Source organism: Rutilus rutilus, assembly GCF_951802725.1.
Source record: "Rutilus rutilus genome assembly, chromosome: 6".
NCBI lineage: Eukaryota > Metazoa > Chordata > Actinopteri > Cypriniformes > Leuciscidae > Rutilus > Rutilus rutilus.
The window spans coordinates 28,495,569-28,741,719 of NC_140214.1; the positions used below are offsets into that span (position 1 = coordinate 28,495,569).

The following is a 246,151-nucleotide window of genomic DNA, read 5'->3' on the forward strand; positions in this document are numbered from 1 at the left end:
ATGATTTGATCTTTGTGACGTGTGTGTTATCCTGCTAGAAGTGGCCATCAGAAGATGGAAACACTGTGGTCATAAAGAGATGGAGATGGTAACAATACTCAGGAAGGCTGTGGTGTTTAAACGATTCTCAATTGGTACTGAGGGACCCAAAGTGTGCCAAGAAAATATCCTCCACACCATTAGTAAAGTCAAGTCATCTTCATTTATATAGAGCCTTTAACAAGATCGTTTCAAAGCAGCTTTACAGTGATAATAGGAAATTAAAGTAAAAGAGATTGTTTGGCTTTGCAGCAGCTCTAGAATAAAGTTATTGTCCAGTTAAAGTTAGTTTTAATTGATTCACATCCGTTGCAAAGATCATTAGTTATTAACTTAGGGGCCGCTTACAACGACATCCTTAACGCGCTCCGGCCCGCTCATTTGCACAAAACAGTGCCTGGTGGCTCGAGAACGCAAGCCTTGAAATAGGTTCCAGGGTGCAAGCATTGAACATTTTTTAAAAAGTTATCATCTCTGCGTAAACTTCGAAAACGCGAATCTGTGAAAACGTGTTTAGTCTGTAGGTATGCACGTTTGAAAATATGTGTGCCCAGGCATGCAGTCTTTCTTTACAAATTGACCTCAACAAATGACTTAAAAATTTAAATTCATAATATAGAATTTTTTGTCGCTTCCACGTATCCATGTGAACTGGAATCATTTTGACAATGTTTTATCTGTACAGAGGTAAAGGGAAGGGAAGGAGGCCTTCACAGGGGAGAGACTAGTTGACACTTCAGGACTGCGTTGTCGTCGTGTCCAGGCGCAGGTCCTTCATCAGATCTGGATCCGGCGGACTGCAGTAAACCTTCGGATAACTAATAATAGCGTTGACAATATTCTTCTTATGATGTGAGTACATCAGAATTTTTTGGACCAACACCATTAAACCAACACCAGCAACCTGAACTGTTGATACAAGGCATGGATCCGTGCTTTCATGTTGTTTTCACCAAAAAGTATGATTTCCATCAAGAGGTGCATCATTTTTTGGTCAAGATCTTGTATTGACAATGCAAGAGTTCCAACACTTTGTAAAGTCTTCCTATGTGGTTGTTTAAGAAATGATAAACTACACACTCCATCAGTTAGGTTTAGAAGATATAAACATATAAAATGCTAGAAATATCATAATCACTGCAATAATGATCCAATCATACTTTTAAGCATTTGACTATTTAAATTATTCAAACAGGGATTTCTTCCCCCCTTCTCCACATATATGGTTACATCTCTGTTGGGTACAAAAATCCTAACAATTTAAACATATTATCAAACTACATCATTTTATTATTGTTTGTTTCTTTATTACTTGCCTATATATTTTTCTAGGATCCAATTTTCTGGGTTTGCTGTTTTCCGGCATTAATATCGGAACTTTTGGAATGCGAAATCCGGAAAGAATTTGAGGTAACACACCCTCTTCCGGCCAACTCATCTGAACTCTGCTGTTAGTTCAAATGTGTCATTTTATGCCAACCAGTCAAATAAATTGCTTCACTTTAAAATAGACTGAAGTTCAAGCCTGAAGACAACCGCAAAAATGGTGTTGCAGACGATGATTGTTCGTGTCGCCGACAGTCTGCCACTTGCTGCATCTATGCAAGAAGACGAGCAGGTATGAATGAACTCATGTCAGCACAACAAACGTCAAAATCCGCACGAAGTTAAAATACAAAACGTTTTAGTATGATGTTAATGAGGGGATACATTCAGAAGTTTGTTACTTACCGAGTCTTTGTTGTTATTGCTGTTTTCTTTTGCCATTGAGATTGTATAGCCGACTACTTTTACATAAGGCATTTAAGTTACTAACGTAATGATCCCTACAGTCTGGCCGAGACTTACAGAAGTATCAGAGTCAAGCCAAGCAGCTTTGCCGAAAACTCAACGAACAGAGTCCTGCACGCTGCACTTTAGAGGCCGGTGCCATGAGCTTCCAGTAAGTGCCAACACACACACACACACACTCACCAGATGCTTGCTGAATTAACACTCGAACTGAGCTAATAAACATGATACAGAACTGTAGTTCTAATTCAAGGAAATAGAATTAAAATGGAATGAAATAAAAGAAAATTGCAGTCATATTTCAGTTAGAATTGAATAAAATAAATACTGTATGCTGTTTTACACTGGCTATTTCCAGAAATCATATTAGTATTTAATAAATGTAAATTTTGTGAACCATACACCTAATTTCAGAATTAAATTCTCTAAAATACTCTAAAGTATTTATTTGTCCAAACATCAATATATAGCTAATAAATAGATTCAGATTTTATTGTCAATTTTAACTTATCTGGAAAGAATGCTGTGTAAATGGACAAAAATCATTAGTCAGTTTTGAGAAGTTTCACAAGAAATATGCAGATATGGTTGACATTTGAAGTATTTGATTTTTTTGGGTAACACTAACAGAACAATTAGGTCTCATTAGTTAATGCTTTAACACGAACTAACTATTGAGTAAATATATTTCTACAGCATTTATTTACCTTTGAAAATGTTACTTGATAAAAAAAAAAATCATATTCACGCTAGGTCACAGTTCATTAACTAATGTTAACAGATATAACTTTTGATCTTAAAAATGTCTTAATAAATGTTGAGAAATATAACTAATAGTATTGATATTGGTCATAATTTATTTCATGTTAAAGGGATAATTTCCCCAAAAATGAAACTTCTGTCATTAATTACTCACCCTCATGTTGTTCCAAACCCGTAACACTTTCGTTCATCTTCGGAACACAAATGAAGATTTTTTTATTTTTTTTAAATGAAATCTGAGAGCTTTCTGTCCCTCCATTGACAAATATGCAAGTGACACATCGACGCATCAGAAAGTTCATAAAAAGATTGTAAAACTAATCCATACAATCTTTGGGTGAACTAATTACCCTTTAACAAATGAAACGTCATTTTAAAGTGTTACGATTTTTTGCTGCAAAATCTGTGTAACTAAGAATATGTGTAACTAAGATAAAATTCAGCATCCCGTGGAGCCAATTTAATTCAGATTGACTCATAAACCTGAAAGGCCAATTTTCAAATTCAGAATTTTGCCTAAGTCTGATAGACAAGCATAGAGTTTGTTTTTGATTCTGGATGACTTCACGCTTCATAAACCCCTCTTGTTTTCCAGCTATGTCATTGAGAAGGGAGTCTGTTACTTGGCCTTATGTGAAGCAGCCTTCCCCAAGAAACTAGTGTTTGGCTATCTGGAGGAGCTGGAGAGGGAATTCAGTGAGCAGTATGGGGCAAAGGTCCTGTCAGTGTCACGGCCGTACTTTTTTATCGAATTCGGTGAGAAACATCTCATTTATATCAGTGCAATTAGAATGTACGCTTTAACTCGCTCAAGGTTTATATACACTACTGTTCAACAGTTAAAGTCCCCCTGTGGTGAAAATCAAGTTTTTAATGTCATTTATATGTCTATGTGGTGTTTTTAATATGCTTTAAGACAAACCGTGTGCAAATTCATAAGTCAGCACCATTGCTGAGTATTTTCTCCTTAAAACTGCAGTGAACCAAAGACAGTCTCAAAAATGAGGTTTTAAATCGCTGGTGTTTCTGATGTCACAAACTACCTTGTAACCAATCAGGTCAACGAGTGGATCTCTGAGCTGGTGTGAGTGGAGGCGGGGCTAATTTGCATATTCATAGAACCCATATAGTAAATGAGGCAAGGGTGTAGACTTCCATTCAAGCTATTTTAAGGCATGAAGAATATTTTCAAAATCAAGGAAAAAAATGTAATGTAATTTTGGTGATCAAAGATTAGTTTTAAGGGATACAATTGACTACAGGGGGACTTTAAGAAATGTAATTATTTTATTCAGCAAGGATCAAATGTGACAGTAAAGAGAGTAATGTTACAAAATATTTCTATTTCAAATAAATGCTGTTCTTTTGAACTTTCTATTCATCAAAAAGTCTTGAAAAAAACCATATCACGGTTTCCACTAAAATATTAAGCAGCACAACTGTTTTCAACATTGATAATAAGAAATGTTTCTTGAGCGTCCAGTCAGAATGATTTCTGAAGGATCATGTGACGCTGAGGACTGGAGTAATGATGCTGAGAATCAGCTTTACCGTCATAGGATTAAATTACATTTTTAAAATGTATTAAAATAGAAAACAGCTATTTTAATAGCTCACAATATTACAGTTTTACTGTATTTTTGATCACATAAATGCAGCCTTGGAGAGCATAAGAGACTTCTTTCGTTTAAAAATCTTACTGATCCCAAACTTTTGAACAGTAGCGTATAAACTATTCTTGAGTAAGACCATTAACCGCTGGTTACTTCAGCGCGCCGTCTTTGTAGTATGCACTTTTTACTGAATAAATGTCCCCTACATGGCAAATGAGTTGGTTGACCTTATGGACCAAATGATTCCCATTCGTCTCCAGACACGTACATTCAGAAAACCAAAAAGTTGTACGTCGACGGCAGAGCACGAAGAAATCTGGGCAGCGTCAATTCAGAGTTACACGACGTCCAGAGGATCATGGTCGCTAATATAGAGGAAGTGCTTCAGCGTGGAGAAGCCTTATCTGGTGAGAGAACACGTTTCGTATCCTGCTTCAGTCTCAAAATACTATTTGTATTTGTAAAACCATTATATATTCTTCTCCGTTTCTTTACATGCTATTAAAGTGTGTTTTCTGCTCCATCTTTCTGTAGCCTTGGATTCCAAAGCGAGTAACTTGTCCAGCCTGTCCAAGAAGTACCGCAGTGATGCCAAATATCTCAACACACGCTCCACCTATGCTAAAGTGGCCGTCGGCGCTGTCATTTTGATCACACTCATCGTGTATGTGCGCTTCTGGTGGCTGTGAATATGCATGACAAATTCAGGCAGAAATTCTCAGGGTCTCACTCACAAAAATGGTTCAGACATCAAAGAGTCTGTTCCGGCCTTAAGGTTGTGTCTGTTTGAGACACTGAATGTTGCTTTTGTCAAGGTCATAATGATGCTGTTTGTCTTTTTACAGTTGTACCTTGCTTTATTTATAATCAGTGGAAGGTGTTAATGATGTACTTGTTACCTTGTATGTCTTCAGTATGTTCATAACAGAGCTATGCAAAGTATATGTGGTGTTTATCTGGTACCTGGTGGTGAAACAATTAAGCATCTTTATGTTGGGAACATATTTTACAGTAAGTGCCCACTGTGTCAAAAATATTTTTAATTAGGGATTCATTTGTAAAATGTGAAGGTGGTTTTCTAAGAACGCCCGAGTAAATGTAGGCAAAATAATTGTAATGGTTTATTGTTTACAAATAATAGTCACACTTAAATGCATTCATTCACTTAACATGTTTCAAAGATGATAAATGTCACTGATGTCTGACAGGGTATAAATATATACATTTGTTTTTAATGATTCACAAAATAACAGCCGCTCGAAGCAATACCAAGTTCTGTTTGAGATGCAGATTTATAGCCGGAGGTTTAGATCACGAGGTCGAAGTCATCCCGCTGAAAGAACAAACACAAAATTGTGACGTTAAATTAGCAATCAGTTTTAAAACGATTGTTTTAGATTAACCATTTCTGATGAGAAAATCTGATTCTCCTGATGCTTATATGATGCACTACATTTAAACAATTACATTTTAGAGAACATGTCTGGTGTCAAACTTTCAGTCCATACAGGGAGGGATTTATCAGTTAAATATGAAAATATTTTTCCTGAATTCATTTGATTAAGGAGAAGCTTTGTGTACAGTAATGTTCAAAAGTTTAGGTTTAGTAGGATTTAAAAAAGGAAGTGAATGCTAATGTTCAACGAGGACACATTAAATTGATCAAATGTACATATGCAATGTAAAAAAAAAAAAAATTCTACTTCAAATAAATTCTGTTCTTTTGAACTTTCTATGCATTAAAGAATCCTGTAGAAAAGTATCAAATGTAAGTTACATTTTAAAAATATTTTACAAAAGAAAAGTTATTTTAAATTGTAACAATATTTCAGAATATTACTTTTTACTGTTTTTAGGCAAATAAAATGCTGCCTTGGTGAGAGACTTGATGATGAGCCCAAACTTTTGTACAGTAATGTATAAACTCTACAGGATGAGGCTCCTAATATTCTTCCACATACCTCCTCATTGTAGTCCATGACATGTTGCTTGATCTTGGATGAGTCCACCCATGTGATGAAGTCTTCCATACTCCTGTAACAATAGTTCACAATAAAATAACTTCAGTTGTAAATAAAATAAATTTCAGTTGCTGCAGACTCATAAATGTCAATATGTTAAAATTAAACGTGTGATTTTTATTTCTTAATGTGCATCAGAAAAAAAAAAAGTTATATTGAGGGTTTTCATTACTAACCTTGTTACAAGAAACGCAGGATCAGTTACAATCTCAGGCCCAACACGAATATCTGTTGCTCAGTCAAGAAGAATTTTACGGTGACAATTAAGCAAATTCATTTTCTTCACGATATTACAGCTTAAAATGAGAAGAACATCCATTATATTCAGGGATCAAGTAAATGTAATTATACAAAAGTGAAAGAAATGAGTGTGAACAAATCATTTGTATGGAAACTTGATTACAAGTTTACTTGATTACAATTACAAGTTTATATCTCCCAATCTCGTATAAACTGGTAGTGAGTTTATCCTGACTTTTCCCTTCAGAATTAAAGGGATACTCCACTTTTTTTGGAAATAGGCTCATTTTACAACTCCCCCAGAGTTAAACAGTTGAGTTTTACCGTTTTCGAATCCATTCAGCCGATCTCCGGGTCTTGGGGGTCCCACTTTTAGCATAGCTTAGCATAATGAATTGAACCGGACAGGACCATTAGCATCTCTCTCAAAAAAATGAACAAAGAGTTTCGATATTTTTCCTATTTAAAACTTGACTCTTCTGTAGTTACATCGTGTACTAAGACCGACGGAAAATGAAAAGTTGTGATGATATTACGCAGCGCATGCCGCCTGATAATAGGCTACTGAGCTGGGGACTATTATCAGGTGCTGCGTCATATCATTACGCCTGCTTCACCCATGGTACTGCAGCAAAGTTTCTTGATTATAACGCAGGAATGAAGGTATAGTTCCTAGCCATATCAGCCTAGAATATCGCACCCTTTCATTTACCGTCAGTCTTAGTACACGATGTAACTACAGAAGAGTCAAGTTTTAAATAGGAAAAATATCTAAACTCTTTGTTCATTATTTTGAGAGAGATGCTAATGGTCTTGTCCGGTTCAATTCATTATGCTAAGCTATGCTAAAAGTAGGACCCCCAGACCCGGAGATCGGCTGAATGGATTCCAAAATGATAAAACTCAACTGTTTAACTCTGGGGGAGTTGTAAAATGAGCCTATTTCCAAAAAAAGTGGAGTATCCCTTTAAGCGTTTACATCTCGCAATTGTTTTTTTCATTCTGCCATGGAATAAGTTAATTACGACTTTTTTCTCACAATTGCGAGAATGGTTTATAAACTCGCAATTCTGATTGATTGAATTTTTTACTCCGAGTCAGAAACAAACTTCTATGCACTAAAACACTACAACACTTGAAAGTCCCCCTGTGATGAAAAATCAAGCTTTTAATGTCCTTTATATGTCTATGTGGTGTTTTTAATATGCTTTAAGACAAACCAATTGCAAATTCACAAGTCAGCACCATTGCTGAGTATTTTCTCTTTAAAACTGCAGTGAACCAAAGACAGTCTCAAAAACACAGTTTGAAATCGGAGCCGTTCTCTACGTCACAATAGTACCTTGTAACCAATCAGGTCAACGTGCGGGCGGACTTTGGCATATCATTAACTATGACCGCTCTGAAGCAGGGGAGTCTCAAGAGAAGCCAGGTTATCCCGGTATATTTTTCTGTTGATATGAAAAATAGTGTCCATTTAGCAATATAGCGGGTGAATTATGTAAATGATGTATATGAACTATATGCGTTTCTCCACTGACGTTCTGAGTTATTCAGAGCGTTTCTGATGATTTTTAGAAGGCAGATGTCTGACTCTGAGATGGCGAACGGGAACATGGTGTGTAACATTAGCAACACATTATTAGCTGTGTGATAAAGTAGTCGAGCAAAAGGCTAATCATATTAATTACCGTAATGTGTCCGACATTGTAAAGAGCGATACATAAAACAGATTAGCATTCTGACACATCGATTTGTAGACGAGCCTGTATACTTCACTCTCCCGCTTCTTCTTCTGAATCAGTTTCAGGTTCAAACTTATTTGGCTGAATTAAACCAGTATTTCCACTTGCCATTGTACAGCGTTTACTAGAGTAAAGTTGAGCGAATGGATCAGGTATTCTGAGCTGGTGTGAGTGAGTGGAGGCGGGGCTAATTTGCATATTCATTGATCCACATATACTAAAGCTATTTTAAGGCATGAGGAAAGTTTTTTTTTCACAGGAAAAAACATAAATGTGTCATTTTGATGATCAAAGATGAGTTTTAAGGGATAAATTGATTGACTACAAGTGGACTTTAAGAATATTAAGTACACATAATATACACAGTTCAGTGTTACTTCTAACTGAAGGATACGGCCCTGCTCGATGAAGGTCGTGGCCGTCTTTAGGCTTGGAGCCATACGCAGTTTCAGCATGATTGTGGGAAGCCGTCTCCTAAAGAAAACGACAGCAAACAGGGAAAAATTACAAATTTGAACTGGCAGAAAACTATAAAACTATTTTATAAACTCGAATTTGACCTGTTTACTTTTGTGTTCTTGTTTTTTCCCCCTCATTGGTTTAGATATGCTGTACACACTGTTGCACTTGTTCTATACTTCTGTAATTTCTATGTTCAAATGTTGCAGTGCATCTTACCTGCAGAATGCAGATGCAGACACTTCATTTGCAAGGGAGAGATTCTGTTTGGTGGGAATCAAACCGATACTGTAACTGCAAAAGAGAAACACACACACACACACACGATCTTCAGATATGAAGACTGCAGCTAAATTACAACGAGGCACCCACTAAACATCCAGAATTTCCCAAACTTACAGTTTTTCGAGGAAAGTGCTTGTACTTTGAGCTCTGAAGCCATCTTTTTCGTCCAAGTCCCGTATTTTCTGTGCCAGTTCTCTGATATTTCGACTAAGTTTGTTGTATCTACAGAGAAATCATAAACGTATTAGATTCATAAGTCATGTTTTGACTGAAGACAGACACTATCATCGGTCTCCTCTAAAATACGAATGAACATGTGTTTTAAATACATATTTACTATATGTACTGTTAAGTTCTTACTCACTTGGTGTAATCTTCCCTCTTCTCAATATGATATCTCCTCAATATTTTAACCTCGTGTAAATTGTTGTCAACCTCCCAGTTAATAAAATCAACTTTCTTCAAAAGTTTCTGCTCGTGAAATTTCAATTTACGAACCATTTTGAGAATAAAACCGGCCTATATTTATCACTACGCGTATTATTTTTCTCTGGTTATCATTCACACGCGTGCTTTTCATTCGCGGTTGTTTTCTGTAAAGAATGTACGGTAGTTGGGCTCCACACTGGCGCCTAGTGGTCAGGAGGAGAAACTCAACAACATAAAAAAAAACATTTTCACAATGATAGTTCACCCAAAAATGAAAATTCTGTCATCATTTACTCACCCTCAAGTTGTTCCAAACCTGTATGAGTTTCTTTGTTCTGCTGAACACAAAGGAAGATATTTGGAAGAATGTTTGTAATCAAACAGATCTCGGTCCCCATTGACTTCCATAGTAGGAAAAAATATATACTATGGTAGTCAATGGGGACCGAGATCTGTTTGATTACAAACATTCTTCCAAATATCTTCCTTTGTGTTCAGCAGAACAAAGAAATTCATACCTGAGGGTGAGTAAACGATGATAGAATTTTCATTTTTGGGTGAACTATCCCTTTAAAGTGTAGTGAATAATACTATGCATAAAATAATAAATTCGTTTCATTTTATATCGTTGGTTGTTAGTATATTTCTCTTTTTATACATCAAATCATGTGTATTTTTTTCCAAACTCCACACAATCACATTATGAAAACAGGTAAACACAAGGTAAAAAGCATCTAAATATACAGATTCCCACATACAATCAAATAAATTTTAACCTAAAATCCTAATGCAGAATAACAAAAAAGTTTAATTTCTTTTGACTTTTGTATTTATTAAATTAAGCAACAAACAATAACGGACATTATAAAAAAGGTCATAAAAGCTGTAGGCCTAAGTCATTTTTAGTCACGCAAGTTAATTTCTATATAGCACATTTTATACACAATTTTAATTCAAAGTGCTTTAAATAAAAATACATACAAATAATCAAATAACAATTTTTTTTAAATCCTACCAAAACAAGTTGCATGTAGGCTATATAATTTATATAATATAACATTTTTATTTCTGCTTACAGATGTCTCATCCGAAGTAAAATTACTCAACAATATTAGCCTACAACAATATATATATATATATATATATATATATATATATATATATATATATATATATATATATATATATATATATATATATATATATATATATATATATATATAATTATTATTTTTTTATTATTTTTTTACAGATACCTGTCTTTTTGGAATGATCGTGCTGTTTTGTTTAAACAAATTAGTGCCAATTACAGAAACTATGATCTTTCTTTCAAATTATGATGAATTTTTATTATAGCCTGTTGCTTTGTCTTCTGGTTCTGGGTAAAATTCATCTTCACAAAGCCACAAAACCTCATTTCCGAATGTATTCTGCTGATGTGAAATCCCTTTGTCCCTCATTTAAAAATAGCCTGTATCAAAACCTCTCAACATCAATTTCATTATGAAAAATATCATTTTTGCTCCAGAAAAAAAAAATTGCATACAAGGAAACTTATCGTTAGATGTCACTGTAAGCAAATTCCCATCTTCATTTGAAAAGTTTCAGGGAAACTGACACGAGTCACGAGTCACGACAGAAACATGAGTGTCAAACATAGTTTCACTTGGGCTGAAAGTGTGGTTGAGGAAGTAATCGTTTTAATTTCAAATGAATCAGATGCATCATTCGGGGCTTCACTGCACACCTGTGCCGTTCGTTCACTCAGCACAACACATCTGAGCTGCACTTATGTGAGACCAACAGGTATAGTAGCTAAACACATCTTTACACCTTTTTGCTTTAATGAGGTGTTCCCTGTCAACCGTTTTGGCGGGGTGCCGTCACGCTACCTCGTGAGAAATTTCATTTGATTGTTTGTTTGTTTATTTTTTCAAAATGGTATTTTGTGGTATCATCCACACATGAAGGTTGGTTCATAACTGCTGTGTAATGAATTGACTGACTATTGCAATAGTGAGGTCCCTTTAAGAGGCTAAAAGCCTGGGGAGGGCGTTTCTGTTCTGGGGGAATAACGTTAACGTTATGTTTTTTTTTTGCCAGAGTGTTTCTGGGTTTTGGCCGAGCTAGATGTACGGACTATGTTGCCTTGTTCAGTAAAGGTTCACCAGATTACGACCGTCTCCTCATGTTATTCAAATATATTACAACTGCAATGAAGTAATAACCATTACTTGTTTATATTTTATATTATTTAAGCACCTGGCTGGAACCTTATCAGTTTGACAGAATTCTCTTCTTCAAAGTGCCATGGGAAGTCAATCTAACTTCACTTCACTTGACATTTTTTGCTCTAAAAGTGATCGGGCAGACCAAAGAAGTCGTTGCTGCATCCGAAAACTTAGTCTGGCCGCACACTTGATGATTTTAAGTCCGATTTGCAACCGTGTAACTGGGACATTCTACCAGAAACGTACATTTCCACTTTAAAAAATCTTGGGGAAAAAAATATATTTTTCTTAAATCTGAACGTTGAGACATATGGAGGACATGTTAAACTATGAGAAACACATATCATCCCATCTCAGCATGTTTTTATGATTAAATAAAATACATTTTTATACGCATTTCACCCCTAAAATGTCAGGCCCTGTCACAGACAAATTTGTATATGTTAGAATGGTTTCCGAATGAATTTCTTTGATACAGATAGCATTTTCTTATTGATCACATGTCCCTGATTGTATCTAACATGGTTTTATAATTCCTTTAAGAAATATAAGTAACTTTTCGGTCAACTGCAGTACACAAAATCACAGAATACCCGCAGGCACTCATATAGTTGTAAAATAACTACCTTTACATAGGAGATTTTTATAAAAACATAGTAGTGGATATATACCCCCACCTTCATCTACACAGTTAAAGAGATTAATTAATTAATATTTCCTCAAATAGTACACTTTTATCATAATTTCCTGTGTGACAGGACTGACCATGGCGTGACAGGACTGACGGTACTGTGACAGGACTGACTTTATGGATTTTGATGATGCAGAAAAAGTTATGTTTTGTGTTCTTTATTTAAGTTTTGATTGGCATTTCTTTTTTAAATTATTATTATAATTTTAATGTTAAAGTAATATTAGACTATGGTAAAATTCAGCCAAGGACATACATAATATTGCCAAAAGTATTGGGACAGCCCTCCAAATAATTGAATTTAGGTGTTTAAATCACTTCCATGGCCACAGCTGTATAAAAATCAAGCACCTTGGCCTTCATTTTACTATTGCATGCGTTAAATACATAACATATGCAATAAATGTAATAAAAAAGAACAATAACATTCATTTGTAAGGCCGTGTCACACAGGAATGTGACAGGGCCTGATGTGACAGGGCCTGACGGTTGGCCATTGTAAACTGCCATTACTCAGCATGCTAGCATAAAAACTGTTAACATGCAAGCAGGGAATTTCAATAACCTTTTTAGACATGTTTTGGATTTAAAACATTTTCATTATTTTCTGGAATGTTTAACCGTGACAGGGCCTGACCCTTTAGCTCGTCTTCCTAAAAAAAAACATACAAAAACAAGCTTAAAATCATACAATTCAATGAAACAATTCAGCCTTAATCAATGTAAGCTTCACCTGGGTCAAATGATGTCACTTCCTCTGAGTGATACCCTTAAACAGGGTTCACCAATCTCGGTCCTGGAGGGCCGCTGTCCCTGCAGAGTTTAGCTCCAACCAGCTCCAACACACCTGTTTGAAAGTTTCTAGTATGCTTAGTGAGACCTTGATTAGCTGGTTCAGGTGTGTTTAATTGGGGTTGGAGCTAAACTCTGCAGGACACCGGCCCTCCAGGACCGAGATTGGTGAACCCTGCCCTTAAAGGTGTATTTCACACATTTTATGTAGAGTTTTATGTAAACGTGACAGGACTGACCAAAACATGGGGACAGTTGTAAAATAGAATTTATTTGTAGAATTTATATATAATTTTATGTTTTTGATCAGTTGATGTGAATGATAACAGCTTAAACTTGTTATTGATGAGTTTTTTTTTTCTAAATAACAGTTTGTAGCATAACAAAACTATGAAAGCTGTAGCTCCAATTTGGCTGGGGACAAGGACATTGACAGGATTTGTAATTTTCAAAAGTGTTTTTAATAAAGAAAAAAATATCTGAGAACCTAATGAATGTCATATTCCTTTACAGAACAACTCACAGAAATCAACTATGAGCCAGTTTTAGAAATTTTTGGATGAAATACTTTTTTATTCACTGTAACAATTCAAGGACAGATAATGTACGTTTCTGGTAGAATGTCCCAACTGACTTTTTGTCCAAAAAATCCTCAATTGTGTGGTGTCATTACGATTGATTGCTCTCGATCGCGTCGGAGCCGGTGCGATCCCAAATCGTAAATATCAATGGCCAACTTCAGAAAAGGAAAATAGAGCGTCTTAGGGACACTCAAAATATGTGTAGCCTAGGCTACACAAACAGATGTTCCTGCCGCATTTTACTCGCATAACGTTACAGCTAGTTTGCCGAACAAATTAGGCTAAACCGACAAACTAAACGCTCTCGTGGTGCCGTTGCTAAGCAGAGCCGCGTTCTCCATGATGATGAAGCTGTTTCAGCAAAGGATAAATGGATTTCAAGCCCTTGCATTAGCTCTACTGCTAGATATATTTATGAAGATGAGCAATAAAAAAAACCTCTCTGTACAGCTATGATCAGCTGTTCGTCTTAGCTGAGCTTTCAATGTTGTTACGGAAAGACCAAACCTGATCGGTTGGTTCGATGTCACATGACCTGCTTGAGGCATTCTGAAAAGTTGAGATTTTTTCATCTCGCTGCAGCCTGTAAAAAAAGTAAACCAAGGGGGTAATCTTTCAGAAAAAACTGAAGCTTCCCCGGGCCGCCATTGATTAGCAGACCATCACCTGCTGTTAGCATTCCATTGACTCCCATTCATTTTGGCGTCACTTTGACAGCGAATAACTTTACATCTGAGGCGCTTAAAGACTCCATTTGTCCATTATTTATTTCCAAAGAAACACGAAAATGTATAAAAGGCTCCATTACCTTGTATCTTACGTTATGAAAACAGTAAACATAGAAGCAGTTTTTGTAAAAATAGGCTATTGCATCATAACCACGCCACTCTCTGTCGCACAGTAGAGAGATTACCGTATGGACAGGAGGAGAAGCTCGGGGGCAATCGGGGGGACGTGGAGGCAAAATGACAAAATAATTAATCAGAATACTTAGCAAAAGTTTCTCCTCCTCTACTCACACTCTCCGTCTCTGCAAGTTTCGGAAGGGAATGATTCAAATTTCTCTTGGCACAGCTACTAGAAGACAGACGGGTAGCATGTCTACATTTAAAGGGCCCCTATTATGGATTTTTGAAAATGACCTTTCATGCAGTGTGTATTATAGCTCTAAGTGAATGAAAACATCCTGCAAAAAGTTTTAAATCTGAAAGTGCACCGTATATAAAGTTATTGTCTTTCAAAAGTAAGAGTCGACTCTGAGTCAATTAAGTGAATTGTTTTTCAAACGAGTCATAAGTCGTTTGGTTGTGATGTCAAGACGAAACTGGCATATTACCCTCCCACTTATTGTGCGCGCAGACACCAGGGAAAACCTGAACCTCAAACTTGCAGCTATGAATACTGGATAGCATCATGTCGAGAAGAAGCTGTGCTCTACAATGTGAAGGTAAAGCCAGTTTTTTTTCACTGCCCAAGGACGAGCATGTGAAGAATCAGTGGTTAAAATTTCATCTTTACCATGATTTCACAGCAGTATAATCCTAAACTTTTGCTGTGTTCCCTTTATTTCACTGACGACTGCTTCTCAAATCCCAGAGTTCAATGCAAGATTCGCAAACCACTTGCTCTTGAAAGGTGGTGTTCAAAATACTTAGTTTTGAGTTTTATATTGTGTAGGTCACCTGCTAACTGGCTAACTCACGTAATCACTGTCTTACTTAAATACTTCTGCTAATCAGTTTGTGGGCCACTATTACCTATGACTGTGTCTATTAATGCAGATTGTCTGTCATTCTCACTACTTTGAGGAAAGATTAAGCATGGAGCAAGATTTGTTTTACCAACGTTTATGTTACATCAGTCATTCACATCAGTCATTCACGCTAGAGCTTGGCTAATGTATACATTGCACACATGCACTGTTATTGATACAGTTTCCACGTGTTCACCGCAATATATTACAAAAATACTCTGTAAATAAATGAGTACAAGTAAAATAATCGGTTCGCTGATGGACATGCACTTGTTAATGCTGATGGTGAGGAATTACAGTTGCAACATCTCATAATGTACCTCAAACTGAGTAGTGTATCACTGAGAAACGTCTAGCTCGAGTTTTCCTTGCGATGGAGGTTCGGGTTGAATTAACTAGAATAACTTTCATCGTAGGACTCGCGCTCGCATTGATATGGTAAAATCAACGTCATTGTTCGTTACTGTCTTTAGTTTACAGTGTAGGAAGCCTCAGGACAGCTGACGTTGTTATGGCGATGGCCGTTTTTGTTTTCGACGCGCGCTGTACGCGGTAAACCAATCACAACAGACTGAGCTGTCTGGCCAATCAGAGCAGAGTAGCTCACGGAAAGGTGGGATTTAGAGAGATTGATTCATCTGACGAGTCGTTTGAGAATCATTGAAAATGTGGTGATGTGCAAATGTAGGCTATATTATGAGGAAATTATACAGTTTTTTGACCTTTTATGCATGTAAACCTGTTGTAGGAGACTCCAAAACAACATTAGGAAACTTTAAAATAACAAACTTGAGCACGCAAAAGACGCAGCATGTGAAGGGAGGTCACGTACGGGACAAATCATTTAGGCCCAATATATGGGACGTCCCGGCTAATACGGGACAGTTGGCAACCCTAAATATCAAACATGTTTGATGTTTACGTCTCTTGATCGGGCTGCCTCTGACATGATACCCGCGATAGCCAATGAGAGCGAGCAAGCTTCACAAACCGGATGTTGTGTGCTTATAGACCATTTCAAGTAGGGTTGTAGGAATAGAAATAGGGTTGGTAGTAAATCCAAAGTTTCCTCATTTAGGAGCCAGCCCAGATGGAATAGTTCATTGCAAGTGCTACACTTGAAATAAAATGCCACCTTAAAGTATGCAAATATGTCCATAACTGATGCTATCAAGAGCAAAGATTTCTGTCTGGGGAAAAACTTTGAGCTTAAACAGAACCATGCATACTATGCACAAGTTCAGGGGCAAATGGCAGTGTGTGAACTCAAATCATCTTACTTGGTCATTTGGACAACAGAGCGTTCAGAATGTAGAGTTCTCTGAAGAGTACTGGGCTCAGATCAGAACAAAACTGGACCTCTTCTACAGACAGCACATTCTCACAGAAATTTGCACACACAAACTGAGGAAACAATCTGATTGCAGAGACTTCCTGTTTGTGTAAAAGTAGGCCTAAAACATGTCACACAGTGCTCTGTCTGTCACAAAGTGTTTCATCTGAAGTGTGTAGGCTTAAAAAGGCACCCTTGTGAGCAATGGTTTTGTTCAGTGTATTCACCATAATCCAAATAAATGTGAAATCATACACATCCTTCTAAGTAATTTGTTAAAATTTATAATTTTGTTGTGAAATACGAACAGTCAATTGCAGGACAACAAATTTTCTCATTAACAAACAATTGTTTGATAACTGTAGATAGGTAGGAAAAAATATTTTTTTAACCAAATTAATGACTTCCAAATTAGATCATGCAGAACAAACCAATAGAATTGTATCTACAGTTGCCACTGTGTTTTTTGATGAGTAGCTGGACTCCTTTCTCAGCAAAATACTCAGGGAAACTGAACCCTCTGTCAGCCTTGACAATGTCTCCCTCTTCCAAAAGATCAATTAAACCAGATAATTTTGTGATTGTTTTGTCACTGGCTCTTCCACCCCAAGACTTGGAAAGGAATGTGATTGATCCTGTTGGACTGATGCTAACCAGGAATTTGATGGTGTTGTGGCACTGTTGTGGAGTATGTCATTGTTCTTGCACTGAGTGATGTTGGTCGGTCAATAAAAATCTTGCTGCAGTCTATGATACACCTCTCACTGAATTGAATGGGGGGCTTTTGAACAGGGCAGGGAGATTATTTTTTATATCTTCCCTAGAAGGCCAATGAATTAGAGAGCTGAAACGCTATGTCATTACGGCCAACCAGTCATGAAATATTGCAGAGATTGTTGCACAACTGCAATGAAACCGGAAGGCAAGATCTTTATGAGTGAGGCCAAGTCTCAGTTTCATTAAAACTAAGTATAGGTGTTGGAGGACTCAGTGTTCTCGGACTCCAAGCAGTATTAAGTAAACATTATTGGGATAGGTTATAGCTTTCACACATCACTGGTTGATACTGTTATGTTGAGTATGTTACTGTTAACATACTGTTAATGTTTAATGCATTAGTGCATGTCGGAATTAACATTTAACAAGCTTAATAAGTGATGAAAAATGTTGTTTATCGTTAGCTTTTGTGAAATAGGCTAATGCAGTTAGCTAATGTTACACAATAAAACATTATTGTAAAGTGTTATACACTGCATCTGTCAGCTGAATAGATAGCTAGACAACTAATGTAGGCCTATGGCTACTTTCCTAATTACAGCCCACAGAACATTTAGAAATTAAACGAAAATAGAAATCTGTCTTATTCACTGCAAACGTATCAAAACGCTAATGTAGCTATCATGCTATCTACATATGAAAACAATGACGGAAAGCCACACTGCTAGCTCAAATAATTATTCATCATACTTAACTAGTGAATGTATAGAAACACAAATAATTTAGTGACAAAAATGTTGTTTACTTATAAAATGAATTTCTAATCGCGATTACGATTATGGATGCCACGATTACGTAATCGTTCAAAGCCACGATTATAAAAAAAAAAAAAAAAAACACTCTGCGTGCATTTAGAGCATGTTATGTTATGAGAGGCGAATCACAATACTTCAGAAAACCCAGCACAATATGAACTACCAGGCAGTGACGTACGCTGAAATAAAAAGTCTTTCACCTCAGAAAAACGGACTTTCCTGTTTTGTCAACCGTTATAGGCTACTGTGTTCGTAGCGCGCACTCTTCAATTGAACGCTCAAATGCGGCGGCGCGCGCTGTGTATAAAGTGCAAAGGAAACTACGAGCATGGAACGTTGTTACATTGTAAATTAGTAAGTCACGAAATAAAATACCAATAAATCACGTTACTGGTATGTCGTGTGTTAGCTGAGAAGGATTTGCATGCAGGGATGATTTTCATTCTATTCACCAGGAGCAGTATTCATGTTTCATTAACAGTTCTTGTTAGTATTGTGTATTCTCCATGGTAACTGTCGTTTCAATATTAACCCCAAAATGCCACTTTAATTTCACTTTGTGTTATTTTTTATATTTTTAAATGACTGTGGTGGCTCTACCAACATTGTATTAACAAAAGCTAGTTTGGGACTGCTATTTAGCATAGGCCTAATGTTTATTTCTTAGTAGTCTTTACTAGTCATACTCTTACAATTTATGTGTATGTTAAGTAAAGGGTGTGTTCACAATTTTTAAGTAAACATGTATAATAATATGGCTATATATATTCAATGTAAATTGTGATAATCGCAATTACAATTTCAAGGGAATAATCGGCAATTATGATTTTTGTCATAATCGTGCAGTGTGCCAGCTTTCTCTCTTCACTGCAGCAATCCAGGCGTCACGTTGTTTTTTTGGTTTTCGGAAATCTAAACACTTTGATTTCCGAGAGCAAGTTAGTTCCGGGCCTGAGAGAACATCCCACCACCGAACAACATGCTCTTAATTTTCATTTTGACATGTTTTATTCGCATGAATAAGAAAATTATCGCACAATTGCCGTAAATAAAGCGCCTCCCGCTGTTGTTTCGAATGTGCGCGCTAACTAACCGGAAACGTCTGAGGGCCAAACACGTCACTTCCTTACATCTACAAATAGCCATTGAAATGGTCTATAGCTGAAACTTGGCAGCCACAAACATGCCACAAAAAGTGGAGAATTGAGAAAGAAGATCATTGATATTATTTTTTCTCCTTTTCTCCACTCAAGTGAACTAAGCACTTCCCCTCAGGGGAATCCCCACAACCATTTTAAACTATGTTCAACTCTTGTCAAGTGGGCAAAGGAAGTTTATTTGGACAGACCATCATCAACACCTCGATTTTGATTGAAGGAGCGAGTCTACTCAACATGTACACTTCAGGCAGACCCATAGACCACAATGCAACATGATTGTGACGTCACAGCAGGTCGCGCTCAATTTTCCCCTACCCCACACAGCTCTAGTGTATGATATTTGAGGTATTTTGACATTTAACCACATAATACTTGTAGCTATTTAGGAAACTCAAAAGTGAAGACCAGGAGACTTGGATGTATCTGAGCAGAATTCTTTATTGAGAACGTGGTCGCTGCAGTCATCAAGTCCAACTAAGGAAACTCTATACCCATTGTAGTTTTATACACATTTTATGGAGGCAGTCATTAAACATAAAGGCAAAGCCCTCAGGTCACAAACTTAAAGTATGCAAAAGATGTAATTAAAAAGTTATTAGCCCAGACTTTGAAGCTTCATGAGCCCTGTATGACTGGAAGAACTGGAAGAGAGGGCAACTTTGCCTTTCTTTGAACTGATTATGTAACTGGCATGATACATTTACCTGACATGATAAATTGTTACATTTGGATTTATTCTGACTTACCCTGAAATTATTAACTTTAGTAGATTGCGTTGTATCCATGGTTACCGCAAAGCTGGGGCCAGGGTGAAGTACATACTAGATCTCAGGTTAGATGGAGCATGGGGCACATCTGGTGAGATTCTAGATTCCTGACTAACTGCTTGACTTTAACTAAGTTGTTATGCAGTCGCATTACTATAGGGGGCTAGATAAAAATACTATTGAGGTAATAGCAAGCGTTGGAGGGTCATTTTCTTAATGTACTAGCCATAACCTCTGGTTATTGTTTGGGTTTTAACTAAGTTGTTATATAGGCGACTGCCACATGGGTACTTTTTAACAATAGCAAGTGGCTGCTTTGTTGAACTGCTTTAGCCATAACCTCTGGTTATCGATCAGACTGGCGAGTTTGTGATCGTGGGCCCGCATAAAATTTACGGCTGGTGCGAGGACCCTGTGCGACTTTGGCACCCGAGTGAACGAGGATAATAAGAGTAAAACGTTAAATAGGATAATCAAATGTGCTGCTAAACTATTGTATAAATGACCAATAACCAATTGGCATTCCAACCTAAATTCGTGGTCGTGATAAAATGGAGTCAGATAAAAGTTTAATTGGAATTAAATTACTTTGCCAGCATGCTGAAAAGACAGTAACAAACAGTAAACCTTCACTCGCTTATTGGAAACTATCGTTGGACCGATTGGGCAGGCCCAATCCAATCAGAATAATTGTAACATGCAGATACCTCACAGAGATGAAGAGAAGTCCACACCTCAGGTAATTATGATCATAAACAGTTTCAAAGACCAGGGCAGGGGCACCAAAAGCCAAGTACTATGCTTGTTTAACTACCAATACAAAGATCAGGAGCTAGCAGAAACCTCCTAGAACATTCGCTTAACATAATCCTTCATCTGATGTTATCATCTTTACCTTAAATGGCTAATACACATTTATATCCCTTTAGTTTTCATGTGATGTCAGGACGTAGAATCAGCAGATCTTAAACAGATTGTTAAATGTGTAATTACCTTTACATTAACATTAAAACGTTACTGGTGTGCATCTTGAGACAAAACAGTGGCACTGACATATTTTTAGACATGTCAGTGCAAGTTGCATTCAGTTAAAACAGCTTGTCTGTGAATCTCCTGGTACTGCGTATCTATAGCATGAGTTCATGCTTTCATTTTGCGTGCTCTTTATATGCAGAAATGACCTTTTATGTGCATCCGATATGCACTTTAAGCGTTCATATGATGCTATTTCAAATAAATGAAATATAACTTTATATTCATAAAAAAATTGTACATAACTGTTTTCAACATTGATATGAAATGTTTCTTGAGCAGCAAATCATCATATTAGAATGATTTCTGAAGGATCATGTGACGAAGACTGGAGTAATGATGCTGAAAATTTAGGTTTGCATCACAGGAATAAATTACATTTAAAAATATATTAAAATAGAATTTTAAATTGTCATAATAATCACAATGTTACTGTTTTTTTTTTTTTTTTTTTTAAATCAAATAAATGCAGCCTTGGTGAGCATAAGATACTTCTTTTAAAAACATTTAAAATCTTACCAATCCCAAACTTTTGAATGGCAGTGTTTGTCTTTCACCAGAAATTAAATGATCAACATTAAAAGTCATTTTAGAAAACAGTCATTATTAAAAACAAATAAACCAGACTAACCCACATTTAATTTTGTGACAACATGCCCCAGTAGTCGCATTCAAAATATGATCTTTGGAATTTGATTTTGGATAATAACCAACCAAAAAAAAAAAAGTCCTTGTGACAACTTATCAGGACTTTCTAATGACACTATCATCATATCTACTTTGTCTGAGCATGTTTGGCAAATTTGCATTGAGATCATTATCATTAAGATCATGCATTAAAGGGTTAGTTCACACAAAAATGAAAATTCTGTCAGTAATTTCTCACCCTCATGTTGTCCAACCCCGTAAGACTTTCGTTCATCTTCAGAACACAAATTAAGATATATTTTTAATTTTTTAATTAAAGGGTTAGTTCACCCAAAAATGAAAATTCTGTCAGTAATTACTCACCCTCATGTTGTTCCAACCCCGTAAGACCTTCGTTCATCTTCGGAACACAAATTAAGATATTTTTTATTAAATCTGAGAGTTGTCTAACTCCTCCATAGGCTTCTAAGGAACCGAAACTTGCTGGCCCAGAAAATGTATTAAAGACATCGTTAATATAGTCCAAGTGACTACAGTGGCTCAATCTTAAGTTTATAAAGCGAGGAGAATACTTTTTGTGCGCAAAAACAAACAAAAATAACGACTTTATTCCACTTTTCATTTCCTTCTCTCTGGGCCTCGGGTCTTTTTGCGTAGTGTTTAAGCGTAGCGCGTCTGTGTTGCACGTCACCACGTAGGCTCACTGTTGGCCGACGCTGGTCATGTGTGATACGTGGAAACGAGCAACACAGACGAACTACGCTTGTGTTCCGAAGATGAACGAAAGTCTTACGGGGTTGGAACAACATGAGGGTGAGTAATTACTGACAGAATTTGTGGGTGAACTAACCCTTTAAGAATGTTGATGTAAACAACAGGAAAATCAGGTAAAATACTTTATTTATGATTTACAGTTAACCAATGTTAACCATAGTTAACATTAGCCATAGTTTTGCTGATGTGGCGAAATAAACTCAGCACTTGTACATTCAATCAACACCTGGTTAAACAGAAAGGAGGTTGTTACGTGATCTTTCAGACTGAGGTAAAACTTCCCACTATCAAAAGCAGGTACTCAGACTGGACTTTTTTTAGGTTCCAATGGTGCCGTTGCTGGAGCCGTGTCGTCCTGCACACAGAGCCGAATTGTGTGTTTGACCCCCCCCCCCCCCCCCCCCCCCCCCCCCCCCCCTGCACAGCCTCATCTCTGAATAAGGCAGCCTGTGTGCTCTGCTCTCTCTCTCTCTCTCTCTCTCTCTCTCTCTCTCTCTCTCTCTCTCTCTCTCTGTGGGTGTGTGTGTGTGTGTGTGTGTGTGTGTGTGTGTGTGTGTGTGTGTGTGTGTGTGTGTGTGTGTGTGCACTGGTCAGCCTACCTCACCTCAGCTTTCTCAATCACACCCAAACCTTCTGTTTGCCTAGTCTTATTTGCATCAATGTGAAGCAATCAATTTAAAACTTTCACTTCTTTTTTTCCAATGACCTTGTTCATTTGTCACAATAATAGTGCTTGTAAAAGCTGGCCTTGTGTAAATAGTCTGTTCTTTTGTGGAAATATAGGATTGCAACACCATAAGACATCCTCCTTCCATCCGGCTGTGTGTCAAGTGGGAGTGGCTCACGTTGGCTTCTTTGCTGTCTGTGAAAGGATACTGTCTCTTCTGAAATATAGCTGCTTGAAATGACAGGACAATTCTCACCATCTCAGCAATGACACCGCTATGATGATTTTTATTGGGGTGAGTGAGGATTATTGATCTGTGAAACTGTTGGTGTATTGTAAAGACATGTGGACTATCAAAGCATGATGTATGAGTACTTATTTAATTCTGTATTGCATGAATATGCATGAGCGTTTTTCTCAAGGTGAAAGCTAGATTTCAGTTTAATATGTCACACTGACATGGATCAGAGGATAAATGAAACAGTTACATGATTTTTGTGTGGTGTCCCTTGAGGTGTTAATAATCAAACATGGCCATTATCTTTTAGTAATGTCTAATGCTTTAATGGTTTGGAGGCATGTGAACACTTAGAAATGCATTAGTGATGCATTATGGTGAGTTGTGATGTCAAATCTTTACTCTGTATTAATGCATTTGTCTGAAATAATATAAAAAATGCGCTTTATATATTTGTATACATCATGTGCTTTTTTAAAATAATATTTTTAAATTATAACCAAACATATTGGCATTGTTATTTGGCAGTTACCTAATTGCCTCTATATTTTGATAAAGATTTACAATTGTCATATATTCTGTACACTACTGTTCAAAAGCTTAGGGTGAGCAAGATTTAATTCGTAAGAAATGAATACTTTTATTCAACGAGGATGCATTAAATGGATCAAAAGTAACAGACAGTAACAGAGTTCTAGTTCAAATAAATTCAGTTCTTTTGAACTTTCTATTTATCAGAGCATCCTAAAAAAATTGCATCACAGAAGCAGCACAACTGTTTTCAACATTAATAATAAACAGATATGTTTCTTGAGCAGCAAACCATCATATTAGAATGATTTCTGAAGGATCATGTGACACTGAAGGTTGGGTAATGATGCTGGAAATTCAGCTTTGCATCACATGAACAGTTATTTTAAATAATTATATTTATATTTATATTTAATGTAATAATACTTCACAATATTACTGGTTTTGAAACATCTCTTGTTATTATCAATGTAGAAAACAGTTGTGTTCAAATGTTTTTCAGGATTCTTTAATGAATAGAAATTTCAAAAGAACAGCATTTATCTGAAATAGAACGCTTTTGTAACATTATACACTACCGTTCAAAAGTTTGGGGTCAGTAAGAATTATTTATTTTTTTTAAGAAATTAAATAAATTAATACATTTATTCAGCAAGGATGCATTAAATTGATCAAAAGTTACAGTAAAGACATTTATAATGTTACAAAAGATTATATTTCAAATCAGCTTTGATGACTCTCTCTCTCTCTCTCTCTGTTAGACTAAACAGTGACACTCATCCCTGTCTCCCATGTCTGTATCAATGGATGCTTCCAGTATGTCCATGTCGCCCACCTCATCACGACTAAAGTATGTATCTCTGGGGGTGCTGGTACTGCAGACCACCTCCTTGGTGCTGACAATGCGTTATTCCCGAACGCTGCAATCTGAAGGTCCGCGCTACCTGGCGTCGTCTGCCGTAGTGTGTGCTGAAGTTCTTAAGATTGTTGCATGCTTGCTGCTCGTCTTCAGAGATCAAAGTGAGTTCTCTGATCTGTCTATAGTGATGTTTCATTTCAGTGAGCTCAAAACCTGAATTTTAATGTGCGAAAAGTAACCAATGTAATTATTTCCTGAATCATGCTGTCTGTTTCTCATTAGTCAGAAACGAACTGTCATTAGATCTCTAGATAGCAGTTTTCTTTTGAATCCGATTCAAACGGAATCCTCATTCTTGACAGTAGCTCAGAGCAGTGGAGGAGAGTTTTGTATTTGACTATGTTTGACTCTTAGGTTTCAGTGTTCGTGCACTGAATCGGGTGTTGAAGGAGGAAATAATCAACAAGCCTCTGCTGACGCTGAAGTTGGCCATTCCCTCGGGCATCTACACCCTGCAGAACAACCTGCTCTATGTGGCTTTGTCTAATCTAGATGCAGCGACCTACCAGGTGAGAAAGCATCTATCCAGAAGAAGGCCCTTTTTTTGAAAGCTTCCAGATCATAAGTTTAGTTTAGGTTTTTAGATTCATTTTTATGGTCACTTTACTTTAGGGTTCAATTCTCACTGTTAACTATTAACTATGACTTTTGCCTCAATGAACTCCTAATTACTGCTTATTAATAGTTAGCAAGGTAGTTGTTAAGTTTAGGTATTGGGTAAGAATATTAAGGATGTAGAATATGGTCATGAAGAATTAGGCATTAATATGTGATTTATAGGTACTAATAAACAGCCAATATCCTAGTTATATGCATGTAAATAAGCAACTAGTCAATAGTGAGAATTGGACCCTAAACTAAAGTGTTACCGTTTTTATTTTAGTTTTATTAAAAGTACACTGTGTAAAAAAAAAAAAAAAAAAAATGCTTCTTGCATTTTGTGGAAGAACATTGTTTTGGTTGTGCTTTGGCTCTGCATGACGAATGTGATGAATGAATGAAAGTGATGAATGAAAGTGATGAATATCACTCTTCACAAAAGTGGAGGGTCAATAAAATACCTTACTCTTACCAAAAAGCCAAGCCAATGTTGATTCTTGTTTTATTACGAGCTCTGTCGCGTTCTCTTTTTGCCAGCAGACTCTCATCTGTTCGGCGTTTGTTTAAAACGGATGATTCCCAGAAGTTGGAGATTTAGCTGCTCCATGTCAACCTTTCTCACTTGTTGTGACAACTAACCTATGACACTTCTACACTAAACACACGTCAAAGTAGCCGGAGAAACGTTTCTCTATTTACAGATATGACGAGACATGAACAGGCGAGTGACGAATGTACACAATTTCCCACGAAAACCATCCCGACAGGGCTAATATACAAACACATACAGGCTTACCATAGTGAACCAGGGTAAAACAAAAACACATTTTGGAAGAAGGATTGATGATGTTTTGACTCATTATTTAAATTTTGTTAATTGTTAGCAATTATTATTTATTTATAGCTAAAAATGTTAGTGCTTCAACTTCAACTTTTTTTATTTTATTGCCAAGGCAACGTTTCTCGTTTTCATTTAGTTTTTCAACTAATATCTATATTTTAGCTTTATTTCAATTAACATAATTTTTTTAATAGTTTTAGTTCTTGAGACTTTTTAAAAAATATGTGTGCCATTTTGAATACATTTCATTACCCATAAACATGTTGTCATACAAACTACATGTTATTTCCAGTAAATGTATCTGATATTACTAATTAACATTTGAAATGTTAGATATATTGCATTGTATTTTCTAGAATCCTCTAATTTACATCTTCAAAATGGAGTCAAACAATCAATAATCAAATGGAGGAGATTTTTGTTTATGTATGTATATGTTCAACATTCTTGAATGTTTTTGAAAGAAGTCTAACCCATGAGCAAAAATACAGTAAAAAGAGTAATATTTCTTTGATCAAACAGTAATATCACTTTGATAAAATTTAATGCATCATTGCTGAATAAAAGTATTAATTTCTTAAAAAAAAGACTTACTGACCCCAAACTTTTGTGATATGTCTTTATATCTCATTTACATTCCTATTGGTTTTCCAGGTTACATATCAGCTGAAAATTCTCACTACAGCCCTGTTCTCCGTGTCCATGTTGGGCAAAAGACTCGGCATTTACCAGTGGCTCTCACTAGTCATTCTGATGGCTGGCATTGCACTTGTCCAGGTAAGGGTATAGGGTATAACACTTTACTTTAGGGTCAATTTCTTATTATTAACTAGTTGCTTATTAGCAGGCATATTTCTAGGATATTGGCTGCTTATTAATACTTATAAACTTAACAAATACCTTACTAACTATTAATAAGCAGTAATTAGCAGTTTATTGAGGCAAAAGCCGTAGTTAATAGTTAGTTAAAAGTGAGAATAGGACCCTAATCTAAAGTGTGACCAGATATAGTTGTCTTGTGATTTGTTTCTCAGGTCACCTTTCTTCAAAACTTGCAGCAATGGAACAGCCAGTCTATATATATATATATATATGTATGTGTGTGTTTATATACATATACATATATATATGTATATACATTTTATATGTATTTTGAATTTAATTGTATTTTTCATTTTCATTAATTAATTTATTTTATATATTTTTTTACTGTTTTTCTCTGAACTGGCACCCCCTTTACCTGACGTTCCCTTTATCCCCCTATATACAGTATATAAAAGACTCTTTCTTTGTTTCTGTTTGACCTGAACCAGCAGTGGCCGACTGAAGTCACATCATTCGCCCAGCAGAAGGATCTGACGGCCAGCTCTCAGCTGATGGGACTGCTGGCGGTGCTTGTGGCCTGCTTCTCCAGTGGATTTGCTGGCGTGTATTTTGAAAAGATCCTCAAAGAGAGCAAGCAGAGTGTCTGGGTCCGTAATATTCAGCTAGGTCAGCGGAAATATATGTACATAGATAGAAACCACCCAACAATCCATTTAATTCCTTAAAAGAAGCAAAAACAAGTTTTTGTAGCCATTGTTTACGAGTTTCTGTTTCAGGTTTCAGGAAGTGTGTGTGTTTGTGAGCCACCATCCATATTTCTTTCATCACACTTGTTCCCTCCCATCTCAGGTGTATTTGGACTGATTTTTGGACTTCTGGGAGTGTTTGCGTACGATGGAGAAAGAGTGCTTGAGAATGGACTCTTTCAAGGGTACAATAATGTGACGTGGACTGTGGTGGCTCTTCAGGTACATTTTCTCTTCCTCTTCAGAATACAAACGAAAACGTCCTCACATATGCAGACCTATATGTCACATTGTTATCTGTGTTTTGTATTTGCTCCACATACTTCTGTAGGCTTTGGGTGGTTTGGTCATTGCAGCTGTGATTAAGTTTGCAGATAACATCCTGAAGGGCTTTGCCACATCCATCTCAATCATTCTCTCCACCCTCATCTCTTATTTCTTATTGGAGGATTTTGACCCTACTAGGTAATACAGTTGTTTCAAAACTCATTGATTGTATTTGGGTCTTTCTAAGGAAACTGCCATGTGTGTCGCGTGATTTACTACCGGTTAATTCAGAAGCTATTGAATATTCCTGTGAATAACCAAACTGTGTGTACAAGACTTTATTTAACCTTAGTGTGAACGTGTTTAAAGATCATCCCACCCTAAACTCACACCAATGGGTGTGTCAGTGTTGTTGTGTTGAACTGGTTGAGATCCTCCAACAAACAGAGCAATGTTTTGATGGTTAAATTCGCATTTATTTATTTAGTTATTTATTTATATATATATTTGTGTGTGTGTGTGTGTGTAGATCCACACATAAGTGTTTATTTTGAACTGTTTTACTACAGTTTTGTTTGTTAAATGCATGTCCTGACTAGAGTGACATATTTGTCAATTTACATTTGTGCTATTTTACATGTTCAAATTATGCCAGAACACATTAACATTTCCTTTGAACAAGCCATCAAACAGTCCTTTTATACCAGGGGTGTCAAAGACACATGAATCCGCAGGAAAACAAATCAAACATTTGTGCGCATTCATTATATTGGTAAGATATATTCATAATGCCCTTTTTTTTTACCCTCAACAGACCAGATAAACTCCACTTTCCAGAAAATTGTGTTGCCCGTTGTAGCAGCGATAGAATCTTTCTATAATTACACACACAATATGCTCTTCTAGCCAGAAACAGGATCTGTGGGTGATGCAACTGTTACAGAGAAACACTACACTACACCAGTTTCCCACTTTAAATGTACGAGTTAAAGGTGCTATATGTAGTTTTTCTACTAAAATGAATCCTTTTTTTATTGCCTGTGTGTGAAGGGGTTGTAATCTCACATTAAAATAATCCACTTTGCAGGTTTTGCTATTACCTCGGAGAGCAAGTATTCTTATTTTTATGTGAAGGTGCCGGGTCGGATTTACCGGCGAAATCCAGTGACGTGACCTGCATGCACGCTCCCGAGCCTCTAGCCTCCTCTACTGACTTTGCACTCAACACTGCAACTTATGACATGGACATGGACATAACACTAAGAAACGACCTGCTCCCAGCACAACACAGACTCCAACACAAACTCCACATATTGATAAAAAAAACAAAAAAAAGTGTTTTTGCTGAAGCTCTCAAGGCCAGACTTGAATCGGATCAACTTCGGACGAAAACACGGATCAACATCGGCAGTGCATTTGAATCATGGAGAAACCTTATCGACAAACCTAGAATGTACATTTCCTGAAGAAAATGTGAGGTGGTGCTTGCAGTGGCAAAATTCGGCACGGTTGCTAGGGTTCCATACTTATGGTACGAGCATGGAGCATTAGTTCAACGTCAAGCTGATAAAAGTAGCCTATTATTGTAACGTTGCAGTGGGAGTTTACCTGAGTTTCCAGCATGTTGTGTGATGCTTTCTCTGGTGTGTTGAGTCTCAGTCTGGCAGGTACCCAGAGTGCGCGCACGAGCACACGCTTGTAAACTTATTGGTTGCAATCTGAAACATCACCGCTAGAGGCCGCTGAAAACTACATATAGCCCCTTTAATCACAGTAATACTGACAAGATGGAGAAGTTCAAGGGAGAAGTATTACCCAGGGGGCCAATGTTTCGTAAAAATTTGAAGCTTCCCCAGGGGGCCGCCATTGATTAGCAGACCCCCACCTGCTGTTAGCATTCCATTGACACCCATTCATTTTGGCGTCACTTTGACAGCGAATAACTTTACATCTGAGGCGTTTAAAGACTCCATTTGTCCATTATTTATTTCTAAAGAAACACAACAATGTATATAAAAGGCTCCATTACCTTGTATCTTACGTTATGGCCCCGTAGAAGCAGTTTTTGTAAAAATAGGCTAATGATTGCGTCATAACCACGCGACTCTCTGTCGCACAGTATTACCGTATGGACAGGAGGAGAAGCTCGCGGGCAATCGGGGGGACGTGGAGGCAAAATGACAAAATAATTAATCAGAATACTTAGCAAAAGTTGCTCCTGCTCCTAGCTCATGGTCACCTCCTACTCACACTCTTCGTCTCTGCAAGTTTCGGAAGGGAATGATTCAGATTTCTCTTGGCACAGCTACTAGAAGACAGACGGGTTGCTCACGTCACATCTACGTCGTCAAGCTCAGTTTGAGTCTGCGCAATACGCTCAGCCATCAGGAAGTGAGAGCTTCTAATTTGCTTCACTTTTCTCCGTTGAAGTCTATGGGGTCGCTGTGTCCAGTTTATATACTGTCTATGGTATTACCAAAGTAAATTTCGCAATTTACACAGTTAAATTTGTACAGCAGTTTCTACACCTTTTTTTTTTTTTAAGTTAAACTTGATTTTAATTTGCAACACTGCGTTTTTAGAACGGTCAAACTCATCTGTCTAGTGTTTACATGGAAAAGCAGCGCAGTGGTCAGTGGCATGCAAAAACGTGTTCGAACGGCCCCTAAAAAAAACGACATTCTAAAAAGTTCGACTTTTAAAAAGCGTGTATCCGAACCTTGCATTTTTTTTCAATCCACCACTTTGCATCTTGAGTTTTTAAATGGAATGCATTTTTGCACTCTTCAGCTTTTCCATTGCTAAGCTTGTATGTAGATATGTGCTAGATATGTGCTAGAATGATGTGTTTGACCGTTGCATTTACTTCTTGCGTGTCGTGCATAACATGATATTCTATAAATGTGCTGCTCAAGTTAAAAGCAGTTCAGTTGTTAAGTTGCACAGAACATGCTTTTGTATTTAAAAAGACGCGGGGCAGTGGAATAATAAAAAAAAAAGTTCAGAGATGGGTTTTTTTAAAAGATGAACTTTTTAACTTGAGCACTGTATTTTTTTTTTTTACTTGAGCATAATGGTCAAACATATCTGTTCTAATATAATACAGTTCATGTAGTTTGCAAACAATTTATTGATTTAAGCAGAAGCAATGATCTCATTAAAGCAGTTATTACAAGCAGTTATTACAATATATAGAAAATTTGGCGGTGGAGCATGTTGATTCAGAGTTGGCGCCATCTGAAGTCCTGGCAGGAGTTGGCGCTCTTTCTTCAGGTGTTGGGCCATCTAAATCTTCGTATGAGACTGGATCCAAGCTGGAGCTAGCGTAATCTCTAGTTACCTCAGGATGGGCATCCCGAGGTAGAAAAGAGAAAAGCAAATGGAAAGTAATTAGCGTATCTGCTTTTCATAACATTCAAGCAAAAGAGAATCACGTGCATTTCATCTGATTTAACTGGAGTACAAGATGTGTCTTTTAATCTAGATTTAAAGTCTGAGCCCCAAACATTATTAGGAAGGCTGTTCCAGAATTTAAAAGCCAAATGTGAAAAGCCTCCTTTAGTGGACTTGGATATTCTAGGTACTACCAAAAGTCCAGAGCGTGATGGATAGTAGGATAGGAGATCAGTTAAATACACAGGAGCTGAACCCTTTAGGGCCTTATAGGTCAGTAGCAATACTTTATAATCGATACGGAACTACCAAAATTGGGGATATATGATCATATTTTCTTGACCTGGTAAGAACTCTAGCAGCTGCACTTTGGAATAAAAGTAGCTTGTTTATTGAGGATGCAGGACAACCACCTAGTAATGCATTACAAGAATCCAGTCTAGAGGACATGAATGCATGAATTAGCTTTTCAGAAACAGATAACATGTTCTGTTGCTTAGCGATGCTTCTGAGGTGAAAGAAGGCTGTGTTTGTAACATATGAAATATGACTTTTTCAAATGACTTTTAACTTGAGCGCATCTGCCTAGTGCAGGTTTATATAGAAAAACAATGGAATGGTCTTGAGTCTAGATAATTACATTCATATTTCTTCAGTTCTAATATGTGATTTGTTAGGCAATTCATTCAGTTATCGATTCGAGTTTTAGGTATGAATTACAAACGTACTGTTACAGGGTTGAAATAATCTGAAGATTGTGGTGATAACTTTGGCCTGAGATGTGAAAATATGATTTCTTCAAAGTTCAGCAGTAACCTTTTCAAATGAAATAAAAAAATGTTAAGTCTTGAAATGTTCTGGCATAAATGGCACTGTTTCTCGGGAATGACCCACTGTGTCGAACTAAAATAAAGCTTCTTTCTTTTGCAGTGTGTTCTTCCTGGGTGCGATGCTGGTTATCGTTGCTACGTTTCTCTACGGGTATGAGAGAACACCTGCGGCCAGTAAAGTATAGAAGACTGGACAGGAAGTGATAAATGACATCCGGAGCGTCTGCTAAGATGCTCTGCTTCAGGTGAAGTTCAGGACAAGAGGACCAGTGATATTTTAAGCTATTATGCTATCTGCTATTACAAGGTAGCAAAAAAAAAGAAAAAAAAAGAAGTGAACCTAAGATTACAACCATCCAGAACTTGAATTGTCCTCTCTGTCCCATGTCATTTCATCATAACAACACACAACCACAAATGTAGAGCTATGAGACATTGTTACACTCAGCTGAGGATGTTTAAGGTCTTCATTTGAAATGTGTTTACATATAATGATCTCTGTGACAGAGCTTCACAAATTCCACACGTTACAGTTTGCATATTTATTTTGTGTGCCATACACTGGTATATTGAAGACGGGATTGTTTTACTTGAATGTATCATTTGAGAAATAGCATTTTCTTAAAGCCAATAAAAAGGTGTTTCTTAAAATGTCTTCTGGTAATAAAACATGTTCAGTCTCAATCATTTAATCACCGCATTTTGATTGGTGGAATAATCCAGCATTGTGGGAAATGCTGAGCTGGTGCTTAAGAGATCAGACTCTTGTGAGATGCTCAGTGCACTTTTATTAGTCCTTGAATGAACAATGTGAACTGTCAGACCTTGTTGCTCTTAGCTGGGGGTTTCAATGGAAATATATATGTTGCATCACAGTTTTTTTTTTGTGCAAAAAAAACGACTTGCATGCAAGAAGAGAGGTGAAAAATCACCTAGTGGGTCTTTCTTGCCCATAATGCAATGCTATGAAACTTTTCCACAGTAAACTCAGTCTCGTCCATTGCATAGACTCGTTTTGCAGTGGGAAAGCATGTGGATATCAAACCACTTTTTTATTCCTCATTTCGGCACATCCTGTTTTATGAAACGCTGGAATCTTGAAGTAAAACCACTTATTTGCTGCTGGTGTTCATGCATTTTCAGATACCAGGTTCATACGGTTTAATGTCTCTTTATTTAGATGATCATCTTGAGGAGGAATATGGCTTTGACAGAGATACAGAAGATGTAACTGAGAAATGATAGAGGGAGATGAGGTGAGGTATTTATCATATTACAGAGAAGGAACCCCATATGATCTGTTCGACCTTCATCTAGATCAGTGCTCCAAGCTTTAGACGTACTGCATGCATCTCCACTTCCAACGAAAGACTATCGTTTCCTTTGAAAGTGATTTAGGCGAAGAATAAATGCTCTGTTAGATTCAAGAGTTAGTCATTATTTTCTGTTATATGTCCACCTCTTCATATCAAATTCAGTGCATAATAAAACAATGACATTCATTAAATTAAAAGCATGCAAATAATGAATAAATCTATCGAGTAACTTATATGTAGTAAATTTAGCAAACAGTCTCTCATGAAAGCGACAGCCACACACTTTATACTGTCTTTATGTTGGTTGGTTGGTCCCTCTACTGAGCAATTTGCTCAAGAGAAAGATGATTAAACTCACGGTTCAAAAAATAATTTTTCATATTTCCTCACTCTGTAAACATCCGACTATATCAACTGCTAGCTTTATATAAATCTTTACTTAAATATTAATTTGCACTGCGTGTCAAGACCGCAATGTATTTATTTTGGTTATTGTATCATTACTGGTATTTAAACAGCCCTGTGTATAATTTTTGTGATGCATGCTACTTAATTAGCAAAAGCATGATTTTGGAAATCTAAAAACTAAAGCAAGGAGGGATTTCTTTTTCATAAAAATTCAATGATTGCGCCATCCTAATCAAAAGCAACCTATTTCACCCTTTTGTTTGTTATATTGGCTATATGCCGCATTTAAAAGGGATTTAAATTGTCGTTATTTACTCAACCTCATGTTGTTACAAACTTCTATGACTTTCGTTTTCTTTCTTTTCTGTAGGACACAAAATAAATTATTTCGAAGAATGTATGTGGTTTCTTTTTGTACATAAAATGAAAGCCAGGGGGGTCCAGTGTTGTTTTAAACCCTGTTGACTTTCGTCGTACGGACGAGATATCTTTATTTTGTGCTCTACAGAATTGGAATGACATACGGGTCAGTGAATAACGAGGGAATTTTTTTTTTATCCTTTGACATTTGTAATGGAAACTCCATTTCATCTGTGTCATAATTTCCCAAGGAGTGTCAGTGGGAGAGGACGGAGTGAGACAGCTTGAGAATAGAGAGAGGGAGACAGGGGACGTGGAATGGCACAGATGGAGTGTGTATGACATGTGACTAATCTGGTGAATGCCTATGGTGCAGCACCCACTGCGTAAACTCAAACGGACTCATAAACAAACTCCTATCGATGTGTCTGACTGTATCTGAGTGTATCCTTGACATTACTAGATACACTCCACCTCAACTGGTGGATGTCTTCATGCACTCTGCGGTCTATTTTGTCTTACAGCATGTAAAAGATACTTGCTAGCCTTTGAAATGAAGTCACAAGTCAACTGATAGAAGTTTCAAAGAGTTTTGCTGGTTGTCCTACAAAGAAAAAGTGTTTCCTGCAATGACCTCCCTTGGTTCTTGTGATGCCACTTTGTGTGGTATGGGACCAAACATTCAATCTCTTTCATGCATTATATTCCATCCGTCCTGAAAGTCCTGAAAAGCCCTGTTGCAAAAACCCCTTAACTTAAGACGCTTAGTAATAATTGTAAAGATATTATAACTAAGGGTTTTCCTAAAGGGATAGTTCACTGAAAAATGAAAATTCTGTCATCATTTTCTCACCTTCATGTCGTTACAAACCTGTTTGACTTTCCTCTGTGGAACACAAAGATATTTTCAAGAATGCGTTCAGCTGTTTTTGCCCAAATTTCGATTTCGAGTCATTAAATTTGGTCACATGACGTGCAAGAACCAATGAGGTTTGACGTTTGTTGACGTTTGAGGCCTCGCCATATTTGAGGTAGTCTATGTGTATCCCCTCAGGTTCTAATCACACCGCTCCACGTGGGTTTCGAACTGGCATTTCCGGCATGGGAGGCGGGAATGCTAACAAGGATGCTAAAGACTACAGCCTCTAGCATCAGTCGCTAGTGCACCTCTTGAGGCCAGGGGAGTGAGGTGAGACTAGCTGGCCTCCATTACATACTGTATGTATGCATGACGTGATTCGCTTTTAGAGTGAATAAAGGCTTATATTTTAATTTAAAGTGATCATGTTGCCCCAGAAGACTTGAAATATATCAGTTTAGTTGTACTGATTAATTTTATGGTATTAGGTCTTACTTTGAGAGGTCCTACATTTTGGACCCCATTGACTTTCATTGCATGGACAAAAACAGCTGAAACGTTTTTCAAAACATCTTCTTTTGTGTTCCGCAGAAGAAAGAAAAAATTTGTAACGACATGAGGGTTGGTACATTTTGGGGTGAACTATTCCTTAAACTTAAGGGAATTGTTCCAACTGGCTGCTCATTTAGTACTAGTTACTTCCAGTCTTTTGAAAACCGACCAAGTACTTTGAAGTTGAAAGGTAGTCAAACTTTTCCTTTCTCGACATTCTAGTTCAGCGGAATTGAGAAACCCTACAAAGCTGGCAATCCACAGAGCAGCTTGCGGTTTCCCAAAATCCAGTGTCCAAACAGTGCATGCAGTCTTCAGTGTTGTTTAGGCTCTGTTAAGACAACTCTATTTGGGTGGTATAACCACCAGAGGTTGTCCCCTCCTAGGCCTCCACATCAGCACCTGGGCATCGTTGGCATTGGGCCTGCCCAGCGCGTTGGGCGGGATAGGCTCATTGTTACTGAGAATGTGCGGCTGTTCCTGGTGCGGTCGTCCCATCAGTTTGGCACGAGAACCAAGCGGCATGGTAGGATCCACCTCAATGTCTACCCGCATACGCCAGCGTACTGTCTGAAGAACAATACGCTCTTTGGTGTCTGCGTTTAGCGCCACCAGCCAGGTGATGAAGCTCTGGTCTCGGGTGATGTGTGTGAGCATGGGCGTGTTGCTGTTGCTGATTGGCACCGCCCAAGTCACACTGGGGTAGAAGTTGTCATTCATGCTCACCGTTAGCCGGGACGGCTTGGACGTGGGGCCTGAGAGGGTCACTGTTTCGGTAGTGTTACCATACCAGGGATAACTGACGCCGTCAGAATCGCTTATGGCCTTTACCCGTCCTTCCCGAAGCTCGGGTAATTCCCAGCTGGACCTGTGGAAGGAAAAGTAGATGAGCGGTCAGAAAGGACAAAAGAGCGGTAGTTCCTTAATACATCAAACGGGCAAAGAGGGTAAGAATATAGAGATGGTGAAGGTGGGTGAGAGGACCTGCTCAGTACAAAGTGCCTCATACAAATATGGAAAAACAGTGATTAAAAGACAGGCCGTGAATGAAATATTCATGAATGTGTTTTTTTTTCTCTCAGTTAGACACCCCACTTATTTTAATTATCTCTTCTCAGCTTCTATCCTACTCTGATGGTCTCCTTTTGTTTTAGGGTTAGATTTAGGGCTGGGCTTGGGGCTTAAAAACCATAATTTCTCTGAGGTTTTATGGGTTGTTAATGGTCATGGGCAGATACAGTGTTAGGACAATGTTAGGACCAACAAACTCTCCATGGACACATCTTACTTGGCAAAATCATGTCCAATACGGCAATATTCTGAGTTGAAGAATTGGAAGTGGAAGTCGTGAGTGGAATGACAGGAAGAGCAACGACCTCAATTGCAATTCAGAGAAATCCAATTTAGGTAATACATTACGAGTTATGAATTCTCAGTAAGACCTAAATCTACATACTTCAAAGCTTTAAAAACTTGTTCAAAACTTCGAAACAAGGCTTTCTCGAGCCAAACATTTTAAGTTTATCGTTCAGTGTAAAAATACAGTGGCAATTTCTTTGAATTGTAGTTCATTTGACTTCTTTGCATTCAAATTCGACTTGTAGATGCATCCTGTTTGCTGGCTACTTCAATTCAAATTCAGGAATTGAATTGGAGTTTTGAAAGCATTCTCAGTTCAATTCTAAATGGTACACAACACTACAATAAATATTACAAACTAAGAAAAGATTCTATAAAGTTATTTAGAGATGTCAAATTGCACAACATCATACTCACTTATTTGTCGACCACTGATGACCACAAACTCAACAGAACGACCAATAAAACATACTGACACTTGAGCAGCTTGTCGTTGTTTGTTTGGATTATTGATTACTCACATGCCAATATCACCATATGTATTGAAGAACTCCATTTGGGTGCACGCCTGAATCCAGCCCACAGTCCATGTTTCGTTTCTAGGAACCGGGGGCATCACGATCCCAGCCGATGCTCTGAAGTATGGGGTCTTGTATCGCAGGACAATGGGCGAATTCTCCTCAATGATGGTCGGGCATTGGTCAATGGAGGCTGAGACCTCATAGACCACTATATTCTCCCGTCGGATGCGGGGCTTGCAGGCGATGCTTTGAATGCAACCCATGGTCCTGCTTATTAGGGGTGTCAATGTGGCCAATGACGAAAAAAAGAGGATATGTTTTAGCAATATATTCATTGGCACTTTTTGCAACCCTTGAAACGCTGACAGATCCTCGTCTTCATTTCCAACTCAATATATCCTCGATAAATCCTCTGGGTGAAAGCAATAAAAAGCATGTCTGCTATGAAAAAGACATGTTTTGTTTCATTCCAGAGTCCCCGTGTGTTGTTCTAGCACATCTTTGAGACAGATGGAGATGTGTAACGGGAACACAGCGGTGTTGTGGAACTACGGGTGTGTGGATGATCCGTGTCGGCTGTTTCTGAGGCGCTGGAGTGCCGCACTGCCCTTGATGCTCGTCCCCAGCAGATGTGATCCGGCCTCCACCGAATCGGACACCCGGTGTGCGCCTGTTTCTCGTCCTCCTTCCAATTCACGCGTCCGGCTGTATCTCTGAGCCCTTTGATCCTGGTTTTCCTGCTAGGCGCGGGCATGTCAGTGCTGAAGAGGGAGCCGGTGCTGCATAGAGAGTGTATGTTTGTTATTTTTCCTCCAGGTGAATCGACCTCCCCAACATTTCGTTGATGCGGATCCTTTTGAAAAGGGAGAAGCGACACACAGACGGATCCAACCAAGGAGGGATTCAGTGCATCTGATTTAGGCTACAATGCAAACTTGGGTCACCTTTACAAATGCAGTGCCTGTCATGGGCATCACTGGACTAATTTTGTTTTTTTCCTTTGTGTGTTTCCATCCCTTACATCCATAGCGAAGACACCCTGTGCAAATCTTTGGAGAACACAAAGATAGTGATAATAATAATAATGATAAAAAACACAGCGAATGCAATCGCCCTGCAACATTATATAGCGCAGGGATTTTTAAATATATTCCTCCAATGGAAAACAGCAGAGCATCTTATAACGCAGACATGTGCTTATATGGTCGCTGTTCAGTTGCAGTGAGGTGCTGATCAGTGTTGCCAGATTGCGCAAGAAAAACACGCAAAGACCCGCTCTGGTGGTTTACATAAAACCTAGAATTAGCATGGCTAAATTGCAAATTATTGTTTTGTAATAATAATAATAAGAAGAACAAATAAACAAATACAATCTAAATAAACTAACAATTGGCTATCTCTCTTGTGGGATGCTAAATATGCACATTAAAGTCCCCATGAAATCTAAATTGAAGTTTTTTGGCTTTTAGCATGAATATGCTAGCCTTTCTGTTATCTATAAGCTATGTGCTCCAAAACAATGATAAAATTTGCATTTAGAAGATACAAGCATTCAAAACTTACAGTCTCTCACTTCCACCAATATGGATCAATGATTTTGGTGACATCACTCTGCACTTCAGCTTCTCATCAGATTTTATGTCCAATCAAATGCTCTCTAGAATCTAAATAGTCCCGCCCCCTACACTATAAATAGACACTGAAGCTGCTTGTTCACACATGTTGGCACATAGTGCACTATATAGGGGATAGGGAACGATTCAGGTGTAAATATGCTTTCCATTGGGGTGAATTGAAGTCTGGTTTCACATTAGTGTCACAAATCGCTGCAGGCCGCACACAGTGTGGGTCAGCGCAGACCAGAAAACGAATCGGAACCATTTGAATTCTACAGAGAATGCTATTTTAAAGCGATATGGAGGAGATTAGGAAGAGAAACGGTTAGAGATTAAGACGAAACTTCATCTTTGCTGAGCTTTGAGAAACACTATTGGCAATTTTTAAAAAGGGGAGGAGCTGTTTGATATGCCCCGCCCTGTCTTCCTGTTTCAGTGGAAATTACATCAACACATTGAATAATGCTGTGCGTTTCATCAAGGCACGCCAGTGGGCCTTTAACAACAATACTAACGTTTTTTTTTTTTTTTTTTTTTTTGTTATATAGCCAAAGATGTAAATAGTAAAATAAAAAGTTGCCAGAGTAGGCTATATAATAATAATAATAATAATAATAATAATAATAATAATAATAATAATAATAATAATAAATGTTGCTTTACACGTGAGTGCCAATAGGCTTACATTTTTATTTATTTATTAGGATTTAATAACATTACGTTCGGTAGACAACCTTTTTCTTAGAAAAGGCGAAAACAGTAAATGACCAAGTGTAGGCTAGTTGGTCACTATTAATTGTGCTATAATGAGGATAAGCCATCAGCAAACCTAAAGTAGCCTACGGGAATATATTCTGGAAAAAAGACCAAACCCACGGAATTGGTATTATATTTATATAAGCAACTTTAAAAGAATAAAAACAAACACGGTGCCGCTCAGGCTATAACAAGCAGACATGGCAACCCTGGTGCTGATGCTGGTGCGCGAACCCCGGGCGAAGGAGGGGTGCGCGTTCTGGAGAGCTTTCAGAGCTATGGGCGTCGTTTAAGTGACGTATGTGACTCGTCTGCTCTCTGATTGGTCGGACACGTGTACGGCGGAAGTGGAATCTGCCCGGCGCACTTCCTTGACACGCATTAACCGGTCCTTCAAGCAGCTCTGTACCCGACTCCCAGGGGTCGATGGTCATTCATTGAGTGCAACTGTCGCTTATCAGGACGGTTTATGATTGTGGGCTTGCTGCACAGGCTATCGGGGAAGCTTCCACACGTTGTGCACAGGATAAGTGTAATGATGAAGCCGCAGGTTGTGTTTGTTTTGGGCGGGCCTGGCGCGGGGAAAGGGACACAATGCGCGAGAATCGTGGAGGTAAGAGAGATGCAGCGCATTACGGCATTTATCATAATTAGCTGAGAAGAATTATTCAAGAGCTGTATATAAGGCAACGAGGCTTTATGGGGCTTGTGGTGTGTTGATGTGTTCAGGTTTGCTGCACCTTACATGAATTGTTCATTTCCGCGTGTCCTCTAAGACATTTCATAAGGAAAATGCTAATTTTCAATGATATTTTGGTCCCATTTACAGTACTAGGCTACTTCAGTCTGACATGATAGCATAATTACTTTGATGGAACCATAATTCTCTCTCTCTCTCTGTATTAATCTATGTGAGATGTAATTCCCTGTAGTGTTTCCAGATAGGCCTACATATGTTTATATATCCTGGTTAGGCTGGTTATGACCAGGACCTCTGTTCAAACAGGTCCCACACCCTGCTGTATGTGCAGTGCTGTCATGATATGCGTAGAAGGGCACATACGTGGCTCACATCCATAAAACGTAAATCTGCCATGGCTGTAAATGATTTATTGTATTGTGACACACACACACATGTCACATATGTCACATATGTCACTTATATATATATATATATATATATACTTGACCTTCATTAAAGCTCAAAGTGTGTCAAACCACTCATAGCAGTTGCTTCCAGTGTTTCTGCCTATTATATAAAAAATATGTAAATGTAAAATATATTGACACAAGTGAAGCAAGATAAAAAAAAAAAGTTTTATTATAGCCTGCTCTGGTAACCTTTTTTTTATTTGACTACTTTGATAATTTAACCAGTTACACTTTGAATTTTTTTTTTTTTATATATATGTCTAGGGTAGTTGACGTATAATAAGTCCATGAATGGTTATGTTGAATATATATAATAAGGAAAGTGTATATTATATTTACAGTAACTGGAATTTCTTAATCACCTTTTTTTGGGGGTGGGGGAATAATTGTTTAACCATCTGGTGCTCTTCATGTGGCAGTCAAAAATGACCCTTTTTTTTTTTCAATGGAATGAATGTACCATATTTTAGTTTGATAAAGTTTTTTTATTTAATATTTTGTATTTTTACGGGATTTTATGTTACTAAATTATATTTACGCTGTAGTCATAATCCATTTATTTACTTTTTGAGCATAGACCTGAAAATTTAATTTCCAACTTAAACTCGTAAATCTTGAATGCTTTTAGAGCATTTGATCTCTTTTCAAAGACGACACTTGGCAGATTATTGCTGAAGTGAAAAAAGTTTAAGAAATTTAATTTAAAAAAAAGTTACAGAATTTTATGTGCATTATGAGAAATGCACAAAAATGTTATTTTCAATTTTTATATGAAATGCATATTTTCAAAAACATGTTTTACTCTAAAACTTAAAAAAAAAAAAAAAATCTAACCCATAAATCTTGACAAATTGTGTTCCAAATTTGAGATTTAGATCTCAAAAAATGGGCTTTTAGTTCGATTGGGCTGCAGTACCAAAAGTTATCACTAGATGAAATTCCTGTCCTTATCATTTCAAATGTGGTAATTTTCAACTGCCAACAGTGCAAATGTGACTATTTCTGTCAGGACCATTTAACCTTTTCGAATCATGACCATGATTTATTTATTTTTTTGTTCACATAGCAAGTGCCGAAACCTTTACCAAGTTTCGTTCCATTCCGATTTTCAGTCAGAAATGACTGAAGAGCACCAGAGGGTTAAGATGGAGATAAAACGTCATGCCACAGCATTTAATGTCACCTACTCATTTTCTATAACCACATTAAGGCTGCAGTTCTTGCAAAGCAGATATTGAAAAATCCGACCTCTGTTCTCATTTTTAAAGATATTGAGTGTCTGCATCGAGTGCTATTAAAAATCCCTTCTGTGAGCCATATGGCATCTAAACCAGGTTCTTAAATGAGTCTTTTGTATGCTTATGATGTCTACACATACAGCAGCCAAACGTTTGGACACACTGTGTCTCATGATTGAAGTTGTGGAATATCAGGACTGCTTTTGCTTACCAAGCCCACGTTTTCTCTCTCCATTCATATAGATGACAAGCTGTCATTATCCATGATAAAAAGCTTCTAATCTTCTGGGTTGCATTAACTATAATGTGCTGCATTGAAGGTGGTTCCTAACGTGTGATGTTTTTGTGTAACCCGCTGCGCTCAGAACTACAGCTACACTCACCTGTCTGCCGGAGACCTCCTGAGAGAGGAGCGCAGCCGCACGGGCTCAGAGGTCGGTCAGCTCATTGACAGCTACATCAAAGAGGGCAAGATCGTTCCTGTTGAAATCACCATCAACTTGCTGAAAAAGGTGGTTACTGGTTACACTTGTCTGTCCAGTTTTACAAGCCTATCCAGTCCAGTCAAGGGCGATAGAAGGGAGCTGGAACATTAGCAGTTGACATTGAGAAATATTACTGAGAGTGAACTTGATCACAAATGTGTGCAGTTGAACTTATCAGTGGAGGAGAGTTCAAAGAGCGGTTCATTATAGGCGTAAATGCACAGGCTTGTCTCATAATAGACATAAATCATAACTCCGATGATACCATTACAAAACGGCCAAGCCTCTTTATAGCAACGTTCTAATTCTGACTCGCCTTTTGTGAGTTGAGTTGCAGATTAGACAATCATCTTACCTACAAATTCATATTTTCAGATTTGTGTCTTTTTTCAGTTTTTGGTTACACTTTATTTTAAGGTGTCCAAGTTACAGTGTAATTACACATTTAAGTATTGAGTAATATTCATTTACTACATGTACTTGCTAGGATTAGAGTTAGCTATAGGGTTTGGGGTTACACTTTATTTTACAGGTTGTGTAGTGGTACTGGTAATATAAGGCAAAGGTTTAGGGGCAGGTTCAGGACTATTACCCAGTTATTGTAATTGGTATAATAAGTACTTGGTATGTACATGCGGAACAGGACTGTAAAATAAAGTGCTAGCGGGTTTGGTTTAGGGTTAGGTGCATGTGATTATGTGTAATTTACTGTTATTACTACAGTAAGTACATGTAACAAGGACACAAATAAAGTGTTTCCCTTTTTTTTTGGTAAATATCTGTATTTGGCAGGCAATGGAACAGACTATGAAAGTTGATGAGAAGAGGTTTCGCTTTCTTATTGACGGTTTTCCACGGAACCAAGACAACCTACAGGGGTGGACCACTGTCATGGACGGGAAGGCAGATGTCAAGTTTGTTCTTTTCTTTGACTGCGGTAATGAGGTGAGGAGTAACACGTGTTTCCAGGGTGTTTTTGATTTATTTATTGTTCTACCAATACAGATGATTAAAGCGGCTAATCTAATTAGGTAATTTTGAATGAACTTAAACATGGTTATAGAAAAGTCTTCTATAGATTGTTTTATGAACATCTAAACAAAAACATGGAATGTCATTTCAGCTGGTTGTGTATTTCAGGTGTGCATCGATAGATGTTTAGAGCGGGGGAAGAGCAGCGGACGCACTGATGATAACAGAGAAAGTCTAGAGAAGAGGTACTTCCTCTCTATAAAACAATAATAAATATCAAATATATTGACAAATTAGCATTGTGTTTGTAAAATGTGACTCTCACCATAGTTATTTTGGCATTAAATGGGAATGGAAGGACTAATGTTTCCCTGTTTACAGCAACTTTGGGTTACGCTTTTCATTTGCTTTAACTTGTCTTTTCCTAAGAATTCTTGTTTAATTGTCAGGATCCAGACGTACCTCCAGTCCACACGGCCCATTATAGAGCAGTACGAGAAGCAAGGGAAGGTGCGCACGATTGATGCCTCCCGGTCGGTGGATGAGGTATGACTGATCTTTTTTTTTCTTTTCTTTGAGCCTGAATTTTTAGGGGGAGTTTTGCGTTAAAGGTAAATCAAATACAAGTTATTTTATCATTCTTTATTAAAGTGCCCCCTATTATGATTTTTTTCATGCAGTGTGTGATATAGCTCTTTGTGAATGTGAATGCTCTGCAAAGTTATAAAGTCGGAAGTGCACTGTAAGCTCGTGCTAAATCAGCCCAAAGTCCGGCGTCCGACCAGCGCGGAAGGTCTTAACGTGTTACTGTCCTTTTCTCGAGGCAAAGTATTTGTTGATTAAATGCAATATATTAAGCATATATTTACTCGTTATTTCATCTGACTCCATAAATGAAAGGTTTTAATAATATCTGTGCCTCACTTAAAGTGGGCAAATGTTTGACTATTCCTTTTAACCATTAAATTAACAATGTCAAAATCAGTTAGAATAATCACATGTAACAATTTAATATTTCAGAGATCAATTCCACAATCATTTCAAATATCTAGAACATAGTTATACATTGGTTACACCAAATAGTCTTACCCAGCTTGTATCAGAGAGAGAGAGAGAGAGAGAGAGAGAGAGGGACCACCTATTCAATCCACGTCCAGCCAAAAAGAACCCAGAGAGGGGGAGCACACCTTCCTTTATCCTGTTTGACCAGGTGACATGGGGGATTGGGGGAGACCACCCTCAAATGGTTTCTAACCAGTTTTCTCTAAACTTCTATAAACCTTATTTCCTTTTATTTTATCTATCTGGATATGAGATATCTGTACCACTCACTTTGAGACATTTCAAATGACACCAAAAACATAACAGTCAATGATAAACATTCACATTAAACCATGTTCTTGTGTGAGTTCTCCGTTGTTTCTGAGAGGAAGTGAGGTTGTATGGGGGAGGTCGAATGTTAATTAGCCAGCAGGGCCCTTTTGTCTCAGACCAGGCCTCAACCAGTATTTTCAGTCTTACAGCACAATAAATAAAGTTATTGTCTCTCAAAAGAAAGAATCAATTCCAGAATCAGTTTTTAATTCGAATCTCACTGCGTGACACTACATTAATAGATAAGACATTGCCCACCTATGTTGTACATTGTCTGCCCGGCCGCGAACAACCTGTAAGTATGAATAATTATTGATGTATATATTATCTGCCGGGTGTCGTTCTTACTACTATGAGTAAAGATAAAGGATGGAGCAAGATTTGTTTTGCAAACTTTAATGTTACATCAGTCATTCACGTTAGTGCTGGGCGAATGTATTGTAATTGATATAGTTTATATAGTATAACCGTTACTGATACAGTTAATAGTTTTCGCATGTGCACTGCAATAAATTATAAATATCATACATACACATGTTGATGGACATGCTCTTGTTAATGCTGATGGTGAAGAATTGCAGTTGAAACATCTCATAATGTACGTCAAACTGAGTAGCGTATCACTGAGAAACGTCCTGCTCAAGTCATCTTTGTGATGGAGGTTCGGGTTGAATAACTATTTCTTCCAATGCTTCATCATCGGACTCGCGCTCAGTTTAATATTGTAAAATCTACGCCATCTTTACTGTGTACAATCGCTGAGGAATCATCCGGACGGAGCTGAAGTTTATGGTAAATACTAATGAGTGTTGTTTTACGACGTGCGCTGTAAGCGGGAGACCAATCACAGACTGTGTCATCTGGCCAATCAGAGCACAGCGGACTCGTAGAAAGGAGGGATTTAGAGAATCATTGATTTGAGAATGATTGAAAAATGTGATGTGCAATGTATATTATGAGTAAGGTCATTGTGATTGGTCTACCGCCTACAGCGCTTTCGGAAACAAAACGCCTATTACCATCTCTGAATATCAGCTCCAGACGCTTCCTCATCACTTGTGATTCGAACAGTAACGATGGAATCAGTTTTTCCGTATCAATTCCAACGCGAGTCCTTTTGATGTTTCGAAAACAGCGTCTTCTCAATGTGTAGACAACACAAACCAAAGCCCGTCTACAGAAAGCCTGTTCACTCCAACGCCCTATTAAGTCCTATTGGTTGTAGTTCCAATCAGAGTTCCACTGGGGGCGCTCGCCATGAGTGCAAAATGAATGGGAGTCAATGAGGCTAGACGGCTAAATTTGTCTCCCTCACCCGATTGCCGTTGAGAAATCTCAGATTTGATTGTAGGTTTTGCAAGTTCAACATGGGTTATAGATCGAAAGTTGAATGAACGAGAACTTATTTCTTTTCGATTTCTTACAGGTTGAGTTGTTGTTGCCCATAACACGCTAGCATTCTGCTAATGACGTCATTGACATTTTGAAAGACTTTTTAAAGCAAATAAGTGACTCTAAAAAATCTAACACCAAGCAATGTGTAATTTCTTTGCATCCCCTTTCGAAAACAACATTCAAAATACTAGACAAAAAATTATATCCTAAGAAAAGTGGATTTTGAGCGGTATAGCTCCACAGACCTCCATTCATTCTGCACTCGTCATGTGAGCGCCCTCATATGGAACAAGAGTGGAACTGCAACCGGAAGTTTATTGAGTGGCACTTCTCCCCTCATTAGACGTTCTCTGATACAAACCAAACTCTTCCAGACCTCAGCTACAACTACAGTGTTTGAGGGCGGGTCAAAGTAGACGTTGTTTGCGGGCAGCCAATGAAGACCATTGGTTGGCATTATGCAAATTTGTTTAATTGTTACGTAGGTTTGCAACAGGAAATGAGACTGGAATTGCTGATGACTCATTTCAGCAGTTCAAAATCGAGTCTTTCTTATAGGAGACAATAACTTTATTTGTCTTCCGCTTTGATCTTTACAACTTTGCAGACCTTTTACATTCACAAAAAGCTATATTACACAGTGCATGAAAGGGAATATTGATGGTAAAACCATGATGGTATAATAAAAAAGGCAATAATTACAATTGGGGCCACAGCACCTTTGCCGCCTAGCCCCTAAATAACACTTCTGTTTTCACTCTGTAGAGGTAAAAGTGGAAATAATACACATCCATCTTTTTTTCATTTTGCTTCCTTTTAACTCTTCTTTCAGGTGTTTGCAGATGTGAAGAACATTCTGGATAAAGAAGGCTAAACATGTTCACAGCAAAAATCCAAATTCTTGAAAATTAAGGTGTCTGTTTATTGATGTCGGCAGTGCTAGCCTTCTCCATGTATCGATATATATAAGTTTTTACTCATTCTTCAGTAAAATAGGAGGGTTTTTTTTTAGACGTAAGAGAGAGTGTGCTTATATCCGTGTTTGTAAGTCTGAAAGAAAAACACTTGTGTACTTGCTCAATATTACACTGAAGAGGAACCATATTTTCAGTAGAGAATCAAGCAAGCTTGAGCAATAACGCTCAGGGCACTTCTATAGGAACAAAACATGCACGCATCTGCTCTTAACTTGAAGATTATCTTCCTTATTATATGTGAGAGATATGCTTAGAAATGTCTACCATTCAGTGTATAAAACACATTCAGAAATAAGCCAAGAATAGTTTGGAAAATGCTTCTGCACTTAACCATTTCATTCTCCAAAACAAATGAGCAATTATAAATGACCAACAGGAAGTAAGGGTATTTTAGTAGATTTCCAGACCTGTTTTTGTTATATTTGGTGACATTTTTCTCATTGTTTTGCATAGTAATCCACAGCAGGTTCTGAGGACCTATTGCTGGCTACCTAAGAATTGAGAATTCAGTTTTAGCTGTACATTTTCTTTTATCATATTGTGGCGGCTGTATTCCAAACACGTGCCATCTTTGCTCAGGCAGTAGATTTTAAGATGTGGGGAATGGGGGCTCATGTGTTTATTTGATTGTCTCAGCGCCTTTGGGGTAGTTCGTGAATAAACTGAATTTGTCATATTGATGTGACGGTTCAATCTGTGTTCAGATTGAGTCCGTAAGTAATATAAAACAGTATATGAAGTATCAAGGATGACAGAACCCGCTGAAGAAAAATAAATGTTCATGTCTTCTGACTCTTCCAGTCGAATGCTTAATTTGAATTTTGTAAGATTCTTACCTCAATATTTTAAAGTTCTGCACTACAGGAGAAGAACAAAAGCCTTCCTGAGGTAAATGCTAGCTTCACATGACAGGTGATTATAGGCTATGCATCATTAAACATTTTTGTTCACATGAAATAAATTGAAAATGTAAAAAAAAGAAAAGAACCAGCATTAGTGTCTCTTTCAAAAACACTTCTTTTTTTTTTTTCTCCAGGAAACTGTTCTTTGTGTATTTTGTAATGACTGATTCTTACACTGTAACTTTTTTTGTTAAAAATGATCAGAATTCAAATAATGAGAACGTCATCAATCTTTCTTTCAAACCGTCTTTTTGTTTTACCCTGATTCACTATGGTAAGCCTTTTATAAGTGGTTAAATATTAGCCCTGTCGGGATGGTTTTCGCGGGGAATTGTGTACATACGTCACTCGCCTTTTCATATCTCGTCAAATCTGTAAATATAGAAAAGTTTGTCTGGCTACTTTGACGAGTGTTTGGTGTGGGAGCGGAATAGGTTGGGAGAAAGTTTGACATAATATTATTTATAGCTAATTCTCCAACCTCCGGGGAATCACCCGTTAAAAAAACCCCGCGAGAACTGAGGGATTTGAAATGTTGTAAAAACGCGGAGATGGCGGAACTTAATACTCAACAGGTGAGTAGGTATTTTATTGAACAGATAAATTATGTAGCTCTCTAACAGAGTTCATGGTAAAGCACTATAATATTTATTGTGATGGGTCATTTTCATCCGCACAGTCAAAGCACAACTAAAATAATGTTCTTCCACAAAATACGTAGTTTTGTTATTTTACTGCTAGAGGGACGTTAGTGTAGCCTACCTTTTAAAGTTTAAACTATTTCTTTTAAGTTTGTTAATTCCTAATAACTAAATAAGCTCTACATTATTTTTACAATGTCGTAATACATTTTTAATTCATAACTTTGTAATACTTTTATTATAAACGTATACTACTGTTAAAAAAGTCAGTGTTTTTGAAAGAAATTAAATAATTGAATCCTAAAAATGTTTTCCTAGTAAGCAGTTTTTAATATTGATAATAATAATGAATGTTTCTTGAGCATCATATTAGAATGATTTCTGAAGGATCATGAGGCACTGAAGACTGGAGTAGACTAATGATGCTGAAAATTCCAATCACAGCAATAAATTACATTGTAAACATATATTAAGATAGAAAACAGTTATTTAAGTTGTAATATTTCGCAATATTACTAAAGGTTTTCTTTTCGAAGTTGTTCATTAGGTGTTCTCTTTTTCTTTCTTTCTATGAACTTGACCATGTTGATATATAAATGTGTATATAATGAAATACTGATGATTATTCGTCTATTAAGAAACTTCTGTTAACTTGATATCACAAAGATGAAACCATTCATTTTAAAGTGGGAAATATCACAGCATTATATGGTTGAACACAGAGTGGGGTGCAAAGAAATGCTGCATTTTTTCAGAAATATTGAAAAACATTATGTAATCATATTAATTTTAATTAAAGGTACATTTTGTTCTCTGTACACACATTTAAACTGTGATATATATAAATAAGCCTGGTATTCTGATAAATATATTTAAAAATGGAATTGAAGTTTTATTTTAAAAGTTCATTTGGATTACACACAACATAGAGTCAGACCTCTCAAATACACACTGTCAGCGCAGCACTGACACCATTTTCTGAGAATGATCTTAGAGCTATAATGTTGTTTATCACAGGCTATTTTCAGTAAAGACTTTAAACAGGATACCAGTTTATGAATTCCTTTTATTTCACACAATTATAATAGAAAAGAGGAAAACAGATTCTTAACTACAAAAGCATGTACAACCAATTGTTTGACTATTGTTCACATTCAGCAGAGAAAAATAATGGCCCTTTATATGAACTGAAAGTATGAAGTTGTAAAACTGAAGCAAATAAAGTCTTTCTAGATCAACCCGTGCCTGTGAACGAACCTCTCATGTTCCAGCGCAATAATAGTGGTCCTTTGGACAAATCTATGTTCATACACATTGTTTTTCATTTGTGGAAGGACTAGGTGAGCTTGATAAGAGCTTTGCATATAATAGTGACCTCAGTACTTTTGTTGATGAATGAATCAGCCTGACAATGCCATCTAGTGTTAAACAATGTGGAAATACTATGGATTACTGGGTTCCATTAGTTTAAGTTGATTAATGCATTAACTAAAAGAATGCAATAGATTTATTAGAGTATTAATCTTTGTTGGTGTTAGTTGATAAAAATGCAACTGTTCATTTTTTTTAGTTCATGTTATCTCAAGTCCATTAAATAATATTAACAGAAATAACTTTTGTTTTAATAATGTATTAGCAAATGTTGAAATTAAGCAAGTGCTTCATTGTTAGCTCATACTAACGCCAACAAATAGAATTGTAAAGTGTTACAGCATTTTTAAGAGTCTAAATCGTCCATGTTGTCTTCTAATTATTATCTCATAAAACCCATGTATAATAATAATAAAAGAACTGGAAAATGTAGTTAAAGAGTTTTAGATGAAATATAGCATATCACACTATCATGTCAACTACTTAAATATATATATATATATATATATATATATATATATATATATATATATATATATATATATATATATATATATATATAGTAGCTACACAAATTAACTCTTGAAAAGTATGTATTTTGTGGCATGAAATAATAGAATTTTGACAAAAATTGAAATGTAATTTATGCAAAGCATTTCAAGCTGCATCTGTAGTATTCAGGTTTTGCTGAGTCCATTTAGCTGCACATAATTATTAACATTAGACTTATAAAAAAATTGTCTATATGCAAGATTCTTAAATATGTGTGTGTGTGTGTGTTGGGGGGGATACAAATCGAACTTTGCACTCATTTGTTTGGTATCAAATATTTAATTGCAAGGACATTTTGCCCTCTAGTACCAAAACAACTGTACAAACACATGTAAATACAATATAATTGTTAGACAAACAGAGCATCTTTAAATGTACCACATTGATAAAACGTTTACACTGCAATTGCATAATTCTTTTTGTACCAATCTTCCCCTTGTATATTTTATATACAGTGCATAGTTTGCCAGGAGAGGGAGTGAAATAGCATTCTTAAAAAAATAAATAAAGTTAAAATGTTGTTCTTACACTAAGAATTTGCAGTGTGTATTGACAAGAACTTAAGTACAATGCTTGGAAGTCAGTATTTACAGAATTGTTCAGATCTTAAACCATCGTGAGACCCGGCTGAAATCATGAAGTGTGAACCAGAACGTGCTGGTGCACTAGCCCTTCAGATTTCAGAAATAATATGTAACTTCACCATGCGAGTGATCACGGACATTGGCATCACAAAGATCCATGCAGTATCAGCATCTGTATTTTCTGATAGCTTTTCTTGTGGCAGTACCGGTAAAGGATCCGATCTCCTTCAGCATAGCTTTACTTGATAAGGTTTTTGTCGAGTCTCTGAACAGTTTGAGGTTTTTTCAAGAGGTCACGAGGGAGCCGACGGGCAGGTCTGTTCTGCTTCTGCGGTGCTGGACCTTGGTGTTGGTGACGGCACCGTGCTTCTGCCGCAGATGCAGACGCAGCTGACTCTTGTGACGGAAGTGCAGGTCACAGTTCTCACACTGAAATCAGAAGCCAGGACCATTTCATTAGGACATTAAATGCCTAAATGGGGTGGGGGAGGGGGATTCTGTCTCACAGAAATTCTGACTCACATAAAATTTCAAAACTATGACATACTAAATTATGTAATCATAAGTTAATCCTAACTGACATAAAAAGTTTTAGATTAAGACAGAAAGTCATAATTTTGACTATTAATCATAACTGTGATTTTAATTTGTACTACTTCATAATTTCGACTAAATAAAATAAAAGTTAGAATGCTAAGATTAACTATTTATTAACTAAAGCTAGTAAGACTTTAGTATGTCATGATTATGACTTTTGAAGAAATGGTCTTCCATAGTTTGTGTTGTTTGGCTGCTAAGTGTCGGACTTTTATTTTGACAGCGTTGAGAATGCAACACCTGAGGTCAGATGCACAGGAATCCTCGTTCTTCGTCTTCAATAGTTTTACAGTTATGTCTAAAATAGTAGACATCGCAACATCTCCTAACAGTTTCAAAGTATACTATGAAACGCGACATTTCAAACTGTACTGCTAATATTCATTTGGCAGCTACTCTGCACTGTGTTTATCAACTTTGCAGTGTTTGTTGATGAGAAAGTGCTCACATGATAAGGCTTCTCGCCCGTGTGTATCCGTAAGTGGCTCTTCAGCGTCTGCAGGTGGCGGAAGCGCGTGCCGCAGATGTCACACGGGTACGGTTTCTCTCCAGTGTGGATCAGTACGTGAGCCCTCAGATGAGCCACCTGGGAAACCAGAAAGAAGAAGATGAAGCGCCTCAGATTGACACAAAGGTTTCTCTGCAGAAACGGTCTGGGAGTTTGTTTTTACCTGGACAAAGCGAGAGCCGCAGGTTTCACATTTGTATGGTTTTTCCCCTGAGTGGATCCGTGAGTGTGTCTTCAGATTGGCAGGTCTGTTGAACTGAGCTCCACATATGTTGCAGCGGTACGGTTTCTCTCCTGTAATTATAAACCATTTGGAGAATGTTCAAACGGCAACGGGTTTTAGAGAGCGTCGCTGAAGAATAGTCTTTGTTTGTTTACCTGTGTGGACGGACTTGTGGCTAGCTAGGTTTCCTTTATAGCGGAACATGGCTTGGCAGCGGTCACACTTGTATGGTTTTCCGTCCTGCAGCCACTGTGGCTTCTCTGCGTCAGACTCGCTCTTGGACTCGCACTCGCTACAGTAGAGTCTGTCCCTCTCTGCCAGGACAAGCAAAACAGTTATTAGCCTTTGAACACTGCACACATTTCAGGTTTTTAGTGATGAAATCAGATCTGTTTGTTCAGACTGTGACTTCAGTATCCGATACATATCTACATCTGTTATGATACTAATGATCTAGGCGTCAATAAGATGCCAAAAGACTTTTATCCACAACAATTAAGAATAGCAGACGTTGTGGGAAAAAGAAGTTAGCTGCAGTACTGCTGTATCTTTCACATTCATGCATATGCTGCTAAATGTGATTATATTATATAAAACATTTAAACATTTAAATATTGAAATAGGTATTAAATCACAAATATATATAACAAACATAAAATGTAATGCCTAAATATTAATGCATATTGTTATTATTAACTATTGTAATATTTAAATAGACATTGCATATACATCACTATTATATCAAATACATAAATATTAATAAATTAGTGCTGTCACATCACATCACATCACATCACAAAACAAGTGTATTCACCTGGTCCTGTGGGTCTCAAGCTGCTCTCCTCTGTCAAAGTGTTGGGAAGTGCAGAGCCACGCTCCTCTTTTTTGATGCAATCATCTGCAGATCTGAAAACACACGACACCACGTTTACAAACACTGCGTCAGATGCTAATGCTTGCGCTGGCACCCAAGACTTTCGCCACACTGACCTTCTATCCGTGAGGAGATGCTCCTCAAAGTTCTTGTTGGTGGATTCTGCTACTGCGTGGGACGGAGTCAGTGAGCTGCCGTCAGCCGCTCCGTCGGTGGAGTTCAGCACGATGAACTTGTACTTCTTCCAGTTGTGGGCCTTTGGGTGAGTGATGGAGCTGGCAGGGGACGCCGCCCCTCGACTGCAGCTGCTGGACTCCGCAGGGGAGTTGGGTTGGCAGTCTGATCTGAGAGGGCTCTCGGGACCGCTGCTGTTCTCCACCTCTGCCTTCCGGTCTCCCTCAGCTTCAGCTCGAGCTGAACGAAAGAGCACAGATGGACGGTTCCTCTCTTCTCCTGCATTAGTCAGGGTCCTGGTGGAGTGCTGTTGACGGGCTATTACGCCGGTCTTGGGGATCTGCCAGAGGGGGTTGGTGGTGTTGGAGGTCTCCAGCGGGAGAGGTAGATGTCTGTAGAAGCGAGTCGGGCTTTCTGTGGAAGTGCCGACTGCGTAGTGCAGGTTGGGAGGACCGTAAGTGCTGAAGTTCACACTGGATTGGCTGTTCAGGGCATCTCGGAGGATGAAGGGAGTTTCTGAAGTTAAACAGCCGTGATTAACCAGCATCTCTGCTCTGGTCTGCTTCACACACAAGCCCCTTTAACAAAACCAGTAGAACTTGAGTCAGTGATTCAGTCCAAGATAAAAAAAGGAAATCTTGTTTAAAACATGTGTCAAGTTCAGTGATCTTCGTATTTGTGTTGTTTTCATATTGGTTTGCAAAACTTTTATACCATTTTCAACAAGTCCAATTTCTCTATCTATCTATCTATCTATCTATCTATCTATCTATCTATCTATCTATCTATCTATCTATCTATCTCTAGATCCCATCTAAAAAATAAAAAAAATAAAAATTGCTTTATTGGCATAACTGTAAATTATCTGTATCTATCTATGTCTGTCTATCTGTATCTATCTACCTATATCTCGATCTATCTATCTAACCAATCTATCTGTCTGTCTATCTATCTATCTGTCTGTCTATCTGTCTGTCTATTTATCTGTCTATCTATCTGTCTGAATAGAATTTGAATTTCGATATAGAAAAAAAAAAAAGTTCATCATAATAAAGTGAACTGCTTTTTAATTAATGAATGAATCAAATGTTAAGTAGAATAATTTAATCGACAAAAATGAGCATTATACCATTGGTCCAGTTACAAATCACATGCCTATGAACAGTCTTCTCTAGTCTGTGCTTGAATGTTTTTGTGACGTTGTAAGCACTCACCTGGAGTCTATGTACCTCTGGCATGTGTCCATCACATGGTCCATCTGTAGGTATGTGGCTGTGTTGAGGGTGGCAATAATGAAGTTATCTTTAAGAGTGAGGCAAGACGTATACATGAACTCCAGCAGTATGGCGAAGCCATCGGGGTCCACCTTTGGATCTAAACTTATGAAGCTCAAGTTGCTCTTATGAGTGTCGGCAAACATGGAGTAGAAGAGGCCGCTGGGAAAAGACAAGAAGGAATACAGATGTCACTTACTGCGCATGCCATATATTTGCTATTTCCAATCATTGACACTGACCTGCATGCCATCAGAACAGTCTTATGGGCCTGGAACTGCTGCCCGCCGACCACAATGGTGACATCAGTCAGGATGTTTCTGCTGCGGAGCCGGTTGAAGTTGAACAGCACGTCACCGGCATGGCGAGTGAATTTAACGCAGCCGTCTGCTGCACTTGCCATTTTGTTCACCTGCACAGAAATAGTTCAAAATATAGTAAAAAATTTGCAAAAAATAATATCTCTACCTAAAATAAAATAAAAATAAACAACTAAATCACACCATACATTTTTTACATTTGAATGTCAGTGTGGTAATGTTACATCTAATGTTAATAAGCTACGTCAAAACTGAAGACGTGCCAGTTTAGTCAGATGAACACTAGATGTCCACAAAGTTACAGTTGCAAACTGAAGGTATGACCAACTTTCACATTAAGCCTAAACATTTTGTATTAAAAATACTTTGTGAAATATATAACATTTTGGGATTGTGACCCTGTAGTCATCGTTTGCTTTGAGATCGTTTATTTGATTTGATTTTAGTTAGTTCTTTAGTGAAAAATATGACACTTATACATTCTTTAAAATATTTAAACACCCGAAACTACTATATTCATACTTTCATATTAGATAAACGCACTTCACTTGAGAGACCGATGGCAAAGTGTGTAGACAAATCCTAGCGAGCTGCTTACCTAGACAGCATGTTTGGGCATCTTAAATAGCATTATTCATGCTTTTATATCACTGGATCTCCATAACTTCATCTTTAAGCATTTTATATAATTTTCAGAAATTTAGCATCATCTGAGAACTAGCATTACGACAAACATCACTATATAGTGAGCAGTAGGCTGTATGATTTAAGACACCAGCATGATGCAAGCATGAAGTTGTTCCCGTCACTGACACTTGTTGAACAGCGAAGGTGCATGTTGATATTTATTAAACCTTGTGGTATATTGACGGTTTATTAAATGTTATAACGGTATAAAAAATTAAAGTCAAATGAGTGGACTCTGTTACAGGTGTTTGGAGTAAGTTAAACACCAGGCGTTTCGGTTTGACACATGAATGTTCGGTGAAATAGAGATTACAGTACACATACAGTAAATAATCTCATTAATGTGCTTGAATGCTGACGCAATCGTAACAGAACATAAAATAATTATGTTCGCGTGCTGACAATTAACCATTGATCATTTATAACATTTTCCATTCAATGGATCATTTTGAGAGTTCACCAGCATCACATGCGCATGGCCGAATGACAAATTCAGAGAAATCCTGTAAAAATGTATTCTAAAAATGCAGTGATTATGAAATAATATAACATGATCTATACGCGTCTAAGTTACTGTTTTACGACCACACAGACTGTCTAACTTACTCTAGGCAATAAACTTAGTTTCCCACCCATATAAAGTTGCGTAAACCTGTCGTTATTACACACTCCCGAGTGAGCTTCCTAAATCTACTTAACCTCACTGAATTTAATGTAACAGATTGAAACTGACATATGAGATGAATAAGATTAGTTATCCGCGCAATTAGGCCGACAAAAGTGGAGTTGCGTAATTAACTCGACACGTCTAAATACAAGAAAGTAGTCTGGTTTAAAACACTATAAAATAAACTGTAGAAACAGCTCGTTTCTCTAGACTAGAGCGTCTGTTGTTTAGTCTAGACCTTTTGCTAGATAGAAAAGAGTCACCTGGTGTGTTTTTCTTGGAAGAGTCCAGCGAAGACAGTTCTTGGAAGAACTCTTCTGAGAAGACGCAGCTTGTAATTCTCGGAATTTTACCAGTGGACTGAACCACTGACACAGAAGAGGGGGGGACAGACCTCTCGGGCTTCTCGCTTCTGTAGTGCTGAACAACTGCTTACCAGAAATATCATATAAATCATTCTGAATGCTTTACAACTAACATGTGTACTTCGTTTTATTGCTTTTAGTAGCTTAGTTATTAACGTTGTTGGAGTAATAACAATCCGCTTGTCTGTATGTAGTGGATTGCTCCCTGGACGCGGTCATGATCTACGTCACTCTTGCCACCCTTTCACTGCTGTACAGATTCCTCGCGATATGACCCCTCCATTAATGTGTATATTATGTCATGTTGAATTAACACATCCATTGACTCAATGTAAAGCCATCAATAGGCTACAGTTTAGTCTTATGAAGTTATCACACAGATGTACAAAAAGCAATCTATTTTTGTCTGTCCGAGATAAGTTTCTCATGACGTTAGATGTGTAAAAAGGCAACATTGTTGACATTAGCTATTTGTTTTTCTCCAATTCTAGATTATTACCTATGCCGATTCCACAATTTACGTTTTATTTAACATTTTTATGTTTATAGCCTATATTGTTTATATATTTACTGTACATTGGTGTATTTAATGAGTAATGTATATATTTCAATTATAAAATATATTTCATATAGGCCTATATTTTTCAGTAAAAATAATGTATTGAATATATTAATTTCATTTGCATATTTCATAAAGGGTTTAAAATATATCTTCCAAATCAATGAGTTTGTTTGACATTGACTGTAGTTTTGCAAAATTTAGGCCTAAAAAGAAAGAAAAAAAAAGAAAGAAGAAGCTCAAACTTGTCTTGGACCCTTTATCTAAACATATGTTAGCTAGATAAATTACTAAACGTGAAAGATGAACCTCTAATAAATACTTCTCCCAAAGAAATGGTCTCTGCATTCATTTTCAGGGAATAATATAAAAATGTACTTCAATTTACAGACAAAAACATAACAAAACATTGTGTAATATTATGGCAAACAGTGCTCTTTGATACTTTAAGCTGGTGTAATTTCAAAATTTCTGAATGTTCATTTTTGGGTGAACTTCCCCTTTAACATTACCCTTTTCATGCTCTCTAAAGTAACATCACAAGATCTGGGAGTTCACAGATTTATTACAGCATAGATTTAAGATGGCAATTGAGGCAAATAGTGTCTCTCTCTCTCTCTCTCTCTCTCTCTCTCTCTCTCTCTCTCTCTCTCACACACACACACACACACACACACACACACACACACACACACACACACACACACACACACACACACACACACACACACACACACACACACACACACACTCATAAGCTCATGACTGCTTCAGCAGTGTAACTTAACACTCAACAAAGCAGCTATTCAGGACCATAACGCAGAGCACACAGCTCTCAACACTATTTATACATCAGTCCCAAAGAGCTACTGGAAACTTGCACATTAGGTTGTAAACTCTCTCCTAACACATTCAGGTACTCCAAGAGCAAAGAAAAGAAAAAGAAAAAAATTACAGAAATAATAGTCGATTATGAATTCCTTTACGTGATAAGAGGTCCAGAGGCCAAAATACAAAAAAAAAAAAACAACATTTGTAATAAAAGTATCGAGTACTGAAGTTACAACAGGTCTGATGAATGTGAATATGTTATTTTAGTTGTTTTATGCATGCTAACTCCATACATACATGATCCATTATGTTCTAAGTTTGAGCTGACTGATCTGGACTCATGTAATGAAATTGTTGGTCACCTTGTTGGTCAACTATCTGTCCTCAGGATATTATTCCACCTTTTTTCCTGAGACAAATTATGGACAGTTGGCCCTGGCCTGTTATTGGGTATTAACAAATGCCTGTCTACTGGTTCTTTCCCTAACAGTCTTAAAGTTGCTGTGATGACACCATATCTTAAAAAAAAAAAAAAAAAGTGGTTCCTTCCTCTCTTTCTAACTTCCGTCCTATTTCTAATCTAGAAATCCTTAAGAGAGTTGCACTGACTCAATTACAATCATACTTGGCTGTAATGAAACGTTTTAAGAGTTTCGAGCGATATTTTCACAGAAACTGATTCTGGGAAATCCATGGCTTTAGTTTTATTAGATCTGAGTGCTGCATTTGATTCAGTCGACCATGAGGTCCTGTTGAGACGTCTGGAGATATCTGTGGGCTTTCGTGGCGTAGTCTTACAGTGGTTCCGATGTTTTAGTGTTCGTATTGGTCATCAGTCCTCCTCTAGTGTACCTCTAAACTGTGGAGTCCCACAGGGATCAATCCTCGGGCCGGTATTGTTTACCCTGTATATGCTACCTCTGGCTTCCATTTTTAATAAATACGGAGTATCCTTTCATCTATACGCTGATGATACTCAGATCTATTTTCCTTTAAAACTTAACGATAAAAATGCTTTACAACTTCTGTTGGCCTGTTTAAATGAACTTAAGCTTTGGCTTTCAAGTAATTTTCTAAATTGAAACGAAAATAAAACTGGTGGTGTCTCTCAGTCTTCCCTCTCCCGTCTACAGCTAGTGTGTAATATGTCCGTACACTCCTTCTAGAACTCTGAGATAGTGATCACTGTTGACTCATTGTGCCTAGATCTAGACTTAAAAAACGAGGCGATTGCGCTTTTGCGACTGCAGGCCCAAAACTTTGGAACAGTCTGCCTCTCTACATTAGACTAGCTCCCTCTGTTTCCACCTTCAAATCTTCTTTAAAGACTTCTTTGGCTTTTAATACTCCTTGATTTGATTTGATCCTGTTTTGTGTTTCTTTATTGGTTGTTTTATTTTTATTTATTTTTTTCTGTTCTGTACTGCACTTTGGTCACCTTTGGTTGTTTTTAAAAGTGCTTTATAAATAAATATTGTATTGTAATGATTTGACATGTATTTAGCTTACTTTATTTGTTCGAAAATTTATAATTTGACTTTTTATATAAAATAATTGCCTTATTCTATCATTTAAATTAGACTGTTTTTAACAATTATTTACTAAATATTTTTTCAACAAACTCAGTACAATATTTAAAATACTTACATGATTTAAGAATAAAGATTTAGGATTTTAGACTATATAAATTAGCTATATGGGTTGTAAAAAATTATTTAAGAAATTGGCTTGATGGGCTCAATTGCCATATTATACAAAAATCAGTGTTCGGTAATTTAATCTAAAAAGAAATTAATTACTAGCTACAAATTACATCTTCGCCAGTGTAATTAGATTACCGTACTAATACTCTCTCTCTAAAAAAAGTATTGGATTTCTAATTACTTTCTGAATCCCATATCAACCTCAACCAGTTGAACAATACAAGGATAGACGTAAAACTGTTCTTCTCTCTTTTTTTCAAATAAATTATATAAAATTGCATAAATTAGTAGGCTATTTAAAGTATTTAAAGGGAGAAGGTCACGTTAAAATCTCTATCATTAGCCGTTAAGTTTTTATGTTAAAAACACATGGTTTTATGTAGAATTGTTCTATAGTCTATACAGTAATTAATGCAATTACATCTTAAGTAACTGTAATTAAATAACAGAAAAATTAAGAGTAATCCCTTTACTTTTTAAAGAGAAAAGTAATTAAATTACAGTACTTAATTTCTTAGTTATGCATTACACCCAACATAATCATAATAGGCAATATACGTCCACTTTATGGTACACCTGTTCACTGCTTGAAAATCCAAATATCTAATCAGCCAATCTCATGGAAGGAAATCAGTGTGTTTAGGCATGTAGACATGATCGAGACGATCTGCTGAAGTTCAAACTGAGCATCAGAATGGGGAAGAAAGGTGATTTCAGTGACTTTGAACGTGGCAGGGTTGTGTCGAACGGGCTGGTCTGAGTATTTCAGAAACTGATGATCTACTGGGATTTTCACACAGAACCATCTCTAGGGTTTACAGAGAATGGTAAAGATATATCCAGTGATCCAGTATCCACAATATCCAGTGAGCGGCAGTTCTGTGGGAGAAAATGCCTTGTTGATGCCAGAGGTCAGAGGAGAATGACCAGACTGGTTCAGCTGATAGAAAGACAACAGTAACTCAAATAACCACTCGTGACAACCGAGGTCTGCAGAAGAACATCTCTGAACATGTTGAACCTTGAAGCAGAAGAGCTACAGCAGCAGAACACACACCAGTGACACTCCTGTGAGATAAGAACAGCAAACTGAGGATATGATTCACACGGGCTCAACAAAATTAGACAATAGAAAAATGGAAAAACATCGCCTGATCTGATGAGTCTTTCAATTGCCGTAAACAACATGAAAGCATGGATTCATCCTGCCTTGTATCAACGGTTCAGCTGGTGCTGCTGGTGTTGGTTTAATGGTGTGGAGGATATTTTCCTGGCACACTTTGGGTCCCTCGGTACCAATTGAGCATCGTTTACAGTTTTTCACAATCGCTAAGACACCTTTCTTGAAACCTTCACCCATTTTCTCACAACATTAAACACAAATCCAATTTTTCAAACTAAACTCACAAAACCATTGACTCTTCTGGCAAAGTCAAACAATTGCTTCAAAACCATTTCACCTGTACTCAAAATCAAGCAATGCTTTCAGATCTTACACAAATAAGCACTACAGATCAGACACTACATAAAAAAATGGAGAACACAGCATCCAGACCGTATATACAAAAACTATTTTTGCAATTATAAAAAAGTATAGTGATTGCAGCTGATTAAGGTGAATATATTGTATATGCACTGCAAGTATAGTATTGTACTGAATATTGAATAGCATAGGCCTATTGAATGTCTGTTTATTCAGCATGTCACGGTACACTCAAATACTGTACGTTATGCAACTGGAAAATCAAGGTCAATGAGAGATTGATTCTGCTTCAGCATCACGTCGTCCTGCTGGCTCTGGCCTGAGGACTTCGTCCACATCACAGGCAATGTTGTCTCTTGCCAGGACGAAGGAAAAAAACCTTCCAGTCTGACACATCCAGCACTTTGACAACACTGTCCACACCTTGCTCTTTCTCGTCCTCGTCCTCCTCAGTTTCCATCAGTGCACCTGTGTCGTCTATGCACTCTAAACTGCCTCATATTTCATACAGTTGGTTTGATCACATTATGAGAAATAAGTGTGAACAATTTCGAATTGTTGTCTGTCAACGCTGACAACTGTGTTGTAGTTGTGTTTAACTGTTGCCTCTTGTGTTAAGTGTTGTTTTGCGATGTGTCACAGTGCAAAATGTGTTTTAGTGAGTGAGAATGTGTTTAGAGTTTTGCAAAAAGAGTGATTTATTCGACAAATAGGTTTAGGCTATTGAGAATTTGGTTCAGAGAATGGAGTTAAGTGTTTAAGCAATTCAGAAAAACTGTAAACCCCACAGCCGACCTGAGTATCGTTGATCTCCATCTCCATCTCTTTATGACACCAGTGTTTCCATCTTCTGATGGCCACTTCCAGCAGGATAACACACACCTCACAAAGCTCAACTCATCTCAAACTGGTTTCTTGAACATGACAGTGAGTCCAATAGAGCAGCTTTGGGATGTGAAGGAACAGGAGATTCTCATCATGGATGTCTCATCATCAACTGATGCTATTATGTCAATATGGACTGGGAATGTTTCCAGAACTTTATTAAATCTATGCCATGAAGAATGTAGGCAGTTTTGGAGGTCCAACCCCGGTACTAGCAAGGTGTACCTATGAGGAGAAATTACAACATTTGGAGAGCAAAAAAGTAGCATAGAAATGAAGACTGTAACTTCTAATCAAACAAAGCGCTGAAAGATGGCCTAGCATGAGACAATCATTGCAATGCTGCGTTTTTATGTAGCACATCTTGTTCTGTATTGCCTCTGTATGGGAAATTGTTTGTGAAGTTCTTTCTTTGTGAAAGGTTGGCAGCATGTCATATCTCTTAAAGCTCATTGTGAAACTGCCCCCACCTCTCACATATCCAAATACACGCTTCCTCTTTCTTTAGAAGAGGAAAGTGCCCTATCGGAAACGAATGCTGTCACAGATCTTTCATCTCAATTTGGATGGACAATGACTTTTTCTAGAGAAATTATGGCTCACTTCACATTCATACGGCTGAGAGTGAGGAAGGTCATCCTTTTCTTCAGAAACATGCACACATAATATATTCATTATAGTTTTACTGAGCAAAAACCCCGGGTAACATACTTTTTTGTTAGAGCCTGTTTGTTTTTTTTACGACCCACCCTGAAAAATCTTTGGCCCACCTAAGAGTTTATCAGACATTTCTGCTTTAATTAGACTGTACTGTTTTATAATGCTAGTTTGAATGGTAAATCGAGGTACTTTTTTGTTTTTAGTAGCATAGTTTTACTGTATATACAAATTACTTACACATGTCACACAAATCAATATACCTGCCAATGGCAAAAATGCTGTATCCTTTTTACTCATCACTGTCACACATCAAAGACACAGTTCAGAAAGTTGTTGAGGCTGTTCCAAGAAAAGCATTCATTTACAGGTCATACATGACTCAATGATTGTGGTTATGAGTTCACTCTGTGCTTTGGTTCTTAAGGTTTCACGGTGATCGGCAAGGTTGCACCTACAGAGAGGTATAAAGTTCCTCATTCATCTACAAACACACACAGACGCTCGTCTTAACATAAATACATATTATTTTCTGATTTCACGAATTTGTTTTGAAATAAGTGTGAAAGTTAAAGCATTTCTTTACATTACAGTGGTTTATTTTTCTGTGCTGTACATATCAGAGTTATTGGTTATGTCATATTACCGTTCAAAATTTGACCTGTGTGGATTTGAGTTGATTTTTATTAGCTTTAGCAGCCTTTTTTATAAATTTTTTTTTACAAAAGCTGTCACTGGGGCGGTACCCTTTCAAATGGTACCTTTAAGGTACTAATATGCACCTTTTAGTGGTTAATAAGGTACACATGAGTATCAAAAAGGTACAATCCCCAGAGACAGCTTTTGTACCCTTTTTACTGATGGTGTGGAAATTAGTGAAAATATTATCTTTCAGCAAAAACATATTTCCAATTTTACAGTATTTCTCTTCCAGAAAAAAACAGAACAAAATTACTGATGAGTCATCTTGCACGCATGGGTGTCTAAATGTTTGTCAAATTAAATGTCCCTCTTTAATGAGCAACAGCAAAGCAACAAATCATGGTTCACTCTCAGAAAAAAAGGTACAAAAGCTGTCACTGGGACTGTACCCTTCAAAAGGGTTCTAATATGTACCATTTAGGCACCAATATGTACACGTTTGGTACCAGTATGTACCTTTGAGGGACTTAAATGCACTCTTTAGGTACAAAGGTGCACCTTTTGAAAAGGTACCGCCACAGTCACAGCTTTTGTACCTTTTTTTTTCTGAGAGTGTTTATGGCTGTAATGTAAAAACCATAGCCCCGTCCTTTCCTACTTCACACTGTTAAATATTATATGATCAATTAGATATGACAACATTAGTTTTTACATTGCCTTAACTCGTCAAAATAAGTTAAGCAATTTTAAACTTTTTTATAAGTTCTACAAGAATGAACTCATTTAAGTCAGTTTAATGAAATTTAAGTTGAAATGACTTAAACATCCAGGTTGATTGTAGGCTGATTAATTTAAGGCAGCAACTTTTAAAGAAACCACAACAAATATATATTTTTTTCATTTTAAGGCAATCAAATCAATTTCATAAATAATTGTTACAATATCTAATCTGTCATTGTGTCTAAATGTGCAGTCACATTAGCAACATTTCAGCGAAGCAGCTTTCTATTGGTCAACATAGCAAATCCATGTGACCAACTTGAATCTGTTGTCAAATGTGTGTTGGAAAATCTTTCGCTCTGACAGGAAATTCCTGATTGCGTGGATTCCTATTGAAATGACTGTTCTACCACAAACATTCATTGAACAACAGTAAACATGACCACACCTTTAGGCAGCATTATGCAAATCTTAGTGCAGTTTGAAACAGAAAACGTAACTAAACTTACTTATGCAACGGTTAGCGTATATAAACAATAAAGATCAGAATGCGCTATAAAGATACTTTTAATGAACTCAGGAGAAACAAACACTATACACAACCAACATGATTTCAACATAATTGCCGAAATTATGTTGCATAATTGTTGAAACAAGGAAAAGAGCACAGGAGGAACTCACAAACTTCTGACAGAACTCAGGGATTAAATACACAGAAGAAGCTAATTAACTGAAACAGAACAGGTGTGTAGTTAATTAGAAACCATGGAAACAAACTAGGGCATGATCAGTAACCAAGGACACTAATGAATGAGAACACAGGCAAACAGGATCAGGGAAAACCATAAAACACAAAGAAACTGAGGACATAGAAATAACCCGGACAACTTAATTCCTTCTTTTGCGCAATTGAGAAGATATAATTAATAATCTTAAATCATATTAAAGTCGGCATGAATCATAATTAGTCTTTTCTTCCCTATTGTGACGTATATCTGAGTAAAAAATGTAGGGCAGGACTTGATTTTGTCCATTGGGAATTGATTGGATGGTTGAGGTTTGCTATTGCTGTGATGTCATGTGAGTGACACATCAGTAAACACATCATTAGAGGGGAAGGATGGGAATATATTTTGATTTAAGATTATGAGGGCACATGAATAAAAAAAATAATTATGTGCACAGATAAATCATTTATAATAAACACTGAAATATTCCATAAAAAAATATGAATTGTCAATTTTGATTTCATGGTCACTTTAACTAAACATATTGTTTTGGCAAATAACCTTAAATTGTTACAACAGTCTATTTTAATCTATTGAATATTAAAGGGTTAGTTCACCCAAAAATGAAAATTCTGTCAGTAATTACTCACCCTCATGTTGTTCCAACCCCGTAAGACCTTCGTTCATCTTCGGAACACAAATTAAGATATTTTTGATTAAATCTGAGAGCTGGATCACTCCTCCATAGGCTTCTAGGTGACCGAAACTTGCTGGCCCAGAAAATGTATTAAAGAGATCGTTAATATAGTCCAAGTGACTACAGTGGCTCAATCTTAAGTTTATAAAGCGACGAGAATACTTTTTGTGTGCAAAAAACAACAAAAATAACGACTTTATTCCACTATTCATTTCCTTCTCTCTGGGCCTCGAGTCTTTTCACGTAGTGTTTTTGCGCAGTGCGTCTGTGTTACACGTCACCACGTAGGCTCACTATTGGCCGACGCTGGTCATGTGTGTGATGCGTGTGACGTACAACACAGACGCGCTGCGCTAAAACACTACGTGAACTAACTCGAGGCCCAGAGAGAAGGAAATGAATAGTGGAATAAAGTCGTTATTTTTGTTTGTTTTTGCGCACAAAAAGTATTCTCGTCGCTTGATATACTTAAGATTGAGCCACTGTAGTCACTTGGACTATATTAACAATTTCTTTAATACATTTTCTGGGCCAGCAAGTTATAATGCCTTAGAAGCCTATGGAGGAGTGAGCCAGCTCTCAGATTTCATCAAAAATATCTTAATTTGTGTTCCGAAGATGAACGAAGGTCTTACGGGGTTGGAACAACATGAGGGTGAGTAATTACTGACAGAATTTTCATTTTTGGGTGAACTAACCCTTTAAGGTAACACTATTTTTTTTAAAGAACCAGCAAATCATTAAAAAACAGTCCAGTCCAATTATGCATTTGTAGCACCTTATAGTCAAATAATGCAGAAACAACTAAATCATTCAAATAACTCACATGTTCGACTGGAGATCTTAATGGACAACTTTCATCTAATTGTAAAGCTGGCATTTCCAAACACATCTCCAACTCTTTAAGTGTTACTGTAACATGTTAAAAGCAAAGAGAGAAAACTTTGCTCATCGCACGATTTCATTGGGCCTTTAAAGTGTAAGTCTCAAGCACACACCTGCACAGATACGCACTTGCACTTTGCACCTGCATGTACTTTCAAAATATGTGTGTCACTTTTTTCAGGTCAACATCGATTCAGCACACATGACCTCATACTGGAAACATAACTCTCTTGCTGTGGCAACCTACACAACCAAACAGATCCAGAAGTCCATTGATCTTCCACTGAGTTTGTGACCTGAGCTCAGGGCAACAGTTCAGAATCTATCTATGCATGAGAGGTCAAGTACCTGTAAACCATACTGTGCAAAATTTATAAATCCGTTTGAGTAGTAAACTCTAATGAAACAAATTAGTTAAATCAAATTAAGTAGAACTTTCTTTTTCTTTTGAGTTCACAAAACGGACACATTTTAAGTAATCTGAACTGTTTCGTTGTTTTGAGTTTTTTAAACTTGTTTGTTTTAATTTAGACAAACTTGAATTTAACTGAAACTGGGCTGCGATTTTCTATTTCTCAGCATGCTTTGCCATGACACTCGACATGCTGAAATTAAGTGTTATAAAGTTTTTGTGCAAAATTTTGAAGACTTTCTGTTATGCTTTTTGTTTATCATGGTGACGAGTGGAGCATGAGCCTGGTTTGAGAACATATGTTCTACATTGTCGTACTCGTTCAGCAATTGCTACACTATGCTAATGCTGAAAGTATTGTGTTACCAATTAGCAAGTTAGATTTTACTGAATTACCCATTAAAGCTATAGCCAAGTTTCCACTACTAAAAATATTTAAATTAAGATTACAAGATAAATTTAAGTGAAATGTACTTAATGAGTTAGCTTACTCAAATATTTAAAGTTAAGAGCAATTAAAATGTATGAGTTCAAAACAAAAATCCGCTGGTTCTGCTTACTTAAAACTTTGAATTTATTAACTTTTGTAACTGATTACCTCAAATATTTTGAGTTTTGCCAACTTATTCGGGCTTACAACACTGATCGGTAATGTATCAGAGGTCATGCTGACTTGTTAGTTCACAGAAAAAATGAAAATGTTGTCATTAATTGCTCACCCTCATGTCGTTCCAAAACCTTAAAAACTTTTGTTCATCTTCAAAATACAAATGAAGATATTTTTTAATGAAACCTGAGAGATTTCTGTAACTCCACTGAAAGTCCATTCCACCAAAACTTCAAAAGGTTCATAAAGACATCATAAAAGTAATCCATATATGAATCGAGCACATTGTAAAAAGTTTTATCGTGAAAACCGTGATAATTTAAGTTGAGAAAACTTCATTTCTTTAGGTGTTACCAATTGAAGTAATTTTTTTAAGTTGATCCAACTGTTCACTTTTTACTGTGTTAACCCAAGTCTTCACAATCACTTTATATGATGAACAAATTTAATTGGCTTTTATTCAAACATTGATTAATGCACAAACATACATTAAATAAATACTTAAATACGCGGTTGAGGTTTGTTCATGCGTGATTGTGTCTCTTCTGAAGACTTGGCAAAATGCTTGATTCATATGGATTACCTTAATGATATCTTTATATTTATATAGCGTCAAAGTTTAAGTGCGTGAGTAATTAATGAGAGAAGTTTTATTTTTGGGTGAACTAACCCTTTAATAACCCCCCTTTAATAGTTTTTGAAAGGAAAACATAGTTTTTGGTCACAATGCACTCTTGTTTCCTCATTATTATGAATGGTCTTTTCTAAAGCACCACTATTGCTATTGCTCATTCTTAGGGATTTTCAAAAAATCCCTAAGTATTAAACTTTGGCATTTAAATCATACTGTACTGTTTTTGCTACAGGCATGAATCATATGTCAAATCACGCGGCTTATTAAAAAAAAAAAAAAATAAAAAAAAAAAAAAGAGGAAAAAAGGATTAAACTGATTTCTACCCCTTTCTATGATTCTCTTGTTTCAACACCTGATCTGATTACTAAACTTTCTCCTCTATCCAATGTTGGACTATTACCTCTCCGTTTCTCCACCAAAGCCTATGCATTTTAATGAAGCAGAACCAATGCAGCTTAGCAAAGATTATACAATTATTTTCCAAATACAAAAAAGTTTGGGGTTGGTAAGATTTTTTAAAATGTTTTTTAAAGAAGTCTCTTAATACAGCAAAAAATGTAATGTATTCCTGTAATGGTAAAGCTGAATTTTCTGCATATTTGGAGTATATTTGGAGACAAGAATAAGCCAGTGAGCATAAGATCCCATTCCCAGTTGACTGATGGTTGTCCATGCAAGGTTGTGCCTTATGAGTCTCTCTGTTTCTGCTGTCTGATCTTTAAAGGACCCTTGACTTGCTGACAGCCAAGTCATTTCACAACAAATAACGAACACTGACAACACCAAAATCAAATAATCCTATAACGACATAATTGATTCATGCTGCAAATGCATGCTGGGAGCTTGTAAACATACCAGCAACAGTTTGTTCAGACGACTGGGGGGATTATTGTGTGTGTGTTTTTATGTAGAGTCACATTTTCTATCTGTGACGCTGCAATTACATTATTATTTATTTACTGTTTATACACAATAATGATAGTTTGCAAATTGCCTCATATCAGTTTGTTTGCGCTTGAACCATCTCGCAGACCCTGACCTCTGCATGGCTGATACAAAGATGAAATGAACTCTTAGGCAAAACAGTGATCTTAAACCTTGAGCACATCCTAAAGCTAAATATAGGCACACACAAGCGAGTGTGTTTACTTGTATATATGCATTCTAAACAAACAAAACACAGCTATTAACATTTAATTTAGTTGATAATTGATCATTTCATTATTAAGGCATCGACAAACATTATATAACGACTTGGAAACTGTACACCGTAAAAAATTGTTTTTCGAAGTTTCCATTTCTCCAAGTTTAATTCAATGTGTTACTTGGCGTTTCTTTATAATTGTTTGTGAAACTTACTAGCGGTTCCTGAGTGAAAATTTACACCAATTGTTTTTCAGAGTATGAACACACCAAGATAACAAATATATGTTCTAAGAACGGTTTGCTAACATTAAGTTATGTTATTTCTGAATGTTTTCAGAACGTTCAAAACATCAATTTAAAAAAAGTTTTTCTCGGTTAAGAGAATGTTGCAAAAAACATTAAGGGCACGTTTCTCTATTTTCTCATTTTGCAAGTATTATGGGAACGGTACTTTTAAATGTTCCCTGAACCATCTGAAAAAAGTAGCAAGTAACATTTAAAAAAACATTAGACTAACATCCAAATGAAATGTTTCAGAAAACGTTCCATGAATGATGTATAAATAACATTTTTGTTCTAATGTTTTGAAAACGTTATGAAAGATCAGATAACTTTGAACAAACATTCTATTAACATTACGGGAAGAGAGAAGAGAGAAGGGGAAACGATGGGGAAGCTCTGAGAACGTTCCCTGTTAGCTGGGTGCATAACAATAAGTGAATCAATCACAGTTGCATGATATTCCTAACAATGAACCTGCATTAAAGGTGCAGTAAGCGAATTCTGAGAAATGCTGTTGAAAGTGGATCTGAGCACCAGAACACACGTACAGCCAATCAGCAGTAAGGGGCGTGTCCACTCATGAGAGGGGAGGGGCCTGTGTTCCATAGCATGTTTGTGCATTTGAGGGCGGAGCTATCAAGATAGTAGTGTGGTCCTTTTGGGTAGTTTTTTTGTTGATTGTTTCAAATATCAACAGTGCTTCTCAGAATTCCTTACTGCACCTTTAATGATCCTAAGCATAATATAATGTGATAATGTTAGTTGGTAGGGTACAACAGGGCTAAAGGAACATTTGACTTTATTATCTTAAAGCGATAGGTGGCACAAAAATTAAGCTCAGCACTTTTCTTAAAAAACACTGGAAATTTGCCTTATCTTGACGTGATCGCGGACAGCAATGGAAATCATCATATTTAAAAATATGATATTAATCATATCCTATAAAAAATATATTTATTTGTTACCACTGTAAAGCTTTATTCAGTTATTATGGGATCTCCTTCAGTGCTTTCAGAATATAATAATTTTGTTTCTGTATTTTTAAAATGAACATATGTTAAGGACAGAATAGCCTATGTACTGAACAAAAATGAATTATTTTATCAAAATAAACCGAAAATAGAGCAAACTTTGTGATTGTTTTGAACGAGTTTTAACGTAGACATTATTAAAAACATATTATTTTAGCTAAAGTATTTGTATCAATACTTTGTGTCTTTTGCCCCATGCTGGTGAGCCTTCTACCCCGCGTGTGGGGCAAAAGGCCCATCTTGCCACCTCATACAAGTTTTTATAAAGCGATATCAACGTAAGGCATCTACAGCTCTTCAGCAGTGAACGCAAGTCTCTGAAGTGGTACATGCTGCACTTGTTGCTTCTGCAAGCGCACATTACAGCTATCTTTAGCTCTGACACTTCCATACTTAGAGTAAACAGCTTATCATTGGCAGGCTATGGCCATAGACCTGTTATATGTCACTACTTTCTCTTCCAGAAAGAAACCAGTGTAAACTCATACAGATTATCTTCTTGAGGTTATTCAAAGTTCACATTGTACTTTTATCTAAGGCTATATGAAGTAATTAATTGGCCAATACTGACTTTAAATGATTTAGGCTATCACAAAGCAGTTAAACTGACAAGGAAGGTGATTTGGTGATAAATAGGCTAGCCTATCAGTGCTCTGATTTGTTGTTTTGTGTATGTGTACAAAGCCATTAAGATCGCATAGTTACTGGAAAACGTGATGCAAAACTGGAGATTCCTCCCCTCAGGCATTACAAGTATGTTCGAATGGGCGAGGCAAGACACAGCAGGTTGAATACAGGATATTTTCAGAGGTTGAACGTTACAGTAAACCCCACCTTATGTGCAAAGGTGTCTGCCAAAACTGTCAGCTAAGTGAAGTGTGGCTTTCTAGGAATGCAGAGTGAACGTGTTGTTCAAAAACAAGGGCTCGACCTACAGAGCGAGCGAACCTGTTTTTCATGCGCCCCCTGGTGGACAAACAAACATCTTCAATTATCTTATTATTAAATCAATAGTATTGATCAAGTTAAAGGCTACATCTAATATTGATAAACGCCAGTGTGTTTGAAAAGACAACATGCTTCATTTTTTCTTTCTTAATTGAAGAACAAAGCCCTTCGTTGAATCTGCTGTGGCCTGCGATGGAATTTGAGCTATTGGATCGCGTGAGCTTCTCATGCAACCCTCATTCTCAGTCCTTTAAACGACAGTTCTGTTCGAAGTGTCTTTACATTGCAAATATCAAAAGGCATATGCATTAAGGGTTCAAGAAGAGAAATGATTATCTACATTATATAGCCTAACTAAAAATAACAATTTGATTTGATTTGATTTGATTTGATTTGATTTAAAGTCAGCAGTAGCCTATTTATTATAATTAGTTTTGTCCGTGCACATCATCTGGCCTATTTTTTAATCAAGTTGTTATTAACTGTACCATCGAGAGAGCTCTTCTCATAACCCCTGCGATTGAACAAACTGCTTATGATTTATGATTTGTGTACACATCCTTTGAAACGTTAGTGATAACTAATACAATTACAATTTTCAGTTCCACTTTCAACAGAGAGAGCAACAGAAACTACAAAGTTAAAATCATATATTACAATAAATCATGTTTTAATCATAGTTTTTCTTTTACATCATTAATGTGTTAAATATAGAAATATACAAGCAATAACAAGCATAGAACTCATGCTGGATTTTTCAGCAGGGTCGCTTTTCAAGCTCTGAACTGCTAAGTAAAGTGCTGGTGTTCAATACCAGGATGACTATCATGTATTGGTTGAGATTTTACAACTTCATATGATATGTCTATAAACATCGGAGATAAGATTTTATAGTTCTCTTTAGCTTCCATGCCCTGTGGGTCAACAACAAATACAAGCTTTGGAAACACCATAAGGAGAAAACATTACAGAGGCATTGCATTTGTTCATCCTCAAATAGCTCCAACACTGTCTTCATTTCAATGACAGACTTCAAAGTTGATTGATAAAGGTGTTCCACAAGGTTCACCCTTAGGGCCTCTTTTATTTTCCGTTTTATCAATGATTTACCGCAAATCTGTCCTGACTGTTTAATTCACTTTTATGCAGATGACACTATATACTCCTCCAGTTCTGACATTTCACAAATCCAACAATCTCTACAAACGGACTTTAACTTAGTTCAAAAATGGTTTTCTTCTAATAAACTCCTCTTGAACAGGAAAAAATCTAGAATGTTGTTTTGCACTCGACCTAATTCTTTGCCTTTATCTAAACTGGTCTATTAGTTTTCTTGATGGAACAGCTTTAACAAACGTCGAAGAATTGAAATATCTTGGTCTCTGGCTTGATACCCGGCTCTCTTTCAAACCTCATAACTCAATCTGCAAGAAAACATATGGTCAATTGAAGTCACTTCATCGCTCTGCTGATTGCTTCTCACAACAGGCTCGGAAAATAATTATTACTCATTTGATACTTCCAATACTTGATTATGCTGATGCTATTATGGGAACACCTCAGATTCAAATCTTCTCTGTATTATATAATAGTCTTTGTGCTCAGATGTCCTTATAGAACTCACCACTGTCAAATGTAGAAACTAATGTAGAAGGCAATTCCATTGGTCAATACTGTACTCATTTCAATATCTGAAACATGACCTAATTCCTCTTAATACACTTAATACACACTTAAGGCATACGGATCAGCTCTTCTTTCATACACCCAGAATCAGCAAAGAAATAGGTCGTCGTGCATTTAAATTTAAAGCTCCATCAGACTGGAACAATTTTTCCTGCTCGCTCAGATCTATAACCTCTTTTTATGTTTTCAAATCATCTCTTCTTACTTATTTTCCAACATCGTGTTCTTGTTTGCTGTTTATTGTACATGTTTGCATTTATGTATCTGTATGGGTATATGGATGTGTGTAAGCATATTTACACCTTGATTTTGTATTTGCATTTTCGCAGATGGTTCACCGATTGCCTTTGATTATGGTATGGGCCAAAAGGGAAGGAACTATAGGTTTGTGGGAGCATTGTTAGAGTGTGCATGTGTATGAATGTGAATGTCAATGTGTCTAAATGTTTGTTATAGTCCTGTGTTGTATTTACTTTAATTATGATTTTCTATTATGATGTTGGTTTCTTTGTACTGTATAAGGACCCCCTCGAAAATGGTTCATCTCAAGGGGCTATCCTTGAAAATAACATCCGCTTGTTCATCCGCTTGTTCAAAAGCAAGTCAGACTGTCAATCAAGTTGCTGCTGCTTTATGAACAATGTAAAAATAAATAAAAAATGAATTGACAGTTACTTAAAACAAATGACGCAAAGTGAGAGAATTAGGTAGGCTGTATCTTATGACGACTCATAGACGTTTCCTTTAGGAATGACTTAAATCTAAATGTGAAAGCCTGCGCCAAATACTACAGGATGGTATTTGATCCAGTAAACAGTGATGTTGTGTGGAAGCACTTGGCAACAAAGTGTTTACCAGCCAAAAATAAATCGAACCATTATGGTGCTCAGCCTTTTAGGTCAAATTAACAAGGTTTAGGAGGAAGTAAGTGCTGTCATTATCCTGGTGTCGCACCATAATGCTGGTGTGACACATGCTCAAATTTGCCATATTCAGTTTTATGGGCACGGATCTCTAAAACGTCATTAAAGAGCACTTTGCTGTAGCAAATAAAACAAAGACCTCACGCCACTTTGTTAAATTAGCTGTATTTTGATACACCATTTGCACATCATCTATTTATTTAAAACCGACAAAACCATTTTGTCAAATGGAAGTCTGCTTTCTGGGTCATTTTGCCTCATTTTAAAGGTCACGGAAAAGAAGTGCGTCAATAACACATAAATCATGCTTTGCATAGTATATAAATGAAGACGCTCTGAAGTCAGAAAACACAAGCTAACAAAAGACATCTATAAACTCAGCGGAAGAGCCAGATTTGACACTATTTCCAGCCATGAAGGTCGTGCTGCTGGCTGTGCTGTTGGTGTTTGCTGCTTGGGCAGATTCGGCCCAGGCCCAGAAAGCTCTGAGACTCTGTGGCCGGGAGTTTTTTCGGGCTGTCGTCTACACGTGTGGGGGTTCTAGATGGAGGCGGGTCCAGTCTGAGGACCCCGTAAATGGTCAGTATAGATTTTGTCTTTGCTTAGCAGCCATTATCCCAGTGTAAATGTTGTTGATTATTACTATAACTGTAACACTAACTACTGAAATTTTAGTTACTGTATAAAATGTATTCTATGTTTAAATAATAATATAATATAATATAATAAACAATAATGTAATCTATTGAACTGCAAAAATGAAGAACTGGATATTTAATAAAGATTATAATTTTTAATATAAAAATAATATATATTTTTTTAATTTATAATTTAAATAAATAAATGTAAGTTATAATAATAATAATTAAAAAAATTATATAAAATGTATTATATGTTAAATTAGTGTGCCTTTTATATATAATATAATATTGTATAATATAATAAATATAATATAATCTATTTAACTGCAAAAATGAAGAAAATAATCTAATTTTATATAATAATAATAATCAAAATATAATTTTTATAAAATGTATTATACATTAAAATTAGTATATATAATTTGATATAATTAATATAATTTACTAATAAAAAATATAAGATAATAAACAATAATGTAATCTATTGAACTGCAAAAATGAAGAACTGGATATTTGATAAAGATTATAATTTTTTTATATAATAGTATTCAAAATATACATTTTGTATTTTTAATTTATATACATAAATGTAAATTTCATAAAATGTAGTATATGTTAAAATTAGTGTGCCTTTTATAATATAATATAATATAATATATAATGATATAATAATAGAATTTAAAAAATATAATTTATTTTAATTATTTTAATTTAATTTTAATTTACTTATTTTATAAAAAATATTTTATTTTATATTTTTATTAAAATTCATTCATTTGATCATTTAAAAATATTAAATTTGATAAGGAATGGATTAAAAATAACCTGGAATGGAATTTACTTACAATTGCTAAGCAGTACAGTAACTTTGCATCCTCATGTAAATGTAATTTTAACCTTCAGGATCTCCCAAGACCACTGAAATGATGCAATTATGCCAGTCAAATCAAAGCATAATTATAAAATCTAAATCAAGTCAAATCAAAGCATAATTATAAACCTTGGCTGAATTTGGGAACAGCAAACTGGCATAGGCTACTCTTTCTACCATATAAAGACTGCAGAAATAGTAGGACTGAAGGAGTCCTGTGCTAGAACTGTTTTTCTGAATTCAGCTCTTGAGCGCCACCTGCTGCTGTATGACTTTTGTGTTTAACTCATTCAGCCACTGTGGAGGTAAGCAACAACATTTACATCACATGACTATGGTTTTCCACAGGTTCTGAAATGGAGACTGATTTGGAGACCTCTGCAGAAATGGATCGAGTAAGAAGAGACACATTCGAAACGCTGCCCTCCACGTGCTGTACAGTGGGCTGTAGAAAAAGTGATCTTGTTCGCATGTGCTGAGAAACACAAGAGACTTCATCATCCTCTCTCTGCAAAATGCTTTTATATATTTTTCTGAGGACTTGAATTAGGCCTACATAAAAAAAACTCTCAAAAAGTGAAAATGGTTTTAAAATTAACATTTCAGAAACGTTCAGATGTAGTTTTCCACGCAATTCTTCAAAGGCAAAAAATGATTTTGAAGTATTAGTTGAAGTATATTAGTTTTCAAGTGCCATTAGATTGTACTGAAATATGCCTATATTGGGTTTTGTGTGAGTACATTCATAAAACTAGTAAGCTACGTGCCCCAAAACTTTGATATCATGATGCTTTTTGTGTTTAAAATGGTTATGACACCAAACTAATGTTTTTAAAAATTACTGAAGGTTAAAATCTAGAAGCAAGGACGAATTCTAGATTAGGATTCATTTTTTATGAATGTATACCCAATGTTGTATTTTACGCAACATATCCAAGGAGATACTGTAAAATGAATAATAAAAGCATTTTGAACAAAAAAAAGAAAATATGTATTGGTTGATTTGAGTGCAAATTTGTTGGCAAATAGCAATAAATACATTTTCAGAGGAATTTTATTATACTCCTGCCACTCAAACTTGAGGATGACAATAAACTCCTTTGTAGCCTATTTGTATGGATCCAAAAGTAGTCCTACACAACATAGGTGTGATCTTTATAAGCAGAGATCAATAACAGCGAGCGGATTTAAGAAAGTGAATAAAAAGATTTACATAACAGATACATTGAATAATCTAAATACAAGTCGGTTTTGTGTAACATCGTTTGGTCTCTACTTCTAAAAGTGTTGCATTCTGGAAGTTACAATCCGAATTTCACTTTCTCCATAGATTAGATTTAGAAATAGATTTAACAGTCTCCTCTATCAAGAAAAACCAACCATTATCTCTGAAGTTGTTAAAGGGGACCCATTATGCCTGTTTTTAAAAGATGTAATATAAGTCTCAGGTGTGCCACCAGATCATTTTTGAGTGAAAGGAAAAATATGCTGTTTTTGTGCATGTATCTTTAAATGCAAATTAGCTGCTTCTCCAGAAGAGGCGGAGCCTGTACAGCTCGTGCCTGGGGTACTCTGACAAAAACTAAAACATCTGCTTGGTTTTGATTATCATCTCTATCGTGTTCACGGTCATGTGACATTGCAGTCCTTTCTTTATCATAAAAGTTTATATCTGCATGCGTTTTAAAGCCATATCAGTCTAAAGTTCTGATGTATTGTTTTGTGAGTGCACACATCCGAATCACATGCACAGAGAGCTGGATGTCAGACGGCACATCCCTTGAGTATTAAACTAAGTTTTCTTTCACGTCTTATTGAGCTTAAACTGTAAAATACACAAAAGGTTATGTCAAAAACACACAAGTTCACATAAACACAGTCGGTTATGTCTGTGAACTGTGGCGGGAGGAGCAAACGACAGACACAGTGGGAGTGGTGTCATTTATTAACATAAATAAACATAATATGTCCAAAAATGGGGAAATCAAGTGTTAAAGGGGTCATCGGATGCAAAATTCACTTTTATATGGTGTTTGCATCTAAATGTGTCTTTGCAGTGTGTGGACACATTCACCTTACAATGAAAAAAATCCATTCACTCTTTTTTTTTTTTTTATCCTCAAAAAGCCTAAACACTCAATAATCAAGCCGTTTGGATTTTCTGAGCAATATGATGTCATATTGCTCATGCACCACCCATGACTGCTGACGGACTGCCCCGTATTAGCATATTTATGCCCTCAGCCATTTGTATACTGTCCACCAAGGCAGCAGTTTGTGTCTTGACATGCCCCATGGAAGAGAGGGGTGGGGTGAGCAGTTGCTCATTATCATTTAAAGAGACATGCACCGAAACATATTGTTGCATTTTTGTATTACGATATATTGTGACACGATATATTGATACACCCCTAAGCCGAACTTACTGTACATGCCTCAAACCTCACCTATTTGAATGGATAAGTGATACATAGTCTCAAAAAATTGTGTGTGTGTAGGGAGAGAGGAGGATGATGCCATTCATCACCAGAGTCAGAAAGCATCTCCATACTCCACTGTGTCTGTGAAGAGTAATACATCCATGGATTTCCCCCCTGCCATGATGGCCCAGATCCTGCCCACATCTGGCACGTGTAAGACGGTCAAGGGTCATGGCATGGCATGGCAATAAACATTACATGAAAATACTGAATCAGAATTGTGTAATATAAGTGAGGCATTTAAAATAATTTCACCAAAAAAGTTAATATTTTCAAATGCCTCTTTTTCTGTATAAGATAGTTGTTTTCACGAGTTACACAATATTATATTAAGTTAAAAACAAATGTACAGCTCAACCTGGCTTTGAAACATTAGTACAATAAATACATATTTTGTCAATTAAATTTTCCAAATAATAGCAGTTGAAACAGTTTATAATATTTGAAAACACTTCTATATAAGAAAATATGTCTATGTTCTCAAAACAAATCAATAATAGTAAACAAATGAAATTGACATATAGATTTATTAACTTACAATGAGGTATGAAACACAATGAGGTATTTAACTCAATGCATGGAAAGAGATTTATATTTTCCAATTGTTTATATGAGGTAAATCGTTTTCTTGTTAAGACAATGGCTGTTAAATCATGTCCAGTATGTGCTTCTATCATATAAATATTAAATAGCATCACAGGCAATAACTTCAGAACAATCAGAGCGCACGTACAGTAGTGGCCAAAAGTGATGTCCGGAGGGGAGATTTGTTTTTAATGACCTTTCAAGTTTGATTAAACCATAAAAAATTTAGGCAAATATTATATATATATCATTTTCCTATGCCGGACAGCACTTTTGGCCACTACTCTATGTGGTGCTCATTCACTAATTTCACTTTCACTTAAAACCCAGCCGATATAGACTTCAGTCAGGTTGGAGGCCATATTGAATTTAACAGAGATGAAATGGAGGTTGTGAGGGATAGACGCACAGTTAACGGCTCACACTGTATAAAGGTCCTAGATCACATACTTTTCACAACTTTCAAACCTATTCTATGGAGTTTTTGTCTACTGAAACTTTTTTGGAAAGCTGAACAATCGGTATGTTGTTTCATTCCTGTCAAAAATGAAATATGGCACAACCCTGACTAAGGTCTATTCTTACAGACTCATTCAAAATAGACACCATAGACAGTCGCGGTGGCAAAGAGCGAGCTGTTTTTGAAAGTATGCGAGGAGAGATTGTCGCGTGTCTCATCCCACAGGCATCTGCTCCCCATTCGAATGTTCTGGTCTCTGATCTGACCAATGCTGATGATGACTATGAACTTATAGCGAGGAATCATCAAATCTTTAACCCTGGCCTTGACAACCTGAAATTGCAATAACAATAAAGATTTCAGCAGCCCATACTTATCAATTCATTCAATTTGTATGCATGTTTCTTTATTTACAACTTCACCATGCTTGTGCTAAATACAATAAGTCAATGTTTAGTTTATTGATATGTCATGTAATTAATTAAAAGCAAGGATTTTGGACCTCAGAGATCGTCTTGGTCATCTGCCTGCACAGCTCGGGCTCATATTTCTCCTCCTGCAGGTAGCTGGTCAACACGTCCTTCAGAATGTCTTTGACTGTCGTCACTGGGAAACGTCGTGCGGGGGCTGCTCCAACATTTACAGCGAATTACTGATATATAGAACTCATAAAATGCACATTACTGCAGAAGATAGCTAGCAAATGATATCTTTGAACTCATTTACCTGTGATCATCTCAACCACATACATTTAAATGTATGAATCAACTTCTCTCTGTCCTATTATTCCTCCGTAACTAAAAACGAATATGCTTGTGTTGCAGTTTAAAGAAGTATTTCTATGAAATTATATAAAACTAAATGCTTTATTTAAAACATTTTGGTTAAAGAAATGGGGGGAAAATAGAATATTTCTTATTAAAATAGTGCATATACTTTTAAATTGTAACATATTTATATATAAGTTTAGAATGTGCATGATGATGATGCATCAGTCAATGTGTTATTATAGGAAATAAACAGAAACATTTGCAAATTTAGTTGTTATAGAACAAAATGAAAAATTATTCAAAGAGGCCATCTTACCCCACTACTGGGGTAAAAAGCTCCCCTGGCTAAACTTTCACAGAATGTATAAATGACTTTTGTTATAATTCTTATTAATATTTATATATCTTTTAAAGTGTCATTAACATAAAATACTAAACCAACTATTTAATTTTGACAATTTAGTTGAATAACTGATGACAGACAAAGCAGAATCAAAGAGATTCATCTGAAAGGTCAAATTATTCAATGACTTATTTATATTTACATATTTAACAGCCCATATTTTATTTGAATATGTCATAACAGCAACACTATGAATGCAAACTGAATGATTTCACTCAACTAGCCTATAGGTTTTAATGAAAACAAAGATGTCTGAAATGAACATCTTATTCATGGAAAACTGAATAATATTTAGACACAAAATTAGATCAATTAGGCCTAATCTCAAAACTGTTTCCACTGAATAAATAGCTATTTTTAATTTTCATCTGAATATCAACATTTGTTGATAGTTTAGGCATTCATCAAAAGTGCTGAGATAAGATTTTGTGTCATCTATGGTCAAGAGAAAATTGTAATTATTCATCTTCCCCCGACATACCCTACCAGTGTACCGCAATGATGTTCACTTAATTGCGAAAAATTCATATTCCATTTAATCTATTAAGACACATACAACAAAGACATGAAAATATACTACATAACAGGAATTATTGGTTTATTTCGTGTGAAATCATTTTGGTGGATCTTTACATCTATCATTTGTTTGGTGATATTAGTATCTCCATATATCACTGTCAAGGAAAAGAGACTCACTGAGCCGATAGGTGTTCTCCATTTGCACTGTAGGTCGTGGAATATCATCATGATGTCCAGGCTCTTCCATGTAGGACACAGTGCTGATAGAGCTACAGAGAAAAACAAATGCTACTTTATGATAACTTATATACTTACTGTACATATTTACACTTTTACCCTTTAACTATTATTTTGATATGCGAGTTAGTAATGACAGACAGTAACTCACTCCTTTTTTCTGCCAAAGGCCATAGCTCTGACTTCATGACTGCTGAGAGAAGACACACTTCCACGTTTCTTCAGCAGACGTGCTGCTTTCTCTTTCGCTAAATCAGACATTTTGAGGAAAAGTCGACTGCAATTCTACGAAAGACATACAAAAGACATTTACATGTACATTGGTTAAGCACTAAAACATATTAGTGTATTTAAAGCTTGTTTCTCTCGATAGAATATATCATAATATGAAGTAAAACACTTGTAGGCTACATAACTTTTATCGCATCGCAGCAAAATGCACTTACCGCTTTGAAGCGTCTCTTCCACAAACCGGAAATGCTCAGGACCGTCACAGGCTTGTTGACAAACGTTGCCTTGACAACAGTGGATTTCATTTTCACTTTAGGTGGCGTGTCCTGCCAGCGATATTCCATTACGAATTTTATGGCGACCAAATCAACGAAATGTTTAGATTTGAACAGCTGATTATGTAATGCCTTGCCGACTTTGCTTGGTAACGTACACGTGACTTAATTAGTGCTTATAAGCAAAAAATATTTATAGTGTCATTTCGGATTAATCAAATTGTTGAGCAACGCTTTCTGAAAGCGTATTGAACACAGTTCTGAATATACACTATTTCATAATAATGTTTTAAACTAGCCTAATTCAAAGGAAACAAAACTAAACTATACTTGTTTAGTTTATTAAACCCATAGTGTTGACTTTGTTTGCTATACTAGTAATTTTATCCCTGCATCAAGAAATGCAAAGTTATTAATTGTTATTTTCAAGAGTTTTAGTTTAACTGCATTTATTGTGTTGGTGACAATGACTTTTAACAAGAAGCCAAGAATGTTAAACATGAATTTCTTGATTTTATTTCCAAGACATTACATTATTTTCATTTTTGATATATTTAGCATTTTCAGTCTCTATATTCTCTTAAATTCTGGGGAGAGGTTTATTCTATGCATGAAATGTTTGCATATTCCATTTTCTGAACGATGAACGAACAAGATGAAAGTCAGCTGACAAACACAATACCACGACATCAGTGGGATAAAAAGTAATAAATACACATTTTATAAAATGAGAGACTTTGTTTTAACAGGAATGAACCTTCCGCAAGCAGCAGTTGTCTATCCATCGCTCCACATTTAAGGTCAGGTAAGGCATCCAAAACACTGAAATAAAGTACACTTAAATAATGTGTCACTTATCCAAAACCACATTAGCCAAAGCACATAACTGAAGATTATCCAGGAACATCATGTACTGTATATTCCCAAACTATATCTCTACAACTAGAGATATTTGAGGCTTTTCTAGTAAACGTTTCTATACACTTGGATGGATAATCTCACAGTTTTAAAGGCAATGATCCACATATGAGTCTTGTGACGAAGTGTCAGCAAAGAAAAATCATGTAGAATAAAGATGAGCATTTCCCTACTTACCAAAATATGCGAGTTGACAACACAATACAGTACAAGGAAGTGATAAATGAAAGGATGTGATTAATGTTCTTCTGTACTAGTCCACTGTTGTTTCTTTCCCTTTTTGAACAATAAAACAGTCTAGTGAGTGTCCGGAATCCATTACAAACCACAGAACTAGGCATAAAATAAATGACATGTATTTTAAAACATTTAATAAATAAAAATAAAGTGCCACCATGAACTGTAAATACCAACAATAACCTGACATGAAATCGGTTCTATGACAAGACATAGAAACTCTGTATCCATTTGGATACCTTTAACAATTTCTATTTTACATTTTTACACATTATCTTTAAATATTGCTACAGTACAATGTTTTGGGAAAATAAAATCCACATTGTGGAAAACCAAAAGGAAAATATTTTATATTTGACCAGTTCCTTAAGTTTATTTCGCCTTAAGGAATTCTGCATCCCTGACACAAATGGAGTTTCATTTTCCTAAAAATAAACGATTGAAAGAAATTGAGAAAAATATTAAGTAGGCATCACTTTTTTTGCATGAATTATGAATGTAATACTCATATTCATGTTTAAGCGCTTAGTTTAACAAAAGGGCCAACTAGACAGAAGTGATGCATTCTAACATGTTTTCGCCAATAACATCAAATTAATATGAACAATTTAAGATATTAAACAGAATATCCTGTGGAAGCATGTCTGTATCATTTCTAATTGCAGGATGGTAAGACTTTACAACAAGAGTTATTTCACTAACATTAGTTGATGTTTTAGGCATCATAAACTAATAAATACCCCCAAAAAACAACTAATAAAACACATTTACATTTTTAATCTAGGTATGATTAATGTGTTAATTTATACATTTGCTATTATAGTTCATTCACATTTGTTCATAATACAACAATGTTGATTTCTACAACTCAAACTCAAAATGTTTGAGGTCAGTAAAAAATTATTTTCATATATTTTTGAAAGAATTCTCTTATGCTCACCAAGGATACATTCATGTGATCAACAATACAGCAGAAACAGTAATATTGTTAAATATTATTACAATTTGAAAGAACTCTTTTCTATTTTAGTGAATTTCAAAATGTCATTTATTCCTGTGATCGAAGCTGAATTTTCAGCATCATTACTCCAGTCTTCAGTGTCACGTGATCCTTCAGAAATCATTCTAATATGCTAACTTATTAATTCTGAAAACAATTATGTTGCTTAATATTTTTGTGGATCCCATAATCATTTTTTTTAGGATTCTTTGATGAATAGAGAGTTCAAAAGAACAGCATTCATTTAAAATAGAACTTAAATCACAACATAAATGACTTTACTGTCACTTTTGATCACTTTAATGCATCCTTGCTGAATAAAGTATTAATTTCTTTAAAAAAGAAAAAAAAAGAAGCTGAACAGCCAATCAGAGTTCTCTCTCAACAAGCTGAATCAGCCCAAAAAACCCCAAAAAACGAAGCCGACCGACACTCAAAAACGACTGTCGGTACATCAACTAATGTTAACAAACCGTATCTCATTGTGAAGCGTTATCTGTAGCATTGTTTGGGAATTGAGACTTCATTATAGTTCAATCGAATTGTTTAGAATCGATCTAAATAACTAAAAGAAAGCCAAACACTGCTGACATGTGTGTTCCTATAGCCTATGTGAACCCTGGTATCATTAGATTGTAATGTCACTAGGTGTGTGTTTGGTTTGAGTGAAAGAGAGAATGTGCAATAAGTGAAAAAGAAAACTCTGCCTTCTGCAAGAACCCAGCGGAAAAAGTCCACGTATTGCATTTGTCCTGAAGTTTTATCATATACACACAAAATATTTGCTAATATTCACATACACACACACACACACACACACCCACAGAACGCACTGATGATATTCTACACCAGACATTGTAAGTGAGATTTTGAGTGCTGTACTTCTGGAATTTCGTTAAAAACATTTTTGAAAGTCTTTGTAGTGCCAAAAGAGCATCCTAACGTCCCACTCACAGCCCATCATCCAGCAGGTCGTCGCTGAAGCCGGGTCAGTTGTCTGCCAGATATTTACCTGTGGAATACAAAAACAGCACATTTTTATATCAGATACAGTAAAAGATAAACGTTAGGGCTTATCACGTTTGAATCAGTTAATTCAACAATTAATTTCCAAATGCCATTTCACACTGTACATTCCTAAACACTGGGTTTAAGGCCTTCATTGAATATTTGTGGTGTCAGTGTCATTGATTGAACGCAGAGCTTGCTTCTTTGCAAAGGAACAAATATATTTCTTAAAAAGACATACCTGCAGAAAACCTTTTTTTAACCAAGGATAGTCTATAGCCTGAACCTACAAGTTGAAAATCACAGCCAGACAGAGTGCAGCCCTCACTGGTGAACTGCACTGCCAGCTGCGATGGTCGACTGGGGCCGTCGGTTAACTGGAAGCGGGCCAGGAGAGCGCCAACCCCTGGCACACGGACACACAATGACAGGACATTACAGATATATATATCCTACCACACTGTTTATTCACACTTTACATTTGTTAACATTCGTATTTGCATATTTATGAGGTTAATAACAAAGTGTTGTTGTTTTTTAATAACCAAATATCATCTCTGCAACATTCCAGTTAACTTGTCTGTCATCATTTAACATTTAAAGGGATAGTTCACCCTAAACTGAAAACTCTGACCATCACTTGCTCACCCTCAAGTTGTTCCAAACCTGTATGAGTTTCTTTTTTATCTGCTGAACACAAAAGAAGATATTTTGAAGAATGTTGGTAATCAAACAGTTCATGGACCCCATATCTCTTTCATATTAGGAAAAAAATACTATGCAAGTCAATGGCTACCGTCAACTGTCTGGTCACCAACATTCTTGAGTACATGATGACAAAATGTCAACATTTTTGGGTGAACTATCCCTTTAACCGTGGAATGAAGTTTCTACAACTGTACAACTGCCTGAATATTTAAGTTTATGATTTATTGTTCTTCGCTAAACAATATATTTATATTTTGCCAATGCCATCCACACCGTATAGTGTTGCAGGGATGGCGTACTGTATTACTGTAGACCAACCCGGAAGTCAGCATCACCCTGGGCTCATCGACAAAAAGCCAATAGGATTTTTACATTACTTTTTGGATTATTGCCGGAAAAAACCCCTCTGAATTATGAATTTTGAAGCCTAAATACAATCACCAGAAGTGAAAAGTTAGAGTCAGGCTATAAACAAACTACATCATTGTTGAATGTCTGCAACGCCACCACCATTAAGCTTCCTAAAATTTCCAACAAAATTTGGAAAGTTTGATTTAGAACAGTTTGCAAGAGCGCAAGTATAAACACATTGAAGCTGTGAAAGCGGACTAGTGAGTAGACGAGTTTTCCATGACGTTTAATGTCCTAGACAACCTCTGCAGTCCCGTTTGTAAACAACCGCCTTTTTCAAGACAAGTAAATCATTTAAATAAAAAGGGACAAGGGGGGTAATGCTGATGCATTTTATGTCGTAGAATAAGTCCCTGTTTACACGAGAACGCTCGCGGGTGAAAACCATAGACTGTAAAAAAAAAATAGGTGAAAACGTAAAAATATTTAATAAGATGTGCCTTTCGTTTAGACGGCGACGGCGTTTTTGGGGCTTAAAAACGCAAAAAAGTGAAACCACCCTCCAGAGTGGAAATCTTAAAAACGCTCCACCGCTGCGTTCCCGTCTAAACGGTACAAATGCAAAAATCGCCTAGACAGTGAAGGCACCGATCAGTGCTTCACATTGCCACCTAGCCGCCTGGAGTGCATACTACATTGAATTTCACACACTTTTGCGTCACCATATGCACGCAGATTTCCCCCCCATAATGCTCGTCTAAACGCAGAATAAAAAGTGATCACTTTTGCGTTTTCTCTTCAGATCGTTTCCGTATAAACGTAGCCTAAAACTTGAAAATATTAACCACACACTCTACACTCACCTATAGGATTATTAGGAACACCTGTTCAATTTCTCATTAATGCAATTATCTAATCAACCAATCACATGGCAGTTGCTTCAATGCATTTAGGGGTGTGGTCCTGGTCAAGACAATCTCCTGAACTCCAAACTGAATGTCAGAATGGGAAAGAAAGGTGATTTAAGCAATTTTGAGCGTGGCATGGTTGTTGGTGCCAGACGGGCCAGTCTGAGTATTTCACAATCTGCTCAGTTACTGGGATTTTCACGCACAACCATTTCTAGGGTTTACAAAGAATGGTGTGAAAAGGGAAAAACATCCAGTATGCGGCAGTCCTGTGGGCGAAAATGCCTTGTTGATGCTAGAGGTCAGAGGAGAATGGGCCGACTGATTCAAGCTGATAGAAGAGCAACTTTGACTGAAATAACCACTCGTTACAACCGAGGTATGCAGAAAAGCATTTGTGAAGCCACAACACGCACAACCTTGAGGCGGATGGGCTACAACAGCAGAAGACCCCACCGGGTACCACTCATCTCCACTACAAATAGGAAAAAGAGGCTACAATTTGCACGAGCTCACCAAAATTGGACAGTTGAAGACTGGAAAAATGTTGCCTGGTCTGATGAGTCTCGATTTCTGTTGAGACATTCAGATGGTAGAGTCAGAATTTGGCGTAAACAGAATGAGAACATGGATCCATCATGCCTTGTTACCACTGTGCAGGCTGGTGGTGGTGGTGTAATGGTGTGGGGGATGTTTTCTTGGCACACTTTAGGCCCCTTAGTGCCAACTGGGCATCGTTTAAATGCCACGGCCTACCTGAGCATTGTTTCTGACCATGTCCATCCCTTTATGACCACCATGTACCCATCCTCTGATGGCTACTTCCAGCAGGATAATGCACCATGTCACAAAGCTCGAATCATTTCAAATTGGTTTCTTGAACATGACAATGAGTTCACTGTACTAAAATGGCCCCCACAGTCACCAGATCTCAACCCAATAGAGCATCTTTGGGATGTGGTGGAATGGGAGCTTCGTGCCCTGGATGTGCATCCCACAAATCTCCATCAACTGCAAGATGCTATCCTATCAATATGGGCCAACATTTCTAAAGAATGCTTTCAGCACCTTGTTGAATCAATGCCACGTAGAATTAAGGCAGTTCTGAAGGCGAAAGGGGGTCAAACACAGTATTAGTATGGTGTTCCTAATAATCCTTTAGGTGAGTGTATTTCAGGCAATTAACCAAAAAGTCATTTTAAAAAAAACAACTGATTTCAGACGCGTTGCAGTTTAAAAATGCTAACTTGTCTCCAGGTTTTAGGACTCATTCCTGCAGCCCTCAATACTTTTGTCACTGCAATTCAGTTGCCATGAAACTTCCTGTCCCCTCACAGAATTCCTTCGTCGACAATGTCTGATCAAAAACGTAGTGTGTTATCTTGCTCTAGTTAAACAAAAGAGCTGTTCTTGACCAGTTAATGCTACGCTAAGCTAGTTGGCTAATAAACAAAGGCTTACAAAGGAAGAAAATAATATAATATGATGTGCAGTTCAAAAGACATTAACATATGTTCATGATTATGAATAATTACACAAAACAATATTTTCACCTTACAAATGTCAGATTTTCACCTTTTGCAGAACACAGAAGATGATTGGACTCCAAGACATTTTTTAAAATATCTTATTCTGTCCCACAGAAGAAACAAAGTCATACAGGTTTAGAACAACATGAGGGTGAGTAAATGATGACAGAATGTTTCAATTTTTTATTCTATACGCACAATGCAAAAAGCCCTTTTGAAATTTGGTTTTGAATATCATTAGGGTTTGTCTAAACACACTGATTAACAATAAAAAGAGCATTTCCATTTTCAGTTTGTCTTCAGCAAACTGCAGTTTGAGTGACCGCTGATGTCAAGCCTCTGCAGTGAAAAGAGACGTTTCATCTGCTCAGCTGCGGTTTAGGGTGTTTTTATACTAGATTTTTCTTTTTTAATTCGATTCAAAGCTGCCAGAGTCTTGTATCTTGTATCTTGCATGGCACTTCAAGTGCAGTGAAATATTATCAAGTTCCTCCTGCTGTTTATAGAATAGTGTTACTGTATTTTATTATTATTAAGCACTACTGTTTTACTATTCATATAATATTTTTAGTTTTAGTTTTTCTATTTTCAACTTTGTTTTGAATTTTAATGCTTTTTATGCCTTTGTCAGTTTTATTCATTTTTAAAAAATATTTCTATATAGCTTTAATTTATTTTAATTTCAGTTTTAATTTGAGTCATTTTAGTTCTTCAACTTCAACTTATTTTATTTCAATTAACTGCCAAGGCAACATTTCACATTTTTCAAAAAAAGTTTTATTCTAATACTTTTTTTATTTTAATCCAGCTTTATTAAAATTGTAATAACTTTAGTTAAGAATAAAAACAGTATTAAAAATAATATACAGTAGCTATGCTTTTAAAATAAATTATAAAGACTGTGCCAAATGCAGCGTTGTTTACGATATATATGAGCTGCTATTGGATATTTAATGGTTGGAGACCCAAGTTTGGTTTGAAGACGAAAAACATACCAAGCACAATGTTCTCTCACCAATGTCACCATTCCTGATTTCTAACACACACTCAAAGCGTTCGGCGTGATCTTGCGGCTGTCAGAGCAGAAACGAAAGCTGATGCTCTCCGTATGTTTTTACACTGTCTCCGGTCACGTTCATATGTGAATTGTGAGAGCTTATTTCGTTCATTAGATCTGAAAAATCCCATAAATTTACCCACCCATAGACCCTCCCCTCAAATAAATCAGGACAGAAGTGGTTGAAAGTGGACAACAGAGACGGATTAAAACATCAGGTGTAAACGGGAATGTGTCTCCCTCGTCTACTTGTCTTCCGATCGACCAAAACACATCTTAATACCAGGTGTAAAAATGGCCTTAGTTGAGATTCAATTTACTGCCATTGGGGCATTCTGCCAGTTGTACCACATTGTACAGTTGCCAACATGAGCTAAACGTTCTAGCAAAGCTTTTAGAGGGCTTCCCTTCCAACCAGTTAACATCTAAAGGGGATTTACCTCCATTTTCAGATCTCTGTGAGAGCTCTGGGATCTTCCACACAATTTTCTGCGTCTCTGGGTTCCTTTAAAAGCAAGGAATGAGAAAACATTACAATACATCAACACCCTGCTGTTGATTTTTTTAGAGTGATTTTCTTGATAGATCCTTACCAGGTGGCAGGTGGAAGCATGGCCTGGAGTTTGTTCACGCCACCATCCACAGCTACCATGAAGTGGATGTTGGTGAGTGGTGTGGGAGTGGCCATGGCCTCTGTGTTGTATTTATAGTCTATCCTGAGGTCTGTGCTGCTGGCATCACCACGCCAGCTCACCGCAAGGTTCAGCGGCGTGGACTGGATCCCTTGAGTGGACACCTGGAAGGACAAATCTCAAATATCTAACACTACTATAGAGAGGATGACCAGATTCAGGTTTAAAGGGGTCATGACATGAGAAATCAAATTTGCCCAGTGTCTGGAACTAGTGGATGGTTTATTTTTAATGGCGTCATGGAGGTTTATATGTTTGGTTGGAGCGTGTGACTGCAGATTGTTTTGTAAATGAGGCACAGTGTAATGGAGAGATCGCAAAGAAACTTTTGTTGACAGATGAAGCATCGAACTGTACAGGATCTGACAGCAGCTACATCGCAAACCATAAGTAAATGATTTCATAATGCTTTGTTTGTAAATGAAGGTATTATATGGATAATGTCAGCCAATCATAACAGTGGCCATTTACTAACAAACCTTTAAAGGAGCCGCCCCTTAAAAACGGATCATTTCAGACAATGAGGGTTGAAAATAATAATTTTTCCACACATACAGTACCAGTCAAAAGTTTGGAAACACTACTATTTTTAATGCTTTTGCAAGAAGTCTCTTATGCTCATCAAGCCTGCAGTTAAAAACAAAAAAAACAGTAATATTATGAAATATTATTACAATTTAAAATAATGGTTCTCTTTTTTAATATACTTTAAAATGTAATTTATTTTTGTGATGCAAAGCTGAATTTTCATCAGGAAGTACTCCAGTCTTTGGTGTCTTATGATCCTTCAGAAATCATTCTAATATGATAATTTGATACTCAGTTATTATCAATGATGGAAACAGTTGTGCTGTTTAATATATTTTTTTGGAATACTTTTTTCAGGATTCATTGATGAGTAAAACGTTAACAGCATTTATTCATAAAAACAGCATTTATTCAAAATAAAAACATTTCTAACAATATAAATCGTTACCATCACCTTTTATCAATTTAACGCATTCTTGTTGAATTAAAGTACTAATTTCTTAAAAAAAAAATAGTTATTGTTCCCAAACTTTTGAACGGTAGTGTATATTGTTACGAAAGATTTCTATTCTAAATAAATACAGTTCTTTTTAACTTTTTATTCATCAAATAATCCTGAAAAAAGTATCTCAGGTTATAAAAAAAATATTAAGCAGCACAACTGTTTCCAACATTGATCATAAATCAGCATATTAGAATGATTTCTGAAGCATCATAAGACACCAAAGACTGGAGTACTTGCTGATGACAATTCAGCTTTGCATCACAAAAATAAATTACATTTTAAAGTATATTAAAAAAGAGAACCATTATTTTAAATTGTAATAATATTTCATAATATTACTGTTTTTTTTTTTTTTTTTTTTTTTTTTTAACTGCAGGCTTGATGAGCATAAGAGACTTCTTGCAAAAGCATTAAAAATAGTAGTGTTTCCAAACTTTTGACTGGTACTGTATATATATATATATATATATTTTTTTTTTTGTGTGCAAAAAAAACTTTATTGACATTATAAGTGAACCTCAAGAAACATTAAAATAATAAAAGAATAATCCATGTCATGATCCCTTTAAATTATGTAGATCCTCACAGATCATGTTTATGTGCAAAATCCCACCTGGTACTTCAGCATGTCCACATTGTAATACGTGGCCTGTGGCCTCTGCTCAGCCACTTTCTTCAGGTGACTCAACAAGTTTGGCATGTTCACCCAGAACTCCTTCGCGTCACCTGTTGGTGGTGTGGTGTCGCTGCAGGATGGAAATATTCATGTTCAAATAATGCTCTCTCAAAAGGGCTTTAAAACGTTGGCCAAGATTTTTTTTTAAACCAAAGCTGATATCTAGTGAGCAGAGTGGTCAAAGGCTGTTATATAATGCTGATATAATGACACTGCACTTTAATGATAGCAAATAAAATGAATATACATTTACTGTACAAAATATTACATTCATTAAACAAAAAATATTTAAAAACATATTTAACATATTTAAAACATCCTCAACTTAATGTCTGCAAGTCTGTAAAATGACCACTCTTGTTAATAGGTTAGTTAACTGATGCAGATCATCTCAAAATGAGCAATATAGGGCCAATATATATCAGACTGGACAAAGTATATTGGTTTGTCACAAAACAATAAACCTTTTATTTTTTACAGAATTCAGAATTATTGGACAATAACGGCAGATTAGTGAATGTTTATTTCAAAGAACTGGTTTAAAAATAATTAACTGACTCATCTGAGTCATTCTAATGAGTTCCCAGAAGTTTTTATCAGAAGCATTTATGTGCAGTGAAAAAGTATTAAGTAACTGTTGTTTATATAGCATAATGTTATATTAGTATTATTTAGATACTACTATAGTATTATTGATATTTTTAAATAGCCTTTTTAAAAGTTCTGATTTTTGTTTTTCCGTTTTAGTAATTTTAGTTTCCAAGTCATGATTTCTATATGTTTTTTTAAGGTTAAGAATTTCCCTCTATTTTGTATGTTTTAGTAAAAGGGGTGGTATAATGCCCTTTTCACAAGATGTAAAATAAATCTCTGATGTCCCCAGAGTGTGTATGTGAAGTTTTAGCTCAAAATACCCCACAGATATTTTTATATTGCATGTTAAAGTTGTCAATTTTTGAGGGTGAGCAAAAACGCACAGTTTTTGTGTCTGTCCCTTTAAATGCAAATGAGCTGCTGCTCCCGGCACAGAGGGCGGAGCTACAACAGCTTGCACTCACACAGACATGCACTGAAAATTAAAAAAAACGTTTAGCCTTTTATGTTCAAACCGGAGTCAGAAAGATGGAGAGACTCAAGAAGAAGTGACAGCATGTAGACAACATTTCTGAATGGTTAGTTGATGAATTTGTGTAGTTTATGTGTAGTTATCTTCTAGTCATTGATTAGCATATTCTGTCTTGATCATCTATAAATCGTGTTCTGAGGGCGGGGTTTATGTAAATGTTATGGTTGGTGATGTCACTAACCCGGGAGGAATGTCAGCCGTTTGTTGTAGTCCTTAAAAAGAAATTTCTGTAAAAGAAAATATCTCCCTTTGCTTTGAACTTTGAGCGTTGTAACTTTGCAGATGTTGTTTATGCTCAAACAGCACCATTACACACTAACTAGAGTTAGAAAAGTGAAATCATAATCAACCACCCCTTTACCTATAATAACAGTTATACAATAGCTATTTATTCATAAGCAATGTTACATTGTCTACGGTTCCAACTAGGGATGATCATTATACCATATCGGTTATTAGCCGATATTATAATTTTTAAATGTATCTGTACTGTTTATTGTTTGATATATTGTTTGATTCAACATCAGCTGATATTCAGCGGATTTTTAACTGTTCAAGCTAATTTTCCATATTTTTACATTTAGATTACCTCTGCCATCATCTAATGCTTATAGTTAATCAACACCAATAATTTAATAACAAAGTTAAATATAATCTTAAGTAGAATTAAAAATGAATATATATTTTTCATACTGTACATTATCATGTTGTGATGCCTAAATTTGCTTGTAGCTGTCACAGTTGTAGCTGTTTTTCCCTGCCTGTCGGTGCCGTAGTTAGTTCCCTTGGTTACTGATCTGATTCATCATTCAGTTCAGCTGTGCGAGTTTGATTACCTTTGTTTGCTCTTGATTTTAAGGGTGTTAATGACGTCATCTTTTCACAAATTCAAGTTTTTGTTGTTTACACAGAGACCGTTAGCTTGCACTTTGAAACCCGTTTTCAAAACTTCACATTTTCAGACACCCAAAACGCCGTTGTTGTCTGAATGAACGGCCAAAATTTTACGTTTTTAAAACAATGTCGTGTCAACAACCCTAAGTTCCAGTGTCTCTGTTCTCATTTGCCTGGTCTCATCAGTGTATAACGTTTTTTGCATTTCCTGTTACTCATTAAAGACTTTTGAATCTAATCTTTTTCGTCGTGTGTTCTCAACAACCGGTTAGTGAGTAGCATTGCTTGTTTTGTTTTTAATACATTTAGAGAAAATAACATATAATTTGTAATACTGACCATAACACAGGTTGACAATCATTAAAAAGCGTGGTTCAACTGAACGATTCATTCACTAGTTGCAAGTGTTGTATTACCAGCACAGCAGCTGTGGGTTGGGAAGGACCTGGTCCAGCTGACTGTACTGACTGATGGTGAAGGTCAGCACTGGTGGACTGGGGTGGCTGGAGAAGTGTCTGGTGATCCCTGCCGGGAAAGACAGCACCATCTCACCAGTGATCTTCACCAAACACCTACAACACACAGCAAGACACGAGAGAAAAACATTAAATTCAACAAATTTTAACTAAACATGAGCTAAATTCAAAATCTGACTTTAAAATATGCCCTGCATGCTTACCTAGTTGGATCGGCTCCTTTAAAGTAGGCGCTGATGGTCTCCGTGAAGGCGGCTGCCACTGGTAGAGTGTCTTGGGGTCCCATTGTGAGAGGACTCGGACCTCTGGAACATGCTGAAATACAGAAGGAGATCTACTTTGATCTAAAGGTCACACAACTTACTGAACTGAAGAAGGCATTATGCCTTGTTATCATCTTCACACTGTGTATAATCAGCGATAACTGACTTGGGACAGCTGTGTTGTGGCCCACCTGACACAGAGAGGTTCAGTTCTCGGCCTAGTGTAGGTGTGGAGGCTGTGCTCAGAGAGGTGACGGAGGAGATGGAGGAGGTGCTCTCAGCTCTGGCCAGAGGAGCAAAGGGTGGAGGACTCCAGGAGTGGATCGGGGGGCTGAAGGGACGGGCCTGAGGGGAAACAGAAATAACAGCTTGAACCAGACATTACAAATCTGACGCCTAGTTCACACTCCCTTAATGAACAATTGCAACTATTGTTGTCTTTGAGCAGTATATGGGTATAAATAACCATAAATACTTGAGGTTTATTGTTTGGATCTTTAGAATTAGTGAGAACAACCAAAGCAATAATTTCCTAGGCCAGTGGTTCTCAAACAGGGGCCCTCAGCACACTTCGAAAGAGGGGGCAAGATGACTTTAAATATTTAAAATGAGATAAAACAAGATTCTGATTAAGCTAAACCAGATACAAATCAAGATGTAAACTGAAATCATATTTCTTATTTTACTTGGTGTCCTTAACTGCCATTTTTATTAAATAATTAAATGTGTAATTTCTAGACCTGGGAAGTCATTAAAAAATGTTTTATAATGAATATAATTTATATATAAACAAATATTAGCCCCTTTCACACATAATACAGTATTTACTGGTAAATTACCAGAAAGAGATCATGTGTGAACAGGACCTTTTAAAAAATACAGTTCCATCAATTTACCAGTACGAGAAGTTGTAACATTACCAGTTAAATACTGGTATGGTGCTCAGTGTGAACAAAGAATGAAGATTACCGTTATGAGCATGTACGAGGTCCGAACGGCAAACCATGAAGTTCTTATGGAGATGACGTGATTACTCCGAGCCGTTTACAGTAAGCTCTACTGCTTTTTAATAGTTTTTCTATGTTAATATGAGCTAGATTGACATCTTTGACCGTTGCGCCATGTCTCTCAACTTTTTAAACGTGTCACGCTCGAGACCCTCCCTTCTTTTCAATTCATCAGCGATGCCGCTCTGCAGTTGGATACTAATATGCGCATCTCGTGTTTTTAAGAGAAAAAAACCATCTCCCTATGCCTGTCCCTCAAAAGTAACACTTATTTTTTTTTTACTTAAGTATAAAGTTGCGCTTTACACTTGTGGAATCCGTATGTTCGTTTGGCCGGAAGCTAGTTATTTTACTTTATAAAGTTTTAAATATGGATATTTTTCTTACACAAACGCATCACTTCGCTTCAGAAGGCCTTTATTAACCCCCCAGAGCCGTGTGGAGCACTTTTATGATGGATAGATGCACTTTTATGGACTTCAAAGCAGAAACGGCCATTCACTGCCATTATAAAGCTTGGAAGAGCCAGGACATTTTTTAATATAACTCCGATTGTATTCGTCTGAAAGAAGAATGTCATATACACATAGGATGGTTTCAGGGTGAGTAAATCATGGGCTAATTTTCATTTTTGGGGGAACTATCCCTTTAATGCTAAAAAGCCAGAACACCGTTGCTTGTATGAACAGCATATTTGTGTAATTCTGGTAATTTTACGGTAATTTACTGGGATTACAGTACGCTAATGTCTTTGACAATGTGTTGAGAACCACTAGGCATCTTCTTTTGAGGTGAACTTTTTCAACAGCAGTGGAGAGAGTCATACCAGATCTGCTAGGTTTGGTTTTCCAGGTGGTAGTTTCGGTCGTGATGATGGTCTTGGTGGAAGAGGTGGGATGGGGCTGCCAGCAGACAGTGGAGTGCCAGCACGTGCGGGAGAGGACGGCCCTAAGAACATAAAATAAGATCATTATTACAGAAGTACTTCAGTGTGGTCATTCATTAATTTATCATTAATTATTATTATTACTAAAGGAACAGTTCACCCAGAAATGAAAATGATCCCACGATTTACTCACCCTCAAGCCATCCTAGGTGTATATGACTTTCCTCTTTCAGCCAAACACAATCAGAGCCATATTCATAAATATCCTGCCTCTTCCAAGCTTTATATTGGTGTTGAATAGTGCCTGAGTTTTTGAAGCTCCAAAAGTAATCCATACGGCTCGATGGGGTTAATATCTATATTTAAAACTTTCTAGACTATAATCACTGTTTTCCGGCAATGGCCATATGCGGCATCACGAGAGAGTTGAGTTCAGGCGGAAGGGTGACCTCTGACTCGATGTATGATGTAGGAGTAGCGTAAGCTTAGGTGCGAATGGACCCCTCTCGCGAAAACAATCTTTTGTGAACACGGATACAACTGTTGCCAGAAGCCAGTGATTATAGTTTTAAATATAAACATTTTATATTTATATTTGTACAGTATTTTTCTTACAAAAACCCATCGGTTTGCTTCAGAGGGCATTTATTAACCCACTGGAGTTGTATGGATTAATTTTATGATGCATGGATGCTATGCAAGGATATTATTTAATAGAACTCAGATTGCTGAAAGAAGAAAGTCAGATACATCTAGGATGGCTTGAGGGTGAGTCAATGATGGGATCATTTTCATTTTTGGGTGAACTAATAATTTTATTATTAATGCAGCTGTTAAAATAATAATAATGGTTCAATCAAGGCTCCTGTTGACATGGTGATTTCTTTCATTTGTTCAGTTTTATTATATAATAATAATAATAATTGTATTGGTTCTCATTTAGTTTCATGGATTATTAATAATACTGAATGAGTTTAAAATATTAATAATACTCTGTCTTGTAACAGTATTTCTCTGAGAAGGTGAAAACTGTAATCTCTTGTAAACTGTAAACTCTTTTGAATAAAGTTAATAATCTATCCATTTCCCTTGATGAAATGCGATATTGCCATTATGCCATTACAGCAGTACGGAGCCCTGCACATGACATAAAGGACAAAAACGAGAATTTGTTCCCACAAATTATTGATTAGTTCCCTTGTTTTAATTACATCATGGCTATAGTATAACTAAATTAAACAAGGGAATTAATTGGTAAAACATGATTACAATGTTTTTTCTTTAGTACTGTATGTCATGTGCTCAGTACTTGGACAAAGGAAATAATAAAATGTAGGTGTGCTAGCCAATAAGAGAGAATTCATAGTTCAAAAACAACTGACCTTAAAATCTGAAAAAACAGAAAAAACAAGCTAAGATCAGTTAGCTCCATGGATGCAAGCTTTAGCATTTTGAAACTCTCCATTCAATACTGTAAGACTCCACTGGTCTAGAATTTAGTCTTTTTTTTCTTTCTTCATTATTTCCATGTCAATGTGTCATTATGCTCTCTTCAGTATTAAAAGGATACTCCACCCAAAAACAAAAACAAAAAAAAACATTCATCATTTACTCAGCCTCATGCCATCCCAAATGTATATGACTTTTTTCTTCAGATGAACACAGTTTTTTAGAAAAAAAAAATCCATCTCTGTGAGTCTGTATACTACAAAGAACCTCCAAAGTTGATGCTGATTCGGCGGTAATACTTATGACAAATAAATGTCTTCTAAAGCGAAACAATAGGCTAGAAAAATATTTTAAACTTTTTTTTGAATTACTGTAAAAACCATCGCTTCCGGTCATATGTGGGTTCATGACAGCGTTGTGAAGCGCTACAAAAGTACATCCTGACGCTCACGCGAGAAGTGATGCAGCAGCACAGAGGATGTTTACATCAAGCATGAACTCATGAACAATGTATGACCATTGGCAGGAAGCAATGGTTTATAGGTTTAAAAGAGTAGCTATTTTCTTACTTTTCGTGTTAGTTTTGCTTGGTTTTTTTAAGAGTCAACTATGGGGGTCTCATACACTTGCATTATATGGACTCACAGAGAAGGTTTATTATCCTTAAAGATCTTTGTTTGCATTCATCTGAGGAAAGAAAATAATATACTGTACAACTGGAATAGCATGAGTACGAGTAACTGATGAGAGAACTTTCCATTTATGGATGGAGTATCCCTTTCAGTAACAACTGCTAACTTACCACTGCCGGGCCCCGGGGAGCCCATCACACTCCTGTAAGTAGGAGGGGGCAGTGGAGGCGGGGTTCCTCTGAAGCTTCCAGCTGCAATGTCTTTGGGTGATGTGCCAAACACAGTAAACTCGTCCCTCATGCTCGCCAAGTCAGGGGTTCTTCTACTGTCGTCTCTCAAGGTGAGAGGGGAAGGTATGGCTCCATGTGGAGGGTGGTCCGCTGGCAGGAAGGGCAGTCCAGGGCTGGCAGGAGTCACGGGGGACTCTAGGGTGAGCTCAGGCTCTGGGAGCTGAAAGCAGCAGGGAAGGTCCAGGGGACTCAGAGGAGAGTCTAAGGGCGGTGGTGGTGGAGGTGAATCTGGAGGCGGGATGGAGTGCAGGGGGGGAGGGGGCGAGGCGGGAGGCGGCAGGTTGAGGGGCGAGGTCGGAGGCGAGTCCGCGGGGGAAGAGGACAGAGGTGGGGAAGGGGCGGGTTCATCTGGTGGAGGAGGTCTGGCGGGAGAGCCCTCGCTGAAGCTCACCCAACTGCACTGCACCACATCTGATCCAGACCTGGGCGTTTCTACAGGCCCGAAAACACAGTCCAAGTCAGGCATAAATGCCCCTGTGGCCGGGTCAGATAATGAGGAATCCTGATAGGCCGAAGCTGATCCATGTCCTCTGACACTAGGAACCACGCTATAATAACCTGATTGGAAAGAACAACAATGAACTGTCAAATACTCTTCCATCTTTCACCACCACCAAAAAACTAGGGGTGTATTGCATATATGTGTATATAATTGTTGTTTTAACAAAGTTGAAGCTGACATTATCGAGTATGTCGCTCACTGCAAAAACATGCCTTGAGAGTGCACACTTTCTCTTTTGCCTTGTAAAATAGTTAGAATGTCCCGAAAATTCAATATATGGGGCAAAAATGACCCTTTATGAGCTTTTGTCTTGAATAACTTTTTATACAACAGTTCAATAAACAAGGAAATAATATTGTGTTACATTTTAGACACAATGTTGACAATATAGTTTTTTTGCTCTACTTCACCAATGAAAATAGTTTCAAACAAAGCTGCAATGAAACTGTTGTGCGTCTCTGAGCAACACACAATGGACACTGTACTATCCCATGAGGCCACAGGATTTGTGAATGGCAGTGAAGCCCCATGGTTCGGCACGCATGTGATTCACATATTAATTGCTAAGTTTGAGCCTCATCGAGGGAAAGTTGATCATTTGCACATGTTTTTTTCTTGCCAATTTACACATTCAAGCGATTTTAAACCATTTCAGCGCAAATGCTGTTTTAGATGCAGCTTCTGTAGCAGTTCTGCAGTGCAAAAAAGATTTTGTTGATATTGATTTCAATATCTATAGTGTCTTATTATTATAATTGAATTTATTGATCAAGTGTAAGAATTTGACAAAATATGATGCATATACAGTGAGGAAAATAAGTATTTGAACACCCTGCTATTTTGCAAGTTCTCCCACTTAGAAATCATGGAGGGGTCTGAAATTGTCATCGTAGGTGCATGTCCACTGTGAGAGACATAATCTAAAAAAAAAAAATCCAGAAATCACAATGTGTGATTTTTTAACTATTTATTTGTATGATACAGCTGCAAATAAGTATTTGAACACCTGAGAAAATCAATGTTAATATTTGGTACAGTAGCCTTTGTTTGCAATTACAGAGGTCAAACGTTTCCTGTAGTTTTTCACCAGGTTTGCACACACTGCAGGAGGGATTTTGGCCCACTCCTCCACACAGATCTTCTCTAGATCAGTCAGGTTTCTGGGCTGTCGCTGAGAAACACGGAGTTTGAGCTCCCTCCAAAGATTCTCTATTGGGTTTAGGTCTGGAGACTGGCTAGGCCACGCCAGAACCTTGATATGCTTCTTACAGAGCCACTCCTTGGTTATCCTGGCTGTGTGCTTCGGGTCATTGTCATGTTGGAAGACCCAGCCTCGACCCATCTTCAATGCTCTAACTGAGGGAAGGAGGTTGTTCCCCAAAATCTCACAATACATGGCCCCGGTCATCATCTCCTTAATACAGTGCAGTCGCCCTGTCCCATGTGCAGAAAAACACCCCCAAAGCATGATGCTACTACCCCCATGCTTCACAGTAGGGATGGTGTTCTTGGGATGGTACTCATCATTCTTCTTCCTCCAAACACGTTTAGTGGAATTATGACCAAAAAGTTCTATTTTGGTCTCATCTGACCACATGACTTTCTCCCATGACTCCTCTGGATCATCCAAATGGTCATTGGCAAACTTAAGACGGGCCTTGACATGTGCTGGTTTGAGCAGGGGAACCTTCCGTGCCATGCATGATTTCAAACCATGAAGTCTTAGTGTATTACCAACAGTAACCTTGGAAACGGTGGTCCCAGCTCTTTTCAGGTCATTGACCAGCTCCTCCCGTGTAGTTCTGGGCTGATTTCTCACCTTTCTTAGGATCATTGAGACCCCACGAGGTGAGATCTTGCATGGAGCCCCAGTCCGAGGGAGATTGACAGTCATGTTTAGCTTCTTCCATTTTCTAATGATTGCTCAAACAGTGGACCTTTTTTCACCAAGCTGCTTGGCAATTTCCCCGTAGCCCTTTCCAGCCTTGTGGAGGTGTACAATTTTGTCTCTAGTGTCTTTGGACAGCTCTTTGGTCTTGGCCATGTTAGTAGTTGGATTCTTATTGATTGTATGGCGTGGACAGGTGTCTTTATGCAGCTAACGACCTCAAACAGGTGCATCTAATTTAGGATAATAAATGGAGTGGAGGTGGACATTTTAAAGGCAGACTAACAGGTCTTTGAAGGTCAGAATTCTAGCTGATAGACAGGTGTTCAAATACTTATTTGCAGCTGTATCATACAAATAAATAGTTAAAAAATCATATATTGTGATTTCTGGATTTTTTTTTTTAGATTATGTCTCTCACAGTGGACATGCACCTACGATGACAATTCCAGACCCCTCCATGATTTCCAAGTGGGAGAACTTGCAAAATAGCAGGGTGTTCAAATACTTATTTTCCTCACTGTATCTAATAAGGTTAGAAAAAAATTCCCTTGTAAAGGTAAAACGCCCCTGGAAATCAATTTAAGGTGGCAAAAATGTCCACAACAGACCTAAACCAGTAAAGGTACCAGCACAAAAACACACTCAGCAAAATAGTCAAAATATTGTTACTGACAAAATCATAGAAAATATTGGGATATCATTTTTGACAATATCGCACACCCCTACCACAAACATAAAGCCAGGAACAAGTATTCTAGAGAAAGACGATCCTGGAACTCAGTTCTTTGAAAAGAATGAAATGACATGTTTTTGGATGTTTACTTGGAGCTGTCAGTACGTACCGGAGGATTCTACAGAGCTAGAGCTGCGTCCAGGTGGAGTGACAGGAATGTTCTTTGGAGGAAGTGGAGGCGGAACTGAAAAGACAGTTGACAGGGCATGTTCGGAAAGAAGTACTACCTTACTGAATATTGCGCTGAATAAAGACTGTTTTGTAAGATGATGAATGTGGAGCAGTACCAGCAGTGGGCAGAGATCTGCTCAGAACACAGGTGGAGAGAGAGGCGGACCGACACCAGGGCTCCGGCTCAACCAGGAACACTGTCATTAACATTAATGAAAGAAACGCCCATCAATACAATCCTTGACCAACACAAATATTTCATAAGACAAAGCAAAGCAAGACACAGAAGAAAATTTTTCTGATAAACTGATTAACCTGTTAACTGTCACCCCCTTTTTGAGCATAGATTTGAACTTAAATGGTTGTAATTTATGAATACTTTAGAATACAGACACAAGTCACTTTTTAAAGGAAACACTCAGCAGATTATTGCAGAAGTGAAAGTAGCTTGCAAAAATAAGTGTTAAAGGTCCCATTGCATGAAAATTTCACTTTATGAGGTTTTTTAACCTTAATATGAGTTCCCTAGCCTGCCTATGGTCCCCCAGTGGCTAGACGTTTTGATGTGTGTAAACCAAGCCCTGGGTATTTTTAAGAAAATGAAAGCTCAGATGGGCGAATCTAGAAATCCTCCCCTTATGTCGTCATAAGGGGAAAGGTTACATCCCCTTTCTCTTCTTTGCCCGCAAAAAGAATTTGGCCCGCCCATGAGAAAATATTTTTTTCCTCGAGAGATATCATGGCTTGCAAACGAGTGAAGCATGGCAGTTGCTCAGTGTTTGGATGTACAAATGAACACAAAGATAATTTTTTAGTTCCTTCATCCGAGCCTCTGAAGAACCAGTGGGTTATGTGAATTTCTGATGTGTAATTGTTCAAGTTCAGACAGATAATCTTTCTCTCAAAATCGTTCAATACTGTTTATGCATCAGTAAATCAAGCCAGTGACTAAACGATCAACTTCACGTCGTTTCTTTTAGTATGATGAAAATAATCTTACTTAAACTGTGATTAATATATACAGATAGCGATCAAAGAACGCTCCCTTTCCAATCGCCCAAGCTGTCAATCACACAGCGCGAGTTTATCTGGACACTTGCCAAAACTCATTAAGAAATCAATGACGCTGTTACGCCACATCGAAGCTCTTACTGTACTTACCTCATGTTTGCATTGGTGAAATCATTAGTGAGAGTGCAGAAACTGCGTTGCAATGATAAGATCTTCATTCACGCGATCAACAGGCTGTCATCTGCTCAATGCTCATCACTGCAACATTTTATGTGATGGGAACAGATCTAAATACTTAAAAAACTTCTCACGATTCGTTAATCCTGATATCTGTAATAGTTAAATAGTAAAAACGTATAATAGCTGTAATAGTTAAAGTATTCGAGAGAGTTCCACATGTAATGCTAGATATTTCATATGCAAGCATGTCAGCCAATCACAGCAGTGGGCGTTTACACTGAAGTCTCACAGAGACATGCCCCTTCAAACAGAGCATTCAAATCAGAGGCTAAAATCAGGCTAGGAAATATGCCTTTTATTTCTAAATTATAACAACTTTTGATCTAAAAAAAATACTAACATTATAAGAGCACCCCAGGAAACATTCTAAAATAATAAAATAATCCATGCAATGGGACCTTTAAAAGTTATAGAAATGTAAAGAGTTTATTGTAAAGTAAATGTACCGAACTGAACATTTTTTTATACAAAATATATATTTTACAAAATAATTTGGACTCTATAATGGCTAGAAAATCAATGCCATATGTCTAACCAAGTTGTGTTCCAAATTTGAAGTTGATATCACAAAAATTGAGCCCGCTAAAATCATAGGATGACTTTTGAGTGTTTAAAGTGCCCCTGGTATGCTATTTCCTATATTACCTTTTATTTAGTGTGTAATAAGGTCTGCAAAGTTTTAAAGATCAAAGCGGAAGACAAATAAAGTGATTTTTTCTCCTAAAAGAAAGGATCGATTATGAACTGCTGAAACGAGTCGTCTGCAATTCCAGTCTTACTTCCTGTTACAAACCTATGTAACATGTAACAAATTTGCATAATGCCAACCTATGGTCTTCACTGGCTGCCCACAAACAACCGGCCCTCAAACACTGTAGTTGTAGCTGAGGTCTGGTAGAGTTTGGTTTGTGTTGTCAATCGTCGAGAAGACGCTGTTTTCGGCGCAGCGAATACACTTTGCATGCACATCAAAAGGACTCGCGCTGGAATTGATACAGAAAAACCGATGCCATCATTACTGCTCGTAACAATTTGTGTACAAGTGCTGAGGAAGCGTCTGGAGCTGAAATTCAAAAACGGTAATGGGAGTTTCGTTTCTGGCACAAGCAGTCGACCAATCACAACAGACTGGACCATCTGACCAATCACAGCATTGTATTATCACTGAAAGAGTCTGAATCTTTGAGCAAACGGCTTTTAGGCTCTTTGAGGAATGAGGTAATGCTGCAAATGTATAATATGAATTTTTTTTAAATTATTTTTTACCTTTGATGCTAAATCTATTGTAGGAGACCTTTGAAATCAAAATTAGGAACATTTAAAATAGCATAATGGGGCAACTTTAAGCTTTCAAATTATGCCTAATTTATGATTATTACTAAAATTTGTGGTGGGGAAAAAAAGGCAATAAAAAAAGTGTGCCCAGAGTCCTGCTACCGAGACACTGACAGTTAACAGGGTAATCTTGTAAACCACATATAATATTTTGCCACATAAAATAACCCAGCAATGTAAGGTTATTTATAAGTATGAATGTAACTTTCCATAATGGAAAGCGTTACCTTCTGAGTTGTGTGCTTCAAAATTGGTCTCAAACGGTGGGCCGAAAAACGCTGCTGTGTGCTCTCTTTTTATGTGAGACAGAAGAAAAACAACAAGTCCAAAATATACCAAGAGTATGCAGGCAGTGAAATTTAGAAAGGTTACTCAACTGAAAATGAATTATTTAATAGTGAGCAGAACCACAAAGTTCCATAAGGATTGGTGATGACGGCACACTAACCTGGGCGGGTCTGAACCAGGCCCTGGGGTTGTCGTGGGTGTTGGAGTAGATCGTCTTGGTCTGGCAATCTCCTCACCTGGAATATGCAAAGAAGACAACTATTTAAAAGTGACAGCCATGATCGACAAACTGGAGTGATACGACAATACAAGTCATGTCGATATTTCCAAATGAACACTCACTTGACAGGTTTCGTTTCATCTGGCACTGTAACAAAGGTCACAGAAGAAGATAACAAAGACATTTCAAGGACAACAAACACTATATACAACATTTATATGAACTAACATGAAGGGATAGAAAGAAAATGTTTTTGAAAGAAGTCTCTTGTGAACCTAGTTAACATCTTGCAAAATACTTTTTTATATAAACTTGCAACTGCCAGTTCTAAAGTCAGAATTGTGAGTTAGAAAGTCAGAATTGCGTGATATATAGTCGTATTTGCATTATAAAGTTAGAATTGCGAGATATAAACTCCCAATTCTAACTTTATAATATGCAACTGCGAGTTATGTCAGAATTGCGAGTTATAAAGTCAGAATTGCGAGCAAGCTTCCATAGTTTTCTATTAGTTTACATCAAAATGTAATTTATTCCTGTGATCAAAGCTGAATTTTCAGCATCATTACGCCAGTCTTCAGTGTCACATGATCTTTCAGAAATCATTCTAATATAATGAATTGATGCTCAAGAAACATTTCTTATTATTATAAATGTTGAAAACAGTTCATGTTTGTGGAAACTGTGAAATATTTGTTTTCAGGATTCTCTGATCAATAGATAGCTCAAAAGAACAGCATTTTGTAACATAATAAATGTCTTAACTGTCACTGTTGATTACTTTTAAGCATCAATGCTTAAAAAAAGTATTAATTTCTTTTTATTTTTTTTATACTTTTAAAAAACCAGTAAAGGTAGATGGGCCACAGTCAAAAGTGGAAATATATGCATACCTGCGACCACATATTATTTTTAAGCAAATACTTATAGTTAAATCTCTACCCTTTGACACATTTCTACCGCTGCACTGAATATACAGTGTCATCATGTGAGATAACGGGTATTATTTGGCACCTGGACATTGTTTTCCATCAGTACCATTAATCATTGAAAACTAATGAAGCTTCTCTGACACAACTGATGAGCGGAAAACATCTTCAGGTAATGGACAACAGAGTGAACTCCATCTGACATTCACGCCCAACATGCAGTACAGTACAATACCCAGTACAGTAGTAACACACCATGAAGCATCATCACGATGAAATGTTCAGTGTAACACAGCTTGTATTGCGCATGCAATAGCAACATCAGCATCATATCAGTACATTTTGGTAATATTTATCTATCTCATTTACAATAACCATACTTACTGGACTTCGTCTCTGAGATCAGCAAAAAAGGAGAAAGAACAGACCTGGTCAGAGAGTGAGTAACAGATCAGTACTATTAACAAAAACAATATTTAGAAGAGGAAAACATGCGTGATGGATCTTTCCAGGTGGAAGCACACTTCTTCATTATACATGAAAGCATTAATGCATTATAAATGCATTTCTGTGACTCAAAGAGTACAAAATGTTACTAGCTACAACATGTTTATGGGTTTATATAACTTGAATGCAATGTATTGTCAGTTGCTTTGGATAAATGCATCTGCAAAATTCATAAATGTAAAATTTACATAAAGCCAGTAATTCAAATAACTTAAACCATTTCAATTAAAAAAGAATTTATGATTGAAAAATATCACTCATTGTTTACTTAAACACAGTTCTAGGGATGCAGCAATATTCAAATTCTGAATGATGCTGTTAAAATAAAAATAGTTGCATGTTATGGCCAATAATCAGTCAATATTCAATTTCAATACTATTTTGTCTAACAAACTTAAAAAAACACTAAAAACTAAAATAAATAATTTTAAATGTACAAGTGTACAAGTCATCACAACAAACAATGTATGAAATAATAATACAATGTAATATAGTGCCGTTCAAAAGTTTGGGGTCAGAATGTTTTTTATAAAGAAATGAATACTTTTATTCAGCAAGGATGCATTAAATTAATCAAAAGTGACAGTAAAGGCATTTATAATATTACAAAAGGTTTCTATTTAAAAATGTATCACTCAAAGATAACATATATATCATGGTTTCCACAAATCTATTAAATAGCAAAACTGTTTTCAACACTGATAATAGTAATAAATGATTATTCACCATCAAATAAACATAATAGAATGATTTCTGAAGGATCATGTGACACTGAAGACTGGAGTAATGATGCTGAAAATTCAGCTTTGCATCACAGGAATAAATTACATTTATGTATTACAATAGAAAACAGTTATTTTAAATTGTAATGATTTTTCATAGTATTACCATTTTTACTGTATTTTTGATCAAATAGACACAGCCTATGTGTCTTACATGAGCTATAGTCCTATGAGCATTACATAAAAAAATTATCTTTCAGACCCTAAACTTTTGAACGGTAGTGTACAAGAATGTATGAAAAATGGATGTTTGTTTTGAGTTTTGCTTAAGCTTACAGGTGTTATTTAATTATTAGTGTTTTCAAAGATTAACTTTAAGTATTAGATGAGAGCAAAAATAATGAAAAAAATAAAAAAGTAGTGATTATGAGTATGCACAAACAAATACCCAATATCGACAGACACCAATAAAAAACAACAACTAAACTGCAAAGTCTTAAAACTTAAGTCAAGTTTATTTATGCATTTCAGATTCATTTCAAGCATTGTTGATTATGGTTAAATTCAATTGGATTGAACTAAAATTTTTCCAGTATAGCACTTATGATGGATTCACCATTTGCCATTATGATCCTGAGAGCTAAGGTATACTAAACTAAGGTAAAACCAGACAGAAGTGTAAAAACACTTGCTTACCGGACTCTTTCTCTGTGTGAGGAAACAGAAGAACAGAGGAAATCATCTCAAAATTTGAATGTGAATATTATTATGGGACATCAGCAGTGTAAAGTAAAACTTAAAGACGAACCAGAGGGGATGGAGATATGGCCAGCGTCCCCACTGAGGCCTTCAGCTCATCCATAGTAGATACTGTGCAGGTTCCACTGTTTGCTGCCAATGGCTTGATCTTGATCTTAAATTTCTTCCCATGCTCCTCCTCTCCCTCTCCCTCTGATTCACTGGAGGAGCAGCCCATCTTGACTTTTGAACCTGGTGAATCTTGTTATGGAATTCCATCGTTTTTTCTCTTTATTTTTATACAAATTAAAGGTCAGAAAAGATGGGAAATGAGCACAGATCAATATGCAACTAAAAAGACTAAAAAGGATATTTCCCCCTTGTTCTCCAGGTTTAACGCTGTACCCTTCATCATCCACATCAGGAGAGTTCTGTTATGGTACAGACAAACACATGAGGCATTACATTCACAGGAACTACAAAGACCGTATGAAAAATCAGCATTCAGAGAGATTTACTTACATATCGATCCCAGTCGATCTCACCGTAAAAACCATTGGGTGCACCATTGGCTTTTTTCTGGGAATAAAACATAATAGGGAATAGGATGAGACATTGTAAGAATGATCACAATGAAATAATAATTCACAATGCTACCTAAACTAAGTTTGTAGACCGTTTATTCACTTTCATGGATTGTTTTGTACTCACAGATTTTTCTTTGTCTGGTGATCCACTGAAAGAGATGAAAGCAATTGTTTAGAGTATCAGAGTTCAGCTATATGACAGAATGATAAGTATATAAGTATGATAAGTACAGGTCTATTATTAATGTACCATCCATTTTACATTGACCTGCCAGGGAGCCGGGGCCCACTAGGGGGCCTCAAGATGGCTTAAAATAATTTAAAATAAGACAATAACAAGCAGTAAAACAACCAAAAGTATTAAACATCTACAACTAAAAACTAAAAAACGGATTCACACTGTCTTGAAAAAATATGTGATTTCTAGCACTGGATAAGTCATGTAAATGAATAAAATCATATAACTCCACGGCTATTATATGGTGGCCGAGAGAAAAAAAAAAATAGAAAAAACATCTTCATCAGTTTGACAACAAAAGTGCTGCAAATACTCACAACGCAGCCAAATACAGAAACGTGCTGCAAATTGCACAGACCACAACGGAAATGTTTAAGGGGAACCCAACAAGTGATGAACCTGGCAGGGCTTTTGTTCAATGTCTACTCGTCAGTGGTGTTGTCGATGACCTGAAAAGCGAGTTGTTTATTTTAACGTGATCATATGTGTGTTGTGAGTATTTGCAGCACGTTTTTGTATTTGGTTGCGTTGTGAGTATTTGCAGAGCGTTTCTGTATTTGGTTGCATTGTGAGTATTTGCAAAGGGTTTCTCTATTTGGTTGCGTTGTGAGTGCGTTGTGAGTATTTGCAACGGGTTTCTCTATTTGGTTACATTGTGAGTATTTGCAATGGGTTTCTCTACTTGGTTGCGTTGTGAGTATTTGCAACGGGTTTCTCTATTTGGTTGCATTGTGAGTATTTGCAATGGGTTTCTCTACTTGGTTACATTGTGAGTATTTGCAGCACGTTTCTCTATTTGGTTGCATTGTGAGTATTTCCAACGGGTTTCTCTATTTGGTTGCATTGTGAGTTTTTGCAATGGGTTTCTCTATTTGGTTACATTGTGAGTATTTGCAGCACGTTTCTCTATTTGGTTGCATTGTGAGTATTTCCAACGGGTTTCTCTATTTGGTTGCATTGTGAGTTTTTGCAATGGGTTTCTCTACTTGGTTGCGTTGTGAGTATTTCCAACGGGTTTCTCTATTTGGTTGCATTGTGAGTATTTGCAACGGGCTTCTCTATTTAGTTGCATTGTGAGTATTTGCAATGGGTTTCTATATTTAGTTGCATTGTGAGTATTTGCAACGGGCTTCTATATTTAGTTGCATTGTGAGTATTTGCAACGGGCTTCTATATTTAATTGCATTGTGAGTATTTGCAACGGGTTTCTCTATTTGGTTGCATTGTGAGTATTTCCAACGGGTTTCTCTATTTAGTTGCATTGTGAGTATTTGCAACGGGCTTCTCTATTTAGTTGTATTGTGAGTTTTTGCAATGGGTTTCTCTATTTAGTTGCATTGTGAGTATTTGCAATGGGCTTATATTTAGTTGCATTGTGAGTATTTGCAACGGGTTTCTCTATTTGGTTGCATTGTGAGTATGTGCAATGGGTTTCTCTATTTGGTTGCATTGTGAGTATTTCCAACGGGTTTCTCTATTTGGTTGCATTGTGAGTATTTGCAACGGGTTTCTCTATTTAGTTGCATTGTGAGTATTTGCAATGGGCTTATATTTAGTTGCATTGTGAGTATTTGCAACGGGCTTCTATATTTAATTGCATTGTGAGTATGTGCAATGGGTTTCTCTATTTGGTTGCATTGTGAGTATTTCCAACGGGTTTCTCTATTTGGTTGCATTGTGAGTATTTGCAACGGGTTTCTCTATTTAGTTGCATTGTGAGTATTTGCAACGGGTTTCTCTATTTAGTTGCATTGTGAGTATTTGCAACGGGCTTCTCTATTTGGTTGCATTGTGAGTATTTGCAGTACGTTTCTGTATTTGGTTGCATTGTGAGTATTTGCAATGGGTTTCTCTACTTCGTTGCGTTGTGAGTATTTCCAACGGGTTTCTCTATTTGGTTGCGTTGTGAGTATTTGCAGCACGTTTCTGTATTTGGTTGCGTTGTGAGTATTTGCAACGGGTTTCTCTCTATTTGGTTGGTTTGTGAGTATTTGCAGCACGTTTCTGTATTTGGTTGCGTTGTGAATATTTGCAGTGCATTTCTGTATTTAGTTGCATTGTAACTATTTGCAGCTCATGTGATGTCATAAAGATTTTTTCTTAAATTGCTGGTGTTTTTTTGTTTAATGTGTTTCCTTCATTTACGTCATGCTGAGCTCTCTCGGCCACCGTACTATTATTATTAAAAATATATACATTAAAAAATATATATATCCTTAATCCTTATCCAGTAAATCATGTCAAACTGGAAAAGTTATGGGGCCTTCAAAAATTGTTGTGGATAATGCAAGCCCTGGAGTCAAAAAGGCAAAAAGAACCACTGCGTTGCATGAAAACACAACAAACATTTGGTTGGTCTATTGTGCATGTTAGTAAAATGATCTTTTTATGTCTAAATGAGCAATTCTTCACCAAAATAAGCTGCAAAGTGCAGCAGACTTTATGCCAATGGTAAAAGACTGGCTGTGCTACTAATAAACATTTGACAAAATTACACTGAGCCAAGTCTTAGCAATGCATAATCATTATAGAAAGCAATTCACTCTAATCACAATAAACTAGGCTGTGCCAAGGTGGCCAGCTCTACACACGTATACACCAGTGAGCAAATCAGAATATCCTGTAGAGATCTGTGCAGAGCTGATGTCCACGGTCAAATCACTGACTGTTCTTACTCACGTAGTAGAGTCACTGTCCTTTTCCTTCTTCCGTATCCCGAAGGCCTTTCGGGTACGCTTTTTCAGTCCTGTTAAAAATCACGTTTATAGTCAGGAACCAAATAATACACAGTTCCTAACATGTTACAAGAAAAATAACATCAGTCAGTCTTGATGAAATCTATATACTACTGTTCAAAAGTCTGGGGTCGGGAAGAATTTTCTTTTTTTTTAAAGAAGTCTTTTTTTGCTCACCAAGGCTGCCTTTATTTCTGCAGTTAAACAAGAATATGGTGAAACATTTCCGTGTAACAAGATCCTTTAGAAATCATTCTAATATGTTGACTTGGTGCTCAAGATTATTATTTTTTATTATAAATGTTGAAAACGGTTGTGCTGCCTAATATTTATAATATAACTTACCGACCTCAAACTTTTGGATGGTAATGTACCTGTATATGTACATCATTTTACATTTTTGTAGATAGTCCTGCAATTTAATCTTTTGAATGTTGTGCGTTATTACATATAGGACTCCAAGATACTTCCCAGCAAACAAAAATATATTCTAAGATGTTTGAATGTTTTGTTGTGATGAATTGCTATATTTTCACTTGATTACATTTTAAAAGCTTGATTAAATTTTTAAAGTTTATATAAATTTAAACTTTACCACCCCTCCAAAAAATGGAAAACAGTTTAATTTTGAACAAACAGGTTTACATGTTTTCATTTTATTCTAAAGGTCTAACAAATATGTGGAAAGCATTTCCTTCCCCATTATTGGTAAATTAATATTGTGATAAATATTGATATCGTATGATATGGAATTTTTTTTTGGATAATATTTATGGCCATATGGCCCAGGCATAATTGTAGGCGTACCATAGTGATTAAGAATAAGACAAAACCATGGTTTGGAAGATAGATTCATGATGTAGCCTACTTTCTTATTAAATGTACATTTTGTAAATGTTGAACAAAAAAAGTTACACAGTGAACCTTTAAGTTGTGGAAACGCTATTTCTGAATGTTCTCTGAATGTCCAGTTTTTTAAATGTCTTAAAAACATTTTTGTTCTAGGTTATGCGAATGTTAAGGAAACGTTCATTTTATCATTTTACAAACATTATGGGAACGTTACTTTTGAATGTTCTCTGAACATTCTCTTTTGTGCTAAAGTTTTGAGAAAGACCAGACAACTTTGAACGAACATTCTATTAACATTACTGTAAGAACATTTGTTCATAACTTTGACAGAACCTTCCCAGAATGTTAGCCAAGAGAATGTTTCCTGCTAGCTGGGTTTTTGGAGCATTTGCTAAATCCATGAGTACTAAAGTAGAAATATTCCCTGTATTCTCTTAATAAATTTGACATAAATAAATAAATAATGTATGATAATTATACAAGAATTTGCTAAATGCAGTTGCAAATGTTTTGATGAAGTACATTGTCAAACTGCTGCCACTGCTTGTTATCAACTACCCAAACACAAAGCAACATGCAGTGCTAAGTTAAATGTAGAGCTAAATTCACTGACATCTGAAAAACAAACACTGAATTCAGTCACCAGGGGAGAGAAATTTTTCATAAATATTTCAACATCTGCAACTAAAAAATGCAAAAACATTTTTTCCCAAGACCTCATTCTGAGTGGACTGAATTAAATGATGAAACTTTTAATTATTATTATTGCATCAAGGCAAATGACCCATGAAACTCTGTACCGGGATTCACAGTGCATGTTTGACCTGGATGACCAAATCTGCAATGAGGCCATGCAGTCATTTAATGGTGGAAGGGTGTCAGCAACAACAAATATGCAAGATCTAAAGCTTATTTTTCAATATTTTCTCAATCTGCCAATTAACTTGTATGTAGAACCAAGCATCCCCAAGGACTGGCATCACGGTCCATATTAACAGACAAAGCAACAGCATTTATAGCCTGGAGATCTTGGCACGACGGCATACGGGACCGCTTGAGGGTCTCAGTGCAAAAGCCTCAGTTGTGCGTTCACCCATCATGCCTCTAGTCTAGAAGACCTCTAGGGAAAAGCTGACATTTCCTCCTCCGCTTGGCTAAAAGTGAGGCAATTAAGTCGAGTTATCCCAAAACAAATACAAGGAGATGAAACTGCTTGCAGCTTGTTCACTAGGTTAAACATTTGAATCCTACAATGCCATTAAATGAAGACAGGAATAGTTCACATTTAAGCACCCTTATGTTGTTTAACACCCATATGACTTTCGTTCTTCTGAAGAACACAAAAGGAGAAGCTTTGAGAAAAGTACTGGATGCTCTTTTCAAATAATAGCCTAGATTGCAATGATAATTAATGCGGACTAGCTTTCAGGCTTCAAAAATGATACAAACTGATCATAATAGTGGTCCATATACAACACATACACTGAATTTGAAGTCTTCTGAACCATTCAATAGTTTGATGTGAGAAACAAATTGAAATTCAAGCTGTTATTTACTGATAATCCAGTGAGATGTTAACTTGAGAACCACTGTGAGCAAATCATTGTCAATAAGGTGAGAACTGGATCTGTTCAATTTGTAAACAAATCATTAGTTATTTCTAACCAGCAAGCACCTGCCAGTGATCACCGGTGAATGGGTCGGCTCACAACTTGTTCATCTCACACCAACCGATTCAGATTCAATAGGTTAATTCATTAAAAAGATCCTACTCGGAATCAGTAAATTTTGGCTTTGTTTTTGTTTCTTATGCTCTAAAGGCTGCATTTATTTGATCAAAAATACAGTAAAAGAGTAATATTCTGAAATATTATTTAGGAATGCACCAATATGTCGGCACCGATAGCCTCATGGGCAGCGTGCTGACATATGGCGCCGTTGTGCTTCGGGTGACCCGAGTTCAAATCCCGGCTCGTGGACCTTTCCCGATCCCGTCCCCCGTCTCTCTCCCACCTTGCTTCCTGTCCACTCTATACTATCCTATCACAATAAAGGCAAAAATCACCCAAAAAAAAAAAAGGAATGCACCAATATATATGATAACCGATAATTCTTTATATTTGAAAGCCGATAACCGTTATAACGACCAATAAAAAAAATTTATATAATTTTTGAGAGCCTGATTACTAAAACAAAAAGTTTCACCATTAAATCCATGTCCCAAGCACACAATTATAATGATGTTCTCATTATAATTTTGTGTAGCCCATATGACAGACTTGCATGTTACACTGTAACTGTATTTTCCTTTTTGAAGTGATTACAATTATATTTCAAAGCAATTCAAAAATGTATCTGAAGTGTCTAAGCTGAAGGAAATAATCCATTATTTATCTGCTTTATTATATCGGCCAAATTTTATTATCGGGCCGATAACGATAACATTAAAAATGTATTTATTTATGGTGGCCGATATATCGTGCATCCCTAATATTATGACAAATTAAAATACCTGTTTTCTGTTTGAATATATTTTTAAATATAATTTATTTCTGTGATGGCAAAGCATCATTACTCCATCCTTCAGAAATCATTCTGGTGATAATGTGATGCTCAAGAAACATTTCTTATTATTATCAATGTTGCAACCAGTTGCTTAATATTTTTCATGGAAACTGTGATACTTTTTTTAAATTCTTTGATGAGTAGAAAGTTCAGAAGAACAGCATTTCATATAGAACAATATAAGGGGTTTTTACTGTCACTTTTGATCAATTAAATGCATCCTTGATTAATAAAAGTATAATTTCTTTCCAAAAAAATTACCGACCCCAAATGTTTGAACGGTAGTGTATATTGCACTTTTATGGTGCTTTTGTGTATTTTCTGAGGTTTGAAAGCTTCAGTCCCCATTCATTGTAATCGCATGGAAAAGAATGACCAGTCCATTCTTCAAAATTCCCATTTGTGTTTCCCAAAAGAAACTAAATCGTACAGGTTTGGAACAACAAAAAAAGTGAAAAAATTGGGAATTTTTTGGATGAACTATCCCTTTAAATTAGAGGAAATAAATCATGACCTATAAGATCATGAGGGTGGGACTGTAGACCACAGAGCAAAGACACACAAACATCCTGATGGCAGATTTACATGGGAGTTACATATTCCTTACACTGGACCACATGTGTAAACCGCCTTCAAAATATAACCTAGCCTAAATTTAATTGTGCCATCATGATGTTTGTGTGTGTCACGGTGCGCACACACACACACACTGGCCATACAACGTGAGACACATAATCCTTCACCTCCTTCAAGGAGACAGACACCAAAACAAGCATGTGCTGCATTTGGATGTCATAACCAGTACAGTCGGCTAGAGAATATTAGCACGCTAATAAATAACGTAATATCAACAGACAGCGATGAATTTAAGGGCCCAATGTGGATTTTTACCTTGCATCATGGTTGCAGCACTTCATTCCTCGGTTTCACGCAAGCAAACAAACTGACACGAGATACAGTAGTGATCCGGTGACCGGTCGTTAAAGGAAAGGCTCATACTGCCCAGCCCCGCACGTCTTCGTCTCGCGGGTTTCCCGGTAACCGGTGTGTTAGGCCCCGGGCACCGCCGCATCAGCAGCATCCACACACGCCATCACCACAGAGGGGATGCTGAGGACAGGCAGCCGATGCACGGAGAACGAGAGTGTGGGAGGGTCGCGTAATTACCAATCCTACTATGGAAGAGGCTTTACTACTCATGAATATTAATAAGGTCACGACGACGTAGCTTGGCAACCTTCCTGGAGCGTCCAGTCACGTAACAAATTGATATTCATGAGCCAATCCTTTCAACGTAGTAGGATTCGTTGGTTCGCAGCGTTCTACGCCGGTCTGTCAGCGAATCAGGTGGGCCTGCGTCACGTTGCGTAATTAATATTCATGACCTGAGCCAAGCAATAGTAGATTCACATGAGGGATAAAAAGAGGGCAAACGGACTGTCTGATCCTTGGTCTGATCCTGAGAACGATATTCATATGATATGATAGAGCGCCTCCTGCTGGTGGACAAAAAGTCTGATGCCATTAGTGAAAATACTTAATCCTTCTTCTGATTTAATAGATTTTGATACATTAAAATGATTCATTATAAAGAGGACATTGACCGTCTCCTCTTAACAGACTCGCAGCCGTGAGGAATATAGTTCACCTTATTCTCAGTACCCCTCGCCCCACTACAAAAGCTTGTTTTGTTTTTAAAGTGTCAAAAAACATAATCTTTGTATTTTACTGAATCAAAATAGTCTTCAGTTCTTTGGTTTTTCTGACACATTTCAGCATGGCACATTGTCACGCATTACTAAAGCTGTTTTGCTATTCAGGTACTGTACAATACTGTATAAAGCCACAAGGGGTCAGCCAAAACTGATTTTCAGATGGTAAAAAGAGACGGTAATAGGCCACTGAAATCTTTAAATCTTGTCAACAACTACCGGAAACTCCCATCTGAGAATACTAACTGAAAACAGGTTGGTCATGACTCATTTAACAGTAGCCTAATTTACACCAACAACTCAGGATAGTTAACAGGTCTCTGACCGAATTAACATAGACAGAATATTCATTGTAGATTTTAGAGAATAATAAAACAATAAATGTTATTTACAGTCATCCATGCATTATACACCCAGCCTTTTTCTTTTTAATTACGATTAAATGGCATTTAATCCTACATTAAAAATAAAAAAATAGCTATAAAACATGCACAATGAAATGAATAAATATGAGTAGGGTATTAACATTGCTGGGCAGATTACTTACACATTGTAGTCCATTACTGAATACAAATTACATGATAAACATTGTAGTTAGTAATCTATTACATTCCACATTTTAGATAATATAATCTGACTACTTTTAGATTACTTTTGACCTAACTTGGTTACTACATTGTTTTGAATTGAATAATCTTGTACCATACTGATAAAATTACAAAGATAATTTTTAGTTTTTTTTGTTTGTTTTTTGTTTTCAACAACATTAAACATTGCATTATGTCAGGGTTTCCCTAACTAGGGCTTGAGAAGGAACTGCAGGGGGTTCATACATTTATAAAAAGTTAATAATTAATACAATCATTAAAAAGTTAAATTATAAGAAATAACTAGTTTTAAAATGAAAACAATCCAAAATAATACTCTAACTAAAAAAAATTAATGTTTTATTTGTTTATACTGTGCAGCCTCTCAATTTTCAATGTAATTGTAGTCGCCTGACTAGTGGCCAGTCTGTGTGTGTAGTTCCATAAAACTTTTGAGAAAGGATAATTTAAAAGATAAAAAGAAGAAGAATTAGGGAGAATCAATGAATTACTGCCATTTTGTGAATGTTAAGTAATCATGTAATCAATAAAAAAGTCACTGTATTCTGACAATGGATATTTTAAAAAGTAATATAATCTAATTACAAGTATTTAATTTGTGTCTAATTATGCAATCCAGATAACATCAGTTACTACTCAGCACTAAATATTAATATGCAGTATAATACTGAAAAAAAGGATAAATAAATGAAGGAATGCATTGAACCCACAATAGATATTTGTAAAAAAAAAAAAAAAATGCTGTTTATGCTGTTTGAGCATAAAAAAATTCTGCATGGTTACAAAGCTCAAAGTCTACTCCAAAGGGAGATATTTCTATTTTACATAATCCACTTTTCAAGAACTCCAACAAACTACGTTTTGACTACAACACACTTTTCCGGATCTTATGGAGTCATAATGTTCCTCATTTAAATAATCTCCGCCCATGGAATACGCAAAAAACAAACAAATTTAATTCAATTTTAAACACTGTTCCTGAAGATTATATACAGTGCTGCATGCAAGGGGTCTTTCCTGTGTTCACCTTTGTGCCCCTATTTCTTTTTCTTTTCTATAGCACAATAATACTGTAATTTTTTTGTCAGACCTCTAGTAAAAGTGTAACTGTGAATCCTATCCAGTCTCTTTCAATCAATAACTCACGTACAGTAGTTGTACTTTTGAAATGGATATATGGAATACAGAAGAAGCGCAGCTTTACATTTCAATATAGTAAATGTCATCCAAACTGTTGCCATGTTTGTGCGCTGCACATTTTACGGAAAAAAGCAGACAGGTAGAGTACAACGCACAAAAGCTTCTCCTGAAAGACGTGGCCATTCCCATTTTGTCGGGATAATCTGTTGCTTATGGATCACAACCTGTAAGTACGTCTTATCATTTGTAGTTGTGTTTTATATGAACAGTTCAAATTATACGTTTTATGTTGTTGCTATTATGGCTATGATGTAAACGGAGGGCAAAGCTTTGCTTCCGCTAGCTTGCTAACATAACAGTATTGATGTAGTGTCTACTGTAGCTTTTGTAAGCTCTTGCTTGATTTTGTGATCGATTACTGATTGTATTACCATAGTTTTCCAACAAATATGATTAAATGGTGGATAACATTGTATCTAAGAAAATTACAAAAAAAACAACATACCACTCTGAAACGTCCTGTGAAATCTGTGCTTGCAAAGTCCGTGCTTGAAATCCATTCTGCACAATCCTCTTGTTTGTTGACATTGTCAGGGTTTGAATTGGGCTCAAAATGGTTTGAAATTAATGCCATTGTTTACATCTGAGTAGAGCTTGCAGTTATGGAGGGGCGGGACATTTCCCGAACACGAGCTAAGCGCTGCCAATCACAACGCACTGGGCCAGCTAACCAATCACAGCACACTGGGCCAGCTAACCAATCACAGCACACTGGGCCAGCTAACCAATCACAACACACTGGGCCAGCTAACCAATCACAGCACACTGGGCCAGCTAACCAATCACAGCACACTGGGCCAGCTAACCAATCACAGCACACTGGGCCAGCTAACCAATCACAGCACACTGGGCCAGCTAAGCTAACCAATCACAGCACACTGGGCCAGCTAACCAATCACAACACACTGGGCCAGCTAACCAATCACAGCACACTGGGCCAGCTAACCAATCACAACACACTGGGCCAGCTAACCATAACCAATCACAGCACACTGGGCCAGCTAACCAATCACAGCACACTGGGCAATGAGATCACAGCTAACCAATCACAGCACATTTTGTATTTCGGAAGGAGGGGCTTGATCGAAAACAACACGTTCAACCAGACTGCGGAGAGAGGAGCTGTAATAATGTAAAATATGTGAAAAATAATGCATTTTTTGAACAATCAAGCATGAAAACATATTGTAGTACACCCTAAAACAAAATCAAGACTTAGTAAAAGGGCATAATAGGACCCTTTTAATAGATAAAATTGTCAGTGATAGAACATAAGAAACTTTTATTATGGATGTTTGTTCAGCAGTGTAGCACAGTCTGAATACGTAAGACATAATTTATTCTGTGTTTTGAGTTGTGCAGAATGTTTGACGTTCTGTTTTGCTGGGTGTGGGCGAAGATTAGATGTGATCAACAGATTGCCTTCCAAAGAGACAGATTTACTAGAACAATTTCCTAAACTTACTCTGTATGTCAGGTTACAACTACTTGAATACATATGCACATATGCATGTTCTGTAAATATTCAGGTTTGTCACTGTCAGTCCTCATTCTCAGGAATTGTCTTCTTCTCTGTCAACAAACTCATTGTTTTATTCCCCTTGAATGAATTCTGTGATCAGATATTCAACATGGCCCTCATCTTGAGTGCACGATAAACGATCCTGCTACCAGGAAATTTGCCCTTTTCCATGAAGGGAAAGTAATCAGACTGGTTTTTGCCATGAAGAAGCTTGATCACTTCCTCCTCTGGAGCTCCGGGTCCTAAGAAAAGCCCCCAGTGGCCCACATGTATTGAGTTTCCACATGCTGCTCACTGGAACAACAAGCACTTTGACGTCAAACACTGCAAAGCTTTTGTGGCACTCCAAAAAAAATTCCCAAGCTTTCACAGCTACTGACATGGCAGCGATGGAAAAAGTTAACCCAAGTGTCACAGGATTTTTTTGTAAAAAAGGGACTGTACCCTAAATAGCACGTCCCAAGCATCTTCCCCATGTACTCTGATAACTCCTAGACCCCCGTTTTCTTGTCTAGTTTTTGTTCATTCAAGCAAGTACTAACACGTAAACTGCTATATTTACCAAACTAGATTTTTAGAGTGGCGCTTACCTGTGCAAAGCTTTTCTGTCACACTTTAAAAAAGAAATTCAGGGGACTTTTTACCACAACTTAAATAAATGCATGGTTGCAAGTTAAACATTCAAACAAGTTGCAAACATTAGTTCTGGCGACAATAATAATAATAAAAAAAATGGAGTAACTTTGTCTTTATCTAGTAACTAAAATGGTCTTGATAACTCTGAAAATTGGGCAGTGGATTTAGTTCCCAGGATGCTTTATGTAAGGCCCGTTCACACCAAGGACGATAACTATAACGATTCGGTAAATATTTAAATTGTTCTAAATATAAAGGAATAGCAGAGTCCACACCACAACTATAACGATAACGGCACAGTGAAACAATATTTATTGAATCACTTTCAGAACTATTTTGTCCAGCTAATGAATGATAAACATGAGAGCCAATCAGAATACATCCTGCTTAAAGAGCTCGAGCATTTAAAGCGACAGGCGACAAAACTGCAGCACGCGCTTATGATAAACAGAACGATATTGTGCGCAGGTGTGGACGCTAATATAGTTAACGGTTATCTTTATAGTTAGCGCTTTTGGTGTGAACGGGCCTTAAATGTTAAAATGAGTGGTATTTTGTGTTTGACATTTTTTAAAGTTTCGGTTATGTTGAAGTTTTTGTGGTTAAGATTAATTGGTTCCAGAACCACATCTCAATTATGTTGAAATTAGTTGGAACACGTAGGCCTATGTTTTTTAAATATTTAACTTACGCCACAAATTAAGTTCCTCTAATTCAGTGTAGTTTGTTGGTTAAATATAATGTCAATAGAAGTTGTTATAACTCAAAAAGATTGATGCAAACTGTTGCATTTGTTGTTGTTGAGCCAAAGCATTTGCTTTTGGAGTGCATAGCCCTAATGTGTTAAATACGCAATTTAAACGTGAGGGGTTTGTTTCAATCGAATCAAATTTCTAGGGTGGCATCCATGATATCCTAAGATGCTTTGTAACAACTTTAAATTCAGTCAGTCAAAACACAGCGTTCGCTACACGCTACACGCAGTCAGCATGCTGAAGCTGATCATCGACATTACTGGTAACCTTTAGCATAAATGTAACTCTATGAAACCAGTCTTGCTGAGCAGGATGCACTTCATTTGTTTCTAGTTGGTGGCTGCTGTCACGTCTGCGTGATCTATACTCTGATATGTGGTGAATGAGTATGTTGTTTCATTCTGTTTTTGGTGTTTGTTTTATCAGCGTGATCAGGGGAAATAGCTAACAGCTAATTATTCCACCTGTTTTCATGTATGTGTTTAATAAATGCAATAACGTGAAATGAAATGAAGCATTCAATACTGTTTTATAATAATCTTGGATTTCTGTTGGTTTTAAGGGCATACTTTTAATACATGTGTTCTAAGGATTTTTTGACATCACTGCTAGTCTTCAATTAACACATACATAAAGTAAAGAAAAATAAAGTTGAGTCTGATAACTCAACCACAAATCTCATAGCCAAACTAGGTGGATACTAAAGCAAAATTGTCTCATGTATAATTGCATACTGTTTTTATATAACAAATTTGGTCCCACTTTATATTACGTTTAAATTAATGATTTGAATGCACTTTTTGTTTACATTGTACTTAAATTTAAAAATACCTGCATGAAATTACACTGTTGACCCTAAACCTTAACCCATCCTTAAACCTACCCATATACCACCAAACCTGACCCTTAACTTACCCGTATCCCACCTCCATAGCAGCAAAAGTGTTTCACAATACAACATGAACACAATACATTGTTGTTACATGGATGCTTTGTTGTGGTTTTGTTCCTGTACGCATTACCTTTGTTCCCTGTTCCTGCTATTCATTTGTTGTCATTAGTTGATTGCTGAGTCCCCCCATTATTTGGTGTATTTTAACCCTCCTCAGGTTGCAGTTCAGTGTATTACCTTCTTTATTTTTGGTTTGTTAATAAAATGGTTGGAATTATATCCATCTCCTTCCTTCATCACCATCTTCTGACAATTGCACCTAACTTTTTTTTAAAGTTAATAGTAGTTAGACACCTAATATAAAGTGTGAACACTATTTTTTTTTCTTGTAGCTATATGGTTTATATTATGTGCAGGGTGACAAATTTTCCCGTTTGGTTCAGTACAATTCTAGGCCGTCTGCCCCTATAGATAGACATGGAGCATGCAAAAGAAATTACATCACTTACAGACCAAAACATTTTCATTTCTTTCTGTTTAATCTCTCTTTTTTTGACAAATAAGAAATGTGCAACACAACTTTAACAGAGGATTAATACTAAAAACGATAATATAATAACAATAAATATAATAATAATGGAGATAACAGTGATTCCACCAGTGAAATCACAGTTGTTCCACAGTGTGCTTGTTCATCATCCGCTTCACAATGACTAAGAGTAGAAAAGACAAGTTTTAGCTTCACACTGTAACCGTAATTTCAATTCGGGCAAATTACGTCAGTTGAACTGTGGCAAAATGTAGTCATGCTTTCGTGAATCAAATAAGAAGAAGAAGAAAAAAATGCATTAACAAAAAAAGCAAATAGTATACATCTTGTTAGGAAAAAAAAGATACTTGTTGATGTAAAGGCTAATCTCAATCAGAATGACGTGCGTTCACCACATCCGTTCCTGACCAGTAAGAACATTCAGGAGGAACCACATTGTTTGACATCAGTGATTGTGTAATTGAGGTTTATTGTTGACTTTGTTCCGTGAATATTAACAGCTTGGATTCTAAGAAATGAATGGACATTCTAAGAGTTGACATTTTTAATGTTAAATCGGAAGTCTCTTTTGTTTCTTGACATAAAAGTATCTTAGTGACATTTACAGACACAAAGAGGTCATTTTTAAATATATAATACATAAAAAACAGTTTTAAATGTCGCTATTAAGGGATGTTTGTTTCCCATATTAAAGTGGTTTAAAAGGAATGATCTGGGTTCAATACTAGTGCAGCTCGATCAACAGCATCTGTGGGATGATGTCAGTTACCAAAGAAAAAATCATTTTGACCATAAATTCAATTCAGACTATCCAACAGTAAAAAAAAAAAAAAAAACAACAATAAGTAATTGCTCTTACAATGGAAATACAATACAAGTAAAAAAAAAATTATGTATAAATATTCAGTGGTAATCAACATAATTGCCACTAATACAATCAAAAGAGCTTAATTTATATCCAGCCCAGGACATTCCTTAAGAGTAACCACTAAAATGCTGGACTCTTTGGATCCTTTTAAAAAAAACTTAATACGACATAAAACACTGTCACATTAGCTGTACCGGAGGAATCGCTTTATAAGAACGCCTTTTAGAGAAACCGTGTGTTACAAAGTACAAAGGTTTTGTATTAAATAAAGATAAAGTATGCTGGCACAAGAAATAGATTATTCTTTTTTTCTAAAATTTAGGAAGACTGCATTCCCAACACAGGACTGGGAATTATGCTTTTGCTTTCAGCATGACGACATTCCTCACTTTTGAAGTACAAAAAAGTAGTCTTTTCTTTCTTTTTTTTTATTACAAAAAAGTCCATTTAATGTTGTAGTACAAACCCCTCTTATATGAGGGTCAGCATTTCTCCTTCACAGAATCCCACTCCAACATTCAGATCAGACTGTAGTGTCCGATTAAGAAAATCCAGCTCATGGCACTTTCGGGGTACGCCCGTCCGTCCACTTGCCAATGTCCAACTTGACTGTATTCTTGCAAATTCTGTGAAAACTATATTGTGTAGGATGTTCGCTCGCTCCCCATTATAGGCTCTGTAACAACAGCAGAGTCCCAAGACACAGTGGTCCTCAGTGGGATTCTCAGATAGCAGGAGAATAACCTTCCTCCACTTTAATCTGTCATCAAATACGGCCAACATGTAGTGAGGTGCTACGTCTCGGCAGATGAAGGAGAATGCGTCACAGTCTCTACACTGTCTGTCTCTAAGAGGTCCTCTGTATCCTGCTTGGCTCCTTCCTCGTCCTCCAACTCGAACTGAAACTTATCTCCACCGTCAGTTCCCGTTTCGAAAAAGGGAGGGGAGGGACTCTGTGGTATCATACTGTGGTACCAGTTCCTGTTCTCTTCTAAAGTGTCCAAGATATCCTGCGCGTCTGGATGCACCAGGTCCGCCCAAGTCTCCCATAGCGGGTGCACGATGTAGTCAATGAAACCAACCTAAAAGGAAAACAAACACATGATAAGTCCCTTCTAGAAATAGCCAGACTTGACCAAAAGAAATGCACTTAATTGTATTGAATGTCCAGTATTTCAAATCTTCAAAGTTATAAAAAAACCCCCCCAAATCTGCAGATAATATAACAATGAAATAAAAGGCCATTAAGTGTACTTAAAGAGTTTCTTAACACACTTAAGCACACTTTTAAAAGTGCACTTTGTAATAATGTCAAATTAAGTTTTACTTTAAAGTGCTTTTTAATAATCTGTTGTCATGCTGTAAAGTACACTTATTTCGATGTGTTGACTAACATACATAAACAACATAACATTTAACAACATTAAGCACATGCAAAGTGCTTGACTATATAACTATGAAACTCACAACTATGAAAGCACACAGGCCTATACAAATGTAAGCCTACTTAAGTGTTTCAAAAAAGCTAATTGAACTTGAATTGTAAATAACATGTTTGAAAAACATTCCATTCAGTTCACACTTAAGTATATTATTTCCATAATAAGTGCTCTTTTTAAAAGTATGCTAAAGTGTAGTTCTTTTTCCACGAGGAATGACTTGGAGGCGATGGATGCCCACCTGAGACTTCTCCACTGAAGCGGTGTGTTTGTCACACATCGGGCTGATCTCCATGCCTCGCTCTCTCTCTCGGTCACCCTGGTGGAAAAACTCTTCCATAATGCGGTCCGTCCATTGCCGGTACAGATCCAACGGCTTGGTGGGATTGCTGAGATCGGCACAGTGAACCATATTTCTTAAGACCTGTGGACATAGTGAGACATGACGTTGAATTATGAGGAAGCAGTGAAGAACTGAATGTTGTTGTTGAGGACACATAAGCCAAGACTCACCTGTATCCTGTCCGTATAGTTGTCGAGCAACAACACTCCTGAACTCGTCACCTTCTTGGTCTCGACCATTGTCTTCAAGTCAGCCAGTAAGCTCATGTGCTTGGACATGTCTGTCGCTAGTACCTATTGAGAGAGAGGGAGACTTAGTTTGGTCGACGCATTTTTGCAGGCCCAGTCATTTCAATAGGAATCTGTGCGAGTGACAGTTTTGTGTAAGGGTGAAAAACTTCAATTAAAAGTTTTACTTTAAAGTACATTTTAAATGATTAGGCCTACACTGTACAACATTGTATGATCAATAAGTTATATGTTTTTACATTGCTTTAACTCATCAAAATAAGTTAAGCAATTTTCAGTCAGTTTAATGTAATTGAAGTTGAAATGACTTAAACATCCAAGTTGATTGAACTTAAAAATTTAAGGCAGCAACTTTTTTTTTACTGTGTATGTTTGGCGGGTAACACTTTACAACAAGATCCTATTAGTTAACATTAGCTAATGCATTAACTAACTAATAAGCACTTTCAAGTTCAAATACTTGCATTTCATTTTATAAATGTAATTTTAAATCTGCCTACCAGGTCAATGACCATTTTCCTGAGAGACTGTCGCTGTTTCTTGGAGAGGTTTTGGAACATATCACAGTTTTCCCCTTGCAAGAGCTTGAAACCAACCGCTAGGTGATGGTTCTCGAGAACAGACTCATCATTGTACATGAGCGCCAGCTCGGAGTCTGCAGTAAAGAGAGGCATGGTCATAACATAACAGTCATAACATTGAGGCTTTGCTCTTCCATATGGTTTGAGTTGCAATAACTGCAGCAGTTTCGACTCATAAGCATGCATAGTCTTCAAAATGTAAAGGGAGGAGAAGATAAAACACACTCACTGGTATTAATTAGGAACTGGTTTGAAACCCCTGGGTGGTCCACGTCATGGATGGCTGCTGCAAAGATAGCGGCAAGGATCTCCAGGTCTGTAAAGACTGCCTGTGAATAATAACGGCGAAAAGACTGTTGCATGACGTGGATCAACTTTCCTTGGTCAAGTACTGTGTGTTGCACACAGTTCAAGCATCATAACACAACTCTTTAAGTTGAAACAGATTCAGTTTTGACGTTGTTTGCCAATGACCTTTAATAAAACTAAATATTTTGTAGATAAAAGACAGCTTCGTCTTTTCAAGTTTTATTTTATCACTGAGAGAAAACAAAGCGAAAACCAGCTGCAGACAAAACATGCAGGCTGTTTAGAGATTAGAGGGTTCACACATAATGAAGATTAAAGACAAATCAGTTCAAAGGGCTCAGAAACAGCTATGACTGGCTACATATTCGAGTTCCTCACCTCCAGTGCGGGTGTGGACAGCAGGATGTGTGTGGACTGGGCCACATCAGCCGCGTGGAGGCTGTTGTGATAGGCCACGTCTGCGTGGTAGTGGTCTTCAAGGGTCATCATGTATGTCACAAAGGTGTCCACTGGGATCTTGAATGTCTTCATTAAATCTCTCTCCTACGTGAAAAAAAAAAACATGCTTTAGTTACATTACATTTTTAAAAAACACATTTCTTCACTTGTGAGATGAGCCTTTTTTTATGTACTAACCTGAAGGATGGCATACATGATGCAGGTCAGAGGCCGGTGGTGAGAGTGCTCTGAAACTTTGAAGATGTTCAGACCCCACTTGTTGATGTTCTCCAGGTCCTACATAAGACAAGAGAGGATCCGTCCAATTACGGTACGAACTCGGCAAAATTGCACGCTTTCCATACAACAGGTGGTCTGTAACGTACAACTATACCTTAGAGAGCAAGTCCTCCAAATCTGTTTTCACGCCGAACCTGGCCGTACTGCTGCTGCTGGGTAGACCAGGGCCATGCGTGACCTTCCTCACCCCGCTGATCTGATTCATGAGCTGCTGCTGCCTCCTCTTCCTCTCCCGCGATTTCGAAGTGGGCGAAGGGATCTCCAGCTCATTCTGTTTATCTACAGGGGGAGAGGTTTCGGCCTGTTACTCATGAGATTGTTCATTTCAGCACTCGCACACTCAATTCACAGCAGCAGCCAGGACTTTTCAGACTCATTGAGTGAGTTAAAATGCACAAACAAAGTTAGTACAAGCCACCTACAAGTTCAACAGTTGATGGAACAGCTCAACAAACAGTTCCTAGTTGAAAATATCCATTTAGACCAGAATGATGGCCCACGTTGGTTTATGCTGGTTCTGTAAAGCTGGATCAGCAAAGCCATGGTCTTATTGGAGAAGCTGCCTTATGGGAGCAGAAGTGGCAGTGTGCCGATGCTTGTTTATTTTGAGCTTATTGGAGAAGCTGGCAGCCAAAGTCTTAGCGGTTACATAAGTGCATTGTTATATTGGTCAAATCTAAAATAACGGTTTACGGATTAAACCTGTTTTGTTCAGTTTGTCAGCAAATAACAACAGAAACAGTTTTGTTTAAATAGTATTTTTGCTTGAGTATTTTGATTAATATTAAATTACAATTTAAGGTTTGAAACAAGGCAAAAATTTACAGATTTTCTAATAAAAAGTATTTTTTAAGTTGGCCCAAAGTATGTATTTTTAGTACTCCAATTTATAGTACTTGTGTCTGATGTCAATTCCTACTGAGTTGATACTTAAAACATGCATTGAAAAAAACATCTGAGTCTCCTGAGATGAGAGAGAAACCTCTTGATTTGTTTTCTCCATTGACGTCCAAGAACCACACGTTCTTTCTTCTCGTTCTTGTTTGTCAGTCAGGAGAGCTTGAGCTGCGTGTGATCTCTCAGTAACACTGCATATTAAGAGTGTTTGTCTAAAAAATCTCCCCGTTGATGACTCTCCTGTTGATGAGTAAGTGCGTAGGCTGTAGGGCTCTGAACGGCAGGGTTAGGGGAGTACAGTGACCCCGTGGCAACTAAAGCAGACTACGGTTTCAGCCCTCCTTTCTCTCACACACACTCTCGCTGCGTAGATGCCTGACCAGATCAGACTGGTTTGAAAAACACCAGCTATCAGTGTTTTCATGGTGAAGTGTTATCCACAATCTTTTATCTCTGTCACCATCTGAGATATGGCTTTCACCATATTCCCCATGATGTTTTGGTTTCTCAGTTTAGCCCACATGTCTGAAACTCTGCATACTGCAGTAAAAACACTGCATGAATCTCTCTTCTCTCCATAAATCTGTTTTTATGCTATTGCCTATTATAAGACGATGAAAAGAAAACTCAGACTCACCTAAGAATGTGTTGGAGATGAACTCGGACACCTGGTTTCCAGAGCGACTCATCTCAGACAGATGTGTCAGTTCCCGATTCAACATCCTTTTGAACTAAAACAAACAAGACAAGTCTTGTTAAACTCGTACAGTATAAATATTTCTGGACTTCTCAATTGCCAGTCCAAGCAATGCAAGAAACTCAAGCAACATCCATATTAAACAACCAGTACATTCCAAGCAATGTGCGCCGGTTAATAACCCACAAACACACCTTAATGTAACCCCAGGACACTGAGAGCAGGTAGTTGACTTCAGGCATGATGGGAGTCCTCAGTTCGTGCCTAAAACCCTGAACTCCTCTCTTCATTTGAGTTATGCACAAACTCTTCTCAGCTCAAACAAAAGCCCAGCGCTGACTCTCCTAAACTCATCCCTCTGTATTCTCTTCCACGTCCCAGCCAGGTTCCCATAAACAGCAACAATAAGGAGAAATCCAGATAGAGTTCCATGATATCTGCTGCATCTGCCAAACAGTCTTGTTTCTCTCTCTGTTATTTTCTGTCTCCCTTTCACCCTCCTCTCTCTCTCTCTCTCTCTCTCTCTCTCCTGTCTTTACACTCCACATCCTTTGCCGCAGCAAAGACGGATACATGCACATAAACACACAAAACCCACAATGCTCTGCTTTTAACCTGCAAGACTAACAATGAGGTTTTTCAATTTGTATATGCATATTTTTTATGCAATACCCATGCATGGTACAAAAAAGCTTTACAGTTACTGTATGATATGATCTTTGGTCTGTAGTAATAATCATATCAGAGAAAATTCTCACATAATCAGAGCCGAGTGTTTGCATGAAAAAAACTCCAGCCAGACAGAAGCAGTAAGTACTCAAGATTATTAATCAGTCCCGCACATCCTCCACATTTAACAGCAAATATGACCCTTCTGACACATCAGCTGTATTCCCGTAATATATTGTTCTGGGAAGTTTTGAACATGGTTTTGCAACAGGCTATTTTTCTGAAACTCAAACATTGTAGCGTGATGTTAGCCACGGCAAGGTCATGTGGGCAATTCCCAGGGAATGCAAAATTGCTCAAATATATATATCTTGCCAGTTGCTTTGGATAAAAGCATCTGTTAAATGCATAAAAGTAATGAAAGTACACTTCGACTGATAATATAGAAGAACTAGACTGTCGAACCGAGGTCAGCAAGTCTAAAAAAAAATGTAAATGTAATTTTTTTTAATATAAAAATGATATATAACACATTATAATCATTATTTATACATAATACTTAAAATGTATTAAATGTTTGGTTTTTTAACATTTAGTATGTTTAGTAAAATAAGATGATTAAAACAAAATGTTTTAATTTAATTTTAATTATCCGTTTAAATTCATTATTTAAATTGAACTTTATAATTAAAAATGAAGTTTTAAAATGAAACGTAATATAAAACAAAATTAAGAGAGTCAAACTACTGCACTATTCCCCGTTTTCAAAGAGTTGGCAATTTATTTATTTTTTCATTCTTTTATTTAAATTTTTGCACACATCCAAATATATTCAAACTTCCAAAAATGAAAGACGATTCTGAGCTCATAAATTCTCATTTCTTTTAACAACAAACAACGATCAGTAACAATCTTTAACAATCTTTCTTATACAAAAGAGGACAACCAATCAAACTCCAATAACTGAGACGGATGAATTGGTTGCTTTAAGATTGAACCACAAAACAAACAAAAACTTGCACTCAAACAAAATCTCACCTCTCTCCAGCTTTTAAGCACACCAAATTTGATCTTTTTCTCCGAGTAGCACAGTCCCATTGTTGCAGCGAAGATGTTTCGTGCGGTACTGGTGAGCATGTGCAAGGCAGTGCCTGTGAGCTCACTCTGACGGCTGTCAGGAAATGCCTTAGACAAAGTGCTAACTGATTCACCTCACTGTAGACGACAAGCCCTCCTCCCTCTCGACTCTCTCTCAGGTACAGGCGCGCTGAGACCACGCTATTCTTGCTCTGACTGCACACATGGGTGGAACTGACTCAATTACTACTCACACAACTTCAAAGGCGTGACAAGAAGACTCGGTCTTTTGTCGTTCATATTTAATGACGTGAATTGAAGACTTTCACAATGTAGGTGGATCTCATTATGTGTTGCCTTTAAACTTTCAACAATAAATAATAAACTAACAATAACATTACTTTGAAATAAACAATATAATTATGACTAGAACTTATTAAAGGGATAGTTCACCCAAAAATGAAAATTAGCCCACGATTTACTCACCCTGAAGCCATAGGTGTATATGACATATACACAATTGGAGTTATATTAATAAAATGTCCTGGCTCTTCCAAGCTTGATAATGGGAGTGAATGGGTGTCTGTCTTTGGAAGTCCATCAAAGCGCATCTATTCACGATTAAAGTGCTCGACGCGGCTCTCCGGGGGTTAATAAAGGCCTTCTGAAGTGAAGTGATGCGTTCGTGTAAGAAAAATATCCATATTTAAAACTTTATCAACTAAAATAACTAGCTTCCGGCGGATGGCCGTAAACGCCAAAAGAGTAACTCTTGAACTTGACGCACAACGTCAACGTCGTGTATATCAGTGTTTCTCAACTCCAGTCCTCGGGACCCACTGCTCTGCACATTTTGTATGTCTCCCTTATTTAACACACCTGAACCAGATCATCAGCTCGTTAGGAGGACTCCATGAACTGATTTGAGTGTGTCAGATAAGAGAGACATACAAAATGTGCAGAGCAGCGGGTCCCGAGGACTGGAGTTGAGAACCACTGGTGTATATATATATATATATATACACATGTGTGTGTATGTATTTATTTATCACATATATATGTGATAAAATGCAGTATAATACAGTCTGGAATGCTTCAATGTCAGTGAGGTAATGTGCCTCTATGCTCTCTATCTAGATCTGATTAGGTATCAGGGTAAACAAAGCAATGAGGTCACAAGTGAAAAAGAGGCCAGTGCCAGTGGCAGTACTCAAATAATGCCTGCATGCTTCAATCATTTGTTTTTTTCACTCTAAGTAATGAGTGTTTCAACAGTTTCCTTTCAACACTGATTCCAGTAAATCCACTGAATCCATAACCACCCACACTTACAGAGTTGAATTCATGTGTTTAAAATAAAATAATAGCCGATTGGGCCAAAAGCCTTTCACCTATAGCATAAACTATGGGCTATTACAATTAGTACACATTATTTTAGAGTTTCTTATGAAATTCTTTGGGTAACAATCAGGCAATCGCTTCAAGTTATTGCATGCTTTCCTACCGACAGTATTATTGTTTTGCGACAACATCTCAAGATCCCACGTCAACAACTCATCATCAGTGACGTTCCCAGTATTAACCTCACAGACATGACCAGACTGTTCATGAACAACCGCATAGTCTATCCATGTATCAGCACAAAAAAAATTCAAAACTGCATTTGAGAGATGTGACTAACCAATAATGGTGCACTATGGAAATAAGATGACTAAACTTTTCAGACTGTCTGAGACTGTATGATAGACCATCATTAAAGATACTTCAGTAGGGTTTGCAGAATATCACAAGAGGTTGTCAAATCCTCCTTATTCCATCTAATTCATATACCAGCAAAACATTGACTTAGGCTTTGAAATGTGGAAGGCATCAAAAAGTACTATTCTATCACAAAGAAAGTTAGCATTAGTTCAAATTTGCATCGACTCAAGCATGCAAACTCTAGTTTGGAGTTTTAAAGAGCAAGTGCCATCTCACCTTGTTGGAGGCCATGTCACTGACGGAGCGGTACGTCTGGATGGTCTCCAGCTGGTCCAGGCACCAGTCTAGCTCCTCCATGGTCTCCACGGCCAGCTTCTGGTAGGACTCATCTGGTAAGAGACACACGGATATGTATTCAGGATCCGGCCTCTGAAAAGGTGGTCCGCAGTGATCTTTCATGGTGGGCTGAGTGCTGCTGGTGTAGTCATTCTGTTCTGATAGCAGCTGGATTACTAGCTCACTGCTCGCTGCATAGTCCTTTCCATTGTGTCTCCAAACTCACCTACTGTGCAGTCTGTCAGCTAGTCAGTCTCTTTCTCCTCACATCGCCTTGTGCTGATGTGTCAATGAGCCTCAGACCCGGGGGAGCTTAGTGGGAGGGACTCTAAAACTCATTCCCTATTTCTCTCCACTTCTGTTGACTGAAAATGCATTTAATTGAAACCAAAATGAGGAGAGAATAGTGAAAATGATTAATGCTCAGTTATCTTGTTAGTAAATTATCTTGATGGATAAATCTGATAAAAAAGGAGTTTTTAAGTAAAAAAAAGAATATTTTTAAGACCACAAGACATTTTTTCCCATTTATATTAATGTAGATTAAGCACATTTTCCCTCCAGGTGTTCATTATCATAATAAGTCTGAATAGTTTACTTTTGAGTTTTTATTTTTGTCATTATTTTCATTGCTGATTCTCATTAGATTCTCATGATTGCAGTGTAAGTGTATGGATTATTTCCATTAAGTTAACAAACATTTCCTTAATACACAATGCAGTGGTTACACCTATGAAAATTAATATGAATTTTTATTTTCTAACGTAAAAATATACTTCAATACAATTTTTTTACTTATTTAATATATTCATTGTAAATTCATATGAATGTATTATATACAATAATGAGAGTTAGAGTTTTGCATTATAGTATTGAGTGAGAATGTACTTAATTATCATGAAAATAATGTCATGATGCAAAAAAACTCCCATAAGAGTCAATAAGTAGGTTTCGTTTTCTTAAAGGGTTAGTTCACCCAAAAATATCCTGGCTCTTCCAAGCTTTATAATGGCAGTGAATAGTAACTGAGATTTTGAAGCCCAATAAAGTGCATCCATCCATCATAAAAGTAATCCATACGACTCCAGGGGGTTAATAAAGGCCTTCTGAAGCGAAGCGACACACTTTTGTAAGAAATATATCCATATTTGGCTGGCTTACGGTAACGGGCGTATGCGAGTCTAGTTCCGGCAATAGAGTGGCCTTTATTAACCTTCTGGAGCCGTATGAAGTACTTTTATGATGGATGGCTTGAGGGTGAGTAAATTATAGGATAATTTTTGGGTGAACTAACCCTTTAATACAAAATCATTCTGGGGGTTAAAATAAGTATAAAGATACTACATTTACATTTAAAATATATACTTTTGACAAGACTGCTGGACAAAGAGTTGACAGGACAATAGTAAAAAGGCCTAAATCTGAGAAGAATGAATTACACCTACTACAAATTCTGCAGAAAGGTCTGCAATGAAAGACTCCACCACCCTTACAGCGAGCCTCTGATCTTTTAGCAGACACAAGCCTTTTCCAAGGTGGTATTGGGATTTAGCGAGAGATCAGGACTCATAGAACCCCCACCACCTCCATTTGATTCCCCGATAGGGCTAACTAGAAGGAGGTATGAAATCAAAGCCAGGGCTGTGTTTGCAGGAGCAACCCGAGAGGCAAACTTTACTCCCCTCGCTGGCCAGCATCCAGTCAAAGCTCAACAGGAGCCAAGCAAAGTAAACCACTTCCCCGGAGGTTGAGACGCCGCTAAATCGTGGAGCGGATTTCCGTGCGACACTCAGGCTGGAGTCTCCCCTCAGGCTGCAAATTTTGTCTAAATTAACCATTTATTCCCGGCCTTGTTGCAGGATGACCTCGGAAATGTTGCACTGACAAGTTCATCTGGCTTCCAGTTCAAACTTTGCTCACAGATGTGTATTGCACACAAACCACCAGAAGTCTCAGGTCAGACAAATGCAAATGCACGATTTTTTTTAAAAGTTGCCAGCTAGCGCCCGCATTTTTGAGCTTTTTCACAAAATTTTCATGGCCCCCAGAATATTGTGTTGTATGAATATCTGAACATACAATATATTAAAAGAAAGAGCAGAGTCTCTGCTTTTAAACAAACAAGGACTTTTTTTAATTTATTCTAGCTTCATGCATTCTTTTTTTTTATCAAAACTTAAATGTGGGTAAGTTTTAAAAAAAAAGAAGCAAAATTTTCAACAAAAAGCTGAGAAAATCGTGTTTTTGTCAAAGACTACGTCTGGATGGGATTCAGAACGATGATCAAAATACATGGGGCCCTATCTTGCATCCAGCGCAATTGACTTTGTACACCGACGCATGTATCATTAATATTTTGCACCCGCGCACAGCGGACTTTTCCCTCCACAGACGCATGTCGGTAAATTAGGAAATGAACTTGCGCTCCCGGGGACGGTTCAGCGCAAAGAGGAGGCGTGTTCCGGCGCAAACGTTCCCTGGTGCTATTTTGCAGGTTTAGAAAACAATTCCGCCACTGACCAGGAAAACACACGTTGCATGTTATTCATATGCTATTTTAAGGGCGCATGCTTGGCCATAATGTAGCGTGTGCACAATGTGCATACACTTTGATTCTCTCATCTACACAGAAGCAGCAGTTTTAATTTTTGCAAATCATACATTATTACAAGGAAAAATATTACCACACGAGGGAAAACATTGTGGTGTCCATGAAGATGTGAAAAAATAGGCATAAATCTAGCTTACACATTTACCCAAATTATCATACGCCTGTTTAACCGAAGCTAATTTGGCTGGGTTTCTCCATCCCCAATGTCACTTCTCTGTCTTTTACGGCCCTGACGAGAACGTCGGTCTCCTCGGCTGTGAACGCTCCTGGCGCGCGCCTGGCAAATCCACTGTTATAATAGCAATCCGCCATGGAACAAGCGCGCCTGCTCTTAAAGGGAATGTGAAATGACGCTCTGATTGGTTTATTTCACGTTACGCCCAAACCACACCTATGAATAATGAAGCTACTTCAGACCAACCCCTTTTAGATTTGCGTCGGGCGCAAGAGTCATTTATCCCGCCGATATAATCCGTGCACAAAGTTTCTTGCGTTTCGCGTTTGATACTTGCGTTTCAGATCGTTAAAATAGGGCCCTTTGTGTAGATAGAGTCCATCAACACCCCCAAAGGGTCGACATTTCATTCAGTAACATCAGGCAGTTTTGATTTATATGCTGTTTAAAGTTTGATGATCATGTAATTGCGTAAGCTATGCTTCTATCGCTTGTTTCTGTTGCTTCTTTGCCTGTGTTTTTTGTTCTGGAGATTTTGTAATAATTCAGAAGATGCGTAAGAGTGGTGCAGGGATGAAATAAAAATCCAGAAGACTAATTTGACGCTGGTTCCCTCAAGATTTTCCTATGGTTTTTCAATTTATGAGTAAAATAAGGTCTGTGCTATACATTTTAAAATATATTCAAATAAAAAACTGTTATTTTAAATTGTAATAATATTACACAATTTTTTTTTGTTTGTTTTTTTTGGATGAAATAAATGCTGTCTCGGTGAGCATAAGAGACTTACAGACTCCAAACTTTAGAATTTGATCACACATGTCTAATGTTTATTATCTTGTGGCTATACAAAACCAGAAATGTAATGTGCTTCCACTGTTAAAAACAAACTGTGGCAATGCTGACAATGCAAATGTCCTTGCGTTGCATTATGAATTGCACTCTGACACAGCCAGGAATTCAGTGTGGCATGTGACTCGAGATTACTAGAAGTTCCTGTGTACTTGAGCATTTTTCAGGCCTCATATTATCCCCACATAACATTTTACCTTTTTAAATCACAATAATATCTTAAGCCAAACCACTGTCATTTAAATCCAAACATTTAGCAAGAAAAAAGGCTCGATTTAAACAAAACATTCAGCAAGTGTGGCTTTCTGCTGTGGATTGACTAAGACAGCCAATTAATTACTATGGCATTCATCATCATGCTCCTATAATTGGTCATGTGGCACAAATACCACATGCATCGATTAGCAGGAACGCAAACGCTTCAATAAAGTTTTACCCTTGAGTTTAATTGATGAGTTAATCACTGAGTTCCAGCGAGCACCTACAAATAAAGTGACCACATCCAACAATGAGCTCCGGATCCCATGTGCGCAACCGCTGTAAAACCGAGCGAAGGGTTTGCATTAACCCTGCTGACGTCTGTGAGGGATATACAGTGCATTACTCCTGATGAATAAGGTCATTTTAGAGAAACCTCCTGCGCTCAAGATGTTTCACATATGGAGTCCATTTAGGCCGTGTGTGTAGATCTAAAGCCTGGCATGGATACACACGAATAAAAGCATCAATATGTCAACGCCACGGGAGCTTGAGAGAGAACAACGACTGGGCAACTTTCACCAGGGGCCTAAATGAAGCCAAGCATGTGCCACTGCAACTAGTGATGTCTAAAATTATGGTTAGGATCATTTTGGTAAAATCAGATTATTTTAGAGATTTGTAAAACATAAATATTATATTGTCCATAGTTTTTTTTTTTTAGAAACTGATACTTTTATTCAGCAAGGATACATTAAAGTGATCAAAAATGACATTTATAATGCTACATAAGATTTCTATTTCAAATAAATGCTGTTCTTTTTATTTATCAAATAAACCTAAAAAATACATTGTATCATGGTTTCCACAAAAATATTAAGGAACACTTTTCAACATTGATAATAAGAAATGTTTTTTGAGCACCAAATCAGCATTTTAAAATCTATGTAATATAATTTTTTTATATTAAGAAAATCGACAACATTATCTTAAATTGTAATAATATTTCTCAGCATTACTGTTTCTGGTTGTATTTTGAGCAAATTAATAATATAGCCATATGAACATCTGAATTATCTTCATATAATCTCTAATAATGTTATTTATTACAATTTATTGTGTATAGTAAATTACTATAATCTACCACAAATCTATTTTCAATCTGATTTTGATTTGATTGTGTTTTCTGTTGCTAGCATGACACCTGGTTTAAAGGGAGTAAAGATCAATAGTTTCACTTCAACAAGTACAGTAGCCGATATAATCTTGACAACACCAGAACATTGTTTCCTATCAAAACAGGATGAATCTCACCTTTCACAACAGTCAAAAATCATCATGACAAACTGTGCTGGGCAATGTCATTTGTACACGTACGCAAATTCGCACTTTTCAAAAGAAAAAGAAAAAAAACTGTTCAAAATGAACATTATGGTCATGTGGCTTGCATAACTTTCATTAAACAAAGACAACAGTATTGTCATTCATTTATACAAATCAATTTCTGCATTATCTTATCTAATTTTTGTCTCATTACAGGCAAAAAATTCAATAGTAGCAACAAAAATCAAACTTCAAACACATAAATCCTACAGGCGTCACACGTCAACACTGATTAACCAGATTTTGACATGTACATACTGACATTGCACATTTTTAGTCCTGAAACTGCAAATCTGATACAATTACACTAGTAGACAAGTTGATTATTAGACTCAAAGTAAATGTCACAAGGTGTTTCACAATTTCCCTTTCGCCCAACCCCATGACGTACATCACCACTAAGTGAACTTTGAGACTCTCTACCATTGACCTTTAAGAAGTCAAACCTTCCTTGCTAAGGTCTGACTTTCTGTTTGATCGGCCAACCGTTTGATTCTCTTTACAAAAAACCATAGTGTGAATTTACCCAGCATCCTCTCTGTCCCACAAAACCACCTCTGTGAGAGAGTTTGGTCGTTCCAGCCGCCCCTCCTCCCCCTCCTGCCGTACACTGCCCCTCTCTGTGTCCTCGTGTCCCCAGCCGCAACGCTGATATATGGGCCAGGTTTTCCTGATTTCGCCCATAAAGAGGCAAAGAGTCGGCAGCTTCTCGTTTTCGACTGGTCTGCTGGATGTGACTCATAAAGCAGAAAACTCACGACAGATGTATGATTCAGATGCTTTTGATAGTCATGGCCAATTCAATGTCATTTCAAGATGGAGTGGACAGGCTGATGCCGGTAAAATTCTTTCTCAAAAGGATCCAAATGAAACAGACTGTAGCTGTAGACCATGTGTCTTTTTTTAACTATGGGTTAAAAGGGAACCTATGTTACAAGATGTAATATGAGTCTCAGGTGTCCCCAGAATATGTCTGTGAAGTTTCACCTCAAAATACCCCACAGATCATTTATTATACCGTGTTGTAGAGATGCGCGGTTGGCGGTTATAGCCGCGGACTCCGCGGGTAAACCGCGGATCGGGCGGATGACAAGACGAAAAATAATATTTTCATTAAATTCGGGTGGGTGGCGGTTGAACCAAATCAAATGATTGTTAGGACGGCTGGTATAAAATGAATTGCACTGTCTGCCTGCTCTCTTCCCATGCAGTCAAAATTAACGGGAGTCTTCAGAACAGGCTCCTCCTAGTCGTCACCCTGACATGACAGTGCGTAGAGTTAATTAGCCTATAATGTGAATGACTTGTTTTTGCAAAAGTGCAATAGGCATTGATTAGTAGTAGGCTAAATAGCAGCATGTTGAAATGATTTGCCAAATAGCCTAATCAGGTATGGTCAGGTTTGCCGATGTGCGTTTTATTTAGGCTATTTATTTATTTTTGTCCCTGTGCGCCGATCGGAGACGGAGTTCACCGCTGATATTCTGGGGAATGGGGATACGACATGGCCAATAGCGTACAAACTGCTCTATGAGGAAGACATGCGAGCCGATCCTAAAGTGTTATATGTGTGCGTGCATCCTATAAAGTGAGTTCATTCTTGTTAATATGCACTTAGGAGAAAGTTTATGTTGTAATCTTGCATATAATTGTTGATTGTTGGAGTTATTATAACTAAATTCAAGTGTTTGATCGTGTCTAACAAACGATCGTTACATGCATGATCATATTCACATCTGCCGTCGAATTATACAATCGCTTTGATTGTAATGCTGTCATATTTTATGTTGAGAGAGATCGTTTTTCATGTTCAAGATGTCTGTAGTAAATTGCCAGTATAAGTGTGAGTTGATTTAGTTAAATCAGTTAGAGATTATAGTTAAATGGCATATTCAGATGCTAATATGGCTAATCAAGAAGCTATTGTATTTCAGTCTTATTGCAAGTAATATTCCACACAGATTGTACTATTGTTTACTATACTGGATTGTTAAATAATTGGAACTGAAGTCTGTATTATTTACTTATTGTAATTGTTATTTATCTTTGTACAGACCACACACAAACATATGCTTCAGTAAAGACATCAAAGGAAAGAACTGTGGTTGACTGAGTTCCTGGGTTCTGATAGGCCCATCCAGGGCGAGTGTTGCTTATCCTACAGTCCTTAAGAGATAACATTCAAATTTCCAATTCCAAACCCAACAAATGGTCCTTTGAGCCGGATTACACTTCCCTGGATTAAGATGTCAACCAGTTCTGCACCAGTAAACCCTTCGTTTCGCCCAAAGCGCCGTCCAGGCTATTTACAAGATTTTGAGGTGGATTTCCCAATTGTTCATAAATCAGCTTCACCAGTTAGTACTAGAGAACAAGCAGTGGAGTCATCTGATGATGATTACTCTTCATCACGCATTAGAACCTCAAAGAGCACACAGTTTACCTGCTTTTTCCCCTTTGAGGCTGACAGTCAGGGATGAGCATCATGACCTCCAAAACCTTCTACAGCAGCGCATTTCCAACTCTTCCCTCCAGTCATCACCACAATGCCTGAATCGACAACTACAGTTTGAATCCAATGCAGAGTCCCTTCCCATTGGTGATGGATACCTGAGTGATCGGTCAAATGCTAGCTCTATAAAGTTGCAAAGGATATCAGAAGAGAATTCCAGACTATGTGAAACACAGCAGGCCATTAAAGCTGACCTTAAACTAATCGAGACAGCCAAAGAAGAGTTGATTCAGCTTTTAGACAGAGCTTGTAGTCTGCAAAGGCCTTTATCTACTCCTAAGACCCAGTCTAATCATCCATCAGTTAAATTCCACCATGCAGAGCATGTGAGTGATGAAAACTGGCCAGAACCTCCTCCACCCATCGCAGATGAAGAGCCAGTAATTATGAATCAGCATGACAAGCAAAGGCTTTACAGCAGCACAAGGTCCACACCAACTTTCACTCCCGGACTCACTTCAGTGGAGAATACTATGGATTTCCGAGTCAGTATAATGAGCAACTGAGGTATGGTCAGTACCCTGCCCAAAGTCCTCAGTATATTTATGACCACCCATGGGAATCATCGACACGTCCTAATACTGAACATCACAGAATGGCATCTTATAATATGGCACCTACCATGACATCTATGGATCTGACTGAGAAATATTACAAAGGACCATGCCCCACCATTCCATTTTTCCGCAACAAAGATCCAAGTGAGTTGCCCGATTAAAAATTGCCTTAGACAACCACTTACCACTTGACAGTACTGAAATGTTCAAATATCAGGTCCTGGTTGACCATCTGAAATTGGACTATAGCAGACTCCATCTTGCACTCCCCTACACCTTACAGAGACACCATGATGGCCCTCAATGAACGGTTCGGACAGCCCCACCAGGTAGCATTAAGAAGGATTGCTACTATTCTTGATTCTCCTGATATAAGCCGCAATGACCCATCAGCCTTTGAAAAGTGTTTACTATATTGGATTGTTAAATAATTGGATCTGAAGTCTGTATTATTTACTTATTGTAATTATTATTTATCTTTGTACAGACCACACACAAACATATGCTTCAGTAAAGACATCAAAGGAAAGAACTGTGGTTGACTGAGTTCCTGGGTTCTGATAGGCCCATCCAGGGCGAGTGTTGCTTATCCTACAGTCCTTAAGAGATGACATTCAAATTTCCAATTCTAAACCCAACAAATAGGCTATACTAGTAGGGACTTAAGTTTTTAAATATCTTTGCTGCATTGGATCAGTATCCTTTCTAGAACAGGCAAGAGCTTTCTAGCCTCGCGGCTCGCGTCAGCAGCGCCTTGCATCGTCCATAGACCTTAAAACAATCCGCGCATCTCTACCATGTTGTAAATGCATTTTTGAGTGGAAGGAAAAACATGCTGTTTTTGTGCATGTATCTTTAAAGGGGTCATATAATGGTACATGCACTTTTACAAGTTGATTGTACTGAAATGTGTGTTGGCAGTGCCTGTACACAACCATCATAAAATGATAAAAATCCATCCAGTGTTTTTTATTTTTATCTCCTTATATGTTTTCCCCCATCTCAAACCAAGCCGTTCGACCTAGTGACATCACACGGTCGGACGCCCTTCCCACGATTGTTGATTGACAGCAGCGTTTCAACACAGACCCGTGAGTGAGCTGTCTGTCATCATAGTCCGCGCGTCATTGTTGATACGCTGGAGCACTGTCTATGAGCAGAATGGCGTCTAAGCGATTGTGGTGTTCTGTTCTTGGGTGTAATAAGGAACACAGCAGTCATTTTGATGTTCCTAAATCCGAACCGCTGAAGACGCAGTGGCTGAGTTTTGTTTTCGAAGGGAATATTCCCCACGATCAACGTCAATGCTTTCATGTTTGCGCGAATCATTTCACACACCAGACTGCTTTACAAACGAGGGTCAGTATAAAGCTGGTTTTGCTAAGAAGCTGCTCCTGAAAAAAGGATCGGTACCAACTATTTGTGTTCCTGCTGCACCTCCAGAAGAAGAAGTGAGTGTAACGTTTTATTAACCTTTATATTAATATTTATATTAATCTTTGCCAATCGCTTGCTGCACGCTTCACGATGAATGCGGCTATTTTTACACTCAGGGTACATTACGGAATGTTTTCTATGTACGCCGTTGTCGATATAATTCATAATCCCACGTTTATAATGAACAACGCGTTATGGTTATTGTGTTATTTCAAATGGTGTACGCACAGAACAGAGGGGCGGGGTGAGCAAAGCTCATTATCATTTAAAGACACATGCACTTAAACGGCGTGTTGAAAACAGAGCTGGTTTTGACCAGGTAAAATGAGTGTTTTCTTACAATACTAATGAGAATTTTTAATTAAAGTATATTACAAACGTTTAATTTAGACCCTAAAGAATCATATTAGCTTGTACAAAAATGGCATTATATGACCCCTTTAAACCTTTAAAATTGATTTTTATTCACCCATTTTAACATCTGACAGAAATGGCAGATTGCTACAAAAAAGTGCCATTGCAAAGTGCAAAAAGTGTGAAGCACACCAGTCCTAAACAAGAAAATAATAATACTAAATGTGACAAGAATTTTGTAAAATTTTGTTATATGGGTCAATACAGAAAAGAAAAAACCTTTTGCTAATTTAGTAAAAACACAAGTATTTTACCTTTATACTTAATTCTGATTCAGAAATATCATGAATGTCATGAAAAATACTAATATTAAATATGATAGTTTTAGGGGTGTTGCACTACATGACAATATACAACCTGAGCTAATTTTGTCTTGTCATAAAAAGGTCAAATTATCTGATATTTAAAGAGACTTACTGTAGCATTATGTACCATTATATTGTTTATTATTATTTTGAATAAGATTTACTTTTCTTTTCAAGAATGAGTTTTTCTTAATTAAGATATCAGTACAACTGCATAACCTATTATGACTATAGAGAAATAAAAAATCCTAATTTTGTTCATATAAAAGTTGTTTTAAAGTATGTGTGAATCACATTTTTAATTTTTGAGTAAATTGGCAGCTAGAAAAAAAGATTGTCACGTCATTGACCCATTTTGTGAATCTTTGCATCTATTATGTTTTTGTCAGTGTTATTTTGATCCAAATGACATATCCAAAAATAATGAAACAGTCTGGGACCCCTGCCCACACGTCTAACCTACGCAGAAATGAACGAAGCGCAGATGTTGAGTTATTTGTTGGAGCTGATGGATTGGTGGAGTTTAGCTCATTGGATCACGTTCTAGAGGCGAGCACATGTTTGTCCTCTGGCACGGCTCATTGGCTCTCACCATCCCACTCTTGTTTTTGTTTGTCTGGGCTTCGCACGTGGGCAGGAGGACTAGAATGCCAAAAAGCTCCATGAATCAACACTGTGTCATCGGGGTCAAATGCACTCAGACCGGCTGCCAAAAATGAGGGCCGTGCTTATCTGCCGTCCGAACAAAAGACTTGCGAACAAAAGACTAGCTAACAATTAAAAAATACTCAATTATCTAAAATATCATCATTGATAAAACAAATCATTTTTGTTGGGAGAATAATGGGACTTGGAAAAAAAGAAACATTCGGTTGATCACAATTTATTCCTCATGTGAATCTGTGGGCCTTTTGCAGTTTTGCCACACAATCTGCATTATGGGCCGAGAGGGTCTTGTGTAGGTTATTTGACATTTATTGCTCCTACGAAACACTTACTCGGGGGGTCTTACCTTCACTGTCTACAACAGTGGTTTTTATCTCAACCTACATCTAATGCTGCATCGCCGGCAAACAACTCTTTTCACGCACTTCCTCTCCTTTGCTTTCTTTCATTCTTGCTCTCTTTCACGTCTGCAACTCATCTTTTGCCTGTTTGACAGCCTCCACAATGCACCATAGAAAGCTCTTGGCCAGAAATTACTTTAGGGAAGGAACGCCGGTCAGCTTTACAGCTCTGCTGACGTCAATGGCATAATTCAAATACTAACCAGGGTGCACGCTTAAAGACCCGCACTGCCGCTCTGCAGCCTGGGTGGATCGAAACCCTGGACTGGATCTGCATTCTGCACTGCGAGAAAACATTCAGACCAGTTTAGGGAACAGAATTCTGAGAATGACCTAAATATCCAAACAACAAGAAATGTGTTTCCAAGCATTTTGAAACAAAAAGGATTCATGTTACTGTCTTTTATCGAACCAATTTGAGCAGGAAACATTAGCAGTGTCATAAATTGATCCCTGAGCTATAAATATTAAAATACTTAACAAGGGTAATAAAACTGATTGAATATATACCGGTAATTGCATATTTGCAAGTTTTGTAAATAATATAATATAATATAATATAATATAATATAATATAATATAATATAATATAATATAATATAATATAATAAATCCTTGTGATATATAAATTCAGGTACAGAAGTGAGCTGCAGCTGAAGTTTATAAAAAACTATTCTGATGGATTAATAGTTAATAAGGTTATATATAATATAATATAATATAATATAATATAATATAATATAATATAATATAATATAATATAATATAATATAATATAATATAATATAATATATGCAACCTGGCGGAAGAAGATTTTGGTCAGCTGCAGTTGAACTTTTGTAAGTAACTAAGTAAGTAAAAGTAAGTTTAAGTAAATAAGTAAAAGTAAATGTAAGTAAATAAGGAAGTGTGTGTAAGTGTAAGTAAATAAGTAAAATTGTAAGTAAAGAAGTAAGTGTAAGTTAGATAGATAGATATTTGGATTTAATTGTAATAGTTAATGAGGTTATATTTTCAGAGTTGGGTAATAAGTATAATTATTAAGAATATTAGAAAAATATTGTTATAAAAAAAGTCTAGTTGCAGCTGACCAAAAACTTCTACCACCAGGGTTTCAAGTGCCAAAATAAGCTAGCTGACTTAAGTCCAAAAACATGTAAACACACGCACACTCTAGCATGCAGGCATGGTGTGTACATGAGCACAGGTTGTTTACACATCCTGCAACATCTCATCAGAATATGAGCAAAAGCAAACCTGCAACAGTCTTGCTAATATGGTGTATAACCCCTTTAACAGTTGCATCAGCACAGGTAACCACAAAAAACTGTTTACTGATTCAGATCCAGTCGATCTGTATGAAGAGAGTATAACAAACAGACATTACGCAATGCCTATTTTGCAATAACTTTTAACCAACCGGTGTTTTGGTAATTTTTTTGTGGATGTTTTAGCGTCCTAACAGAGTAAACAAAGAATCACATTAACTATAAACCTGTCCCACTAGCCTCTGACAAACCAGAAAGTGTCACTATACTTATTGTCTTCATTTGAAATAGTACTGTAGTACTTACTTTCTTTACTTTTATTTTTTGCTTGAAAAGTTGTAAGAAAAATGGTCATGAGCCCGATCGCAGCGCTCCAGTCCAGACAGTGATTTCACACAGCTGCTTTTTCTGTTATTAAACGTTCATTCATCCTGATAGTCTGCTGCACGACCTTGCTTCTCCAGCATGACGGGCCCTTGGCAGCGTGAGAGACAGATTTACATGAGAAAGGACAAACACAGGCCAGAGGATGAGACCTCTCTCCCTGAAGAGCTCCTGATGAAAGTTATTTTCTTCATTTTCTGTTTTTCTTCTCCCTCTCTCCCTCCCTCCCTACTTTCTCTGGAAGTGTTTTATGAAGCCGAGCTTCGGATACAGTTGAAGACACGCAGCTGAAGTTTTTTGTGTATTGTGACAATTTTGTTTTCAATAGAATCTGTTGAACACTGTTTTTACAATGAAAGACGTTTATTTATAGAAACAACAGGACAGTTTGTTTGGTTTGTCTGGTTGTGTTTGTCGTATAAATTTGTTGTTTATTTTTGATGATGATGATGATGATGGCGATTATGACTAAAATCAACAACAAAAAATGACATCCATGAATACAACTTTAATTACGGTCATTATTGTTCTTATTAAAATCAACAATAAAAATTAAACCAATAATAATAATAATCAAAATGTATAAAAAATATCATTTATATAATAAAAAAAATCTTTTTTTTTCTTAATGAAAAGATACAATATGCTGTCTATTTATATGTACTTAAACCCACACTAAACTAGATACATACATAGAATAAGATATAATAAAATATAGCTATCTAATCGATAGATTTAAAAAAGAAGAAGAAATATTTGGTGCATTTTTGTCATTTCCCATGGTACTTTTGTTCATTTCTGCCCAGACATAAATTGCAACCATGCTAATAAATAATAGATTATAGTCTGTTTATCTCTCTTTGAGTATGTACTTATTATGTATTAAAGGGTTAGTCCACCAGAAAATTAAAATTCTCTCATCATTTATTCACCCTCATGTCGTTTCAAACCTGTATGCGTTTCTTTTTTCTGCTGAACACAAAATATGTTATTTTGAAGAATATTGATTCCCACACAGTTTTGGTTCCCATTGACTTCCATAGTATGTTATGTCCATACAATGCAAGTCAATGGGAACTGAAACTGTTTATTACCAACAACCTCAACATCCTCTTCTGGAATTAAGAAGTGCATACAACAACTTTCATTTTTATCCCTTTAAATGTACGTGTATGTATCAGTTGCGAGGCCAGAAATGGTATTTCTTAGCCTTCCCCTTGTGACTTGATAGTGGGATTTGACTGACTGCTGCTGCTCCTGAATCCTTCTAGAGGGTAAAAGCTGCCCATAACATCTGGTCAAGGATCAGTTTTCACCGTGATAATAGCATATTGGCGATTTGGCAAACACTTGCTTATAAGTGTTTGCGCTCAAAGGTTTCTATTTACGTGTTTTTACGGCGTCGAACAATGTAGCCAATCACAAACATGTCTGTTGATTTCTTGAACGCAATGTCCAATCGGAGGTGTTTAAGTTGAAATACATTAACACGCTTGCAAGGCGATATCTAATAAATTCAGAATTTGAATAAAACCTTAGTTTTTCATGCTTGACCAGCAGCCACATACATGCAAAGTTTTGTGAGTGACATCCGCTAGATTCATGTATTTGAGCAATTATTATTTTCATGTATGCATGATTTTTTTTCTCCTTTCCTACACATTTTTTTGTGTGTATCTCATTTGATTAAGTGTACTAGCCGTCAATCTGAGTGGGCCAGTGTCAGCCTGACCCTTATGTAGCCTCGAGTTATCCCGTTGTAAAAAAAATTATAGAGTAAAAGTGAAAGTCAAGCATTTAGTCATGAAACATTTCAGTAAAAGTATTAAGCAATGAAGCCCCCGTAATCAAATAACAGCAACATCCTCATGCTGTGTTATTACACACACAACAAGCCATCAGGGACAGCGGTCTGCATGATACTGCGCAACATTCGATATACTCTGATTTCGTACTTAATATGCTTGTTTTGAGTTTTATACCATTTTCAGTGTGTGAGTGAGTGTGTGTGTGTGTATCTTTCTGCCAGGACCATGAGGCGTCTACGCTTTCAAACGCACAGGAAGTGAAGGTCCTGGTAGGTGGGTGGTGAATGACGTCAATGAGGCTAAGAGGCCTCTGAAACAGGAACCAAAACATCCCACAATCCTTTGCCCCCCTCCTCTCAACTCTCAGCTCAGTAGATCAGTGGCGAAAGCCTTTACACCTGGAGCGCGTGCACACACACACACACACGCACACGCACACGCGCACACACACCTGCAGGCATTTACTACACATGTGAGCATTACTTTTTTTTTTGTAGCATATGAAATCACAAAATAAACGTATATATGCAGTAGAAATATTGCCTAGTATATTAAAAGTCCATATATGTGTGTATTTGAGCTTTTATGTGGTTGTTTTTTTCTCTAGAAGGTCTAAATAAAAAATGTGCCCACACATAAATGGTTCCAATAATGTAATGAAATGCAATTTCACCCCTAATTTAAATAATCATTTCATTTAGTATTTCTTTCTTTTGATTTTGGGGTGAAATATGACCCGAATATGCTTAATGAGATTCACTTACTTAAATTCTTACACAAACCTCTGAACACTTTCATGAATTTTATTAACAGCTGTGCGCACATAATCCTGCTCTTGCATGCTTACGCACGCATGACTATTCACACCCGCACAAACACACACACACACATGCATGCAATAAACACAGCTTTTTATATGCGCCGCGGCGCTGCATTTACGCACATTGCGTCTCTGTGGTTTGTGTGAGTGTAAGAGGTCATGCAAGCATGTTATCTTACTCAAACTTTCATTCTCCCCCCTCCACCCACACTTCTCTTTTCTTCAGAGACGCTGGGATTTTCAGGCCGCTCAGATGGAGAGAGTTGCGGTGGCCATTGTACTAACCGTGATAAGGGAGTGTTTAAAACGTGCACAAGAGCCCAACAACACCTACTGCTTCATTTCACAAAAACAAGAACGTGCCTGGCTTATATTTCACCCAAGAATCAAAAGGATTTTTTTCCCATTGCATTATGAAAATTATGCTTATTTTTAAGACAATTAAGAAGAAAAATATAATTAATTTAAATAAAGTATTTCAATGTAATAATAACATTTATTGCATTTGAACAGAGGTGTAGTACCTGAAAGCCATACTTAAGTAAAAGTACAGATTTTACAACGAAAATGACACCATTACAAGTTTTAAATCACCAATTTCAATATGACTTGAGTAAAAGTCTTAGAGTATGTGATTTTAACAGTGCTTAAATATTTTACTCATACTGAATAGGCTCAAAGATGCCAGTGAAAAACAAGAAACAGTTTATTTGACGAGAGCGATCACATGTTTTCTAAAGTCAAAATAAAACTGAACACCTCAATATTGCAATCGACAAAACAGCCTCTTAAACGTCTACAGACACTCAAGTCTCAGTTAAGCTCAAGTGCTCATAAAGGGCATAAGTAAACCAATATCCTTCAAAAGGGTCTCTTCAGTATAACAGAATAATGGTTAAGTAAAGAGAAATAGTCAAAGCCTACTTGCACTGGATGTGCTGGTTTTGGCCTCATAACCGGCTGCAGTCATGTCCTCATTTCACATATGAACACCTGCGATTCACAACTTCCTGCTAATGCACTCGCATTCGCGTAAAGTAGCCTTAACAAGATTGGGTGAGCAAGCCCTGTAGCCCTTCAATGCCCTGTAGATGGCGATATCGCTTCTTTTGTAGCAGAAATAAATAAACTGCTGCAGAAAAAGTTAGGTATGCAAAATGTAACGAGTGATTGCATTGCTCATCACAAATGTATTGGAGTCAAGCAGAGAGTTAAAGTAGCTGATATCTTTGATACTCAGTCAAATTACAAAGTAGCCAAAAAGATTCTTAAATGGGGTCCTATTATGCCCTTTTACGAAGTCTTGATTTTGTTTTGGGGTGTACTAGAATATATTTTCATACTTTTATAAAATAAAATAAAAAATCACATATTTTACATGATTACATCCCCCCCCAGTCTGGTTGAACGCATAGATTTCGATGAAGCCCCTCCTTCCGAAATACAAAATGTGCTGTGATTGGTTAGCTGGCCCAGTGTGCTGTGATTGGCACGTGTTCGGGAAATGTCACACCCCTTCATAAGCGCAAGCTCTACTCAGATGTAAATATTAACGATGGCGTCAATTTCAAACCATTGTGCAGAACGGATTTCAAGCACGGACTTTGCAAGCACAGATTTCACAGGACGTTTCAGAGTATTTTTTGTAATTTTCTTATAGATACGATGTTATCCACCATTTAATCATATTTGTCGGATAACTATGGTAATACAAACCATATAACAAATCCAAATAAGTGGTGGTGAAGTCTTACAAAAGCAAGAGCTTACAAAAGCTAAAGTAAACACTACATCAATACTGTAATGTTAGTTAGCAGGCTAGCGGAGCCCTTCGTTAACTCTATCATAAAACTACATAAAGCTTAAAATTGGAACTGTTAATAGAAAACGACTACAAATAATAAGACATACGTACAAGTTGTGATCCATAAACGACAGATTGTCTCGACAAAATGGGAATGGCTAACGTTTCGTCTTTCAGGAGAAGCTTTTTTTATATAGCCTGCATTGTACTCTCTTCTGGAAGCTGTTCTCCGTAAAATAAGCAGCACACAGGTTATAATGTTCAGGAATAAATTTTAACCTCTCTAAGTTCGTCAGCCTTAGGACAAACGTTTTCCGGGGTGTAAAAAACAGCGACAATAACTCTTCATCTTCTCCAAAGCAGCCCAACATGGCCTCACACCCCCTTTATTGCGTGTTCCCAGGGGAAGGATTTATGTAAATGTCACCATCCCGGGAAAAAGCTCGTTGTAGTCTCTACCAGCCATTTGTTTTAGCCCTTAAAAAGCAATTTCTGTAAAAGCAAATATCTCCCTTTGCATTGAACTTTGAGCGTCGTAACTTTGCAGATGTTGTTTATGCTCAAACAGCAACATTACACACTAACTAAAGTTAAAAAAGTGAAATCATAATCAAGGACCCCTAACTAATCGCTTTTACTCAAATACTTTACACCACTGCATTTGATCACCCCATAAACACCCCAAGATAATATGACAAACCGGACGGCTCATCTTGGACTCAAGCATAAGCATACAAAATTTGTTGAATGATTGATTGGGTTCTTCAATATGTCCTGCCCAAACATAGCAAAGAAACATGAGATTGTCAAGCTACTTCATTGGGCCTTTAATGCTGATTTTAATAACAAACTCATTTGTATTTAATTGACCTATGTCTGTTTTGTGGTGAAATACGAAAAGGCTCCTGACAGGTGACACAGAATTTGAAACGTTTTACATCTTCCACTGAGATTACTCTTTTCCCCAAGTATCCTTTAACACTCTCTTAACTTAGCCAATAAGTAGTTTACCACTTTATATTTATTCATAACACAAATCATAGTCGTCCCTTCATGATACTGTTCAAGTGAAGATGACATGAGTAATTTACATTGAGGTTAACGACCACTGTAAGGGAACTCTCCTCAGTCTAACGTCTGTGATTAGAATTTCAGAAGATCTTACCTGACAGGTTGCCTTTGGTCATTGGCGGTTGACTGCTGACTGGTGATCTTCTAATACGTGAAGCAGAAAAATAAATACATTAGAAAGAAGAGCAGGACAAATAAATGAGAACATTCAATTGAAACTGATAATTCCATCACCAACTGATCACACTAGACTTAGCATCCATAGACATTTCAAAAGACATTTACTATTATCATTATACGAATGAAGGCCAGAACAGTAGGTTAGTGTCTCTTCCATCCAGTCTGACAAAACATTTAAAGTGAGTTCTGCCCTCTTGTGGTATTTTCTCATATTACATTTTATGAAACGCATGTAAACGTCACTTACTTGCTGGAGGGACACGGCACATTTGTCAGGAAGCTGACATTATTCCTAACAGTGCGAAGACTTGCAAGCACCTATTGAATAAAATAACAGCAAAACACATAAGTCCACATGTGTAAAATCATTCACATTTGTTCATTAGTCTTCCATTCCAGAAAGCAAAAGCCAAACGTACCTGAGCAAAAGGAGTGACTATCAGATCTTCACCATGTCTGACAACCAAAGAACACAAAAAAATATCATACAGAATACAAAACCTGTGTACTGTATTGTCCATGCTATAATTCGCATATACGTAAAGTTTATATACTTTATTAGTTGTTTACTTCATACTTACTTCATGTAATATACTGAGCAGATGATATACTCTCAGATTTAAATAGGCTGTTATGCATTATTTCTGCATTGCTTCTATAGTTTCACTTCTTTTTGAACTGCAGCTGCAAAGACTTGAATAATTTACTGCAGACGTACTGAGTCGTATTCGTGAAGATCTACCTTACTGCAGAGTTTAATGTCAAACCTGCTCTCACACACTTGCCTGTATGTGTGTGGTTTGGTGAACCTGAAGACCTTGATTTACTGATTCAGGTGTGTTGAACTGAGCTAAATTCTACAGGAAGTTATGTTAGACTTTGAAATAATTTTCACGGACTATTTCTCAGAGGAGGCTAAACAATAGTATAAAAACAGTATAAAAATAAAATAAATATGATGTACTATGAGATCAAATCATATACAAAACACAATGTAAGGTAACAGCAAAATTCAGCCTGACAAATATATATATATAAGCTTCCTAATTTCAGAAGTCAGTCAAAACTTTAAAATATAAAGAACTACAAGAATAAATAAATGAGGGAATAAATCAATATGGGAAAAAAAATATATATATATATAAAAACATTTTTTTACTAAATAAATAATAAAATAAAAATATAACATATAAATAATATATAAAATAAAAAACTAAAATAAGTAAACAAATGAATAATTAAATTAAAAACAACAAATAAACAATAAAATAAAATGAATAAAAAATATCAAATAAATTCAAGAAAGACTAAATAAATAAATAAATAGTTTTCTTGTTATCTCGACTTAATTTTTTCTCATGATCTTGACCTAACAAAAGTTGTTTCTCGCTATCGCAACTTCATTTTCACATGATTCCGACAACAAAAGTTGTTTTCTCATGATCTCTATCTTAAAAGTTGTTTATTATTGGACATTCGTTAGTCATTCAATCTTTTCTTCAACATTAAATGACGTGTAATCACAAAATAGTGTCAGTTCATGCTGTATCTCGTTCAGATCATGTATGTAAAGCATAATTTCGAAACTAAACAGACCTATATGGACCTCATCGGGTCCAAGCACCAATGGCCCATGACCAAGTAAACATTTTAATAAATATATCATGTTTATTTATTAAATATTTTTGCAGATATTATCATATTTTATAATACTGGAATGCAGAAATACTACACAGTATAAACTGTTAGACATGTTAGTAAAAAGTAAATGGAATACCGTAATTCTTGCGCTGCATGTGCTTCTGAGCTGGTGCCAGGTTATAAGAGAATTAACTAGATCTATGCATTTGTTTCCATTCAAAGGGATGGAAACCGATAGAAAAAGATTAAAGATTCATTATCCTGTGGCTTCCTCTAGTAGGCAATTTCACGATTAATATCAAAGTTTAGAATTGGCTGTTAGCCTCCCGAGCATCATAAATTCATGAAACTAAGCTTGTTTGCTCAGATTTGTTCTCCACGTCATTTAATGTTGAAGAAAAGACAGAATGTCTAATATCAAACCAACTTTATCGCAGTTATAATTGTTTTTTTTAATGTCAAGAGCAAAAGAAAACAACTTTTGTTATGTCGAGATCACGAGAAAATTTTAAATTTACTCTTAAGGCTTCCGTACTAACAAATAAATAGTGCTGTTTTTTGTGTAAATTAATATCTTATATCTAGTTAGGATGTATATAATTTTTTTTACATTTTGCTATAGTATTTCTCGCCACTTTTTACAATCACAAACTTCTCAACTTTCATTGCAGTTGTGGGCAACATTAAATGGAAAGCATGCATGGATACACACTTCAAAAATCCCCTTGAAAAAGTACATCGTATTTGGTTCACAATTTTCAACAAACTGTGATAAACTGTAGCAGGACTAAGCACTGTTTAACTAAGTGGACTAAGTGCTGAGTTTTTACTCACAACTGTTCTCCAACAAGGGAGGAGTTGCGAGAGGTGGATTTGGGCGAGAGGTCATAGTCACTGTCTGAGCGGTAAAGGAAAGACTCTCGCCGTTGCCCGTGACTGGCCATGTTGGGATGCAGGACCATACCAGAGCCCGGTGACACCTGTAGGTCCAATGGACTGCAGCCGATAGAGGGTCCATTCTCCACCTCCAAACTACACAGACAGAGACAAACACATAAGGTCAACATGCTGATTACAGGAATAAAATACCATCCCACAAACTAATATTAAAGTCTGCAAATGGAAAATGACGATCTGCGTGCAAAATCACACCCTTTATATATTGTTTAAATCTATAAACAGCACATCAAAACAAAACAAAACCAAATGTGGTTGTCACTTTAACAGAAGTCTGTCAGACGGTTTCTTCCTGTAGACGTGGCTGGTTCTTATTAGCCCCTTTCACACAGAGATTCCGGAAAATACACGGATAAAGTGACCCGGGATTTGACCCGGGTTCATTTGATTTTGGTTCATTCACACTGCCAGTGATTTTCCGGAATCAGAGAGCGCGTTCACACACAACCCGTGTATGTCCCGGAAAGACACGTGACATCGATGTGACTTGTAATGTCTCAGCAGCCTCTTCAGTTTGCTTATGAGCTGCGATTTCTCTCTCGAGAAACCACGCTTGTGCATTTATTTCTCTGATTCGATCATAAAATTGCGCATTTCGTACCGTTTCACAGCTGGCGAACGATCCCGGCTTCAGCGTCATCACTACGACACGGCATTATTACGGCTTTTGTTCACACAGCGCGCGTCCCGGGACTGAACACGGCAATGTTACTAGGTCCCCAACCCGGCATCGATCCCGGCATTAAACCCGGGTCGTGTTTGCGTTCACACAGAATGCGTTCCGGCAATTTGCCGGCAATTTCCCGGGTTCAATGCGCTGTGTGAAAGGGGCTATTGAGAGTAAACTGCAAAGTGGACCAGACTAAATTACTTTGCAAGAGAGAAAAGAATTTTTTTAGTTTATGAGAGTACACACTGAAGTGTACTCTCAGTAAACTATTAGTTTAGTAGTTTATACTACAAGTATACTTGTATGTTTTCTTTAAGTGAACATAACATTATACTTATAGTTTACTATTTATATATTATTTTTGCACTTGCAGTATACTATTATGTTCAAATATAGATATTATTTTTTTATACTTGAAAAATACCTTTAACTGTACTGCATTTTAAAAACATTTATTAGCTTCATGCATCCTTTTTTATCAACACTTGAATGTCGTTAAGCTTCATAAAGAAAGGCAACATTTTAAACAAAAAAGTTGAGAAAATCACATTTTTGTCAAAGACTAAGTTACACCTTGATCAGATTCAGAACGATGATCAAAACACAGGTGGAGTAGATCGAGTCCGACACCCCCAAAGCTTCACAGTCGTTTTCTCTTCATGGGTTCGACATTTCTTTTGGTAAAATTAAGCAGTTTTGATTTACACGCTGTTTAATGTTTGATGATCACGTTATTTTACATTTGAGTGAGCAATCTTCTATCACTTGTTTCAGCTTGTTCTTCTCCTTTGTTTGATATATATACACCGTATAACAGTGAAAACATGGATAGCTGGAAAATTCAGTCAATGGTGGGGAAAGAGTCAAATAGAATTAAAGTAAATTCCTATGTACACTACCAGTGGACTAGCCAACACAACAATTCAGATACGCAGAATTAGAAACATAGCTGTTTCAAACAATGTAAGTTTCATAAGACTGTATATGAAAAACTATGTAAAAAAAAAGTATATTTAATAGGCTACTCGATCAAAAGAGTTAACACAACTACAAGCAAAGTATACTTTGAATACTTAATTATACTTTTAAGTATAACTCGATCAAAAGATTGAGTACAAGTACAGGCCAAATATACTTGGACTTTTCTCTCAGTGTAAGTCAAGTACACTTAAGTGTAATTTTAAGTATATTTCTGAGAAGTATATAAAATGTAGACTGAAAGTATTGTATAGTATTGTATAAGTATTGGGCAGACATTGTAAAATCTGGTTCCTGAAGCAAAACCAGTTGTGATGCTGGTCAGTGTAACATGAAAAGCTCAGAGGCCTGGAACACAAATCTGATTCAGTCAGTCTCCACAGAGTGAAGGCCGATAAAGTCATTAGGTACAGGGGGGGAAAAAGCACACAAAAAGCAAAAAGGAAAAGGAGAAAGAAGGATGTCAGAGTTTAAAAGAGAGATGTATACAGAAACTATTGAGTAGAAAATAATGCAGTCAATGCAAGAGCTAATAGAAAACAGCACTGAACAGAGATGAAAACATTGAGAGGGAAGAAAGGAATTGTGGAGAACAGGTCAAAATTGATGCTTTGAAGTGAAGGTCATTGAGCTGCCTGCTTCAGTGAGAAAGCAAAGCAAACCATTTGAGAAAGACAATTTCCCTTAAATAATGTTATATATATATATATGTGTGTGTACTGTATATATTTATATTGAAAACGTCTCATGTTACGACTGTAACCATTGTTCCCTGAAAAGGGAACGAGATGCTCGCGTGGTTCATTTGGCTTCGAGTTATTCAAATGCATAGGCGCTGCGCAAGCAGGGCTCTGGGTGGATGCCCCTGGTGTAAATAAATCTAGCGAATTACCTTTCCCCGGGGACATCCTCAGCGTTGAAGGCTCCCCTTTTGCTCTCTAAACCACCTGAGGCGGTCTCTGAAACGCGTATAGCCACAGATCTACATTGCCGTGCAAAGGCAAGAGGCCGTAACTTCGTTTTTGGTCGAAAATGAGTTATTGATATTTTTGGCACATTCAAGATCTCCTTTGTCATGTGGATAAGTATCTTGAGTCAATTTCATTGTTTTTTCGAGAAAATAATGGGTTGTCTTAACAGTAACTCCCAAAAGCCTGTGAGAAACCAAGGCAGAACCCCGTTACACCAGTTACCGCTCTTTGGCTTTGTTTTGGAACGCTCAAATTGAGTTACGGTACTCTGTCTTTGTTTAGCCGTGCATCAATATTAAGTTACTGTGCCGGTGTTCTGCCTTTAGCCCCTTTCACACAGCGCTTTGAACCCGGGAAATTGCCGGCAAATTGCCATAGCGCCTTCTGTGTGAACGCAAACACGACCCGGGATTGATGCCGGGATCGATGCCGGGTTGGGGACCTAATAACATTGCCGTGTTCAGTCCCGGAACGCGCGCTGTGTGAACAAAAGCCGTAATATTGCCGTGTCGTAGTGATGACGCTGAAGCCGGGATCGTTCGCAAGCTGTCAAACGGTACGTAAAGCGCAAGTTTAAGAGATCGCAGCTCATAAGCAAACTTAAGAGATTACAACTTTACAAGTCACATCGATGTCACGTGTCTTTACGGCATTTTTACGGGTTGTGTGTGAACGCACTCTCTGATTCCGGAAAATCACTGGCAGTGTGAATGAACCAAAATCAAACGAACCCGGGTCACTTTATCCGTGTATTTTCCGGAATCTCTGTGTGAAAGGGGCTTTTGCTTTACTGTCCATTAAAATTTGCAGTATTTAAATCACGGTGTAGCCTGTGTACAGCTACCATCAGTCCATGTAACCTCTGAAATGTCCTCAGAGGGACAACTTTGTCCTGCACAAATGTGATCAGTTTAGTATGTTCTGAAACCGCTCCATTGACAAACGTGTGATATCGCAAAGGATATATGCAGAGTTGACAGAAAATTTTTACACATGCCGCAGCAGGTGAATACAACAAAGAACTAGCGCCCCGCCTCACCCAGGTTGGGTACCGGACCTGTTTGAAACACTCATACATCTAGCTGCCAGAGTGCCAAAACGCCGCCGGCGCCTTCAGCACCCGCCCTGAATACAGTCGAGCCGAAGCGGCACTTATAACAGGGAGTGATAATAATGTGCATACAACATAATGAAGCAACAAGTGTACTGGTGCATACAACATCAAACCCCCTGTTGCAAGCAGGTTATACAGACAATCACAGCATCCAGCATAAATCCACGGGACGAGCCAAGTTCACAATAATAGGGCAGACAGCTGAAACCCACGCATACTGAAAATACGCAGAACACAGAAGATTGTGCTATGAATGCATTCGTCAAGGTAGTCCAGAACGTGCTCCCCACTGAGTCTCAAAGGGGAAAGCACTGCGTTCATACTTTTCGTGAACGTACAAGAAGCGCGACACCTTCGAACACGAATCTCAGGAAGCTCAAACTTTAATCGAGGATAGTAAGAATGCAAGGGCTTTAGATACAGCTTTGGATGCGACTAGCTTTGTGAACTCTGTACATTGTTCGGTTCCGGCTGTAGAGCCCGTGAAGCAGGGCAACTGGGTGACCGTGAAATGCTGTAGTCGCAGGACAAAACACCGCTCTTCCGTTTCGATTACCATAACAAATAGATTCTCCCCACTCGGTGAAACACCCACTGATAATCCTGTTGAATGTGCCCTAGTTATTGGCGATTCTATTACACGGAACGTGAAAATAGAGACACCAGCCACCATAGTCACATGTTTGCCGGGTGCCTGACATCAAAGCAAATTAAAAGTGCTGCCTAATGCTAATCGTAAATTCTCTAAGATTATTATTCACGTCGGCACTAATGATGTTCGACTTTGCCAGTCGGAGATCACTAAAATTAACATTAAAGAGGTGTGTGTAACTGTAATTTTCTCTGGCCCCCTTCCTGTTCACCGGAGTGATGAGATACTTAGTAGACTGTCCTCACTCAATGGCCGGCTGTCTAAGTGGTGTCCGCAAAATAATATAGAATTTATAGACAAGGGGAAAAGTTTTTGGGGCAGACCTGACCTGTTGAAAAGATATGGTATTCATCCCTCCTGGGATGGTGCTTCTCTTCTCTCTAGTAATATGGCATGTGAGGGACCAAGCAGTCAAGGAATGAGGGCCATAGAAATATATTCACAAAAAATATATTTTACTGAATTCAAAAAATCATATACAAAGGTTTCAAAAGGAAACAAAGTCCAAATAATCCAAACAAATGTTTAGGCTTATAAAAGAGATCAACAGAACAAACTAAACTCAAACAACTGAGTATGTGTAAAGACAAACTGAAGTGATCTCCAAGCTAAACAGCAGGGACACATTTATACAAACGGACTAGTCCACATTAACACATAAGGGAAGACAAAAACAACAACTTCACTAATACAACAACAAAATCAATACCAAGGCCAGTTAAATAATTACACTATAATTAAGTGCACATTTTTAACACAAATAAAATAAATCTAGGAAAAAGAACAAGCAATTAGGAAAGAAAATACCAACACAAACATTCGAGAACCCCCCCACAGTTAATCTGCTGGTTGGTAGCGGCAAGCGGAACTAAAACAGCAGTTGAAGCGCCAAGCCAGCCCTTAATTTGCGCGGACCACAAACGGAACTTGCCGATCACCATCCGAAGCTCCAGTCATCCACTCCTCAGCAACACAGCGGTAACTTAAATGATGTGTGGCTGCATCGGGGCCATCACATGGCACATAGTCTTAGAGCGCAAACATGAATTGGGGCTCAGGTCAGGAAGCAAACAGACTGGCTAAACCGACTGTCTGCTAGCTGTCTCACGTCACTGAGGTCAGATAAATCCCATCACATAGAGACTATTTCACCTAGATATCATCATATAGCTACTGTATCTGTTCCCCAAATAAGGAAATACAAATTTTTTTTTATTGATGTTCAACAAATAAAAAACAGATTTAATACAGATGAACAAATGATAAAGCTTGGGTTGCTGAATATTCAATCCCTTTCTTCAAAAGCGCTTATTTTAACGATATGATTACAGATTATAAACTAGATGTGCTGCGCTTGACAGAAACCTGGCTAAAACCAGATGATTACATTACTTTAAATGAGTCCACTCCACCCCCCAAGATTACTGTTATAAACATGAGCCTCATCTGAAAGGCAAAGGGGGAGGTGTTAATGTAATTTATAGTGATATCTTCAGAATTACTGAGAAGTCTTGTTTCAAATACAATTATTTTGAAGTGTTGGTGAGTAATGTAACTATCTAGTTTAAATGATAAATCACATTTGAGATTTGTGCTGGCTACTGTATACAGGCCACCATACAGACTTTATCAAATAATTTGCTGATTTTCTATCAGAGTTCGTACTGGCTGCAGATAAATTCCTAATTGTTGGTGATTTTAATATTAGTTAACAAAAAAGATACATTGGGATTGGCATTTAAAGACATCTGAACTCTATTGGGGTTAGACTACACATAGGATTTAGACCGTACCATAGTACTGAGACAGCTCTCATTAAAGTCACAAATGTTTTGCTCTTATCATCCGATCGTGGTTGTATCTCTCTATTAGTGTTACTTGATCTTAGTGCTGCATTTGATACTATTGACCACAACATTATTTTAAATAGACTCGAAAATTATGTTGGCATTAGTGGAATTGCATTAGCATGGTTTAAATCATACTTATCTGACCGTTATCAGTTTGTAGCAGTAAATGAAGAGATGTCTTATCGATCACAAGTTCAGTATGGAGTACCACAAGGCTCAGTACTAGGACCGTTGCTGTTCACTCTGTACAAGCTACCCTTGGGAGATATCATTAGGAAGCATGGCATTAGTTTTCACTGTTATGCTGATGATACTCAGCTCTATATTGCTTCACGCCCTGACGAAACTTACCAATTCACAAAATTAACGAAATGCATAGCTGATATAAAAAACTGGATGACTACTAATTTCCTACTACTTAATTCTGAAAAAAATTGAGTTTCTAATTATTGGACAAAAAACATCCTCAAGTAATAACCTAGAATACTGTCTAACACTTGATGGCTGCTCTGTCAAGTCTTCGTCGTTGGTTAGTAACCTGGGTGTGCTCTTTGATACCAATCTTTCATTTGAAAGTCACGTTTCTAGTATCTGTAAAACCGCATTTTTCCATCTTAAAAATGTATCTAAATTACGTCATATTCTCTCAATGACAAATGCAGAACAGTTAGTTCATGCCTTCATGACATCAAGGCTAGATTATATAATGCTATTATGGGTGGTTGCCCTGCACGCTTAATAAACAAACTACAGCTGGTCCAAAACACAGCAGCTAGAGTTCTTACCAGAACCAGGATGTATGACCATATTAGCCCGGTTCTGTCAACACTGCAAACCTGTCCACCACCGTTTCAATCGCAGTGCCAAACAGTCCCAAGGGCGAGACAGGAGCATCAAAGAGGACAGCTTCATCTGACTCCTTGATCCCTGACAAATGAAGCCAATCACTGATCTATATAAAATGACGTAATTATATAGATCAGTGCTTATGACTCGTTTGAAAAACAATTCATTTCATTGACTCAGAGTCGACTCTTACTTTTGAAAGACAATAACTTTATATACAGTGCACTTTCAGATTTAAAACTTTGCAGGATGTTTTCATTCACTTGAGCTATGTTACACACTACATGAAAGGTCATTTTCAAAAATCCATAATAGTAATTAAATTAAATTAAAAGTTTAATATTTTTTAAGCCTATTAAATGTTACAATTTATGACTTTTAATTATACTGTAATGTTGATTGGCTATAATTACTCATTTCCTCCCAGGAAATTAAGAAAAAAATCCATTTAACAGAGACATCAGTAGCAGTATTGGTATTGATTATACTGGCCTTCATGCATAGTATTTAGCATTAAACATATTTAAAATAGACTGTCTTTATGCTGTATCTATATTAATTTGGAGATTCACTAGTTAATTCATTTTAATTGATTGACAGCACTAATATTTAATATATATAAATATATATATATATATATATATATATATATACACTCACCTAAAGGATTATTAGGAACACCTGTTCAATTTCTCATTAATACAATTATCTAATCAACCAATCACATGGCAGTTGCTTCAATGCATTTAGGGGTGTGGTCCTGGTCAAGACAATCTCCTGAACTCCAAACTGAATGTCAGAATGGGAAAGAAAGGTGATTTAAGCAATTTTGAGTGTGGCATGGTTGTTGGTGGCAGACGGGCCGGTCTGAGTATTTCACAATCTGCTCAGTTACTGGGATTTTCACGCACAACCATTTCTAAGGTTACAAAGAATGGTGTGAAAAGGGAAAAACATCCAGTATGTGGCAGTCCTGTGGGCGAAAATGCCTTGTTGATGCTAGAGGTCAGAGGAGAATGGGCCAACTGATTCAAGCTGATAGAAGAGCAACTTTGACTGAAATAACCACTCGTTACAACCGAGGTATGCAGCAAAGCATTTGTGAAGCCACAACACGCACAACCTGGAGGCGGATGGGCTACAACAGCAGAAGACCCCACCGGGTACCACTCATCTCCACTACAAATAGGAAAAAGAGGCTACAATTTGCACGAGCTCACCAAAATTGGACAGTTGAAGACTGGAAAAATGTTGCCTGGTCTGATGAGTATCGATTTCTGTTGAGACATTCAGATGGTAGAGTCAGAATTTGGCGTAAACAGAATGAGAACATGGATCCATCATGCCTTGTTACCACTGTGCAGGCTGGTGGTGGTGGTGTAATGGTGTGGGGGATGTTTTCTTGGCACACTTTTGGCCCCTTAGTGCCAATTGGGCATCGTTTAAATGCCACGGCTTACCTGAGCATTGTTTCTGACCGTGTCCATCCCTTTATGACCACCATGTACTCATCCTCTGATGGCTACTTCCCGCAGGATAATGCACCATGTCACAAAGCTCAAATCATTTCAAATTGGTTTCTTGAACATGACAATGAGTTCACTGTACTAAAATGGCCCCCACAGTCACCAGATCTCAACCCAATAGAGCATCTTTGGGATGTGGTGGAACGGGAGCTTCGTGCCCTGGATGTGCATCCCACAAATCTCCATCAACTGCAAGATGCTATCCTATCAATATGGGCCAAAATTTCTAAAGAATGCTTTCAGCACCTTGTTGAATCAATGTGACATAGAATTAAGGCAGTTCTGAAGGCGAAAGGGGGTCAAACACAGTATTAGTATGGTGTTCCTAATAATCCTTTAGGTAAGTGTATATATATATATATATAGATGGAGCTCACAGTGAGTATTAAACCATTCTGTAGTCTCAATGAGTGTTGAAAACTAGATAAGTCAGTAAATATTGTACATGATAGTAAAAAAAAAAAATATATCTGAAGTTTTTACCTATATTGGGTGATTGTGGAAATAAATGCCTTAAAAATAATTATTTGGTACCTTGGAATGTTTTTAGTGATTTATCATTAGGATCACTGCTTATAGTTTACTACTAAGTTGTATAACAATATCTACTAACCAACTGTCTGTTTTGGGTTGACATAATGAACAGAAACAATGCAAATCAATTATAAAAGAAAGGACATTGAGAAGGAATCTCAGCTGACAGAAAAATAGGTCACAGAGCGACATGGTTAAAAGGAACTGGGAGAAACGACATTGGGCGTTATGCCAGAAGGTTGCGAAGGGTGTCTGACGGCAGACTCAGAATGATATAAAAAGCCGTCAAGGGTTGATAGAAGAGCCTAGAAACTATCACCACCTCTTACGTGTATGTGTGTGTGGTAACAGGCAGCTATTGCAAGAGTCTAGTTACTGCTGAAAGTGCAGAATCATCATAAGTGGCATCTGGAGGGCAGAAACTCTATAGGGAATATGAGGACCCAACAGTATATATTTTTTATTTTTCACAAATTCATTTTTTACTTTTTCTGAAAATGTGAAAAAAACTCACCACTGTGCTAGAGTGTTGATGGTGATAGCTAAAGTGTTTTGTGTAGTAGCTAGGATGTTGCTAGGGTGATCTGGGTGATTGATTGTCCAAGTTAAAGAGCCAGGAAACATTTCGCAAATGCTAAAATAAAATATATATAAATATATTTAACAAGAATGCAATCCTTAAAGGAATAGTTCACCCAAAAATGAAAATAAGCCCATGATTTACTCACCCTGAAGTCATCCTAGGAGTATATGACATTCTTCTTTTAGACGAATACAATCGGAGTTATATTAAAAAATGTCCTGGCTCATCCCTGAATTTGACACACAAAAAATTGCCTGTAGGTGTGGGTGAATGTGTGTTTGATCTATTCCTGTGATGGTAAAGCTGAATTTTCAGTGTCATTACTCCAGTCTTCAGTGTCACATGATCCTTCAGAAATCATTCTAATATGCTGGTTTGCTGCTCAAGAAATATTTCTTATTAATATCAATGTTGAAAACAGTTGTGCTGCTTAATATTTGTGTGAAAACCATGATACATTTTTTTTCAGGATTCTTTGCTGAATAGAAAGTTCAAAAGAACAGCATTTATTTGAAATAGAAAACGTAACTTAAAGGGACACTATGCAAGATTTGTACCTTAATATAACAGCTTCGAAATCTTTTCGATGGTAAACAAACTCGTAGTAGGGCGAATCATCCCGATAGCAAAGCGGGGGGGGGGACACCACTGGCAAAACCAGCAATGCAAGTTTTGAGACAAATCTCGCGAGAATCACAACTTACTTTACGGCACAACGTCACATACATCAACAACGTATGAAGCAGCCTCTATGGAAGACACTAGCATGCATTTCAGACGTGAATCATGGTAGAGTCGACTAACTAGACACAGGTGGAGAAAGGTAAAATAACCAGACACTAATGAGAACAGGTGCAGACTAGACAGAACATAATTGTGACACTTAAACTGTCACTTTTATTTGATCAATTTAATGCATCCTTGCTAAATAAAAGTATTAATTTAAAAAAAAAAAAAATCTTACTGACCTCAAACTTTTGAATAGCAGTATGCACACATACATGCATACAATATACACAGTATTCATGTAAATATAGCAATTAACTTAATTTTTTTATTTTTATTAAACTTAATAAAGACCTCTTAATTGTTGGCTTTAAGTCAATTGGGGCAAGCAGTGTGGGGCCAAGATCTGTGGGAACGGAGAGAGGCCGGTCTCGAGTTTCTCATGGAGGAGCTTCGGAAGGATAAAAGGAGCAGCGACGGCAGTGAAGGACCAGGCCTGGATTATATATGTTGTGCTTTATTATGTTTATATGCAGCAGCCATCCATGAGGGGCTGCCGCTTTACTTTCGTCGTTTGTTTATTTTATGAGATTAAAGTTTCGTTGAATGTTCGCCAGTTCCCGCCTCCTTCTTTCCTGAGCTTTAACTTTGCTACATCAAAGGTTTTTTTATTTTTTTATTAAACCATTGTTATAGATTTGATCACATTATTTGCAATGCTTCATGAGATGAGCGTTTTCATATACTATTTTATGTACTTTTTTGCTTCAGATCATAGCTAATGATGTATTGACTTTGATTCAGATGTAATGATGTGATTCCCTTCTGAGCTTGTTGGTTTGGTTTATTGCTTAGATCTCTGTAAACAACGCCTACAGAGAAATACTTCTGTAACCACAGCTTCAGGAAAATCAGACGGTCACTGTTTCACTATTCCGATCCTTAGAAATGGCTTGGATACCTCCCTCAGTGACGGTCGATAGATTTGTTTTTAACCCATTTTATAGCTCACCGGGTGAAAATTCAATTCCATAGAAAAGTAATACCAGCACATCAATAAACCACACAATTTCATTCATGTCCAAAGGCACAAATGCTGCACTTAAATATGATACAAATTTCCCTAGATTAAAGAGTATAATAATCATCCATCCCGGTGGCAAATATATTCAAGAAGGGCTTTTGATTTCAATAAAAGCTCACAGTAAGACTCAATTAAAGCAAGGATACAGCAAGACAAAGCTGCAAACACTGAGTCTTACCAGGTATGAGACACAGCCACTGTGAAGCGTCTGCGTTGGCGGATAGTTTTATTCACCACCAGCTTTCTGAACATGCCTGGGGAGTTCTGAGGTGAGTCTCTTGCACCAGCTGTGTGATCTTTCACATCAGACTGACAGCCTGTGTCCAAACTGATCTCCATCCTCTGACTGACAGGGCTAATGTCAGAATCTTGTTTTAGATCCATGAGGAAGTGTCATACACGGAGATTTGTGAAAGCACTAAGCCTTAAATCCAGCGGTTTGGCTGTAGAAGTGTGTTGAGGTGCTATGTAGGCCGGACTCTGTTTACATTCAGTCTCTGTCACAATCTGCTTCAATCCAACCCTTTTCCCTTTATCCTCCCCTCTTGCCTACTTGTCAGGCCTCTGTCCAGAACGCCCTCCCCTCCCAAGAGTCGCCTTTCTGGAACATTCTTGGAACTTCTACATGTGCAGCCTACTTGGCCCAGTTTAGATGGAGTATGAACTTGATCCAGACAGACAGGTGCGGATGGAGAGGCGGAGTTCAGTGAGACATTTGTTAATGTTAATACCAGGTTTAAACAGCAATGTTTCACAGCTGACAATTTTTGATTGTATCACCCAAAACAGATGGTAAAACCAGGTGTAAATGGGGTCTACGTGAACTGGTTTAGCTTAGTTTCGTTTATTTTACAGGATTACTTAAGGGTTAATTGATAACATTTATTATGTACTGTATATTCCATAAAAATAGAATCATTTTATTGTAGTGTGAACTCCTTGGCATGTTCTCAAAGGAATATGACTTCAGCTATGATGGGCTACAGTGAGCAGAATGAAATGAGAAACAAGCCGATTCAATAGAACACAAGGTAGTAACGCAGTCATCACGCGTAACATGACAACTGTGATTTCAGTGCCGTGTCAAGACAAAATTCTATAAAAAGAAGCATTCAGCATTTGACATCATTATAGAATTCAATAACAAAATAGGCTAAAAAGTTGATTTTTTTTAAAAGTTAGCTCAACTTTTTTTTACAGTTATTTATATATATATATATATATATATATATACAAACACACACACACACACACACACACACACTACCAGTCTAAAGTTTAGAATAATTAACATTATTAAATTAAAAAGGAATGGCAGTGGGCGGAACTAATGCGCAACCTGCAATCTCATTGGCTGGCGCTCATCTATTACCATCCCGTTTTGATTTCAGCAAATCAGTTCACCCGAACACTGACAAAGTGATTAATATTCATGAACCCAGCAGCTCATCAGTCCTTAGTGCATCGTATATTGTTATTAGTAGTAGAATTAGTAGTAGTATTTTGTATCTTGCAAAGTACAATAAAATGCAAATTAAAATACAAACCACTTAAAAGTTTAACTTTGTGTCATCTTGAAATATTTATGCGCAGACACAATTTTCTTATGCTGTATTTGCCGTTGCATTCAAAATTGAGCTTACCTATCAGGAGGAACTGGTGTGATATCTATACGTGGTGGAGTAATGAAGCCCAGTGACGTGGGTCTGGAAACGTGATCTTCTTGAGGACTGCGGGCCCTCTCTGTCTGTCTCCATGACAGCGGCGGCAACACAAGGGTTCCTGAGTGCCGTCGGGGGCCTCGCCAGAGATCCACGCCCAATGTAGCGCCTGAAGATGTAGATCCCGAGAGGTCCTTGCTGTCCTAACATAATAAGAATAGAGCAGAAATGTATCCACTGTTTAAGAAACACCTACACACAGTAGGATCATCTATTAAATCGATACTATTTAATACATAAATGAACAAATGAAAGAATATTTGCAAAGAATATGGACTGTTTACAAAATCCTGTAGTGTGTTCATGCCTCTGAAAGTCCTTTCTTCTTGTTTTTCAGCTCTTCCCCTAAAACCACCTGTTATACACAATCCAATCAATTCACTAGCCATTGAAAAAAAGAGTGAAAATTGTTTCTACACAATCACCCCCACCCCCACTATACTTATTTTTACAATCACACAAGTTTTATGAAACACATCATTATGGGAACTTACTAAAAATGACTTTTTCAGTCAGCTTGGCACATAAAAGATGTCCTTCTCTTGGTTTGTTTAGGTTGGGTTTAGGTTAGGTTTCTTTGGGTGATCTGCGGCGCTCTAGGGAGTGAGCCTCTCAATTGCGCTCCATGACTGATATATAGAGCCCTTTTCTGTTTCTACTACTCCAGAATGTTGACTCTATCTCCTGACAGTTCTTTATAGATACAGCGTGTTTAATGTCTGGCTCCCTCACAGTGATTGCATATCACTGTCAGTGTAGCCTCTGGACAACATCCTCTTTTAACAGCCTATAGCAGGACACTGAATATATCACCACAAAATATGTTTATAGTTCAATTAGAATTGCCAGGAAGAGAGGAGTGTTACCAGGAATTCCTCGAGCACAGCCTGTAGATTGGGACCATACAACAGGGATAACTGATGAGAATCCAGAAATTGAGAAGGGAGAGACAGAGAGAGAGTGAAAACAGCTACGGCTTCTGTTTGACTGCTTGAGTATCAACAGAAGTTTAAGGCTATAACTCTGGGAAATCTATTAAACACGTTGATGGACAGCTGCATGCAATTGCAGGAATTGGGTGGATCTCATGAATCCTAAAGTAATGCTATAGTATGATCATATGCATTTTAATGTTTTTATACAACAACAAATAGGGACTAACTGAATATACAGTACAATGTTGTCATTTGACATACAGTGGTGGTCATAATTAATGGCACCCCTGGTAAATATGATAAAACGTTTGAACTTTTCTGGATCCGCCATCAAATTGATAAGTTTAATTATATCAAGTGCTGTGAGAAAAGGCTATAAATCTCCACCTCCGACATCCTAACACGCTATATAGCCTACTAGCCGAGACACCTTCTTTATGTGTGAAGTAAAGATGTGACGTAATGACGCAAAGACATGCTCGAATTTCCCACGGAAATCCACCAGTACCACTGGAATTAAAAACATTATTGCAAGCTTACCGTTTTGAATCGAGCTAAGGCAAGCAGATAGTTTTGAACACTGGCTGGTTATGTACTTGCTCAAATTTATTTTGGATCATTTTTAACCCCAAAAGGTTACAGACTGCAGCTTTAAGCATTAAAAAATACACAGACATTGGAAGGGCATTGAAAAAATGACTTCATATAAATGAGAGGGCCCAATTAATGGAGGGGAAATTAATTGAAAGGAAAGGGGAGTCCCATGAGAAGTGTATGAAGTATCATCTAATAATCATGTCATGCTTTACAGATGTTACAAACAGTGGAGCCAATGCAATACAAGTAATGCCGCCTCAGTTCAGACAGCATTAAAGCCCTGAAGGCTTCTACGCTCTGGAGCGAATGAGAACAACATTGAGGACGAGAGAGAAAATGAGAAATTTCCATTGGTTAAATTGAGAGGAACATGCTGAAGGGTAACACTGCCCATAGGCACTGATCTAATAAATAAGTAAACAAATACATAAAAGAAAAATAGAGATATACATGAACACTATGTCCAGAGGCCGGACGATCGCTGGGAGGATCAGTTACCTTGGCAACCACTCTGACTCCTTTAATAATGAGTTTGATTGAGGGTTAAGCAACAAGGCTTGTCAGTAAACACGCACAGCCAGTGTTTCAAGAGGGGAGGATAGAGTCTTGGGTTTGGATACAACTGGAGAAAACCAATGCTTGGCTTCCTTTGGGCTTCACAAAATCCACTTCAAGTATTTAAAGTGGAAAAAATGTGGCTGCCCATTAAGAGTGGAATAATGGTGTTACTTTATGCCCTGCAGTTTGGGGAAACAGTAAATGCACAAGTCAATAAATCCCTTAGAGACAGAACAGACTCTCTTCTGTAGCTTAGAGAAACAGATGGGCAGCATGTCCTCTTCCTGCGGTCATGTGAGAGTCACAGCGCACACCCTTCTGCCTCACATTCACAGAACTGTAAAACCAGACTACTAATGGTTCAATATGTGTCAAGTGAGAAATTGACAAATAATTGTGTGCTCTTTGAAATACAAATTTCATAAGTAGCTCATATTATTATTATTATTATTAGTGGTTAATTTCAATCAAAAAAGGGAATCTGAGCTATATCTCGTAATATAAGTATCACATTGGCTTAACACACTAAAAATGATTTCTGATCGTACACTGGACTTCTGTTCTATTTTTGCATATTTAAAATGTCAATAACATTGATTGGACAAATACAGCTCGCGGCAGACATGCGACCTGTTTGTCCAGCTGTGAAAATGTCCACTGCTGCAGTTAACAAATAATACGGAGAAATAATATTTAGATCCCTGTTTATTGCACACTGTAAAAATGCCCCGTTAAATTTACAGTAAAAAAACGGGTAGTTTTTTTTTGTTGACAATGTTTCAGATTTTACAGGATGGTACCTATATACGGTACCTGTATATTTTACAAGTTATAACTTTATATTTCATTAAGTGATATAATTTTAATGTTAATCATTTCATAACTGATTATTCACTGTTCACTGTTATTGAACTGAACTGAATCAACACTGAACTAAAATGAGCTGAATAATGACACTATTGTCTTCGGTAAAGCTGCTTTACAGCTGAAATTGAATTTGTTTCATGATGAATTTTGCAACATTAACACTTTTGTTTTCCTCTTTATTACTGTGAAACTGCTTTGAAATCAATTCTATTGTATAAAGCGCTATATAAATAAATGTTTGCAGTCTTTGTACATCTGAGTGGCAGAAAAGCTCAAACTCAGCCTCCACTCTAATCAGATGCACTTGTTCTAGAGAAGGATTTCACTGAAGATGTGGATGTTAATCATAGGCAGGAGAGGTGAGGGTCAAGCTTTCATTGAGTGATAGCGAAAAAGGGTGAGAATAGCCTTTTCCGACAATCAATATCAACCTCATTACTTCCCTTTATTGTGCACATACTTGCAAACAAGTGAAGGTACTGTTCCTCTATATACAGTAACCTAATCCAGACCTTGGATGTTCATGAATTCTCCATCTCCAAAAGGCTTTGCTGAAAGCTATACCTCAAATGAACAATGTTAATACTGAGTACAACTTTTTTTAAAGGTCATGTATGTCATTTCTGTGTGATTAATGCTACGCCAGATGGAGAATAAATAACCGTTTACCCAAACACTTTCAGCGCTGCTTCCACCAAACCTACAGTCACATCAATCATTTTTCAGACAAACCGGTTGTTCTGTTTCAAAGACATGCCATGGGTTGAGCCAGAAGCTCTAGGTTATTTAAATAAACAGAGCAATGTCTTGAAAGCATCACTGAGTGACAGTTTTAACATTCTGAGAAATCACTGCAGCATCCTCTGCATAATAAAGTCAACATGAAATCACTTTTGACCAAATTTACTCGGAAAATTTATCGGGTACTATTGTGAACAATTTATTATTGCACATTTTTCCAAAGGAAAAAAATTGTCTTCGCAATCTACCAAAATCACTCAAGTCCTTCACTCCAACCTGAATAACTGTCATAGAGACCCATGTTCTTTTAAACGTTTTGCTAATGTTCCCTTTAAGGCGAGACACTACAGGTGAATAGGGTAAAAATCTTAACTAGCAGATATCACCATGAAACTTTCCCAGTTGATTAAGATGAGAAAAAAATTTATTACAAGTTTTCTGTAATTTAATGTTTAAATATGCAAATAAGGCAATATCTAATCAAATATGCACTAATTTGCATATATTTTAAAAAACGATATCTGAGTGTTGGATAAAGCCAGGTTAAAAATGATTTTTTCATTGTGTTCACATATTAGATGGGAAAAAAATTACAGAGGGATTTATGGATATCTACTTTTGTTATCCTGTAAATCAGAAAATACTGTCAATAGCCTTAAAAAAATGATTTTCGCCATGTTTTTTGGAATAAAATGTTATATAAATCAGGCTAGGAATAATATATTTACAAATCCCTCTGTAAATGTCTTCATAATATAACTAGGTACAAGTCTGGAAAGTTTGGTGTATATAGGTGCTACTGAAGTGGAGATTTCGGACTTGGAGTATGAGAGAAAAGTCATTTTGAGAAAACGGGCTTTAAAGATTTATCATCAGCCAATGAGATTGCGCATTCAGCCCTTTTACTTTCACGATTGGTTGCTGATAAAAAGGAAATTACCATATTTGGATCCGACAGGATTGTACACAAGAGAGAGAGCTTCCTAACGGTGCATGTGATGACAGGGTGACGGCAGAGATCGCGGAGCAGCATGTTGATTTAGAACGCAAACTTTTGTTGAATTTATGAGAAATCTACAGACGCAAACAGACAAAGCGTAATAAAATAAAGACCTAAATGTGTATTTCGGACTTTTTTTCAACACAAGTCTGAACATGAAGACATGTTATTGAAGACAAATATCCAAAAATCTCAAAATTGACCAGTAAAAAAACCCGATGTTTTTGCCTGCCGTGTCTCGCCTTAATTGATGAAAATTCTATTTCTGAATGTTTTCTTGGTTATGAGAGCATTAAGGTAAAATTCCATTTAATCATTTAGCAAACGTTGTGGGAACATTACTTATGAATGTTCTCTGAACATTCTGAAACACGTAGTAACGTTTAAAAAATGCTAGACGAACATCCAACTAAAACGTTTAAAGTGGTGAAAATCAAGTTTTTAATGTTGTTTATATGCCTATGTGGTGTTTTTAATATGCTTTAAGACAAACAATGTGCAAATTCATAAGTCAGCACCATGGCTGAGTATTGAAAAAACACTGTTTGAAATCGATGGTGTTTCTGATGTCACATACCTTGTAACCAATCATGTCAATGTGTGACCATCAACAAGTGGATCTCTGAGCTGGAGTGGGTGAGTGGAGGCGGGGCTAATTTGCATATTCATAGAACCGCGTATACTAAATGAGGCAAGGGTGTTACAATCAAGCTATTTTAAGGCATGAAGAAATGTTTTGGTGATTAAAGATGAGTTTTACGAGATCAAATTATTGACTACAGGGGGACTTTAAAAAAACGTTCCATGAACGATGTATAAATAATGTTTTTGTGCTAATGTTTTAAGAACATTATTAAAGACCAGATGAACAAACATTCTATTAACGTTACTGGGAGCACTTTTCCTAATCTAATCAATTCCTGAAGGACAAAAGAAAAAAGTTCCGCCGACATCTTGGAAGTAAAATGGGTAGTGAATGCAGTTTCTTTGTCTCTACGATGACTTAGCCTAACCCTAAATGTAGATGAAATACTAAGGGGAAGAAACACCTTGAGTGTAAATAATATAATTTATGTAAATTAGAATTAAAAGACTGTAAAACGATAAGCCTAACCAGCAGAGTTCAGGTAATTAAAAACATGAATAACACAAATGACTGCTTTTTTTCATCTCTGTTCTGTCCTTTCTCTGTTAAGGTTTTATGGTGCCTGCCATCTCTTTCCATGTCCCTCATAAATAGCTATTAATAATATGTGTATGCGTGTGTGTGTGTGTGTGTGTGTACTTAATTGGTTGTTTATGTTCTTGTGGTCATGCTTGCCTAGAGCTTGTTGATTGTTTTAGTTCTTTCTCTTGAAATCGAAGAGCATAACACAGAAAACCTGGCTGTATCTCTTCATGTACTGTACGTGTATAAGTTAACAAAGGGCAAAAACCAACAAGTGATTTTGCTAAACGTCTAAATAGCATCGGCCTCTGTGTATGTTGGAGTGAAGAAGACAGAAAAAGCACTGCGTAGCATCATCTTCTATTCATGTTTAAGCGCAACAGTAAAATGTCTCACATCAATAGGTGTCACTGCCAAAACACTCCGGCTCTTCCTCATGTTCTCAGCCGACAGCTACAGCTCAGAAGGTTCTTTTGTCTCCTGGGACTCTCCGCCCGGCATACAAATGGACTTCTGCTGTGAACTGTAGCCAGAAGAAAAAAATGTAATTAGCATAATTCTTCATCAAACCCTCCACTAAGCCAATTTACAAATTAAAAGTCACTATTGTCTCAGTTTTGTTATTAATTTCTTGTGTTAAATAACATGAAACTGCAAGACAATAAAAACCAAATAAACATCTAATTATAAACATAAGGGCGTACTATCTCACAAGAATAGTTCTAAAATATGATACTGTATTTCACATTGACTTCAGTCAAAAATACAAAATAGCACACGTGTCATTGTACATTGTAGGTTTGTTTAGATTCGTTTACTGAAATACAAAAAAAAAAAAAAAACATTTTGGGTGGTCAATATTTGTACACTGACTGACACCAAAATTATTCTTGTTTGTTTGCACGTGATAGCACCTGTCCTCGTGTTTCGATAAATTGCTTGTCACTCTTACATTGATGGACAGTTCTTCAGTGCTCGGTACAATCTGAACCGTATCTATACTGCAAGAGAGCAGCTCGATGAAACAGCACTGAGAAATAGGATAATGACACCCATTATAATCAACAGAACTGAGTGTAGAAAGCTTTGCTGATTATAATGGGTGTTTATTCTATTTTAGGCTCTTTACTGTTGCACAAAGGCAAGCAGACCCATGTATTGATAACTGAGTAAGTGTAATCTGACAACCTATTGAAAATCACACATTGGGTGTTAAATTATGTCATTACAGATAAAAAGTAAATGGACCACCCGTCAAGCACCATTTTACAACCGATTTGCACATGAGCAAATACCCTATATATTGCATCTTCCGGGCCCAGTCGTTCAAAAAGTTTAATCTGGATCAATATAATCTGGATTTGAATATCCCACGGTTTGCTATCCAGGATCAGACGATCTCTTAGACACAACAGATACTGATGGTTTGATCTAGATCAAAAACAAGACTTACATGATCCAATTTCAGAAACCGTTTTTTTTTTACAACCAATTTTCAAGACTTTATCCAATTCGAAAACCAAAATCTGATCATATATCTTTTGAACAGCTGTTCTGCCCAAACAGTAAATATAGTGCCTGGCATTGATGAATCATTCATATGCATCGGAGAAAAGTCCAATACAAATTCAAAAAAATGTAGAAATATTATATAATTCATGTGTGTGTTGTAAGTCTGAGGAAGGTCGATTGATCAAAACGTTGCAAATAAAATTTCATAATGATGCAAGCATTTATATATTTTTTATATTGGAAAAACTAGGCCCAGCAGATGTCTAATGTCTGGTACCTTTTTGTAATCTTAGCAAGCTAGTTAACCATAAACAACTTTAAGCAATCTAGCTAGGATATTATAATGCTGACTATTAAGTTAATTTAGCTAGTTTACTTTAGCTAACTTAATTTCAGGTATGATGGAAAACATGGTCTCGTTATGGTCATGGTCCCTATATTTATATATGTATACATTTTTCTCTGTGCACCGAATGTGCACATGTGCTCTTGCAATAACATTTACTCTTAGTCCATGAGACCGTAGGGTGTCCCTTTTGGCTCATAAGCATCCTTTTGATCTTTCTGTGATTTACCAAAGCCCACGGACTCCACAAATGCTGGCTCTAGGTAGACTACGGCCCTGTTCCAAATGGCACACTTCATATGCACTTTCGGTCTTGTGGACTTACAATGGCTTTTCTGAAACCTAAAATGACACATGGGACACCCCACAGTCTCATGGACTTAATGGACACACGCACGCGGCAGCCATTGTAAGTCCACAAGACCAAAAGTGCATATAAAGTTTGCCATTTGGGACAGGGCCTAGTCATTTTAGGTTTCAGAAGGGTGCTCGCGACTTCTTCCCGACAGTCAAAGCGGCGCTATGTCACGGAAGTGCGGACTCATAGGAGGACTGCGAATGTTTAGGGTGCCATGTGGGACATGTTTATACAATCACTTCTCAATTATCTTATTTTGGTTTGCTTTTATAATAGAAATCGAACAAGAAGAAATAGACTAATATGGTTGAGAAAAACTGTTACACTAATATTGGGTTACTTGCAATCGTTTCATATACAGTAGTTTGTTAATAATATCTGCCTATCCTTGTAGCAGATTTCTTCAAGTTTAGGTTAGTCAGATAACGACAGTGAATCACAGTCTTCAAACGCTGCCATAACAATGTCTCATAATTGGCACTGAGATCAGAAGTCTGACTGGAACACTGTATGACTTTGTGTTCCTGAGCCATACCAGATGGCTCTGTCCCCTGCCTTTGAGATCCCTGTCCAGCTTAAACATTAACCTTTTTCCAAGCATCATTTCTTTTAACCAGCTATGGCATGGAAATACTTATATTGCCTGTAGGCTACTATATTTTACCTGCATTCTTTTTGCACGATTTCATAATTAAAGAGGGCCTATTATGCCCTTTTACAAAGTCTTGATTTTGTTTTGGGGGTCTACTAGTATAGGTTTTCATGCTTGAATGTTCAAAAAACTTACCTGACCTTGACTTGATCTATTTTGGGCTGCAACCATACTGATTTATGACTGCAAGTAACAAGGCAAGATGATAGGATTAAAGCTACTCCTACTAAGATAAGTCTTTTTAAAGCAATATCACATGAGCAAAAGCACAGCTGATATACGGCCATAACACACTCCTGCAAGAATTAAATAAACAAGGAATAACAAAGGAGTGTAAGTGACAAAGAATCTCTTGTGTATTGTGCTAGTTTAAAAGATGAGTCAGAGCCTCCGTTAATAATTCGAAAGCATATTTAGAATTAGCAATGACACCTTGGGTCATTGGAGTAACAAGAAGGCAGCACAATTGTGCTGATTGATAATGCTTTTATACAACAGTTCATTAAACATGAAGTTAATATTCTGTAACTTATATTTAGACACACAATTGCTAGTTACAGTACTTCATCTGTTTTTGCTCCGCTAACTAAAACAGCTCCAAACGAAGCTGCAACAGAACCGTGACACCGGGTCATAGGGGTGGCACGGTTCACAAAACCCACGGTTCGGTTCGTATCATGGTTTTAGGGTCACGGTTTTCGGTTCTGTACAGTTCTTGTTGTTATTTTTTTCTTTTAATCTTTAACACTCTAAAAATTTACTTCAGCATATGATATATAGCTTAATTATCTAATTATTTATTTATTTATTTCATAAATGGGGCGTGTTTGCAAAACGCAGCTTCTCATTTCCCATTTCGAAGTAATATAGTGAGTGAGCGGTCACCGTGAGGAAACTTTCAGTGGCCCTGGAGGTCCATCCATCTGGAGAGCTACGTGGGCTGTGTCGGACAGTTCTTTGTCAATTTCTCCTCGTGTCTCGTGTCATAGGCGTAATTTGCGGGTGGGACATGTACCAGGGTCGATATCTCGCGGCACGGATGTACGGTACCAATACAAATAAATAAAACATCTCCAGTTAACTAGCAAATTTTTCGTTTCGTTCGCTTGTTAAATAAGAAGCAATCTAGCGCTGAAATTGTTTTTTTTTTTTATCAAGTGATCAAAGTGCTCGTTGCCGTTGCGATCAGTGGCGCTGATAGTGTTCTCTTGTGGCTCGCGCACACGCCGCACAGTCTTCACTCGGACGCGCGCTTCAATCCGTTGAGAGGACTCTCTATTCGTTCCGGTGAAATCACAAAGCAAAATTCACACAAATTTGTCCCTGCTTGATATACAACCACTGATAAACATAATCGGTTTTGATGAACCTATGACACGCTTGGCAAGAGTTCTGCCACTGGACCATTAAAGTAGGCTACATTTGTGAAACAGTCGACCTATGTAGCCTATTTATTCACGTGAAAAAACAACATAGTGGAGTAGATCTCATTAAATGTCTAAGTAAACCCAGTGTACTATTTAAATCGATTGCTGGACATCATAATGTTATTCTACATACATCTGATTTATGATTTAGCATTGTATTAGCACGGGCACCAGGCTACATTGCGCATGCGTCGAAGTCGAACCGTGCGACGCACACACGCACCGAACCGAGACAAGCGAACCGAACGGTTCGGATGTTTTTTCATGTACCGTGCCACCCCTACCAGGTCAGTACAACTACTTCACCAAAGTTTATTTTCGGGAATGAATCAGCATTTTTTTTATGAATTGGTTGAATGAATGATTCAATAGCTCACTCATTAAGACATCTACTGATGTAACAATATAAGAAGGACTCACTGAAAAATTCCAACCATTAAGGCCTAATAGACAGACTGTCGGCAGCGAGCAAACACAGATGAGCAGAATGATACAAAAAGTGAAAAGTTCCAGCTTTTGGCATTGCGAATGACATAATCGAATTAAAACTATGGGGAAATATGTAGTTTATTTGTAAGTGTCTAAGACAGTGGGTCTCAACCTTTAAAAAAAACAATTTTAATAAAAATATTTTGGTCACACTTTAGTTTAGGGCACAATTCTCACTATATTAACTCATTTTTTATTAGCATGCATATTACTAGGATATTGGCTGTTTATTACGTATAAATCACATATTAATGCCTTACTCTGCATGACCATATTATACATCCCTTAATAATTAATACCTAATACTTTAACTTAACAACTACCTTACTAACTATTAATAAGCAGTAATAAGGAGTTTACTGAGGCAAAAATCATAGTTAATAGTCAGTTAATAGTGAGAACTGGATCCATAAACTAAAGTGTGACCAATATTTAAAAAATGTAAATTTTAAATCTTTGAGCTCGGCATTACTAGGAAATTGTGTATCCTATTTATGATAGACACGCCAATGGAGTTTTAGGATTTGAACAATTAACAAAACTTTTCCAAATCACACTTTTAAACATAAAATTATCCAGGATTTGCAAGACCATAGGAACCCTGGTTCTTCAATGGTTATTGATTTTTATTTTTATTTTTGTTTTATATCTTGAGGCCCCTTTGGACGTTTGCTTGCGAGCCTCTGGTTTGATCCCCAGCTAGTTACACTATTCAGTATTACATTAAATTGAGTGGTCAACCAACCCTTTCACAAGTAAATTGACTTGTTTTTTCTACATTATCATGTGCATCATTACCTTCAATAAAATTCAGGGTTTCATAATACAGACAGATGGCCTAAATCATCAACAATATACTGTTTGCCTTTTATTAGCCTTTTCCAACCCAAATAAAGTAGCCTACTTGAAGTTTTTGGTCGGGGATATAAGTAATGAGGTCTTGATGGATTCTATCTCACTTGCATGCAGTTTTTATGCTCTAGGTGAAAAATGATTGCCTGGCCTCTTGTGCAGAACCTTGATTAGCCAATTTACATTTCTGCTCCACACTTTCTTATTTTTCAGTTTCTAATTTAGTGGTGGTACTCAATTTGTTGGACAGATTTTCCTAAGATAAAAGATTAGTTTATGCTAAATTGCAACAGAACATAGGGAGGATTGGACAGATGGATTCAATTAGGAGGAAATTTATTTTACGTAGTTTATAAAAAGCAGGTATGAACTGTAATCATGTAAAGGGAAAGGAACAGGTAAGCTGGGATGCGATTATCTATATTTTACATTTTAATTTCTCCAGCCACCACCTATACTGAATATAACATTTAATATAAAGCCATCAAAACTGGTCATGTTAGCCAATATTGCTAACACAACATTGATTTCACTTTACACAGTTGCCTGTGTAAAAATCCATAGCTGGACAGTGGACACCAAAAGTTCACATTTTGTGTTCTGTATCCACAATACAGACGTGTATTGTGTATTGAGTCAGGCGCAATATGTTATCTGAGCTGAAACAAAGACTCCATGGTGCTCACCAGCTCCACAATATTATTACCAGAACCAGCGCTTGTTTATATCCACCTCCTGTCCCACCACTGAGCTGAACTGAAGGACGGGTTGTGTTTACTTGGTCGATAAAATTATTTGTCCTTCTATGTTTATGTATGGAGGAGAGCAAAATATTTACAGATGTACGGTCTCAGAGATTTGTTACTTCGTCAGTTGGATCTGTTTTGTTTTTGTTCTGCCAACCATTTTAATTCAAGACAAGCTCTGAGAAGCAGGGTTTTTAATTTCCAAAACAATTACCTGCATTAAATGAGTGTGACACAACTCAATACAACCGAGTTACACTGAACCCTGAAAACGTCATTCCAAAACAGAACTACTGGTAGTTCCGCCAAGTGGCGTGACGGCGACGCCTGTAACTATAGCAACGTGGCCATCTTAACCTTGTATAAAATGTAATGGCATGTCAAGACTTAAGAGAACAATTAAGAATCCAACATGGGTCACTCTATATTACACCATGAATTACTCAATGATTTCCATATCCAGCATGGAGCAAACTATTAGCCCGTTAAATTGATTCCAGGATGTAATAACAACGAGGTACAGATTTGTTATCGTAACTATTGTATTTGTTACATTTCACAAGATTGGTGTCGGAAAAAATATCGTTCAGGAACCGGTTTCGAAGTCAAGGTATCGGTATCGATATAAAAAATCACATGTTCAAACTGGTCCAATTAACCAGTAAAATGAATCTATTGCAGCCATAGTAAAAACTATGGTATGAAGTCACTGCCCAACTTCCTCACATTATTTAACAAAGATGGCTATACATCAAGAGATAATGTATCCAAGTGCTATTTTAGCTCAACCATTTGGGAGCTGAATCAAAATCGTTTCATATTTTTGGAAAAATATACTAACAGTATGTGCAGACGAGACATAATAAAGTGATCAACAATTAAAACTATTTTATGTAAACCTGTTAGGCTATCTGTTTTTTTAGGAATAATAGAAAACATTTAATATAAATGATAATATTTCACACTATGTCTGTTTTACTTTATTTTTTACTGTATCAAATAAACGCATCCCTGGTGGACATAAAATACTTCTTTCAAAAATATTTCAAAATCTTACTGACACCAACCTTTTGGACAGTAATGTAACTGTTAAGCAGCATTTCTATTATTGTTATCAAGCTTCACAAACTATTTAAAACTTTTGTGATTCCCGACCTAAAAAATAAAAATAAAAAATAAAACATTAATCCCAATTAAAGGGGTTGGGGGTCAGGTCCACTCCAAGGTTTTTTTTTTTTTATGTACACACACTCAGAACCATAAACGTGTGAATTTACACTATACTGTTAAAAAGTTTGGGGTTGATATCAATGTATTATGTTTTTGAAAAAAGCCATGCTTTTTTGTTTAAATCAAAAACAGTACAAACATTAATATTGTGAATATTATTACAATTTAAAATAACTGTTTTCTATTTAATATATTACATTTTTTAAATGTATTTTCCCCCTGTGATAGCAAAGCTTAACTTTCAGCAACTTTTATTGTACAGTTTTGTTTGAGATTTGTTTACAATCCCAACATGGACCCCCTGTTGAAGCCCCTGACTAGCTGTAATATCCTGTGGGCAAAGGCAATCACAAACAGATTAGCTGATGTCTCTCACTGGCCTGCAGGACAATCATTGGCTCTGTCCTGTAAACAAACTCAGGACAACACAATGTCACTCACGCTATGCGATGCGTACTCATTAATGTACTCACAGTGCTCAGTATAATTATTTAACATCACTGCCTATGTGAACTATACAATTCACTGGCACACTGCAACGACTCATTACAAAACAAACAGCCTCTGGGTTTGCCAACTCTTTGTTTCTCTATCTACATTAATAAATTTGATTGGTACCATGTCATTGTCTATTGATTCGGCAGTTATGTAAGAATTACATAATTACATGTAAGAAACAGACATTCCATCATGTAACACCAAGCAAAACAAATTGGGGAATGATAGCTCAAAAGGTCATTTCAGATAAATGCACTACCCGATGTTCATACATAACCGTCAGACAATTAGATCTCAAAAACACATCCCAGTTAAAACCTGCAGCTATTATTTGATTGGGATGCACACATATGGATGTTTTTTTCTTCACCTCAAGGGGGCCAAAAGAACACTTTCCATGGAACATTTCACTAATGTTAGTTTATGGTTTCCATTTGGTTATTTATTTTGGAGTGGAATTTTTAGAACATTCTTTTTAGGTTTTTAAACTAACATTCATATTTTGGGGACCAAAATATGTTAGTTGTGTTTTCATTGATCTTGCCTGAAAATAAAATATACAACAAGGGCATATGAGCTGTTCTCCTGATGTTAGTGTATTGCACTCATTTTTTTATTTTTATCTAACATTCTAAGAACATTCTTAGGTTTTTTTAGAACTATAAACTCACATTCCGAGAACGTTTAGGGGACCAACATTTGTTAGTTGTTTTTGCATCGATCTTAATATACAAGGGCATATGAGCTGTTCCCCTATAAGGTTCCATTTGGTTATTTTTTGGGTGGACCAAATATCTAACGTTCTAAGAATGTTCTTTTTAGGTTTTTTAGAACCTTAAACTAACACTTCCAGATCATTTCAGGGGCCAAAGTTTGTTGTGTTTGCATCGATCTTACCTGAAAACAAAATATACAACAATATGAGCTGTTCCCAATTAATGTACGGTTCCCATTTGGTAATTTTTTGGGGTGAAACCAATATCTAACATTCTTTCTAGGCTTTTTAGGATCCTAAACTAACATTCCCAGAACATTTTGAGGACTAAAATTTGCGTTTTCATCAATCTTGCCTGAAAACAAAATAGCTAACACAGGCATTTGAGTGGTTCCCTTAACGCTTCCCATTTGGTTATTTTTTTGGTTATAGATGGGACCAATATCTGATTTTCAAGGAATGTTGTTTTTAGGTTTTATTGTTAGAACAATAAACTAACATCTTCAGAACACTTCAAGGGTTGTTATTTTTGTTTGCATCTATGAGCTGTTCTTTTTTAATTGGTATGATGTCTAACAGATCCAGTATACAGTACATATAATGATGTCCAATACTTCTAATGGATGGCAGAATACAGTATTGATCAATGTACAATATTATGTATGTCAGGGTAAGAGACGGAGAGACAGAGCTGGAGAAAATGAGGATGGGAGCTGCATGGGGTTGGTGGGGAGAAGATAGCGTGGTGTGAGATACATTTTTATTTGTCCTATTAGGTTTCAAGGTGGCACCGAACACTAGATCTATTTCCTGCACACACAAAAAAAGTCAATAGAAAATTCCAAGAGTAAACAGGAATTATTATTCAATTCCCTACATCCTACATCACTTAATTTTCCATTGAGCAAGGCTATTTTTAATGTAATAGTTTGAAATTGAACATTAAAGTCCAAGTGGAGTCGTCTCTATATGCCAAACTGCATGAAAAAGTTAATCCTTCAAATGCATATGGTAATGGTAGTAATGTAATAAGTAAAGTAATGTGGTATATACACAACTTTAAGAACAATATTCCATATTCCTCCATAAATGCGAATACAATAGGCTACTCGTTGGATTTAAGGCAGATGATAGAAGGAATGAATGAAAGAACCACGTTGACTTACTGTGCACATATTCAACACAGCAACGCAGTTATATTAGTTTGATAGCATGTCCATGAAATTTGTATAACGTCAATTAATATTCATGAGATTGGATGATGATCACACTTTTCCCAGAACAAACAGTGAAAAGGGTATCTGGCAATAAAGTTCATCGAGTTAATTAATAAAATTCACAAATCGGTGGTCCTAAACATTAAAAAGCGTTGTTTTAAAGATAAAACAACCGTATGTCAGTTAAACATATTCAATAACATGACATCTCCCAAAACACCTTCACGATTCACATGACAACCTGCGCGTGCCTTGTGCACCGTTTGAACAGGTCGTCTTCATAAGACTAAACGAGAAGAACTTCAAATGGCCTGGGATTTTCATATAGTCAGATATTTCGTCATTTAATATAATTGTATCGGCACTTTAACAGATCACTCTTACATACATGAACGAACGAACGATGTCACGTTAACGGATGCAACTAGCAACTTACATCTGCCTACACAGTCACGATGATCGCGAGGCGATTCAAGTCGTAAGTCAAAATGCTTAGAAAGCGACAATGTATGTTCTCCTTTGTCAATGAAGTGCACGAACTAATGCACGGTTGCTTCGTTGTACGCAACGAACAATAGCCCGCGAGACCGAGAGACCCGTGCAAACTTACCTTATATGCATGCGCAGTCGTTTCGAGATGATAGTCGCCGATGAACGAATACAAACGGCGTGAGAGCAAATAAAACAGACCTTTCCGTAAACCCCTCCTATCCTATTGCAAGTGGTCACCCATCACCAGTGGATGGGACAACCCTCCTCCTCCCCATCCTCCTCCTCTCTGGGACTCTGGCATTGACGGTGTGCTGTGATCCGCCTGAAACCCCTATTCCCTCCAAATGAACGATAATGGAGAAGATGAAAGAAACCAGAAAACAAAGAATCACAGGCATTAAGGGAGACTGCGGATTGGTTCATGTTCTTTATGCTATCTATCTATCTATCTATCTATCTATCTATCTATCTATCTATCTATCTATCTATCTATCTATCTATCTATCTATCTTTTTTCTTTCTGTCTGTTCTTCATCCTTCCTGTCAATACATGATTATTTATTTCAGATCTGAGTTTTACGCTGCCTGTCACAACTCTCTTTTGCCCTCAACAGGAACATACACTACACTACCCGATTTAAATAGGGAAATGCTTAAGAGTCTAATGATTGGATCATTATTGCAGTAATTATTATTTTTGTAGCATGTGTTATGCGTTTGGCAGCAGTTCTTCTAACCCTAATAGCTTTTAATTTCTTAAACAAACATGTACTGTAGTAAGACACATCATGGCCAATTGTTCATAGGATGACAATGTCAAGATTCATCAGGCTCAAATTGTGAAAGAATGTTTGGGAGGAAGCATGAAGAATCATTTTCACACATGAATTGGCACACCTGAATCCAGACCGTAACTCATTGCAAGTCTTTGGGATGTGCTGGAGGAGACTTTACAGAGTGCTGGACTCTTGCATTGTCAATACAATGACCAAACATTGATGCACCTCTTCCAATCATAGACTATTAAGCATTTGCCTACACTCTAAAAACTGCTGGGTTGTGTTAACCCAATTTTGGGTCAAATATGGTCTCACCCAACGTTGGGTTAAAAATTCAATTTAAAAATGGACAAACCCAGCGTTGGTTTACATTTTTAATGTAACCAATGCAATTTGTCCATTTTTAAATTGCATTTTTGTCCATTTTTGATTTTGTCCAAAATGCAATTTGTCCATTTTTAAATTGCATTTTTTAACCCAACGTTGGGTGAGACCATATTTGACCCAAAATTGGGTTAACACAACCCAGCAGTTTTTAGAGTGTATTTAAATCCAATTTCTGGCTAGGCAGTGTATTGTCAAACATGTCTTTCACAAGTATTAGGCTAAATTTACAGTTTATCTTAATCGCTTGAGCACATTTTTCTTAACATTCTCTAAACTGTAAGCTCAATTGTCACAAAACAAGTTATTGTGTTAGTAAACTGGCCAAAGCCATGAAAATAAAGTGTTTTTGTCATTGTAGCCACACTGGTCAAAATGTTTAGATGTTTTTTCACCATGGAAATATTTGTTATAATCAAATTTCACGTGTTTTCTACTTTTTAATTGGTACTGTGCGGTCTGTTTTCTACACTATACAAGAATGTCAGTTTTGTCTAGCTGAATGTTCTTGTGTATCGCTGAGCTTTTACATTCAGATTTCTTGCCTGAAAAAGAAAAAGTCAATAGTGTCCTTTACTATGTACTTACATAAAAAAATAAGTACAGTGTTATTGTGTTCATATTGTTTTGCAAAACATTCCTGTTCCCCATGTACATACTATGTAGGCTACTAATTAAACAATAACAGGGTAATAACTAGGTACTAACCCTGAACCTATACCTCTAAACCCAACCTGAACCCATGTACAGTAGTTACCTTATATTACCCAGTACTTTCTTAGGTAAGTACACTGTAAGTACATGTACAGTAAGTGCACATACCGTAAAATTAGGTGTAACCCAAAACACTTGTGCTAAGGTGGGATACAGGTATGGTTAGGAACAGTGGGTCAACAGTGTAATTCTATATTTATTTACAGCTGTAAATACTGGCAGGTATTTTATCAATGTAAGTATCATGTACAAAAACAGGTATGTACACATTAAGTGCATTGTAACAAATGATTCATTTAAATGTTAGTACATAGTAGTTAAAGACGCCTTAAGACATTTTTTTTATTATTATACAGCACATTTATTTTTGTAGAAATGTGTTGCATGTAAACAGTTGCTTGTTAATGTTTACACATTCTATTATGTCTTACACCATCACACAGAGATCTGAACTTATTGTTTTGAGAGAAAAAACATCTAATTTGAGAATTGAGTCAAAGCGATTGAGAAAAACTGTAAATGAAAAGTTAAATTAGCTTAAAAGTGACTATTCGAGGACATAACCGTGTCTATTAAAACGCGCAGTCACGTTTGCATGATCTTCCATATGAGCATTCATCTTTATACAACCTCTGTACACTAAGTTGCTTTATATCACTAAACTTACCAGGGGAAAAAAGCGCGACCAAACCATCTCCAATGTCATGCACAAGGCCAGTGTTACCTGTTGAGTAATTATAAAATTAAATAAAAAAAGAATGAGTAAAATTTGGTAAATGAATGAAATAAATATATCAGAGGATCACCGGGCTGTTTCCAGGCAACGGTTGTGAGGTATGAGATTCATGGCCACTGGAGGGCCCTTCCTAACCCACAACTGCCATTTTTAGAAGAACTATCCTGTATCTCTCCAGTGTCTCCAAATTATGAGCATTATCATTTATGAAAACTAATTCTGAAAGATTTTTTTTTAGAGGCATGAATGCAAGTGACTTAGCGGTTGCCAGTTAAATACGCTTATTCATTGATATCTTCTGAAAGTAAACATCATGCGTCTCTTATGAATGATGCTGTTGTATTTCAAATGCTTGTCAGATTGACAATCCTGGCAGCATTTCTATACCACTTCCCTCTTTAAGTAGAATATGTGCCATTGAGAACATCATTTTTAAGGCATCAATATTTGAAAAAATGCACCGAATATATTGCAAGACGTTTCTTATCTGCTTTAGGACACCTCTGAAGACAGTCTTCCTCCTCTTTAATAATCATCATTCAGTCTGGCCGCTTTGATCACGCTTAAAAATAGAGCAGAACTCCCCAGGGGAGGTCATTACCGAGTGGCACCGCCGCCGTTAGGGCCACTGTCTTTTAGCGGACCACTCATTTATTTATTTGAATCTGAGCACAAGAGGAGTGCTCAGAGAAACACACAACTCAGCAGAATGGGTCTGTCTTCCTGTATTCAGCCAGGGTTTCTGTGGCATTTAATCCCTCCATCATTAAAGTATTGAATATTTTTGAAACTTTAGCCATTTCCTTGCAATACATTACAGTATGCCTCGGATTTTGCATAGTAAAGGTAAGTCTGGATATTTTAAGTGTTCATCTAATGTGGTCTACTATCGACACTATCGAGTGATGCCTTCGAGGTAAAAAAAAAAATGCAAAAGCATTATAGAATTATCATAAAAATAGTCAAAATGACTAATACTGGTTTTTGAATAATACTTGTGCATTTGTTTATTGGATTTTTAAACTAATGCAAAGTTCTGTCATGAAATTAGATGGCTCAGACTAAGAGGTCCTTAACTCAATCTACTCGTAACCACATCATTCTCTATAGGGAACAGCTGATTGGTTCCTGCTGTATCAGTAGTCAATGAGTTCACTGCTCAACCTACTTGGTCAGCGTTTGTAGCAGTGCAGCGTGCTTTCAGAAACCCTCCACCTTCCCCAGCTCCACCTGTATAGATCTGCTACGGGTAATTCACGTATGTTCATTTGTACAGCAGCAGCATTTCCTTACTCTTACTTGCTCACAGCAGCAGCAGCAGTGTAGCAGATCTATTCTGCCAAGACCAAACATCAACATTGTCATATCCATTACCATGCCAAACACTCCCAAGAGTTGTCATGATAGAACTGTATTTATTTTGGTACAAACTACCTATTAGGAATGGTATGGAGCCCCTAAAGGGATATTGTGATGGAAAAAGTTTTGTATTCCCCCGAGAAACTTTGGGTTCCCTCGCAAAGAACTGAAAAGGTCTGTGAGCGAATGCAAAGTTTCTCGGGGGGGACGCAAAACATTTGCGAGAGACCACAAAAGCATTAACTTATTTTTTTTCCCACCATCATGTCCCTTTAGGGGCTCCGTAGTACGGTTATGTTCACAGATGCCAAAGTTAAGTGAGGACAAAATGGCTTATTTATATTAGATATATTGAATTTTTTTTTTCAAATGATGTGTACTTTTCTTACTCATTTGGCAAATTGGGTGATCTAGTTTTAAGAATAGATGCAATATTATGCATATATATATATATATATCTTTGAAAAAGGAGGATTTTATAAATTAAAATGGAGGCCGATTGATTGCCAATTCAAGTACGGCCCAAATTACCAAAAACACTTATGAAGAAATTAGCAGGAGACCACTTACTTAAGTTTATAATAAGCACTGAGATTCTGGAGACCAAGACCTCCATCGCCTAAACTTTTCACTTTACCAAAAACCCCCCCAAAAAAACGGACATGTTCAGGATAATCAATTGATATTGACAGACCATCCAGGTGCAACAATCCAGAAAAAGTCTTTCTTTTTAATACCTATCCTACTGAAGCTTCAAGTGAGTTCTCAGCTGGTCTCTGCTCAAACTCCTACAATAGTTGCCACCTCCATATATGAAATCATTTGTTATCCATCTAGCATGTAACATCTTTACTCTCTCCACTGGCATGCAGTATCTGCAGCAAACATTGGGAATTAAGCCAGATGTAAGAGTATGATGTAAATCTAGATCTGTCATTGTGCTGTCACTCACGTACATGTTATATTGCTATGTGAACGTCTTTAAAACAGTCCTTATATACTGTGGTCACAACCTTTGAACGCCCATCCTCTGCTCTGTAAGTAGCTTAGCAAATTTATTACACACCTGGCATTGACAGAAGTCATTGTTATGACTATATGCACATTCTTAAAGTCATTAATCAAAAATAGTGTAATTTTAAATATAAACAGTTACGCCATTTATGTATATTGGTTACTGGAATGGTATGGTTACTGAAAAAGACAAAATGACAACAAAAAAGAGAGAAAAAAAATCAAGTGTATTTAATTCATATAATCAAATGGATACTGTTTGAAAGTGCTAAACAGAATCAAAGGTCACAAATGTATATCAAAATATGTGATAATTGAGTCTAACCTCAAACCAGAAAGATTTTAAACAGTGGAAAATGAAAACCATAATCCTTTATAAAATATTAATGACAACACCAGTAGTGTGAACCTGAACACCATGCCTTTCAGGTGAAATTGGATCTCAAAGATTGCATTTACTACATAGCCTATATTGAATTACATACTCATGTCATAGCGTTTCATGTGGAATTATGTCAGTTATAAAAAAAAATGTTTCTGGAATGGCATGCATCATGCTGTTTTAATAAAAAGACTAACTGTAATAAAAGAACATTCTATAATCAATGGATGGCTGTTTATGATTGTGTTCTGCACACATTTTCTTCCTTTTTCTACAAACTTGTGGATGTAAACAAGGAATGAAGGAACAGAACAGCAGGAAAATGTCTGCTTTGGTAAACCGATGTAAACATTTACAAGTTCAAGAAGGTTAAAGCTTAATGGGTCCAATTCATAATTGACATTAGTGGCATTGCAAAAAAACACACACACACACAAAAAAAACAAAGGCAACAGCAAAAACACTGAGTTGACTGCCATGGTTACAGTGCTTCTGTTTTCAAACACAAAGTGGTTTAACTCTAAGGTGACGGTGGCATTGTTAGTCAATTAATTACGCTTCATAACTGGTAGAGCAAAGGATCATCATTAATAATTGAATCAAGGTAGTTAAGTACGAACAATTCAAGATGCGAAAAACTGGATTTTTTTAGTGCAACTTCATATTTAAGTTTTTTGAAGCAAATCATTGTATATACAGAGTCATGCATAGGCTGACATGTATGCAAATGAAAAGGCAGAAGCAGAGTAACAGAGCAGAGAAGATGTGACCGAGAGTAAAACAAAGCAATGGTTCATTAGCATTACCATTGGAAACTATTTAAAGTTTCATAATTTATAGTGTAGTGATGTACTTCCTCCTGGTGGGTTTTACCACTGTTCCCAGCTGAAGTCATCTCCACGCCCGAACGTCAGGAAGAAACCCAGAATGGTCAGGAAAATGACACTATTGCCTCCAATTACCAGGCCACAGGCGCCCCACTGGATCTGAAGAGGAAGAGAGACATTAGTTTCATTCATGGTGACACATTTCATTCAGTGTACTATCTGGTAAAAACCCATTCGCTGCTTTAGAAAGCATATTCTGCCTGTGTATGCTTTTAAATCATTTTGTGGACGTGAGCACTAAATGCAATCTGAACAAAAATGGAATGAAATTTAATTTGCACCTCCACAGTGATAATGGAACATTTAGAGGTTTTTCCCTCTTGTACAAAATCTGAATTATTGCAATAACATCGGAGATATTATTATATGAACAAGCAAGAAATAATTTAATTTAAAACCAATAAAGGGATAGTTCACCGACATTTTTTTAAATTCTGCCATTAATTACTCACCCTCATGTACCCACAAGACTTTCGTTAATCTTCGGAACACAAATTAATATATTTTTGATGAAATCTGAGAGATTTCTATCCCTCCATTCACAGTCTATGCAACTACCACTTTGACGCTTCCAAAAGCTCATAAATAGATCGTAAAACTAATTAATGTGATTCAGGCGGTTTAGTCCAAATTTTCTGAAGAGACACGATCCTTTATATGATGAAAAGATTGAATTTAAGCTTTTATTCACAAATAAATATTCATCAACGCACGTGTTCTTGCGGAAGCTCAAACGTGCTGCGTAACAAGAATGAACCTCATTGGTTCTTGTTGAAGCTCAAACGTGCTGCGTAACACGAGAATGAACCTCATTGGTTCTTGCTGAAGCTCAAATGTGCTGCGTAACAAGAATGAACCTCATTGGTTCTTGCTGAAGCTCAAATGTGCTGCGTAACAAGAATGAACATCATTGGTTCTTACTGAAGCTCAAACGTGCTGCGTAACACAAGAATGAACCTCATTGGTTCTTGCTGAAGCTCAAACGTGCTGCGTAACACAAGAATGAACATCATTGGTTCTTACTGAAGCTCAAACGTGCTGCGTAACAAGAATGAACCTCATTGGTTCTTGTTGAAGCTCAAACGTGCTGCGTAACACAAGAATGAACCTCATTGGTTCTTGTTGAAGCTCAAACGTGCTGCGTAACAAGAATGAACCTCATTGGTTCTTGCTGAAGCTCAAACGTGCTGCGTAACACAAGAATGAACCTCATTGGTTCTTGCTGAAGCTCAAACGTGCTGCGTAACAAGAATGAACCTCAATGGTTCTTGCTGAAGCTTAAACGTGCTGCGTAACAAGAATGAACCTCATTGGTTCTTGTTGAAGCTCAAACGTGCTGCGTAACACGAGAATGAACCTCATTGGTTCTTGCTGAAGCTCAAACGTGCTGCGTAACAAGAATGAACCTCATTGGTTCTTGCTGAAGCTCAAACGTGCTGCGTAACAAGAATGAACCTCATTGGTTCTTGCTGAAGCTCAAACGTGCTGCGTAACACAAGAATGAACATCATTGGTTCTTGCTGAAGCTCAAACGTGCTGCGTAACACAAGAATGAACCTCATTGGTTCTTGCTGAAGCTCAAACGTGCTGCGTAACACAAGAATGAACATCATTGGTTCTTGCTGAAGCTCAAACGTGCTGCGTAACACAAGAATGAACCTCATTGGTTCTTGCTGAAGCTCAAACGTGCTGCGTAACACAAGAATGAACATCATTGGTTCTTACTGAAGCTCAAACGTGCTGCATAACACAAGAATGAACATCATTGTTAACATATTCTTCATGTTAACTAATGTAGTTAACCTCTCAGGTTACAACACTGTAAAAAAAAAGTGTAATTTTACAGGTAATTGTCTGTATTTTTTTACAGAATTTTACCGTTTTGTCATTACACAGCAAATATCTGTAAAATAAAAGGCATTTGCTGTAATTTAAAGGTCCACTGTTAAATTTACAGGTAATTGCTTGTATTTTGGTTTTACATCAATTTGACTTTTTTTTAAAGGAACTTGTCTGTATTTTTACAGAGTTATGTGTAATTTTACAGAAATTATAAGTAATATTTTACAGATTTTTTCTGTGAAATTAGAAAACAAAGAAAAGAAGGTATAACTGCGGAAATCTGCATCTATTCAATATGTTTTCCTTAAAGATTATTAAGCATGTGGGGGTTAAAGTGAGCTTTTTAAAGGTTAAATAATAGTATTTACATACAGTACCCTACATAGGCTACAGTACAGTAGGCCTGTAGCCTATTGAATTATTTTTTATTTCACATTTTAGTTTATACTCATTTTGATAATTATTTCATTGTCTTATTCTCCCATAATTTCGTGTATATTTTATGAATATTTTTCCAAATCTCCGTTGCTGCACATTCAGGGCTTTGTGTGTGTGAGTGCGCGCGCGCGATGACGCAGATTCAAATTCGCCGCCATTACTTTTCCGCTGTTTACTCCCGCCCACAACGGTTAACGTTAGCTGATCAGTCGAGTTTGGGCAAGCGGGAGATTTGAATTCAGTCTACTCTCGTGAAGTGGATTGTGAGATCAACAGTGGTTCAAAGCAACCGTATTAGTCAAGAGCAGCCGTGAGCAGGAGCTGTTGTCAGTCAGTCCGTTTGAATTCTTCGGAAATAACGCCCTTTTCAGTGAGCCTTGTTCGTCACGGCGGACATCATGCCAACCGATCACCGGCTGAGGTAAGAGTCTCACTAAGTAACATGTGAACGATATTTTATATTACATTTGTGTTACGTTTACAGTTTTCAAGCTAACGTTAGCATTCTTAAATTATGTTCAGTCATAACTGGCGAGAGCTGGAGGGCAAAACACTGAAAATGTAGCATGCGTCTTTACATTTTCCATCTGTTTTAAGAAAGATCAGCTGAACCCACATCTCAAAAGACCTAAAACAAGCTTTCGTAGACTTGTTATACATATCAAATTCTGTTTAATAGTGTATAAAATCTTCCTTAATACGCGATAGTAGGCTATTTGTCAGTAACGTTAAATCAATCTCTTAAATGGCGGGACATTTTGAAATAACTTTAGGCCTAACGTTACCATGTTTGTTTGTTTTTTTCTTCGTGGTTAAACCATAGTTAATTTTCGTAAGGGTTAACGTGGCTATCAAGACTGTTAAGAAAACGAGACTAGAATATGAACACAGCATGATAAATTGCATATTCTGGCTGCATCTGCTTGTTAACACATAGCTATAGAATTCATAGCCTATATGTGCATATATTAGGCTTATAAAATAAAAGTTGATAGAATGTTTGTGTTCTGATGAAGAAATTAACTTATCTACATTTTGGATGACCTGGGGTCACCATAGTAGCCTTTTTCATAGGATACTTTTGATCATTGGTTATGAAAATTGCATTGATCCAGATGAACAGACAGTTACACCCCTAACGTTAGGTGTCTCGTCTCAAAACTTCACTGTTAGCCTTTCCTGCTCAGGTTCCAGATCATAGTCAGTTGAGGTTTTGCATTGTCTCAGTGGAACATATTCTTACATGTGTAAATTTAATACTGAGTTGTTAAAAAATATTTTTTTGTGATTTCAGGTCAAGTGGAAAGCAGAATGATCATGGCAAACAAGGTATGGGAAGAAGTAATTTAAAATATCATAATGGCCGAGTCTTCTGATTCCATAATGATTGCACTAAAAGTGGCAGAAAATTGTATTTGTTTTATACTGTATTTTCCCATGTGAATATTCATTTGATCCTTGTGAGGCCACTGGAGCTGCACAAGGTTTGGTTTTACTACAGTAAGACCACGATTGTGTTAGATTCCACCCATCTATTTTTTATTTTTTTTTAGTGTAACTAAGCTCTGTCATTTAGAAACATGACTTTTCCTATCACTTAATGACACATGTCTCTACCTTTCATTCCAGCTAAAGGATCTGACGGTTGCTGCTCGCATCTCAGCCTACCTGATGGAAAATTCTTGCTGGATGAATGACCTTCACCTTCAACTCAACCTTGCCAAGGCAGAACTGCTTATGGTTTCAGCCAAACCATGCGATCCTGCTGATTTGCCTTATACAACATCAGAAAGATTTGGCCCTTCCTATCGGAGCCACACAACTCCTTGTCTTAGCTCTTGTTCTATCCAGACTGGACTATTGTAATGCTCTCCTGTTAGCTCTTCCAGCATCAGTCAAACCTCTGCAACTGATCCAGATGCTGCAGCAAGACCTAAACTCACTGCTTCAGATCTATGTGTCTCCAGAAGCTTGTGTTCTGCAAGTGAACGGCGCCCTGTGGTGCTATCATCCCAAAGAGACACAAAATCACTTTCACTGACCTTTCCCTGGACTGTTCCCTGCTGGTGGGATGACCTGCCCAACTCAACACATTTTCAAGAAACTGCTAAAGATCCATATTTTCATAAACACTTGACCCAAGAATGCTACATTTTTGTTTTAATAAAAAAAAAAAAAAATTGTGCACTGTGCTGCTACACTAACTGGGACTTGACACTGCTCTTGTTGCTTCTATTGTTCTCTTAATTTTAAGTCACTTTGGATAAAATGTAATTGTAAATGTTTAAAATAAGTTATATTAGAGTATAAAGGTATACAGCAATTGTCTTTTAATGTGGATATTTTTACATGTTCTAAATTATATACTAAGCTTGTATTTCCTATCATTCACGTATCTTGATGTTCAGTGTTTGTTTAATGAGTAATACTGTAAATGTGCAGGTATTCCGTACTTGTACGTTTAGTTAATTTAACAGAAATTGACTGTACATTTACTATTATTAAGTACTTAATTAGAGATTGGTCAAAGTTGTGAAACTGGATCTGCAAAAAATAAAACTGTAAATATGCAAACTTTGTATTTGAATTTATGTACTTATTACATTTTTATACATAACTTCATAGTTATTTTACACAGAAAAACTATATATTAAAAGATAATTACTGTAGATAGACAGAGCATTATTATAAAATAACTTTATAAAACCCTAAATTTACAGTTTAACCTTAAAGTTAAATGTTCTTTTTATGTAATTTGACATAATTTATCCGTTTTTCCACGGTTTAATAAGCCATTATCAACAGTAAAGTACTGTAATTTAATTAATTTTGACCGTAAAGTCAATTCTGTATTTTTACGGTTTTTGCCTGTAATTTTGTGAAATGGTTATTTGCTGTAATTTAACGGAACCCGTCTGGAAACTTTGCTGCCAGAGATTTACCGTTTTTTTACGGGATTTTTTTTTACAGTGAACTGTAACCATGGTTTTCTGAGAAGGGGAAAAAGACACTGCATCATGAAGTTATGGGATCGCTCCTTGCGAACCGGTGTCTGAAGCACGTGTGCTACACGCCGATCTTGATTGGCTGCCGCGGTCAGTTAATGTCACAGGTGCGCAGGCAGGGTACATAAGGGCGCCTAAAGAGGAAGTCATCAACTTCCATAGTCTGAAGGAAGACGTACAGGCATGCCGGAAGTATGGCAATGAGACGCAGTGTCTCGTTCCCCTTTTCAGGGAACCATGGTTACAGTCATAACCCGAGACGATCCCTTTCGAAGTGGAATTCTACACTGCATCATGGAGTTGACACAATGGGAACAAAATACCCACTACACCATACTGAACTAATGCCTGCTCACTGTGAATGTAAACTGCACAATAAGCTAAGCTGTAGACAAAGCATTACCATATAGCGCACCCATGACCAAGAACTAGATAGCCTGAGGTTACGTTCTTAGCTCATTCTCTGCCGAGACTTGAACTCGGGTCGCCCGTGTGCACGGTTGTCAGTACGCAGTCCACAAGGCTACTGCTCCAACTGCTACCCGGACCCTCAGCCATCAGTTCAAAGGTGCAACCTACTCCAAGGAGGTACAACATAAAGCATCCTGTCCACAGGACCAGGAGAGGCCTCAGGAGAGAGATTGTTCTCTCGACTTTATGCTCTAGCTAAAAACATAGCAATGTTCTTCACACCGAAGCAGGGCTGTGAAACGATTAATCGCATCGAAAATAAAAGTTTGTGATTTCTTAATATATGCGTGTACCGTGTATAATTATTACCCAGGATTGGGTGTCCTGTGGAGATAGTCGACATCAAGTCGCCTGACTATAACCTCCAGTGTGAACCGGAGGGCTACTGAGAGGGCAGAGCACCCTGGCGCTCTCCTACACACCCCGCCAAGTAGCTCTTATCGGCTGATGGTTGCCCATTCCTACAGTTCTAGCGAATAACAGAGAGTGGGTCGCTAACTGCCATTAGATCTCAGTACTACTCACGAACTGTTAGAAAATTTGTTAAAGTCCCCCAACTATGTCAATACTAGGGATGGGTATAGTTAAAAAAATAAATTCTAAATCGATACCTTGACTTTGATACCGGTTCCTGTATGATACTTTTTTCAATACCAATTTTATGAAATCCATTTTAACAAGATTAAATTATAAAAAAATAAAAAAAAACGTTGGTTTTATTTTTTCAGTTTGTTTACTTTTTTTAGACTCATAAAGGCCACTGGGGGGCAGGAAATATGCCTCGCTTTTAAAAAGCTTGCCGCAAAGCACTGGCAAAAGTAACTTAATGATTATCAATGTGTCGGGAAAAAATAGCAAGGAGACAATAATTGTTTATTAATAAACTAGTGAGTTTATTTCTGAATCAGTGTTGGCTGCAAAGATGAAGCTGACATTGCTGACTCGACATCTCCAGTATAGTGAACGCGTACGCGCCTATAGATAGAAAAGCACCTTTCATTTGGATTACGCAATCAGAATTTGTTATACGCCGAGTTTCGGTTCATCTGTGGCGCCGTGCTCCAGTTTTTCTTGCAGTTGAAGACGGAGCAACTTTCTGCTCTTAAGTTTATTCTATGCACTGTCAAGTGCTTCATTAGATTTGTCATCTTGTTATTTGCAACCGGGGGGGTAATCCAGCACTCGGAAAGCGTACCATCCCCGAGGGCCGCCATTGGCTAACAAGCCATCACCTGCTGTTAGCATTCCATTGACACCCATTCATTTTGGCGTCACTTTGACAGCGAATAACTTTACATCTGAGGCGTTTAAAGACTCTATTTGTCCATTGTTTATTTCTAAAGAAACACGACAATGTATTAAAGGCTCCATTACCTTGTATCTTACGTTATGGCCCCGTAGAAGCCGTTTTTGTAAAAATAGGCTAACGATTGCGTCATAACCACACGACTCTGGAAATTACCGTATAGACAGGAGGAGAAGCTCGCAGTCAATCGGGGGGACGTGGAGGCATAAAGTCTGATAAAGTCAAGGGAGAAGCCCATAGAGAGTCATAAAGTTGCTCCTGCTCCTAGCTCATGGACAGCTCCTACTCACGCTCTCCGTCTCTGCAAGATTCGGAAGGGAATGATTCAGATTTCTCTTGGCACAGCCACTAGAAGACTTACAACTGTCAGACAGGTTGCTCACGTCACATCCACGTCATCAAGCTCAGTTTGAGTCTGCGCAGTACGCTCAGCCATCAGGAAGTGAGTGCTTCTAATTTGCTTCACAAGTCTGTGGGGTCGCTGTGTCCATTTATTTTACTATCTATGTTTGCAACCTTGTTTCAGTTCCTTATCTTCCTTTCAGTGTAAACGTCTTTGCTATAGACCAGGGATAGGCAACTCCGGTCCTGGAGGGCCACTGTCCTGCAGAGTTTAGCTCCAACCCTAATTAAACACACCTGAACAAGGCAATCAGTGTTTTCAGGATTACTAGATAGATACAGGCAGGTGAGTTTTTATCAGGGCTGAAGCTAAACTCTGCAGGACAGTGGCCCTCCAGGACCGGAGTTGCCTATCCCTGCTATAGACTCATAAAGGCTGCCATCTTATGGTGCAATAATGTAACTTTCACTGAAGTCGAAATCACAATCACTAATGGACCCTTCTCAATACCAAATACAGCATGTTATTTCTATAAAATAATATTTATTGAAAAATAATATACAAGTAAACAATATTAGTCATTATAAAAGTATCAGAAGTTTGTACAATAGGAAATAAACAAGCAAACAGTTCAATCAAAAGTACAAACGCAGAGCTAGTTATAGAACATAACAGAAATACCCAAAATGAACTACACCTCATGTTTAAACTATCTACATAAGAGCCAATGGCAAATTCCCAAACGACTGGCCGAGACAAAGCTGTTCTCGGAGGGTACATGAGCGCTGAACGCTGATCTGAACTGGTTTATAAAAAAGAAATAAATACTTATAGGTATAAATACTAAATAAAATAATGGTCCTAAAAATAGTATTATTTCGTGTGTTATTTTATTAGGTTAGGCCTAAATGTGACATGGATATGTTTTTACTCTATATGTATAGGCTCCATATCACCAACCCTGTCAAAAAGTTTAGAATAATAAAGATACATATATTGTGTACTCACCACAGATTTTCTTGCTAGGACAATGGGGAGCCCATAGGCTGACACCACGATTCCAGTGGTTAAGAAGTATGCAAGCTCCCTGCATGCATTGCTTGACTCTGTGTCATCTGCATGCCTCTTGGCTATTAAATTTGGTATAGGTGACAGAATGTAGAAGACCAGAACAAACATGGGCCAATACTGTCTGTGAGGAAAGAAGCACAAGTTTCAAGTTTCTTGAATGTCTCCACTTCAGCCAAGTAAAAATCCTTACAGTTGGCAAAAACATGGACCTACCCAAAATGTTGCAGTGCACATCCCAAAAGGAGAAGGGTCAGTCCAAGTGCACCACTGAAGGACAGCGCAACAAGAGCTGAAAGGAATAATAACTCAGACAAGTCAAGGCCAAGGCTTTGAACACTGAAACATTATGTGTATTTGTTGCCCCCTTGCGGCAATAACTCGCAACTGCAGACATGACGTACTTTAAGTAAATAGACTGTAAATAAATAAATTCTGTAATTTTTTAAATGTTTAAGATAATTTCTTAAGTTCCTTTTCATTGGTTAATTACTGAATCGAAAAAAGACTGGAGCACAGCAGTAAAAGCAAGTTCCTAAAGTAAAAGTAAACGTAAACCTACGTAAAACTTGAACTAGTTGACAACTTTACCCTATAGCAACATGACACCTAATAGATTTTATTTAATCAATCGACACCATTTGCAATTATATCTTTACTTTGATGCAACGATTCATGTAACAATCGGTAGTTTAAACTCAACAGAGTTTACAAGACTTTTTAGCTGAATGCGAACGAAAGCAGAATGCACTCGAAAAATGATCGGTGTGGTTTTGCGATCATATCAAGAGTTGCGTTTTAACTTTACCTTTTATTCCTGCCATTACTCGCAAACGCCTTTTGTTTTTAGATCTTTGTGCTAAATGTTATGGACTGACTTCCTATTTCCTCTTCAACTACTGATCCACCCTTAAAGGAGCAGAGCCTTTTAAAATCTACGAGATGAGAATCCACTGAAGCTTTTCAGAAAAACAAGTACAACATCTATCTGTCTGTCAAGATCTATCTGTCTATTTATCTATCTATCTCATCTGTATGGATGTCTAATAATAATAATAAATATTATAATTATTAATGTTAAAATAAATAAAGGTCTAAAATGCATAGTATTTAACCGTGGAAAAACTGAAACACGAAAAAATATACGAAAAAAAAGAAGTCAAACCAAATGACAAGATCCGAGAATAGAAAATGCCAGTATGTGGAAATTATTTGAACGCATTTCTTACCGTAAATACAAAGAGTTTTTAACTGGAAAATGAACCGTCGAGCAGCCAATCAGAATCAGCGTGTTGGTCACGTAGTTTAGCAGAAGAAACTCATCATCGGTTTCCTCGGAAGTGAATTGCTGTCTGAGAATTTGACGACTTGTTTCCTGCTTGTTTCGCACTGTACGGTAAGGTAAACTCTACTAACATGATTTATATCATTTATAAGTTAAATAGGCTTTGCTGTAATATTCCAGATACACCGACGACATTCAGAAACCAGATAGAAGTGTGTTGAGCGTTTCCGCAAACTTTCTGTTTCTGTTAAACTGCCTGTAAAGACTCCAGGTGTTCGTAAAGACATGCCTTACTGTATTTTAAAGAGGACATGTTGTTATATACATGACAGAATATCCATATTACTAAAGTGTTCTGTAATTTTTAGGTATAGAAAATGGCCAGCACTTCGTTAATATAACGTTAGCCTAGTGCTGAGCAGAAGTCGGTCATGGCCTCGCTGATATTACAGGGGCTCGAGGTCCATTTTTACCTGCCAGAGAAACACCAGATCATTCATCTCTCAGGTAGTTTCACAGCAGAGGAACTGTGTATTGAAGCTGCTAAGAAGTTGGGTACGTTTTTCAGCCTTTGTACAACTTGAACACTGTATTACGACAGAGAAATAAGAGACTCACTGTTGTCTCATTATTACAGGTATATCTCCTTTGTGTCACAGTTTGTTTGCCCTGTATGATGAATATAGCAAGCTCTGGTATCCACCCAATCACTCCTTCAACATTGATGAGACAACCAGACTGAAGCTTTTCTATCGCATGAGGTATTCCTGTTCTTTGTCTTTGCTCAGCTAGTTTTCCTTCCCAGTTTGGTACAGCAGCATTTCCCAGCATTTAACAGCAGCAGCAGTTAAACAAATGCACTGTAAAATAAATGTAAATGAAAAATAACTTCACTCTAGAGTAGAGAAATTGCCCTAATTTCTTATAATATATCTTATAATTTAGATTTTTTTTGGTCATAATTTTGACTTTTAATCTCATAATTATGCTATAGTATGTTATACTTATGACTAGAATGTAATAATTTCAACTTTTTATCTCATAACTTCATGTCTATCTAGCGTATGTCATAATTTTTATGAAAATAATGCATGAGGTGCCCGTTGCGTTCCCAAATGCTCTCGCAGGCTGTCAGATTATAGGCAATGAATGGGAAAAACTGGACAGATATTTGAACTTTTCCCTATTTACATTATAACCACATTTTTGGGGCAGGTTTTATTTTACGAACTGGCATGGGAACAGTAAGACATCTCCTGCAGTGTGCAGACACACTCTTAAACGGGGGGACGGTCCTACGGGCACAGCCGTGCTGGATGTAGCTTCACTGACGTACCTTTACGCACAGGTACGGTGACAAAAACACTGGACAATGTTAAAGGACGGGTTGTTCGAGAAAGTTGTGGCTGCTCATTTTAATGTGTGTTTGTGTTTGACAGAGTCAGACTGACTTTCAGAGTGGTCTGGCACAGCTGCGTAGCGCTCGTGATGAGAGTGACGTCCAGCAGATAGAAAATGAGTGTTTGGGTATGGCTGTGATGGCCATCTCCCATCAATCCATTGAAAAAGATATTCCTGTCAGTGAATTTGAGTAAGAGCTTTTTATTTCTTTTTATTTTAAATCTGAAATACATTTTAAAGTATATTTAAAAAATAATGTTTTTCTAAAATATATTTTTTTCATGACTGAGACTATAGGCTATATTACCAAACATCAATATATATATTTATTTATTTATTTATTTATTATTGTATTGTTTATTTTTGTCAAATTGTATGATGGGTGCAGTTTTACACACACACACACACACACACACACACACACACACACACACACACACACACACACACACACACACACACACACACATATATACAGTATGTATGTGTGTGTATTAGCTTTTATACAGTATACAACCATATTCATTTAAATTAATGTGATGTAGTTATTTATTTAGTAATTCAAATTAATATAGTTATTTAATTTGCTTTATTTAAAAAAACACAAAAAAAACTTAAAACAACAAAAAACTAAATTAAAGTTAAGTATATTTAAAAACAAACATACACATAAATGTTATTAATGTATTATTGTTGATAAGTATGAATTATTAAGCCATTACTTGTTATAGAAAAATAATTAAACTAAATTAACAGTTGACTTTCATAGTTTTGATATATGTTTAGACTGGAAATGAATATCCTAATGAGCTTTGATTTCTGATCCCCTTTTACATAAGGTGGAGATCACAATTATAAAGTTGAATCATCCCAAATTTCACCCCCCTATGTGATCTAAGAAACGATTTTAGCATTAATGAGTCATTTTATAACTATTAAAGTCTTTCTGTATCTTTCAATGTTACATTTTGTCTTTGTCAGGTACAAACATTACATTCCCAGTGTCCTATACCAGTCCATACGTCACAGGAGCATTCTCACACGTCTGCGCATCCATAACGTCTTTAAAGTGTTCCTTGAAGAGTTCATCAGGAATACTGTGGAAGGCAACAAGATCAGTACGCATGACCTGAAGGTCAAATACATGTCGACTTTAGAGACTCTAACTAAACACTTCGGCCAGGAGGTGTTTGAACCCTCTTCCCTTATCATACATGACAATGAGCAAATGCTCAAAGACTCCAGCTGCGCTGCTGGTGTTGACCACAAAATCCTGGTGTCTGGCACCTCTGGCATTCACTGGTGTAAAGTCACCTCTGAGGTAAGAAGGCCGTAGTACAAATAATATCCACATAATAATATAACATAATAAAACTATGACTTCTGTATTGTAGTGTAGGTGCTGAAGTTTAACACTTTGGTTTAGGGCTTGGTTGAATTATCGCATGACAATAAGTTTTCCTTTTCAGAAGAGACATAAATCAAAGAGAGACCGTAAGAAACTGAGTAAAGAAGCATCAGATGATCAAGGAGAGGATAGATGGACACTCTTTTCAGACTTTAATGAGATAACGCATCTTGTCATCAAATGCGGCGTGGTTACCATCCACAAACAAGACGACAAAAGCATGGTGAGGCTCACTGTGAGATTTGTAATCTGTCAGTTTTGGTTACTTTAGGATAAGTCATAACTTCATAAACCCTTTTTTTTTTTTTTTTTTTTTTTTTTCAGGAGCTGACGTTGGCGTCCCACGAAGAGGCGCTGTCCTTTGCCAGTCTTGTAGATGGATTCTTTAGGCTCACAGTAGATGCACATCATTTCCTCTGCAGGGATATTGCTCCCGTCTCATTGGAAATTAACCTAAAAGAGGGCTGCCATGGTCCAATCAAGTTAGTACATTCACTCATCGTGTTTAAAGAAATAGTTCACCCAAAAATAAACATTTTAAGGAATATTCACAGTGTTTTTTTTTTTTCTTTTTTTTTTAATGAAGTTAGACAGTAATCAGGGTTTTGAATCTGAAAAATAGCTTTTTTTGTGGAACAGACCAACATTTTATTCAGTATTCACCAATAAACTTTCCCTCCGCTGTAGCTCTCAAAGCTGTATTTTTGCTTATTTAAACCTGAATTTGTTCAACAGAATTTTGAAACTTTGGGGTCAGTAATATTTATTTTTAAAGAAATTAATAAATTTATTCAGCAAATTCATCAAAAGTGACAGTAAATACATTTGTAATGTCAACAAAGCTGTATGTTTGATATAAATGCTGTTCTTTTCATCAAAGAACCCTGCAAAAATGTATCACCATTTCCTCAAAAATATTAAAGCAGAACTTGGTAACTTTTTTTAACTTAATAAAACTGTCTAGAAATCATTTGGATGGTTAAACAACCTGTTCTGGTGATATTGGTGACTTTCCCCGCTCCCCCCAGCGTTCCCAGGCGGAAAACCAACCTTGCAACTTGGGGACTACCGTCCCGGCAAGATAGAAGTTGGAAGTCTCGTGAGAAGCGAGAACGAGAACGAGTGCGAAACAAGAATTGCTTTACGGCAATTCGACATAAACACACACGCATGTATGCTGTATTACCAGATTACCCACCTCGGTAGACATAGCTCCACACGATATAGTTGGCTTGCTCCGATCAAAACAAACGCACATGAGCAGCGGTAGAGAGGGGGGGGAGGCCGCCGCAAGTGAGTTTTTTACGACCGTGTTGTGAAATATAAGCTCGTGGGGAAAACATGCGACAACAAAAGGGAAAATCAGCGAAGAAGTGACTAGAGTTCGCTAGAGTTGCCGAGTTCTGCTTTAAGCAGCACAACCATTCCCTTTCGAATGGGAACTCGCCATGTGGGGAATGCCTCCAGAATGACAGGTGTCTGAAGCACGTGTCAAAACACGACAATAACATTGGCCGGCGACAGCCTGTGACGTCACTACTGGTGCGACCAGAGTATAAATAGGGCGCCTGTAGTGCACGTCATCCGTTTCTTGTCCTCAGGTCCGTTTGTTTATGTACATGTCAGAAAGACGATCACTCAGCCAAGCGTGCCTCCGTATCAGAGCGATTGTCTTGGGAACTGAGCACTGCTCATTGTGAGGTGCGCTTTGTGATGCATTCGCGAGACTGACTGAAAGAGACAGGTAAGAAGCTTTTACTTATTTGTTCTCTCCTGAGGGATAGCAGTTAGTGTTTGCACGAGCTCGTTCGGCTCTCGAGGGAGTCGAAGATACTCACAAAGATGTGTTTGTGTCTGCTCTATGCGTGATTCTTGATTAGTGATAAAGTCAGGCATTTAATCGAAAAAATGTTCAGTTGACCGCGCTCTTTATGGTGCGGTCGCTGTGATAACCTCCTTTGTTGTTTATTCTCTCTCAAGGGATGAGAATAGAGCACCTGCACCCCGTGGTTCGGGTCACAGAGGTGGTGGGTGGAGCAAAGGGAGAGTCTTATGAGATCCTATTACTGCTATTACTGATGTGTGAGGCCTAATTATGTGGAATTAAATACAGAGAGAGTGAAAGCAGTTGTTATTTTCTATCTCACAATAGCAGTGCTCTTTGGTGGCAATCTCTGGAACACGACAGGAAGCAGGTTTTTTTGCCCTAGTTGCGAACCCTTCCTAGTTGCGAGCATCTTCGTGAGTGTTGGAGTCTAGAGAGCCCGTTTTTTCCTCAGGTTTGACTGAAAGCACAGAACCCTCCCCCTAAGTCGGGTCTTGAAGCAGCAGGGTCCTCCAGTACCTGGGATGAGCTGTTTTGATCTTGAGAACCCGACAGGAAGTGGGTTTTCTTCCCAGGTTGCAAACCATTCTTTGCGTAAGGCACCTTCAGGAGTGTTTGGAGTTTTTGAGATCCTAAGAAAACATTGTTTCCGAGTGGTCGCAGATAGCACTCAGCTGGCTCCCCTTGATGCCAATGTTTTCATGGTTGGAAGTTAGTGGAATCCTTAATAGTAGGATTCCCAACTCCCAATGAGTGAGCTCGGTTTGTTGCTGGAGTCTCAGTTGAGCACTTATATGATGCGGCTAGCACTTTTGCCTAGCCCTCTTACACTCTCCTGTGATATGCGATCAAGGAAGGCTTAGAGCTCTTTTGGGGCCTCATGTATAAAACTTTGCGTAGATTTCATCCTTAAAGTGTGCGTACGCACATAAGGCAGAATTTGCGTACGCACAAAAGTTTTCAGATTTATAAAACCGTCCGTACGCCAGAACCTGCGCAGAATTCACTTTATAAATCCCAGTCAGCGGAAGATTGTGCGCACATGCGTCTCCACCCTGAAATAACCATATATGGAGCTTACAACGCCTAGTTTTACTATGCAGATCCTCATCTGCATATCATTTGCATATGATTATTCATCCACGTGATAACGTTTAACGGTACAAGACACATTACATTAATAAAAATCATGTATTTGCCTATCCTTGTCTTGTTTTTGAATACATAAATCAAATAGTGTAAAATACATTTAATCTTTTCCACTGGCCGAATAGTATTTTTAATTGATTTATATTTTTAATGGAAACAGATAGGCCTTGGGCATTATTTGCACGAAACTATTTTCTCAGACAATCTGGTATTATCATGATAAGCAATTATCTCTGTGGTTAAAACATTTAAACACAGCACGCTACAGGAAACGTGTTCAAAAACATCGCATCCACAACAAATATTTCTATTGATTGAATTTGAATATAAAAAATGTTGTAACTTCTCAGTAATGATTTCATGTTTAAGTGTTCTCTATTAATTTGAATGGCATATTTAATCTAAATGTTTATATCATAAGTAAAACATAGTTTATATCATAAGTATTTTATTTATTTAAACTGTTATTTGCATCAGTTTCACTAAACGGCCCAACGCGCTCGCTGGTGCGGACATTTAGGAAGGGATGGATATTTGCTTCAAGTGACAGGTTGGTGAGCGAAATTATATTTGTATTATCTTGTATTTCTTTAGATTTTCTGTCTAAAAGTGATCTTCTGCAAGACACCAGTGCAGAGCTATAATGAAATAGAGTCCAAATTTTATTAAAATCAATGAATCCATCATAATCATATCATAATGATAATTCGGGTTGATGCAATTTGATTTATTGGGTGATGTAATAGGATAATTTAGAAGTTTTTCATTTTAAATAGTTATTGCTATTTGGGCCAGTTGGTGTCGCCAAAACACATACTCTTCTAAAAGAGTGCGTACGCACGGTCAAGAGCATCCTTACGGTGCGCACTTATCTACGCCTAGTTTATTTTTTATAAATCCCGATATGTGCGTGGAAAAATGCGTACGCATATTTCTATGCCCATTTTGTGCGTATGCAACGTTTATACATCAGGCCCCTGGTCTCTGAACTCCAGAGGCCTTAGGCGAAGCCCTCCTGTTGTACGACACCTCTTGAGAGTTCTGGAGCCTAGAGACCAAATCATATTACAGGTTTTACAATGGTTGTAGCTAGCCTTAGCTGGTAGCTACCATTGGTCATTTAGGATGAGCATGAAGTAGAACAGTGGTTGCCTCCTTGGTAAGCAGTCCTTGATGTAGAACGTAGTTAGGCCGATAGATAGATAGATAGATAGATAGATAGATAGATAGATAGATAGATAGATAGATAGATAGATAGATAGATAGATAGATAGATAGATATTCTTAATAACTATAACATTTTATAACACACCTCTCCATGACATGACCATTTTTATCTTATTTTCACTTTAAGTATAATGCTAACACGTTTCTACTGTCCAGTGATAATTTGAAAGAAAATGATCAATTATAGTATGAATGCAACTTTGATTGTATGGAAATGGGCAATTAAATAACACCCAGAGTGTGTTTTTTCATTCCATTGCGCTACTTTTCCATCGTTTTCAATGCAAGCATCACCCTAGATGTGATTGACTGTTGCACTCGCATCTCACTTCCATACTTTTGCAGAGTAGTCCATCATCCATGACGCGGCTTTCTAAAACGTGGCACTCAAGTTAAAACAACTTTTTAAAATAGCTTTTCTAGACCTGCACTAAACTTTTAACTGCAAAAACGTGTCCTGTGTGAATGGGCCCATAACTGATTAAAAGATAAACAGCACACGCTTATTTCAGTGCTGTTATTTAAGACGACAGTTTGCGACGTTCATTCAGTTTCAGTTTAACAGCATTAACAGCAAGCCAAAGAGGGCAAGGTTTCAACTGAACTAAGCTATACATATGCATTTTAAACACTTGCATTATGTTCTTGCTCCGTCCATGCAATAAATACACGTTCTTAAATGAGCGAGGTTTTCTTGATAATTTCAACTGGGTTTGAAATGAATCAAAAATCAAATCAGGGCAGTATATTAATATTTACACTACAAGTTTACATACATTACGAAGATGACAGGTAATTCACATCTTGATAGTTGCCTTCGCAAACATTTCTGCCCTTTTTTCACGTTTTTGTCAGCCTCTGCTTTTCTGCTACAGATTTGAAGCGCGCGCCGCGCCGTTACTGTCAAGGAAATATAGGCTACTGAAAATTTCTGGTGTTATTTTTTGGGATTGTTTGGAGCATTCCACAGCCCTTCATTAAACCGTTCAACACAGAATCCACTTGCTTTTTATCAATGCACAAATCATAATAACAGATTAATACTATCTGTTCCTAAATTTTGATTAGGTGGGCAAGGCAGACGTCTAGGCCCATGCCTAGAAGCTCTTGAGACCTCCATTTGTCAGGGGTGTGTCCCCTGTGGAGACTGGCAGGGTATATTTAAATCCTTGGCAATATTCCCTTTAAGGTATTCTTTGAAGACCAGGTGTAGCCAGGATTTCTGGCCCTCGGGAAATGAGTCACAATGACCGTTGGTGTGTACTTCTAGGACGGGGAACTGTGACTCCGAATCAGTTCCCCAGTTGTTTTTCAAACAAATAAATGTATCTCTGGTGAGCATAAGAGACTTTCAAAAACAATACAAAAATTGTTACTGACCTCAAACATTTCAATAGTAGTGTAGTAAATTCATCCCATAATTCATATAACATTCCATTGACCTTATTCACTGCAGCACCATCTTTGATTTTCAATGGGAATGAAAGCGAGGCTCTGAGGCTTAGACATTCATCTCTTCAGCGGGTTGTACCATTATTTAATGTGTTTTGGGATTGTTCTGCTGACGAAAAAGCAAAAATGTTTTTCCAAGAAATTTCAGTAGACAAAAAACTCCAGACAATATGAGCTGTGGAAAATAAGTGATCTAAGAGCTTTATACAGCTTACAGCAGATGCCATTGAAAACACAGTAAGTCTATCCCTCACAGCCTCGCTTTCATACCTGTCATGGCGCTGCTCTGAATCTATAGCTCTTATTTAATTGCTCAGCATCTACAAATGTAATCAATAATCAAATGACAGAGAAGAATGTCTTTGGACAGCAGATGTAATGGTATCTTATTTGTACCCCTCAGTACTGAATATGCCATCCATAAACTCAAGCACGAAGGTTATGAGGAGGGCATGTACCTGCTGCGCTGGAGTACTCATGACTACGACACTATTTTCCTGACTGTCATATGCAATGAGGTATACACTGTTACTGTACATGCTTCTGGTGGAAAAAGAGGTTGCAGTAAAAGTTGTGTATGTCAAGCAAATGTAGAATAAAGGCCGATTCACACTGCACCGACAGACGGCACTGCGACAGGTTTTGTCGACTCAGTGTGTTACCCCTGTCGGAGCTTGTTTTCGGCAATTGAACATGCTGAATCAGCGCTTGTCAGTCTTAGACTGCCTGAGAAGTGACGTGCTGTAATGGGGTGACTGTCGCCGTTGGTCTGCGGCTGTCGGTGCAGTGTGAATTGGTCTTTAAGGAACATACCTTAAATATGAAAATGAGTTTGCGTTATAAGATATTGAACTGAAGTTGAAAGGTCAAACCTGACCTTTTTTCTTTTAGAGGGATTATGATGGTGGCATCACCAAAGCCTTCAAGAACTTCCAGATTGAAGTGAGCGCACAGGGCTTCCTCCTGACTGGGACTGATGTTGTGAAACCCACTCTGAGAGAGCTGACGGACCACCTGTCTAGCCAGGATCTCTCAACAGGCCAAACCAGCATAAAACTTGAGCGTGGCTGTCCACCCCAACCAAAAGGTACTGGAGCTTCCTTCCAGCAGTGATACTGCCGAAGTAGATAGCCAGAGGTTTATAATGTTTGTCTTCTTAACGTAAAAACAAAGTCCTCTTTAAATTATTTCATGTTCAACTTTCTTTAGTGTGTGATGTTGCTGTTTGAGCATGAAAAAGGTCTGAAAAGTTACAAAGCACAAAGTCAAAGGAAGTTATTCTCTATATCAGTAAGCACTCCCAGAAACACCTCGATTGTAGTCTTGGGTTTTCTTCTGAGAATGAAGTAACTGTTCGTAACAGGGTGACTAAAATCATCCTTATGACTTAAAATATTGCAGAGACATGAATAATCTTCCATTCGCTGCTTCACAGAGCAATCCAACCTCGTCATGATGACCAGAAAAGATTCAGCGTCACAACACTCTTCATTAAACATCTTCCATAGGATCTTCAAAGAGGACATTACCCAGGTTGGACATCAAAAATCTGTGTGTTTATGTACACGATATGAATAAAGCTAAATCTGTTTACTAGAAAACAAACACATTTTCTTATAGTGAGGAGTTATTTCATGGTGTGTCCTGCTGGAAGATCTGACCAAAGCGGGCAGCTGTTGTTTGGAATATAGTAAATGGTTTTAAACTGCCATTATGTTGCAGTGCTAAAAAAACAAACAAATCCGCAACAAAACATCCATCAGCTGGCCTAACCAGCTATATATATATTTTCTTAAAGTTGGCATGAAATGGAAGTTGCGATTAGTCTTTTTTTCATCTATAATTGTGATGTATATCTGAGAAACATGTAGGGCGGGATTTGATTTTGTCCATCAGGAATTGATTGGATCATTTGCTATTGTGTCATATGAATGACAGGTTGTCCCGCCCTCACTCCAGTAAACACGTCATTAGAGAAGAGATGCAAGAGGGAGGGGAAGGTATTTTGATTAAATATTATGAATGCACAAAAAAAAGAAGATGTGCATGGATAAATAATTTATAATAAATACTGCAATATTCCATAGAAATAATATTTGCCCATTTTAATTTTGTGGTGACTTTATCCTGTGTTTTTGTCTTAACAATCTTAACACCCTTAAAACACATTTTATTGAAAAAAAAACTAAACAAAAAAAAAACGAATTTGTGTAAAATAATAAGACTTAATTTAAGCATAAAATGTATAATCTAAGCCATGTTAGTGTGATGTATGTTTAAAACCTGAAAAATACATTTAAAATGTGTTCTCTAAAAGCAAGTTTTACTTTACATATCAAGTCAATTTATCTAGTTTTAAGGGTGTTTATTTTTTACTGGAAAACAAGACAAAAATACTGATTAAGAACATTTTGCAGTCTTGAAACTGTAAAATAATTCAGGTTTCGCCTGAAGATGTCATCTTCAGGTTTACAGTGGTCTACCAGTCCAGATCAGCTATTGTTTTCTAGATTAGGTTGGGTTTTCCAATAGGGACGACTAGATACCTTTTATCTGGAGCGTAGAAATGGAAAGAAATGGTCTGTCTTATGAAGCTGATGCTTGTTAAACAGGAGAAACACTTGGGTCAAGGCACTCGCACAAACATCTATGCTGGGAAGCTGAAGTTGAGAAATGAGGACGATGAGGGGTTTTTGGACCATGAGGTGGTGGATGTGGTTCTGAAGGTGCTGGGAGCAGGACACAATTACATTTCAGTAAGTGGCAACCCATCTTTTGATACACGAGTAAATAAGGGGCAATTGCTTTCACAACTACTTCTGTACTTCTCTTTAGGCCTTCCTGGACACAGTCAGTGTAATGCGACAGATATCCCATAAACACATGGTTCTGATGTATGGCATATGCATGCACAGCATGGACAGTAAGTGTTCCCGCTCCACTGGACAAAACTGCAACAAAACTTATTTGTATTTTTAAAGTTAAAGGAATAGGTCAACCTTTACTGCAGATGATCTCACGTCTCATTGCTGTTGTTCTGCCAGTCATCATGGTGGAGGAGTTTGTTCAGCGCGGCCCTCTGGATCTGTTCATGAGAAACCATCGCTCTGATCTCACACCCTCCTGGAAGTTCCAAGTTGCGGAGCAGCTTTCCAGTGTCCTCAGTTATTTGGTACAGATTTTCAGTTTGAACTTGACCTTGTTTCACCCTTGTTTACATTCTGTGGAATATTTCAAAGTTACTGTATGGGTCAATGATTTAATAACTGTAAATGATGTATTTAAGGTGTACACATCTTAAATATTTATTGAAAATAGATTTTTTAGAACACATTTAGTTTAGATTATTTCCCAATCAGTGCTATTTTATTATTTTATATTAGCTTTATTTTTGTATTTTTAGTTTTCATTTTCATTTTACTTGAGATTTTTTATTTTCTTGTGTGTTTTTGTTTGTCAATTGTAATAGGTTTTGTTTTTTAAATATTTAGATTTAGCTTTAATTTCAGTTAGTTTTAGTGTTAGTAATTTTAGCTTTGTTTTTAAGGTGTACACATCTTTAAAAAAAAATTGAATAGTGTTAAATGTATTTTTCAAGGTAAACTGGTTTTAGTGACAGCCCTGGTTAATAATAATTAAAAAAAAACTTTTTTCCCCAAAGAAACAATAATGCATGATTATGGCACACTGTTTGACAATACATTTTTAGCCTTTTATTGACACTTTTTTTCTTTATTGCAATCACTGGACAGTTACACCACCTAGACATTTTACTTTAAGATAGTACAAATATCAAATCTATTCATTTTAATTCAGAAATGTAAAACCTGTTCATCAAACATGTGTATTCAAGTCATTGTCTGTATGACTTGCATTTTTATGTCTTTTTGAATAACTAAATAATATATCCAGTAAATTATATTTACTGTAATTATTAATGGATCCCAATAATAACATGTGGCAATTATAAACTACATTTCCCAGTGGATGATTTGATGTCCTGCTTTACTTTACCCATAGAGGTCTTAATAGTAATATAATTTGTAAATACGTAATTGAAAACTCTCTAGTGGAATCTTTGGGACAGAAAATGGACTCTGTCTTATTTTCTCTCTTTCAGGAGGATAAGAAGCTTGTCCACGGCTATGTCTGCGCTAAAAACATCCTGTTGAAGCTGGATGGTCTAGAAGGACAGAGTGGTCCTTTCATTAAACTGAGTGATCCTGGACTGTCCATTTCTGTGCTCAGCCAAAGGGGTAACACACGCTCATGCACACTCATTCAGAATAAATGTTTTACAACTTTTTTTAATGGCAGTGTGCCTAATGGAAAAAAAAACAGAAAAGGTCTTTATTTGTCACTTGACAGAAAAAGAAACCAAGCAAGCAACATTGTCACAGTGTAATTTTTAAATGTGCTTATAATAAGAACAATAATTTATATAGTAGCAATATAATATTTACATTTTTGAATATATTTTGACTTCTCAACTTCACTGTTTTGTAATGTCATTGTAGCGAGGCAAAGGTAAACCAGTGTAATAGTGTTGACTAAGTGTCATTGACCGTTTCTGACTGAGCCCATAGCCTTTATGCAGAACGTCACATGAACAAACACAAAAACAGGTCAATGACAGTATGAACTGACAGCGATATCTATGTTAAAGGGTTTTAAAGGGTTAGTTCACACAAAATTGGCATCAATTACTCACCCTCATGTCGTTCCAAACCCGTAAGACTTTCATTCATCTTCGAAACACAAATGAAGATCTTTTTGATGAAATCTGAGAGCTTTCTGTCCCTCCATTGACAGCTACCACTTTGATGCATCAGAAAGTTCATAAAGAGATCATAAAACTAATCCATATGAATTTACCAAAGAGGTTCATTCTCTTGTTACGCAGCACGTTTGAGCTTCAGCAAGAACCAATGAGGTTTGTTCTTGCACATCAAGCAAGTACGGTTGAGCTTGTGTTTGTTTGCTGATCAATATTTATGTGAATAAAAGCTTAAATTAAATCTGTTCATCTTATAAATCGATTGTGTCTCTTCATAAAAGTTTGACTAAACTGCTGATTCATATGGATTAGGTTTACAATCTATTTATAAACGTTTTGAAACTTAAAGGGGTCATATAATGCCATTTTTGTACAAGCTAATATGATTCTTTAGGGTCTAAATTAAACGTTTGTAATATACTTTAAGTAAAAATTCTCATTAGTATTGTAAGAAAACACTCATTTTACCTGGTCAAAAACAGCTCTGTCTTCAGCACGCCGTTTAAGTGCATGTGTCTTTAAATGATAATGAGCTTTGCTCACCCCGCCCCTCTGTTCTGTGCATACACCGTTTATAATAACACAATAACCATAACGTGTTGTTCATTATAAAAGTGGGATTATAAACTATACTGAGAACGTCGTACATAGAAAACATGCCGTAATGTACCCTGAGTGTAAAAATAGCCGCAATCGCATAGCGATTTGCAAAGATTAATATAAATATTAATATAAAGGTTAATAAAACGTTACACTCACTTCTTCTTCTGGAGGTGCAGCAGGAACACGAATAGTTGGTACCGATCCTTTTTTCAGGAGCAGCTTCTTAGCAAAACCAGCTTTACTGACCCTCGTTTATAAAGCAGTCTGGTGAGAAATGATTCACGCAAACATGAAAGCATTGATGTTGATCGTGGGGAATATTCCCTTCGAAAACAAAACTCAGCCACTGCGTCTTCAGCGGTTCGGATTTAGGAACATCAAAATTACGTTGTGTTCCTTATTACACCCAAGAACAGAACACCACAATCGCTTAGACGCCATTCTGCTCATAGACAGTGCTCCAGCGTATCAACAATGACGCGTGGACTATGATTGACAGCTCGCTCACGAGCGAGGGCGGGTCTGTGTCGAAACGCTGCTGTCAATCAACAATCGTGGGAGGGGCGTCGATTTTGTGACGTCACAAAATCAAACGGCTTGATTTGAGAGGGGGGAAAACATATAAGAAGATTAAAAATAAAAAAACACTGGATGGATTTTTATCATTATATGATGGTTGTGTACAGGCACTGCCAACACACATTTCAGTACAATCAACTTGTAAAAGTGCATGTACCATTATATGACCCCTTTAAAAGTGGTAGTTGTGTAGCTGTCAACTGAGGGACAGAATTTTCTCAGGTTTCATTAAAAATATATATTTATTTGTGTTCTGAAGAAGAACGTAAGTGTTACGGGTTTGGAAAGTCACGAGGCTGAGTAAATGATGACAAAATTTTCATTTTGGGGCAAACTAACCCTAAGGTAATATGCTAACCTAGCTAGTTCTTTTTATTCTTGCCGTTTTATTCGATTTAAACATCTAAAAGTAGAAGAAGAAAAATATTAGAACTTTTAGATATCAACCTGTATATGCGATGGACATTCGTTACACTCATCTTTGCTCACTGCTCTGAAGGTATCTTGAGTAAAATGTCTCTATACATAATGAAGCACATATACAAGACCCGAAACCGGAAGCAGTGCGACCTGTTTTACAGAATACAGAAGTTTGTTGAGCATAACCCCCATTTTGCACTACTAACACTCATTGTGCCTGTTGGACAGAGTGTGTTGAAAGGATCCCCTGGATTGCCCCGGAGTGTGTTAATAACCCCAACGCACTGAGTGTTGCAGCAGACAAGTGGGGGTTTGGGACCTCACTGTGGGAGATCTGCTACAATGGCGAGGTGCCTCTGTCTGATAAGAAACTCTCAGAGGTGCTTGACTCTTTCTAATACGTTTCTGCATTTATACTTGAATAAAGCAGCTGTTGTTTTATTGTAATTGAAAACCATGTATTGTCATTTGCTTCTTAAACTATATTGTTTTTAATCTAACCTCTATGTGTACATGAACAGAAAGAGCGATTCTATGAAGTGTGTGGTACTCTGGTCACTCCCAGCATCAGTGAACTGGCTGATCTGATCTCCCAGTGCATGAACTATGACCCCCGGAAGAGACCGTTTTTCAGAGCCATAGCCAGAGAGCTGGGCCGCATCAAAGAGCAGCGAGAGCAGGGTATCTGTCACATAATATCATACAATGACTAACACAGATACTAGTCTTTAACTCTATTTTAGCCAATGGATTTTATTTTATTTTTAAGAATTTGTTTTACTTTTTGTTGTCATCAAGTGCATCAAAAGATTTTATATTTCACCCGACAACCAAAAACCTTGTTTTTTTATTATTAAAAAAGCATCGTCATTATAGTTTAAAACCCTCTTTTAAAAATCTAATTTTCATTACTGTTATTTGGGGGGGAAAAGGTATTATTTACATTTTAAAATACAACTGGAAGTATATTAAGCATGTTAATATTTGCTGTACTGAATTTAATTAACTTTTTATGTTTTATCTACAGAACTTCCCATTATATCAGGGGTAATTCCTCCACAGGAGACTGATCCTGCAGATTTCAAGAAGAGATTCCTCAGGAAAATCCGAAAACTTGGAGAGGTACTGGACTTTTAGTCAAAAAAAAGTTTGGTCCGTAATTTTTTTTTTTTTTTTTTTTTTTTTTTTTGAATTCTAGAACATGGAATTTTTAGAACACATTTTAATTCTGTGTAATTTTAGTATTATTTATATAATATTGTAGTATTTATTCATTTGAATTTTGCTTTCATTTCTGTATTTTGTTTTTATTTTATTTTAAGTTTTTGTAATTTTGTTATGTGCTTTAGTCATGTGTTGTTGTTTTTTTTCCAAACATTTGTGTTTAGCTTTTAATTTATATTTATTTTAGTTTTTGTAATTTTAGTACTTCAACTTATTTTATTTCAGGTAAATGCTAATACAGTATTTTTTTCTTTTTTTTTTCTTTAACTAATATTTATATTTGATTTGATTTCAGCTTTATTTCAATTAACAGAAATTATTTTTAGTAGTTTTAGTTAACACTGTTGCTCCTAATAGGACTATTATGATAACCCTAGTAGAACAAAAGAAATTTAAAGAAATTTCGGTTACTTTAAGGTGTCCTTGTTACAGTGTAATTATACATTTAGGTACCGAGTAATATTCATTATTAACTACGCATACTTACTATAGGGTTATGGTTAGGATTAGGTTTGTTGTAAGGGTTAGTTGCTGTTGTAGTTGCATGTAATTATGCATAATTTATAGTTATTACTTTAGTAACTCTATGTAATGTGTAACAAGGACACTGTAATAAATATATATTTATTATTTTATATATATATATATAATTTTTTTTTTTTTTAAGTATAGTATAGAATTGTTTTATAGGAATACTGTATAAATTCTAAAACTAGGGATTCTAATTGGAAATCTGGACCAAGTTAAACCCATTTCACACTCATCCCTCTTAAATCTCATAATCCCCTTGGAATAATGTGTCCTTGAATCATTATCTGTTTATATCGTTCTTTATAAATCTTGTCCAGGGTAACTTTGGGATGGTGGAACTGTGCCTGTATGATCCTCATGGAGATCAGACAGGTGAGCTGGTGGCCGTCAAATCTCTGAAAACAGAGAATGAGAGCAGCAACCTGAGAAAAGAAATCAACACCATCAGAAACCTTTACCATGAAAACATCGTCAAATACAAAGGCATCTGCAATGAAGAAGGCAAGTGTTCACATCTGTGTCTAATCTTGATGGCTTACACCTTTATTGAAAAGATTATATACCTCAATTACAAAAGATAGCCCAGTTATATATACACTCGCTGTATTACTTATCGCTTGCGGTTAATGTGTGTCTATCAGGGGAAACGAATATCATGCTCATTATGGAGTATTTGCCCGCTGGCAGTCTGAAAGACTACCTGCCTCGTAACAAATCCAACATCACACAGAAGAGACTGCTGCTTTATGCTCTTCAGATATGTCAGGTAATATAGCCAACACGGTTACTTTTAAAAGTAATGTGATACAATATTGTGTTACTCCCTAAAAAAGTAACTAATTACGCTACTTAGTTACTTTTTATGGAAAGTTTTTGTCACGTTACTTTTTCTCACCTGGCTGTGACTATCTCTTTTTTGCAAGTGTTTAACACAATCATTTATTTAACAACATAGCCTAAATAACCCACCTTCATTTTCTTTTAAAAACATATCATATTACTATAGTCTGACCACTTCTATAGCTAGGTATGCCATAGAAAATATCTCTTAACATAACAGGTTATATTATCTACTGTACAGCTCTTTTTATTGAATGTTGAAATTAATGTGCTTTGTTACATTTGTACTTTTTGTCTGTTCCTGCGCACACATGAGTGTGCATTTCTAAGTGACTATGTTATGGAGAAGAGAGAGAATTCAGTTGTCAAGTGTTTAAGCAAATTAATTTAACTTAAATATTTTAGTTACTTTTATAAAAAGTATTTTGTGTAAATTTATAAAGTAATGTTACTTTACTCAATGCATCAAAAAAGCTGTTACACTTCCCTAGGCAAATAAAGCAACGTATTCAGGATTCTTACTAAAATTTCTATAAATATTTGGAAATATTTTTATAGAATTAATAGAACAATTGATTTTTTTTATTTTTTTATTTTTATTCATAGAACACATTTTAGTTCCCTGCCAGTGTTTTTAGTATTTATATAATTATAGTATTTATTAATATTTTGAATATTTTCAGTTTCCAATTTAATTTTAGTTTACAGGTATACAGTATATTGTGGGTTTGACTGTTTCCTGTGTGTTCATCAGGGAATGGAGTACCTGGGATCTCAGAACTACATCCACAGGGATCTAGCAGCGAGGAACATCTTAGTGGAGAATGAATCACTTGTGAAGATCGGGGATTTTGGCCTGACTAAGAGCATCAAAGATGATAAGGATTATTACAAAGTGACAGAAGAGCAGGACAGTCCTGTGTACTGGTAAAGCAGCACCCATTTCTGCTTAGATTGGACGTTCTTTAACTTTAAATATTTTAATCATCATGTAAATCACTGTATCAACTTGTTTTTAAATTTGTTGAATATTCCTATAAAGGAGGAATAGATAAATGTTTTCTGAAGAGTTCTCAGATTAGCCAATGATTTATACTCTACCATTCAAAAGTTTAGTATCAGTAAGATGTTTAGTATTATTATGCTTAAGCTCACCAAGGCTGCATTTATTTGATCGAAAATACATTAAAAACAGCAATATTGGGAAATAATTTAATAGTAAAATAATGTTTACTATTTTAATATATTTTTTAAAGTAATTTGTTCCTTTGATCATTACTCCAGTCTTCAGTGTCACGTGATCCTTCAGAAATCATTCTAGGATGCTGATTTGCTGATCCAGATATTGTTTAATTCCACAGCCGCTACCTTACACTGATTGTGCTGTGTGTGTGCAGGTATGCTCCAGAGTGTCTGATTAGTCGGAAGTTCTATAAGGCATCTGATGTTTGGTCATTTGGGGTCACCCTCTATGAAATTATGACCTACTGTCACCATGACAGCAGCCCTCCAAAGGTGAGCCACCCCCTGGCCATTACAAACCTGATATTGACTTCATTGAATACTTCAGGTAACCCAGTGACCCATTCGCTGATTCCTGTTAAATGTTGCCAAAGTCCCTTTCAAGGAAAGTCTGTTCACTCGACGGCCATATCTGCAACCCCTCCGGGCAGCTATTTCGAGCGTCCAAGACCAAATCCTATCTACTTGAATGGGGGAAATCCTGAAATCTCAAATACTGCTAGCCAAACTCACATTTGAATCACGTTTCAAATCAGCAACAAAATCTGACATGAACTATCCCATAAATGTTATGTTAAAAAACATATTTTTCATGCTAGACCGGCCAATGCGCATTTGCAGCCCTAAAATGCACCTCTCTCAGAACACTAACTGTTTCAATAGCAACCGGAGCTTCTAACAGCAGCTGCAATGACTTGATTGGCTTTTTTATTTAGAAGGCTGGACTTATTATTCCGCCATGTTGGGCTTTCTCCCACGTGTGCACCGTCTTTGTTTATTTAAATTCTTTGATGTTGCTAAAAATGTGTCTCGTAGGTTTTCCTCAACACGATTGGTCGGTCTAATGGGCAGATGACTATGGTCAGACTGGTAGAAGCTCTTGAGAAAGGCTGGAGGATGCCATGCCCAGATTCATGCCCTGATATGGTAAGATACTTGACCTCTGAGAAATAGCCACCCATGGAGGGGCTGTTATTGGGTGCATTTGCGATATTATATTACACTGTATTGTGGCCAGATTCTTCAATATATGTGTCTCTGTGGCTGCAGGTGTACTGTCAGATGCGCAGGTGCTGGAGTCAAGCCCCAGAAGACAGAGTGGACTTCGAGAGCCTGATTAAAGAGTTTAAGTTTCTCCACTCTAGAGATAACATCTAACGTCCTTTCATCTCATCAGGTTCACCTACAGAATTCAGATTCATTTGGTCATATTTTTCTATACCTATTTCTCTGTATTAGATTTCATTTTTTATATATTTTTCTATACCTTCCTCATTATACTAAGAACTATTTTGCACGTTACTTTCTCTTTGAATCATTGTCAGTTAATCACCTACTTCCAAAATACTCTCTGTTTATAGTGTATTCTTCCAGGTACTTGGCTAACGAAACAGCCTACACTTAGCGTTTAAGAATCAAGTGCTAAAAAAACTCATTTATAAAAACTAAACCACATCAAATATAATGTATATAAAATTATATAAAAATGAAATTAGAGTTCTATTCCACAGGAGACATTTTTGTTGTATTTTACTGGAATATCTATGACGATGGATGGATGGATGGATGGATGGATGAATATTGTCATAATTGTCAAAAATAAAATGTTCCTTGGTTTTAAATGTGTCCTAAAGACATTGTTTATTGTACTGTAAATCCAGCTCTTGTTTAAAAAAAAGGTCTGATTTGTGTTTATAGGATCACGTTATATTATCTAAATGTGTGCTAGAAGTCATAGGTTATCCAATTCTTTCAAAGAGAGAGAATGAGTCCATTCCACCAGTTCGTCCATTTCTTGCTCCCAGTGTTCCCGCCCATCTGAACCCTGAGCAGCACCAGGAATCTGGGGGATCAGCGCTTCTAATGGGGTACACATAGCAGAAACTGAGGTGAGGTGAGGTGGGATCTCCGAAAGGACACGCACAGTCTGATCTACAGGACCAATCACCTGGAGCTCTGCACTGCATGTAGAGTCTTCTCATGCATTCCACACGGCTGCGCTTCTTTGGAAGCTTCTGAACAGGGCTGCACATAATAACCGAGAACTTCAAATACTGTTCTGGTGGTCCAGTTTTAAAAAGTAAAGCCCATTATATCCCCTTATTAAAATCAAGCATTGATAATGAGCTAGTATGTTTGAATGGAGTGCAGTTCTTTACTACTCTCTATTCTACTAAATTAGCAAAAACAGTCCTTCGGATGATATCATGATGTGTATGGAAGCCCATTTCCTCCACATAAGAATCATGCTTTGGTAAATCATAATTATGACATAAAAAGTCACAATTATAAGATTTTTTTTTATTATGAGATACTACGTTGTAATTTTGACATAAAGACAATATGACATAATTATGGCTTTTTATCTAGTAATTTAGACTGTCAATTTCAGTCAAAATGATAAGATAAAATGTCATAATTACCTTACATTTTACTTTTTATCTCAAAATTGTTTTATGGCACCACAAGGAGAGCCTTGCATATAGGAAAAGATGGATACAGGACATTACAAGCGTTCCTTCATCTCAGAAATGTAAACTATATTTCATTGCAACTAAATTGTAATAATATCTAAGCTTGTAATGAGTGGGATGAGTATTACATCAACTCACATGTTGCGCTGCATTTGAACGAGACAATCTTTATCACCGCTTGCTGACCCATAATTGACTGCATATCTCTCTGTATATTTGATGAATTCATCCAAAGCTGTAACAAAAAATATCAACGAATTTTGGCAGACCATCTCCACACCAGACTCTGTATTTGAAAACATCTTACTGAGAGCATATACATATTTTTTTAAAGTAAAAAAGTACATTAGATTTTCTGATGTATTCCACACCATCATCACTATACATTATATTAAATCACTTACATTCGCTTCCGGTCAGAAGTTCTGGGTTAGTGGTGGCGATTTTCATCCATATGACGAGATACTCCTCAAAGGCAATTCTACATACTCGTCTGGTAAAGAAGAGGAGATAGTTAAATCCTATACATTTTTTATGATTACAAAACTTTAAAGTAAGAGTCAAAAGATTTGTGGTCTTGCCTTTCGCTTGACTTCAGCCCCATATCTGCCCCACCGTCTGATTTAAATGGTGATAAAATATTGTTTGAAAGTATTGTCATTTTAATATGATTTTGGTAAATGTGATTTATGATGTGCAAGGAAGAGTTCGTGAACTTGTGGGTTATTCTTACCCTCCAGCTCCTGGCTGTTCGTAATGATCTGTGTTGATGGAGAGCAGGACATCTTATCATATGCTTCCATGGCTACTTATTTCTTTAGCAATATGCAAGAGAACAATATGAGTGTGGATTATTGCTGACTCATCAAAAGCACTGTATGTGCATGAGGCCTGTAACCTGTTGGAATGTGAGGGAAAGTTTGGCTAATCATGGAATAGGCTCGTCTGATTTAATTATTTATATCCTTCTTTTCTTTTTTTAACCTGTAATTATATCAGTAATACCAATAAAATGAACAAAGATTAAATACTGTGAAAAATGTATTGCTTATTGTTAGTTGACTAATGGGACCTGGCTTAAATAGCCTTAAGTGGAAACCTTTTAACTACACATCAGGATGTTTAACCTTGAACCTAAAATATACATAATATAAGTTATGGCCTAATGCCTGTATCAGAAATATATAAATATAAATATAAATAACTCTCTCTCTGGGTAAACGAGACATTTATTCAAAATTTACTGAATATACAGCATAAAACAAATGAGACAGATGTGCAGCTGTGCAATACTCTTTTACACAGACATAAGTTTTACCCAACTCTTGACTTTACATCAAAACCCGTAATGAATGAATCATGCTGGAATAGCACATTTAATTGTTTTAAAGACACCATTCCTTAAATTATATATTCGTTATCATAAGTTACTTAGCCTACCTGTGTGACAGCTGCGTCTCATTTCAGCCAGTATAATATTACATTATTACTTGACATCAGTGCTTGTTTTAGAGTCCAACATGTCGTTGTTGGGTGTATATATCTATGGGTTGTTGGGCAGCGAATTCACGAATACAAATTTCGTCAGTGGTTAGCTCATGAATATTAATTAGGTTATGGCCACGTTGCTCGGTAACCTTCCTGGAACGTCAAGTGACGCAATTAATATCCATAAGCCAAGCAAAGGTGAAGCTAAGGTACTCTCTCTGATAAGGCGAGAACATGTTGCAATTACATTTTTCGCTGAAAACAATGTACAGAAAAAAAAGAATGAAAAAGTAAAAGGACATTAAAAGTAATCATGTAATAACAGTAGGGCCTCTTCGCCCGGTTCTTTCATGTATCTGTGAAAGCTGCAGGGCAATGGTGACGAGCTCTGCCAGCGCCACCTGTGAACAAAAATAAATTCAGTTCAGTTTAAATGTTATATGATAAGCAAGATGATTGATTTTAAATAAATTTTAAAAGAATAAGTTCCATACGAAACAAGTCATCATTTACCTGTGGGTCCTGAAAGAGCTTGCTTAAATCTTTCTCAAAACTGTCGATATATAGGCGAACTGTGGCTCCGAAACTATCGTTCCCACTAAGACGAAAGATTATGCGAGAACCTCCTTTAAAAATGATCCGCAAACCCTACAGGGAATGTTTACATGTTCTTAATATTTATGTTGTAATGTTATACAATTAATTACAGACATTAATCACAGTATCCCTATTCCCTGCCTCCTTTGTCGGCGAGAACTTCCCCTTAAACAAGTTAAACGGTCTCTCGCCCAACACCCAGTTTCATTGGTCAACTCAATCCACGTGGCTTGTGGAAAGGTTTAGACAAAAACAATGCAAAAACTAATTTATTTATTCACTGAATGCTTTAGATGTAAAATAAAACTAAAATGTATTTAAATAAATAAAAATGTTGAGTTAAATAAAAAAAAGATGTAGGCTAACGTATAGAGAAACTAAATATTTTCCAAATAATATTTTACACTTTTATAATACATACATTTTTTATAGTATATTTGGACTTAATATATAGCTGTCTGGAAAAGGTTTTCGTGCATAGACAACAATCTTGTCAAAACGTTCCCCGTTCACACGGATCCATGATAACTATTTCAAAATGCTATATTCTGCTTCCAGGCCAGTAGTTGGCGATGTCACTTTGTAAAGAAACACTACGCTCCTAGACTGAACATGTAATACGGTTTCACAAATTCTCTTTTTTGTAGTTTACACTGAGACGATAACGATAGTTTTCAAAAACTTGCACTTTGAACCCCGTTTTAAAAAATGTGTGTTTTCAGGCCTCCAAAATGCTGTTGTCATATAAATGAACGGCTAAAACGCATTAAGAAGTTTTCAGTTTTTGCGTAAACTCCCCTTAAAAGATAGAAAACCCCAGATGTAGACAATCAGCACCGTCATTGACCAATGAAATCGTTAGAATCGGCTACTGGGCGGAGTTAGCACTTAACTGATTTGGGGGAAGGAAATTAAAGTTCTTTTGTCAAAATGACGTTGATATTTCATGTTAAAATTTTAGCTAAATAGCTTTTAATAACAATTCAATAGCTAAATGTCTGCTTTTTTGGTGTCTTTACTTGTATAATATGTATGGAGAATCTACTATAAAAGAGTACCTGATTTCTTGAAATGGTTCCATCCACAGGGTCACTGTACTCAAAATTGTCTGCCGCCTCCACTTGGTATTTCTTTTCCCCCACAGTAAACACTTGCCCAATTAATGCCTTGTCTGAAACCACCAGCTCAAGATCCAACATCATCTCCACAGCCGCATCTAAATCCACCGCCTCATAATCAAATCTGTCATGTGTACATATGTCATCAATATAAAAATGTCTGAATAGACTGTATATGAAGAAGTGGTCTTTTATTGATAGTACACCTGGTGTAGTAATTCCTCCCGTAGGTTCTCCAGTGGTCTGTCATAATGTCTTCTACACTTTGCCTCCTCACCGCTAGGATGGACAGCCATGCTAGCACTGCCCAAAGCCCATCCTTCTCCCGGATATAATCTGAACCTATCAAGAAGATATAGCTAATTTAATCATATCTTTGTTGCCCCATTTTTTTGTTGTGGTTGTTTCTTCAACTTCAACTAATCAGTTTTGTTCTAAAGTTACTTTACTTGTTTACAATGGAAGCAGCAATGTCAGTGATGAGCATATGATAAAAAAATAATACATGTTTGAAGAAAACAAAATAAATCACAGCAAAGCCATAGAATAAACATTTGGGTTTACCAAATAACTTTTCAGTGACCAGTTCTTAAAATAACTTTTTTTTCAAGAACCTTTTGTACAATAGAAAGGTTCCATAGATGTCAAAATTTCTTCATGTGCCACACTATTAGTGTTACTGTTTGAGCATTAAAAAGGTCTGCAAAGTTCCAAATCACACATTCCCTATTCTCTATATCAGTAAACGACAACGTCTCCCTGAAACGCCTTGATAGTAGTCTCGAGTTTTCTTCCAGAAACGAACACGTCACAATATTCCTTATTTAAAAAATTCCCCCCGACATGCACAAGAAAAGGGGGAGAGGCCATGTTTGCATTAATAGTGTGTTGAAACTTATGGTTATGGTAAAGGGCGTGACATTTCTGAAACACGAAGCTCGAAGTGGTCGCCCAATCACAATACACTGATCCAGCCGACCAATCAGAGTATATTGCGCTTTTCAGAAGGAGGGGCTTCATAGAGACAGGAACTAGACAGGGGTGCGTTTCCCAAAAGCATCATATGCAAACTATGGTCGCAAGTTCCGTCGTTATTTGCATAGTTAAACGAGTTGTGTTTCCCGAAACCATAGTTCTAACGAACATTCGCAAACAGCATCGCAAAGTTGTGTGGTTGGAACGACAGCTCTCGACCATATTTAGAGTATATACAAATGTAATTTACCTCTTTTAGTTTGTCAAGAGATTAAAAGCACCATTTTTGTAGAGTGCGCATTTCCGTACATGCTCAAGTACATAAGATCGAGACTATGATTGAATCTGGAAATAAAGCTAGATAACTGAGAAAAATTTGAAATAGTCCTCAACTTAGCATTAATTCGATCTCAAACGGATTCATCAAAAGTAGTTATTACTCCACCACGTGCGTGACGTCATTAACCAATATGGTTGAACGACCAATTTGTGACAATATGGTTTCGGGAAACAGTCGTGACTGTGGTAGTTAAGCAGCGAGTTATGTCGTTGTACGGAAAACGCACCCCTGAGCGTTACTAACAGACTGGGAAGAGAGGAGCTGCAACAATGTCAAATATGAGAAAAAATATATATTTTTTGAATATTCAAGCATGAAAACCTATTCAAGTAGACCCCAAAACCTTTTGGAAAAGGGCATTATAGGTCCTCTTTAAGAGATGTTATTGTCTGCATCGCCAAAAGTTGCCATAATTGAAGAAAAAAAAAATTCTTATTATGTATTTGTCTTTAAATGACTTGGTACTGTACATTCATTACCTGTGCCAAAACTTTCCTCCCCACCCAGTGAGAGACGTCCTGCGTCCATCAAGCTCCCAAAAAATTTCCAACCAGTTGGAGTCTCGTATAGTTGGATCTTGGTGGCCCTGGCCACCCTGCATAGAAGCACAGAGTGAGTCGAGATGCAGATGATCTTGGTAAGTGAACATCTTTAATAATGTGAAACATTTAGGAGTAATATTCACATGTCTAGAGCTGCACTGGTGGGCATACTCCTAGCAAAGCCTCTTACTCCTGTGTGCTGGAAGTAAGGAATGCAGAATATGTTTGCAGCAATGACGGCAACTGAGTCGGAGGGGTTTACAAAGAAGCCATGCTTCCCAAGGATCATATTACGGTCCTAGAAAGAGAGACAGAGAGAGCGACTGGGTCAGTACGGGGTCAAGAAAAATGTTATACTGACTGTCACTTGAGCACTTTTGCTTGGGTCAAAAGGTTGTATAGCAAGGTCGTGATGTCTCAAAACCTACACCGTCACCATCAAAAGCAGCTCCAAAGTCATACTGTCCACTCTTCATTGTCTCAACAAGGTCTGCACCATAGGTCAAGTTGGGGTCTGGGTGGCAACCTCCAAAGTTTTCCAGAGGTACACAGTTAATGGCTGAATTTGCAGGGGAGCCCAGCTCCTCACACAGGATCTTCTTCACATACGGCCCAATCACTGTAGAACCAATGGAGGTTCAATAACAAAAGTTCAGAATCAGACGTTTTAATGAGTCACAAGACCAAGTTGTACATATAATGATTCATACTGAGAGCCATCCTTTCTTTACCTGTTAAAACATTTTCATTGATTCAATTTGAATAAACTCTCGCTGAAGGAATGCTCTGGGTTCAATACAATTTAAACTGCATCTACAGAAACCATGACATTCTGTTGATTACCAGACTTAAATCAAGCAAACATTGCATTTACAGTAATGCAATTGCAATGGAAGTCTTCCAAGGACTCCTATAATTTCAAGGGACTCATCAATGTGGTATGGAGTTACTCCCAAGAGGAGAGCTGAACCTGCTTTTAATATTATGTCAGATGGCTTGTCTTAATCATTCAGATCACAGCATGTATATGGAAACTCAATCTCGCAGAGAAGTAGGCAGCAGTGCAAGTCTAAACTCATCCCTATCCAACTGCCATGCATGGAAGCATCTTCGACCCATTAAGTAGATGCAGCTGCTACTCTTAATGCTCTTTTCAAAATGTGGAGAATGAACTTGATGAAGCGTTGGCTATGGTGGTAACTCAATGGCTAGATCAGTCTGTTTCTATATCAGTGGAAATAAATATGGTTCCTCACCTCCATGCATGGCATCTAAACGGATTTGGATGTGATTGTCTCCTGATAGTAACTCCTTCAGAATGGCAAAATCGAAGATGTTCCTCAGAGAGTTGGCATAGGATTCAACTGGGTCCACAATTTCCACTGCATGACAGAATATCGACAGGACATTCTGTTTATTTTTCATGCCATTCTTTTGAATCAACAGCTAAGAAGTTGTGTTGCAAATGTTTTCACCTGTAAAAGGTTTGAATTTGTTCTCCAGGTCGAAGGATTGCTTGCCAATAGTCCCTAGATCAACTCTGAGTTCAGGACAGATGGCATATTCCTCTATGATTCTGCTCATTTGGAAGATTTTATTTGTGACAGCCTCTGGTGCTGGACCTGCAATGAAGATTTACAATGATAACGAAAAAAAAAAAGAAGAAAAAAATCTTCATAATCACATGTGAGCTATTTTACCTCCATTGGCAGTATTAAATTTGATGCCGAAGTCTCCGTCAGGTCCTCCAGGGTTGTGACTGGCAGTAAGAATAATCCCACCAATGGCTTTAATCTTCCTGATCAAGCACGACACAGCCGGCGTCGACATGATGCCATTCTGACCAATCACAACACGACCCACCTAAGAAATTCATCAACCCCATTGAATTAAATACCATTTGTTACTGGTCATCGGTTTAGGACATCATGAACAAATTTCAACTGGACCAACGTCATATGAGAAATTATAGAGTGTTAATGTGTTTACTGTAAAAAGTCAAGAAAAAATATGGAAAGTGTGGAAAGTGGAAAATATGGAAAAACTGAAAAGTGGTCAGCAATAAACCAGCTATCTATTTGATATTTATTTCCTCACACTGCTTATGTTGAAAATGTACTCTATTAGAGGTAATGTACTCTATTTGGAGACCTACAGTATCTCTTGCCATCAAACTACAAGAGTATAAAGTAGGCCTATAATATACTACAAAAGATACAGTGCAGGTGTCATGATGCATCTGGGAAGAGAGCCAGGTGTCTATAATGATAACCTGGATGAGATTTAGAAAAATATAGTGGTTCCTCATAAGAAAATAGCTGTAAGAATTGCAACTGACCCCATTAGCAGCAGCCATCTGCACTATGACCTGAATTGCAGTCGAATTGAAGTAGCGTCCATCTCCACCAACCACCATAGTGGAGCCCTGCCTGTCCCGCAGGTCGATGGAGGAGAAGATGCACTGAATGAAGTTGTGCAAGTAGTTCTTTTTAGACTGGAAAATATGGACCTTCTTCCTCAGGCCACTGGTTCCTGGCCTCTGGTCGGGGTACGGAGAAGTAGGCAACGTCAGCACTTGCAAGGGACTATCGTTCATTGCTCCAAACCGTTGAGGAAGACTAAAGGAGAAGCTGTTATCTCCTCGCAGAGGAGAGAGAGAGAGTGGCGGAAGGAGAAGGAGGAAAAGCCTTGTGCCCTTATGGCATTCCCGAGAGTTGGATTGAAGCTGTTAACGGGCTAAAATTAAACTTGGTAACTAAAGACGGCTTCTCACACATGTGCATGGGCATCACTGTCAGATTCTCTTGCCTCCAAAGGCCTATTGAGGCAGATGCATAAGACGGCCAACAAGGGCTCATTCATGTGCACTATTTGCCCAGGCATTTACTCAGAGGCTAAATAGAGCTGATTCTGAGTGAATAAGCCCAGGGTGATCTGGCTGTAAACACTAAATGGGTTGTTTTGACATATTCTAAATCTCCCAGGATCATTCAAGATCTGAGCAGTTAATGAAAAACATGCCATGTCATTTTATAACAGGACAGTCAGGGTTTGGGGACAGTCAGGGGGGTTTGGGTATTGACTGCAGCATGTCTAAGATCCTTATGGATGAAATTACTGCGTTGATGTGTTGATTATAACAGGTGGTTTAGCTGGCTCCAGAATAAACTGAATAAAAAAAGACCCAGGGGAAGTCCTTACTGCAACAAGACCAGGGCAATTGGGGTAGAAAGAAAGGAGAATCATTTAAGATCCAGGCAAGTTGCGAGGTGAGGCCACCATGGATCAGATTTGTTTGTCCAGCATAATCGGATTGAGATCTAGGGAATTTGGAGGCCAAGGCAACTCTTTGAGCTCTGTGTCATATGTCTCAAACTATTCCTGAACAATTTTTGAAGTGTGGGAGGGTGCATTATCCTGCTGAAAGAGGCCAGTGCCATCAGTGAACATTGCCATTAAGGGTGTGCGTAGTCTGCAGAAATCTAGGTAGGTGGTACATGTCAAAGTAACATCCACATGAATGCCAGGTCACAGGATTTTCACAGCACAACACTGATTCCCTTCGCCTGTCTTCTTCCCATAGTGCATCCTGCTTTCATCTCTTCCCCAGGTAAACAATGCACACGCACCCGGCCATACACCCAATTTATCTGACATAAAACCTGATTCTTCAGACCAGGCAACCTTCATCCATTTCTCTAAAATAAAGGAAATAATGTTCTGACACTTACTTGCTTCTTGTAGGTGCTTTCGGCGGTGGACAGGAGTCACTTTGACCAGCTTGTGGCTATGCATTGACATATGCAGCAAACTTTTTGTGATCTTTTTGTGTGACTCTGACACCTTTCTATCATGGGCTGCATAAAGTTTTTCAGCAATTTGAGCTACAGTAGCTCTTTTGTGTTATCAGACCAGACGGGCTTGCCTTCGCTACCCATGTGCATCAGTGAGCTATGGGCTCCCATGACCCTGATGTCGGTTCACTGGTTGTTCTTCCTTGCACCACTTTTGGTTGGTACTAACCACTGCATCCCAGGAGGTCACTGTGATTTTGCCAAGTAAAGCCGTGTTTCCACCGCAGGAACTTTCGGGGGTGGGACTTGGGCACTGAACATGCTGATTTGTTGAGTTCACGCAGCATTTTGATTGTTTGATTCCACGCAGCATTTTATTCAACCACCATTCTTAAAAGTCTGTTGCGGTGTGTGCAGTAAAGGTGATGATACACAGAGCAACTTTTTGAGCAATGTTGCTGGGCAACCAAATGGGACACGGACCACGACCGATCTAAATTATCCAGATAGAAATGTATTGCCCATTTTCAATGGGAAAGTGCCCAGCAACATTGCTCAAAAAGTTGCCCTGTGTATCATCACCTTAAGAGTTGTTTGCTATTCAAATCAACAATGGAGTTTAAGAATACGACCAATGGGCCGACAACGAGGTTCAGGCTTTATTAAAGGGGAACTATGCAGTTTTTTTTAGCTTAATTTACCTTAACTGAACAGCTTTGCAGTCATTGGAATGGTTATATGACTTTTTTCGGGTTGAATGGTGGCCTTCTCGCTTCCCCCTAGCGCCTTTGAGCGGAAAAACCACCCTTGCAACTTTGGGCCGGCGAGCCACCGTCCTCAGCGTCAGGAAGTATCGCGTGATATCAGGTCTCGCGATGTAACAAATTGCTTTACGGCACTGCACACATACAAATATATGCTAGCCTTCTGTGTATCATACATGCCTCAGTTGACATGGCTCTGTGCGTTTGCCGGCTTCTTTGAAAACAAATGCACATGACAAGAGGGAGAAGATGGGAGGGGGGAGAGTCACCAACGAGTTTTTACGACAGTGTTGTCAAATATCTATTCCGAAGCTGTAGGGGGAGCTCTATAGAGAAACTCGCAAAAAGCGAGAAAACAGTGAAGAAATAACCAAAACTGCATAGCGCCGCTTTAAGTTTATATGCAGAGGACGAAATCCAGCATGAACTGGAAAGCCGTGCATAGTCCTACGTCATCGGACTAATTCCTGGGACAATTTGTTCCAGGTAATTTTGGTGGAAGCGTGGCTTAAGACATATTTTGTAGATCCTAACCATATAAATGTAGTCTTCCTAACCATATCCCTAACCTAACTCTACTAATATCTTATCTATAAAATCAGAGGTGATTGATAGATTCATAACACTGCTGTAGAAGCACCTAACCCTGGTTGTAAGCCTAAACTTGACATAAACTTTAAACTTGTCCCTCAAATCTGATTGGTTGATTGGAATGTTGTTCCAGGATCAACAAACATGCTGATGCAGGAACATGTTGTACTTGCACTTTCACCTGTACAGTCAACACCCCACAAGACTTACTTTTTCCCCCAGCTTCCAACATATGAAATTCAAGAACTGACTGGTCACTTGCTGCCTAATAAATCCTACCCCTTGACAGATGCCATTTTAACCATATAATCAATGTTACTCTCTTCATCTGTCAGTGGTTTTAATGTTGTGGCTGATCAGTGTATGTATTATTTGAACAAACTTTAATTAAAAAATAACTGCAATTATTGACAATGCTCAGAAGAGGGCAATGCTGCATCAGCTACGAACGTCCTCTCTCTCTCTTTCTCTCTCTCTCTTTTTTTTCTCTCTCCCCTCCCCCTCACAGATTTACTTGCTGTCATTTATAATTTTTTTATACATAAAATGTTAAAAAAAAACAGTAAATAGAATTTAATGTTAATAAAATTATAAATATAAGAGAATATTTATTGGAAGTAGTTCAAAAATAGCAAATGACAGCCAATAAGACACATGGATGAAACTGGCTCTCAGAAGGTTAAATGAGAGGTTTCCTTGTTGGACTCATTGCAGTGTAATTAAGATGACTGGTGGAGAAACTGAATCATATGTCCAGAGGCCTAATCATAGTGTAAGTAAATGTCCCATTTTTACTGCATCATACTTGATATGTTTATACTCAACAAACTTTGTCATGTCCATTAAAAGGTTATTTTGTAAAAAACTGTATTCATTTGTTCAACTTGAATGTGTATTGGAGCTCCGATAATCCCATACTGTGTTTCTGCACATACTGTTGATATTAAGGGGTTTGTGGCTTTGTGAGATGACTAATGGAGATTTTTGAGGCCTTGAAGATGGTGGTTCCCCTGCCAGGTTTCCAGTGGGTTCCCTTTTTAGGAGGTCTGCTCCGAATACACTTGCCATTCAGGTTAATGTCGCCGCAAATGCTAAACCACCACCCACCTAAAGGAAACAGCAGCAGTCGTGTACAGAATGACACATTTAATTTGCAATTTCCATGCACACAAAAGCATATTATGCACAAAAAAACACACAAGGTTTTTCTCAAAATAGGCTCTTTAGGCTCAGGCACAGGCAAAGCTATACTTTATATATTAATTTTGCACAGCATCACTCAATGTAAAAAGGCATGAAAGCCCAGCTAACAGGGAACATTCTCTCAAAGTTATAAACAAACGTTCTTCCAGTAACGCTAATGGAACAATCGTTCAAAGTTACCTGGTCTTTAATAATATTCTTAACTTAAAAAAAACCCCATTATTTATACTGTACTGTGCATCGTTCATGGAACTTTTTTTCTTGAAACGGTTTAGCTGGCTGTTCATCAAACATTTCTCAAATTGTTAGCTACTACTTGTATGTTCCAATAGTTTGCAAAATTATAAAACAGAATGTTCCCTTAACATTTGTACAACCATGAATTTTTTTTCTTTTAAACATTAAAAAAACTGGACATTTTGAACTTTCAAAGAACATAGCGTTTTCATAACTTAATGGGAACGTTAGCAAGATGTTCTTGGAACATATTTATGTTAGCTGCAAATGATGGCATGTACTGTACCTGTGTAGTCTTGGGCACATTTTGGATCCTGGTTTCCATCGTTGTGGTCTTTAGTGGAGAACCTGAAGCCAGTGTGCTCGTCCACAGCAGAGCTGGACTCAGCCGACTGCAGCTTCAGGTGGATGGTGTAGTTGGAGGCAGCGTCCTCCAGGATATACTGATAAACTATGAAATGCTTCTCCTTCCTCCAGTCCTCTATCTGGACGTGCAGGAGAGAATGTCCCTGACGGGCAACAGCATAGATCTTCTTCAGCCCCAGCCAGAACTCACCTATCAAACACAGACATCTGAGACATCTAGCTCTGTATGAGTGTTAGAAATTGTAATATTACTTTGGAATATTATGGCATTCCAATATCATAATATATACAGTATGGTGTGATCTAATTACTATAGGCATTATTTCACATTTTAACATATTGACATCACTCGTTTTAATAATGCTACAGTTTAGATATATACAATTATTAAAAATCAAAGTATTATTATTATTAAACGTATATCAGCCAAGTTGCATGCAACCATATTCATTATTTAAATTTTGCTCTTGTAATGAAAATGATGCTTTCACGGTATGTGTAGTTTTGTTTCCCTGAAATGTATTATGTATTATTCTGAGAAAATGCTGAATATGCCACTCACTTTCTTTTCAACGTTATGATTTTTCTGACATCATTTCTGTTGGTCATTTTAATCATGTTTCAAACAGGAATAAGCTTCTGAAACACTGAAATTTAGTATAGGATTTACTTTGAAACCATTTAAATGTGAAATTTTGAAGTAGAAAGAATGAAATAGTTTTGTTTTTTTACAGTGTATACAGTTAGAGTTACATTGGTTGGTCAAGCTCAATGTTTCAACTTTGTAAGGGTAATTTTTTTTTTCTTTTTTTACAGATTTTCGTCTTCAGTTTTATGATTATTTTTTATAATGATCCACTAGGTTTCCACTGACCTTCAAACTCTTATTTTAAATTTTATCACTGGCACAAAATATTTTATAAAATACATTTTAGAATATTTATATTTATTTTTGTATAAGTAATTTGCCCACTACCAGAAATGTTCAAATCTATTCAAATGAAATAAAGTATATGAATTTCAAACAAACACTATAAAAAAGTTGCTGCCTTATATTTTTTAAGTACAATCAACTTGGTTGTGCAAGTCATTTCAACTTAAAGTACATTAAACTGACTTTAAAAATGAGTTGATTCTTGTATAACTTATTTAAAAAAAAAACATTGAAAAGAATTTATTTTGATGAGTTAAAGCAATGTTAAAATATATATATTGTCATCACTTATTGATCATATAATTTTTTAGCGTGCACTACGACACAAGGCTGTAACCACATGCATGACACTATATTTCTTCCGTAAGTATTCTGAAAGATATTATGCCTGGATTTCTCATGAGAACAGATTAGGACAAGGATGGCAACATCATAAAAGTGAAATGCTGGTCAAATTGCACACTGTGAAATTATGTTGTAAAAAATTATACTAAAAGTAGAATGTTAAGATGTCAGACTTTCTCAACACCAAACACACAGCACTCCATTGTGCTCCGCACTATAATCACAGACTGAACACATTTACTCAAGTTTATGAGCACAACATCCTTCATTTAACTCACTGCTGAAGTCTCCAAATCCATCTTCATACTCCTCCCAGGACTGGTCAAAGTCCACAGAGCCGTCATGTCTGCGCTGGATGACAGTGAACACTCCCTCTGTAGATGACACACCAGTATGCCACAGTCATCTCAAAGTTTAATGAGTCTTTTGTTGTTGTTGTTGTTGTTGTTGTTGTTGAAGGGAAAAACCTCTGGATGTTTTAAGAATTCAGAGATGTTAGAAAGAAATATGCTTTATTCTTACCCTCGGTGAATTCACAATTCACAAGAAAAGTTTTCGACTCGTGTGGTTTAATAGCATACAGGCCACTGAATTTCTGTCCTCGGCTGAAGACCTCGCCGCAGTCTTTTGGAAGATCTACAACACAACGTGACACGCTGGTGTGTAACTGAACAGATGCAGTAACATGTTTCAAAGCCGTTCATTCCTGCCTCCCCTACCGCTTGAGAAGCTCCCGTCGGATGTGAAGTACGGAAGGTATCCTGCGAGGCTGTTGGTTTGGCGGTTCCTTTGCAAGTTTTCAGCAGTTTCCTGGATGCTGAGCTAGATAGCAATTTTGAAAACAGTTTTACTCAAAAAAAACTTCATAGTCTATTCACACCAAGGACAGAAGCTACAATAACTATGACGTTTTAATAATCATCAACAGTGCAGAGGAACAATATTGTTGGAATCACTTTCAGAACGATTTTTTCTATCTAATGATAAACATTAACAGCCAGTCAGAATCCATTATGCTTTCAAGAGCTAGAGCATTTAAAGTCATCATGAAATCAAAATAGACAATTCTTCTTTTTTATGGGATATTGCAATATTTATTATGAATGATTTATTCGTGCACATATAGTTTTTATTTATTTATGTGGCCACATAATCTTTAATCAAAATAGCTTCCCCTCCCTCTTGCTCATCTCTTCTCTTCTCTGATGAGTGTTTACTGGCGTGAGGGCGGGACAACCTGTCAATCACATGACATCATAGCAATAGCAAACCACAACCATCCAATCAATTCCCGATAAAGCCCCACCCAACATTTATCATCTTTTTCAAGAAGCTGTTTCACTCAGACATCATTTTAGCGAAAGAAAGACTATCACAAACTTCCAAGTCATGCCAAATGTAAGATTATACAGAACTGCAGCGCATTCTTAAAGAAACAATGTTATTGTGTATTGGTGTGGATGCTATAGTTATCGCTCTTGGTGTGAATGGGCCTTACGGGAGTTTCCAAATCCCATATCTGGCTCAGGTCCTGCTTTCATTCTAGGTCTATGGGGTATTTATGCTCATTTTATTGTCTGCTGGATGAATAGTCCCATCACTTAACAAATAATAGCATACTTCACATCAACAAGCCGCATGATTTAAAATATCATTCATTTTTTTAATTGCAAACTGTGCAGGATGGGTTACATGCTGAACATATCCACACATGGTCTCTTAATACTGTACTTTATTTTCCAGGCCCTTGATCTTGGTCCTTTGGTTGTTGAGCTGCTCACTTTGTTCATTCACAGCCTTCAGCAGATCAGTGATGCTCTTTTCCTGGGTCTGGATTATCTCCTAATAGACAACAGCAACATCTTAGCATCTTTTCACCCTCCTGGCCACGGTATAGACACTTCACAATTCACATCTGTTGTGAATGAGATGTTTTCTCTGCGTTATTTTTATACATCATTTATCAAACATAAATGTAGAACCTGGCAGGGTTATGCACCATTCATAACTGATACTATGAACTAATATTTAATATTTAATGAGGTAGCAAACAGGATATTTCAAATCAAATTTGGAATGAATTAATGCATGAATGATAAAATGTATACCTGGAGTGCAATGTACTTAAAAAAAAAAAAAAGTACTATGTTAATAGGAAGGTTGTATCATTGTATTATGTTGTGCTAGAAAACTATTTTGTGTCGTGTATTTAATTTAATGGAATTTTTTTCTGGCTGAAAATTACCAGTACCTTTTCCGTTTTTCTACATTAATAATGATATGCATCATTATACATTTCACTATGTAAATCATTTTTGGACCATGGGAGGAAAACACATTTCCCATTATGCACTATTTGTGTCACATTGTCAGTCTGTTTTGATTTCTGTCTTTGTCTGTGTTCTGTCAATAAGTTCAGTTCTGTGTGATTTTTTTAATGTTGAATATTTGTTTTTTATCTGTCTTGACTTTTTCTGTATTCTTATTCTTATACATTAAATTGCCTTTTAAAACTCTGTTAATTTGACTGTTTACCTTAGTTTAGAGAAATATTTAGGTGATACTTGATTTTACAGTGTCTTTGTTTCACTTTACTGTAGCAATCATAATCATAATAACATGCAACTAACTCTAAACCAAACCCTACCTAACCCTAACGCTATAGTAAGTACATGTAGTTAATTCAAATTACTCTGTACTTAAATGTATAATTACACTGTAACAAGGACACCTTCAAATAAAGTGTTATCAATATTGATATTCAGTTGTGAAAAAAAATTATAATTACATATCAGGGTATAAATAGACATATTTTGTTGAATACAATGTTGTGAATATACTGTAAATGTTTTGCCCAAAACTTGGAGTAATTATTTTTTGTATCGCAATTGAGTGATTTCCAATGAAATTCCACTTCAACACATGGAAAACACGTGACCGATTCAATTCAAATGAACAATTATGTATTAAAAACAAAGAGCGGGGTCTAACATTGTGAACCCTGAAACCTGAATAAATGTCAGAAAACATTTATTCAAGATATTATTTAAGATGTTAGGTGTGACCTATTAATAAAACATCTAGCATGTTTGCATTTGAGCCAATTCCTAATCATACCTTGAGCGTGGAGATTTCTGCAACCTGCTCAGTTGAGAGCAAACTCTGGGACAGACCACTTAACTTCTCCTCCAAGCCTCCCACCTGACTCCTCAGATGATTCCTCTCTTTTATGATATCTTCCACTTTGGAGTTGATCTTCAGCGACAGACTCTTTATTTCCTCATTATTTGCTTTTAAGAACACAGTGGTCTTCTTCAGTTCTTCCTCCTCCTCCTTGATTTCACTGGCCAGCGCAGAAAGTTGGTAGAAGGATTTGTCAAAGATGTTGAGCTTTTGGAATATATCATTGATCTGATTCTTGGTATTCTGCACAAAGTCCTTCATGCTATGGCCCAGCTGTAGGAGGCCGTTCGCCAAAAGCCGAACTTCGTCCAGAGCCGCAAAGTGTAACCGAGTTTCTGTCTGATGTTCAGGCAAGGTGAGCTCTGTAGGAAAGGAATGAGACAGAGACGACACCAGAAGGAGCGACAGTAAAAGCAGTATCATGGTTGTTTCTTTTAAGCTAAGACTGATCAATAGAGTAAGACGGCCACGGTTTTGAACTTCTTTTATATGCCTCCTCCTGTCGGGCTGTTGATCATTAAACAGCATGGTGGTGACCCCATATAGACCTTTACAAATCCCAACGCTGTCCCAATAGGTAAATAAAGGGTTGAAATGCACAAATACCACAACATTTCAGCTATTTTCACATCATGTATCAACATCATCTGTCTAAAGAGAATTTGGATTGGAGCATGATAAAGGTTCAATGACAAATGATAAATAAAATGTAAAAAATCTTTTGAAAATCTTATGCCAACACTTGTGCAAAATTCATTATTGTTATTAGGGGCCAAGCACTGAAGGTAGGTACCTATTGGATCTGTTAGTGTTATTTAAAGTATTATTCCATTTTCTTCTTCCACTCCTGAAGTCTATGGCAGCCCATAGAACCGCTTGTGGGAAAGTTGATGAATTTGGTACACAGATAGAGGACAGTCACTCTAAACTGCCCAGACGGCAACATAGTGTCGGACCAGATCCGGCCCACACCTGGTACACATGGATTCCACACGGCCCAGATGGGCTGACACTATGTTGCTGTCTGGGTGTCACCAGAGCAATTTGGAGTCTCTAACTTAAACCTTCTAGCGCCACCAATTGTCCAAAGTTTAACTCATGTTTATGCTAATAACTTTTGAATCGTAAGGGCTAGAAACAAAATTTTATGTCATTTTCCGTTAGGAAAATTATTCCGCCATTTTGAATTTTCCAAAGAACTTACTTTTTCGAACTCCTCCTAGGCCGTTGCTTTGATTTTCACGAAAATTTAACCAGATCATCTTCAGACCATGCCAACAAACAAAAAAATTTAATTCAAGTTGATTCGTGAAACTGTTCTCGAATAACATGAGAACGAATTCAACAAAATGCACGTCAAAATGAACATGAGGCTATATCTCTGCAACCCTTTAGCGTATTCTGACTAAAATTGGTGTGTGTTATGACAACCATGACCCGAGGCTACCTGCACAGTTTCGACGCAGTGCCACCTAGTGGTCAGGAGATATTAAAAATGGCTCTTTTTGCTTATAACTTCTGAACTTCTGAAATCTGGTCTCTTTAGATTCGTTGAAGCATGCCGAGTCGAACGAAACCCAATTTTTCCATATCGGCCATTTTGGGTGTCAGCCATTTTGAATTTTGTTGTAAAATTAGTATAACTTAATTATTATTTCCCCAAAAAAACGTTTTAATAGTTACACAAATATTACATATTATATTCATATTTTCTAATAAATAACAAGAAAAAACATGCAAAACTATTTTAATTCTTGTCAAGAATTACAATTGAATTTTTTTCTTCATTATGATATCAGTACAGCTGGACAACTATTTTTAATGTATATTTTGAATTATTTTTGTAGTATTTTGAGTAGGTTTTATGTGCTCTGTTTGCGAGCTATATTGATTTAGGAGAATGACCTGCTGTACCAGATTGTTTTGACAAGATGGAAGAAATAGTAAGGATTTTTTTCAGCCATAAACATCTCTTCTAGAAGCTTAGTATACCGCACACTATGAAAATGTCCAGGAGACCGACAGTAATTTGAATAGTTGGCTAGCTTGCATTTGACTGTAGCAGATTGTCATTCCACAAATGGGGAAATAGCAAAACAGTTCCTGAAGTTCTTATAGGGCCAGTTCACACAGAACAATTTTTGATTTTCATTGCACTGCTTTTTATTTTATTTTTCTTTGTAAATATGCAGTAGAAGAGCATCTTGACTGTCTTTAATGCACCAACCCCACAGTTTCAAGATCAACTTTTAGTTCAACTGTGTTCTTTTCCATTCCACTGCCATTCAGTTAAAAAAAAAAAAAAAACAGGCAGTTCATACAAACCAAACGGCAGACTACGCTTCTTTTTAAAGTCAGCATGAAAAAGAATTTGCTAGTCTTTTCTTCCATATTGTGACATATATCCATGTAAAATGGCTTATCGAACAAGAAAACATGTAGGACAGGACTTGATTGTGCCATTGGAATTGGATCGTTGTGGTTTGCTTGATAGTTACACAAAATGAAAAAAAAAAAAAAGTAATTTTTTTTTGGGAGAATAAATGCCACGTCACGTCTCGAAAGACTGCCGCACCGCCACTCACTGTTTCTTTGGCATCTTGCTAATGAGGAAATCACTTTTTAGAAGGAGTGTCCAGTTAAAAGAAGTTCAGCTTTTGACATGCAATGCAACAAAAAAAAAAAGTCGGTTTCAAAACAGTGGACCAATCAGAAGAAGCTGTGGGCGGGGCAAGCATGTCAGCATGAGTAACTCTTGGGGTGAATTTGGAATAGCAAACTACCATACTAATACATAGCTTACTTAAAGTGTCCCTATTATGCTTTTTCAAATATTACATTTAATGCAGCTGTGTAATATAGCTGTCTGTGAATGTAAACGGTCTGCAAAGTTGTAAAGTCGAAAGTGCAAGATAAATAAAGTTATTGTCTCCCAAAAGAAAGAATCGAATCAGAACCGCAAACAAGTCGCCAGGAATTCCAGTCTCATGGAGCAAGATTTGTTTTACAATCTTTAATGTTACATCGGTCAATCACGTTAGTGGTCAGCTAACGTATGCGCTGTTATTGATACAGTTAATACAGTTCCCACATGTGCACCGCAATAAATTTTAAATATTCACATTGGTTTGTTGATGGACATACACTTGTTAATTCTGATGGTGAGGAATTACAGTTGCAACATCTCATAATGTACAGTACGTTAAACTGAGTAGCATATCACTGAGAAACTTCCTGCTGAAGTCGTCTTTGTGATGGATCTTCAGGTTGAATAACTAGTTCTTCCAATGTTTCATAATCAGATTGATATGGTAAACTCGACACCATTGTTACTGTCTTTACGGTGTGTACAATCGCAGAGGACTGAGGATGCCTTTGGAGCTGAAATTTAGTCATGGTAATGGTCGTTCTATTTCCGACACGTGCTGTAAGTGGTTGACCAATCACAACAGACTGGGTTAGTGACAGACAGATAGTGCAACACTTTTTATATTTTACCATTATTTTGAAATTCAAGTGGCCCTTTCCGGTTATAGAGCACTAGATGTGATGCACTGTGGTCATTATGACAAAATAACCCTCCATTTAGTAATGACAGCTTCTTTGATTTTTAAAAATCAAAACAACAAGGTTGCCCAAGACCATTGTGTGTGTGTGTGTGTGTGTGTGTGTGTGTGAGTCATTGGGCTACGGCTGCTAATATCATTAGCTCTGACTTCATACTTCATACAGCTCTCCAGTGTCCTACTCTTCAAAATACAAAACCAACTATTAGCTATAACTGCACCGCTGTCCATTGCCATATGGCAGTGAGATTATTTCCTGTTTTCCTGAAAAATCATTCTGTCTCCCTGTGACTTCTATTTAAGCAGAAGACTCAGGATGGGGTGACCTCAGAATTTTTAATGACAGTCGATTTTTTTTTCAACTGGCTCAAAAGTCAGTGAGTGAGCCAAAGAAAACACAGATGATTTTATAAGAGGCTGATCCTAACAACTTCATGAACTTTTGTCATGACCTTCACAAGCTGAGGTCTAAAAATAAAAATCTGTGAGTTCTGTTGCAGTCAAAGCAGATTTCCAATAAACGTAAATCAGAAAGCTTTGGGCCTCTTCCAGTTAAACGTTAACTTGCATAAGGATGACACAGTAGAAACAACAAACCTGACCTTACCTCCATTTCTGTCCAAAACAGGGAATATGTGTCTGTCTGATAAGGTGTCCAAGTGCAAATTTGTGCGTGTATCTTGGGTTTATGAATCATACTTTTGTTGTTTAGGGCTTGGGTGAATGCTTGAATTTCTCTTGGGCCAGCAATCAATCTTTATCCCTAGTTTGCAGTTTGTTTGGTTTGTGGACTCTTTTGAAGAAGGATTGATAAGGAGCATTTGCCTCCTAATTATGGGTTCACTGCAGCAGAATACACACAGATCATACACAATGCACATGATTTACAACCTTCTCTTACATCACTGATGATTCAACGTGGTACACATGTGCATACAAGCATGGATAAGTGCACATGATGTGAATATATTTGAGAACCCCCATTTAGATAAAATCTAAATACAATTAAGAAAGAAACTGAAATAGCTAAATTAGTAATTTCAAGACAGACTATAATGTATGTTATGATTTAGCTAGTAAAATAACCTTAAGGGAAGAATTTACTGGCATAAGTAAATAACAAATCATAAGACATGGTTCAGAATTGGGTTTATTTGATTTGATTTATTTAGGGCTATACAAATGTGCATTTATTTCCCTGGAGGCAAACACATATACAGGTAAATAATCTAAGCAGGGAAATGTTTTATATGCTAATATAGTATATAGTTTCCTCTCAGAGACACCATTTGAAATTGATCCCGTTAAAATGAGTTTGCAGAACTGAAAGCTTTTGAAAACTTTAAAGGGCACTGTCACAATTTGAGTCTGTTTGTCACGTTTTTAGTGTGTTCATGTCTGATTTGACTTTATTTCTAAATAGAGACTGCTGCACTTAGATCCTGTTTTTAATGTTCAGTTCTGTCACCGTTGGTTGCAGCAGAGATGAAACAGGATCTAAGTGCAGCAGTCTTTATTTAGAAATAAACTCAAATCTTAACAAAACAGATTCTCAGGAACCGGATCATGAACAGAACACCAGACCACAGATGGATCGAGCAGTCTCCCTTGTCCGACTACGCCAAGGGACTCACTCACTCGAGGACCACATCAGAGACTTTTTGAACATTGCTAATATCACTGACCTCTCAGACTTCGCTTTGGCTTTTTTTGCTACGGACTCAACAAGTTACAATCCAAACTCATCCGTGATGGTCCTCGAGGGTCACTGAGTGAGTTCCTAGATAATGCCCTTCGGGTGAGCGGCTTACGACATTCATGCAGTACCCATCATGCCAGAGTCCCCAGCCGCACGCCTGAAGCTTCAGCCAAGATGACCACTGTGGTGAAGAGTCCCACCTTAGGACCTCAGTAGTATGCCTGATCTAAAGCTGTTCTCACGATAACTTGTTGTAGCTAACGTGAGCTGTAATGTAGGCCTGCAGCTAAATCCCACTGCTATGTAGAAAATAAGATAAAAGCAGTTTGTAAAAACATTTTAAGCAAGTAGTCTAGCAGTTTACTACCATCAAGTAATATATTTATTTGTAAAGTGCTTTTCACAGTACACACAGCTTTACAGAAAAACAGAATACTATTGTATAGTATATGAATTGTATATGTAAGCTAACTAAAAAAAAACCACTAAGAACGAGAAATGTTTAATTTCAAAATCTATAGCTTCAGTTACAAACTATATGAAACATATACGTTAAAATACTGTAACGCAGTATGTTGTTGTGGGAAGAAGGAGGCGGGAACCGGCGAACGTTCAAAGACTTTAATAAATAAATAAACAAAAAATGAAGCTCTGTCATGATTCCTGTCTTGTGTTCCCCTTGTCTTGTGTGTACTTTTGTTAGTTCCTGTTTTGCGCCATGTTTTGTAGTCCTTTGTAGTTTTTCTTGTTGATTAGTTCCTGATTGTTCCCAGGTGTGTCTTGTAGGACGTGGTACATTGGTTGGAACCTTTGGTACATATCCAGGTGTAAACTCAAGGCACGAAGGAGATACCGATAGGGCCGGAAGATCTCCTACTCTTTTTAGTGAGGAAATGGCTAGAAGGAACACAGTTTTGAGGGTCAGAAACTTTTCTGAGACAGAATCAAGAGGCTTGAAGGGTGCGACAGATAAACCTTCTAGAACAAGAGCCAGATCCCAAGCTGGAACTGTAGTACGAACTGCAGGCCTCTATATACACCCCCTGTGTATATATACCTCACAGTTTCTCATGGTCTTTGTTTGGTGTTGTCCTACGTGGATGCTCTGTGTGCTACTGCAGATGTGGCCGAGGCTATGTCTGTGCATGTTTTCCCTGATTGCTCTGCTCCCAGGAGTTCTGGAGAAGGTCCGCCAGGACGAAGTGAGTGTTCTGTTGGTAGCTCCTGAATGGCCAAGCTGAGTGTGGTTTTCGAACCTAATATCCCTTCTCGACGGCTCTCCCCTGGAGCTGCCGGTCAGGAGGGACCTTCTATCTCAGGCGGGGGGAGCAATCCTCCATCCCTGTCCAGAAACATTCAACCTGTGGGTCTGGCCTCTGAGGGGGGCCGACTCATAGACTCTGGTCTCTCAACAGAGGTTGTGGAGACCATTCTGCACACCAGGGCTCCAGGATATAGAGGAAGCTATACGCCCTGAAATGGAGAGTTTTTACCTCTTGGTGTAATCTACGACAATGGGATCCAGTTAATTGCACTGTTGGTTCAATACTTGAGTTCCTGCATGATCGTTTTGCTTCAGGGTTATCTCCTTCCACACTGAAGGTTTATGTTGCGGCCATTGCAGCCTACCATGCCCCCCTGGGGGGTTTATCTGTCGGAAGAGATCCTCTTATAATACGTTTCCTTCGTGGCACCCTGAGGCTAAGGCCTGCATTTCTTACTAGAGTTCCAGCTTGGGATCTGGCTCTTGTTCTAGAAGGTTTATCTGTCGCTCCCTTCAAGCCTCTTGGAGAAAGTCTGATCAGCTGCTGGTATGCTTTGGGCGCCCTAAAAAAGGCCTTTCTGCATCCAAACAGACCGTTAGCCAATGGATAGTCCAGGCTATCTCTCTTGCATATGAGGTTGTGGGCCAGCCTTCACCTTTGGCCACTAGAGCCCATTCTACAAGGGGTATGGCGGCCTCCAAGGCCCTAATTTCTGGGGTGTCCCTTCAAGAAGTTTGTGATGCAGCGGGCTGGTTTTCGGCGCTCACGTTTGTCAGATTTTATGACCTAGACATGGATACCCCTTGGTCTAGAGTTCTCATGTCGTGACAGTTTTAACACGACAGGTTCTTGGCCGTATGGCGTTCGGGCATTCTCGTTCCCAAAGTGTCATCGACGCAGCGCAAGTTCCCTTGAAAGGGAACGTCTCAGGTTACGACTGTAACCCTAGTTCCCTGAGTAGGGAATGAGACGCTGCGTCACTTTGCCATACCTCCTACATCCCTGTGATCCCTGAGTCTTGCTTCGGCTTTTTCGAAGCTAACGCCTGTCAGACCAGATGTGCTTTTATCCTTTCCTGGTTGTGACGTCACCCGTCACTAGTTGACACATGTGCTTCAGACGCAATCACACAGGGGCGTTCCCAAAGCGGCA

General features: G+C 37.2%; 16 protein-coding genes across 25 annotated transcripts; 5 read left to right on the top strand and 11 right to left on the bottom strand.

Moving 5' to 3' along the window:
* The first annotated feature begins 1,515 nt into the window (after nt 1-1,515).
* Nucleotides 1,516-6,092, top strand: sec22ba (SEC22 homolog B, vesicle trafficking protein a). The gene is made up of 5 exons (XM_084412722.1): nt 1,516-1,657; nt 1,872-1,981; nt 3,188-3,348; nt 4,466-4,612; nt 4,740-6,092. The coding sequence occupies exons 1-5, from the start codon at nt 1,583-1,585 to the stop codon at nt 4,892-4,894; spliced, it is 648 nt and encodes a 215-aa protein (XP_084268848.1). The 5' UTR covers nt 1,516-1,582; the 3' UTR covers nt 4,895-6,092.
* imp3 (IMP U3 small nucleolar ribonucleoprotein 3) lies at nt 5,314-9,561 on the bottom strand. The gene is made up of 7 exons (XM_084412723.1): nt 9,320-9,561; nt 9,070-9,177; nt 8,890-8,964; nt 8,606-8,685; nt 6,403-6,454; nt 6,167-6,239; nt 5,314-5,538 (listed from the first exon to the last, which is right to left on the bottom strand). The coding sequence occupies exons 1-7, from the start codon at nt 9,454-9,456 to the stop codon at nt 5,512-5,514; spliced, it is 552 nt and encodes a 183-aa protein (XP_084268849.1). The 5' UTR covers nt 9,457-9,561; the 3' UTR covers nt 5,314-5,511.
* A 1,429-nt stretch (nt 9,562-10,990) lies between these two features.
* On the top strand, nt 10,991-33,190 carry slc35a3b (solute carrier family 35 member A3b). Of its 3 annotated transcripts, XM_084411304.1 has the most exons (10): nt 11,056-11,190; nt 15,039-15,126; nt 23,462-23,640; nt 24,876-25,134; nt 25,388-25,542; nt 27,129-27,251; nt 27,791-27,965; nt 28,149-28,267; nt 28,377-28,510; nt 32,636-33,190. In XM_084411304.1, the coding sequence occupies exons 4-10, from the start codon at nt 24,906-24,908 to the stop codon at nt 32,718-32,720; spliced, it is 1,020 nt and encodes a 339-aa protein (XP_084267430.1). In that variant the 5' UTR covers nt 11,056-11,190; nt 15,039-15,126; nt 23,462-23,640; nt 24,876-24,905; the 3' UTR covers nt 32,721-33,190. The 3 variants fall into 3 exon arrangements, with proteins under 3 accessions (XP_084267428.1, XP_084267429.1, XP_084267430.1); XM_084411302.1 differs by lacking the exon at nt 15,039-15,126 and having other exon boundaries at nt 10,991-11,190; nt 27,788-27,965; XM_084411303.1 differs by lacking the exon at nt 15,039-15,126 and having other exon boundaries at nt 10,991-11,190.
* Nucleotides 33,191-33,208: 18 nt separating this feature from the next.
* Nucleotides 33,209-39,133, bottom strand: fam78ba (family with sequence similarity 78 member Ba). Its single transcript, XM_084411305.1, has 2 exons — nt 37,911-39,133; nt 33,209-36,898 (listed from the first exon to the last, which is right to left on the bottom strand). The coding sequence occupies exons 1-2, from the start codon at nt 38,243-38,245 to the stop codon at nt 36,376-36,378; spliced, it is 858 nt and encodes a 285-aa protein (XP_084267431.1). The 5' UTR covers nt 38,246-39,133; the 3' UTR covers nt 33,209-36,375.
* A 1,467-nt stretch (nt 39,134-40,600) lies between these two features.
* Nucleotides 40,601-48,667, top strand: cmpk (cytidylate kinase). Its single transcript, XM_084410578.1, has 6 exons — nt 40,601-40,895; nt 43,038-43,184; nt 43,950-44,102; nt 44,298-44,374; nt 44,579-44,675; nt 47,731-48,667. The coding sequence occupies exons 1-6, from the start codon at nt 40,752-40,754 to the stop codon at nt 47,770-47,772; spliced, it is 660 nt and encodes a 219-aa protein (XP_084266704.1). The 5' UTR covers nt 40,601-40,751; the 3' UTR covers nt 47,773-48,667.
* A 2,940-nt stretch (nt 48,668-51,607) lies between these two features.
* bcl6ab (BCL6A transcription repressor b) lies at nt 51,608-57,881 on the bottom strand. The gene is made up of 9 exons (XM_084411242.1): nt 57,513-57,881; nt 55,818-55,987; nt 55,516-55,737; nt 54,244-54,879; nt 54,068-54,159; nt 53,409-53,567; nt 53,194-53,324; nt 52,971-53,108; nt 51,608-52,354 (listed from the first exon to the last, which is right to left on the bottom strand). The coding sequence occupies exons 2-9, from the start codon at nt 55,976-55,978 to the stop codon at nt 52,211-52,213; spliced, it is 1,683 nt and encodes a 560-aa protein (XP_084267368.1). The 5' UTR covers nt 55,979-55,987; nt 57,513-57,881; the 3' UTR covers nt 51,608-52,210.
* Nucleotides 57,882-75,451: 17,570 nt separating this feature from the next.
* insl5b (insulin-like 5b) lies at nt 75,452-77,558 on the top strand. The gene is made up of 2 exons (XM_084411473.1): nt 75,452-75,653; nt 76,935-77,558. Exons 1-2 carry the CDS (start codon nt 75,488-75,490, stop codon nt 77,063-77,065), a joined length of 297 nt encoding a protein of 98 aa, XP_084267599.1. The 5' UTR covers nt 75,452-75,487; the 3' UTR covers nt 77,066-77,558.
* Nucleotides 77,559-79,575: 2,017 nt separating this feature from the next.
* Nucleotides 79,576-82,553, bottom strand: dynlt5 (dynein light chain Tctex-type family member 5). Its single transcript, XM_084412041.1, has 5 exons — nt 82,487-82,553; nt 82,192-82,325; nt 81,981-82,072; nt 80,614-80,738; nt 79,576-80,444 (listed from the first exon to the last, which is right to left on the bottom strand). Exons 2-5 carry the CDS (start codon nt 82,299-82,301, stop codon nt 80,241-80,243), a joined length of 531 nt encoding a protein of 176 aa, XP_084268167.1. The 5' UTR covers nt 82,302-82,325; nt 82,487-82,553; the 3' UTR covers nt 79,576-80,240.
* Nucleotides 82,554-83,012: 459 nt separating this feature from the next.
* On the bottom strand, nt 83,013-117,075 carry sgip1b (SH3GL interacting endocytic adaptor 1b). Its single transcript, XM_084412725.1, is given in 24 exon segments — nt 83,013-85,713; nt 85,951-86,115; nt 90,703-90,767; nt 90,856-91,058; nt 92,601-92,733; nt 95,100-95,255; nt 95,363-95,493; nt 95,497-95,593; nt 95,595-95,767; nt 97,256-97,377; nt 99,567-100,244; nt 102,922-102,996; nt 103,100-103,180; nt 105,797-105,861; nt 106,018-106,093; nt 106,200-106,224; nt 107,391-107,402; nt 108,932-108,943; nt 109,044-109,228; nt 109,347-109,404; nt 109,496-109,552; nt 109,685-109,709; nt 112,478-112,544; nt 116,842-117,075. Coding segments are annotated over 24 exon segments (2,694 nt in total). The 5' UTR covers nt 116,852-117,075; the 3' UTR covers nt 83,013-85,690.
* A 6,736-nt stretch (nt 117,076-123,811) lies between these two features.
* On the bottom strand, nt 123,812-134,302 carry pde4bb (phosphodiesterase 4B, cAMP-specific b). 4 transcript variants are annotated; one of them, XM_084412540.1, is made up of 11 exons: nt 133,955-134,302; nt 133,669-133,781; nt 129,886-129,979; nt 128,446-128,630; nt 128,250-128,348; nt 127,992-128,156; nt 127,534-127,633; nt 127,224-127,378; nt 126,646-126,768; nt 126,374-126,556; nt 123,812-125,775 (listed from the first exon to the last, which is right to left on the bottom strand). In XM_084412540.1, the coding sequence occupies exons 2-11, from the start codon at nt 133,747-133,749 to the stop codon at nt 125,488-125,490; spliced, it is 1,473 nt and encodes a 490-aa protein (XP_084268666.1). In that variant the 5' UTR covers nt 133,750-133,781; nt 133,955-134,302; the 3' UTR covers nt 123,812-125,487. The 4 variants fall into 4 exon arrangements, with proteins under 4 accessions (XP_084268666.1, XP_084268664.1, XP_084268667.1 ...); XM_084412538.1 differs by having other exon boundaries at nt 133,669-134,302; XM_084412541.1 differs by lacking the exons at nt 133,669-133,781; nt 133,955-134,302 and adding an exon at nt 131,653-131,976.
* Nucleotides 133,967-185,076, bottom strand: LOC311292744 (3',5'-cyclic-AMP phosphodiesterase 4B-like). Its single transcript, XM_084412542.1, has 9 exons — nt 184,946-185,076; nt 174,690-174,816; nt 169,294-169,344; nt 168,350-168,570; nt 155,050-155,247; nt 152,994-153,030; nt 152,822-152,892; nt 152,489-152,538; nt 133,967-134,093 (listed from the first exon to the last, which is right to left on the bottom strand). The coding sequence occupies exons 2-9, from the start codon at nt 174,729-174,731 to the stop codon at nt 134,071-134,073; spliced, it is 693 nt and encodes a 230-aa protein (XP_084268668.1). The 5' UTR covers nt 174,732-174,816; nt 184,946-185,076; the 3' UTR covers nt 133,967-134,070.
* Nucleotides 185,077-190,021: 4,945 nt separating this feature from the next.
* leprot (leptin receptor overlapping transcript) lies at nt 190,022-200,544 on the bottom strand. Its single transcript, XM_084411644.1, has 4 exons — nt 200,364-200,544; nt 199,772-199,847; nt 199,496-199,679; nt 190,022-191,181 (listed from the first exon to the last, which is right to left on the bottom strand). Exons 1-4 carry the CDS (start codon nt 200,377-200,379, stop codon nt 191,065-191,067), a joined length of 393 nt encoding a protein of 130 aa, XP_084267770.1. The 5' UTR covers nt 200,380-200,544; the 3' UTR covers nt 190,022-191,064.
* Nucleotides 200,545-200,831: 287 nt separating this feature from the next.
* Nucleotides 200,832-221,137, top strand: LOC311292118 (tyrosine-protein kinase JAK1-like). Of its 2 annotated transcripts, none has more exons than XM_084411638.1 (24): nt 200,832-200,951; nt 201,209-201,395; nt 201,478-201,601; nt 202,056-202,188; nt 202,280-202,431; nt 203,223-203,562; nt 203,711-203,872; nt 203,974-204,131; nt 209,706-209,820; nt 210,194-210,389; nt 210,738-210,835; nt 211,915-212,058; nt 212,138-212,225; nt 212,347-212,474; nt 213,423-213,558; nt 215,910-216,061; nt 216,203-216,362; nt 216,709-216,803; nt 217,754-217,937; nt 218,078-218,202; nt 219,031-219,203; nt 219,674-219,791; nt 220,335-220,445; nt 220,569-221,137. In XM_084411638.1, exons 2-24 carry the CDS (start codon nt 201,272-201,274, stop codon nt 220,674-220,676), a joined length of 3,324 nt encoding a protein of 1,107 aa, XP_084267764.1. In that variant the 5' UTR covers nt 200,832-200,951; nt 201,209-201,271; the 3' UTR covers nt 220,677-221,137. The 2 variants fall into 2 exon arrangements, with proteins under 2 accessions (XP_084267764.1, XP_084267765.1); XM_084411639.1 differs by having other exon boundaries at nt 200,880-200,951; nt 201,500-201,601.
* On the bottom strand, nt 221,138-223,581 carry LOC311292120 (uncharacterized protein). 2 transcript variants are annotated; one of them, XM_084411643.1, is made up of 7 exons: nt 223,433-223,581; nt 222,726-222,807; nt 222,574-222,610; nt 222,397-222,485; nt 222,131-222,227; nt 221,467-221,543; nt 221,138-221,378 (listed from the first exon to the last, which is right to left on the bottom strand). In XM_084411643.1, exons 2-7 carry the CDS (start codon nt 222,793-222,795, stop codon nt 221,251-221,253), a joined length of 498 nt encoding a protein of 165 aa, XP_084267769.1. In that variant the 5' UTR covers nt 222,796-222,807; nt 223,433-223,581; the 3' UTR covers nt 221,138-221,250. The 2 variants fall into 2 exon arrangements, with proteins under 2 accessions (XP_084267769.1, XP_084267768.1); XM_084411642.1 differs by having other exon boundaries at nt 222,726-222,890.
* On the bottom strand, nt 223,571-229,744 carry LOC311292119 (phosphoglucomutase-1-like). Of its 3 annotated transcripts, none has more exons than XR_014627671.1 (11): nt 229,391-229,744; nt 228,753-228,915; nt 228,528-228,674; nt 228,309-228,434; nt 227,481-227,671; nt 227,196-227,350; nt 226,990-227,105; nt 225,402-225,537; nt 225,136-225,319; nt 223,994-224,078; nt 223,571-223,881 (listed from the first exon to the last, which is right to left on the bottom strand). XR_014627671.1 is itself a non-coding variant. In XM_084411640.1 (11 exons), the coding sequence occupies exons 1-11, from the start codon at nt 229,646-229,648 to the stop codon at nt 223,792-223,794; spliced, it is 1,701 nt and encodes a 566-aa protein (XP_084267766.1). In that variant the 5' UTR covers nt 229,649-229,744; the 3' UTR covers nt 223,571-223,791. The 3 variants fall into 3 exon arrangements, 2 of the variants coding, with proteins under 2 accessions (XP_084267766.1, XP_084267767.1); XM_084411640.1 differs by having other exon boundaries at nt 223,994-224,128; XM_084411641.1 differs by lacking the exon at nt 223,994-224,078.
* Nucleotides 229,745-232,575: 2,831 nt separating this feature from the next.
* On the bottom strand, nt 232,576-238,957 carry LOC311292774 (angiopoietin-related protein 3-like). The gene is made up of 7 exons (XM_084412591.1): nt 238,404-238,957; nt 237,018-237,128; nt 236,006-236,108; nt 235,809-235,922; nt 235,565-235,660; nt 233,928-234,197; nt 232,576-233,308 (listed from the first exon to the last, which is right to left on the bottom strand). The coding sequence occupies exons 1-7, from the start codon at nt 238,890-238,892 to the stop codon at nt 233,145-233,147; spliced, it is 1,347 nt and encodes a 448-aa protein (XP_084268717.1). The 5' UTR covers nt 238,893-238,957; the 3' UTR covers nt 232,576-233,144.
* Between the last annotated feature and the right edge of the window lie 7,194 nt (nt 238,958-246,151).

Coding starts and splice junctions, on each gene's coding strand:
- insl5b (XM_084411473.1), top strand. CDS start 75,488: ATGAAGGTCGTGCTGCTGGCTGTGCTGTTGGTGTTTGCTGCTTGGGCA. Junction 75,654..76,934: donor GTCTGAGGACCCCGTAAATG/GTCAGTATAGAT, acceptor GGTTTTCCACAG/GTTCTGAAATGGAGACTGAT.
- cmpk (XM_084410578.1), top strand. CDS start 40,752: ATGATTGTGGGCTTGCTGCACAGGCTATCGGGGAAGCTTCCACACGTT. Junction 43,185..43,949: donor CCATCAACTTGCTGAAAAAG/GTGGTTACTGGT, acceptor TGTATTTGGCAG/GCAATGGAACAGACTATGAA. Junction 44,375..44,578: donor AGAGAAAGTCTAGAGAAGAG/GTACTTCCTCTC, acceptor TTTAATTGTCAG/GATCCAGACGTACCTCCAGT.
- LOC311292774 (XM_084412591.1), bottom strand. CDS start 238,892: ATGATACTGCTTTTACTGTCGCTCCTTCTGGTGTCGTCTCTGTCTCAT. Junction 237,129..238,403: donor CAGAAATCTCCACGCTCAAG/GTATGATTAGGA, acceptor GTTGTCTATTAG/GAGATAATCCAGACCCAGGA. Junction 236,109..237,017: donor TCAAGGGCCTGGAAAATAAA/GTACAGTATTAA, acceptor ATTGCTATCTAG/CTCAGCATCCAGGAAACTGC.
- slc35a3b (XM_084411302.1), top strand. CDS start 24,906: ATGTCTGTATCAATGGATGCTTCCAGTATGTCCATGTCGCCCACCTCA. Junction 27,252..27,787: donor CTGGCATTGCACTTGTCCAG/GTAAGGGTATAG, acceptor GACCTGAACCAG/CAGTGGCCGACTGAAGTCAC. Junction 28,511..32,635: donor GAGGATTTTGACCCTACTAG/GTAATACAGTTG, acceptor TTTCTTTTGCAG/TGTGTTCTTCCTGGGTGCGA.
- LOC311292120 (XM_084411643.1), bottom strand. CDS start 222,795: ATGGAAGCATATGATAAGATGTCCTGCTCTCCATCAACACAGATCATT. Junction 222,486..222,573: donor GGGCTGAAGTCAAGCGAAAG/GCAAGACCACAA, acceptor CTTCTTTACCAG/ACGAGTATGTAGAATTGCCT. Junction 222,228..222,396: donor ACTTCTGACCGGAAGCGAAT/GTAAGTGATTTA, acceptor TTTTTGTTACAG/CTTTGGATGAATTCATCAAA.
- sec22ba (XM_084412722.1), top strand. CDS start 1,583: ATGGTGTTGCAGACGATGATTGTTCGTGTCGCCGACAGTCTGCCACTT. Junction 3,349..4,465: donor GTACTTTTTTATCGAATTCG/GTGAGAAACATC, acceptor ATTCGTCTCCAG/ACACGTACATTCAGAAAACC. Junction 4,613..4,739: donor GCGTGGAGAAGCCTTATCTG/GTGAGAGAACAC, acceptor ATCTTTCTGTAG/CCTTGGATTCCAAAGCGAGT.
- LOC311292119 (XM_084411640.1), bottom strand. CDS start 229,648: ATGAACGATAGTCCCTTGCAAGTGCTGACGTTGCCTACTTCTCCGTAC. Junction 228,916..229,390: donor AGATGGCTGCTGCTAATGGG/GTCAGTTGCAAT, acceptor TGAATTTCTTAG/GTGGGTCGTGTTGTGATTGG. Junction 227,672..228,308: donor TTTAGATGCCATGCATGGAG/GTGAGGAACCAT, acceptor TTGGTTCTACAG/TGATTGGGCCGTATGTGAAG.
- LOC311292744 (XM_084412542.1), bottom strand. CDS start 174,731: ATGAGGAAGAGCCGGAGTGTTTTGGCAGTGACACCTATTGAT. Junction 169,345..174,689: donor TGGCAGTGACACCTATTGAT/GTGAGACATTTT, acceptor GATTCTCATCAG/TTATCCCTGTTGTATGGTCC. Junction 153,031..155,049: donor TCCCTTGTTGGAGAACAGTT/GTGAGTAAAAAC, acceptor TTTGGTTGTCAG/ACATGGTGAAGATCTGATAG.
- bcl6ab (XM_084411242.1), bottom strand. CDS start 55,978: ATGGCAAGTGCAGCAGACGGCTGCGTTAAATTCACTCGCCATGCCGGT. Junction 53,568..54,067: donor CTTGAGACCCACAGGACCAG/GTGAATACACTT, acceptor TTGTCCTGGCAG/AGAGGGACAGACTCTACTGT. Junction 53,109..53,193: donor GCGGCTCTCGCTTTGTCCAG/GTAAAAACAAAC, acceptor CTGGTTTCCCAG/GTGGCTCATCTGAGGGCTCA.
- dynlt5 (XM_084412041.1), bottom strand. CDS start 82,301: ATGTCTGATTTAGCGAAAGAGAAAGCAGCACGTCTGCTGAAGAAACGT. Junction 82,073..82,191: donor GCCTTTGGCAGAAAAAAGGA/GTGAGTTACTGT, acceptor TTTTCTCTGTAG/CTCTATCAGCACTGTGTCCT. Junction 80,739..81,980: donor GGAGAACACCTATCGGCTCA/GTGAGTCTCTTT, acceptor ATGTTGGAGCAG/CCCCCGCACGACGTTTCCCA.
- fam78ba (XM_084411305.1), bottom strand. CDS start 38,245: ATGAATATATTGCTAAAACATATCCTCTTTTTTTCGTCATTGGCCACA. Junction 36,899..37,910: donor ACATATGGTGATATTGGCAT/GTGAGTAATCAA, acceptor TTCCTTCCACAG/GTCCAGCTGGGAATTACCCG.
- leprot (XM_084411644.1), bottom strand. Junction 199,680..199,771: donor TGTGCACTGCAACATTTTGG/GTAGGTCCATGT, acceptor CTTTCCTCACAG/ACAGTATTGGCCCATGTTTG. Junction 191,182..199,495: donor TCCTAGCAAGAAAATCTGTG/GTGAGTACACAA, acceptor CTTCCTCTTCAG/ATCCAGTGGGGCGCCTGTGG.
- imp3 (XM_084412723.1), bottom strand. CDS start 9,456: ATGGTTCGTAAATTGAAATTTCACGAGCAGAAACTTTTGAAGAAAGTT. Junction 8,686..8,889: donor TCTGCATCTGCATTCTGCAG/GTAAGATGCACT, acceptor CGTTTTCTTTAG/GAGACGGCTTCCCACAATCA. Junction 6,240..6,402: donor CCTGCGTTTCTTGTAACAAG/GTTAGTAATGAA, acceptor CTATTGTTACAG/GAGTATGGAAGACTTCATCA.
- LOC311292118 (XM_084411638.1), top strand. CDS start 201,272: ATGGCCTCGCTGATATTACAGGGGCTCGAGGTCCATTTTTACCTGCCA. Junction 203,563..203,710: donor GGTGTAAAGTCACCTCTGAG/GTAAGAAGGCCG, acceptor TTTCCTTTTCAG/AAGAGACATAAATCAAAGAG. Junction 220,446..220,568: donor CAGATTCATGCCCTGATATG/GTAAGATACTTG, acceptor CTGTGGCTGCAG/GTGTACTGTCAGATGCGCAG.
- pde4bb (XM_084412538.1), bottom strand. CDS start 133,851: ATGAAAGATCACTGCGGACCACCTTTTCAGAGGCCGGATCCTGAATAC. Junction 127,379..127,533: donor CCAGTTCCTAATTAATACCA/GTGAGTGTGTTT, acceptor TCTTTACTGCAG/ACTCCGAGCTGGCGCTCATG. Junction 125,776..126,373: donor CTTCAGTGGAGAAGTCTCAG/GTGGGCATCCAT, acceptor TTTTCCTTTTAG/GTTGGTTTCATTGACTACAT.